At 41.8% G+C, this 288,358-nt stretch overlaps 1 protein-coding gene across 5 annotated transcripts; it reads left to right on the top strand.

Annotated features, from left to right (window-relative positions):
• Positions 1-92,730: 92,730 nt before the first annotated feature.
• Positions 92,731-257,056, top strand: LOC125462486 (collagen alpha-6(VI) chain-like). 5 transcript variants are annotated; one of them, XM_048552580.2, is made up of 40 exons: positions 92,731-92,806; positions 93,405-93,498; positions 93,631-93,771; positions 97,537-97,637; positions 109,607-110,221; positions 113,213-113,833; positions 114,876-115,439; positions 122,025-122,585; positions 125,275-125,859; positions 135,710-136,282; positions 145,201-145,556; positions 147,562-147,640; positions 159,906-160,051; positions 160,312-160,404; positions 160,511-160,564; positions 174,164-174,235; positions 174,344-174,370; positions 174,491-174,535; positions 175,047-175,100; positions 176,112-176,174; positions 181,008-181,073; positions 181,209-181,262; positions 186,702-186,737; positions 188,077-188,139; positions 194,464-194,526; positions 197,171-197,233; positions 202,716-202,778; positions 203,842-203,892; positions 213,996-214,031; positions 214,125-214,187; positions 217,921-217,983; positions 220,816-220,851; positions 220,957-220,993; positions 222,938-222,952; positions 223,071-223,564; positions 225,199-225,280; positions 227,128-227,796; positions 249,940-250,036; positions 250,123-250,175; positions 253,842-257,056. In XM_048552580.2, the coding sequence occupies exons 4-40, from the start codon at positions 97,562-97,564 to the stop codon at positions 254,015-254,017; spliced, it is 6,864 nt and encodes a 2,287-aa protein (XP_048408537.1). In that variant the 5' UTR covers positions 92,731-92,806; positions 93,405-93,498; positions 93,631-93,771; positions 97,537-97,561; the 3' UTR covers positions 254,018-257,056. The 5 variants fall into 5 exon arrangements, with proteins under 5 accessions (XP_048408537.1, XP_048408556.1, XP_048408519.1 ...); XM_048552599.2 differs by having other exon boundaries at positions 93,625-93,771; positions 109,610-110,221; XM_048552562.2 differs by having other exon boundaries at positions 93,625-93,771.
• The last annotated feature ends 31,302 nt before the right edge of the window (positions 257,057-288,358 follow it).

Below are 288,358 nucleotides of genomic sequence, written 5' to 3'. Positions count from 1 at the left end.
TCAGGCCCCAGTGAAGACCACTTTCTTGCTTTCTTTGTCTAAGTTTCTAAAACTGAAACTAAAGCTTCTGCTACTTCTTCAAACTAAAAGTAAAGATTCTTCTACACTATCCCCATCAAATACTCCCAGGACAGCATGGGGTTAGACACAAAGTAAAGGGGCAGCAGAGTGGCTCAGTAGGTAGCACTACTGACTCACAGCCCCAGGGATAATGGGAACTGCAGATGCTGGAGAATCCAAGATAATAAAGTGTGAAGCTGGATGAACACAGCAGGCCAAGCAGCATCTCAGGAGCACAAAAGCTGACGTTTCCGGCCGAGACCCTTCATCAGAGAGGGGGATGGGGTGAGGGTTCTGGAATAAATAGGGAGAGGGGGGGGGTGGACCGAAGATGGAGAGAAAGGAAAATAGGTGGAGAGGAGAGTATAGGTGGGGAGGTAGGGAGGGGATAGGTCAGTCCAGGGAAGACGGACAGGTCAAGGAGGTGAGATGAGGTTAGTAGGTAGGAAATGGAAGTGTGGCTTGAGGTGGGAGGAAGAGATGGGTGAGAGGAAGAACAGGTTAGGGAGGCAGAGACAGGCTGGGCTGGTTTTGGGATGCAGTGGGGGGAGGGGAAGAGCTGGGCTGGTTGTGTGATGTAGTGGGGGGAGGGGACGAACTGGGCTGGTTTTGGCATGAGGTGGGGGAAGGGGAGATTTTGAAGCTGGTGAAGTCCACATTGATACCATGGGGCTGCAGGGTTCACAAGTGGAATATGAGTTGCTGTTCCTGCAACCTTCGGGTGGCATCATTGTGGCACTGCAGGAGGCCCATGATCGACATGTCATCTAAAGAATGGAAGGGGGAGTGGAAATGTTTCGCGACTGGGAGGTGCAGTTGTTTATTGCGAACCGAGCGGAGGTGTTCTGCAAAGCGGTCCCCAAGCCTCTGTTTGGTTTCCCCAAGTAGAGGAAGCCACACCAGGTACAATGGATATAGTATACCACATTGGCAGATGTGCAGGTGAACCTCTGCTTAATAGGGAAAGTCATCTTGGGGCCTGGGATAGGGGTGAGGGAGGAGGTGTGGGGGCAAGTGTAGCATTTCCTGCGGTTGCAGGGGAAGGTGCCCGGTGTGGTGGGGTTGGAGGGCAGTGTGGAGCGAACAAGGGAGTCACGGACAGAGTGGTCTCTCCGGAAAGCAGACAAGGGTGGGGATGGAAAAATGTCTTGGGTGGTGGGGTCGGATTGTAGATGGCGGAAGTGTCGGAGGATGATGCGTTGTATCCGGAGGTTGGTGGGGTGGTGTGTGAGAACGAGGGGGATCCTCTGGGGGTGGTTGTGGTGGGGGCGGGGTGTGAGGGATGTGTTGCGGGAAATGCGGGAGACACAGTCAAGGGCGTTCTCGACCACAGTGTGGGAAAGTTGCGGTCCTTGAAGAACTTGGACATCTGGGATGTGCGGGAGTGGAATGCCTCATCGTGGGAGCAGATGCGGCGGAGGCGGAGGAATTGGGAATAGGGCATGGAATCTTTGCAGGAAGGTGGGTGGGAGGAGGTGTATTCTAGGTAGCTGTGGGAGTCGGTGGGCTTGAAATGGACACCAGTTACAAGCTGGTTGCCTGAGATGGAGACTGAGAGGTCCAGGAAGGTGAGGGATGTGCTGGAGATGGCCCAGGTGAAATGAAAGTTGGGGTGGAAGGTGTTGGTGAAGTGGATGAACTGTTCGAGCTCCTCTGGGGAGCAAGAGGCGGCGCCGATACAGTCATCAATGTAACGGAGTAAGAGGTGGGGTTTGGGGCCTGTGTAGGTGCAGAAGAGGGACTGTTCCACGTAACCTACAAAGAGGCAGGCATAGCTGGGGCCCATGCGGGTGCCCATGGCCACCCCCTTTGTCTGTAGGAAGTGGGAGGAATCAAAAGAGAAGTTGTTGAGGGTGAGGACGAGTTCGGCTAGGCGGATGAGGGTGTTGGTGGAGGGGGACTGGGTGGGCCTGCGGGACAGGAAGAAGCAGAGGGCCTTGAGGCCATCTGCATGCGGAATACAGGTGTATAGGGACTGGACATCCATGGTGAAAATGAGGTGTTGGGGGCCAGGGAATTGGAAGTTCTGGAGGAGGTGGAGGGCGTGGGTGGTGTCACGGACGTAGGTAGGGAGTTCCTGGACCAAAGGGGAGAAAATGGAGTCCAGATAGGTGGAGATGAGTTTGGTGGGGCAGGAACAGGCTGAGACAATGGGTCGACCAGGGCAGGCAGGTTTGTGGATTTTGGGATGGAGATAGAAACGGGCTGCGTGGGGTTGGAGAATAATAAGGTTGGAGGCTGTGGGTGGGAAGTCCCCTGATGTGATGAGGTCATGAATGGTGTTGGAGATGATGGTTTGGTGCTCGGGGGTGTGGTCATGATCAAGGGGGCGGTAGGAGGAGGTGTTGGAGAGTTGGTGTTTGGCCTCGGCAATGTAGAGGTCAGTGTACCATATTACCACGGCGCCACCCTTATCTGTGGGTTTGATGGTGAGGTTGGGGTTGGAGCGGAGGGAGCGGAGGGCTGCCCGTTCTGCTGGGGAGAGGTTGGAGTGGGTGAGAGGGGTGGAGAGGTTGACGCGGTTAATGTCGCAATGGCAGTTGCAGATGAAGAGGTCGAGGGAGGGTAGGAGGCGTGGGGGTGGTGTCCAGGAGAAGGACTTGTGTTGGAAGCGGGTGAAGGGGTCAGTGGAGGGAGGGTTCGGTTACCGGTTGAAGAAGCGTGGAGGCGAAGGTGGCGGAAAAACTGCTCTATGTCCAATCGTGACTGGTATTCGTTGATGTGTGGTTGTAGGGCGACAAAGGTGAGCCCCTTACTAAGGACTGACCGTTCGTCCTCAGTCAGTGGGAGGTCTGGGGGGGATGGTGAAGATTCGGCAGGGCTCAGTGTGGCTGTCTCCTCTGGGGTTGCTGGCTGTGGAGGTTGTGGGCGGAGCGATGAGGTTGTCGGCTGTGGGCGGGGTTCCGTCAGCGTCGGCTGTGGGCGGGGTTCCGTCGGTGGTGGGAGGAGCGGGGTGGGCGGCAGCAGCAGCGGTGAGGGTGGTGTGTGTGGTGTTGTAACTGGAGGCGGTGACGGCAGCAGTGGTCCCGGAAGTGGTGTGCCCGGCGGTGGCGGATCTGAAGTCATCGGTGGGGTTTCCGGCCGTGTCCTCATGGTCAATGGCAGCGGATGCATGGTGGGGTAGGGGCAGGAACAGGTTGGGGATTTGGGAGGTGCAGGAATCCTCTTGTGGGTGGCAGGAGCCAGTGAGTTTGTTGTACACAGCCCCAGGGACCCAGGTTTGATTCTGACCTTGGGCAATTGTGTGGAGTTTACACATTTGCTCTGTGTCTGCGTGGGTTTCCTACCACAGTCCAAAGATGCGCAGGTTAATTGGTTAAATTCAGGGAATCCCTACAGTGTAGAAACAGGCTATTTGGCCCAACAAGTCTACACCAACTATCCAAAGAGCACCTCACCCAGACTCATCACCTCTGCCCAACACCACAAACCTATCCTTGTATTTGCCATGGCTAAACCACTTAATCTACACATCCCCAGACACTATGGGCAATTTAGCACGGCCAATCCACCTGACTTGCACATCTTTGGACAGTGGGAGGAAACCTACATAGGTATGAGGGAGAATGTGCAAACTCCACACAGACAGTCACCTGTGGATGGAATTGGACCTGACTCCCTGGCGCTGTGAGGCAGCAGTGCTAACCCCTGAGCCACTGTGTCACCCTGAATGGCAGGGTTACAAGGATAGGGTAGGGGAGGGGGATGTTGTTTGGAGGCTTTGTGTCAACTTGATGGACTGAGTGGCCTGTTTCCATACAGAAGGGATTCTATAAAGTGATGTCTGTTTTGTTCACGAAGGAGGCCACATTTCCTCTTGCATTGGGAAATACATTGCAGACACAAATGAATGACCATGAGGAAAATTTAATAGATGGGTCAATTCCTTTTTTCGAAGAATAGTTTGTTCTTGCTTGTTCTGGCAAAAATGTAAATTATTAAAATGATTGCAATGTAGGTCAATTACCACTTAACTAGAAGACTGTAATTTTAATTTTTATAACTCTGCCATTCCTGTATAGAACAACTGCTATTCATAATGACATTTGATCAATCCCCTCAGTGCATGCTGGTGTCTATCATTTAACAATGGCTGCCATGCAACAATCAGAATATTTGCTCTTACTCAGTTATCTATTGTAGTGTTTTAATAAATGGACATTTTATAATCACATAGGTCTATGTACTCATCACAGCAGTTCTGCAAGATTCTGTGAATTTTAAAAGAGATTTATATTGTTGACTTTGGAACAGGAATTGGATAAAAACAGCAGGCATCAATTGAATTGGATGATGTAGAGGTACTTTGCTCAGACAAGTAGTAAATGAAATATGATCCATGCACAATATTCTGTAGGATCTGGAAGTAATGGAAAATATTCATTTATTACATCTACTTTAATGTGCAGTTGTTATTTTTGGTAATTGACTGAAATATGGATAACTTAAACTGGGTAATTTGCTCTCATTAATAATTTGTTGCTCAGTTTTGGTTGGTACATCTTCAAATTCTTCCTCTGGTGATTAGTGTGTCGTATTGGAGGTATTCACTAGTTGTAATATGAACATCTTTATCATGGTTGTAATCTTTTTTATACAAGTTGAATAGTTCTGTGTGACAGGAGGGTTTGATGAGCTCCCACAACACATATAATAACGAGGCTAAACATGTGAGGATACTGCTGGATGGAAACTCAGAATTCAGAGTCAGAACTCCAATCTCCACTCATCAGGACAGACAGGTTTCAAACCCTTCATACTGTAAGGTGGCAATGCTTGCTCATTCCCTGCTTAAAAGTTCATCAGTACAATGAAAAAAATCTTTGGGGTTACTGGTGGAAATGTTTGGACTTCCATCAATCTGACATGAGCAACATTCTGCACTGAGATATCAAGGTATAGAGCTGGATGAACACAGCAGGTCAAGCAGCATCAGAGGAGCAAGAAAGCTGACATTTTGGGCCTAGATCCTTCTTGAAAAATGGGCAAGGGGATGGCGGTTCTGAAATAAATAGGGAGAGAGGGGGAGTTGGATAGAAGATGGGTAGAGTAGAAGATGGGTGGAGAGGAGACAGACCGGTCAAAGAGGCACGGTTGGAGTCAGTAAAGGTGAGTGTAGGTGGGAAGGTAGGGAGGAGATAGGTCACTCCAGGGAGGACGGACAGGTCAAGGGGGTGGTTTAAGGTTAGAAGGTAGGAGATGGGGTTGGGGCTTGAGGTGGGAGGAGGGGATAGGTGGGAGGAAGGACAGGTTAGGGAGGCGGGGACAAGCTGGGCTGATTTTGGGATGCATTACGGGGAGGGGAGATTATGCAGCTTGTGAAGTCCACATTGATACCATTGGGCTGCAGGGTTCCCAAGGAAAATATGAGGTGCTGTTCCTGCAACTTTGTGGCATCGCTGTGGCACTGCAGGAGGCCCAGGATGGACATGTCATCTAAGGAATGGGTGAGGGAGTTGAAATGGTTTGTGACTGGGAGGTGCAGTTGTTTGCTGCGAACCAAGTGTAGGTGTTCTGCAAAGTGGTCCCCAAGCCTCCGCTTGGTTTCCCTGATGTAGAGGAGGCCACATCTGGACTAGCAGATACAGTATACCACATTGGCAGATGTGCAGGTGAACATCTGCTTGATGTGGAAGGTCTTCTTAGGGCCTGGGATGGGAGTGAGGGGGGAGGTGTAGGAGCAGGTGTAGTACTTCCTGCGGTTTCAGGGAAAAGAGCCGGGGGTAGTGGGGCTGGAGGGGAGTGTGGAGCGGACAAGGGAGTGACAGAGAGAGTGGTCCCTCTGGAAAGCAGATAAGGGTTGGGAGGGCAAAATGTCTTTGGTGGTGGGATCAGATTGCAGATGGTGGAAGTGTCGGAGGATGATGCGTTGGATCCAGAGGTTGGTGGAGTGGAACGTGAGGATGAGGGGGATTCTCTTTTGGTGGTTATTGCGGGGACAGGGTGTGAGGGATGAGTTGCAGAAAATGCGGGAGACACAGTTGAGGGCATTCTCAACCCCTGGGGGGGGGGGGGGATGTTGCGGTCCTTGAAAAACAAGGACATCCGGGATGCATGGGCGTGGAATGCCTCATCCTGGGAGCAGATGTGGTGGAGGCAAAGGAACTGGGAAGAGGAGATGGTATTTTTGCAGGAAAGTGGGTGGAAGGAGGTGTATTCTAGGTACTGCACTATTGTCATTGCAGAGCTAGTGGCCTGTGGCGTCGCTTCTATCGAGGAATTGATGCGGTCTGTATGGTATCAAAGTGGTACTATGTAAACAAAGCTCTCCCAAACTGTTCTGTTCATGAGTGCAATAAAGAAAAGAAAACATTATAATGCCCATTGCACATATATGGGAGAAGCAGCGTGCAAAGGATAGGTACTAAACGAATAAAGGCGCTGCAGTTTTAACAGATTCATTGGCTACATTACATATTGGGGTTTGTCAAAACCAATAGAATACTAGCCCTTTTCCATTATTTACTTACATTCCTCATTGTGTTGATTATTATTTCAAAGCTGTCCAGGACGATGGCTACGGGAAAAAGAAGTTGACCAGTGAGCTGGCACTTTTAACAGATGCTAGTTGCGAAAACATTTGCTATTTCTGCTCTCAAATGCAGCTGCTGTTGTTTGCTTTTATATTCCACAGAATATATCAATCCAAAGAAAACTTGAACTCAAACACAGGGCACGTAGATGAGAAGAAACTGCAGGATCTTGATAAGCAGAGACTTAAGAAATCCAATTTACATGCATTAGGGAGGCTGGTAACACATCAGAGAACCATTTGTTTCAGTAATGAGTTTAGCAACGGCTCATTAACACAGCCACAGCATTCATAACCCACGTCAAGATTTCTCATCTGATCAGAAAAAGGTGCATTTGAACATGGGGAAGTAACATCTTGAAAGATGTCCGTATTACTGAGGAGGAGGTGCTGGATGTCTTAAAATGCATAATGGTGGATAAATCCCCAGGACCTGATCTGATGTACCCTAGAACTCTGCGGGAAGCTGGGTAAGTGATTACTGGGCCCCTTGCTGAGATATTTGTATCATCGTTAGCCACAGGTGAGCTGCCACAAGACTGGAGATTGGCAAATGTGGTGTTATATTTAAGAAAAGTGGTAAGGAAAATCCAGGGAAATATCGACCAGTAAACCTGACATCATTGGTGGGCAAGTTGTTGGGGGGATGCCTGAGGGACAGGAATTACATGTGTTTGAAAAGGCAAGGAGCTGTTAGGGATAAATCAACATGATTTTGTGCATGGGAAATTGGGCCTCACTAACTTGATTGAGTTTTTTGAGGAAGTAACCAAGAGAATTGATGGCAGCAGTGCAACGGATGTGATCTATATGGACTTCTGAAAAGCATTTGACTAGGTTCTCACGTAGACTGGCTAGCAAGGTTAGATCACATAGAATACAGGGAGAACTAGCTATTTCGATACAAAACTGGCTAAAAGGTAGAAGACAGAAGATGGTGGTGGAGAGTTGCTTTTCAGATTGGAGGCCTGTGACCAGTGGTGTGCCACAAGGAATGGTGCTGGGTCCAGTGTTTTTCATCATTTATATAAATGATGTGGATGTAAACATGGGAGGTATAGTTAGTTATTTTATAGACGGCATCAAAATGGAAGGTGTAGTGGACTGTGAGGAAGGTTACCTCAGAGTACAATGGGATCTTGATCAGATGAGCCAATGGGCTGAGGATTGGTAGCTGAGCTCCAATGTGGATAAATGTGGAATGCTGCATTTTGGAAAGGCAAAGCAGAGCAGTACTTATACACTTAATGGTAAGGTCCTGGAGGGTGTTGTTGAACAAAGATACCTTGAAGAGCAGGCTCACAGTTCTTTGAAAGTGGAGTCCCAGGTCGACGGGACAGTGAAGAAGGTGTTTGGTTTGCTTGCCTTTAGTGGTCAATGTTTTGAGTATAGGAGTTGGGAGGTCATGTTGTGGCTGTACAGGGTATTGGTTAGGCCACTTTTGGAATACTGTGGTCAATTCTGGTCTCCCTCCTAGAGGGAGGATGTTATGAAACTTGAAAGGGTTCAGAAATGATTTACAAATATGTTGCCAGTATTCGGCGATTTGAGCTATAGGGAAAGGATGAATAGGCTGGCGTGTCAGAGGCTGAGGGATGACCTTGTTTAGGTTTATAAAATCATGAGGGACATGGATAAGGTAAATAGACAAGATATTTTCTCTGCGGTGGGGGTGTCCAAAACCAGAGGGCATAGGCTTATGGTGAGAGAGGAAAGATTTAAAAGAGACCTAAGGAGCAACTTTTTCATGCAGATGGTGGTGTGTGTATGGAATGAGCTGCCAGAGGATGTGGTGGAGGCTGGTACAATTACAACATTTAAAAGGCATCTGGATGGGTATATGAGTAGGAAGGGTTTAGAGGGATATGGGCCAAATGCTGGCAAATGGGACTAGATTAATTTAGGATATCTGGTCAGCATGGATGAGTTGGACTGAGATTCTGATGCTATGGGTGCTGCCTCTGACAAGGCTGTGCCAGAGTTGAGGACTTTCCATGCGTAAATAAAGGGTGACTCGGTGATGGGATACCAGCCTCTTTGGAGTTATTTCAAAGGCAATGAGAATACAGCACATTCCTGAAGAAACTTGCTCATAACAGTTGTGTTTGAGTTGGGCTAAGCGCTTCTTGCATCATGCCACTGTTTGGGAAGCTTGACTAATTTGACCCCACCATTGAAAACTGGGCTCAGTATGTGAAAAGAATGTGTGATGTTTTCTGGGAAGATGACATTGGAGCAGATGAAAAGCAATGAATAATTCTCCTGATGGCCTCTGGAGTCAAAGCATTTTTTTTCTGTTATTAGGAGCCTAACTTTTCCTGAGGTACCAGGTATAAAAACTTTTCAAGAGTTAATGGATTTAGTTAGGGAACTTGACAACCCCAAGACTCCTATAATTCTGAGATGCTTTCGTTTTTACTTGGCAAATCGAGAACCAAGGGAATCTGGACTGTGTTAAGATAACTGGCAGAGGTATGCGATTTTGGCTTATTGGTTAATGAGACGCTGAAAGACCATTTAGTATGTGGGATCAATGAGGTAACCATGCAAAAACGCTTACTAGCTCACTTAAACTTTAAACAGGCACTACAACTGGTTTTATCACTGGAAAATGCACCAAGTGGTGTATGTGAGTTGCAGAGTATTCCGATGAAAGTGCCACACTTGCCAGTCTGACTGAGGTTAGGGAACACCACTTGAGTTCTGGCAATTGCACAGTCTGACTCAGGACAAAGGGAGTCTGGGTCAGCCCACAGCAAAACACCTACGCAAAGCCAAGCCTTGTGCCAAACAGATAACATTTTCTTCAGGATGTGGGCTGGCAAGCCATTGCTGCTGGCATGTGGATTCAACACGGCAAAAGACTCCTGCCAGACCCAAACTGAATAAGACAATACATAGGCTGGTATTCAGGATGGTGCATACCCTAGCGAGCCCACCTACATCTGGGTTGGAAAAGTTAAGTTGCTTAGCAACATCCAAATCAGAACCAATCAAAATAATAGTCTGGTTAAGTAGTCCTCTAATGGAGGTTGTTGACTGCGTGATCATTTCAGTGATTGCAGATCCAGCTTTTACCAAACTTTGCTCTGGACTCCAACACTTAAGTTTGTGCAAGATCTCGGCTAGGCTGAGAACTTATACCAGGCAATCTTAATCAACAGTGGAGCTGGAGGAACTCAGAAGGTCAGGCAGCATCAGAGCAGCAGGAAAGTTGACGTTTCAGGTTTAGACCCTTCATCAGGACTGGGGAGGGGGAAGGGAGCTCGGTAATGAATGGGGGTGTGGGGCTAAGCTAAGGTAGGTGGAATGGTGATAGGTGGATGCAGGTAGGGGGTAATGGAGATTGGTCAGTGGGAAGAGTGGGGCAGGTACAGGAGGATGAAAATGGGCTGGTTGTGTCAGGTCAAGGAGGCAGGAATGAGGGGGAGGATTGTACATGGGATGAGGTCGGGGTTGGGGACATTTTGAAACTGGTGACTTCTATGTTGAGGCCATGGGGCTGTAGTCTTCCAAAGTGGAAAACGAAGTGTTGCTCCTCCAGTTTGCGTGTGGCATCACTGTGGCACTGGAAGAGGCCCAGGTTTGACATGTCACCGAGGGAGTGGGAGGGGCTGTTAAAATGGTTGGCAACCAGAAGGTGCTGTTGATTACAGTGTACAGAGCGCGGATGCTTTGCGAATCAGTCACTGAGTCTGCACTTGGTCTCACCAATGTATAGGAGACCATATCGGGACAGTGGATAAAGTCGACCAGGTTGGAGGACTTGCAGGTGAATCCCCATCAGATTTGGAAGGATTGCCTGGGGCCTTGGACATAGGTGAGAAGGGAGGTGTAGGGACAGGTGCAGCATGCACTGCAGTTGGAGGGAAAGGTGCTGGGTGTGGTGGGGATGGGTGGGCACGTGGAGTGGACGAAGGAGTCATGGCGGTCCCTAAGAAAGGCAGATAGGAGTGGGGAGGGAAATACCTCTTGGCGGTGGGATTGGATTGTATGTGGCAGAAGTAGCAGAGAATGAAATGCAGGATGCGGAGGTTGCTGGGGTGGTGTGTGAGGACAAGGGTGACTCTGTCCTTATTTTTGTTGGGAGGAGGGGATTTGAGGACAGAAATACGAAAGATGTGTTTGAGGGCACTATGAATCAACAGTGGGGGGATGTTGCGGACCCCAAGCCCTGCATAGCTCGCTTCTACTTCCTCCCAAAACTCCACAAACAGGACTTCCCCAGTAAACCCATTGAAGTAGGAGGACATCTGGGGTGTCCAGGATGGAACCATCGTGGGAGCAGATGTGTTGGAGGCAGAGGAATTGAGAGTAAGGGATCACATTATTGTGGGAAGATGGGTGAGAGGAGGGTGTAGTAAGAAAGCTATGGGAGTCGATGGGTTTGAAATAAATGTTGGTGCTGAGACGGTTATTGGAGATGGAGACAGAGAGATCCAGAAAGGGGAATGGCGTATCAGAGATGGTCCAGATGAATTTGAGGTTGGGATGAAAGGTGTTAGTAAAGTTGATGAACCAATTAATTTTTACAGATTAAGGGTACAACTTTTGTTCCAGTTTCTTATGAAAAGCAGTCAGTTTAGTTCCTAGAGCTTGGAGTAAAAGGCTCGGGCCCAAGCTTGATTGGGCAAAGTTGGTTGAGAGAGATTCACCCATATTGGCTCAACATTTTTCTGTTAGAAAATGGCTGCCTGAGTGATATCCTAATGAAATACCCAAAAGTCTTTCAAGAAGGTCTAGGGACTATCAGAGGAGCCAAAGCCACTTTGCACGCTGACCAGAAAGTAATTCCATAGTTCTGAAAATCCCACCCAGTGTCATTGGCCTGAGGGCAAAAGTAGGAACAGAAATCAGAAGGCTGGAAAGTGAAAAAAAATCATCAAACCAGTCCAATTTATGGAGTGGGCAGTGCTGGTCATCTGATTTTGAAGCTTGGCAGGTTGGTTTGTCTTTGTGGGGATTTTAAACAAATGGTAAATCACTTTTTGCAGCTGGTTAAATGCCTGATTTAGAAAAGGTGGCTGGACACTGCAAACTGGGAATTCAAAAACTGATGTAAAGCATCAGTGGAATTGCAGATGTATGTGGGCAGGGACTGGACCAAGGAATAAAGATTGAGTCAAGGCCGGAAGAGATGAGTTCTGTGGGGCAGGAGCAGGCTGAAACAATGGGTTTACTGGGGAAGTCCTGTTTGTGGAGTTTTGGGAGGAAGTAGAAGCGAGCTATGCAGGGCTTGGGGTCAATCAGCTTGGAGGCAGTTGGAGAGAGACCAACAGATGAAATGAGGTCAGTTACCTTAGTAGATACAGTGGCCATGGTCCAGGGGAAGATAGAAGGAGGTATCTGAGAGCTGGCGCTCAGTCTCTGCAATGTAGATGTCAATATGCCAGACTACAACAGCACCACCGTTATCAGCAGACTTAATAACAAAGTCAGGGTTGGAATCTGAGCACACAGACTGCAATCAGTTCTGAAGGAGATATGTTGGATTGGGTGAGGGGGGCCAGAGAAAATAAGGCAACCAATGTCACATCGACAGTTCTGAATCAATAGATCGATTGCAGGTAAAAGGCCAGAGGGAGGAGTCCAGGTGGAGGGAGGGTGTTGGAGCTGGGTGAAAATGTCTGTAGGTTGGACAGACGACTTTTGTCGTGCTGCAATGTTCCAGTGAAGCTCTGTGCAAGCTAGAAGAACAACACCTCATTTTCCTCGTGGGTACCCTGCAGCCCTTCAAACTCAATATTGAGTTCAATAATTTTAAGGCCTGAATTCTCCCGTGTCCTAGACCTCCAGCCCACACGTCAGGCCTTGTTACCACATAGCCTGCCATTACACACCCCCTTGTTGTTAGTCAGTAACAGTCCCCATTAACAACTCTTCACCTCCCAGCCTGATTGTTAGCAACTCCTTTGACTATCCAACTGCTCTTCTCTCTCTTCAGGCTCTATCCCCACTCACTGTTTACTCCTTATCCCCTCCTTCAACCCCATATTCTGCATGTAAACTGATATTTTCCCAGCTACCATCAGTTCTGAGGAAGGGTCACTGGATGTTAACTGTGGTTTCCCTTTACAGAGGCTGCTAGACCTGCAGGGCTTTCCAGTAACTTCTGCTCTTGTTTCTGACTTACAGAATCCACAGTTCTTTTAGTTCTGAATCTATTCAGTATTCAAATATAATCATTCTGATGGAAAAATAGGCTTTTATAATCATTCTGAGACCTGGTTTAGGTTTTCATTAATTAGCCTGGGTTAAGGATGCTATGCAACATCTCTGGAGCAGGCAAGATTTGAACCTGGGCCTCCTGGCTCAGTGATAGGGACACTGCCACTGTGCTGTAAAATATCTCACTTCATTTCCATGGAGATTGTTGACTGATTTGTTTGTTTCTTACGTGGCGTGTGCTGGTACTGTGGGTGTGATTTCAACCTCATAAATTATGACCATTTCAAGACCTGTGTATCCTGGTAAACTTGCCATAGCTGGGCCGTTGGTATCTATCAGATAAAAGATTTTGGGAGACAAGATGAGCTTGTTTATTGGTACAGCAGTGAGATTCTGCTAATGCATGGAATTGGTGATCTGTTGCATGCTGTAAAATGATCTCTTGTAGGTTGTATAGTGGAGCAATAGTTGCTGGGAGATTTGTATTTCAGGATGCATAATAGCAACATGTTGGCACTGGCTCCCATGTCAACTTTAGCTTTTAGGTTGTGTCATCTTGCATTTTCAGTACATACACTAATGGTTATAAAAGCTTTTAGTCGCCTTATATCATTGACAGGGTGTGAGATGTTAACAATATGGAAAGCTTGCTCATCTCAAAAGTGACTTTTGCTTGGCTAACATTGGACCTCATTAATATGTCTGTGTTTGTATAACTTCTCATCATTTTCCTTGCTGCCAATGTTGTGGTGTTGTACCAATTTCTTGGTCACCTGTGTTTTGTTCTGGTATCTGGCTTGTTCTATGGAACCAGATTCCAAAGCTGAGATAACAAAGTGTGGAGCTGGATGAACACAGCAGGTCAAGCAGCATCTTAGCAGCACAAAAGCTGACATTTCGGGCCTAGACCCTTCATCAGAAAGCCGGCCAGCTTTTGGGTTGGTCTATCAAATTGTACCTCTTACTGTATTTGTTGGTTTTGTATGCTTTGCTAACTATAGACAAAGTGTTGACTGCACCTAAAATATGTGATTGCTTTTGCTGTATCACCTTGAGTTTATACCTGCATTCGTTCTTGATGAATGGATCAACAGTATCAATAGTCTTTTTGCTTACTCAGAAGATCCTTCCGAAAGGCTTTAATTTGGGTGGAGATGATCACCAATTCAATCAGCTGCTTGGGCAACTTTTTTTCTTAGGCTCATCTGTCATGTGATTTGTAAAGTAGAACTGCATACAAGGAAGTTTGTTCCAAAAATTAAGTGTCTTCCATTTCTCTTTGCAGGTCTTTCTTTGTTTTAGGAAATAGCATACAGTGCCATTCATTTGCTTATTTACTGGTTTTGCTTATTTATTGCTTTTTTGTTTTTTTTTCTTTTTTTTGCTTCTGACTCCCTTTATTTTCTCCTGCTGCTGTTCCTTTCTGGCTTTAGTCCCTTTGAAACTGTTGCTTTAACAGATTCAACCTTAAAGTTTAAGAAATGCAGAACTACTGCTTGTGTCTGCAGCTTTCTTCTTCTGAAGATATTCATGCTAAAAAAGGAAGAATTTAAGCCAGACACATGGCATTCCTTCTACTTTGGCACCAATTTTGAGAAGTGGAATTGACTTAATTGATTGAAGTCTGGACACAGATTTTCAACATCTAAAAGCTATTTTAGTATTTTAAAGCTTTTTGTTTTGGCGAATTTGGAAATGTACGTTCAGGACCTTCCATCCATTTGTATTTATTTTTTAACGAGTGAGTGCTTTATGTAAAGCATCTAGTTATAATTGTGTTTATAATTTCAGTTTTAACTAAAGGGACTCTGAGAATTTTTTAATGTCTTGAAAAGAATTTAATTCTGAACAAAAAGAAATTAATTCTGCATTCTGGTTAATACCTTTTCTGTAGATCTGTATGGCTGTTTGTACTCAAAGAAATATATGCTTTTGAATTCTGTGATATCATGAACCATTGTCTATTTGGCCTTCCATTAGTTTTCCAAGCATCTGAAACTGAATCCTTGGAGTTTTCCTGCTGCTATCCATGATGTGATTTTGCCTCCAGCAGGATGTAAAGTCATAGCATCATAGTCTTTTTTTTAACCTAATACAGCAATGCTTATATCATCCCTCATAACAAAAGAAACCAGAGATGACTATCATCGTATTGAAGAATCCAACAAATATTTACTATAGCTAACCATTATACGTACTTTGCATAGCAACAGGTACCAACATGCTTCTAGTAGCATGCAATGTTTCAAGTAATTCTTGGGTAAAATGAAGTGTGAGATTATTATACATGCAGGTCACATGATATGATATATAGCTGATATTGCGGGCATGTTTCTTAAAGGTACAATAACAATAATAAGGTACATTGACGATATGACATAACACAACAGTCACAACTCGCTAGGTTATTATAGTGAAGGCAATTTCTCATAGATTTTGCCCGGTATAAATGCCAGGGTTTGTGGTAATATAGTTGCATCATGGGCAATACTGTCCATTTGGTAATATCAGCCATGTTTTCATATATCATAATGTGCGATTAGGTCTGCTACTGCCACCTCTCATGTGAATTTGATACAGTCTTAGCAAAGGCCAATCATATAACCAAGAATATACAGCAGAAAAACACCTAATTTGGCCTAACCCATTTATCCTGTCATTTATAGCTCACTAACATGTCCTCCTAAACTTCCTCATCTACTTCCACTGACATAACCCTGTCATTCCTTTGGCTTCACATGCATGTCTAAGTTCTTCTTACATACATTTAGACTACTTGCCTCAGCTAACCCCTGTGGTAGTGAGTTTCACATTGTCACCAACTCTTTAAAGACATTTTTAAAAAAATTCTGAATTGTTTATTTGTTTACATGGTGGCTGTCTTACATTGACAACTTTAAGTGTACTGTTCCCCACAAGTGCAAGCACATTTTCAGTGTCAAACATTCTATAATTTTAAAAATATTACGATTGGGTTACCCTTCAGCCTTCTCCTTGACGATTATCCTTCTCTCCTGAACGTTACATCAAATTTCTGGTTTCATCCGTGCACACCTAGTCTGTGTTGTGATTGTAACAAGGTCAGCTTGATGGACCTCATACAGTTTGAGTTCTGTAATTGCGCTGTTAATCTGATCCAATCAGGGAATCCTGACTGACCAATATAAACAGGAGTGTCAGAGGTCTCTGAGGAGGCCAGACAGTGCGGCATATGTAAATAAAAGACGACAGGTGTAGGCATTACAGTTTGCACCTTTTCCAATGGTCTTCATATCATTTTTAGAATATATACTATAATTTCATAATATGGAGATCAGGACTGTTCCTCACAGTGCTCCAAGTATGTTCTGATCAGTACAAGTTTAGCACCATTTCTTGGCTTTTCAATTCTGTCCTTCCTGAAATAAATCCAAGATCTTGGTTTGCTTTTTAATATCCTTCATAATCTGCATGTCTGCTTTTCGTGATTAGTGCATCATTACACATATATTCCTTGCTCCTCTAACACATATAGATTGTTATCTTCCAAGTAATATGTCATCTTCATTTCTTTTTACCAAAATTCAATATCTCACACTTAGCTATGTGCAAACAATTTATCAACCATACCTGTTCTGTAAGTTTGTTCATGTGTTCTTGTAATATATTGCAGTCTTCCTCAGCACTCATTTCACAAACACAATGTGCCACTATTGTTATTGGCAACAAACAGTTAATACTTGGCACACTGGCCAATGATAACCTACACATTACAGCAACAGAAAACTGTTGAAAAATGACCAGGAAACATTCATAACAATCTTCAGGGCAATATTTTTGGAATCAAGATCAATCTATATATATATATATATATATATATATTTCTGTCCTGAACCTGTGAGGAACCCACAGAAACTTCTTTCAATTTTGGGGGATAAGTTCCAACTGAGGAATTATTTGAACCTAAAGTCTGCCTGGGCTATGCAAGAAGTGAAAATGTGTTCGGTTGCTTCCACGCAGACCTGCCAAAGGGTCAGGGGGTGCTATAGAATAGAATTTAGCCTAGGATCCTAATAAATATGCCATGTCTGCTCTATTAGTTAGAATTATAACTGCCAGGTTATGCTTCATATGGTTTGTCGACCACCTTTTGGATCACATTCACGCAAGCAAAGCAAACGTGCAAACTCATGCAGTCAGTCTGGCTAAGATGCCACAGGCAATAAATACTTTGTATAGGCCCATATCCCTAGCACTGACTAGGTTGCACTGAATTTGTGTGTAGTGCCATGATATTGCTGGAATATGGACTATTAGTTTTCAAATTCTACCCTGATTGTAGTGCCTGGAACCTTTGTAGACTGAAATAGTTTTAAAAAGGAAAAACACGGACTTAAAGTGGCAACAGAGGTTATCCAAACTTTATGAAACCAGTGTAAAATAAATTAGATTGTCTGGGCATAAATCAACAATTTGTCAAAACATTTTGAAACTCGTCCAATCAAACAGGCATGACAAGGCCCTCATCTCCAATCTTGCTCATATGGAATACAGGATACAGGGAGAACTAGCTCGAAGTTAGGAGACAGAGGGTAGTGGTAGAGGGCTGCTTTTCAGACTGGAGGCCTGTGACCAGTGGTGTGCCACAAGGATCGATGCTGAGTCCATTGCTTTTTATCATGCATATAAATGATTTCGTAGTGAACGTATTAGGTACGGTTACTAAGTTTGCAGATATCACCAAAGTTGGAGGTGTAGTGGACAGCAATGAAGGTTAACAAAGTGACCTTGATCAGATGAGCCACGGAGTAGCAGTTGGAGTTTAATTTAGATACATGTGAGATGTTGCATTTTGGAAAGGCATATCAGGGTAGGACTTATACACTTAATGGGAAGGTCCTGGGGAGTGTTGCTCTACAAAGAGTTTGGAGTATAGGCTCGTAGTTCCTTGAAAGTGGAGTCCCAGGTAAACAGGATAGTGAAGAAGGCATTTAGTATGCTGGCCTTTAATGCTTGGTGTGTTGAGTGTAGGAGTTGGGAGATCATGTTGTGGCATTGGTTAGGCCACTTTTGGTATACTGTGTTCAATTCTGGTTTCCCTGTGACAGGGAGGATGTTATGAAACTTGAAAGGGCTCAGAAAAGATTAACAAGGATGTTGCCAGAATTAGAGGGTTTCAGTTCTAGGGAGAGGCTGAACATCCTGGGGTTATTTTCCCTGGAGCGTTCGAGGCTGAGAGGCGACCTTGTGAAGGTTTATAAAATTATGAGGGCCATGGATAGGGTAAATAGGCAAGCTCTTTTGCCCAGGCTGGGGCTATCCAAAATTAGGGGGCATAGGTTTAAGGTGATAAGATTAAGATTTAAAAGCGACATAAGGGACAACTTTTTCATGTAGAGGGTGGTGCTTGTATGGAAGTGGGAAGGCTGGTACAGCTACAACATTCAAAACAACATTCAATCCATATCTGGATGGACATATGAACAGAAAGGGGTTGGAGGGCTATGGGCCAAATGCTGGCAATGGGACTAGATTAATTTAGGTTAGCTGGTCAGCATGTACGCGTTGGATCAAACAGTCTGTTTCCATACTGTACAGCTCTATGATTCTATGACTTTATGACCTGTATGATAAGCTTATTACTGAACATGAAAGATATCACCTGCCATTACCAAAATTGAAAGCAATGAGCTCAGACATCGAAACATAGAATCAAGCTGGTATTTCAGGGAACTGGTTTTGGCAGAGCAGGAGAGCTGGGGTTTTCTCTGCTCAACTGCAACCAGCTGGATAAACTTCACGCTTCATTCCCTCAAAAAAAAATGCCTAGCGATGGAACTGATTATAAAAAGTGGTTCGCACACCAAGACTTCAGAGGACAACTGAAATATTCACTACTACTGAGCTTGCATGACATCAATTAAACCAAAATAGTGCTGTAATTGGTTGGCTCGCCAAGCTGGCTCGTTGTTCTGCAGACGTTTCGCAACCCTGCTGGAGAACATCATCAGTGCAGCCTCCAATGAAACGCTGTTCTGTTTTCCCGCCTGGAATTTAAACTCTGGTGTCTGTTGGGCTGGATTACATTACTTCCAGTCTTCCTTCACAGTGGGGTGTACATGGAGTTGAGCTCTATGTGTTTATTGATGGCTTTCTTAGTGGAGAAAGTATATGGCCTTAGCAGTATTATTTCTTAGCGTACGATGTCATTTATACTCCACTGCAAAGGAAAACCGAAGTGAGATGATCCAGCCCGACGGACACCAGAGTTCAAATAACAAGCGGGAAAACACAAGAGTGTTTCATCGGAGGCTGCACTGATGATGTTACCCAGTAGGGCAATGAAACATCCGTGGAATAACGAACCAGCTCGGTGAGCCAACCAACTACAACATCCACAACCCGAGTTACACATCTACTCTAAAAACAGAAATGGTCTCAGCTTAAATCTTTACATCTCAAGATAACCTAAGGACTTTAAACTGTAATAAAACAAAGAACTGTGGATGGTAGAACGCTGAAACAGATACCGAAATTGCTGGAGACACTCAGCAGGTCTGGCAGCAGAGAAAGCAGAGTCAACGTTTCAAGTCTTTCTTAAGGCCTTATACCACTCCTTCTTAACATTGTGCATGTATGTATGAACTATTGACAGCACACCTTTATTACTTTCCCAGGGCTAGCAGACAATAAAAATTGTCTTTTCTTTCACACAAGAAAACTTTGTAATTGCCTCCTTAGAGACATAGTAGACATTGTGCAGCCACATTTTCATTACATGGAGATGCAACCTTGAGGTCAAAATCTCTGTTGTCGCCAATTAAGGAGATTGAGAAGAAGGGAGGCAACCAATAGTGGCAGGTTGAGGATGTAATACCCAGTAATAATGATTATTGCCAATGGATCACATTGAATTCAGATGCTGAGAACTGAAATTATTTCTCAGAACTGATGTTGGCTGATTTTTAATTTCTACAATTGAAAAATCAAGAAGAACTTTTGGATGATCGTGAAATTGTCCAGGTATATGGAGACGTCCAAGTAATCTTGTTAAAGAGATATTATGAACATAAAGAATGTTCTTCCTGTAGTTGTGTTTAAACATGCTTGAGAATTTTTCCCATGGAATGCAACTAGTTAGAATTGAATACTGTAGGCTTTAATATAAACTGATAGTTATCAGTTTTTCCTTGGTTATAATTTATATCTGCAGTTATTTGATGAATTGGAAGGGTTGATAGGATCTATTGTAAAGCGTGGACTTGAATACTGGCTCACCTCTTATTGTTCATATTTGTGATGAACAAGTGAGATGGGCATTGAGCAAGTTTCATAAATGGCACAATAATGCTTGTATTAACTTTGAGTGCAAGCGCGTTAGTTCCCTCTTTGCTCATTCACTGGACTGCAATGAATGTTTGGACAGTAGCACTGTGATGATGTAGAAATCATCCTAAATTTTTAACAATGGATTGGATTGCCACGCGTACTTTTAATCAGAAACATGTTTACCACAAGATATTATGCAGGAAAAAGCCAACAAAAATTGGACTCTGCTCATGGAAATAAATTAAGGAAACAAATAAAATTCCACAAACCTTTCAACATAACAATCACTTCCATCAAATTTTTTTTCAGAGCGACTTTTATACATTCTCTGGAAATGGAAATGTCGCCTATGACCTGCACTGTTAAAAGTATAGTCATATTCCTAGCTATGCAAAATAACAAACTACAATTATTAAGTACTGCAGATGCAACATCTTTTAAAACTTCTTGAGGCATTGTGTACATCCCTTGGTTGCCCTTTCTGACCCTATGTTCTGGAGTTTTCAGTGGACAGCATTACTCACAATGAATTAAAGAAGAATCACAAGTTAATTTGTGTGATTCTCCTCTTTTCTGGGAGCACCAGATCACTGAGCCATTCATCTTTCCTTTCATTTGGAAAACCTCTTCATTTTGATGTGGTGTTTTTAAGGCTGTTCGATCTGGTCTTTTCGGTGGGTCCAATATTCAGTGATACTAGGGTAATTATGATCAAAACTCAGCTGTGTCAATTTCGCTCAGTTTCATGGAGGATTAATTCCCATGACCACTGATGACAACAACCCTGCCTCTCCCGTTCCCCCCAGCAATAGCTCAATAATCTAATGTACTATCCACTTCCTCTTGTTGGGAATCAAAGGTCACTTTGATTTTTAGACTGTGGACTAAAATATTGGAAAAATATACTGCTTTAAACTGAAAAAACTGTGGATGAAGTTGTTGCAGTCTTATAAACAACTTTCTGAAATTCATTGCGAGTCATAGCCACAATGACGCCTTATTTGCAGAAAGGGATACAATGCTTAGCAGAAGAGTTTTGTGTGTGTGTGTGTGTGTGTGTGTGTGTGTTTGTGTGTGTGTGCGTGCGCTCGTGCGTGGGTGCATGGGTGCGTGTGTGTGCGCGCGCGTGCATGGTTGTGTGTGTGCACGCGCATGCATGGGTGTGTGTGTGTGCGTGCGCGCGCGTGCGCGGGTGCATGGGTGTGTGTGTGTGTGTGCGCGTGCGTGGGCGCATGGGGGTGTGTGTGTGTGCGTGCGCGCACGTGCATGTGTGCATGGGTGTGTGTGCGCGCGCGTGCATGGGTGCATGGGGGTGTGTGTGCGTGTGTGTGTGCGCGCGTGCGTGGGTGCATGGGGGTGTGTGTGTGTGCATGCGCGTGCGTGGGTGCATGGGTGTGTGTGTGTGCGCGTGTGCATGGGTGTGTGTGTGTGCGCGCGCGTGCGTGGGTGCATGGGTGTGTGTGTGTGTGCACGCGTGCGTGGGTGCATGGGGGTGTGTGTGTGTGCACGCGCGTGCGTGGGTGCATGGGTGTGTGTGTGCGCACGCGCATGCGTGGGTGCATGGAGGTGGGTGTGTGTGTGTGTGTGTGGGCGCGCGCGTGCGTGGGTGCATGGGTGTGTGTGTGCGCGCGCGCATGCGTGGGTGCATGGGGGTGTGTGTGTGCGCGCGCGTGCGTGGGTGCATGGGGGTGTGTGTGTGTGCACGCGCGTGCGTGGGTGCATGGCTGTGTGTGTGCGCGCATGTGCATGGGTGTGTGTGTGTGCACGCGCGTGCGTGGGTGCATGGGTGTGTGTGCGTGCGCGCGCGTGCGTGGGTGCATGGGTGTGTGTGTGTGTGTGCGCGTGCGTGGGCGCATGGGGGTGTGTGTGTGTGCGTGCGCGCACGTGCATGTGTGCATGGGTGTGTGTGCGCGCGCGTGCATGGGTGCATGGGGGTGTGTGTGCGTGTGTGTGTGCGCGCGTGCGTGGGTGCATGGGGGTGTGTGTGTGTGCATGCGCGTGCGTGGGTGCATGGGTGTGTGTGTGTGCGCGTGTGCATGGGTGTGTGTGTGTGCGCGCGCGTGCGTGGGTGCATGGGTGTGTGTGTGTGTGCACGCGTGCGTGGGTGCATGGGTGTGTGTGTCTGTGCACGCGTGCGTGGGTGCATGGGGGTGTGTGTGTGTGCACGCGCGTGCGTGGGTGTGTGTGTGTGCGCGCATGTGCATGGGTGTGTGTGTGTGCACGCGCGTGCGTGGGTGCATGGGTGTGTGTGTGCGCACGCGCATGCGTGGGTGCATGGAGGTGGGTGTGTGTGTGTGTGTGTGGGCGCGCGCGTGCGTGGGTGCATGGGTGTGTGTGCGCGCGCGCATGCGTGGGTGCATGGGGGTGTGTGTGTGCGCGCGCGTGCGTGGGTGCATGGGGGTGTGTGTGTGTGCACGCGCGTGCGTGGGTGCATGGCTGTGTGTGTGCGCGCATGTGCATGGGTGTGTGTGTGTGCACGCGCGTGCGTGGGTGCATGGGTGTGTGTGTGTGCGCACGCGCATGCATGGGTGCATGGAGGTGGGTGTGTGTGTGTGTGTGTGTGTGTGTGGGCGCGCGCGTGCGTCGGTGCATGGGTGTGTGTGCGCGCGTGCATGTGTGGGTGCATGGGTGTGTGTGTGTGTGCGTGCGCGTGCGTGGGTGCATGGGTGTGTGTGTGTGCACGCGCGCGTGCGTGGGCGCATGGGTGTGTGTGTGTGTGTGGTGCAGTTTTGTCTGGAGACATTTCTTTGACTTTTCAATTGATCATTTCTGTGAGTTCAAGAGCTCGGCATGGTAACAACATCTCGATTAGTTCAAGGATGAGAAGTTCCAGTCTTGTACACAGATGATAGATCCAAAACATCCAGCCAGTGAAAGGGAGGGCACTTATATCTCTTTTTCCCTTCGGTGTGGAGAAGTGACGGAAAATCTCTCGGTGACGGAAAATCTCTCGGTAGCTGTGCTCACGCACCATTTTCCTGGTGCTCTGCAAATCGCTCATTGGAAGGATAAAGGGATAAAACCACCTTCAGGGACACCAAAAGTGGCATATTTGCAAACTGATGAATGAAAGTCATGATCAGTGTGCAAATTACCTTATCTCATCAGCAAAATATCAGATGGGGCTGAAAAAAAACTCTTCAACATCTGTGATCTAAGCTGGTGCCAGAACTGTGCTTCTCTGACATTCTCCCTCCCTCACCCATTATACTTGTGCCTTGTCTTATCTCTTTGTGCATGTTTGTATGTGTCTGGGACTTTTAAAGAGATGAAGAGAAAAACCAAAGAGAATTGTGTTAGCAATTCATGTTTCTTTCTTGCCATGGTTAGAAACAGTTTGATCACAATAAATAGTTATCATCTTGTTCATGAAAATACCTGGTGTGCATATTCTGTTGAAGTGAATTACACAGTTTGGAAAAATGGGCAATTCCGTGGTTAAATCAAATTTTCACATTTGTGGTGATTCCATGAATTTTTGGGTTTGATTTCCACTGCAACACTTCAGTGAGTCGTGCCATTTCTCCAACTTCTCTACCACTGCAATGGCCCCTGAGACACCCCTTGACTTTCACTGAACTAACCCCAAAGACTGTCCATTGTCCACAACCTCCCTCCATCCCACAGTTTTGGACCCTTTAAAAGTTATGTTGTTGTTTGGCAAAGTGGAGGGAACAATGAAATCAAAAGTGAAGCACTGTAAAGAATTGCACAGAGAAAGTACATACATGTAAAACCAATGAAATTTATATTATACTTTCTATAATCTTAAAAGATTCCAAAGTCCTTTAAAACCAATTAAATATTTTGGCATAAAGTTACTATTGTAGTTGGTACAGCTAAGAATGAAGTTTAAAGAGATCTTTAAATCTATTAAATCTCTGTGTGATGAAGGCAATGGCTTTGAGCAGCGATCAACACATACAACTGAATATTTACTGCCCAGCTGTTGAGTGCAAATAAGTCTGGCTATGGTCAGACTGAAGTTATTCATTTCACCATGTTCTGATCCGGAAAACACCAGGAAAATATAAACGTGTGAGGGTCAAGACAGAGAAGGATCCATCTCTGAGCAATGAGAAAAAAACTGTAGCAACTTGAGACTTTCAATTTTGGTGGAGGGTCAGTTGGGATTGCTAAATGCCCACGGGGCCTGGAACAAGATCATGCACATATTCAAAACAGTGCTCCGAAACGGCATGCCAAAGGGACTGTGGAAAGCGGGGAGGCTGTTGAGAACCTACTTAACAACAATTAAAGATCTGTTAAGTTACACAGGGATGTTTTAACGGACAAGGGGGGAAGAAAAGGCAATTTTCAGTTGGGACACTGCTGAACCTGAACAGTCCACCGTAGGTTAGTGCCAAGTTGCTGATAGAAGATAAAGGTCTTCTTTTTATAACTTATGGTTTAAGCACATGGGCAGCCCAAAGATCATGGAGCAAGGATTCTTTATTCCACTGACCTCAAGGGATGAAAGAAAATAAAATCTAAACGAGGAAGACACAGTAAACATATGGATATGGACCTGAGATTAAAGTCTAGTTAAGGAAATTATTTCTGTGGCTGATCCATCTCCCTTTGAGGACTCCTTCCCACTAAAGACAACTTTTCTTCCAGGGAGGATCTTCTGCTGCCTTGCTTGATGTCCTCCCTCACTGTCAGCACCTGCTGCTGGAGATTCCGTTACATTTTTGTGATGAAATTTTGGGACTTGTGAGATCTTCACCAGGTTGGTCAATAGGCTTTCACTTGGTCCCTTTTGAATGCACTAGGGCTGCTGACTGTCTGAGGTGCAGCCCCCCTCCCTGGTTGCCATCGCATGCTTCCGCTTTTGCAGCTCCCGCCTCCTGGTACCACGAGGTGTCACTAACTAGGCACTTTCATTTGAAGATTGTCTTGCCTAAGCAAGAGCATTATGATCCAGCATTAAGACCCAGATATTGCCCTGCCTGCAGTTTCCTGAACCTGAAGTGAAAGCAAGGTGCGAGATGTCTGAGAGCTGATTATATACAAAATAGGAAATGGAGAGTGAGATTTGGATACTCATTTCGCATTATTTAGTGAGAGTAGAAAAAGGAACAGAAATGCAAGGTAATAAGAGGAAAATATAATATTCATGTTGGGAAATCCTTCCATGCTTAAAGGAAGATGAATGGATTGTATGAATTATTAGATAGAGAAGTGGAGGAGAAAATCCTGGGCACTGCTGGAATTCGTTTTAAGCTGCACAAAACAAAATGGGTAGAACGTACAAATATTTTCTAAAAGTTGAATCAAATTTCTGAAACAAAATGAGTGGCATTTAGTCTTGATAGTCAGACAGATATCTAGGCACCAGTGCTTCTCCTAGTCCCAACTCTGACTCACAATCCATGGACGGTAGGCTCCAGTTATTGGATCCCTGATGTCTCGTCCTGTCCTTGTTCCTGGTCGCAATCTGACATCTCCAGCAATATCAGTGGCATCCCCTATGGTACTGATCCCCAGGAGCCCTGATGCAACAAAGTTCCTCATTGTCAGCATGAGGATTATCTAGAGGGCCGATGACTCCTCCGTAGTCCTTGAATCATCCCAACCATGAGAGTTACTGACACATCACAGACTGGCAGCTTTGCAGCACTAGCAGTGCCACCAGCAGCAGTGGCCAGTGCTGGTATTGCATCAGCATCCACCCAGACGATCAGTGATGGATCTTCCAAAGTCCTGCTAAATAGGGCAGGTTGGATTTTCTGGGTAAGTTAGTGGGGGTGGTGGGAGCAATCAAGGGCTATGACAAGGAAAGTAGGGTGGAAGGTTGCATGACCTCCGCCCAGTGCTGGGTCCCTCAATCTGCACCTGCCAAAAGACAGAAAGGAAGATTGACGGAGTTTGCGCAGTGATGTCTCTGCATGGTGATACACCCACCATGCTGTTGGTTAAATGACAGCAATGGTGTGATGTGGCCTTTTAGTAGCCCTCAAGAGGTCACTTACGTGGCTAATTTGCTTCCGTCTGGGGAGGCCACCTGCAAGTATTTCTGCCCCAGACTCAAACTGCAGGGAGACAAGGGGATGGTGACATCTGCTCTGTGCAATATCGCCTCCAATCAAACCTCCTCTTACCCTGCAAACATACCTCAGTGGTGGGATTGAGAGCATGTTATTTGCTCATCAAATTCCATCCAATTTGTCTTGTACAGCTTAAAATAAATTCCAACAATCTTGGATGCACTTAACTAATTCTGCCCTTCCTAATATAAACTTGCTTTATTCAAATTTTCTGCTAACTGGAATAACTTAAATACACATTAAGCTTCTATGTTTCAATGTTATTTCCATTGCTTAATTAAAGCTATAGAATAATTTAAGCCTGTTTGGATAAAGTTGACTTTGAAAACCCAGCAGTAGACTTGTGACAAAATATCTTCATTGAATAATATCTGGTTTGAAGAACCCCGAACAGAGGGCTTGTGTAGAATAAGCCCTTTCTCATCAAGGTAGGATTTGAGGCTGCAAAGATTTTTCTGGCTACTCATAACTTTAGCAGCTGGAGTCAGCTTTGTTGACTGTATGTGTCAAAGATTAGGAACAAGATTGTTTTGAAGTAAAGGCCTTTCAGATTTTAACTTTGCTAAGTGTTTCTTTATTAAGGCACCTATTAATGAAACAAAACTAATAGATTGGAATCAATTTTTTAAAAAAAATTCCATTAAAGTAATTCACTGTTTGGATCCTATTTGTAAAACAAATAACTTCACCCCAATTTATTACTAGAGCATCCAGCTCTACAAAGCCCTCAGGCTGATATTTATGGCATACTAAATTAAATAGAAGGCGCTGTCTAAAAGGCAGAATTTCTCCAGTTTTTGTATATATAGCTGGGCCTCTGAACATAGAATCCTTGCAGTCCAGAAACAGGCCCTTCAACCCAGCAAATCTGCACTGATTCTCAGAGCATCCCATTCTCCTATAACTCACTTAATATGTAAACCCCTAAACACTATGCGAATATAGCATGACTAATCCATCTAGCCTGCGCATCTTTGGGCTGTGGAAAGGAACCCACACAGACACGGGGAGAACGTACAAGCTTCACACAGACAGTCACCCGAGGGTAGAATTAAACCCAGGTTCCTAGCGCTGTGAGGCAGCAGTGCCAACCACAGAGCCACCGTGCCACCCAATACGATTTTGAGCAAAATGCATGATATTGCCGTTGACTGTGTCTCATCTCAGCCCTGAAAGGAAATAATCTTCTCAAAATGAGATGTCAATTTCGGATTCAGATTGAACCCATTGCACAGAAGGAAGATCTGCAGTTTTTATCTTACAAACCACTGTTTGATAAATCTTCCCATAGTGTGGCAGGGTATCTGCCTTGAAGACCTCAAGCAGGGAATTAGGAGAGCAAGGAGGGGCCAGGAAATGATCTTGGCAATTGAGGTTAAAGACAATCCCAAGGCATTCTATATGTACATTAAAAACAAAAGGATAATTATGGAGAAAGTAGGATCACTGAAGGATGATGGAGGGAGCTTGTGCTTGGAGGCAGAGGATGTGGACAAGATCCTAAATGAGTACTTTGCATCTGTATTCACACATGAGAAGGATATGGAAGATAGTCAGATATGTGTGTGGAGCAGGCTATTCTACTAGCGCATTTTGAGATCAGGAAAGAAGTGATGTCAGGTCTCTTGAAGAGCATTAAAGTGGATTAGTCCCCCGGGTCCAATGGTATCTATGCCAAGTTATTGAGAGGAGCAAGAGAGGAGATTGCTGGGCACATGGCCGGGATCTTTGTATCCTTGCTAGTCACTGGAGAGGTCCTGGAGAACTGGTGAGTATCTAATGTTGCTCCTTTGTTCAAGATGGGTCATAGGGATAATCCAGGAAACTACACACCAATGAGTCTCACACAAGCTATTGGTGAGAATTTTTAGGGGTAGGATTTATATGTATTTGGAGAAGTATTCCCTAATTAGGGACAATCAGCATGCCTTTGTGCAGGGTGGGTCATGTCTTACTGACTCAATTGAATTTTTCTAGAAGGTAACAATGGTTATTGATGAGGATCAACCAATGGATGTTGTTTACACAAATGTTACCCAAACTTTTGACAAGGTCCCACATGGTAGGCTCATCCAGAAGATTAAGATGCATGGGATCCATGGTGACTTGGCCGTGTGGATTCAGAATTAGTTTGTCCATAGAAGGCAAAGGGTATTGGGGCAAGGTGTATTTTTGGCTGGAGGTCTGTGACTAATGGTGTTCCACAGAGATGTGTACTGGAATCTTTGCTGTTTTTGATTTATATAAGTGACTTGGATGAAAATGTAGATGGGTAGGCTCGTAATTTTGTGGATGATATGAAGATTGGTAGAGTTATGGATGGTGTAGAAGGTTGTCAAAGGATGCAGCAGCTTATAGACCAGTTGCAGATACGGGCGGAGAAATGGCAGATGGGGTTTAATCCAGATAAATGTGAGGTGCTGCACTTTGGGAGATCAAATGTTAAGGCAAAGTATAGAGGTAATGGCAGGACACTGAACAGCATTGATGTACTTGGGGTTCAAGTTCATAGCTCCCTCTCAGTGGCCAACCAAGTAGATAGGGTGGGAAAGAAGGTGTATGGCATGCTTGCCTTCATTGTTTGGAGAATAGAGCACAAGAATCAGATATCATGTTGCAGCTTTATAAGGATTTGGTTTGGCCACACTTAGAGTATTGTGTTCAGTTTTGGTCACCACATTACAGGAAGGATGTGGTAACATTGGGGAGGTTGCAGAAGATGTTTACCAGGGTGCTGGCTGGATTAGACAGTATGGGCTATAAGGAAAGACTGGAAAAACTCAGGTTGTTTTCTTTGGAACAGTGGACGCTGAGGCGAGACTTGACAGAAGTCAATAAAATTATGAGGCGCATAGATAGGGTGATGGTCAGAATCTTTCTCAGAGTTGAAATGTCTAATATTGGGGGCTTTCCTGCATTTAAGGTGGGGGCGGTAAGTTCAAAGGAGATGTGAGGGGCAAGATTCTTCTGTATTCTTACACAGATAGTGGTAGGAATCTGCATCGGGGAAACCAAGCGGAGGAGACCTCTTTGTGGAGCATCTACGCTCGGTTCTCAACAAACGACTGCACCTCCCAGTCGCGAACCACTTAAAATCCCCCTCCCACTCTTGGACGACATGTCCATCCTGGGCCTTCTCCGGTGCTACAATGATGCCACCCGAATGTTGCAGGAACAGCACCTCATATTTCACATGGGAACCCTGCAGCTGAAGGGTCTCAATGTGGACTTCACGAGCTTCAAAATCTCCCCTACCCCGGCCTCATCCCAAAACCCTTGTCCCTGCCTCTTTGACCTGTCTGTCTTTTCTGCCCCCTATCTGGTCCTCTCACCTCAACCCCCACCCCCACCTCCTACCTACCAGCCCCATCCCCGCCTCCTTGACCTGTCCGTCTTGCCTTGACTGACCAACCCCCATCCTAACTCCCCATCTACACTCACCTTTACTGGCTCTTTCCCCGCCTCCTTGACCTGTCTGTCTCCTCTCCACATTATCTGCTCCTTTGACCACCTTCAATCCGCCTCCCTGGCCCCCCAACTCTCTATTTATTTCAGAAACCCCCTTACCCTCCGCCATTTCTGAAGAAGGGTCCAGAACTGAAACGTCAGCTTTCCTGCTCCTGTGATGCTGCTCGGCCTGCTGTGTTCATCCAGCTCTGCGCCTTGTTATCTCAGATTCTCCAGCATTGGTACTTCCTACTATCCCTGGAGCAATGTTGATACAAACTATTTTATAACGCACTAGTTTCTACCAAGAACTATTGTTAAAACGCATGGTATGACCAAGAAGTAGTGCTTTTACTTGAATTATTTATATATTTAGATTTTGCTGATGATCTATTAACGTGCTTTTTGGCAAAGGATTTTATAATTTTCTTGTTTTTTTGCAGAGAGTGAACCTGGCACCAACAGTAATGTTCATGGTCTGAAAGTTGAAAAAGAAATCCCAGGCAAAGAGACACACTGGGTTAAATATTTCATGGAGGGTTTCTCTTCTGTGAGCTGCATTGAGTTCCATTGCATAATTTTACTCTGCTCACCTCATTACTTGTGCACCGTGGGGCTGCTCTGATGCCAGCTTGTACTCCCCTATAGAGATGTGCTCTTCGCTGCTTGGGTCTTCTGAGTTTCCTGCTGCCAGTGTCATATTTAAAGCCGAGCAGTGCACAGGTTCAAATGCTACAAGTCTGTCTCAAGCCCAGTTTGGCACGGGTTGCCTTGAGAGGACATTCTGATTTGCCAACAGGAAGCTAGAGGTCCTGGTGGATATGGTGCTGGATAGGAGGACCTTCTTTCGTCAGGATCATCAACGATGACTTGGTAGCCTGGCCTGAAGTTCCCACTGGATCTGTGTCCAAGGTCTGGAGGAATGCCTGGCAGTTCAGGATATAGAGACCTTCTGTGGTCTACAGAGGCAGCTTCTACTGTTTCTCTTGGCTACCTCACACTCTCTCTGATCTGCTACTGCACACACCTCCCACTTAAGTTCACAGTTAACCACTTTCACTACTACTTACAACATTTTTCCTTGCTGCTTTCCCTTCCTACCCTCTGCACCTCCAACTTCCTGACTTTTGTGACCAAGTGCCCAGAAGTCTAAGCAACTAGGCCCAAAATAAAATTGGCTAAACAATTTGACGAGCAAGGCCTGAAGGGTATGCAAAAAAATTTGTCGAAAGCCAACAGGGTTGAGCCCACACCTGTATTTCAGTCTGAACAGATATATTTATAACAGATATATTTATATTTAACAGATCTACATACTTCAACATTGGGAATGTTGTTATGACCCAAAATTCCTTTAAGAGGTGCTCGGCCAGAACAATAGGGAGAGATATCATGTTTGTATATACCCCAGTTTCGGCTAGATGCCTTGGCATCATACCGTAATGATATCTTGAAATGGGAAATGGGTATACCTAGGATGACTGGTCTAACCTCATTGAGTGCTTTGACCCCTGCCTTGAGACTCCATTGGCTGAACCAGAGAATGTTCTAGAAGGGCTCAGAAGGTGGGGGGTGAGGGGGGGGGGTGCGGTTAGGGGCAGGGGGTGTTTGGAATAAGGAGACTACTGGCAGTCATTCCCTGAGGGAAGACTTGGTCAGCGAAAACTCCATGCAAGCCTCGTAGACCCTGAGTTCACACATTGACAGAGTTCAGCGAATTGAATCTATCAGTCCAAACAAGTTCACCAGAGTGGGTAGTATATGTGTTTTTCAGGCAATCTGCTTAGTTTGGGGAAAAGTTAACTTCATTTGTTTTGTAAGCATCCTTTTTTTAACTTGAAAGAATTTTAATAAAACAAAATTTGAACTGCAGTCCTTCGTTTCTCTCATACAGCAACAGCATCTGGCTAAACGCAACTTATGAAGAATAAACTAGCCAAAGTCTCCATATAGAATATTTCACAGGAACACTTTGAACAGCTAATCACCTTTCCCTAATCTGTGCCAACACTAACAGCTGTGATAACTAACTTTACCTCAGTCAATCTCTCCGTTTGTTTCATTTCATTAGCCATTTTTTTTATCATTTTTTCACAGGATGAGGGCATTACTGACCAGACAGCATTTATTGCCTCTCCCTAGTTACTCAAGGGCAGTTAAGAGTTAGCACAATGCTGTAGGTCTGGGGTCACATGTAGGCCAGGCCAGGTCAGGATGGCAGTTTCCTTCCCTAAAGAACATATTAGTGACCCAGCTGGGTTTTTCCCACAACAGTCGGCGAAAAATTTATGTTCATCATTAGATTCTTAATTCCAGACATTTATTGAATTCAACTTGCACCATCTGCTGTGGTGGGATTTGAACACAGGTTCCCAGAACTTTATCTGAGTCTCTGGATTAACTGTCCAGTGTTAATACCAATAGGGCCATCATCTGCCCTTAATAACGGGACAAATAATGTCAAGGTGGGTGACGGCGTGCCCGATACTTGTCTCTTCAGATTTGCGTCTCCATGGCACCTGCCAATCTGAGAATAGCTCGCAAGTGAAGATAGAGGTGACCCATATAATGGTGGTCATGTCATTAACCTCCATGTCCCAACAACCAAGTATGATTCATTAACAGGCTAGCTGCAGCTCCCCCATTACCAGCTTTGTGAATAGATTCATAACATGCCCAAACCTCTACCCCTATTTCACAACTCTTTCCCTCTCTTGTCTTCTGTAGGCATCAGCATCGTCCATGGTCTCTGCCCTCAAAAGGCCAACTACTCCAGCTAGCATCTCCTCTCCCTCTCAGAATGAAGGCAGAGAAGAGGAACTACTGACAAAGCTCTCTCCTGCACCCTCCATCAGGTCACGTATGGGCACCACGAAGGGTATTGAGCTAGTTTTCAGTCAGAAGCACATTATGATGAACACATCACTGGCACATTTCTGTAACTGACCAAGAAATATGTACTCCAAAGGACTACCAGAGACTAGACACCTGCTCACCCTAAGTTGGAGAGAACCCCAGGGCTTTGGCCATGAATAACTTTGTAAAAATGCACAAGCTGGCAGAGGAGTATCAGGCAGTTTTGTTGGAAACACTTGGCAAATGGGATCAAAGATGGGTAGAGTCCAACGACACCATCTCTACCTTGCTATCTCCAGAATGCATGCATCCAGGTGGGGTCATGGACAGGTTGGCAGTTGTCATGGAGTGTCAGGTCTGATACACGCTGTGTCTGCTAGTTATGTACATGGACGTGTACTCCATTGCTGTGACTGGTGGTGCTCAGCACTGCCCAGCAAGGTGACAATGAGATGACAGAACTTGACCTCACTTCCTTGCCCACAAGGAGGCAGGGCAGCACTAGTAGGCATACAGACTGAGGAGGAAACACATGTAGGTCGCCGTAAGTTTCCTTCCAGGATACTCCGGAGGTGATTGAGCCCCGATACTTCACTCTGTCTACAATTCTCAATCCAGTAGGAGTTCAAGCTGAGGAGGCTAAGTTTGTATATGACCAGAACACTCAGCCTGTCTAAGCCAAAAACCCCAAGGTCAGCAGTCTCCACTCCTTTCAGCCCAGGGTTGCAACTAGAAACAGGAGTGTAAAAGCAAAACCTTCTGTGTGCACACGTGTGGCACAGGTGAAACTTCAACATAAATAGAATAACACTTCTGTAAACATATATTCACTGTTCCTCATCAGCTGTGTGATCCAGTGTCATTGTAGCTCAGAATCTCAGTCTAGGTGACCTTTCCAAACTTTTGTGTTCCTTTCTTGCCTTCCTTGTCAATCCCATTCAATTTGACCGTCCCCATGTTTACCCAACCCTTTTCCTTAACTCTTTATCTCCCCACATTGCATCCCGAACCCCAGGACTACAACTTAGTTATGTCAAAAATTGTGATGCGCTGACCACCGTCGAATCTGGGATGTGTTAATGTCACCAACACACCCCTCCCTACACAACCCTATGCCTTCCCATGCTGTATTGTGACCTACCCTTCTATGTTGAGTTGCCTGTCCTTCACAATTATTGTCCCCTCTGCATCCCAGCATGCTGTTTCCATTTCTCAGTTCCGTCACTTTCCTACCACAGTTGATAACATCCTTGGCTTTCAGTAAACAGACTCCCCACCCCCAGGTCTGAATGTGTTCCATGTCCTGGCTGATTTTGAATCTCAGCACCTACTGATGACAGACCAGGACCCTGAATGATATATTGCAGTTCCTTGACTGGCTTACCACTAATTTCACAGTGGCCCATTCCTAGGACTGTAAGGATATGGAACACCCACCCTTGTACTCTCAAGTGATCCACTGACCTTGTCCAAGCACTTAAATTAATATCAGGCCTCCCCATTGACCTAGTGTGCTAGTGCCCCCTGACTGAAGATCTCTCCATTTTTTCCCCTCTGTAAGCACCCCATTTCCATCTGAACTCACTCTCATCTCTTTCTCCATTACACCCACGTCCCATTGAGTACAATTAACAAGCATCATTCTCCCCTTCTCTCCACACAATTCATCACAAAGCACTCACACCTCTTTGTTTCTTTCCTTATAAGAAAACATATGCAGATATGAAATAAGAAGAAAAGCAGGCCATTAGATCATTCAAGCCTGTTCCACTATTTGATGAGATTATTGCTGTTGCATTTATGCTTCACATTCCACATTTCTACCCCAACTAATAACCTTCAACTCGCTTGCCTTACAACAATCCATCTACCTCTGTTTTCAAACCATTTAACAACTATACCTTTTGCCTTCTGAGATAATAAATCCCAAAGCCACACAATCTTTAATCAAATTACCTCTCACTCTTCTAAACTCTAGTGGAAATAATTACTTCTTTCTGTTCTTTTAAATCGAAAGTAAGAAAATGCTTTTCAATGTTTCATTTCTTTCATGATAAAACTTTCACAATGCAAATGAATTCCCATTACAACTTCAGCGACTGTTCTCTCTTGCATACAGCTTTAAACTCTATACAACTCTAGAAATACTGATGAGTTAATTATTAAACCCCTTTGTACAAATAAACCAAAATCTGTACACCACCAGTACAAAATCCAATCTTTAAAATAAATGAAATAAATATATACAAATCACACAGCTTACATCACCATATCAAGTCAATATGAAGGAATCCTGTAAGCTGTGCTGTCCTGTATTTTGTTCTGTCACCAGATACCTCAGTGGCCCAATATCCTCATCTTCAAACATCAAACATAATGAATCTGTTATTCATTGATGTCCAGCACTATCTACTCTGCAATGGTCAGTTGTTAGATGACTGGAAGGTTTCCTGCACTTGTCTGTCTCTTTCTCATGTCCTGTGCTTTCTGGCTCTGCGGGTGGATGATGGAGACACCAGTAGATGAGATCTGTAGTGTGGTAACTGCTGAAAGGAGTGTTTTTGTTAAATATTGCAATGTGGGACTTGAGAATGAGGGTCAGTATCAGTGGTGGGTGGACAGATGTGAGAAAATGCGTGGACAGAGATGGACCTTTTTTTAAATTCATTCACAGGATGAGGGCATCATTGGCCACGCAGCATTTAATGCCCATGCCTAATTTCCCCAGAGGTCAGTTAAGCGTCAGCCACATTGCTGTGGATCTGGAGTCACATTAGGGCAGATTAGGTAAGGACAGCAGTTTCCTTCCCTCAAGGACATCAGTTTTTGGGTTTTTCTGAGAATTGACCATGGATTAACGGTCATCACTAAACTCTCAATCCTAGACATTTAATGAATTCAAATTCCACCATTTGCCAATTGTGGGACTCAAACCCTGGTCCCCAAAACATTTTCTGGGTCTTTGGGCTAACAGTCCAACAATAAAACCACGAGGCCATCGCCTGCAAGAGAAATCAGTGTCATATGTCAGAGCGGGAGTAAACTTGAGAATGCAGTGAGGGATTTGGGATGCTACACACATCAGGTTGTCAGCATATGTGCCACTGAACTTGTATTTCCTTCCTGTCCTGTTGGGTCATTAACTAACTGAGGTATCAACTCCCTGAATCTGGTCCGAGATTCCTGCTGCTGATCGAATGGCTAACGTTTCTCAATTTCAGTGGCTGGCTAACTCCTTCTACCACGAGGAAATAGAAACTCCCTGTGGGCCCTTATCACGTCCTTAAAGTACATTCAGGGAGATGTCGCTAAAATGTGGTCCAGTCTTTGAAAGTTGAGATTTCAGCATACCAGATCATTCTGTTGTGCTCCAAAGTCCACATGTTGCAAGCTTGGGGGAGTCCCTTTAAATATCACCTTAAATTAATTGATAGGCTACATTTACTTCTGGGTTTCCTGCATACTACCAAGCTCTACGTCCCACATTCAGAACATAAAATCCAGCTGAGTGGGGCAAAATCTTTGGAAAATTATTGGACTCTTAGAAATGTTTACAAAGTCAATTTCTAATGATTGCCGATGGAATCAGCTTCATAAAATGACGTGTTCTAATTACAGCGCAACCAGTAGCAATTTTTTTGCTTTTTAAACTCAAGCTACATTTTGTTTTGCCTCAAGTATTCAACCATATAGAAGTGTCCAAGCACAAAACGTTAGCTTTCCTGCTCCCCTGATGCTGCCTGGCCTGTTGTGTTCATCCAGCTCTGCACCTTGTTATGTCAACCGTATAGAGATTTGTTCTTTTTGCAGTGGCGCATATTTGTATACATACCACCAACGTAATACTGACGCACAGCAGAAAATTGGATCCAGTGCTTCTTTAATTGAAGTTACCAGTGAAAAATGACTTTCAGGAAATAATTTCACTCTGTAATAAGTTTGATCGAAACCAGAAGAAAAAGACTGCCTAGAAATTTAACCCGAGAGTTACAGTGCTTTGCAGGAGATTCACCAACCTGAGTTTGTCTGGATATGACCTAGAGTTGGAGCTCACATTTATTTCAGTGCTGGCTGGATATCAGGTGTATTATCACTGCATGAAACACACCTTTACAAACAGGTTCTTTCATGCTTTTTCTTGTTCCAGGGAATGCCTGGTCCCTCTGGATCTGAGTGCCAAGTAGAAGTAGAAATGTGAAGTCTTAAGTTTCGAAACAAGTTAATGTTCCTGTGACTATAACTGTTAAAGAACATTCATTCTATTGGATAATATCTTGGAGATTACAGGATAACTGAGCATCTGGGTGGACATGGATTTTTATTTAAGTGTGCACTATGTGTCATGTCAGGTCTATATTGTGTCCTTTCACTGAAGTTAGGAGAAAATATAAACTATTGTATCACAACTTATTTAAAACATGAACAATTTAATGTAGCTCCACTAGACAGGATTGGGAATACAAATGGGATGAGGAACTAGACAGCAGAAGAAACAAGGAGTCTTGAAAAGATGAAGAGAAACAGATTAGGAAACATATGAGCTTAGTCTACCTGACAGATAAACTGAAGTTTGAGTCGTCTGTGAGAAAACGTACAGCAAAAGATTAAAGCTGGTGATTGAGGTGCATTTTATTGTAAAGTGAGGTGACATAACAGAGATATGATTTATTCAGTGCAGATGAGGATATTTCTGGATACAAAATATTAATGAGTGAACATGTAGGAAAATGGAAGGGGTGACTGCAGGCTTAATCTAATATTTCACAACAGGACTAGGAGATGGAATGGTTCAAAGGATGATGCAAAAGATGTTATTTTTGAGTTTTAAAACAAAAGAAAACACTATTGAGGGTTTATTATGGAATGCCAAACAATGGAAAACAAATTGATGAAGAGATGTATAGACAAATTAGAGGAACTTAAAGTATCAGAGCCATGATGAAGGATGACTTTAATTATTCACAGGTAACCTGGGACAGCAAAGGAAGTGGCAACTAAAATGGAGGAATCAATACAGTGTAGAGAGAGCTGGAGGAACACGGGAGAGGTCAGGCAGCTTCAGAAAAGCAGGACAGTAGACTCTGTGCTGATGAAGCGTCCCAACCCGAAATGTCGACTATCCTGCTGCTCTGATGCTGCCTGACCTGCTGTGTTCCTCCAGCTCCATACTGTATTGACTCTGACTCCAGCATCTGCAGTTCTTGCTATCTCCAAATAAAATGGAGGATGTGTGGGCTTGGTGGGGGGGAGGTGTCCACAATGTTTCTAGGACTGCGTTCTAGATCAGTATGTTTTCAGTCCAATGAATGAGCAAACAAGGGACTGCTGGGTCTGCCTTTAAGCTGCTAAATGGGACAAACAGGAATCAGGTTTAATATAAAGCCTTGAAAAAGAACAAGAAAATGAAGGTAGAAATGCTGCATATTCTCACAGATCAGGCAGCATCTGCAGAGATAGATACAGAGCTAATGTTTCACATCTGTGATCTTTGAAGAATGGCAAGGGCTTTATTAAAATGAAACTAGAGTTAATAAATTCTTCCTATGGAAAAGGATTAGGATAAGGACAAAACAGGTCATATTGTCTCCAAGATTCAATGAGAATAAATTAAGTACACATCTTCAGCAAAACAACAGGCATTTGACTCAATGAGTCCATGATGCTGTTTATAATATTTCCTCCCTCTTCGTCCATCGCTGCATTCTTCTGTTCTTTTCTCCTTTAAGAATTTATTCAGCTTCCTCTTAAATGCACCCTTATCAGTTGTCTCGGTTACTCCTTACGGTGGTTAACTCCATATTTTAATTACTCCATGACTTAAAACGTCCACTTTTTCGATATCACAGACCCCCAGTGTGATCTGCCTTTCTAACTGATATAACCGCTAATTGTGTTACTAATCTCATAACATCTACCTTCTTCACTACCTCTCTATCCTGTTTAAAACATGGAGACCAGAACTACTCATAGTATTCCAACTGTGGTCTAATCAAGATCGAAGTTGATCTAAATTGTAACTTACATTATGGAATAACAATGGAGAAGGCATTTTACAATTGAAAATATAATTGCTTCTATTTTTACATAAAATATTAACTTGCACATACCTAAGTCATTTCCAGCAATAACATGGCAAGGAATCATCTTGAAATGAGCACATTAATTGCTGGAATGGGGACAGTCATTATCATGTTACTTATCACATGATTGGAAAGCAAGTGCCACATGTACGAGCGATGACCTCCTACAGTTTGTTCAAAGAAAAACAGGCAACACACACAGGCGATTTTAGCTTTATTCTTGGAAGCTAGACTCTAGCACTGAAGGTTTGATATTCTCCAGTTGAGATGAGAATGTAACACAAGGCTTGAAAGTTTGGCCAAGACCAAGAAATGCTAAACCCCACCTTCTACTCAATTTCCCTGGCAACCTGCTACGGGTAGAACCAGTTCCTGGTTTCCCAGAAACATATCACTAGGCTTGGGTTGCCTCATGCCACCACCCTGTCCCACTTCCCTAACTAGGCAAAGGGGCACAACTCGCGCCTCTCAATGCCTCAAGGCTCACTTCCAACTCCTCACCCAGAACTGGGGCTCAGCTCAGAGCCCCTTCCTTGTCCCTGTCTCAGTCCCACCAAATCCCTCCTCCCCTGGCTCAAGACTAACTTGAAACCACAATGCTGCCAACTCCCCTACTATTCCCCTCCAACTAACCTTCCCACATTCCCCCACTTCCTACTTCCTCTCCAAAGTTCAGGGCTCACTCATCTGTCACTGTCTCACCTCCACCATAATATCTGACCATATCCTCACTGTAAAGACCATGTCTTTATATATTTAGAAGACCTTAAGAATGCAATACAGGAGCAGTCCATTTTCTCCCTTGACCCTATTCTCTATAAAATAAGATTATGGCTGATCTGACATTCCTCATGTTCACTTTCCTGCCTTTTCCCATAAGCCTTGACTCCCCTACATATTGAGAAAATATCTATCTCAGCCTTAAGTATACGCAAGGACTCTGTCCCCACAGCTGTCTGTGGCAAGGAATTCCAAGCATTCACAACTGTCTGAGAGAAGGAATTTCCCCATCTCAGTCTTAAATTGATAATTTTTTTTTCTGAGACTACACTCTCTGCTCCTAGATTCTCCCACGAGGTGAAACGTCCTCTCAGCATTTATCAAATCAACTCCCTTAAGAAACCCAAATGTTTTAATGAGATCACCCCTCATTTTTCTAAACTCCAATAAGAGACCCAGCCTGCTTAGCCTTCGCTCATAAGACAATCCGTCCATACCACAGATCATCCGAGTGAACATTCCCTGAACTGCCTCTAATGAAAACAATATCTTTCCCTAAAGAAGGAGACGAAAACAGCTCACAGCACTCCAGATGTTGTCTCACCAGTGCCTTGTACAGTTGCAGTAAAACCTCCCTCCTGTTATATTCTAATCCCCTTTCCATTAGCTCCTGATTATTCAGGCACCTGTGTATGAGCTTTCCCTGTTTTGTGCATGTGTACCCCAAGTTCCTTGGTGCTGCAGCTTTCTACAGTTTTATTTTTCTCCATCTAAGTAATTTTCTGTTCATGGTCCTCACTTCCAGAATGAACAACTTCACATTTTCCACATTGTGCTCCAACTTTTTGCCGACTTATTTAACCTAATCAATATCTCTCTGTAAAATGTATGTCTCTCATTCGCAACTTGACTTCCCGCCTGTTTTCATGCCATCTTCAAATGTGATTACAGTACATTCACTTCCTTCCTCCAGGTTAGTAATATGCATTGTAAATAGTTACAGTGCCCTGTGTGGCACTTCATTATTTACAGGCTGACAACCTGAAAAAGAACAATTTATCTCCGCCAGCTATTTATTGTCTATTAGCCAACTCCCTATTCATACAAATACATTACACTCAGCAGCATGGGCTCTTATCATATGACTTAAACTCTTGTGAGGTATCTTGCTGAAAGCTTTCTGAAAGTCCAAATACAACACAGTTACTGGTTCCCTCTTATCCACTCTGGTTAAGGCTTGCTCAAAAGACTCATAAATGAATCAGACACAAGTTCCCTTTCATGAAGCCATGCTGACTCTTCCTGATGAGATTACGATCTTCTAAATGCGCTTCTATTACTTCCTTAAGAATTCATTCCAACATTTTTCCAATAATAGATCTTAGGCTAATCGAACCAAAGCCACCCTCTTTTTCTCTCCAAGATAACAAAGTGTAGAGCTGGACGAACACAGCAGGCCAAGCAGCACCAGGAACACAAAAGCTGACGTTTCAGGCCTAGACCCTTCATCAGAAAAGGGGGAAGGGGAGAACGTTTTGAAATAAATAGGAAGAGAAGGGGAGGTGGATCGAAGGAATATAGAGGAGAAGATAGGTGGAGAGGAGACACACAAGTTAAAAGGGCAGGGATGGAGCCAGTAAAGGTGAATGTAGGTGGGGAGGTAGGGAGGGGATAGGTCAGTCCGGGGAGGACAGACAGGTAAAGGGGGCGGGATGAGATTAGTAGGTAGGAAATGGGGGTGCGGCTTGAGGTGGGAGGAGGGGATAGGTGAGAGGAAGAACAGGGTTAGGGAGGCGGGGACGAGCTGTGCTGGTTTTGGGATGCAGTGGTGGGAGGGGAGATTTTGAAGCATGTGAAATCCACTTTGATACCATTGGGCTGCAGGGTTCCCAAGCAGAATATGAGTTGCTGTTCCTGCAGCCTTCGGTGGCATCATTGTGGTACTGCAGGAGGCCCAGGATGGACATGTTGTCTAAGGTATGGGAGGGGGAATTGAAATGGTTCACGACTGGGAGGTGCAGTTGTTTATTGCAAACTGAGTGTAGGTGTTCTGCAAAGCGGTCCCCAAGCCTCCGCTTGGTTTCCCCAATGTAGAGGAGGCCACAACGGGTACAGTGGATGCAGTATACCACATTGGCAGATGTGCAGGTGAACAACTGCTTGATATGGAAGGTCATCTTCGGGCCTGGGATAGGGATGAGGGAGGAGGTGTGGGGGCAGGTGTAGCACTTCCTGCGGTTGCAGGGGAAAGTGCTGGGTGTCGTGGGGTTGGAGGGGAGTGTGGAGTGGACAAGGGAGTCACGGAGAGAGTGGTCTCTCCGGAAAGCAGACAGGGGTGGGGAGGGAAAAATGTCTTTGGTGGTGGGGTCGGATTGCAGATGGTGTAAGTGTTGGAGGATGATGCGTTGGATCTGGAGGTTGGTGGGGTGGTACGTGAGGACGAGAGGGATTCTCTTTTGGTGGTTATTGCTGGCACGGGATGAGTTGCGGGAAGTATGGGAGACACAGTCGAGGGCATTACTTGTGCTCCTAAGATGCTGCTTGGCCTGCTGTGTTCATCCAGCTCTACACTTCGTTTCTCAGATTCTCCAGCATCTGCTGTTCCCATTATCTCTTTTTGTCTCCATCCCTTTTTGAATTGGGGTGTCACATTGGCAGATTTCCGATCATCTCACACTTTTCCAAGGATTTTTGGGAAATCATAATCAATGCATCCAGTACCTCTGTGGCTATTTCTTTTAGGATGTTCGGATGCAAGGCATCGGGACCAGTGATCATATCTACCCTTAGCCCCATTAGTTTGTCTAACACAATTTCTCTAGTGATGGTGATGGCACTTAATTCCTTCCCTATTTTCTTTTGCATTAATGGGATTTTCCATTATAAAGCCTATGCTTTTATTGACTGTAATGAGAAAGAGCTGTTGCAAAACCAATCTTTAAACAAGTGGTTGTAGTTTTGAAAAACAAATAATCTGATACTCAGGGTAAGCAGAAATTGAAGTTTGAGTTGGAAACAAATCGGAACTGAGGGGGTGAATTAGAGTAGCTTTTAATGAGGCAAAAATTGGTCTATGGACTAGTGACCAGTTATGAATGACAGAATTTTTTTGCTTGGCAACAACTGTGTTTATGATACTTAACTGATAAGTCAGAAGCTTTTTACAAGTGAACCAGATGCCCTGTGTTTCTTTCCAAGTAATGGAAGCAACCAGAGAAAGATGACCAAAGCAATGTTCTGGCAAGCAGAAAAGCCATAACAGTAATCTCAATAACAGAACCTGAGTATAAAAACTGTCTTTCTAGTTTCCTCTCCTATTCATATCCTACTTTACTCTCTGGGAGCATGTGTGTGTGTGTGTGTGTGTGTGTGTGTGAGTGTGTGTGTGTGTGTGTGTATGGGGATTTTATAAGGGGATAGAGTATTTAATTAATCCCATTACGTGTCAATAATCACAACTGTTTACCTATAGCTAGAGTATAATTACTTGTCATAAATAGTGATTCGTACTGAGTACAGGAGTAGGAGGATACAGGGTGGGAGAGGCAGCATTATTAGATGGACAGTGCGGAGTGGGGTAGAGATTGGGAGGAGATGGATTATGGGGAAAAGAGTGTTTGTAGAAAGAGAAGAGATGGGTGCAAAGGGACAAGGACTATAACAATATTTCACAATAAAAAGGCTATACCACTTGGTATTAGTTACACTGGTTGCTGTAATTACTAATACCCCTATAATGTATTTTCTATCAGTCAGACCCTGCAAGTCAGGTAAATCAGTAATTCCGCAAACTTCATAAAACTTTTAAGTTTTTTGATAACTCTCTCAAACTGAGGAGAGCGGTGTGAAGGGATCAAGAGAGGCCTATATGGATGCATGAGGAAGGAGAGACGACAATTACAACCAGTAGTGGGGTTGGGAGGCGTACCGGGGTTGAGGGGGAGGGGAACAAATGGGGGACGTGGTTGGGTGGAGTGGAAGGGGAGATGGAAGCTGATATGGGTGACAGAGGATCAGACAGGGCGTGCTATTGGGTGGAAAAGGAGAGAAGGTGACCTGGATGAAAGGAGGAGAGCAGAGTCAGGTGGTTTGGGAGGGTGTGATGTAAGGGAGCACAGGGAGATGGGAAGTGAGAGCTGGGAACAAAGGGAGGAGGTTGTAGGAGTACACAGAGCTGGAGGAAAAGAGGAGGAAGGAGTAGGATACACAATGGGGGAGGGAGCATTATTGGATGGACAATGCAGAGTGGAATGGAAATTGGGAGGAGATGGAGAATGGGGGAAAGAGTGCTTGTGGAAAGCGAAGAGGTGGGTGCAAAAGGGTAAGGACTATAACAATATTTCACAATAAAAAAACCTATACCACACAGTAACTACAGCAACCAATGTAACTAATACTAATACCACTATAATGATCATTGGAGTGATTTGTCAATATTAAACGATCACACTTGCAACCCAGACTTAGAAACATGTCTGCAATTTCTTCCTTTTCTTGTTTAACAATCACACAGTTTGCAGCTAGGACTTAGGAAAATTCTGCTTTCTGAGTTTTTCCTTTTCTTGATTGCTTCTAGGTTGCTTGAAATTTTGTTTTAGCTTATTTTGTTTTCAGTTGAATTCCACTAGTTTCCGTTGAACACTATTGAGCAATTTAAAGGAAAATAAATGTTTGCAGCTGCTGGACAGGGAGCACTGCGGGATTTAATCATTCATTTTAATAGATCACTACCAGAAGTCGAGGGATGACTGAATGGACATTTTGGAATTCATCACTGCAAATGACAGTGAAATTAAATGCTGCTAAGTACTGAATTGTTTAACACTTTTCTGGTAGGAATGGTCAGCTTTGTCTCCTTCCAAGGGGAAAGGCATGTAGCAATGTCAGCCCCTTCCTGATTAGTTGCGCTATCTCCAGTGATCCAACTTGATCTCAAGGGAAGTAAAATGTTTCAGTGATTGTAGTACAATGTTTTTGGTTGTGGGTGCCTTGGTTGAATAGCTGATGGTGTGCAAGCTCTGAGATGTGTGCATGACAATTGCAATGCTGTTAATTGTAAGAAGGTGCAGAGAAGATACAATTGTGAAGCATGAATTGTGATTGATAGATAACTAAGTGGTCAGTGTATGAATCATTGAGCAGTATATACAGTTAGTGGTGCATTTGGATTTTAGAGGCATTTTGAAGATCAAATCACTGAACTTGGTCAGTTGTTTTGAAGCGATTTATAGCTTTCAGCTCTTCCTCCTGATCTAAGATGGCTCTAGGTATTTCCCTAAGAGCTCCTGTTCACTGAGTTCAAGTCTGTCAATCCCACAAATGCCTTGCCTTGGGTCCATAGGATTAAGGTAACACTTCCAAAGGGAAGAAACTAACAGTGAATGTTTCCTTACTCTAATCAGCCTGCTTCCTTTTAATAAGTTTCAGCTATGCTATAAAGTCCCAGATATGCTTAGGATCTGAGATATTGTCAGTATGTATACTTCCATACTGAAAGAGTATTTAAGAAAGTAGGATTCATTTCATTTATAACAAAACAAACAACGTGGTAATTATGTAATTTTGTAATAGAAACAGAGCTTTTACAATTCAACACATTTAGTAGAGAAGTAGACTACCATGCCAAAGAAACTATCAAAAGGTGATTACCAAATCTTTTGGATACAGCTTTAAGTTCTTTATAGCTATTTAAGAATATCTAAGAGTATCTGAGAATACCTCAGGATATCTAATAATATCAAACAGAACATCCAACAACATTTAATGTAATGTTTTACCTTAAAGGGCCAAGCGAGTAAGATACCAGCTCCAACTGGGAGAAAATAATCTTTAGAGAAGCATTACTTGAATTTCTAATACATCTGAAATCTCCAATAGAAGGGTCTTATTTTTATGTTGTTCTGAATCTCCATGCTTTACAAATGAGGTGTTAATCCTCTATATAGGTTCCTGCCACTTTTCGTGACGTTGTACCATTGACATTATCTTTAAATTATTTGAAGATTTCTTTATGAAGTGCTGAGCTTTAAACAGTCAACTGGTTTCGATGTATTATAACTATTCCACAAAAATTTTAGCTATCATTTATTCAGTCTTAAAACAGTTCTTTGTTGCATGTTTACCAGCAAGGGGAAGTTTTCTTTGTCTTTAGTTCAACAACATTTTCATTGACTTGAATGATATTTGACAGTGGTGTCTGGTGATGGTTGTGTGATAAGAATCTTATCAGTTACATGATTTAAGGTTTTATCATCCCAGTATCTCTCCTGTAACTGGCATCTTATTTGCATGCCTAGGTATGATGGTGCTGTGTTCTTTCTAGGTTTTTTTCTTGGTGGTCTGATTAAACTCCTGCTTTTATCAATTTGTCTGTGCTGAAAACTAGTTCATTAACTTCGTTAATAACATATTTGAGCTGTGTCAATATCTCGTTTTGGGTATATCCTAATTTCAAATTGGCAGGTTTTTCTTTCAAACTGAGATGGAGTCTTCAATGGTTAACACCTCATTTTCCATAAATGTAATTAATATTTATGAGTGCCCTACCTGGCTACTTTTAAACTTTTCACTGTGCTCATTTCAAAGCATGTGACAATAAAATAATTCAATTCTGTTACACTTATTTCTCAACCAGATTTATATTTTAACCAGATATCATTGCAGTGTGAGGTCAATGGACTTGCATACTGCACCCAGGACAACCAGAGATACATTCTCCATATTAACAGCCATAGTTTGCTGGTCTTTTGCCTTTGCTAAATTTGTCTAGTGGGCCTCATTTGGATAAATCTCAACTTTTCCTCTGCATTACTTCATGCAGTAAACTTTCCAGTACAGTACTGGAGAATTTTGAAATTAATTCTTTACAATGTTGGTTGTATGCTCCTGTCTTTTCAGTGTCAATATCAAATTTGGAATGACTGCCGTCATTTTCCCTTTTAAGTGTTACAGCCTGGCACTGAGTAGCGAAGACCAGCTTGAACCCATGATGGCTCTTACATAATTTGGCACAAGTACCGAGTTGTGCTGCCTCTCAACAGACAGCTGGCTGCATGCTGCAATCATTTAAATGAATAGCTGGCATGTGATTTGGATGGTGCTTAAAACGGAATGCAGGAAAAATGGAAAGATGCAAGATAATTGTGTTGTAATCCCTAACCCCTCTCCCCAACAATCAGCACCTCTGTCCATTATCAAGAGGTTATCATGTTTTGCAGCCATTGTTTGGCTGACAAGGAATGGAGAGTAGAAGTGAATTAGGTTCTAAAACATCAAAAATAAAAAGCTAACACAGCACAATGTAACCATCAATATAAATTCTAAAAAACGAAGGCATCAGAAAGGGTCACTGGACTCGAACATTTAACTCTGATTGCCCTCCACAGATGCTGCCAGACCTGCTGAGCTTTCCCAGCAACTTCTGTTTTTTGTTTGTGAATGTAAATTCTATGATTTGCACTGCAGTGTTATAACATTCTCTTCCATATTGTGCATACCTCTGAATGAACAGACAGGTTCCCAGTTTCATACATCATTCAAAATGTAGCACCTCTGACACCCAGCACTCCTCAATGCTGTCCTGATATTTCAAACTTAGTTTAATGTGATTTTGTTTTAGAAGAGGGTTTTAATCAGGATCCTTCAGCAAAGCAAAGAGCATCTTCACTCAGCCTTGAATATAGGAATTATTTTTAACCTTTAGCGATCAATAATAAAACATACCATTTTATTGAAACTAAAGTTGGCAGTAAGTGAAGAAGAAGGAGGCCTGCAAGGAGGAGTCAAGATGGATACAGAATAAACACATTCCTATGACAGGAAAGGGCATCCAAAGTTAAAGATTAGTGCATAGCCAAAGAAAAATGTATAAATAAAACTGAAAAAGAAACTTTTATTAAGTGTCACGCTTACAGTGGAATGAAGAAGCAGGTTAAATATGTGGTGTACAGAGGAGAACTGAGAAAAGGAACTAGAGAGGCAAACAGGTGCATGAGTAAAGTTTAGCAATTAAAGTAAAAGTGAAGCCTTGCAAGAATCTCGGCAATTTTGGAACATTACAACAGCGCATCCATTATCTCTGTAACCATTTATTTAAAGACTCTCAGATGAAGGCCATTAGTTCTGAGGAAATTGTTAGCACTTAGCCTCATTAGTTCTCCTCATCCTTTCTCTCCACTGATGAATTTAAGTGCCTTCTGTTCGCTACTTGATATACTAATATTTTTGCAATGTGTTTAGTGGTGTCTACTGTGAAACAGATACAAATACTTTTTTCAAATCTCCACTAATTCCTTGTTTCTGACTATTAATTCCTGACTGTAAAGGACTAATGTTTATTTTAGCTCCTGTCTTCCCTTTATATATTTGTTGAGTTCTTACGGTTTCTTTTATATAACCTGTTAGTTGACTCTCATATTCTAGCCCTTCCTTGTCTTAAGTCACTTTTTTGCTGGTATTAACATTTTTCAAAATTTTGGTGTTTCACAAATTTTTTCAATTTGACACCATCTTTAGTTTATCCTTCTCATATAGTCTTTCTTTCTCAATTAAGAGCTCTGAACTATCTCCTTAAAAATCTGCCATTGTTCACGTACTGTCTGACTTTTCAATCTATTTTTCCCACTCACCTGAAACTAGCTGTGTCTTTACATCTCTGTAACTACCTTTGCTTGGTTTCAATTTCAACTTCAGATTAAGTATGTTATATTAGAGCTTCCCTTACTATGCCATCACTTATTAATCCTACTTTGTAACATATTACCAGATTTAACATTGCAGGTTTCGGGCTACATTTCAGAACATATTATTCTTCGGAACAGTCAATGAACTTATCCTTAGAGCTACCTTGTCAATATCCAGAATATTGGATATCCAGAATATCCAGTTCATATCACCAGAAATAAAAACTAACCACAATTATTATGTTTTGTTATAAGCCATTGTTAGGGGGCCAATAAACTACTGCCAATAGTCACACTCATAACCCTCTGTTAACGAAAACTATTCCTCCATCTTGAACCTCCCTTACTTTCAAATATTCTTGAATGCATTGCTATTGCAGGTAAATTTATGGCCGCAGCATGTTTGAATATCTCCAATCAGATTTTCATCCCGACAATAGCTTCAACATTGCAATAACCAAGAAATAAAAGTTATTGGGCTGTCGCTCCACACCAACGTCTGACTTTCAGGAGCTTTTGATGTTGCCAATCACCTCATTCCTCTCTCATGTCTCCATCCCCTATCATCATGTCAAATGACAGCTGTCTGGGTGTGGTCTTTTATGTTCACTGTGTACAAATGACATCGTACATTTCCTTCAGCTGGTTTTCATTTCTCCTCAATGCTGTTCCATTAGGAGCCATGAATTCATGAGACTGGGTTCACTGCAGGTAAACATACTTCCATTATACAATGTGTCTTAACTGTGTAAAAAACTGAAAGAACTGCAGATGCTGTAAGTCAGGAATAAAAATAAAGTTGCTGGAAAAGCTCAGCAGGTCTGGCAGCATCTGTGAAGGAAAAAACAAAGTAAACATTTCGGGTCCAGTGACCCTTCCTCAGAACTGACGGTGGCTGGGAAAACATTAGTTTATTTGCAGAAAATAGGGAGTTGGGCGGGGTGGGGAGTAAACGATAGGATGGAGTCCAAAGAGAGAGAAAGACAGTTGGACAGACAAAGGAGTTGCTAATGATCAGGCTGGGAAGGTGAATAGTTGTTAATAGGGACTGTTAGTGACTAACAACAGGGGGTTGTGTAATGGCAGGCTATGTGATAACAAGGCCTGGTGCACAGGGTAGGGGGCTGGGACATGGGAGAGTTAGGCCCTAAAATTATTGAACTCAATGTTGAGTCTGGCAGGCTGTAGGGTCCCCAAGCGGAAAATGAGGTGTTGTTCCTCCAGCTTGTGTGTGGGCTTCACTGGAACAGCAAGCCAGAGACAGGAAGAGTCACTGAACCCGAAACATTAACACTGTTTTTTCCTTCACAGATGCTGTCAGAACCGCTCAGATTCTCTAGCAATTTTGTTTTTGTGTCTTAAGTATGGTTCAGGTTGTTCTGCATCTGCTTGTACCATTTTCATCCTCCCTTGTTTGTGAAAGATTGCATCCTGTATCTTGCAGAACTTGATAGATAGTGGCAATGCAAAGATCATTCTCACAAACCTTCTGTTCCTGAACTGTGCGGGAGATGGTAACTCCATAGCTAGAAGTCTGGAGCTGAAGTGGAATATGGCAACATGAAATATTCATGTTACCATATTGACCATGTTCATGATTGACCTACTCTTTAGGATGAATGATTTAATGGTGTGAATTATTTGCTCAGTGTAACTTTTCAAACTGGGGTAATGTGATGTTGTAGATGTCACATGGTTCACGCCTTATACCCCCCATCTCACTATAATGTGGCAAACATATCCCTGAAAGATTTGTCTTTGCACTGTAGCCTATTGTCAGATATGATTTCATCAGGTTCATTAAACAGACTGAATAAGATACATAATGTGTTGCCATGGATACGCTTGAAGTATTTTTTAAAACCCATTCAATAATTGGAAATTCAGAGAATTGGTGACCAAAGTGACGTTGTCTCCATACTCAGTAAATAGAACTGTGTAAGAGGCTGATGGGCTATTGTAAAAGTGCAGATGTTCTTTACTTTGTTATGGCTGCTGAATTGGGCAAGCCCCACACATCCTCACTGACTTTTCAATTGCACTGCCAATCCCTATTTATACTGTATCACACATGAGCCATCAGTAGTTGCAACAATTTGTTCTAGCGGACACCTTCAGGCACTTGTTTTCCTTTAAATATAGTAGATCTTGAATTTCATCTCTGTAAAATGAAAAACATCTCAGAGTGTCCGACACCATGTCAGGCCTCCCATCAACAACAGCTTTCCAGAATGTCTACAGACATGGGTTGTTAGTTGTTTCTGACTGAAGCTGGTTGCATTTAAGCTGATCAAATTTCAATGCATCGATTTTGAGTTCATCCTGCACCACAATGTCCTTGCTGTCAATTTGTAGATCCGGTGGAATAGCTGCATCCTTGTTTGAATTTGGCAACCTTCTCCATATGCAAAGGGACCAATCGGTACCAGTTTGTAACAGGCAAAGTCATATCTCTGAGATAATGGGAACTGCAGATGCTGGAGATTCCAAGATGATAAAATGTGAGGCTGGATGAACACAGCAGGCCAAGCAGCATCTCAGGAGCACAAAAACTGACGTTTCGGGCCTAGACCCTTCATCAGAGCTCACAAAAGCTGACGTTTCGGGCCTAGACCCTTCATCAGAGCTCACAAAAGCTGACGTTTCGGGCCTAGACCCTTCATCAGAGGTCTGATGAAGGGTCTAGGCCCGAAACGTCAGCTTTTGTGCTCCTGAGATGCTGCTTGGCCTGCTGTGTTCATCCAGCCTCACATTTTATCATCATTAAAGTCATATCTCTGTCCTTTTACCAGAAATCATCATAGTTTGGTAGTATGATTGTCAGTGGTTTTCACAAAATCAGGTCCCAATGGTTTGGAATTGATTTCCACAGTGAATTCCTTACCGGATAGTAGGTATGGAATCTCATGATCTTCAGTACCAGAACAAGTGTTTCATGCTGCATTTGGAATAATTGGATTGTGGTTGTGAGAGACTTTTAGATCCAAATCTAATTGGTTGGCCATTTGGCAAGGCTCATGCTGTGAACCTTTTCTATGAAGCACTGACTTGGGTCACTGTATTGCTGACAACTATAGTTGGAGAGACTCAAATGGATAATAAAGGTCCTTCTGCCACACATATGGGACATTTGAGCTGAACTCTCAGTGATTGCACTTTGTCAGAAGAATATGCAATGTATTTTGCCAAGAAGTTCAAGAATCCAAAGAAGGCCTGTGTGTCTTCTTGTGAAGTTGGAATTTGTTTTCCATCTTTGACTTTATCTGAGTTGGGATAGATTCCAGAGCCTGACTGGGTATGGCCCAAAAAGATTGACATCACTTACTTTGACTGGCACTTGTTGATGAAAATGATCCCTTCACAGCCAGCTGCTGCTGTCATCCTCTGCTTTTGCTCATTACTGCAATACATTCTGCAATGAATTTGTATCCAAATACATTTTTTGTAATTCTGTCCGTATGCTGCTGAAACTGATAAATAAGTGAAAAGGTACTCTCTGGAAGCGATAAATTCCACTTGGTGCTCTGAAGGTAGTGATTTCCCAAGATTCCTTGGCCAAGTGTACTGACCAAAATTTTTGTTTGTCGTCTAGCTTGGCAAAATATTTAGTTCCACGAATTTGGGATTCAATTCCTCTAGTTCTAGAACCGTGTGTGGGCTTTTCTTTAATGAGCATTTTAGACATTTTGGATCTAGATATTCCCAGATTAGCTGTCCTTTTTAATACAACATAGTCAAACTTCACCTCTTTGTGTGGTGATCTACACAGCAGATTATAATGGGAAGTGTTCCTTATATGTAAATGCTACAATTTCTGGGAGGGTCAATGAACAGAAATACACCTTTTCTGAAGTACAATAGGATATCAGCTTTGAAATCTTCTATGGCATCAGAATTGTCTTGGTACATTGTTATAATTCCTTGATGCCCCAAGTATTCCCAATCTCTTCAACTGCGCTGGGTACCTTGGTGATGTCACGGATGTTCACAATGTTGACAGCTGCACACATATAGTCTTGCCACAGCTGGTCTACTTGTGTTTACTGGTTAAAAAGTTTGTGGCTTCCATGCCAAATTGCCTTAGCTGCATTGTACTGTTAGAGTGCCAAGGCAAGAGACTCATTGTATGCTGTTAATTTAGTGGTTGTTGGTTATGTAGCTGAATTCCAAGTGCTGTTACATATCCAGGTTCGATTCCAGCCTTGGGTGACTGCCTGTGTGGAGTTTGCACATTCTCCCCGTGTCTGCGTGGGTTTCCTCCGGGTGCTCCGGTTTCTTCCCACAGTCCAATGATGTGCAAACTAGGTGGATTGGCCATGCTAAATTGCCCATCGTGTTCAGGGGTGTGTGGGTTATAGGAGAATGGGTCTGGGTGGGATGCTTCAAAGGGCAGTGTGGACTTGTTGGGCCGAAGGGCCTATTTCCACACTGTAGGGGGTCTAATCTAATCTAAAATCCTTCAGAGTTCAAACTGATAACATTTGTAATAATCCCATATCAACATTGCTTTCCAACCTTTCTTTGGGCAAACATATTGATTGTGGCAAAAGCATGAATTTGTTGCCTTTATCTACACAATGTGTTCTATTTACAATGTAGAAAACTTATTCATCCTCTGATTGGAGGTCTTTTCATTCTTGGCTTTGACTTTGGTCTGTCTATTGGTTTACATTCCATGGGTTTCTAACACATGCCTTGCAGTTGTTGCCACTTTGTTGTGCCTATCTTCTGTTTGGTTGTGCCCAGTTGCAGCCTCTGACTGCACCTTTGGAGCTAAGTTTTCTGCATAGGTGCGCCCAGTATACCTTTATACCACAAACATTTTACCCAGTGTACACGAGCAGGCCAGTAGCAGCATGACTATGCATGTGTGGGTCTCAATATTGTGAACATTCATAAGATCACCAAAGTACCCAACGCAGTTGAAGAGACCAAGAGCACTTGGGGAATCAAGGACTTATAACAATTGTGCCAAGACAGTTTTGATGCCATAAGAAATTTCAAGTCTGATATCTTGTTGTACTTCAGAGAAAGTTTATATCTGTCAATTGACTCTCCAAGAAAATGCAACAATTCCTGTCGTATATTGCTTTGTGGATCACTGTACGGAGGTGCTGTTCAATTTAATTATTTTAATTGCACAGATTTCAATATCCAGGACAGCCTTGCAATGGGTGTGAAAGATTACTTTATGCATACTGGCCACAAACTTAATATTCTTTGTTGCATTTAATCCTTGCACGCACTGTGGTCCAGCTACATGTATGCATTCAATGATTTACTTAGTATTGCTTTCTATTTTTTAATTTGAAAACTTGTTTTAAGGATTGTTCTGATGAAGGGTCTAGGCCCGAAACGTCAGCTTTTGTGCTCCTGAGATGCTGCTGGGCCTGCTGTGTTCATCCAGCCTCACATTTTATTATCTTGGATTCTCCAGCATCTGCAGTTCCCATTATCATTAAGGATTGTTCAGTTGGCTCTGCATTGTGCTTGAATGTAGTCCTCTACTTCTCTTGTTTCAATTTCAGAATGCTTTCTTTTAGTCCAATAATGAGAGGTCTTCAAGCCTGATGGCCATTTTTAATTTGAAGTAGCTTTTCTTTAGGGCAGCTTTAAATCAGCTGTTTGCCTGCAAGAAGCTTGCCAAACTGGAAAGACTCTATATTATATCTTCTGAGTTGCTGTTTATATATTATGTGCTGCTTGTTCCCTTTGGTGTTCAAGCTTGTAAGGCTGGCTTCTTTTTTTTAAAAAAGAGAAAAACAATTGTGTTTTAAGTAGAAAACATTTACCCACCATGTACCAATATTTCAATGTTATTGTAATACGACATAAATGGGGGACATGGATTCCATTTACTTGAAGGTCTGTGGTAGGTTTCTTTACTACATACTTTGCAGTAAACTCCAGACACAGCCTGTGCCTCAAGTGCTTACTCCATTCAGACTATGAAGCATTGATGAAATTTTTTGTCACTTTCCAAGGATTTTGAAATATTATTCGATGTAATACTTTCTAAAAGTTTACTTTCATGTTCGTTGAAGAGACAATAAAATTTTAGCGGTACCTCATGTGACATGGGAGACGAGACAATGACTGTCAGAAAGCTGTTTTACAGTGGAAAGCCCTGCAGCAAGCCCCAGCTGCCTCGTGTCTAAATTTGACATCTGCACACACTTCTAAGCAGAGCTTGCTTGTTGATGTTCATGATGGAGAGCCCTGCCTGCTTTTAATCTCGTAATCCCAGGACAGACACTGAGGCCAACTTTTGCATCTGTGCTTCTACAGCTATAATTGGCCAACTGAGCTCAGAATTGGCCAGCGATGTTCCTATCTGCCCGACTCAGCTAAATCAATGGTTTCATCTGTTGATCCATCAAAATCACAGGCACTATGCTTGCTTCAACTATATGCTGACGAAAAATTCTCAGAATCTAAAGTAAGTGAGAAATTTAAACCAATCGCTACACCCTAATTCCCCTGGCTTTCATCAGCTGACGAAGCACAGATGGGGATTTAATTTATGACCTTCCTGCTCCAGACTGTTAATGGAATCTCCAGCCTGATTTGGCTATTCATATCGAAAACTCAGAAAAGAAGAACTTGTTAATTAAAATCATGCGAGAGTGAACAGATTTCTGCCTCTTTGTAATCATATTCACAAAATGTGAGTTAGGAGCATTGGCTCCTCTTCCTCCCTCCACTGACCCCTTCACCCGCCTCCAAAACAAATCCTCCTCCTGGACACCACCCCCAGGCCTCCTACCCTCCCTCGACCTCTTCATCTCCAACTGCTGTTGAGACATTAACCGCCTCAACCTCTCCACCCCTCTCACCCACTCCAACCCCTCCCCTGCAGAATGGGCAGCCCTCCGCTCCAACCCCAACCTCTCCATCAAACCTGCAGACAAGGGTGGCGCAGTGGTAGTATGGCGCACTGACCTCTACATCGCCGAGGCCAAACGCCAACTCTCCGACACCACCTCCTACCGCCCCCTCGATCATGACACCACCCCCGAGCACCAAACCATCATCTCCAACACCATTCATGACCTCATCACCTCAGGGGACCTCCCACCCACAGCCTCCAACCTTATTATTCCCCAGCCCCCGCACAGCCCGTTTCTATCTCCTTCCCAAAATCCACAAACCTGCCTGCCCTGGTCGACCCATTGTCTCAGCCTGTTCCTGCCCCACCGAACTCATCTCCACCTATCTGGACTCCATTTTCTCCCCTTTGGTCCAGGAACTCCGTACCTATGTCCATGACACCACCCACGCCCTCCACCTCCTCCAGAACTCCCAATTCCCTGGCCCCGAACACCTCATTTTCACCATGGACGTCCAGTCCCTATACACCTGTATGCCACATGCAGATGGCCTCAAGACCCTCCGCTTCTTCCTGTCCCGCAGGCCTGCCCAGTCCCCCTCCACCGACACCCTCATCCGACTAGCCAAACTCATCCTCACCCTCAACAACTTCTCTTTCGATTCCTCCCACTTCCTACAGACAAAGGGGGTGGCCACGGGCACCCGCATGGGCCCCAGTTACGCCTGCCTCTTTGTAGGTTACGTGGAACAGTCCCTCTTCCGCACCTACACAGGCCCCAAACCCCACCTCTTCCTCTGTTCCATTGATGATTGTATCAGCGCCGCCTCTTGCTCCCCAGAGGAGCTCGAACAGTTCATCCACTTCACCAACACCTTCCACCCCAACCTTCAGTTCACCTGGGCCATCTCCAGCACATCCCTCACCTTCCTGGACCTCTCAGTCTCCATCTCAGGCAACCAGCTTGTAACTGATGTCCATTTCAAGCCCACTGACTCCCACAGCTACCGGGAATACACCTCCTCCCACCCACCTTCCTGCAAAAATTCCATCCCCTATTCCCAATTCCTCCGCCTCTGCCGCATCTGCTCCCAGGATGAGGCATTCCACTCCCGCACATCCCAGATGTCCAAGTTCTTCAAGGACCGCAACTTTCCCCCAAGAGTGGTCGAGAACGCCCATGACCGCGTCTCCCGCAACACATTCCTCACACCCCGCCCCCGCCACAACCGCACAAAGAGGAACCCCTCGTTCTCACACACCACCCCACCAAACTCCAGATACAACGCATCATCCTCTGACACTTCCGCCATCTACAATCCGACCCCACCACCCAAGACATTTTTCCATCCCCACCCTTGTCTGCTTTCCGGAGAGACCACTCTCTCCATGACTCCCTTGTTCACTCCACACTGCCCTCCAACCCCACCACACACGGCACCTTCCCCTGCAACCGCAGGAAATGCTACACTTGCCCCCACACCTCCTCCCTCACCCCTATCCCAGGCCCCAAGATGACTTTCCATATTAAGCAGAGGTTCACCTGCACATCTGCCAATGTGGTATACTGTATCCATCGTACCCGGTGTGGCTTCCTCTACATTGGGGAAACCAAGTGGAGGCTTGGGGGCCATTTTGCACAACACCTCCACTCGGTTCGCAATAAACAACTGCACCTCCCAGTCGCGAACCATTTCAACTCCCCCTCCCATTCTTTAGATGGCATGTCCATCATAGGCCTCCTGCAGTGCCACACTAATGCCACCGGAAGGTTGCAGGAACAGCAACTCATATTCCACTTGGTAACCCTGCAGCCCAATGGTATCAATGTGGACTTCACCAGCTTCAAAATCTCCCCTTCCCCCACCACATCCCAAAACCAGCCCAGTTCGTCCCCTCCCCCCACTGCATCACACAACGGGCCCAGCTCTTCCCCTCCCCCCACTGCATCCCAAAACCAGCCCAGCCTGTCTCTGCCTCCCTAACCTGTTCTTCCTCTCCCCCATCCCTTCCTTCCACCCCAAACCGCACCTCCATTTCCTACCTACTAACCTCATCCCATCTCCTTGACCTGTCCGTCTTCCCTGGACTGACCTATCCCCTCCCCACCTCCCCACCTATACTCTCCTCTCCACCTATCTTCTTTTCTCTCCATCTTTGGTCCACCTCCCCCTCTCTCCCTATTTATTCAAGAACCCTCACCCCATCCCCCTCTCTGATGAAACGTCAGCTTTTGTGCTCCTGAGATGCTGCTTGGCCTGCTGTGTTCATCCAGCTTCACACTTTATTATCTTGCTTACTTGATCAGCAGTGAGTAAAAATCAAAATTCAGACAAAACTGGTCAATGTTTGATTAGCCTTATCTCCGCATCATGTTTTCTCAAGTGTCTTCGACACAACGCGTGAGACGGACTGAAGCAAACGAGACAGAAATGGCCAGCAGCTCTGAGAATTCTGATTGCAGCAGGTAGCAGAACTCAGAGCATGTTCTTTTCCAAATGCAGACATCAAAATCATTGTCTCAGACGTTCTGATGGCCAGAGATTTGTTGGTGCACCATGGACTGAGGTTTCATTGCAGAACCCTATGAAATTTCCAATGTAACAGTTTCTGTAGGAATTACCCAGGAGATTGCACCCAACAATTCCCATTGGATCCCTCCAACGGAGTCCAGTAAAGGAACACACCTTAGAGGGCTCACCTCGGTTAAGTTTAATAGTTATACAGGAATGTTTGCAAGATTAAAAATGAGACCATCTCCTGGGTGGCTATTAAATGGCTACCCTGACTCACTATTGTATTGCCCCCAACTACATGGGTGGCACGGTGGTTCTGTGGTTAGCACTGCTGCCTCATAGCACCAGGGGCCCTGGCTCAATTCCAGCCTTAGGTGACTGTCTCTGTGGAGTTTGCACACTCACCCCATGTCTGTGTGGGTCTCCTCCGGGTGCTCCGGTTTCCTCCCACAATCTAAAGTTGTGTAGGGTAGGTGGATTGGCCATGCTAAATTGTCCATAGTGCCCAGGGATGTTTAGGTTAGGTGTGTTAGACATGGGAAATGCAGAATTAGGGGAATGGGTCTGGGTGGGATGCTCTTCAAAGGGGCAGTGTGCACCTGTTGCTCTGAATGGCCTGTTTCTACACTGTAGGGATTCTATGGATACATCTCGCCCAATCCCTTGCAGTTCCTAGGGGAGTGACAACTTCCCCTTAACCACTCCCCTCCCTCAGTCTGGGTTCAATTCCACCCTTAGGCTTGGGTTTCCTCTGGGCACTCCAGATTTCTCCCACAGTCCAAAGATGTGCAATTTCGGTGGTTCAGCCATAGGGGATGCATGATTACAGGGCTAGGGTAGGGGGTGTGTCTGGATGGGATGCTCTTAAGAGGGTCAGTGTAGACTTGATGGACTGAATGGCCTGCTTCCACACTGTAGGAATTCAGTGATCCTGGTCCTGACCGACCTGGCACCCTATCCACTCCACCGACCTGGCAGGCCTCCCCAGTCTTACTTGTCTGGCACCCTACTGACCTCACACATGTAGTACATTCCCCATCTGGCACACTGACTCCCTCAACCATGTGGCATCCTAACATCTTCAATTAATTCCCACCCTAATCCCACAATTTCCATACAACCAATAAGCATATGCTCATTTACTTTTACTCATAAATAGGAAAAAGACAATAATTGTCATTTTAACTCTTGTTGCAAATTACTGTTCACAGCTGCATTTTATGAATAATTCTGTTTGATATACACAGAGGTTAGAGAATACTCTCAGCAACGTCCTAAGTGGTGTACAGTGGAGGGATAAGTAAGAACAGGCAATGGGATGGTTGCACAGCTAAATTTAGTTCCAATCTCAATGGCCATCGTTCGTTTAGAGCAGGCATAGGCTGAGTCAGAGAACTGGACCCTACTTTCAGTGAACTAGTGGTATTGCACACCTGACATTACATCCCTGTCACCGGATTTCTCTGTTGTTGATTTTCATCTCCTTTTCTCCCCTGAAGATAGGAGAAGTATCCTTTATCACTTGGCTAGCGTTATTTAGATCCATTCTTCAAGAGGCTGCCTTCTCCGTCCTAGGTAATAGGATGGAGAAACTGTTTAGGCAGGGATTCAAAGTCATCATTCCTGCACTGTCGACGAATTGCTTAGCAGTGGTATGGTTGGTCAGATCTTCAGCCATGCTTATTGGCTGGATTATAGGCAACCAGCAGTAAATTAATAGCGACTGGCATCATGCCTTCTTCGAGCACAGAGACAGCCAGACACACAGCTGGAGGCAGCACAGTAATGATAATGATGTTGGACTCCTCCATCTTCTAGTCCAGTTTACTGACTATCCATGACAAACCTGCCTGTTGTTGCTGTAACCCAGGCCTTTTCTTCACCAACTAGCTGCGGTTATGTGTCAGAGATGTGCTGACCAGATTGTGCCCCTGGACCTAATCACAATAGAGCACCCACCGAAGTGACCTGGTCGTGGGATCAGGTGAAAACCTTGCTGGGATTTCCTTTAAGAGCTGAGAGGCTTCTTCCTCAGAGACTTGCAGCTCCATCTCTTTGTGGAGGATGTTTGCTTGGTGTTGCTCGTCCCTGCGTTAAGAAAATTAGTCGTTTCAGACAGCTGAAAGCTTGCATAGGTTAATGGGAGAGCAGCGCAGTATATTGAAGCTTACTGGGTCTGTTACCTGTTCAGATCCCCAGGACTTCTCATACTCTTCTCCAGCCTGTTTGAGTATATCCTCCTCTTCTCGCATGGAGGAACCTTAGGTGGCCCAGTTGAGGGAACACTTGTTCTGTAGTGAGACAAGGAAGAGATTGAGTAGGATGGAAGTAGTTGGAAGCACTGTCACTGGTGATTGTGTGAGAAAAGTCACTGAGAGCCACAGTGGACAGTGGATCATGAATCTCTTTTGACTAATGAACTCAAAATGGGAAAACTCAGCCCAGTATAATATTGGAGAAACTCTGTTCCAATTTCAGCCAGGTGAGAGTCTGCTTGAGCTCCAATGCCACTATAAATTGGTATTTTATTTTCAGTTCTCATACAGAATGATGTTGTGGGTATGTTGCCAATACAGCTGTAAAAGTGCTTCTCTGCGTTCAGTACGTTTCAGCATGATTTTGGATATAAGTTGCAGATTTTACATTTCTTACACTTTTACATCTGCATGCCATTTCCTATTTATTTTCTGCAACAGAAAACCCCTGTTCATTCGTAAAGCAAACCACTTGTGTAGACTCATCACACTCTCATTGCAGGTGTTCTTCTGATGCCATTTAGTTCTATACAGACATTTTATATTTTAATATAGAAATATAACTTAGAATGGAGAAGTATGAAATGAAGAGCAAAATATCTAACCTGAAATAATCTTCTTATCCTGGTCAAATTAACCCTTGCCCTTTAACCTCACTTGTCTTGATTTCCCATACACAAATAATGGGGGGTCATGGGGTCAGCTAGTATGAAGAGTATTTTATGCCTTTGTCAAATTATTTTGTTTAAAATGTTGAAATTTTTCTTAGCTTAGAAGACCAGCACAAAACGACAGCAAAGTAACGCACAGAATGCTGTGCTTGACACCGTGATCTTTATTGTAAAATACTGCGTTCAGCAAAAACACAAGCTAAGAACTGATAAGTGTGAGGTGATGTATTTATGGAGGTCAAGGAGAGAAGGGGAATACACGATAAACAGGAATATACTGGGAGGGGCTGGATAAAGTGTGAAATCTCAGCGTGCAAGTACAGATGGTCCCTAAAGGTTGCATGACAGGTAGGTCATAAAGAAGGCATATAGAAGGCTGCATCTCCTTCATTGGCAGAAGCATAGAATACAAAAGAAGGGATATAGTGATGAATAAGACACTGTTGAGGCCATAACTGGAGCATTGTGTGCGGTTCTGGTCACCACATTACAGGAAGGATGTAATTGCTCTGGAGACAGCGCACAGCAGATTTACTCGAGTGTTGCCAGGAGAATTGTAACTGTGAGGAAAGACTGGAGCCGTTAGGGCTGTTTTCCTTCGAGCAGAGAAGGCTGAGGGATGATATGATTGAGGTGTACAAAATTGTGAGAGGTAGCGATAGGGTAGTCAGGAGGAACCTATTTCCTTTGGCAGAGAGCTCAAAACCAGGCATTACAGATTCAAGATAAGTGGTAGAAAGATTAAAGGGGCCATGAGGAAAATCTTTTTCAAGTAAAGTGTGGCGGCTGTCTAGAATTCACTGTCTGAATTGGTGGAGGAGGCAGAGATCCTAAACTCTTAAAAAGGACCTGGGTCTGCTCATTAAGTACTGTAACCTACAGGGCTATGGGCTACATCCAGAAAGATGAGACTAGAGAGAGCATCTGGGTGTCTTTGGGTCTGCATGGCTAAAATTAGCTGAATGGTCCTGTTCTGTGCTGTGCCATTTCTGAGGTTCTATGGTTGCAAATTCTTATCAGCTTTTACAGATGGGTGTAAATATTTTGTTCAACAAAAAAGAAGATAAGAACGTCTTGTCATTCTTTACAGATGAGTGCAAACCACAAGATCACAAAAAGGCTGTGTCCCCATTTCCTGTTCCAGTAAACCTGGGCATAAATCCTACTGTCAATAACTTTCCACAACTGGAATTTGCAAAAACAATTTAATGCTTATCTAGTTTTATATTATCAAACGCCTCTGATCTCCATCTCTGTGTGTCTCTAACTTCTGTTCACCAAGTTACAAGGATTGTACAATTTTCAACTACAGTGCAAAAATAAATCAAAGGATACATTAGAGACTTCTTCAATCAGAAAGAAAATTCTAATGGTGTTGACAATATAATTATTCGTTCCCCTCACCCATCCCTTTCCCATTGTTATTAGGGTGCTCAGGACTAGTAGTATTTATCACCATATAATGTTAATTCAAAGATCCACTAAATGAACTGACAGAGCTACATCTCCAAATATTATTGTTTTAATCAAAAGTAAACTTTACAATATACAAAGTGAAATTAAACAAAACAAGTGCTATTAACACAATCTTTTATGCTATAAACTCAGTCCTTTATTTTCATCATGTTCTGAAAAGTTCCCTCATCTTAGAAAATATTGAAAATTCATTTCCTTTTCCTGAGACGGAGCCAAATGTGTACCATACTCTCCAGTATTTACTTAAATTATTCTCAGTGTTCCTCCATGGTAAGATTCTTTGAAAGCCTTTCCATTACTTTGTCTGGGCAATGTGGCCTTTGCCATCTTCTCTTTACAGACCTCGTGACAGTAGATACCTCATATTCTTGTTTAGATTACCAACAAATTTTCAACACCCTTCTCACAACTTTCTGAGCTAAGTCCACTGGCTACTTTCTTCCACAAGCTTCTATGAGACTATTGTGGATTTCTTCAATTAGCTGCCTTCTACAACGTACCTTCCTCCAGCTTCTCTCACAAAATGCAAACTCATTTAGAGACCAATGCACATTCCAGATGTTGTACAATGAAGTTTGTACTATCTCCACTAAAAACTGGCTAACATCTTTCTTTGACTCTTCTGACTTAGTGATCTATAAACCACATGTAACTGTTCTATTTGCAAACTGAACCATTTTTCTATTAGCGAACACAGAGGTAAGTTAAACTAAAAAAAACAAGGCTCACCTCTGATTTCTCAGAAATATAGCTTACATTGAGATAGTTTAAATGCAAGCAAGTTATTGCCTTCAACATAATTTTTTTTCATTCTGTAATCTGTGCGAATAGCTTATGTTACTTGTGGATGTTTATAACTTTGTTTCTTCGAAATTAGCTTATTTTCTGGAGATCACAATAAACCGATATATCTACCCAGAGGTTCAGAAATGGGTCGCCCATTGTTTAAGTTTATTTTCACCATCAATTGTAAGAAACTGGTTAATTAAACCTAGGCCTGTGTGTGAAATGCTTTTATATTAGGGTATTTTATCAATTTCTTAACGTAGATTTTTCATTTAATACTATAATTTGTAAAACTGAAAGCTGCATTCTAAAACATATGAATTATGAGTTAGATATTCGTGATGCCATCTACACATGACCTTTCTAATGCAAACCAACATTTAATTGCTTCCTGGTACACTACTTTGTCTCTATCATGGATGGCCAATATCTGGACAACTGCAACCCCTTAGGGTTAGCCATCACTGCACTCCACTGCCCAGCACGTTCTTCTTTAACTTTGAGCATTATTCATGCTTTACAAATAGAATGTATTCCTGAGGGTATTCATGTGTGCTTTTTGTTGTATATGTAGAATACTTCTTGTTCCAGTGTGCCACCTCCTCTTCCAGCCCTGAACTAGAAGAGTTCATTGGTTTTGTTTCTAACTCCATAGCTTCCACGGACGGCTGCCAGAAGTCCATACGTGAAAGATGAGAGATACGTAGCCAGTGTACAATTTAAGATTATTAGAGACTGTATCGCTATTCCCAAATTTCTATCATTCACTTTTAAAAATGTTGTATCCTCTGAATTTGCATAATTTCTTCTGGAATCGATTGGTTGGGGTGGTTGGGTAATCTGGTGGAAAGAGTGAACTTGGGAAGTGGGGTGGGCTTCTAAAACCTACATTGGGAAGCTGAACCCAAACCAGCTCCAAACCAATCCTGGCTTTAAATGAGAGATAATGGGAACTGCAGATGCTGGAGAATTCCAAGATAATAAAATGTGACGCTGGATGAACACAGCAGGCCAAGCAGCATCTCAGGAGCACAAAAGCTGACGTTTCGGGCCTAGACCCTTCATCAGACCTGGCTTTAAATGGATCACATTCATTTGCTTGAATGCAGCCTCCTCAGGCAAGGCATGGTATCTTTGATAAATTGCTCAATTGGAACAATACTTCAACCGACTTTAAAATTTTCTGTGTATCCACGGGTTTGCCAGCCTTCCTGAATGTCACCAATACTCAGTAGTCAATGATCCTCTCTGTTGCTGGGGGGAGAAAGATCGTCACAATATTTTTGGTTACTGTTTACGCTTGGAGGTTTTTGGCTAACAGTACATTGGTTACAGCTGCTTTAGATTGCATTTCAGAGAAAGACTAATATGAATATGGGAGAGGAGAATTGGACCATTCAATAAGATCATGGCTGATTTGGTTGTGGTCTCAACTCTGTTTACCTGTCTACACTATACATCCCTTTAAACAGCCAGTTGGCTCAGTGGTTAGCACTGCTGCTTCACGGTGCCAGAGACATGGGTTTCATTCCACTCTCGGGTGACTGTAGAATTTGCGCATACTCCTCACATCTGCATGGGTTTCCTCTGGGTGCTCCGGTTTCCTCGCACAGTCCAAAGATAGGCAGCTTAGGTGGAATGACTGTGCTAAATTGCGCAAAGTGTCCAGGGTTATGCAGACAAAGTGGATTAGGCACAGAAAGTGCAGAGTTACAAGAATTGGGAGGGATGCTCTTTGGAGGGTCAGTGTGGTCTTGATGAGCTGAATGGCTTACTCCCACAGGAGGGATTCTATTTTTGTTTGCTTCCTTGTATGTCAAAAGTTTCCCTCTCACTCAGTCTTGAACATATTCAAATGGCACCAGGTTCACCTGGTTAAATTCCTTTAGGATTTTATATACTTCAATCAAGTTGCTCCTCACTCTTCTAACTGCCAGTGAGAACAAGTATAGCCTGTCCAACCTTTCTTGCCCATTCCAACTATCAATTTTGTACACCTCTCTGAGCTGCCTCCAACACCGTTCTTAAGAATGCCATCCTTTCTAAACTAAGGAGACCTAAGTTGCACATAGTATTCAAGCTGTGGTTTCCCAGTGCCTGTATGACTGAAGCAGAACACCCTTACTTTCAATTCCTCTCATAAAGGATAACCCTAACTCAGGTTTATGTTTGTTTACAGAGTTAAACATCACTAGTATATATTACTGAATTCAACCACAGTTTCAGAAAGTGTTTCTGAATATGTTCTCAAATAAAATCTCAAAAAATACCTTTCACCTACATAATTTAAGGCAAGTCGTACATTTTTAAAAGTTATAAGCAGCTTTAGAACAGTGTTATGATCCCTAAGGAGGCCTGCTGAACAATATTTCAATGTTAATTTGGTTACAAAGTTATTTTTTAATCTTAACAAATTAGAATCAATGAAAATTCAACATGAATGAACAGGAACTTCATGTTTGGTATGAATTATAAATTACATTTGGAATATTGGCTATAACAAGAGCTATTACAGTGAAATAGTAGACAAGCCATTATGGTGCCAGTTAGACAAATATAGAAAATTCTCTGCAGGCATCTGCTTCTCCATAAACATAATTTAGCCACGCAATCTTCCCCTTTTGACATACCAGAACCTTCTAAGTTGTTAGCTTTCTACAAAGCAGGAACTGGCGATTTGCTTATGGATGTGAGCAAATCTTGGAATCAAAATGAGTTAAGGCTGAAAAGAAATGTCAACAAGGGAAGCAAAAAGGACAACTTGCTGCAACCAACCAAGCAAGATGGGTCTTCTTGACATTTCCCATCCTCACCAACCTATCAAAAAGCATTATTGATGTCTTTGCATTAACGCAAAATACCTGATGTGATAATAAGATGAGACCACAATGAAATGAAACTGGAGTTGGTTGTTCGGCCCCTTGATCCTGCTCTGCCATTTATCGGATCATAGCTAATTTGACATTCCTTGTGTCTACTTTCCTGCCCTTTCTCTGTATCTCTCAATTTCCCAACTGATCATGAATCTACCTCAGCCTTGAGCATTTACATGTACTTTGCCCCCACAGCTCTCTGTGGCAGGGACAAAGACACTTGACTTCTGAGAAAATAAATTCCTCCTCATTTCTTTTGTACACTTCACATCTGATCAGTCAACATCAACTTTTGCATGAAGAATTGATGCATGAAATATCTGGAGGCCAAATAGAATAGGTATTAAACATAAAGTACAAAACTCATGGAAATCCTGAATATTTTTCTGATGAAGGGTCTAAGCCTGAAACATCAGCCTTCCTGCTCCTAAGATGCTGCTCGGCCTGCTGTGTTCATCCAACTATACACCTTGTTATCTTGGATTCTCCAGCATCTGCAATTCCTATCATCTCTGCTACAGAATTTAGAAACTCTCTTTCTTTCAGATATTTTATGGACATATACCACTTTTCCATATTCCTAAATAGTAAGAATAACAGCAAATTTACACAAAATATGATATTTATTTAAAAATTTGGAAGGATATTCAAGGAGATACAATGATCCTCGTAAATACATCCACAATGTAAAACATATTTCTGTTAAGGGTCCTTCAGTTGACAATATTTTCCCAGGTAACCATTCCGCTACGAGTCATGTAGAAATAAGTTCAAAGAAAGATATCTAAATGATACTTCACTAAAGTTTGTGTTTGCTTACTTTTTCCAATGTATTACAAATTACTATTTAAGTTTCATTATGTTATCCTGTGTTTGCAAGAACACAACAGAAAAGGTAAGTTTATTTTTCATTCATAGAGAAATTAACAATTTTTTCTCTTCGTGGAAATGTAACAAACATCTATTGAAATTACTATTTTTTATCTAAAAACATTGAAAACAAGCAACTAAATCAGCACAAAGAAATTAGTACTTTCTGTTTTAATACACACTTGTATGATAATTGCACATATTGAACGATGAAAGGTTCACTTGCTTATCAGCCAGATTAGCAAGACAATGGAGTCAAACTCAGGAATACACATTGAGCCACGCATCAACAGTTGCTTGTTAATAGTAGAACGGAAAGAAAGAACGTGGATTGGTACTAGCAAGAGCTGATATAATGTCTCTCTCTCTCTCTCTGTGCCTCATCAATAAAGAAGGTAAGCTGGTGAAAACACAAATTGAGGAAACTGTGCTTCACCAAGAACTGAAGGATATTTACAAACCTCACTGTTGCTGAGGATGCCAATTGCCAATTCAACAGCTGTTGTCTCAGGTTATAAAGTTAACATCTCAAAGACTCTCAGAACTTTCAACTGTGTGACCTTTATTTCATCTGTTCAGCTTATTATTTGTGTTTTGCTGTGTGTTGCACACTTTCTTATTCATTATTCTCGGGGCTGGTAAGTAAAAAAATTCTTCTTTCATGCACTCTAAAAATACTTGCAATTCTTTCATTTTGATTGGCAGTTGTAATTGACCTGTTATGTGCAGTGAGAAAGGCACAAAACTTTAGTCAAAATAGAAATCAGAGTAGATGGTTTGGAGTTGTCAAACTCTCTATTGAATAGGCAGTATACTGCCTATTTGGAAGGTTAGGTGCAGTTGCTCGAGTTTGCATTATGTTCACTGCAACATTGTGGTGGGGCAAAGACAGAAACGTGTACAGGAGAATAAGGTAGTGAATTAAAACAACAAATAAATCAGCAGATTGGATTTGTGCATGCAAATTAACAAGTTTGTTTAGAAATGCAGTTGCTTGATCTGTTTTGGACTCAATGTCAAAGGACTTTATTTTGAGCCATGAAAGAAAATTTGCCTTACTTTTACCAGACCATAGCTCTGCTCCTGAGAGCGAGGGAGACGGCTGGTGAGAGACAGCAGGAACTGCCAATGCTGGAGAATTTGAGATAACAAGGTGTGAAGCTGGATGAACACAGCAGGCCAAGCAGCATCAGAGGAGCAGGAAAGTTGACGTTTCGGGTTGTGATCCTTCTTCAGAGATGGCTGGTGTCTGCTTAACCTTGGGGTCATCAGGTCTCAGAAGATGGGCAAGGTTGAGAAAGAGAGTCCTTCATGTTAACCTCAGCTGGTGCAGGAATTGAACTCGTGCTGTGGCGTTGCAAACCAGCTGGACTGATTGACCTCCTGCAATGAATGCAAGATACTAAACAAAGATGTATAAGCAAATTGCTTCACTTGGAAGGACTATGGGGGTCCTTGGAAAGTGAGAAAGGAAAGAGGAGGTCAAAGGACAGGGCTTCTTTTCATGCCATAAGGTCTCTCATAGGCTTTTCAGCCTCAACTGTCCATTCCTTGATCTTCATTGGATTATGAGTGCGTTCTCTTGCCATTCAATGCAAAATCAAGGTGACAGTCCATAACATAGCGCAGGCAAGGGCCACTATTGGATCCAATGTTAGGGACCCTTGCAAAATGCAAAATCCTGCTTTGGGCCCCTAACTGTCTCACTCTGCACTTTGCAATGGTAAAGGGTGACAGTAAGAGGCTACAGACTGAGGGTATCACTTTTAATGGAGTCTAAAGCTCAACACTGGCATAAAGCAAAACCAATGTGACATCAGAAACACATCGCAGGCCCAGACTACTTGTCAGCACTGTGATGGGTGTTAACAGTTTCAGTTATTCCTCTCTGTCTGTGAGCGTTCCATTCCTGAAAACCCCAGGAATGACGAATTTGCAACTGTGAAGTTTAATAACTTATGGTAAAAATAGGGTTAGGTTCCCGGCCCCCAAGTTTATTTTTTGGGTGGAAATAATAAACACTGAAACATCTGAAATATAAGTTAATACAAGTGGAATTAAATATTAGAAACAGTTGTGGTGTGTTGTAACTTACTGATGAAGGTGAGAAATTCTGTCTACCAGGGCTGAGCATTGCTGGGGGATGTGGGATGTTGGTGGGGGGAGGACTGATCAGACATGCCTCCCTCTCAGCTGCACCTGATGCACCCTCCTCCTCTACCTCAACCTGTTTATCCTCCCAAGACCTCCGCCATTGCGGTGGAGGGTTGAGGGGAAGTGCTGCGTACCGGAGCAGGTCAGAGAGTGAGATTGCCTTGTAAGTGAAAGTAGTTGTGGATAGGCCGCAGATTTTGAAAGTGTGCGAATAGGCAAATTTGTGATTTATGATTTCACAACACAGAAGAATGACTGTATATTGTGTGAACAAATTGTTGGAGGCTGAGGGCTATAATTGTGTAATAATAACATGTGGGTACAAGATTTATGTGAATCTCTGTACTAATAATATTACCTTGGTCTCACTCCTGCTAGGCATGGAAAGCAAGCCAATTTATGTAAATTAAGATGTTTTACTGGGTGTTTTGCCAGGCAAATGGCATTGCTGACATAGCTTTGTGTGCATTAACTACCCAGTCCATTAACACAGCAGTTTGAACCACATTAGTTTCATAAAGTTCAATAACAGAATATTTTGATGCCGGCCGTTACTTGAACAGTTTTCATCCAGAGGTAGATTTTCATCTGCATCTAAAGCAAGAGGTCAGGGGATCATCATGATTGGTACTTTGTCACCATTTGTGGGGCAAGTTTCAATGGCTGTCACTTTTTGAAAGGCAAATTTCCCCGAAGACTACACCCAAATAGGGCGGAATGGTGGCACAGTGGTCAGTACCGCTGTCTCACAGCAGCAGGGACCCAGGTTTGATCCCACCCTCAGGTGACTGCCTGTGTGGAGTTCGCACACACTTCCTGTGTCTGTGTGGGTTTCCTCCGGGTGGTCTGGTTTTGTCACACTGTCCAAAGTGCAGACTTGGTAAATTAGCCATGGAAAACATAGGGATAAGACAGGGGAATAGGTCTGGGTAGGATGTTCTTTCGAGTGTGGTACAGACTTTACAGGCCAAATGGCCTCTTACTGCACAACAGGGAATCTATGATTCTATCAACTGCAGTTCTCAGTTATGTCTGGGATTTGGAGCATGGTCTTCGAAAGGCTGAGGGATTGATCACTATGCTTATGGAGTTGAAGGAATACACTTCTGATTCCACAGGAAAAATTTTGGAGAACAAAAAGGATTTGAGGAAAAGCGCTCATTGGCAATGACAGGCAAGGTGTGAGTTGCGCAAGCCTGATAACTACACTACTCATCATCACAGGATACATTACTTTTACCTGTGAGAGGGAAGTAGCATCTGTTTTACAGTGACTGGCCAGGACATCATTAAACTCAGTAAGATGGGTTTAACACTGAGCAAAATGCCTGTGCAAACTGAAAACAAGCTATTCCAACAGAGATAATGGCAACTGCAGATGTTGGAGGATCCGAGATAACACAGTGTAGAGCTGAATGAACACAGCGGGCCACTTCAGCACAGGGTCTCAGTTTCAGGCTAAGAGTTTGAACATTTAGGATCATAAGGAGCAGAATTTTAATCACTAAAATGGTTGTGCCGCTTTGGAATTCTCTGCCTCGGGGAGTTGTTGCTACACAGCTGTCAACAGATTTTCAGTTACAAAGGGGATTAAGAGATATAGGGATTGTGCGGAGATATGGCTGTGGCTCATCTGTCATAATTTCATTCAATAGTAAGTGGGTACTCTAGAACCTATTTCATATGCTGTTGGGCCAATGTGTCTGGTCAGAATCAGGGAGGATACATCCAATGTGGCCTACAAATTAATCATCGAGTTTTGCCTCTTCCCTGGGTATCTCCAGCAAGGATGAGCCCAGTCAAGAGGCCAACTGTCAAGCACAATTCTAGCACACTACACAGTCATTAAACATCACAAACTGAAGGTCATAATGCTAAGTCCTACACAGACATCTGAAGAAGTGATATTGATTTTGAACCATTAATTCTATTTCTTGCTCCACAGATGGTGAATTTCTCTGGCACTTCCTATATTTTAAAAAAATTTACAATAGGTGGAATCCACAATATTTTGGGTTTACGATCCCTACAAAGTGGAAGTAGGCCATTCAGCTCAACAAGTCCACACTGACCCTCTGAAGAGCATCCCAACAAGGCCCATTCCCCCTACCACGTCCCAGTAATCCTATATTTCCCATGGCTAATCCACCAAATTTACACCCCCACCCCCGGACACTATGAGAAATTTAGAATGGCCAATCCACCTAACCTGCACATCTTTAGACTGTGTGAGGAAACCGGAGCACCCGATGGAAACCCACGCAGACACAAGGAGGACGTGCAAACTCCACACAGACAGTCACCTGAGGGTGGAATTGAACCTGGGTCCCTGGCTCTATGAGGTACCAGTGCAAACCACTGCTGCCAGTTTCATTTCTTACAAGATCCTCAGTGGCATTGTTTTAAATGTCAATGTAGAACTTAATACCGTTCAATCTCTTCTAAATGACCATGCTAAAGCCCTCTCATGCCCCACAATGCTCAAATGCCACTCTCACCCCACCACATTGTTCTCCTTTACCCCAAAACAATGTTCATACAAACTCCTACTCCCTCAGTGCCTTCATCTACAGCAGTACGCTTTTGCCTTGCTCGCACTCAACATTGCTGGTGTCACTCCCAAGCCCTGGGCAAGATGGATATAGAGTGAGCAAAATTCCCGTATTGACCTACCTCCTCCAACAGCTCTCTGATGTTTACCCTCCCCCTCATCTCTTGTATCCCCATGAAAATGTTTAAGCTATCTCATCCCGTGACAATGCCAATTCATAGAATCGCTACAGTGTGGAAACAAGCCTTTTGGGCCATCAAATTCACACTGACCCTCCAAACTGCATCCAACTCCCACTCCTCTATGCAATAACCTGCATTTCCCATGGCTAATCCACCTAGTATGCACATCTTTGGACTGTGGGTGGAAACTGGAGCACCAGAGGAAGCCCATGCAGTCAATGTGCAAACTCCACACAGACAGTCACTCAAGGCTGGAATTGAACCTGGATCCCCTGGCACTGCGAGGCAGCAGTGCTAACCACTGAGGCACTGTGCCGCCGAATCTGCCCTCTATTAATCAGGAGCCAGAGATTTCAGATGTTGACTGGGGAGGCAATGTATGTGAGGGGTAAGCAATGTCTGGTGGCAACAGGGGATTGCCAGAATGATAATCCAGCAAAACTGGCGCAAGTTGCTGACTTGGCAAAGATCGCATACTAGTTCAATTCAATTTGGACACCTCAGAATGGAGCCCCAGTACGACTAGTCCATTTATAATCCAGGTTTTACTGTTTTATGCATCCCCAAACCCACCCCAAGTGTGTGGGATTAGGGGACTGAAACACTCTCTGTGGCTTGGTAGGGTGTTGTCTGCATTATCAGAGGAGGGGCTTCGAATGTTAACAGGACGTGACGTGTGCTTGTTGCCTGGGGGTGTGACAGCATATGATCTTTTCAATTTACAAGACAGTGCACAAATCTTGGAATTGTGATGAAAAAGTGTATGGAATATAGGGCAGGATATCCTGAATTCACTGTAAAGTTCATTAACATCTTCTTTTGGAGATTACTGCAAAGATTTTCATTTGCTAATGTCTTCTAGACACAGGCATAATTGACTGGAATTTATTCAAGGGCTTTCTGGCAGAAGAATTCCTCGGAAAGTCACATTCATTACATAGTCATAAAGACATCTCTCTAACTTATCTTACATTGAAGTCTTGTCAAACCAGAGCATTTTGGTTCCAGTTGCCTGCTGTTATCCTCATTCGACGATAATTGTTTTTGGAAGCAGGATGTGCCACTCTGTACAACTCTATTCACCAAGCTGCTCAGCCAATATTTACTCAACATTTATTCCTGGCGTAATTATTGGAATAAAATCTTCATTAGACTATGCTTATGTTTTCTTGGGCTTTACCAATTCATTTGCTAGCTGTAATACTTTTAGCAAGGTGATGCTGGACTTCCTTTTACTTTTAATTTTATTTTGTTGTTACATACTTTGGCTACCATGTGCCTTATGCTTTTCTAATCTAGATTACAAGTGGAGATAATTTTCACATCTTCAGCAGAATAAGCACTTTGACTCATGCAAGAGTCCTGTAAAATTGCCATAGCACCAGAAATTAATGCAAAAAGGGCATTACAAGATGTGGGAGTAGAAGTAAGGCCATTTGGCCCATCGAGTACACTCTGCCATTTAAATCATGGCTGATGGGCTTTTCAACTCCACTTCCCTGCATGCTCCCAGCAGCGCTTGATTCCTTGTGAGATCAAGAATTTATCGATCCCTGCCTTGAAGGCATTTATAAGACCATAAGAAGATGGTTAGAAGGTTAATCAAGGGAAGTTCTTCTGCGGAAGACTGTTGAGTTGAAAGTGCCAACTGATCATTTCAAAGCAGCTCATCAAGTAGGGCCACAGAAATGCCAATGCTTCTGATGCTCATCTGATCCAGTGCTTGTCTTGAGGGATTAGTGGGTACAGAGGTTACAATAGGTAGCATCAAGCTGGGGGATTTTCTGAATTTACCTAGGCGGCTGGTGAGAGGGCTTCTGTAGGCACCAGAGGGTGGAGCAAATCAGGATTTCTGAAGAAGGGTCTCGACCTGAAACATCAACTTTCCCGCTCCTCTCATGCCGCCTGGCCTGCTGTGTTCCTCCAACTCCACAGTGTGTTATCTCCAGCTCCAGCGTCTGCAGTTCTTGCTATCTCTGAGTGTGATGTATAAGCTGTCCATTTGAGAAATATATGTTAGCATACTGCTTTGTACAGTCAAGCTTCCTAAGGCTTGATTCAGGTCAGTGCCGGGAATTAAAACTCACCTGTTACCAATATGGTAGTTGGCATAACTTCATAGAAATCAGATGTGAGAAACTGTATTCTGAAATTGATTTCCCCAATGCAAATTTGCTCTCCTAACGGTGGACGCAATGTAGACCAATCTTGTCCAGTTGCAAGTCAATAATCTGTCGTGTCTGCATCAGTGAATGCAATTAGATAAGTAAGTGGAGATCACTACAATCCTTGGCACTCTTCTTGGTCTCTGCCGAAATATTAATAGAAATCACATTTTCTGCATGTTTAAAAGGATTTTGTGTTGTTGGTCTGTCAAAAGATACTTAAACTAATAAATTCCAGATGTGCAATGGTAATAGTTTATACCAAAAGAAACGGACGCAGAGGATGATTTGTACAGCAGTTACATTCCTTAAAAGCACATAATTGGTTCATAAGCCACCACAAGGATCTGGCACCATCTGCTTTGTTTAATCTTCACCCATATTGTACTCAATTCGTAACTTTCATATGTTGAGAAGCCAGAGATTCATTTGAAAATCTTAATAAGGCAGAAAGGAATAATTTGAGCATGGTTAGGATTTCCTAATCTTTATTTTGGAACTGAACTAATGCTAATATTGTCCATATAAAGCTAGTTTTTTGGGCTACTAGGCTATGTCTCTTAAAAATAAACTTATTTGAATGGATAGCCTGTAAATTTGAATCACTTGAACTGGTCTTTATTGAGTGTTTCAGTTTTTTTGAATTTTTTTTTCTGGGGTGGGTCAGGGCTTTGATGGGATGGTATGGGAGATGTTCTACTTGGAATCTCATAGACATGCTTTTGCTGCCAGCACTGGGAATAACATTTCAATTTCAATTTTCAATTTCAGTTGATTCGGAATTCAATTTTGGGTACGTTACCCATTCATAAATCGTCATATATTAATTAACAATAATGGTAAATGAGAGACAATGATCTGATTACAGAAATCGAATTTTGGTTAAAAGATCTATTAAAAACTATTCCAGTGGATTAACATAATCAGTGACTTTCACCCTGAGTATATGCCCTTGCTTATACATTAAAATCCAGCTAAACATTCTTAAAGAGAAGGACAGAAACAAGTTCTGGAACCAATTCATCCTGCATCTGAGGACGTTTAGTCTTTTCCCTGAGTACACCCAACAATGACCGGGAGAAAGGGTGGGTTCTTATTATTCAGAACACCCGTCACTTCATCAAAATTCTTCCAAGAGCAGATTTTCTCCAGATCTGGACATCAAAAGTCCTTCCTGTCTGGTTCAATAGCCGTAGGATTAAAATTTGGAAATCTCACATCAGGTTGGGTGCCTGGCACGCTCAGCAACTTTGCCAGAGGCCAGGCTTGGCCGATAGAGGCGGTAAGTAATTACTGTCAATTATGTGCACACTTGGAGGTAAATCTGTGACTCCTCTGGGAAGATTGTGCCAGTGGACGTGACTCAGAGGCCGTCGGGCTGGGAGCTGCGTATGGCTTCAATACCGAGAAATCTTCCAAGTGGAGGAGATTCTGCTCCGCAGGGTGAAAGGGTATTGCGCTGTGTACTGGCTACCGCAAATACTGTGACTATACCGTGAATTCCCAGTTTGTTCATGCTGACTTTAAGAAGAATGTGGATGCAGCGTATATGGATCTTAAGAAAGCTTTTGGCAAGGTGACACGTGAAAGTTGAATGGAGAATATTATCAATGAAAACAGAGAAATAATCAAATCCCAACCTGTTTACAACGCTGATTCTCATGTTTGCAAGAACAAATGAGCAAGTGCCTGTAGTTCTGCAAACATTACCACAGATGCTGCTGGACTTGTTGAGTTTCTCCAGCATTTTCTGTGTTTGTTTCGTCAGGCTTCCAACATCCACAGTATTTTGCTTTTGGTTGAGTGTTTAATTCACTGGCATTTCTCTTCTGGGTATGCTCACCTTGAAGAGTTTCTACTTTATTCTCCAACTGGATTCCCACCTGAGCCTGGGATAACACGGTGTGGAGCTGGATGAACACAGCAGGCCAAGGAGCATCATAGGAGCAGGAAAGCTGATGTTTTGGGCCTAGAACCTTCTTTAGAAAACTTTCTGAAGAAGGGTCTAGGCCCAAAACATCAGCTTTTATGATGTTTTGGTTTCAGAAACAGCACATGTTGCAATACTGTAGTTACACCACGATGAAATCACAGAGAAAATTAGGAGAATCAAAGGCGTCAGTGAGCCCAGGAACAGCAGCACCCTCCAGTGGCTGCCAATCAGCCTGCATGGGAAGAGATTGCAGCTCAAGGTCCCCTCAGTCTGCAGAGAAAAGGCAGGAGCCTTGGAGTTGAACATCCCCAGTTTCACAACTTTCAAATGAGCAAAGCTCATTGCTGCCACAGACTGAGGATGTCCTGGGACACATCACAGAATTGTGCCATCTAGTGGGGCAGGGCTTGCGAACAGCAGGAGTGGGTAGCCATTCTATCCCAGGGGCTCTGAAAGTGACAGCTATGCTAAATCAACCAGCTGCTTCTCAACAAACATCAGGGGCCTGCATGGGATCTCTCATTTCTTTACCCATAAATGTATCAAGGCTGTTACCAATACAATATCTGCTAGATAACACCACTTCATCTCTTTTCCCTGTGATGAGATCAGTGCTGCAGACCAAGCAGTAGGCTTTGTCAATATCACTGGCTTCCCTCAGGTGCAGAGTTCTATAGACTGTACATATATTGCATTAGAACAAGAATATCATATTGCAGCTGAATTCACTAAAAGGTAAGGTTTCCATATTATCTCTGTCCAGGATGTGTTTGCACTACAGAAGGTACAGAAGAGATTCACCAGGATGCTGCCTGAATGGGTTAATTCAGCTGTGAAGTGAGGCCAGAAAAGCTGAGGTTGTTTCCCTTGCAACAGAGAAAGATGAGAGGGAGATCAGATTGAGGTGTACAAAGAGCAGATAGGGAGAAACTTTTCCCCTTAGTAGAGGGGTCATTTAGCAGGGGACAATGTTTTAAGGAGCAGGAGGTTTAGAGCGAATTTGAGGAAACAAACATTCTCCGGAGGGTTTATTAGTATCTGGAACTCACTGCCCAGAAGGTTAAAACTAGCTGAAACTATCAAGGCATTTATGAAGTATTTTGATGAACACTTGAAATGATTTAACATACAAGGCTACAGGCCAAGTGCTAGAAACTGGGATTAGAATAGATAGATATTTGATAACTGGCATGTACACAATGGGCCAAAGACCTTCTTTTTGTACTTTAAAATCTCTACGATTCTTTCTCTCTATGGCTATAAACATCTCACGTGAGAAGTCTGCACTAAATACTGGTCATGAAGCTTATATCTTCAATAACTCTCAGTTTCTTAGTTCGTTCCAGAGTTACTTCATGCCCTTAAATGTTATCTGCTGGGGGATAAAGGCTGTTCTCTTGAAACTGCGGCTAATGACTATATTAAGCAACCCTGTGACTAAGGCTGAGCTTCTACACAAAGCATTCCATTCTACCAACATTGAGGCGCAGACTGTAGATAAGGTTCGAAGTGTGGATTTGTCTGCAGTGAACTTCAAACAGAGTGTGCCACAAATTCTCGCGCAATGCTTTCGGTCTAACTGGTGCAGGCAAAAAGAGTATGTGATGGTTGCTGAACAGCTGGGAGTACAGCAGTACCTTCTGAGGAAGGGGATTAGGATACTGCATTGGAGGAACAACACCTTCACCATGATATCACAATGCAGCACCAGGCACAGCAAACTGACTGGACTTGAGAAACACCGTTTTCAGGAGTTGTGAAAGTCATTATCCATTGGCTGTAAAATTATTGTTATTCAGAAAGTAAACAATAACTGATTATTCCCAAAAGCTTTTATTTCCCTTTGTTTCTCTTGTTGTTTAATAGAAGTTAATACTAACAACTGTTGAGGGCTTCACAAAATTTGATGCATCCACATTTAATAAACATCATGTTATGCTAGCTAGGCCCAATCATCTTCACCTGCTTCATCAATGACTTTCCTTCCATCATAAGGCCAGAAATGGGAATTGAAATAACTCCACAGAGGCCAGTATCCCATCACCAAGTCATCCTTCATTTACACATGGAAAGTCCTTGACACTGATCCAACTCCGTCTGAGCCCTCACAGAGTGAACAGGATGTCGAACATGTCCGTTCTTTCATGCCAGTCAGGGCTCCCTGATTGGACCAGATGTATCAGGGAACTCATATTCTATAGGGTCCATCTTGCTGACCACATTCTAATCATGACAGGAATGTTCAATCATGATTGTGCAATGTTCAGCACTATTCTTGACTCCTCAAGTACTAAAGTAGTCTATGTCCAAATGTAGCAAGTCCTAGACAGTTTCCAAGTGTGAGCTGACAAGTGGGAATTATACATACAACTATACATGCCTGGCAATGACCATCTCCAGCGAGAGATAATCTATCCTTCACCACTTGACATTAAACGGCATTGCCATCAGTGAAACACACTTAGCGATATCCTGGGGTGACTATTGACTGGAAACTGAATGGGATTAGCCATATAAGTACTGTGGCTACAAGAGCAGGTCAGAAGCTAGGAATCCTGCAGTGGCAATTCATTGCCTGACTCCCCAAAGCCTTTCCATTGTCTACTAGGCACAAGTCAGGACTGTGGTGGAACACTCCCCACTTGCTTGGAGGGGTACAGCTCCAACAACACACAAGAAACTTGACACCATCCAGAATAAAGCAGCCCACTTCACTGACCCACTTCCACAAATAGTCACTCATTCCAACACTGATGCTGCAGCAGAGGTTCATACCACATACAAAATGCAGGGCAGAAATTCACCAAGCCTCCTCAGATGGCATCTTCTAAATAAATGACCACTTCCATCTAGAAGGACAAGGACAACAGATGCATAGAAAGACCAACACCTGCAAGCTCCCCTCCATGCTGCTCACCTTCCCGACTTTGAATTACATCACCATTCCTTCAGTGTTAATGGGTCAAAATCCTGGAAGTGCCTTCCCAATGGCACTTTGGGTGTACCTAAACAAAGGGGCTGCAAAGAAGAAACGTCTTCTCCCAAAGGATTAAGAACCTGTGGAATTTTCCACCACAGAAGGTTGTGAATACTCCATCACCTAAACAGCCAGGTTTTTGGTCTCTCATGAAATCAAGAATAGGCTTAGTTGGGGAGGTAGATCTGAAGCCAAAGATTACTGATGATTGTCTTAAATAACGGAGGTAAATTCATGGGACATATTGTCTCCTCCTGTCCCTATCTCTCATGTTCTTATGAAAAAGCACTCAGCTACAGAATCTAACCTATGTTGCCTGTTCTCAGGTCCTGGGAAACTGCTAAACGTAAACATTGTATGACACAAGTAATTCATGAACATATTTAATAAACAGGCCTGCCTGCCTCTTTGTAGGTTATGTGGAACAGTCCCTCTTCCGCACCTGCACAGGCCCCAAACCCCACCTCTTCCTCCGGTACATTGATGACTGTATCGGCGCCGCCTCTTGCTCCCCAGAGGAGCTCGAACAGTTCATCCACTTCACCAACACCTTCCAACCCAACCTCAAGTTCACCTGGGCCATCTCTAATACATCCCTCACCTTCCTGGACCTCTCCGTCTCCATCTCAGGTAACCAGCTAGAAACTGATGTCCATTTCAAGCCCACTGACTCCCACAGCTACCTAGAATACACCTCCTCCCACCCAACCTCCTGCCAAAATTCCATGCCCTATTCCCAATTCCTCCGCCTCCGCCGCATCTGCTCACAGGATGAGGCACTCCACTCCCGCACATCTCAGATGTCCATGTTCTTCAACGATCGCAACTTTCCCCCCACAGTGGTCGAGAACGCCCTTGACCGTGTCTCCCGCATTTCCCGCAACACATCCCTCATACCCCGCCCCCGCCACAACCGTCCCAAGAGGATCCCCTTCGTTCTCACATACAACCCCACCAACGTCCGGATACAATGCATCATCCTCCAACACTTCCGCCATCTACAATCCGACCCCATCACCCAAGACATTTTTCCATCCCCACCCTTGTCCGCCTTCCAGAGAGACCACTCTCTCCGCGACTCCCTTGTCTGCTCCACATTCCCCTCCAACACCACCACACCCAGCACCTTCCCCTGCAACCGCAGGAAGTGCTACACTTGCCCCCACATCTCCTCCCTCACCCCCATCCCAGGTCCCAAGATGACCTTCCATATTAAGCAGAGGTTCACCTGCACATCTGCCAATGTGGTATATTGTATCCATTGCACCCGGTGTGGCTTCCTCTACATTGGGGAAACCAAGCGGCGGCTTGGGGACCGCTTTGCAGAACGCCTCCGCTCGGTTCGCAATAAACAACTGCACCTCCCAGTCGCGAACCATTTCAACTCCCCCTGCCATTCCTCAGACGACATGTCTATCATGGGCCTCCTGCAGTGCCACAATGATGCCACCTGAAGATTGCAAGAACAGCAACTCATATTCTGCTTGGGAACCCTGCAGCCCAATGGTATCAACGTGGATTTCACAAGCTTCAAAATCTCCCCTCCCCCCACTGCATCCCAAAACCAGCCCAGCTCGTCTCCTCCCCCCCTGCATCCCAAAACCAGCCCAGCCTGTCTCCGCTTCCCTAACCTGTTCTTCCTCTCAGCCATCCCTTCCTCCCACCTCACGCCGCACATCCATTTCCTACCTACCACCTCATCCTGCCTCCTTGCCCTGTCCGTCTTCCCTGGACTGACCTATCCCCTCCCTATCTCCTCACCTATACTCTCCTCTCCACCTATCTTCTTTTCTCTCCATCTTCGGTCCGCCTCCCCCTCTCTCCCTATTTATTCCAGTTCCCTCTCCCGTTCCCCCTCTCTGATGAAGGGTCTAGGCCTGAAACATCAGCTTTTGCGTTCCTGAGATGCTGCTTGGCCTGCTGTGTTCATCCAGCTCCACAATTTGTTATCTTGCCTCACAAATGCATGCTTTTAACCTATGTACACAAACTACATAGCCAATAAGGTTAAAGGTAGCCTGTTCTGAGGGTTTACATTTTAAATACTGTAAACGTTCACCAGTTCCATCCGTTCCACCAGTCCTGAGAGGTTAAAGCTCTACGCAAGAGTGTGATTTTATGTAAAAACAGTGCACTAAAAATATAGGCCCACATTTTTGACGGGTTTAACAGGGCAGTAGAAGCTTGGGTTGGCTAATTCCATTTCCTGGTGCATGTAGCTCAATGACACAAAACCTCTAGTATGGTACAAATTGGAAATGCAATTCAGAGTGCAATAACTAGAAAAATATCCCAGCATTATAGACAGGGATATTACTGCAGACAAATCAGTTTGTTGGAACAAATGCTTTTCTCTGTAACTGGTCATTGTACACCCTACTTGGGCATTGTCGTGCTTGCTCTGGTTTCCAAAACTCATAAATATTCCCCTGTTCAGTACTAACAGACAGAAATAAACGCCTCTCAAATACCGCTAATTCAATGTTTACAATACTTTTTTTAACATTATACCAGTAGCGAGGATCTTTTCTGTTAGTAAATTATATTTAACAGCTTCTTTAATTTCTGCCCTTTGGAGGTAACAATGAATGTCTGCAACATTCATTATTCACATTTATCAGGATTACACTTGGGTCTATGAAGAAACATATTTTGTTCAATGCCTGTTGTAAAATGTATCAGAAGAAAAATAAACTGTCAAATCATTTCAAATATTTTCCAAAATCATTGTAGGTCGATGTCTCAAATCACCCAAAGTTCTGGGTGAAGTTCAGATATCCTCTCCAAAAACTGCACTTCTTCATGTGACAAAGAAAAACATTGATTTGAGGCTGAGCTATTCTCTGAGAGAGGGGAACCAAGTTTTGTTTCAACACGTTGAGAAAAACGTTTAGAAGGATGTTGCCAGGGTTGGAAGGATTGAGCTACAGGGGAGGGGCTGAATGGGCTGGGGCTATTTCTCTAGGTCGTTGGAGGCTGAGGGATGGCCTTCTCGAGGTTTATAAAATCATGTGGGGCATGGATAGGGTAAATAGACAAGATCTTTTCCCTAGAGTAGGGGAGTCCAAAACTAGAGGATATAGGTTGAAGGTGAGAGGGGAAAGATTTAAAAGGGACCTGAAGAGCAACTTTGTAATGCAGATGATGGTGTACGTATGGAATGAGCTGTCAGAGGAAGTGGTGGAGGCTGGTAAAATTACAACATTTAAACGGCATCTGGATGGGTAAATGAATAGGAAAGGTTTATAAGGATATGGGCTAAATGCTGGCAAACGGAACTAGATTTATTTAGGATATCTGGTTAGCATGGACAAGTTGAGCCGAACCGTCTGTTTCCATGCTCAACAGCTCCATGACTCTATGTGCATTCTGTATATGATGAACATCTAAAAACTCTTGTCAAACATTGCTAGCTTGAGTAATGTGGGCTAATTCTATGCTTTAATTGTCAGGTTTAATTGGTGAGACAGTAACTTGTAACAACAGCACTTAATTAGCGTCAGCCAGTTCAACTTAGCACTCTGCATTTTAATTTTCAGAACTGCACACTGTGTGGAGACTGGCAATATATCCGTAGCTCAGTGGTCTCAGCAGTCTATTTGGCAGTGGCTTTTATTTCAGTCATTGCATTTGCATCCGACTTCTTGGCTTCCCAACCTAGCAGAGTAGGTGGATATCCTCCAATTTACATAAACTTAATTGACTTCTAATGACTCTACTAAGGGCAGAATTTCGGTATTGCGACAGAAACAGGAACTTGACTGATGGAGGCTCAAGATACAGGCAGCACTGCACTTCACCAATGTATTGGTGGATATCATGCTTGTGGGAAGTCCAGGGATGGAAAAAGAATGCAGCCTCATTATTGTTAGATATGACCTATCAGGTCAGCAGGAAGAGTGCGATGTTTTACTTTTAAAATCAATGCTGCAAGTGGTCAAATGGCCTAATTAGATGAGGAAAGGTGAGTGACATTCAAGATAAACTGCCTTACTCTGCCTTCCTAAACCTTGCCCTGCACATCACTCTTCAGACCCACAAGCCTTGCAGGCACACCTAGCTGTCTATATCAAGGCACTTCATCACATCTGTCCAGCTGCCGCTGTCATTCAACTTCATCTCTTTTTGTAAAGTCACACAGAAAAAGAAGTGGATTTGAAAATGTTCTAAGTTCTCCCAGATACCTTGAATGTACTAGAGCAGAAAGTGGAGTCACAACAGCTAAATCACTCTTAAAGTAGAATACAGATTTCTGAGTAGCCCTCTTAATGTATAGTTCCACACCATTGCTGCGTACAATTGTCCCTCAGTTTTATTGTTGGGAAAGAAATTTAAAACACAACTTCCTGTCCTATCCAATAAATTACTCCCAGGACTACATCTCTGGAACAACGAGAGTACACTACCGTGAGAAATATTACTCAGCACAAGCAAACACTACAACAGGCAATGCTGTAAAAAGAACCTGTCAAAGCTAAACGAACATCAAAGGGTATGGGTCAGAGATCAAAACAGAAGAGGTAATTGTTCGAAGAGACATAAATCAACGGAAGTTGTGTCTAGTGTGCATGCAGAAGATACTAAAAGAATATACAGGAGAAGTCTTATTTCAGTGTATCAAAGATTCAAACGGTAATCCATTTGGAAAAACCAAAAGCTGAATCCAAAAACCATGAATACTGTAATCTACAGACCTCAATGAAAGCAGTCAAATTTGAGAAAGAAGAGTTGAAAGAAATGCTACTGATTTTCCAAGTCCCAATCAGCATGTGATCAGGCAGAGCCACATAAACACCTGACTGGTTAAATGTATAAAGTTAGGGGCTTAGGGGAAGATGAGTTAGAATTTAACATTAACAGCAAGAATGAATGCATGTAAAATAATAATCAAAACAAAGATTTGGGAGGAAATGCTGCATAAGAAGGCTTGAAAGGGTTAGAATAGACGTAACACACTCACGATGATAGTATTGAAGATCACATGGTCATCTTGTTTAGCTTTCAATGGAGCCAGATGTGTATTAAATCCCTCATGTAAATATTAAATTGTTTGTAAAATGATTACTATTTAAAATATAAAGACCTATATGTCTTTATGAGTTAGATTAGGCTAATTATTATAGCGATTAATGTAGGATCCAAATCTTAGAATGTCAACCATTCTGTGCTGTTTTCTATTTTCTTAATGCCCATTTCTTATATTGGAACCTCTAGACGTGAATCAACAAAAGCTGCCAGTTCTTCCATTAATGTATTCCATAATGGACAATAAACTGTTTTTTTTACAAAACATTGTTAAAGTCGTTGCCATCCCATTTGAAAGACTTCAGAGCACTTTAAAAAATTGGTAGTGAGATATAGACCTTCCTGTCTGAGCCAGACTTATTACCCATCTGAATGCTCCTGAGAAGATGATACGGAGCTATCTTCTTGAACTGCTGCAGCGCCTTCGCTGTAGGTAGACCCACTTGTTGTTGGGGATGGTGTTTCAGATTGTGACCCAGTGATACTGAAGGAACAAAAATATATTTCCAAGTCAGGATAGTGGGGGGAAATTGAAGCTGGGCTTTACCATGTACCTGCTGCCCTTGGCCTTCAAAACGGTAGTGGCCATGCGATTGGAGGGTGCTATTGAAGGAGCCTCGGCAAATTTCTGCAGTGCACCTTGCAGATGATGTACATAGCTGATCCTGTGTGTCAGCAGTTGAGGTATTGAATGTTTGATGATGTGATGCCACTCAAATGGATTACATTGTCCTGAAAGCTTCTTGAGTGTTATTGGAGCTGCACTCCTCCAGGCAATTGGGGTGTACTCCAACCACATCAACACTCCTGACTTGTGCCTTATGGACAAGCTTTGGGGAATCAGGAGGTGATTTACTAGCTGCAAATTCCTAGTCTCTGACCTTGTTATTGTAGCCACTCCAGTTCAGTTTCTGGTCAATGGTAACAGCCAAGATGTTGACAGTGGAGATTCAATGATGGTAACACCAAGGAATTTCAAGGACCGATGGTTAGATTCTCTCTTAGTGGACATGGTCGTTGATTTGTACTTGTGTGGCATGAATTTTACTTGTCACTTGTCAAACAAAACCTGGATATTGTTCAGGTCTTGCTGCTTTCAGTATCTGAGGAGTTCCAAATGTTGCTAAACAATAGTACAATCATCAGCAAACATACCTAATTATGACATTAAATGGAGGGAAGATCACTCATGAAGCAGCCGAGATAGGTGGACCTACTCTGAGGACCCCCTGCAGAGCTGTCCTGGAGCTGAGAAGACTGAAATCCAACAACGACAAGCATTTTCCTATGTGTCAGGTATGACTCCAATTGGTGGATTATTTTCCCATGCATTCCTGTTGACTCCAGTGTTGCAAGGGTCCCTTTGTACCACATTCAGTCAAATTCTGCCTTGCTGTTAAGGCAGTCATTCTTGTTCTTCCTCTGGAATTCAGCTCTTTTTGTTCCTGTTTAAATCAAGGCTGTAATGAAGTCAGAAGCTGAGTAGCCCTGGTGATTAAATTGTGTACCTGTGAGCAGATTATTGTGAGCAACTGCTGCTTGATGAATAAAGTAATGGAGCGGTAATTTGGATTGGATTTGTCCTGCTTTTTGTGTACAAGGCGTAGCTGAACAATTTCCTGCATTACTGGGTAGATGCCAGTGTTGTAGCTGTACTGTAACAGCTTGGCTAGGACCCCAGAAAATTCTGGAAGGCATGTCTTCATTTTTCTGCTGACTGTTCTCAGTGCCCTTGGCCTTTATAGTATCAAGTGCCTTTAGCCACTTCTTGGTATAGAATCAAAAATGTTCAAGGCTAGCATCTGTGATGCTGGAGACTCTGGAGGAGGCTGATATGGATTATTGACTTGGCGTTTCTGGATGAAGATTCATGAGAATGCTTCAGCCTAATCTTTTGCACTGATGTGCTGGGTTCCCCCAATGATTGAGAATGGGGAACTTCCTCCTCCTCAGAGAGTTATCCTCAAACATTCTTGACAGAATATGGTAGGACTACAGAGCTAAGATCTCATCTATTGTGAAATTACCTATCCCTGTCTGTCACTTTCTGATGGTGCTGTTTTGCATGCAAGTAGTCCTGTGTTGTAGCTTCATTAGGTTTAGGCCTAATTGTGGACTGCCTTCACCATAAGTGAGAGAAAAGGACGAACAAAGTGAGGTAAAAGTGGGGTCCACAGCTGTTAGTGCTGGCACAGGTTGGTTGAACGTTGGTGAGGTGTCCCTGGTGAATGAGGAGGCAGTGCAAAGGCAATGCAGGGTTAATGCTGTGGGAAGCTGGAATGAGAGTAAGTGAGGGAAGATGTTACCAGCATTACTGAGAAGGACAGAGCATGAACACTGATGGGAGGTCGGCGCAGAAGAATACAGCTTGTGAGGTGGCAGAGAGAAGAGAGTGACACGAAGTCTGATGGAGCAGAGAAGGTCATTGATGTTCTTCCAGCATTGTACCATTTGTCTACACTGCGGAGGTGGCATAGACAGAGGTGGTAACCTTGGGCCAGGTGGTGTGGTCTCGTGAAATGGCCACCTCTGCCAGTCCTCTGGGAAGCGGACACCCTTCTTTGTACCATCAGGACCTCCAGGTCCCTGTTGGGGAATCATGGTACCACCTTCTCCTTCTCTAACACGTTCAGGTTGTGTCCTTGCCCGAGCAGGATTGTTTTGGAGTGCCAATGTTTGTGTATGTCCACAGTAGCTTTTTATTGATGACTGAGGCTCAAAGGATGCTGGTCTTTCAGTGTGGATACCCGCTAAGTTGTTGTGTGAGCAGCATGTGATAAGATAGGGATAGAATTGGAGGTGAGGGACGGGCCAGGTAGTTAATAAAATGCATTTGGTAAGAGATCTAGTGGAGACAATCTAGCCAAAAAAAAGTCAACACAACCCACATTCTTCCAAAAAACAGACGATTCAGCTCAGCATGTTTCTCCCTCTTATTGGATTTTTTTCACCACATTCTGAAAGTCCAATTTAGTAGCTGTGTCCTACAGGACTCGACCAACTCAGTCAGTCTTGATGCTGCCTAGCCCCTATGGACATTGTTTAGTAGGAGTTAATCAGCAGAGATGGGTAGAAGTGCAGTAATCAGCAGTAGGTTTTCTTTCCCATGTTGAAATGCATTGGGAGTTCATGGGAACTGGAGTCAGTGTTGAGCGACTCCCTCCTGCCTGTCTACCACTGTGCCGCACCCTCTGCTGGAATGGTGGTGTCGCTGGCTGGGGCAATGTCTGTACGGTAAGACTCCAGACAGTAACAATGTCAGACTGTTGCTTGACTTATCTATAAGACAGCTCTCCTAAGTCTGGCATTAGCCCCAGAAGTTAGTGATAAAAAACTCTGCAGGGCTGGCAGGGCAGAGTTTGCCATTATCATTTCTGGTGCCTATGGCAAGGCCAGGTGATCCATTGGTTTTGTTCCTTTTTTGAGGCTTTTTAGCAGTTTAATGCAACTGAATGATTTGTTAATTCATTTCAGAAGTATAGTTGAGTGAACGGTATTGCTGCTAGATCTGGAGACACACATAAGCTGGGCCAGAAAAGGATGGCAATTTTCCTTCCTTAAAGAACATCAGTGAACCAGATGGGTTCTTTTATGACAATGTTTTAATGGTGGTCATCATTCTTTTAATGTCAGAGTTATTTAAAAATTCAAATTCCGCTGTCTGCTCTGGTAGGATTTGAACCATAGCTCTTAGAGGACTGTTTGCATCTCTGGATTGTGTATCACATCCCTACATGAGTCAGATGTGTGTGCAGGGACACGGCAAGGACAAAATCTGAACTTTGACATTTAATTAAGGACAAAATTAAAGGTTCCATCAGAAATGTACAAACAGTCTGGTCAACAAGTATTCTCATGTTGGGAGTGCCAAACTAGAGTTCCTAGCACATTTCTTATTTGTTTTGTATAACCACAAGTATAGAACTATCAAATGTTGAAACTTTTTGCAAGAGATTTGTTTTATCTTGTGATAGCCTGGACTAAGGGCAGCACCCTGACCCCTATTAGATGGTCATGAGTTCAAACCATATCAGATAGATTTGAGCACATTATCTCATTTGGCACCTCAAGGCTATACTACAAGAGGTCAGCATTTTTGGAGATTCTATCTTGATCAAAAGCATCACCTGCTTTCTCGGTTTAATGCAAAATATCCCAGAATACAATTCAAAGGAAAACAATGGAATTCTCTAGACCAATATTTAGCCCTCAGCCAAAATTATTAAAAGAGATAATGTGGTCATTTATCTTATTGTGATATACAAATTAGCTGGTTTATTCTCTACATTGTAGCAGTGCCAAAAATTTCCAAACTGCTTAATTGTTTGTGAGGGATGGTGTAAATTAAAACAGTTTTTTCCTGTTTGCAACACCTGGACTAATGATCCAAACAGCATGCCAGCTGAGAGAGTTTAAATTCAATTATTTCATTAATCTGGGGTTAATACTTATCTTGGCAACAATCATATGACTACTGGACAAACCCAACTTACTTGTGAGGATTCTTGTGGTGCAATGGTATTGTCCCTACCTCTGAGTCAGGAGACCTGTGTTCAAGTGTGTGACAACATCTCTGAACATGTTGATTAGAAAACATGTAAAACTCCCGGATTGTCATTAAAAAACCCATTTCATTCATGAAAATCCTTCAGGAAGGAAGTTTACAAAACTTTGTTTTTCTAGTCTATATTAGGCTCCAGAACCACAGCAATATGGTCACGTCTTACGTGCTTACTGAAATGGCTGAGAAATCCACTCGGTTGTATCAAACAACTCCAGAAAAACCAAAAGCAATAAAAAATAATCAGTTCAAAGTTGGCAACAACACAAAAACACCAGTTGACCCTATAAATTCCTCCTCACTAACCTTTGAATAGCCATTCCAAAATTGGGAGAACTGTCTTACAGACTAGTCCAATGATAGCCTGATATAATCAAATTCAGAGAGAATTATACTTGAAAGCCAATGCCCTAGACAACTCCTTCACCGTCCCTAGAGGTGGCGCCACATTGACATACAGTCCGGGAGAACTGGCCCTGGGAATCTTCAAAATTATTTTGGATTCCATGAAGTCTAATAACGCAGTTAATGAAAAGGCAAGGAAACTCTGCTGTTGATTAACGTTCTACCTACAACTCTTCCTCAACTAATAAATCAGTATTCTTCCATGTTGAACAACACATAAAAAATCACTAAGAGCAACAAGAGAACACAATTACTCTGGGTGGGAAACTTCAACATCCATCACCACAATTGGTTTGATAGAGCCAGTATTTACCAAACTGGTTTGAGCATAGCAGGACATGTGTACCAGACTGGGCCTGCAGCAGGTGGTGAGAGAAATAATGAGAGGAAAAACCCATTTGACCTTGCCTTCACTAATATATCTGTTGAAGATGTATCAGTCTGTGACAGCATTGGTAAAAGTGACCACCACACAGTCCTGCAATAAAGACCGATCTTTACACTGAGTGAGCCTTTGCTACCACCGTGCTAAACACAATAAACTCAGATCTAGCAGCTTAAAACTGGATATCCATAAAGTGATGTAGGTCATGAACAACAGCAAAACACCCACAATCTGTAACTTCTTGGCTCTGAGTATCTGTCACTTTCCAATTAATATCAAGCCAGGTGTCCGACTCTTGTTTAAAATGTCTGCCGGGGAACATACCAGGAGTAGCAAGAGTCATATCTAAAAATTAACTCCCTATCTGGTGAAGCTACAAAACAGGGCTACATGTAGGCTACACAGGGAAAGCAGCATGTCAGAGATAGAGCTAAGGATTTCCGACAACCAACCAGTCAGATCAAAGCTTTACAGTGTTGCCACATCCAGTTCTGAATTTCAGGGAATAATTAGACAACCACGGAAAAGGAAGCTCCAAAAACATCCCTGATCTAAATGATGGGGAGGCATAGCATGTCAATGTAAAAAACAAGGCTGAAGTATGAATAAGCACCTTGGGCCAGAAATATTGAGAGGATGATTCATTTCAGCATTATCTTGAAGTTCCCAGCATCACTAAGCAACTCTTCAGACAGTTTGATTTCTCCATGTGAAGCCGAGTAATGGCTGGAAGTACAGGACGCAAAAAATTCTATGGGTCCAGACAATATCATGGTGGTAGTACTGAAAGCTGGTGCTGCAGAACAAGCCCTTAGCCAAGCTGTTTGAGAGCACTTACATCAAAGGCATCTACTTATCACTGTAGAAAATTACCCAGGTATGCCCAGTCGTCATATAAAAAGGATATTTCAATCATTGCCCCATCATTCGACATCAGAAAACCAATAGACGATGCCATCAATGTGTTGGCAAGCCATGGTTATCAATAAGGTGCACGCTGACACTCAGTTTGGATTGCACCAAGGCCAATTTGTTCCTGATTTCATTACTGAAACAGACAAGGTGAATTTCAAAGGTGAAGTGAGCATGGCATCAAGTTACCTTAATAAACACTGAAAGAATTGAAGATGCTGTAAATCAGAAATGAAAACAGAAGTTACTGGAAAAGCTCAGTATGTTAAGCAATATCCATGAAGAGAAGTGAGAGTTAACACCTCAGGCCCGGTGATGCTTCCTGAGAACAAATGGGTCACTGGTCCCAAAAAGTTAACTCTTATTTCTCTCTACAAATGCTGCCAGATCTGCTGAGCTTTTCCAGAAACTTCTGTTTTTGTTCAAGTTAACTCAGTTGGCTGGGCAGCAGGTCTATAAATTTGAGTGATGTGAACAGTGCAAGGTCAATTCCCATGATAACTGAGATTACTGTGAAGGTCCTGCCTTCTCAACAGCACCCGTCACTTGAGGCATGGTGATCTTCACGCTGAATTTGCCTCTAGTAATCTCTCTTTAGTGAGAGAGTGGGAACAAGGCAATTTTATCTTTAAGTATGCAAAGTTCTTCAGACACTGATGCAGTCTGTGCCTGCATGCAGCCACATAATAAAACTCAGGTGTGGGCTGATAGCTGGTATGTAACATTTGTGTAATTCAAGTACAGGAAATGGTTATGTTCAGCAGGACAGACTGTAATGACCTTCCCTCAAAGTTCATTGGCATTACTGTTGTTGAATCTCATACAAACAATAAACTGGGGTTTACCAATGACCAGAAGATTAACTCAACCAACCAGATAAATACAGTGCTTACAAAGAAAACTCACCACAATCTTCTCAGCTTTAAGGAAGGATGGGCAATAAATGCTTGCCTTGCCAGAAAAGGTCATGTCCCAAGAATGAATGAAAAAAGGCACAATGTGATACACCGTGGCCCCTGGAATGTGTTATTAAGCTGAATATTCAAAGTGAATTTCTCTGAAGAGTTACTTATTTTAAACTGTTGTCTATTGTTTCACAAATTATTATAAATTCCTCTTGCAAATTATCATTTCAAGGTCTTCTTTTGCAATGGGTCTTGTTAGAAGTAACATTTTACGCTTTGCAAAAGCCTCCAACGTAAGTTCATTAATTGCAATTATTTTATAAATCTGTTTTTGGAAATTGGGTGTTGCTGACAAGGTTCTATATATTGTCCATTCCCACATTTCCTAAAAAGATGGTGATGAGCCACATTAAATCACTGCAGTGTTCTTTGTGGTGATGGAAAATTTCCAATAAGTTTAGATAGTGAACTTGAGGGTTTTCAAAATACATGTTTGACAGTCAGAGAAGCTTAGATTTTGAAGGATCTTATGAAGTATGGTGTTCCTATGATATTGTCTTTCTTTCTATGGGAGGCCGAATATCTGGGTGCTGTTGATGAGAAAACTCGCTATGTTGCAAGGTGCATTCCAGAGATAATAAGTACTGCGGCCACTGATGGTGCAGAGAGTGCACATGTAGTTTCGTGGCAACGACCAATTAAATTGATGCTATCGAGCATCCTGACTGGTGGTCTAGCTGCTGCCAACTTTGGAATGGGAAGCATTTGACTTCGCTGGTTGGAACCTTGGAGCTAATCGAACAACATTGAGAGACTTTTGCTGTGCAGCACTCTGAATTTGTCTTGTACTTCTAGTGAGGTCATGAAGCTAGTGTGTCAGTTCAGCTTCAAGCCAGGTGTGACTCTCGTGGATAGTTAAAGCATGAAACCTGGTAACTGTGAAGCTCAGAAGATAACAGACTTTTCCTTATTTGAGGTGACCATTGGCATTTATGCCTCACAAATGTAACTGCCCTCAGGCCAATCAAGGCTTGGATACTGTGAATGTCATGCTATAATCTAAACTAAAGATCAAGAAAACAATAGCTGTGGGAGCATTCAAACTGAGCTATAGCACATAAAAACCATATTAAATAGACCCAGGTAAACTATTCATCCTTTAAGCCTGCTTCAATATTTTGTACGATAATGTTGATCTTCTACCTCAACTCTGCCTTCCTGCATTGTCCCCCAATTCCTCGATATGGCTAGAATGTTAATGTTTCACTGGCAGCATTTCTCTCTCATTTTTCTTAACTCTGAGGAATGCAGCATGAGCACAAACCACATCACCTCAGATTTAACAAGTGGAAGGATAAGTGTTATTACATGGCACTATTGGTAATGACTGTACCACTTTGTTTATGAATGCAAGGAGGTTATTCAGAAAACTACTGGGTTTAGAAATTTCTCCTACTTTTTATAGCTAGAATATACTTCTGTAAATTGTCAAGTTTTTCCTACCTATTTTAAAAGTGTTTGAGTTGGGAGATAAATAATTCTGTGGTTAATTCTGTCTGCGGTACATCTGAATTATGAAACCACAATATCCCTAACATGTTTTGGTCTTAAGAGTTCAATATCCTTTTAACTTTGTGCTCATTGTTTTCTTGTGGGTGAACAACAGGACTGTAACATTCTGCAGACTCTCAGATTGCTTTACAGAGATATCAATGAATCATCTGCATAATTCCTTTCTCTCATCTGTCTGCAATAGGCAGCTTTAATTAACAGTTACACTTGTCTAGCTGACTCAACTATTTGTTATAATTCACCCTGTGAATTCTTCCTCACTGTCGGATTGCATTTACCTTTTAAGTTTGGGATCATCATGACAATCTCATAAATTGACTTTAAATTTGTGAATCAACAGAACTAAGTGATCTTATTACTGGGTGTAGTCTCAGAACCTGTGACCAAGCTGCCATGATACTTTGCAATACACCAGTTACATTCACCCTCCAAGCAAGTTCTAATCCAGATTCTACGTTTTGCCCGTGGCTTTGATCTTATTTTGTGCACCTTTCTTAAACACATTGAGCAAGTCTTACATGTACAACGTGGCTAATCTACTGTCTGATTTCTACCTTCTCAAAGCGGTTGGTCAGGATAACTTACCCAAATAAATCCTTCCTCACGCTCTGAAAAGGAACAAACTGCAAATTCCTCATCAACCCAAAACCACCACTCAGCTGGAAATGTGACACATTACCACTTCACTCAGAGTTCGGGCAAGAACCTCCTGCGCTTGGACAACAGTGGGCGGATTTATTTACTGTTGATCAAAAAAAAGCCCTGTTTAATTATTCTTTCCGATTGCTTCCGTTTGGGGAGGTATGGAGGAGGAGCTTAGGAGCAGTTTATTAACGTGAAACTTTGGAGTTTTTCGAACGTGCTGTTTGCAGGAGGCAGCTCGATATTATCTCGTTTATTTGTAAGTAGCAATTGCTTCTGCAATATTTGTGTGTGGATTTTATACAGAATAAAGCTAGACAATGACTGAATGTATACAGCCGTTATAAAACTCCTGTACTCTGCCTCTGCGTTTAGCCGATTTACCTTCAATTTTGTATTGAGCTAATTCTGAGACTTTGAATTGGGAATTTTAATTTCATTTGCATTAATGTTAAGATGCAATACATAATATAGATTAGTCTTAGAAAGCCCGCTCTGCAAAATACCTCGGATTTCGATTTTGTCGACTGTTGAAGGTACCTTTTCACTAAAGATTTTCTCATGCAGCTGTAAGAAATTGGTGTCTGCCTCTTGCAAAGCCATTGTTTGAGGTGGATCTCCGCCTTACTCAGCATTTTAATTTCTAAAACAATGCAGCAGTCTCCAAACCAGATGCAAGATAGTGCATGATCTCGTTTGCTCACTGAAAAGCATGGGTTAGATTTGCTACACCCCGGGAGGTCGCTGGCTTTAAGAGTGGCAGAGTGCGCCGTTCTAGAGATCTGCCATCTCTCTCTATTCCTTCATGCATGAAACTGCAATGAAATTATCTTTTATTTCCCGTGAGTGCACTGTAGCACTGACTAGGTTCTGCTCCGCGGCGCTCGACCCGCTGCGAAGAGGCAAAAGCCGAGTTGCCTTCCCGGGGTGAAAAGGTGGATAAGTGGAAAGGTTAGTATAAAACGATTGGGATTTGTGTGGGTTGCAACTCCGCTGCAACTCGGAAAGCAGCCGTAATGTAAACATAAATAAAAACCGAACGTAATGTAAACGTGATCAACTCTCGTTTGAATTGAGATACAGGATTCCGTCTCCACTGAGGTGAGAAATCTTTTGGTGAACACATTGAGCGCGATTACTGACGGGGTTCAGACTTTGCTGTGGAAAGCGCTAATTAACATTCGGACGATCTTTTCGAATGCCGATCAGATTAATTTAGAAAAGGTGAGGACTCTACACAAAAACGCGCATTTATCCAAAGATGTGCCTCAAAGTGGGCTATGTTAACTCTATCCCGCTGGACTTTTTAAGTGAACTGAGAGTCAACGGCGATTTAAGAATAACAGTGGAATTAAGTCGGTGTTGAATTTTTTTTATACAGCGCAGAGAGAGGCTCTTCGGCCCATTGCGACTGTGCTAATCATCAAGCATCTGTTCTAATCTCATGTGCAAGGCCTTGTATGCTAAAACGTGTCAAGTGCTCAGCTAAATTGTTCTTTAATATCTCAAGTTTCCCACCTCTACCCCCGTTTCAGGCAATGAGTTCCAGATGGCCACCACAGTCTGGATGCTTTTCCTCCTCTAGAAGCCTGTAATTCACTGGCTCCTCCCTTTAAATCTATGCCCCTTGGTTATTGAAACCATTTACTAAATATCTCTTTTGTCTACCCTATCTATGCCCCTCAGTGGATAGTTAAGATCAAATGTCTGATTATGTACACTGCAAATGGCAAGAGTTTAATGTTTTGCATTACAGTGCAATAAGTATAGACTGATGCACTTGAGCTCAGTTGGCTTGTGGTGTGATGTAAGTAACATGGGTTTAATTCCCATTGCTGGCTGAGGGTGCCAGGAGGAACATTCCTCCCCACCCTCTCCCCTTGCTCGAGATATGATGAACCCTCAGGTTAAATTACAATCAGAATCTTTGTCGAGTGAGAGAGCAGTCTTATGGTCAGGTAAGACTATGGTGATTCCTGTACAGTTATTCATGGAACCTTGCTAGCAACATTCTATTAGTACCATTAATATTCTGTAAGCAGCTGAAAGTCCAGTTAATAGGTTTTTTTTGTAGTATGGGTTTGGAGAGTGAATCTTCTCCCTGTTTTCTTTTCCTTCAGTTGTGTTACGTGATCTTTGTTATCTGAAAGTTTGAGAATCATTTGGGTTTTGTATCTCACTTAAACTTGCTCATTACATTTTGACTGTACTTCCGAGCTACCTGCTGTCTATCAATGTGCTACCTAAATGCATTTTTAAAAAATATCAACCTGTTCTATTCAACCTGGTCAGAGATGTTATTGCATTACATTGGAACAGGTGTTACTTGAATGCAGGTCCAGGGGAGGGACATTCCCACTGCACCAAAGGAAGGCATTTTTCTTATGCTTCAGTCCAGATTATGACACCAAATCCTGGCAAACTGACCTTTTGAATAAGAAAATGCTAAATATGCACCAACCTTATTTTGTTACAGCCTTTTGTAAAATGAAGCAGCAGACCGATTCAAAAATTAGATTGCTATGCCCATAAAAATAATCCCAGTTCATATTTTGAAGCTATTGTAGGAATATATATGAGACACTTACTTAAAATATAGCCTGATCAGGCTAATTGAGCACTTTAGGACGTCACATTTGAGTACCAAGACAGAATTTAACTTCTTTCTAAATTCCTTCAACTTTCACTTTGAAAAATACATCTCTGGGTCCAAACTTATCACAATATTTTGGTAGTTTTCATTTGTTCAGCTCCACCCCTCAATGTCCTTGTCCCCAGTAAAAGCCATGTGCCACGCATTGTCAAATCTGGCTGAACCCTATCAAACCAAAACTGCTCAGTACTCCAGCCCTAAATTTGTGTGTTGTGTTTCCCTTCCAGCTGCCCTCATAGTATCTTTGAGCTCATTCTGTCCATGAGACCCACTTCCTGCTTTCTTGACTCTATTCTAAACTGGTGATCACCCAATTACCCTTCAAAGTTGTTATCATAAATAGCTTCCTCTTCTAAGATTCTACCCAGCCCTTTCAATTTTATTACCAACAGTCACTTCTCTAAAATCTGAGCCCCTCCTAGTAAAGTAGCAAGCCAATACCTAACCTCTCCTTCATCTCCGAAGTCCTTGAGTGTGGTATAATCTCCCAAATCTGTACCCATTAGGAGTGGCACGGTGGCTCATTGGTTAGCACTGCAGCTACACAATGCCAGAGACCTGGGTTCCAGCCTTGGGCAACTGTCTGTGTGGAGTTTGCACATTCTTCCCGTGTCTGCGTGTGTTTCCTCCGGGTGCTCTGGTTTCCTCCCACAGTCCAAAGATGTGCAGGCTAGGTGGATTGGCCATGCTAAATTGCCCGTAGTGTTCAGGGGTGTCTGGGTTATAGGAAGATAGGTTTGGGTGGGAAGCTTCAAGGGGTGGTGTAGACTGGTTGGGCCAAAGGGCCTGTTTCCACACTGTAGGGAATCTACTCTAACGTAGTCTTATCTTTTGTACAACTCCATGATTTAATTTTTCGTTTCTGGCCCAGCAAACAATAACAAAAGATCTCTGATCCAGTTGAAACTCTACAGCTCACAGTCAGGAGTTCCCTTCCGCAACTATTCAGCCTCTATGCCTCTGTTTCCACACTTAGAACATAGAACATAGAACACTACAGCACAGTACAGGCCCCTCGGCCCTCAATGTTGTGCCGACCTGTCATACCGATCTGAAGCCCATATAACCTACACTATTCCATGTATGTCCATATGCTTATCCAATGACAACTTAAATGTACCTAAAGTTGGCGGATCTACTACCGTTGCAGGCAAAGCGTTCCATTCCCTTACTACTCTGAGTAAAGAAACTACCTCTGACATCTGTCCTATATCTTTCACCCCTCGATTTAAAGCTATGCCCCCTCGTGCTCGCCGTCACCATTCTAGGAAAAAGGCTCTCCCTATCCACCCTATCTAACCCTCTGATTATTTTATATATGTTTCAGTTAAGTCACCTCTCAACCTTCTCTCTAACGAAAACAGCCTCAAGCCCCTCAGCCTTTACTCGTAAGACCTTCCCTCCATACCAGGCAACATCCTAGAAAATCTCCTCTGCACCCTTTGCAAAGCTTCCACATCCTTCTTATAATGCGGTGACCAGAACTGTACGCAGTACTCCAAGTGCGGCCGCACCAGGGTTTTGTACAGCTGTAGCATAACCTTTTGGTTCTGGAACTCGATCCCTCTATTAATAAAAGCTAAAACACTGTATGCCTTCTTAACAGCCCTGTCAACCTGGTTGTCAACTTTCAAGGATCTGTGTACATGGACACCGAGATCTCTCTGCTCATCTACACTACTGAGAATCTTACCATTAGCCCAGTACTTTGCCTTCCGGTTACTCCCACCAAAGTGCATCACCTCACACTTGTCGGCATTAAACTCCATTTGCCACCTCTCAGCCCAGCTCTGCAGCTTATCTATGTCTCTCTGCAACCTACAGCATCCTTCGCCACTGTCCACAACTCCACCGACCTTAGTGTCATCTGCAAATTTACTAACCCATCCTTCTACGCCCTCATCCAGGTGATTTATGAAAATGACAAACAGCAGTGGACCCAACACCGACCCTTGTGGTACACCACTAGTAACAGGTCTCCAAGATGAACATTTCCCATCAACTACCACCCTCTGTCTTCTTTCAGCAAGCCAATTTCCGATCCAAACTGCTATATCTCCCACAATTCCATTCCTCTGCATTTTGTACAATACTTAAGTCCATCATAAAATTCACTTTGTGATCATAATTTCTTCTTCCTTGGCTTAGTTATGATTTTTATTTGGTTATGATCTTTTGTGATATTTTGGAATTTTTTTCTACATTAAAGCCACAATGTCATTGTAAGTTGCTGGTGTGGCGAGAAACTTGCCATCTCGTTAAGCTCAAATAGGTAATTTACCTCGCTTTTAAGCTTGAAAAGATGGTAAAAATATTTGTGAAACTTTTTTTTTCAGGAAAATACCTTGAAGTTTTCTCAACATGGGGTGGTTAGAAGTAACTGCCATATCATTTCTTCTAACTGCAAATATGTGTGTTATCAAGTCTCAACCAATGGGTATGTAGACAATTGAACATATATCTATAAACATATTTTCTTTTTGCTATTTTCCATTAAATGAACAGTACCCATTTAGTTTTGACAGATGTATTTATTTTAACGCCATGTGATGAACAATCCAAAAAGCATGCAATCATGTTTATTGAATGAGCCCTGTGACGTAGAGGTAATTTAGCATTGCAAGGTATTGCTGCAGAAACAAACATCTTCATGAAATAAAATCTTTTTGACTTTGTTTATGTAACTAAGTGAACAAGAGTCAGTGTAGAGCAGGGCATTGTTGGGTTAAAGAATCAGAGGCTCACTTAGAACTCTTGAATTAAGTGAAAACAAGAGCTATCAAGCAGCAAAGAAATAAGGACAGGAAAAGCTTACACATGGAAGACATTTACTCATTTAGTAGATTATTAAAGCACTTCCTTCACTCAATAAATGCAAGGTAATATCATTCTCATTTAGCATATTTTATCTTTAGGATTTAAGCATTTATAAACTTTGGGAATTCTCCTATATCTGTGCTTCTTCAGACTGATTTCCGGAAGACAGTGACTATCATGATTGTACTGCAGCAGAGAATCCCACATTAATCCCAAATGGAAATATTGTCCTAGAGCTTGGTGGTATTATGGTAGCCAGTTAGCTCAGTTGACTGGATGGTGAGTTTACAGTGCAGCGTAAATAGCAACCGTTTGGGTTCAGTTCCTGTATAAGTTGAGATTACCATGAAAGGCTGTCCTTCTCAACCTCTACCCTTACCCCTCAGTATGGTGACCATTGGGTTATACCACCCATCAGTTGTCGCTGTCTGTCTCTTTCTCTATGATCTTGTAAAGCTATTGGGACTTCTCCTTTATCGTGATGGTGTCTCTCAACCTGTACCAGAAAATCCAGGTTCAAACCCCACTTTGAGATAAGATGTTAATCGAAGTAAGTCATGACTTACCTAAACAGGTTGATAAAAGTAATGGCGTCTGGTAGTGCTGCGTCAGTGTCACTAATCCTGAGCCCAGGTAGCCTGAATTCCAGTCCCATCTGCCCTGGATGTGCATCATTACAGGTCTGCACAGGTTGATCTAAAAACATTGTGATGAATTTTTGTGATGTGATTTAAAAAAATTACAGTTGAGTTTGTTAACCACCTTGATATGATTGTGCACCAGTACAATGTTTGACATTGAGGATTTGATCTGACAGTTTGCATACATTTTATAAGGATGAGAGGGGATCTGATCGAGACGTTTAAGATTATTAAAGGATTGGACACTCTGGAGGCAGAAAGCATGTTTCTGCTGATGGGTGAGTCCAGAACCAGAAGACACGGTTTAAAAATAAGGGGTAGGCCATTTAGAACAGAGTTGAGGAAAAACTTCTTCACCCAGAGAGTGGTGGATTTATGGAATGCTGTGCCCCAGAAGGCAGTGGAGGCCAACTCTCTGGACCCTTTCAAGAAAGAGATGGATAGAGCTCTTAAAGATAGTGGAATCAAGGGTTATGGGGATAAGGCAGGAACAGGATACTGATTGTGGATGATCAGCCATGATCATAATGAATGATGGTGCTGGCTCGAAGGGCTGAATGGTCTACTCCAGCACCTATTGTCTATTGCCTACTTGGTATTCTTAACACACAAGTATAAAAATTAATTCAGCAGGCCAAGCAGCATCAGAGGAGCAGGAAAGCTGACGCTTCGGGTCGGGACTCTAAACGTCAGCTTTCCTGCTCCTCAGATGCTGCTTGGCCTGCTGTGTTCATCCAGCTCGACACCTTGTTATCTCAGATTCTCCAGTGTCGGCAGTTCCTACCATCTCCGTAAAAATTAATTCATCTAGGTGACTGTGTATTATCTTAATTGGCAGTGACAATTTTCTTTCTTCTGAGCTTGCTGCATTTTTAATCTTAAAAGATATTTGTGTTGCAATAAAACACAGAAAAAGAAACCTGTCTGTTACAGACTAATATAACATAGCCCTTGGGCAAAACGGAGGGTTAGGTCTATGCACAAACTCAAAGGAAATATTCCTGACCACAGTGCAAGTCAAAAACCAATCAGAGATACATAAAAGATGTAACAGTTCTGTTTCTTTCAAAAACTAAGAAAAAATAAATCTCAGAAAAACTTGCTTTGCCATTGTATTGCAATCTTACATGTGCAGCAATTTTCTTTCCAGGTTTTGTTTTTTGCGTTAAAATGTTTTCTTCTGCACTTTTGTGTGAGAGTGAAGGTCTTGTAGTTGCATAGACCCTTTCAGAAACTGAGGTTATCCAAAGTGCCTCGCTGCGCCTCAGTCAAGTCATTTTGAAATTCAGACAGTGATTACAGTTGTTGAGGGATTGCTGAGATAACTTTCAACTTAGTCATTGAGTAGTCTCCTGGCACAAATTTGAAACACAAAGCTAGCAACACAGTAATGTTAATAATTAGCCATGTTGGTTCAAATTAATCATTTTGATCTTAGCTGTCTAACAATTTGGCGAAGATATTGCAAAGCCAAATGATGAAGAAGTCACCATGTTGCCAACACAAAGTTCACTGATGCTGAAACTTTCCCAGAGCCTTCAGTCAGCATTGATGTTTTCGTTTTGGGAGTTGAGCTTTCCTGAAGTTTCTTCCAATGCAATTGCATATTATCACAATGCAATTGTTAGGGAAGATACTTTTGAATTTTTGTGAAATTGTGTGTCTCTTTTCCAAAGATATAGCATCCACAGAGAAGCACTGTCAGCATGAGCGGATTGCTTGCTCTTTTTTAAACCACACTTACAACTGTGGCACAGTGAGCACCCTTTTTCAGCTGGCTTTCTTTTCCATCATGGGGAAATATGACTTCCTTTGAGTTTTTTTCCCTCCCATAACATAATATTAGGAACTCTGTGTGTCAACCTCTACATTGTGTCTAAACTGCTGTCCAGTACTGGACGACCAGAAATGTTCTCCATTTTCGATATTGATAGGATTGAAATAAGACAAAGAACTGCGGATGCTGGAAATCTGAAACAGAAATTGGTAGAGAAACTCAGCAGGTTCTGGCAGCATCCGTGAAGAGGAGGCAGGTTTAATGTTTTGTCTGTTTCTTCAGATTTATCCTTATGACTAAACTTTTGATTAGCTGATCTAATATTTCCCTATATAGCATGCTATAAAATTTTATTTGAAAATGATTTTGTGAAAAGCATTGGAAATTATACTTCATTGAAGAGATTTCAATTGTTTAACTATGTTTCAATTTAAATGCCCAAGAGTGTTGTATTAGGTTTCAGATTTTGCTGGGTTGAGTTAGGAATCTAGCACTTGTTAGCAAGCTGCCCCTGGGCTAGAAGTATATTCCTGACTTGATTTGTGCACAAGTCAGAATGTGACACAGTACAATAAGAAATGATTATTTGTAAATACAAGCAAACATTTACATGCTAAATCTTTAAAGTTAGTATTAATACGCACTTATATAGTTTGTAAGTCAGATGCCCGTAAATCATGGAGTGCCTGTATTTTCTCCATTCATCCATTCCTATATAAGGCCATTAGCTTTTGGAGCCTGCTGTGCCATTTGGTGTTATTGTGGATGGTTTTATTATGATTACAGGACCAAATTATTTTTCTTTGTACCAAATTAGTTTGTTGATTTTTCAGACTGATCAGTTTCAACTTTTGAAAGTGTTAGAACATATGGTAAAAATTGCTAATCACAAGGAAGATTGTATCTTGAGTATTTGTAGTCTCCCTTACTGCTGTAGTTACACAATTGATTAGATTAGCAATTTGTTGTAGAGGAGGCTGTGTCGAGGGCAGAAAACATGAATTTACCAACCGGACTTGATCTTATGCCCATTTCTTGACTAGCCAGATTGAGAGGCTGACCGGGACGCTGTCAATATTGTCTTATCCGAGAAAGAAGATTGAAAGGGGGCAGGGTGAGATTTGCTCTCTAGGGAACATTGGAGTGGTTACATTGGTGAAAATCAGAAATTCTGGCAGCGGAGGTGTCGGAGATGATGATTGGAAGGTTTGAAGAATGTTGTTTGAACAAACTACATACTGATAATTTAACAAATGGTGTGCTGTAAATCTCAAACACCATACAACTCAGATAATGAGGAGCAAATCTTTTGATATTGGGCAAGGAAATAGACTGAATTTGAGTTGCTGTTGCACTTTAAGACCCGTTGGAAGTTTTGACCTGTACACAAATGCTGTAATTGTTCATGAAATTTAATCCTCTGATGGTCTGCTTTCTGCTACCTGATATCAATGAAAGTCTGTTGCGCTTGAGCTAGCTATGTACTTCTTACGCAAGCATGTACCTGAGAAATGTCAGATAGTTTAATATCTCGTGTAACCGACTGACCAACAGCTGTTGCGACCAAGTTTGAAGAGTTGAGTAAATTTGTGTCTTCTTACGCTTGGGGTTGAGACAAACTGAATTTTTACACAAATGAATTTTTTTGCCATTGACCGTGCACTTGAACAAAAATAAACCTGTTAAGAAAGTGGCGGACAGGTCTCTTTGCATAAACAAAAAGTCATTGTCAGGAAACTTTGTTTTCCTTTGATTATAGAGAGGAGAATTTAAATCTTTCTCTGCAAATGAGTTTGAGACTTAATTCATTGTTTCAACATTACCTGTAGTCAAGAAGTCTCATCCCCATTGGAATACATTTGAAGATCCACTGTGAGCTCTATATTCCAGGGGATGAATTTTAACATTCATGTAACCACGTTTGGATTGCTCTTTCGAATGAGACAGTTGAGTCCTGTGAGATAGAACTTCATTTCTAAATTCTGGCAAGCTGGGCTGCATTTCAGGCGAGGTGACTTTGGCCATTTTAAAGTTTTCCAGCTAATTTGTAACAGTTTTTCTGTAAACTGTGTTATTGGTTAATGTTTGAAACTTGTTTCTTTGCTCTCCAAGAGGGTAACATTGGCATGTTCCCAGTGGCATCTGTTGTGGGGTGTGAATTTTTCCCTTTGTTTTGGGAATAGTTTTCCCCAAACCTATTCCGTAGTTACAAGAACACCACTACCCTCCAGAGGGATGTCCAGCTGCTGCACTTGTTCCCTGTGATCCTTCCTATAGGTGGGATAAGGTGGGATGCTCCCTCCTGATGAGTCTAAGAAATGCACTGGTGTCTATTTACATTTACTGGAAAGATATCATTCTGCAAGATGTAGGAATGGAGTCTGCTAGCCACTGACTGTGATGAAAGCTGATGTGAAAATCCTGCCTCTTCCCTGTACTAATTGATTCCACGTTGATTAAAGATCTGACCTTCTGAGCCTTGAATATGATTAACAACCCAGCCTCAACAGCCCTCTGCAGTTAAAAAGAGTTACAAATTTGCTACGATTTGAGAGAAGCAATTCCTCCTCACTTCTGTTTTAAATAGTTAACCCTTTATTCTGAGATTATGCCTTTAGCGCTAGCTTCTCCCACATGGGGAAACGACCTGCTGCATCTACCCTCTCAAGTCCCAAAAGGACCTTGTGTGTTTCAATAAGGTCACCTCTCATTCTTCTAAATTCCAACGAGTACAGGCCCACCTGCCTCAACCTCTCTCCATGAGACAATCGTCCCATACCCAGGATCATCTTAGTGAACCTTCCCTGGACTGCCTCCAATGCCCGTATATATTTTCTTAGATAGGGGTGCAAAACTGTTCAGTATTCAAGCTGTAGTTTGACTTGTGCCTTTTCTTTTTAGCAAGATCTCCCTATTTTTATATTCCCTTACCTCTAAACTAAAAGCCAACATTCCATTTGCCTTCCCTGTTTTAAAAAAAACTTATTGTGATGTATGCATGAGGACTTCTAAATCCCTACCTTCTACAGTTTTTTTCCATTTAAATAATGTTGCACCCCTCTATTCCTCCTGCCAAAGGGCATATCCTCACAATTTCCCACATCATATTCCATCTGCCAAGCCTTTGCACTCATACTTGTCTGTATCCATTTGCAGACTTTGAGTCATCCTCGCTCCTTGCCCCCTAACTACTTTTGCGACACCCGCATCGTGGCAAATTCACTTTCCTTATCCGAACCATTAATGTGTTGTAAAATAATTTTCGTGCCAGCACTGATACCTGTTGCAGTTCCACACTTACAGGCTGTCATGCTGAAAAAGCCCCCACCCCCCATAAAAACTCTCTATCATATTAGCCAATCTTCTATCCATGCTAATATACCACCTGCAAAACCATGGGCTGTTACTGAGTAATCTCATGTGTGGTAGCTTATCAAACCAAAAAGACAAATATATTTCACCCACTGCTTCCCTTTTATTTGTTCTGATTGATACATGTTCCAATAATTTGATAAATATGCCTGTACATATCTGGTCATCTAAATTTGTCTAAACGTATTTTCTTGCCCTGTTTATGGGCGGTGGTCTGATTCTGGTCCTTTTAACTGCTTCAGGATCTGTGCTCTCTGACACTGCTGGTTTGACTTGTATTCCATGTTAATTCAAATGATCCTCTTCAGTCACCCCAACCCTACTGGGTCTGTAGCCCCTGTAAGGCTTCATTATTCATGCTAGGCCACTTGGCCCAGAACCTGCTCTTCCATTCCATAAAATCATGGCTGATCTGATTAGTCCACGTTCCCATCCAGTTCTGACAACTTCCACCAACTTGCTTATTGATTAATTTTGCCTTAAAAATATTCAGAGTTTTTGTTTCACATTGCATTTTTGGAAGACAGTGCCTCAGACTCACCTTGGAACCCCTGTGAAGAGAGATTTCTCCTTATCTGTTTTAAACTGCATGTTCCTGTATTTTGAAATTGTGTTCTATAGTTCTATATTCTGTCTCAGAAAGAAACTTCCTTCGCATAACCACCCTGTCAAGATTTCTCAGAATCATGTATGTTGGCATCTCTCTCTGTTCTAAACTCCAGTGAATGCAAGCCTTGCCTGCTCAATCTTTATTCATTTAAAAAAAAGAAGGAGCAGTAGTAGGCCATTCAGCCCTTCAAACTTACTGTCATTCAACAATATCGTACCTAATTTGAGTGTGACTTCATCTCTGTATTCCTGCCAACCCTGATAAGCAAGGGAGTCAGGGATAACCAAAATCTATCCACATCTGCCTTAAACATGTTTAAGGACTCAGTTTCCATCACCTTTTCAGGAAGAGAGTTCCTAAAACTCTCATAACCCTCTGAGAAGAAATAAGTTCCTTCACCTGTATGTTAAATGGGTGCTGACCCCTAACTCCTAAGCAGTGAGGCTTATTTCTTGGGTCCGATAAAAGGAAGTAACTTTTCACATCTAACCTGTGAAGACTCCTCATGGTCTCCTATATTGTAATCACATTGCGACTTACTCTTTTGAATTCCAGCAGGTATCATAAGATGTTGGTGCAGAAGTAGGCTACTCAGCCCATCAAATCTGCTCCGGCAGTCAATGAGGTTGTTTGTGGTTTGATAACACTCAACTGCAGTTCCTCTCCTTTCCCTACAACTGTCGATTCCCTTACAGATTAAAAATCTGTCTATTCACAAGCCTACGACTTGAGCTTGACTCACCCTTCCACATTAGACAACCCACTCATTCCAGTGGCCACATAAACCTTCTCTGAATAGCTTTCATTTGCACAGTATTCCAGATGTGGTTTCACCAGTGAACTGTATGCTTATAAGCATAAGTCTCAAATTTAATATTGAATTATCATTGCAATAAATGATATTCTATTTGATTTTCTAATTAGTTGCTGTTCTTGAATATTCGTCTTTTGCGATTCATGCACCAGAACACCTAGATATCTCTGCATCTCAGAGTTCTGCAATTTCTCGCCATTTGAAGATGATGCATCCTTTATATTCTTCCCACCAAAATAAACAATTTCATTTTCACTCACATCATACTTCATTTACCAGATATTTTCTCACTCATTTAACCAATCTACATTCCTCTGCAACATCCTTATATGCCCTTAACAATTTTTTTTTACCTGTGTCTGTGTCATCAGCAAATTTAGCAACTGTACCTTCCGCCACTTTTGCCAAGCTATTTATATACATTCTAAATTGTCAATATTCCAGAACTGATCCCTGTGGAACATCCTGCATTACGTCTTGCCTGTTGCTAAAGATGCATACGTGTTCACCCTGTTTCCATCCATCACAATGTAATATTCTCTTCATCACAAGCTTCCATTTCCTGAAATAATCTTTGATGTGGCACTTTTAAAAATGTCTTCTGGTAATCTTGGCACAACTCGTCCATCAGTTCCTCTTTATTCATAGCATGTGTTGATTCCTCAAAGAATTCCAATAGATCGATTAAGCATGATTTCTCTTTAACAAAGCCATGTTGATTACTTTGAATTCCTCTAAGTGCCCTGCTATAATTTAAATAAAGTGGCTTCTAATATTTTCCTGATGACAGATGTTAAATTTACTGGCCTGCAGTTTTTCCTGCTTTCTGTTTTCCCCCCTTTTTTGCTATCTTCGAATCTAACAGGCCTTCCCCAAATCAAGGGAGCCTTAGAAAATCAAAACCAATTTTAAGACCTTAGATGAAGTCCATCAGGATCGAGAAACTTGCTAGCTGCAGCTCCTATAATTTATTTAATACCATTTCATTGGTAATAATAATTTTCCTGAGTTCCTCTTTTCTACTTCTCTCTTTTCCATTTCCAAATTTGTAATTGTTTCTGGGACATTACTACTTAATAGTGAAGATCGATCTAAGATACTTGTACAATTAATCTGCCTTTTTCTTATTTTCCATTATTTATTCTCCAGATTCATCTGTTATCAAACCAACATTTTCTGTATTAACTTATTGCTTTTAAAATATCCACAGAAACTCCTACTGCCCTTTCTCAAAGCTCTAGCTAATTTTCTTGTAATTTTCACTCCTCATTAAACTTTCTGCCTTTTATGTTCTGTCCTTCTGGCTTGCGTCCATCTTTGTTCAATTACAAAAATAGAACTGGTCGGAGAAACTTGTAACCAGGTCTGGCAGCATCTGTGGAGAGAAAGCAGAGTTAATTATTTAGATCCAGTGATCCTTCTTTATGCGCCGAGCAATTATATGCTGATTCATTAATTTTGAAACTATTTTTAACTTTTAATTTAAAGTTTTTAATTTAAAGATCCTTTCACTGGAACGTTAGTGGATTTCTGTTGGTTTTCACTAATTTTTTTTAGCCTCTCTGGATTATGTATCCTTTACCTTTTTAGAGCATGGGCTTTACCCTAAGGTCAATCCACAATAGAACATCTCTCCCAGACGTTGACAAGCCTGGAGCTATGCCCATTGTTCCTAGGCCCAGAACAACATGTTCCGTGAACACTATTAAACCAGTAATAGCGCCATAAGCTCTCTTTTGCACCTTTTATCAGCACACTGGAAATTGCTTTCATGCAGAACATTTCTGATTTCCCCACTAACAATGACAATGAGCGCCCAGTGTCTCAGCCAGTGCTGATTTCCCTTCCTGTGTGGCCAGTCAATTGTCATTATTCCCTTGAACACAAACTCCTGGCAGCTGTCCTATTAACAGTCATGGTTGAGCAGACATTAATGGTCCCATTGCTGGCTTAGCAAATGGATTTTCTGCGGGATGCCTAATCTGCGGGATTTCCTTGTAAATGGCCTGTCTTTCCAGTCTGGAATTGGCAATTTCCTACCTGGCTCCCATCTGGGTCCTTTTTAAGAGTTAAGGAGAGTTCCTGTTCCTCTCACTGGCTCCACTGTCCCCTCCAGTCTGCCTCAAGGGTATTTACCTTTCACGTATCATCTCAGGCCTGTGAAAGTTTCCAGGCTTCAGACTACCAGAGTTTGTGTCTGTGTTACATTGTACTCACCGACCATGGCCACAGCCTGCCTGTTCATTTACATGAGGTCTGGTAAAGGGACGGAATGCTTTTTTTGAACTCTTTGAGGAGTATAATTTCCCAGAGTTTCGTGCAAGTGGTCTTGGTCGAAGCACCTGTAGCCAGTGGTCAAAAATGTGCAGCTTAAGCTGTCCAAGTTCAGTCCGTGTTTGGTTGGGCATTTGTAAGGGTACAAGATATCTGATCACATGCTTCTGGTTCCAGTTTTCATGCACATGAAATACCTTTCTTGCCATCTTTGTAAAAGTGAGATTCATCTAACTTGTGGCCACTTTAACTGCCTTACCAAACTTCCAGACGAAATTGAGATGGCCTCATCAAATTTATGGACTAAATGGGTAAATTTGAATAGCCCAGCAGTCCTCATCAAGCTAAAGGTAGTCCTCTCACCATGGGTACTTTCCAGTGAATTTGTCCCTGTGCAGTTCAAACACTTCTAATTCCTTTTCCTGCAGTTCCTTTTGGAACATTTGCATTCTTTCCCTTTTCTGGAATTCTCTCTCTTCCTGTGTATGACTGTATCTACGCCTTCCCTGGGAATCTCTTACCTCTTTATGTCTATTGGAAACCAAGTTAATCTGCAGGCTCTAGTTGTGCTTTCTCTAATTCTAGTTTGCGTTCCACTTTCTTCAGGTGCTAAATCTGACTAGCTTGCTTCTGGCCTGAATTCTAACTCCTGCTGGCTAGCAATATTCTTTAATTATTCAAGGGACAGAAACCTTAAACTATCTAAATTTACCCTTACTCTGGCCTAAAAATATATTAGCTGTGAACAGTCAATGTTCAGCTCTTTAGTATTCCAACACTGCCTCATGTAAGAAGCCTGTGAGCTTTAAAATTGTCTTGCGATTAACTTAGTTTCCCCTTTCAATTGCACTTACTGTCTATAGGTTTCAGTCCTATTCATAATCTCCCAAATATTTGCTACCACTAAGCCCAGATGGGCAAGTGAATTCCTCATTTGTCATTCTGGAGTTTGGTTTAATAAAGTTTAAAATTTTAAACCAATGTGTTTATTTCCTCCTCCAAGATAAAGGTTAGTAAGCTGTGTCAACATGATGAAGCATCTCTACCATCTTCCGCACACACAGCAATGCCCACTACCTCCCACACCCTTCATGGCTCAACAGGGTCGCCTTATGTGACACAACTCCACCATTCCCCCAACCTGACCTGATTGTCCCTCAGTTCATAACTTCTAAACTGTCCTGACTAATGCCTCCAGCCAGACTTTGCTATCTTCCCAACCAGTCCTGTCATCCACCTAACTATCCTCTCCCCAGCCTGATGTACCCCTTTAACCCATCTCGCCTGATCTGGGTCTTGGTGTTAATTTCTCACTCCCTCAGCATTCAAACACATTTTGACAGATACAGTGTAACCTGCTGATGTGCAAACCTCCGCCGTCACTCTGATATCGAAACAAAAAGTGCAGAAGAGCGTTCAGCGCTCCTGTCAACCTCTTGAGTATTCTGGACTGAATGTTTTTTTTTGCTATGAATTTACTGGATTGAATTGGTATGGATTTATGGATTGAATTTCCAAAATCATTTTAAGTAGAAGTCTTACAAGTATTCATTGCAGATTTCATTTTACATGTCTGGCTGTATTCAAACTAAAACTGTTAAAGCAGCACCAATCGGCATGGATATAATACGTTCCCCTTTAGAAATCTGGGACCAGATGAGAACCATTTAAAGATATTGAAGTAAGTGAGGTTGAAAATTGCAGGGTCACAGGCCACATTCTTTCAATCTTCCTGAAACTCCGGGAGGTGCTGGAGAACTGGGGAATTGCAGACATTATGCCCCCATTATCTGAGGATCAGCTCAACAATTACAGTTCAGTTAGTTTAACTTCACTGGTGAGGAACCTTCTAGGAACTGTCATTTGGTATAGAATTGGTAGTCACATGGACAAAGATGGGGATGTTTAGAAACAGTCAACATGGATTTCTTCAGGGGAACACAACAGCTTGGCAAATTAAAAGACGAGTTTCTAATTTTGGTGCCTTTCACCTGAAACACTTGGTTAAAAAAAGAAACATTCAGATTAAGCCTTTCATTTTAAAACAAACCAGAATTCTGTTTCCCTCTGCACTTACTTATTCTTTATCATTTTAAATCAGCAGCTTCTGAATCTTACTCTGATGTGGTCTTTCTGGTTGATGGATCTCGAAATGTGGGACGAGCAGGATTTCGTCACGTGCAGAACTTTATTGTGAAGGTTGTTGAACAACTGAATGTGGCAGTAAATAAATACAGAATTGGACTTGCTCAATTCAGTGGGGATGCGCGAAAAGAATTCTTACTGAACAGATTTCGGACAAAACAGGAGGTGTTGGGTTACTTACGGAGAGGTTATAACTTCAAGGGTGGAGCAGCACTGAAAACGGGACGTGCCATTGAATATGTGCACAAAGAGTTCTTCACTGAATCTGCTGGAAGCCGAAAGAATGCTAAAGTTCCTCAGTTTGTGATAATGATCACTGCTGCTTCATCACAAGATGATGTTGAAATAGCTAGCAGAGCTTTGAAAAGGGATGGTGTGAAAGTTATTTCCATTGGTATAGGGAGAGAAGATCGAGACGATCTAGGAAAAATGGCCTATATAAAAAATGACGTATTTATGATAAAAATCAACAACTTTAATGAACTCGCCCAGTCTGCCATTGGACTGTCCACTACAATCAAAACAATGACACAGAAAGAGTTTGTACATGAAGAACTGAAAGCACCAGCAGGTAATGCTCAACATCCCTTTTTTTGTCAGATCAGAATTTATCCTGGGAGGTATAGATTCTTTGATTTGATTTTGTCTAATAATGAAAGGCACTATAATTTACTGAGATAGCCCATTCTTTTAAAATGGTTCATTTTGAGTACTTCTGTAAGGAAAGTAACTCCATAGAGTAAAAATGTTTCCCTACCCTTTCCTGTATATTATCATTATATTTTATTGTAAACTCATATGATAGCCACCACAGTCCCTATTGTCATGCAAAATTACAAAGTATCAGGCAAGTCTAAACCATTTAATTGTGCTAGCCTTCTTAATCGAGACTAATATTTTAGAAGAGTATTGAGGCAATGCCACATTGTCAGAGATAATATTCAGCAAAGTTGACGTTAAATCTTGACCCTATGTGCCTGTGCCACTAGTTAAAAACTAATGGCACTACTTATAGAAAAGCAAGGAATTTTTATGTGACCCAGCCATCTGAATCTAGATAGATACTGCCTGCTAAGTATTACCTTCTTTGTAAATGTCTACTGTTCAGGAAGTTCAGAACTTTTTTCTTGATATAAAAGCAAAATATTGCAGTTGCTGGAAATCTGAAACAAACATAGAAAATACTGGAGAAACTCAGCAGGTCTGGCAACACATGTAGAGAGAAAAAGACTTAATGTTTTGAGTCCAGTACGACTTCTCTTCACTTCTATTCACATATTTGATATTCTTCAAAAAGCAGAGTTTTGAATTTAGGCTGTGGACTTTCTGATCTGAACTCTCCATTTGCTTCAAAAGATGGGAATAAGGATACAAAAGAGGCACTCCTGCCTTTTTCTGGCTGCCAGTGTCAAATTTTACTGCGTGTGCTGGACACCACCACTTGATTGGCACACATGCATTCCTCAATTAGCCAAAGGGTGTGTGGGTGACCCAAAATACAAATGAACAAATTAATTAAATAATAGTCTTTTGAGCTTGTCAGAAAGGTACAGGTAATAATGTGTGATTTCAACTTACTAGAAAAATCAGATTGGCAAAGGCAGCCTTGATGAGAAGTATGTAGAATATTTTCCAGATAGTTTCTTAGACTAGCATATTCTGGAACCTTCTAAAGAGCAATTTGTACTGGAATTGGTATTGTGCAATAAGATAGAATTAATTAAAATCCCTGTGCCAAAAAGCTCTTAGTAGTGAGCACAATGAGATTGTAAAACTCAGTCAGTTCAAGAGAAAGCAGAATATGTACAAGACTAGTATTTCAAACTTAAGGAATGGTAATTATAAGGACACGAAAGCAAAGCTAGCCAAGGTGAACTGACACATTAGTTTAAAGTAGATCCGCAGAGATGCAGTGGAAGACACCGAAATGGATATTTCTGAATGTGCAGAATAGGTATATCCTGACGAGAAAGAAGGATTCCTAGGGGAGATCCCACTGTCCATGTTTAAGTAAAACAAAAGATAATTTGTTTTAACTAAAACAGAAGCCTTAGAGAAAAAACGTATGATTTTGCAAAGGTGACCGAAAGACGAGATGACTGGATACAGTATAAAACAGAGCAAAGAATGACAAAAATCTTACTGAGGAGGGGAACATTAGAGCATGAAGGGCAACAGGTTAATAATATTAAAATGAATAGTAAACTTTTCTATGGGAATTTAGGACGAGTGGGTAAATTGCTACTCCGTGGAGGGGCTCCTGCGGCTGGTATGGGTGGAATTGGAAGTTTGTTGGGCGGTTCGGTGCATGTATACATTGCAACTAACAGCAGTGAAGAAATGATGTGTGCTGATCAGTATTGCTCTGATAGTATTGTTTTACTTTCCCACCCTTACAAAATCTGTGAGCTGAGCTGCAGCTGCACATCATTTTGGCTTCTAGGGTTTCACGATTAGAATTCAAGAGACCTAAAGCATAACTCCTGAAGAATTTTATATGTTTCAGAGGGTCCTCAGAACAACTTCCTCACCCCAGCAACTTTTCTAGTGAATTTTTGTTGGATTTCCTTTTTGCACTTATGACTTTCTTTAGGTACGAAGACCAACATGACACACAGTGCTCCAGATGTGGACTCGCTAATGCCCCACATAACTGTAGTAACACCTCTTTACTCTTGTACTCCAATTGTTTTGCAACAAAAGTAGGCATGAGAAGTGGGAGCAGGAGTTAGCATTAAGCCCCTTAAGTCTGCCCAGCATTCAGTGAGATCATGCATGATCTTCTACTTCAACAGCATTTTCCTGCGTTTTCCCATATCCCTTGATATTTTTAACATGTGGAAATCTACCAGCCTTGATCTGGAACATGCGCAATGATTGAACCTGCATATCTTGCTGGGCAGAGAGTTCCAAAAAGCCATCAGCCTCTGAATGAAGAAATTCCCGCTCCTGTCAGTTCTGAAAGTCTGCTGTTTCCTCTGAGATAGTGTCCCTTGGTCCTAGAATTGTTAGCTAGGGGAAACATCCTCTCTGCAGCCACCCTGCTTGAGCTCTCAAAACATTTTGCAAACTTGAATGAGATCACCTCTCATTTTTCTAAACTTCAGAGAATGGACTCATTCTCTTTAGTTGTTCTTTGTAGAACATTACCTCCGCCCTAGAAATTGGCTTGGTGAGCATTTGTTGCATTTCATATTTTTTGTGTAAGATGTAAAGTATAAGTTTGAATTGCTAAGGAGATCAAAACTGCACTTAATACAGCAGAAGTGGGTTCCACCAAGGCTTTAATGAATTGCAGTAACGCACCTTAAAAGCTATATCCAAATTCTCCTGTAATAGTGTTCAGCAACCTATTTAAATTCCTAATTACTCACTGTATGTTTGAGCTTACTTTATGTGATTCACTTACTCGGACACCCAAGTGCCTCTGAATACCCTTTGAGCTGTATTTAAGGCAGGGGTTTGCTTCGCAAATTTCTAGGTTCAAGAACAGGAACACGCACTTAGCTTTCATAAAATTTAGCCACACTGTGCTTTTACAATGTTTTTTGTTTATTTTCAGTGTGCCAAACTGCTTCAGTCGCTGATGTTGCTTTCCTGGTGGATGAATCAAGCAGAATTGGGGAAGCAAACTTTCAACTGATCCGCAAATTTCTAAATAATTTTATCAAGGTGCTTGATATTGGATCAGAAAAAGTGCGAGTTGGTTTGGTTCAGTACAGCAATGCTCCAAGAGCACAGATTCACTTCACAACACTTCAAGACAAGGAAGAAATTCTCAAGCGCATTGCAAGTACACCTTATAGGGGCGGAAGCGCAAATACAGGAGCAGCTATTGACTTTCTCAAAGACAATTACTTTCAGCCAAGAACAAGTGGCAGAGAAACACAAGGGGTTCCTCAAATTGCAATTGTGGTTACTGATGGAAACTCCAATGATGATGTCAGGAAATCAGCTGCTGCCCTTCGGCGTCTCGGTGTTACAGTATACGCTTTGGGAACTAAAAATGTGAGTTTCAATCAGCTTGCAAGCATTGCCTCATATCCTCCAGAAAGTTTTGTTTCGCATGTGGAAAATTTTGAAAATTTAACATCGATTGAAAACATTCTCCAGAAGAAAATTTGCATTGAAATTGTCAAAACTACTGAAGTAAAAGCTGAAAAAATAACCCAGCTTTTCGAAGGTAAGAAGAATAAGTTTAGAATTCAGAGTAGACGGTGATTTTAGATGGAGAGACATATTTTCAGTTGATTTTCTAAAGGGTGTAGTGACACTGTACGTATTAAACATTATCTGTTGAATATTGTTGAATGTTAGAATTAAATAATAAACTGTACTAAGAGTTAAAAAATGTCAGAGTGAATGACAGACTTTGCTCCAATCACAGAATTGCAGAAGTGTTATGGTGCAGAAGGAGGCCATTTGGCTTGTTGTGCCCACACTATCTCATTAAATGAGCTTTATTGCCTAATGTCAATCTCCTGCTTTTTCCCCAAACCCTCCAAATGTTGACTATAACTGAGAGCTGTGATGCATCCGGAAATTGGCCTAAGTTTGTACTTTTTTAAGACTGTGGTTTCTGTAACCCTTCTGTCAGAATTGGGGTGAGTCATTGGAAGAACTCCCTTTTAAAATCGGACCTGATAGCTACATGTTAGGGAATGTTTATGCTGGAGAGGGGCAGCTAGGACTTCGCTGTTGGGATTGCAGCAGCTCCCAAATTGCATAAATGAGCAGAATGTAGACATTTGCAGATAAGAACAAAAGCAGCAGTAGCAGTAACAAAGCAGTAAATTTGGGGGACAGCTCAGATAATGTGTAACGTAGTGGAGTGATGTGAAATGAAAGTATTGTATACCTGCATTAAAGTAGGCAATGAACAAACTTAAGAATGGCTTTGAAATAGCTTGAAGTAATAAAGTTGTGGAAACCTGATGCTAACCAAGTCTAACCATACAGATCAATAAAGGTAGTAATATGCTGAATCGCTTGAGTTAAAATTGTAGGTAGTTGTAGTCGAGCTTAAAATGAGATGTTCAGCCCTGATCCTAGAGGCACATGAGCAATGTGCATGAACCGGAAGCATTGCAGAGAAGAGGTAATCCCTACAGTATGAAGAAAGCTTGGAAACATTTCTTTCAGGCTAGAACAGAGGTGTCTGAGAGGTGATCATTGATTAAAATACTCGGTTCATGTTTCTGTCTGTTGTTTGTTTTTCTCTTCAGGTTGTAAGGAAACTGAAGAAGCCGACATCTATTTCCTGATTGATGGATCAGGTAATCTACATTCGGAAGACTTCAGAGACATGAAAGATTTCATGCTCGATACAGTACGCATATTCCGTATTGGCAAAGACAAAGTAAGGATTGGTGTTGTCCAGTATGGGTCTACTACACAGACAGAATTCGACCTCACTAAATATACAAGTAAAAAACAAGTTGAAGAAGCAATTGAGAAAATGAGATTAATCGGAGGAACGACCTCAAAGACAGGTCAAGCATTGGTACAGATGAAAGAACTCTTCAACGAAGCAGATAAAACTCGTAAAAATCGAGTACGCCGCTTCCTGATCATTGTCACTAATGGAAAGTCAGAGGACGATGTTTCAAGACCTGCTGCAGAATTAAGGCAAAGGGGAGTCGATGTTTACGCTGTTGGTGTGGCAAAAGCTGAACGCAATGAACTTCAACAGATTGGAGGAGCACTTGGAAGAGTTTTTAACGCATCAAACTATGATGCTTTGAAGGAAATAAAACATAGGATTATACGGGATATGTGTGCTAAAGAAGGTAAGTGTTTATTATACGATTGAGGAATAAGTGTAGGTCACTCTGCCCTTTGAGCGTCCTCTGCTGTTTAATAAAATCATGGCTGATCTCATGTTATTCTCAACTCTACATTCCTGCATATTCCCAGTAATAGAGTCATCAAGTCATAGAGTCATACAGCATGAAAACAAATGCTTTGGTCCAACCAGCCCATGTCGAACACAATCCCAAACTGAACTCCGCTTGGCCTATATCCCTCAACGTGTGAAGTTATCCGTTGCTGAGTGGTGCTGACACCTTCTTTGCAGGCTGGAGCCTGCTTCAGAGCTTTGGAAACCACACATCGAGGTATACAGCACAAAAACAGACCCTTCGGTCCATCTTGTCCATGTCGACCAGATATCCTAAATTAATCTAGTCCTAGTTGCTACTGTTTGGCCCGTATCCCTCTAAATCCTTCCTATTCATGTACCCATTCAGATGCCTTTTATATGATGTGATTGTACCAACTTTCACCACTTCCTTTGGCAGCACCCTCTGAGTGAAAAGGTTACCCCTCAGGTCCTTTTTAAACCTTTCCTTTCTCACCTTAAACCTATATCCTCTAGTTTGGACTCCCCCTACCTTAGCTCTTCACCCTATCCATCTTGCATCCCTTTGGTAATTACAAATCTGCCTCCCTCTGCCTTAAAAGACATTTAAAGATTCTGCATCCACTGTCTTTTAAGGAAGGGAATTCCAAAGACAGTGGTCTTGTTCTTGCTGAAACGATAAAAAGTGCAAAGGTTTCTGTCTTAATATTGTATGCAGAGGATACTGGACATCTAAAGTTCGAATATCATTGGTATCAATGATACCTTTCACTAGGGGAAATGCATCTATGAATTTATCTCAACCGAGAGCCATTAGAATTTCTAGTTTTGCGTCTTTAATAATGTTATTGGAAATGCCTTAGTTCAGGTCTAGGAAGCAGAAATTTCAGCATGGAGATGAAATGTCATAATTTATTGACTCAGCCTAAATGTTTGGGGTGGTGACAGAGAGGGTGTTTTGATTGCGAGCCAGTGTACACTCAATAGCCAGCAACCTTTTTGGTTGTATTTTACCCCAGAGGTAACACAGGCCTAAACTGGAAGAATGGCAAGCTGCAGAAGTCTGTTTTTCTGCCAGTTGAGGAATCCCATTCAGAAGCTGAGGACCAAAACTAGAAATTTCTCATTTTGTCTTGTTGGCTTCTCAGTGGGTATTGTAGAAACCTGCCCAGCTCAGTCCTCTTCTTTGCCTCCATCCCATTAAATCCTTTCCAACCCTGGGGTCATTATAAAAAGGACAGTAACCTTGTGAAACCGACCATCAGAGAAAAAAAATGGAACAAGACCAGAAAGTGCTGGAAATGCTGAGCAGGTCTGGCAGCATCTGTGGAGAGAGAAACTAAGCTACAGTGTCGAGATGTGTATGATTACTTCTAAGTCTTCTTTGACCAAAATGTTAACTTTCTTTCACAATCCACAAAAGTTGCCAGGCAAGTTGAGTACTTTATGTTCTTATCACAGATTTCCAGAATGATTCCACGTCTAATAAGGTTTAGATGTCAGGTGTTATCTGTTCTCTGTTGGGAAGATCTCTTTTTACTGAAGAATGGCTAAAATCTCACTCTGGTGGTTTCTGCAAGTCTACTCTATTTATACTATGGTACATTTTACGTTTCTGGGCAAATACATCTCTTTCAGGTACAGTGTGTTCTGTCTTTATAGACTCTAGCACATGACTGCTGATTTCACTGTTCCAATATCATAGGTATCACCATCTCATTACTTTATATTCTTCCTCTCCACAAGCGACATATCAGCATTTTAACAACATGCTTAAACTATTTCCTTGTTTACTTGCATTGTCACGACCTCTGTACAAAATCTGACTTACTCAGGTTAAGCCTTACAGATCCTGTTCTTGTCATTATTCATCTAAGGTGATGGCCTTCAATCATTTTGCTGACTCAACCACCATTCTGTGCAGCAATTGATATAGTCTTCCTATCATTATCTCAAAGTTTGGCAGCCAGTAGATACCAGCCTCACCACACCCTCATGGCACAGCTCTGCCTCTGTTGTGCACTTACTGTTGTACTATCTGACTCGCTTTCAATCCAGTTTTGTGCTTTAAGGCTGGCTTCCATCATTATAATGTTGCTGCCGGGTTATTTTGCAGGTATAGGTATCCAACTTGTGGATTCGACCAGGGCTCCTTTGTCGCTGTCTTAGCGTGCACTCATTTTTTGCCAGCTTGGATACTCAAGCATCACTACATTGTCTTGATGTGCTTTGCTTTATTGAACTTCATTCCATCAGTAGAAGTTTAAAGGCTTGCAGTCCTAATGACCTGCCTTCCCACTTTTTGCAGATACAAAGCTAGGCAACATTTCTTGGATAATCTACTTCCCAGAGACATGCTCTTGCTTTGTTTGCTTATTTGAAGATTTAGATTTGCAGAAAATGTCCTGGCTTTCCCTGTTGGAAGCACACACAAGAGCAGAGGGTATAGGAATACACCAATGCACGCACTGTAGCATTTTTTTCATGTTCGGTTACGGAATGAGGCCATCACTGGCTAGGCCAGCATTTACTGCCCATCCCTAATTGCCCAGATTAAGCATCAAACACTTTGCTCTCGGTCTGGAGCCACATGTAGGCCAGAACAGGTAAGAATAGCAGTTTCCTTCCCTAAAGGACGTTAGTGAACCAGACGGGCTCTTTTGTTCAGACAATTGACAATGGATTCTTGGTTCAGTTCCAGATTTTCAGTGAATTCAAATTCACCATCTACTGGGAGTAGAGTTTGAACCAAGGTCCCCAGAATATTTCCTGGGTCTCTCGACTAACAGTCCAGCGGTAATACCACTAGGCCGTCACCTCCCCCTGCCAAATTTTTCTTACTGTCTAATAATTCCAGCTGACAAAGTGAAAGAACTTTAGGGGAAATTGTTTAATATTGACAACTAGTTAGGATAGAGTGGAATTATTAGTGTTCTGCGCTTTTTGGGCCATGGGGAAAGTTTTCAGAATCTTGGCTGCCAGCAACGGCAATCAGAACATCATGAAGACACATGATTGATGGTGCTGAAGGAATCTTTTTGGGATAACACTCCGAAAATCCACTCGGAATGTGTCTGTATCAAGCAAAATACTGTGGATGCTGGAACCCTGAAGTAAAAACTGAAAATGCTGGAAATTCTCAACAAGCCAGGGGCTATCTGTGGAGACAGCAACACAGTTAATGTTTCAGGTCAAAGGTATGTCACTGTTCTAAAGAAAGCTCTTTGATCTGAAACATTAGGGTGGGCTGGTATCCTTGAGATGGGCAGTAGGCGTTGGCTAAGATCCTGACTGGACATGCCAGTCTCATGAACTACCAGCTCGATCAGGGTCTTCTTAGCTGTGGATATCGGGCATTAGGTATCTGTACATGCTGGCTGAAACTGAAAACATAGCAGAGGCAGCCACAGGGGTGAAGATTACCCCACAAACAACCCTTATTAAGTCTTCCATGGCTCCATGTTGTGGATTTTCCCTCGTCCCATGCCCTGTGCTCAAAATACTCCTCCCTGTTGAGATATCACATTGCTGGCCATTATACACTATATAGAAGCATCAAACCCGATTGTGAAAGTTAGAGTAAACATTTTTAAAAAGTGATTCATTAATAATTTTCTAGTGTTTTAGGAAAAGCTCCCTTGACTGTAATCCAATAATTGTGCCAATGAACTAGACCCTTTAAGATTTCAATTGCTGAAACCCCACGGTAATTGAAAATACTTAACCTTGTGCGAACATACTTTGTGAAATTGCTAACAGAAATGAGACAGAGCTACCAATCAAGCAGAGCTACATGTATGCCAGGTCTCAATTGGATGTGTGGATTGTCAGACAACAGTATTTTTGCTGAGAGCCTAGACTTCCAATAAAGAACTGACATACATCCCTGATAGATTGACAGCTCTGTGTGGCTAACCTGCAGCAATTTAACAATGTTTATGGTCGCAGGTTAAGTGGTGTCATGGTTCTTGTCTCTCAGCTAAGGGCGATTGACACCTTTATAAGGCTGTGGCATTGAAGTTTTAACATCATGGAAAGTTATAAAAGTGTTTTTTTATATACATACAGCTGTCACTGTCAAGTTAATTGCTTCTACACAGTGTTGGGTGGGTGAATGGGTATATACCTTGGCATTGACACATTGGCCATCTCAGTTGTTTGGGGGGAGGCTACCTTGGCATGGGTACATGACGAGCTGTAGGTTAAGGAAGGCATTGCCGGACATGGGGGTCATGACAAATTCCTTTTCGAATGCACCTAATGTGGCCCAATTTGATGAAAATTGTAGAGGAGTAGGCTATGCCTGTGGCCACAGATTGGAAGAACTAGATGTCTGCACATGGCCTGAACCAGCCTACACCCTTTAAACATGCTCCTGGAGATTGAGAAGCCAAGGAATGCTGGTGGGAATTCAAGTTTCTGCCGCCGTTTTTATTGGTTTCCCAAGACAACCGTCTTGTTTGAGAGTCAGGCTGATTTATTCTGTTCCTCTCTCAACAGAGGCTGTCTCATCTCCTGAGTCATCCCAGCATTTTCTGTTTTTATTCTATATGTTTGAGTGTAATTATTTGTTATTCGGAGCTGTAATTAGGCCTGTATTAATATGGGTATAATTACACAAAGAAGTCAGAATAAGGGTAACAAGTTTGAAAAGTGTTCTCCTAATTACTTTTTAAATGTAGATTTCTTTCATGTGATGGGCGTTGCTGGCCAGGACAACATTTGTTGCTCCTTCCTGACTGCCCCAAGAAATGGATGGCAAGACGCATTCTTAAATTGTTCGAGTGTAACCCTCAGCCTCTGGATTACTGATTAACACTGCACCAGAGTCTCCCATGTATTTCTACTGCACTTGACAAGGCAATAAAGTCGCCGTAGTCCTCTAAGACCGCAGTTCTGCTGTCTCACTAAAGACGAAACTGGTGACTTAACCTGAGGGTCACCATGCCTCACGTGATGGGAGAGGTTGAGAGAGCAGGTGCTGAGCCAGTGAACGAATTGAACCCATGCTGATAGGCCAGCCATTCAACCCACTGAGCTAACCTAGCCCCTTAAACATGCTAGGATAAGAAATCTAGCATTGCATTATTCAAATCTCGCTGAACTGCTGCCACTTTCAGCTGAGAAAAGACCTGCTGTGCATGAACAAGGTCTGCAGTAGAATCAGCAAATAGGGACATTTCCAACACCCTTTGAGCAAAGATTGTTATTTTATGTTAAGAACTGTACAACAAAGGAACATGCCCTTCTGCCCACGATGGTGTGGCGAACATGATGCCAGATTAAACTAATCCCTTCTGCATGCTCTAGGTCTATAGCCCTCCATTCTTTGCATATTCCTGTGCTTAAATGCCCCAGTTGCATCTGCTGCCACCACCATCCCTAGCATTCCAGATTCCGACCATTCTCTGTGCAAAAACATTTGTCCCTCACTTCTCCTTTTGAACTTTGCCCCTCTCACCTTAAGTGTATGCCCTTAGTATTAGACATTTCAGCTCTGGGAAAACAATTATAATCATCAACCCTAACAATGCAGCTCATAATTTTATTGACTTCTATCAGTCTCCCCTCGGCCTTCACTGCTCCAGAGAAAACAATCTAAGTTTTTCTAGCCTCTCCTTATACCTCATACCCTGAAATCCAGGAAGCATCCTGGTAAACCTTTTCTGCACCCTCCCCAAAGCCTCCACATCCTTCCAGTAATGTTTGTGACCAGAACTGAGCACCATGTTCTAAATGTGGTCTAACCAAAGTCTTACAAAGCTGCAACATGATTTCCTGGCTATTGTACTCAATGCCTGATCAATAAAGGCAAGCATACCAATCACTTTTTTTACCACCCAATCTACTTGCTTGGCCACTTTCAAGGAGCTATGAATTTGAACCCCAAGATCCCTCTGTACATCAACGCTGTTTAGGGCCCTGCCATTAACTGTATACTTCTCCTTAACATTTGATCTCCCAAAGTGCAGCACCTCACACTTATTGGAATGAAACTCCATCTGCCATTTCTGCAACTGATCTATAACTACTGTATCCTTTGACAACCTTCTGCACTATTCACCACTCCACTGAACTTTGTGTTGTCTGCAAACCTACCTACCCACCTATCTACGTTCTCATTCAGATCAATTATATAAATCACAAAGAGCAAAGGTCCCAGCACGGATCCCTGTGGAACACGATTAGGCCTGAGCCTCCAGCCAGAAAACCCGCCCACTGCCTTCACTGGGCAAGACAGTTCTGAATCCACGAGGCCAAGTCACTTCATCTTCACCCACCCAAAGACCCACGCATCTTAATCTTCTGGCTGAGCCTACAGTGAGGGACCTTGTCGAAAGCCTTACCAAAATCTGTGTAGACAACATCCACTGCTCTACCCTCATCAATCACCTTTGTCATCTCCTTGAAAAATTCAATCAAGTTAGTAAGATATGGGAAGATTGAATAACTGCAAATAATTTGATGACAAGTGACAAAATTGCAAACGTATTTTTGCTTTATTTTCCTCTAGCCTGCAGTAAATTGGAGGTGGCAGACATCATTTTTCTGATCGATGGTTCAAGGAGTATATGGATTGTAAACTTTAACAAAATGAAAATGTTCATAGAAACCTTGATCAACTCAACTGAAGTCGGTGAAACCAGAGTCCAAGTTGGTTTAATACAGTTCAGCTCACAAACAAGATTGGAATTCCAACTCAATCAATACCATGAGAAAGCAGAACTACTGAACGCTGTTCGGAATGTTCAGCAGTTGAATGAACAGACACTTACAGGCAGCGCATTGAGATTTACAGCTGAATACTTTGATAGCTCGAAAGGAGGTCGCCCAAATGAGCGGCAGACCCTAATTGTGATTACAGATGGAGAGGCAGAGGATGAGGTGTATGAACCTGCCAAAGCCATCAGGGACAAAGGGGTTAATATTTTTGCCATTGGTATCATCAATGCTAATAACACCCAGCTTGTGGAGATCGCAGGTTCCCAAGACAAAGTTTATCATGTGGAAAACTTTGATGCCCTAAAGGATTTGGATAAATTGATATCATTTGAAGTGTGCAGTCCATTTGAAGGTGAGTTTCTGAAGTTTCCAAATTACTTTGAAGATTATTGGAATGATTCCACAGTGGGAGAACATTTTCAAATATTTGATGGTGGTGAAAGTCTCACTCACTGGTGTTAAATTCTGGAAACTCAATGGTGCTTTGCTGGATAGCAAAACTCCTGTTATATGTTTTGCCAGACAGCAGGTTAATCATTGAGGACAGACCCTAAAAACTAGGCTTACTGTGTCTCAAGTTGGAATTATTACTTCTTTTTTCTCCTCCACTCCTTCAGATGGTCATATTTGTTGACGTATCATTATTTTAGACATTACTGCCTGTGCAGTAAATCAGCCAAACGTCCTCTCTTCACAGGTGACCGAAGCAAGGTTATTTGACTCTAGAAACCATCACAGCTGGGCCTTGTCCTGCTGGACCATTCAACACTATATACTGGCTTCAAAGAGATGAGGAGCGTAATGTGGGGGTAATGTGGTGTGGGGCTTTGATGACAAAAGACAGAGCAAGAAGCTGGAATAAGAGATAACAAAGTGTGGAGCTGGATGAACACAGCAGGCCTAGCAGCATCTCAGGAGCACAAAAGCTGACGCTTCGGGCCTAGACCCTTCATCAGAGAGGGGGATGGGGAGAGGGTTCTCTAATAATTAGAGAGAGAGGGGGAGGCAGACCGAAGATGGATAGATGAGAAGATAGGTGGAGAGGAGACAGACAAGTTAAAGAGGTGGGGATGGAGCCAGTAGAGGTGAGTGAAGGTGGGGAGCTGGGGAGGGGATAGGTCAGTCCAGGGAGGACAGACAGGTCGGGGGGGGGGGGGGGGCGGGATGAGGTTAGTAGGGAGGAAATGGAGGTGTGGCTTTGGTGGGAGGAGGGATAGGTGAGAGGGAGAACAGGTTAGGGAGGCGGGGACGAGCTGGGCTGGTTTTGGGATGCATTGGGGGGAGGGGAGATTTTGAAGCCTGTAAAGTCCACATTGATACCATTGGGCTGCAGGGTTCTCAAGTGGAATAGGAGTTGCTGTTCCTGCAACCTTCGGGTGGCATCATTGTGGCACTGCAGGAGGCCCATGATGGACATGTCGTCTAAGGAATGGGAGGGGGAGTTAAAATGGTTCACGACTGGGAGGTGCAGTTGTTTATTGCGAACCGAGTGGAGGTGTTCTGCAAAGCGGTCCCCAAGCCTCTGCTTGGTTTCCCTGATGTAGAGGAAGCCACAATGGGTACAGCGGATGCAGTATACCACATTGGCAGATGTGCAGGTGAACATCTGCTTGATGTGAAAAGTCATCTTGGGGCCTGGGATGGGGGTGAGGGAGGAAGTGTGGGGGCAAGCGTAGCACTTCCTGTGGTTGTAGGGGAAGGTGCTGGTTGTGGTGGTGTTGGAGGGGAGTATGGAGTGGACAAGGGAGTCCCAGAGAGAGTGATCTGTTCGGAAGGCAGACAAGGGTGGGGATGGAAGAATGTCTTTGGTGGTGGGTTCGGATTGTAGATGGTGGAAGTGTCAGAGGATGAATGCGTTGCATCCGGAGGCTGGTGGGGTGGTATGTGAGGATAAGGGCGATTCTCTTCTGGCGGTTATTGTGGGGGCAGAGTGTGAGAGATGAGTTGCAGGAAATGCGGGAGACACGGTCGAGGGCGTTCTGGACCACTGCGGGGGGGATGTTGTGATCCTTGAAGTTTGAGGACATCTGTGATGTATGGGAGTGGAATGCCTCACCCTGGGAGCAGATGTGGTGGAGGCGAAGGAATTGGGAATAGGGGATGGAATCTGTGACTATGTCAGTGGTGGAAGGCAAGGGAAGGAAAATAAAAACAAAAGCATGGAATTGGATGTAGGTGGGAGATAGATTAGGCTTAGGGTTAGGTTTAGAAGGTGACACTGGCCAGAATAATCCTCTGCCCTCCCACCACAGGCTGCTACAGCCCTGTAGCCACATGGCTAACCTTGGCTAATAAACTGTCCACTTGCCACTGATAGAGTACTAAAATTCCCCCACCATCCAGCCTCTGCTTACACAGTGCACTGACTGAATCTTGCCCAATACGATTTGATAGAAACAACCAGGGTAGAAAGACCCCTTCCCTCTAAGAAGTGATTTGTAGGCTTATTTATCTCATTGTTAAATAAAGTGAAACCCAGTGTTTGGGTGATCACGTCAAATTCTGAAGTGATGGGGGAGGAAGTCGACTTTTGCTGCGATATTCTGTAACATTTCTGTGTGAGAAATATAAGCTGTTCTGTTTTCTTCACCATTATCAAAAGTGCGTTTGACATAAATTCTACCTGAACTCGGAATGTCGGGGCTGGTTAAAGTCAGAGGTTGGGGATGTGTGTGCCCTGGGCAATAAGGGTCCTGGAAACTGGACGAGCACTAGTGCCCATGAATTCTCTCCTGGGCCCTGCTGTAACCCTTCCCTCACTGTGGCCAATTTGTACTGCATACCATAAATGGACATGGTATTGTCTCAGAAGTTCAATGCCCAGAATTGAGGGTACCTTCCTTAAATGGAAACATTTTATAGGAAAGGACTTGTTTAGGCCCCAGCTTTCGGTCTGGACCTGAACCAATAACTTGACTTTTCTGTTTCCAGATTATTCCAGATCTGCTATGAATTTTGTCATCTGCTTTTATTTAAGATATCAAGCATTTGCCTTTTGTTTTTGCTTCTACTGATTGCATGTTGGACTATTTTCTAAACAGAGTGCGGGAGGATCGAAGTTGCAGACATTGTCTTTGTTCTGGATGGATCAGACAGCATAAATAAACCTCAGTTTGACAGCATGAAGAACTTCCTGATGTCAGTCGTGAACCGTTCTGAAGTTGACAAGGATAATGTTCGCTTTGGTGCTATTGTATACGGAAACAATCCACAGACTATATTCAGGCTGGATAGCTTCACGAGCAAAGCCGAAATCAGAAATGCACTTTGGGGATTACAGAAGGAGACACGTGGACCTAGGTACACAGTGAAGGCTCTGAAACTAGCAAGGAACCTTCTAACTGCAGAGAAGGGTGGTCGAGGAAAAAGCAAATCCAATGTGCCACAGTTCATTATTCTCATCACTGATGGAAAAGTCACAGATTCAGAAGACATACAGCCCGTAGCGAATGAACTCAAGAAAGATGGTGTTGAAGTCTATGCCATTGGTGTAGCTGGTGCTAACAAGCAAGAACTTCTGTTGATCACGCAATTAGCAGACAATTACTATGATGCTCCAGATTTTGGTTATTTGGAGCAGTTATCCCCTATAATTTCTCAGTTGCTGTGTAATGAAACAAAACCAGGTGAGTAGTTGGTTCAAAAAGAAAATTGTGTCAGTCAAGGAACCTGGGACATAAACTATATCCAGACCTTTGCATGCATTATCCAGATTAACATGCTAAAAGCTCAATGTAAAGTTAATTATTAGTTTGTTATGGACCAGAGCAGACTCCCCTCAAAATATTTTAAGAAGGTAGCCTCGACCCTAACCTTTTCTTATTTTAAGGGTAGATGAGAAGTGATGTGTTCCAGATGCAATGCGACTGGTCAAACTACTCAACATTAAGCAAAACACAATTTATTTAAATACTATAGTTAAAATACAAACAAAAGAAAGAGAAATTTGGAATAACTTAACTACTGGAAAGCTTAACTGATTAATAGATACAGTACCAGTTACTAAATAAGTGTTCTAATAGACGAATATCTATCAACACAGGCCTTGGCCAAAACACAGATTCAGACACAGAGTCTCACATGCTGTTCTCCAATCCAGGAGGAGAAAAAAACACATCAAGACACCATTCAGAGAAAGGAGCAGATACGAATCATTCCCTGAAACTTCCAACTCGTTTGATATCCCAAAGGCTTATGCTTAAACGTCGACCTAAAAAACTGAGAAAAAGAGCAGCAAGTCTGGTCTGTGACATTTGCCCACAGTCAGGCTGCATCCATTGTTCCCATTTTAAAAAAAACCCAAGGCCTGTTTACTTTCTTAGAGACATCTTGTTCCCTCTGCCTTCCAAACTCTCTTTCAAAAAATAACCGTTTAAAGTGATAGTATTGTCACAAATCAAAACTAACCTGACTCACTGATTCTGTGAAACTTCAGTTTCAGAAAATAAATAAAAAAGCATGGAAGACCAAACCTACTGGATAATCTCTCTTGGAAATCAATGTGCCATTGGAAGGTCTGGCTAAGTGAGCTTTTAAGAAGGCAATGATTTTCTGGCTTTAACCAAGATTATCATTTGTATCATGTAAAAGAGTTGAAATAGCTTCAGAATTTACTTACGACTGACCCCTAGAATAAGGCAAAATAGTGTGGAATCTGGAAATCTGAACAAAAAGCAGAAAGCGCTCTAAAATGTTCGGCAGATGAAATTTGATGGAAATGAGAAGGGTTTAATCCATTGATTGCAAAGTGGTCATGTGCTTGACTGCATTCTGGGAAGAGGTGCAACATAAACATCAAACAGGCTATAAACAAGGAACAGTGGTCCTTCCCTGATGTTAAGACAATCAAATTGTAAGTGTCACCCACCAAGAGCTGTTAGCCAAATAGTAGCAAGCAGTTCGTCATTGCTCGACAGTGCCACCATGGACAGATGGTTATTACTGGTAATGCAAATACCAAAGACCCAGGGTTGGCAAGAGACCCAAGCCAGAGTTGAATGATAGATAATAAAGTGTGAAGCTAGATGAACACAGCAGGCCAGGCAGCATCTCAGGAGCACAAAAGCTGATGTTTCGGGCCTAGACCCTTCATTCTCTCTGATGAAGGGTCCAGGCCCGAAACGTCAGCTTTTGTGCTCCTGAGATGCTGCTTGGCCTGCTGTGTTCATCCAGCTTCACACTTTATTATCTTGGATTCTCCAGCATCTGCAGTTCCCATTATCACAGAGTTGAATGATGACAGGAAGGAGGACTTGTGATGGGGGTTGGGGGTGGGGGGTAGGAGTTTTAGCAGCAAGAGGACAGGGGGTGACTCTCCGCTTGCAACCTTATTCTGATGTGTCCCTCGATTAGCCCAAGGCACCAAAACACCTCTGTCCCAAACCTTTTCTCCCAAAGCCCTGAACACGGTGAACACCAGCAGCAGCATCGATTGAATAGCCACAGTTGGTGGCAGTCTGTCTGTGAGCCATCCTGGCCTAATGTAAGCAGTGGAGAGGTTGGGAAGGCAGCGGGGTACGCTGCCCTCTGACATTAAATGCCACCCTGTCATCACCAAACTCATCTCAGGGTATGCTGTTAAGTTTAGGTCAATGGATCTGTTAACATCTGAGAGGAGAGAAGCAGAGTTAATGGGCAGGAGTATTTTTCTCAGCAATTTGAGGGAGTTTGAAGGCAGCCACTTGGGGTGGTGTGGAACTGTTAGAAAAAAAATGGAGTGTGTTTGGCCAGATGTCCACTGTATTCATGTCACCTCAAGAATTTAATAACATTGGGACCCTTGGGCTGTGCTGTTTTACTATCAAGATGGCGGAACATAAATTGAGGTATTCAAGGCCAATTAAGTTCAATTTTTTGCCTCTTTTCTTATTATTTTAATACTACACAGATATCCTATCTGATGAACGAGGTAGCAAGCAAATTCTGGTATCTGGAAAACCAGTGTTCATTGATTGGAAGGGCGTCCAAAGTGGCCACTGCTAAGCTTTAGCAGAAGGAGTGAAGTGGGTAGCTCTATGGGGCTTGTTACCCATGGTTGCACAGCACAGTGACACTAGCCTTGAGCAAAGAACTCAAGATTTGGGAGACTCTGTTGAGAAGAAGTGTCAGCTGAGTGGGGAGGGAGGTCTAAACATTGGTGGACTCATCAGTGCCAACAAGAGAAACGCTTTGGGTGGGTATGCCGTAAAAGTGGAGTATGCCAGTTGGGATCTGCAAATTGGCAAGTCTCTACCAGTTGAGCCTGATACATCTCCAAATGACCAAGCCCAGTGCCAGTGAAGACTGCGGCTCTGCATGGAGACCACCACTGACCTCATCACAAGGTCCAGCTGAGACCCTGGAAATGACTGACCCCCAATATCAGAGCCGCTGAAGACCATTGTGGCTTCAACTTATACCCCTCTTTCCGGGGATCTTACAGTGACATCTGTAGAATCTCTCTGTCCGTGGGGCATTGGTGATCAGTACTGCATTGAAGAGATCCAGAGATCATGTGGGCTCTCACACTGATTGGAAAATCAGTCAGAAGGGGTTGTGGTATTTGGGTCCCTCATTAGACTCCCCAGGGTAAAGTGTCATCAACTGCACACATGCTCCTCCAGAACAGCCACTAATCTCTTTCAACAAGAAGGGGTCCCTACATTAACATCCAACTGGTCTGCGACCACCAAAAATAGATCTTTCAGGTGTGTTCCCATTTCCCAGGGAGCTGTTCCTGCTCCAGCAATTACAGAGTGCAGCAGCTTTTCTGGCCCCTGCTGTGTCCTTTCAAGAATGTACAGTGAGGAATATGGGTTCACTACTAAGGATAGTGCTGTTAATACATGTGAGAAACATACGCACCTCAAGAAGGGAGAGACATGACTTCTGTCATGGACCAGTTTGAATGATTAGATTCCCTACAGTGTGGAAACAGGCCCTTCGGCCCAACAAGTCCACACCACCCCTTGGAGCATCCCACCCAGACCCATCCCCTCATTACCCACACACCCCTGAACACTATGGGCAATTTAGCATGGCCAATCCACCTAGCCTGCACATCTTTGGACTGTGGGAGGAAACCGGAGCATCTGGAGGAAACCCACACAGATACGTGGAGAATGTGCAAACTCCGCACAGGCAGTTACCCGAGGCTGGAATCGAACCTGGGTCCCTGGCGCTGTGTAGCTGCAGTGCTAACCACTGAGCCACTGTGCCACCCCATCCAGTATTTTCAAATATGAAGTGTCCCCACCAATCTGGTACAGCCATTCAGTATGCCCCAATTAGAGATTTGCTTAATGTGGAGGTCTGTTGCGAAGTGCACTGCCTAGCAGTATAGAGGATCAGGGGAGGGAGGCAGTGAGCACCATGATGCCTCCTCTGAGGTAAGGCTGTGAGTGATCAGATCTGACAGAAGTTGAGGTACTCCTTAGACCATAGACAAAGAACAATGATGTACACATGAGGCATACTAAAGGTGCCTGTCGATATTGTCTAATCACTTGTTCAGAGATTATCACACATGTCTGGAGCAGGAGGGATTTGTGCTGGGCCTCCTGGCTCAGAGATAACGGGACTGTCACTGCAGCACAAGAGACCCAAGGTGACTGAATGCAAAACTATTTCCTGTGATCTGTTGCCTTTTGGGAAAGATTCTAATAAGTCCTCAACTTTTAGTCAGCCCTGCCATCGTTTCCTTTATTTTGCATCCCATTGCCTGGTACACACACAGGTGCACAGCTGAAAAGCTGAACAGATACACCTTCAGCTCTCACTTCAAAGCTATTGAGCAAGCAAAGATACCGGCATGACAAGCAGCTCCAGTAAGCAACAGAAGACAAACTTATCGAGGTATCGCAATTACTGCGCAATCCAAATACAGCCAGAGACTCTTTTAACTCTCTGGCGAGGGATCCTAAGAGGTGTACCTCAGGTAGAGGCCTTGGTAACCTTGCTGCTGTATGTACTTGGAAGACCTGGAGGGTTCCAGTTTGTTGAGAACTTCAGTCATCATGCCTCCTTGAGGTCATCGCTGTCATCCATGCAAGTGCCAAGCGTCTTGGACCATGTCTTGAAGGAAGCCCCCACACACAGAAGGAAGACGCTACTTCATCCTTACAACTCTGGCTCACTTGAGAAGAAATAGCTCCTGATGGAGAATTCATGTGGCTTACCCCCTTATTGCCTTGTGACTGATGAGTACCGCCTATACAATAAAGCAGTTAGGCTTTAGGTCTACATGCATGTCCGGCATCCATTGGCCAGTCAACTGATTCTAGTTCTCCACGAATATCACTCATCTTCAAGAAAAATGTCAATGATGCATCCATCAGAGACACTATTTCTGGTCTAGATAGGCACTTCCATCTTCCGTACAGTGTTGCTTCTGGAGTTCCATTAGATGTCTCTCTGCCATATCTACATTTATAGCCTATTTGTGTTGCCAAAACCTTCACAAGCATATCATTAGCCTTGGGCTCTGGCAGCCCCCCAGCTACTAATGACCTTCACTATCAAGGTTTCTGGAGGTAACAGCCGCAATGTTTGTGACTCTGCATTCAATCACAAAGGCACATTCCCTGAGATAAGAGCATGTGTACCGGTGGAGATATGGGGAATGATGTGCCTGTATCCAATGTGATTCCTCCTTCTCTTGATGGCTCGCCGCAGTTTTACGAAGTATCCTTGTTTAATCTTAACTCTGACCTGTGTGACAGAAAAGAACCAAATAAGTATTAAGGGATTCACATTGCCTCATTTCCAAGTCATACTTATACTGGAGATCCATGGAACCAAAGTTGTTCACATAGGCACCATGTCATATGCGTGCCAGGAGGAACTGCAGTCGTTTTTATGAAATCTGAAAACGTGTCGTAGCTTCAGTGCCGTGAACAAGTCCAAAGTCTCCTGCTCCTCCATGGGTGATTATATGGAACTACAGTACCCTTTGGCCAGTATTAGTTGGCTTACTAGTATTATCACAAGACTATTGATCCAATGACCCAGGTAGTGTTCTGACACCCAGTTTGAACTTTGCTATCTCTGTAGATGAAATTTGAATTCCTTAAAAATCTGGTATTTAAAATCTAACGATAACTCAGAGATCAGTATCAGCAGGTGGAAAACCCATCTGAATCACTAATGTTCATTAGGGAAGGAAACTGCCATCCTCACCTTGTGTGTTCAAACCTGCAGCATGGTGATTAACGCTTGGTTGCCCTCTGAAATGGCCTAGCAAGCCACTCTGTTGTAACAATTAAAATGAAACTAGATGGACCACCTGGGCACCAGAAGTGAAACAGCAAAATCACCTCTGTTAACTCTGCAAAGTTCTCCTTGGAGGGCTTTTAACAGTGATCCTCATGAAGTCTCATGGCACCAAGTCAAACACGCACAAGAAAAACCCCTGTTAATTACTCCTTATTTGCCTTCCTGGACTGATGAATCAGTACTCCATGTTGACCAACACTTGGAGAAAGCACTGGGGATGGCAGCATATTGTCGGGGATTTCAATGCCCACCACCGAGAGAGGCTTAGCAGCAGTACTACTCATTAAACTGGTCAGATTCTAAAGGATATAGCTGCTAGACTGCATCTGCAGCAGGTCGTGAGGGAACCAACAATAGGGTAAGACATTCTTGACCTCATCCTTACCATTCTGCTTGTTGTATATGTGCCTGTCCAAATCTGTGTTGGTAAGAGTGACCACTGCACAGATCTTATGCAGTTGCCACATTGAAAATATCTTACAGTGCATTTTATGGCACTATCACCGTGCTAAATGGGACAGACTTCAAACAGATCTAGCATCTCAAGACTGGGCATCCAGTCTTGCTGTACTGATGCTGTGGGATGGTGTGAGAATGTCGGCAACAGCAGAATTATACTCCAACACAGTCTGCAACCTCATAGCCTAGCATATCCTTTATTCTGTCGTTATCGTCAAACCAGGGGATCAACTCTGGTTCACTGGAGAATGCAAGAGGGCATGCCAGGAGCAGCACCAGGCATAGCTAAAAGTGAAATGTCAACCTGGTGAAGCTACCAGACAGAACTATTTGTGTGCCAAACAACCTAAGCAACAAGTGATAGACAAAGCTAAGTGATCCTGCAACCAGTGGTCAAATTGAGCTCTGTCCTGTCACATCCAGTCATGAATTGTGATGGAGAATTAAGGAGGAATGCAAAAGATAAGGTTGAGGCATTCATGATGATTTTCAGTCAGAAATGCAGAGTGGATGATCCATCTCGCCTCCTCCAGATGTACCCAGCACCACAGATGCCAGTCTTCAGCCAACTTAATTCACTTCACGTGATATCAAGAAACAGTTGGAGGCGTTGGATATCACAAAGGCCAAGAGTCCTGACCACATTTTGACAATAGTGCTGAAGACATCTGCTCCAGAACTTGTACTTGCTGTTCCAGTGCAGCTACAACACTGGCATCTGCCAACAATGTGGAAAAATGTCTAGATGGATTCTGTAAACAAAAAGCAGGACAAATCCAAATTGGCCGGTTTCTGCCAGATCAGTCTAAAGTCGATTCTCAGTAAAGTACTGGAAGGTGTATCAACAGTGCTAGCAAGCAGCACCTGCTCAGCAATAACCTGCTCAGTGACACCCAGTTTGGGTTCTGCCAGGACCACCCAGCTCCTGATCTCATCACAGCCTTGGTTCAAACATGGACAAAAGAGCTGAACTTCAGAAGTGAGGTGAGAGTGACAGCCCTTGATATCATGGCTACATTTGACTGAGTGTGGCATCAGTGAACCCTAGCAAAACTGGAGTAAGTGGGAATCAGGCATTAAGGAGGGTATTGCAAGTATGTTTATAAATTGTAACAGGGCAACATTCTTGTGTACAAAAAATGATTCAATTTGAAAATATAGGACCTGTAAATACGTTGCTCAGGGAGTGAAAAACCAAGATATTGTCAACGATAGGAACTGCAGGTGCTGGAGAATCTGAGATAACGATGTAAAGCTGGGTGAACACACTCTCTGCTGGTTGGAATCATACTTGGCACAAAAGGAGGTGGTTGTGGATTTTAGAGGTCAGTCATCTCAACTGCAGGACATTTCTGCAGGAGTCCCTCATGTTCATGTCCTAGATCTAAACATCTGCAGCTGCTTCGTGAATGACCATCCCTCCAACCATAAAGTCAGATATGAGGATATTTGCCAATTATTGCACAACATTCAGCACCGTTTGTGGGTGCTCAGATTATGAAGCAGTCCATGTTCAAATACGATAAAAAATATTCAGGTTTAGGCTGACAAATGGCAAGTAAAATTTGCACCAAACAAATACCATGCAATGACCATCTCCAATAAGAGACAATCTAATGATCTAATCTAATTCCCAGAATTCCCTCTTTAATGGCATTATACATCTAACTGATATACATGTATTGTAGCAGTTCAAGAAGGCAGTTCACCACCATCGTCTTAAGGGCAACTAGGGCAGGCAATAAAGGCAGTTCCAGTGATATTGAGGCTCCATGACTGTGTGAAAAAAATTAAATCATTTGTTACCGCACATTTTTCTTCAATCCGTAACCGTCTGTAATCACATTGAGCATGTTGCCACATAAAAGTAGCCTACGTGTTTGCAGCTAAACCTCTTTTTGCCTTAACATACTTCAGCATTAAGGAGGGTATTGCAAGTATGTTTATAAATTGTAACAGGGCAACATTCTTGTGTACAAAAAATGATTCAATTTGAATATATAGGACCTGTAAATACGTTGCTCAGGGAGTGAAAAACCAAGATATTGTCAATGATAGGAACTGCAGGTGCTGGAGAATCTGAGATAACAAGGTGTAAAGCTGGATGAACACAACAGGCCAAGCAGCATCATAGGAGCAGGAAAGCTGACGTTTCGGGCTTAGACCCTTTCTGAAGAAGAAGGGTCTAGGCCTGAAACATCAGCTTTCCTGCTCCTCTGATGCTGCTTGGCCTACTGTGTTCATCCAGCTCTACACTTTGTTATCTAAGATATTGTCAATGCCTTCATTTCCTTTTTGTCTTCCATTTACTCCTTTTCTCCTTAACTGACACAATCTTTCGCTATTATTCAGCATATTTCGTGTCTTTGGAATTTTATTGAAAAAAGTATTAATTGCCTCAAGGTTGTTCTGCCCTGGTTCCATTTTCAATCCTAGAAAGAACATTCTTATGATACCTCTGAGGTTCTTCTTACATTCTTACGTCTTCTCGAAATTTCAGTAAAACATATCTGTCCCTTGTATAAACACGATGGAAAAACAAATTGAATGTAGCTGACCTAATTTCTGCCAGAATAAATTCCCAATGAGATTAATAAGATCATGCTAGACTTGCCAGTCCTCTGCAGGGTTGTGACAGGAGCAGTAGGACTATTGGCACTAATGCTGAAACCAGAGATTGGATTTTCAAAATAAACCTCTTCTAAATTCATACATGGGATGAGGGCATCGTTGGCCAGGCAGCATTTATTGCCCACCCCGAATTGCCCAGAGGGCACTGAAGAGTCAACTACTCTTCTGTGGGTCTGGAATCCCATGTAGGTCAGACCAAGTAAGGCTGGCGGTTTCCTTCCCTAAAGAGCATTAGTAAACCAGATGTGTTTTTCCTGACAACCAACAGCAGATATATGGTCATCATTGGACTCGTGATTCCATATTTTCTTAAAATTTCAAATTCCACTAACTGCCACAGTGGGATTTGAGCTCAGGTTCCCAGAATATTACTTGGGTCTGTGGAATAACAGTCCAGCTACAATGCCACTTGGCCATCACCCCCTTTAGTACTCACATAGAGCCTGGATCTGATACTGCTTCTCAAATGCACTCATGGGATATTATTTTTAATTGTAAACTCCTTAATCAAGCAGGAGATTAGCACAGCACTTATTTATTGGCTCATGAGCCTCGAGAAGGCAGGAGCTGTTGGCTTGTTGCCAGTGGCAAAAGCAGGTGCCATTTATATTGGTGTTTGATATTGCCTTGCAGTTCAACATAGGCAATTCCTTGGAGGTCTATTAGCATACAAATGTGAAACAAAAGGCAATGGGGTGAATCTGAGGTACTGTGTGGTATACGCCATTGTTGTATCCACTAGTGCGATGCCTCAGCCTAAGGTACAGGTACCCAGTGGGGAAGGATGTCCTCACAGAATCTTTGGCTGAAGAAAGACTTATTCTGATTGAACAGGATAGATGAGTACTTAATTCAAACTATACTCACAATGGGTTCCAAACCTGCAACCTTTGAAATCTAGCTCCAGGATTTGTAGTTTAAATCAATTCCTTGAAATCCTTAATTTAAAAAAAGTTCTTTGAATCTCTACCAATTTGTAGAGGCTCACATTTGTATTCTTCACCAAGTAGAAATTTATGGGTGGTTCAAATATTAATCTGTATTTGCCTCTGTATGATTTTTTTCTGTAAATTTTTTTCAACACATCATGTGACCTTGCTCTAAATGCTGTCTAATTCTATTCTTTTCATACAGAATGTGAACTCGAGAAAGCCGACATTGTTTTCCTACTGGACGGCTCAGAGGTAGTAACAAGTGGTGACTTTGCGTCAATGAAGAGCGGCTTGAAAGACTTTGTGAAGTTGTTTAATGTTGGTGAAAATCATTTCCAATTTGCTTTGGTCCAGTACGGTACAACACAGCGTTTTGAATTTCACTTGACACAATCTGATTCGCATGACATGCTGAGAAGCAAGATTGATGAAATCACTCAGATTGGTGGGGAGACCGCCACTGGAGCCGCTCTGACATTTGTGAATGCCCACCTCCAGAAGTTGGAGGGAAATCGAAGAAATGAAAAGGTGCCCCTCTACCTTTTAGTGATTACATCTGGGACATCTGTTGACAGTGTAGTTACAGCAGCTGCTGAGCTGCACAATCAGAATATTCAAATATTTGCTCTCGGTATTCAAAACGCAAAAGGCTCTGAGCTTCTGAAAATTACTGGATCAGCAAAGAGAAAACTGTTTATTAAAGACATTGGCGACTTAAGTAAAGTTAAAAGAAGAATTGTTCGTACTATCTGTTTTCCCCCTCCTATTCCAAAAGGTAAGAGAGCTTCTAACAATGATACAGCATTTTAAAGGTTTGTGCTTGGCTGTCTATACCATAACCCCAATCTTCAGCAACTGTTGAACTCCATCATAAATGTAACCCTTTACTGACTTAGACTGTTTCATTGTCTTTCTCCATGTTTTGTTTGGTGGAATGAGGCTTAGAGAGCATCCTCTAGACCTGTTTCCCACTCCACTTCCTGAGTCCTATCTCTGTCAGTCTTAAATGTCCGATACATGAATAATTAATTATTATTAAGGTGCACAGGAGCCAAAGTGCTAGAATTAAAATTATTAATAAGGTGCACAGGAGCAAGTACATACGTAAGCTTCTGAATCCTTAGGATGTTGGATGTAAGGCCGTAAGAAGAAGAATCTAGTAGTCAGAATCTGTACTTGTGTTCAGAGTTCTGCCTTGAACAGTTCCCAGAAAAATATTCCACATTTAAAAAAACACTGTTTTCTCAGCTGTTTGTGGGCTGCCTGTACCTACAGGCTGCAGCCAGCACTCAATTTTGGGGGCAGTTTGCAGGCAGAATCTGATGAGCAACTTTAAGTTAGAAAGCCTAGAGATTCCTTATTTATTTGTCTGTGCAGAAATTTAAAATTAGATATTCTTGCTTTTCAATTTCTGATGTAGGTTTAGCTTAGTTGGCTGATTTGCAATGCTAAGTAATGTTAAAAGCAAAAGCTCAATTCCCCCAGCAGCTAAGGTGACCATGAAAGATACTCCTTCGCAACCTCTCCCCTTGCCTGAAGCATGGTCACCCTCAGGTTAAACCACCACCAGTCACCATTCTCTAACGAGAGAGCAGCCTTATGGTCTGTTAAGACAATGGTGACTTTACCGCTTAATAAAAGAGGAACAAAACAATATTAAGCTGCTGCCGCTGCAAATAAAAGCATTGACTGTATAATTTGAAGCATGCTGAAACTAAATATTTTCCATTATCAGTGGAAGACCCTATTGGAAACAGTGAAACAACATGTTTCTTCCTTTTCCAAACTTGGTTTCCCTGCTCATGTCACCGTCCACAATTGATCTGCAACCTCTACCAATAGTGTCAGTGGCCCACATCAACTGCTCAGCCCCCATAGGGCTCTCATGGAAAACATTGTGATGTTACTGAAATTGGGAAATAGCAGCTTGACGACATAGCCTTGGATCGTCTCAGAGTACACCTCTGGCACTTGAACACAGGCCTCCTGGCTCAGAGGTGGGGATACTAGCACTGTATCACAAGAGCCCTTAAGTTTACATTTCACAACCTTTCATTTTCAATTCTGAGCCCACATCCCCCAGAACATTAGCCTGACAATAGCACTACACCATGCTCTGCCCCAAAAGTGTGGAATGTTATACCAAGATCCAGTACACTTCAATAACTCATTTCATTCTGTCAATTGTTATCATGATGCCCTTATAATTTAATCCAGAATGTCGCTTTATTTCCGATCTTGGAGGGAACTATCAAAGATCAGGAAGCCAGAACAAGATCTGTATCTTAAATAGCATTTTTACAAGGTTTGAAACCATTTCAGTGCATTAGAATAATAGCATATGTTTCCAAAGGCTCAGTTCAAATCTGCATTGCACAATATAGTTCTTTGTCATTCAGGCTAAAAGTCCAGTGTTATCCCTGATTGTGTATTGGGGCAAGTGGCCTCATTGTGGCATTGATAAAGTTAACACAATTCACATTAGCATCAGTGGTTGAGGCAGGGGAAAAGTAGTCACGATTTCATGCTTGAGATTGCTGTCCTGTCAGAAGATGCAAGTGTTTTCAATAGGGGAAGGCAGAGAAACGGCTATATTTCCCTTCAGAATCAAAGAAGCATTGACCTCTCCTGTCTTTGAATAACATTAAGTCAAGGTTGGGATGTTAGTTTAAACCTAAAAGTGCTCAGTTCCAATCGCAAATTATTCAGATCGTGAAGCAGCCTGTATCTGGCTGCAACAAGACATAAGACACATTCAGGTGTGGGCTGGTAAGTGACAAATAACTTGCATTGTTCCTTATTCAGATGTGTGCTTCATTAGCAAGGCTGACATTTATTGACCTTCTCCGACTGCCCATGAGTGAGGAATGGTGAGCCACTTACTTGAATCCCTGCAGGAATCACACACCTGCTAGGCAATCGTAGCCTTGACTAAATTAAATCTAACCACTGCCTTTGATACTCAATTGCATTAACGTTATTGAATGGCCCACTCTCAGTATTGAGTGACAGAAGGACTGGGGTTACGAGGTCAGAGACAGGTTTGTCTGTAGCAAGTCTTCCCACCATCAAAGCACAGACAGAAGTCTGATGGAATTTTCTTCCCTTGATAAACAGTTCTAACAATATTCAAGATGTTCATTGCCATCCAAACCAAATCTTGATTGTCATGCCATCTACTTCCTTAAAAGTTAGCCGGGCTACAACAAGTACACAATGACACTAATGGGTACCATCTATATGTTCCACTTCAAAATCTCACCAAGGATTTTTTGAACAAGACTTCCATAACCTGCACATTCAGCCGCATGGGAGAAAGAAAGCAGCAAAAACATGATAACAACATCACTTCTAAGTTCCTTTCCAAATATCACACGACATCCTGACTTAAATATATTCACATGACAATAACACCACTGGCTCAAAATCCCACAACGAGTCTACTTAAAAGGGATGGGGGTGGGCCTTCAAAACGTGAATTTCTACAGTTTAAGGAGGCATATCACCACTGTTGGATTGCTTTCTCATTTACAATTGTCTTGATACCTTAAATGGTTGTTTGCACACATATCTACTCTTGTAGCCAGAGTTCTTGTGTCACAGTGGTAGTGTCCCTTCTTCTGGGTCAGAAGGTCTGAATCCAAGGTCCCACCTATCTCAGACATGTATGGTAATATCGCTGAGCGAGTTGATTAAAAATATCCACACAGTTGTAATAATGCACAACCAGGTTGTTATCGAGACACTATTCATGATTTCCCTTCAAGCGTGTTTCTCATACATCGGCACTTATGTACTGTTGTTATCTTTGATCATTATCTTCCATGCGTATCACCAATAAATCATAGTAAAGCTAAGATACTGCTGTATAACTGCAGTATTACTAAACATGGACACGGCAAATTCACTGAGCCTTCTTAATCTCTTCCAAAATTCAAGATATCATGGTTACGTTGTCCTGTCAAACTCAGTCTCATCCCCAATAAACACATATGATCACACTGATATATTCCAGACTATCACATGCTTGACAGACCCTTACACATTTGATAATCCTGTTTGTCTGTGGTGGTGCTAGGCCTGAAATCGGTTGATACCTCATAATCACAAGCTCAGCAAAAGGTACCTTAACACATTGGGTGCTGATCCCACAGGCTAGTAGATTCATAGATACTTCTACAACACTGAAAAGACCCTTTGGTTCATCATGTGCACAGTGGATACCATCCATCTACACTAGTGATAAGTGGGAATTGAAATGTAACCCTTGGTTGACGAGATCAGTGCTTTGTCCACTAAGCTTTGTAACTTGAGATACTGAGGTACTTCATTACATTTACTTTTATCCACAAACCCTGCTTCTTCACTGTGCCTTCAATGTCAGGAGTTATCGGGATAACACTACTTTCAACATTTTAATCCTTTCAACAAAAAGTTGTTTTCATGTATTTTTAGTTTTGAACAAGCTGTTTGTAATAATTCAAAACTCCCAATGCATTTAAGTAAAGCAGCACCAGCATAAAGTGTGGCTGTATCCTTTTCATCATCAGAACGGCAATGGAATCCATTCAAATGACTACCACCAGCGGATATACCTAATCCGATTAACATTCGTGCAAGTGTGACTTTTAATGTCTACAACAACCACTTGATTCAAACTCTGAAGCCTTTAAAACTCTGTACTCAATTTCTGCACCTCTTTCTTGCAAATAGCATCACAGTTAGGCTAGGTTTGTAGAAGACTCAGGACAATCACAGGGTATAATTTTAAAGCCCCTACATCTGTCATAACTTTGTGCCAAAAACATTGCTGATTGGTACACAACATAATTAATAGGAATTGATTACAGCAATAATGTCTATTTTTAAGGCATACCTATGATGAAATGTTCTCCACTTGCCCTGGTTGGGCACAGCTCAAGCAACACTCTGGAGAGTGACACCCTCCATTCAAAGCAGCCTCCTTGATTGGCACCACATCCACAAACATTTAGTTACTCCAACACTAGCATTCAGTAGCAGCAGTGAGTACAATCTACAAGATGCACTGCAGAAACTCACCAAAGAACTTTAGATAGCACCTGTTGAAACCCACAACTACCCAATCTAGTAAGACAGTTGAAGCAGACATATGGGAACACCACCATTTGCAAGTTCCCCTTCAAGCCACTCTCCATCCTGATTTGGAAATACAGCTGCCATTCCTTCACTGCCACTGGGTCAAAATTCTGGAATTCCCTCCCTAATGGCATTGTGGGTCTACCGACAGCACATGGACTGCTGTGGTTCAAGAAGCCAGCGCACCGGCACCTTCCCAATGGTAACTAGGGATGATCTATAATGGCTGACCCAGCCACCAACGCTCATATTACCACAAGTGAATAAAAGAAAAAAGCCTGGAGCTGGCTATTGGATAAACACTGAAATGTCTATAAAAGTATTCATAACGTACAAAAAACTGACCAACATCTGGACCTGTAGCTGCAGCTTCAGTTAACCACTGAACAAAGATGTGAGCAGTGTTTTTGCATGCAGAATATGAAATCACTATTACTATGGTCGACATTATCAGACAAAAACTCCTTTAGAGTCACTGATAAAATCTCAGATCAATTTCTGAGGAGCAAGTGAGTAGCTTTATTATATAGAATGTACTTTAGATTCCCAATGGGTATCTTCTCAAGATATTTCTCCCATCCACGACAATTTGTGGAGTTGGGTCCGTTTTTAGATTAGATCAGATTCCCTACAGTGCGGAGACAGGTCCTTCGGCCTAACAAGTCCACACCGCCCCTTGAAGCATCCCACCCAGACCCATCCCCCTATAACCCACACACCCCTGAGTTTCTCCATGAGTTCAGAGCCTCTTTGAGGACACCCCTCCTTTTAAGACATTCATTTTTGGCAATGTCCATCTTCTTTCTTTAAGAAATGATTTGGCCATCTGACCTAATATCTCCTTATATAGCTCATTGTCTAACTTTATTTTTTAATGTTTCTTGGAACACACTTATGTTAAAAGAACTGTTTAAGTGCAGGTTATAGATGTCAAATGAGAATATATGTTGGAAAAGTGTAATGCTTTTCTTTCTCACAGCAATTTTAACCTCATTTCCAGCTTATAACCAGTTTTCCTTTTCAAAACACATTTGGTATCGCTCGGGTGTACAGCCCTAGATTTCTAAATGAACTCATTTACATGGCCTAGGATTGATCTCTGGCTGATATTAAGAACATGTCCATTTGTGCAGTCTTTGATCTTTCCATCATGTCCCATACCTGAACCCCATCCTTGCCCAAGGAGCCACAAAAGGCAGTGTTGCCTCCATCACCTCCACAGGGAATGGAGGATTTGGGATCATGCTGTATCTTCCTAGCCCTGCTCTCCTCAATATAAGGAGGTTGGGTAAGTTGTTGTGGGAGTTGTTGTGGACCATGTGGGTTCGCTCATATAGATGGTGAAGTTTAAGCGGGCATGGAGGGACGCAGTGCCAAGCTCTCTCTTGCACTATCCCCTTATCAACCTTTAGACTTGAGGAATGCCATCATACTTAAAATGTTTCTGTCTCCATTGGGATAGTGAATACTGCCACCTGCTGAGCTCTCATCCCATTACAACACATGGGGTGATCTGAGCACCTCAAACTTGTCACCACCCAATTACTTTGTACACTGTCACTTAGGTATTCCCTTCTTTAGCCTTAGGATTCCTGTTCTGTTCATCTGGAATGAACAAGATGTTGATCCAACATCAGATTGTTCCTGGCTGCTCCTACTTCCTGGCCCCCACTGATCACTCTGTAGCGTCTTTATCTCTGGCCTCAACCTCTTTTCTAGGTTTTTGTATGCATATCATTAGCCATGTAACATGAATACTGTTAACGTTTTTTTTATTACTTTTTACCAAGGACTGGACTGACCCTATCCACATTGCTTTCTATCCATCTTACAGTTTCCTCCTTACGTTCAATTAATTTATTTTGAAATGACCACCTCTTCTTAAGTATTTCTGTTTCTGTTATTACACTTATGAACTCCAACTTTACATTCCAAAATCAAGTTGCCATCAGCAAGGTGTTCAGTTTTCACTTGTTTGAACAACTGTCACATTACACACAAATATACAGTTGTAACAGTGCAAGATCAGGTCTTAATAAAAGCCAAAACACTGCTGATGCTGGAAATCTTAAACATAAACAGAACTGCTGGTGAAACTCAGCAGGTCTGGCAGCATCTATACAGAGAGAAGCAGAGTTAATGTTTTGAGTCTAGCGACACTTCATCAACATTAAAACCTTTATCGAATCCCTGCAGTAGGGAAACTGGCCGTTTGGCTCATCAAGTCCACACTGACTCTCCGAAGAGCGTTCCACCAAGACCCACCATATCCCTTCATTTCCCCGTGGCTAACCCACTGAGCCCACAGATCCTTGAAAGTTGTGGGAAATTTAACATGGCCAATCCACCTAAACTTCACATCTTTGGACTGTGGGTGGAAACCCACACAGACATGGGGAGGATGTGCAAACTCCACACAGACGGTCAGGTGAGGCTAGAATCAAATCTAGGTACCTAGTGCTGTGAGGCAGCAGTGCTAACCACTGAGCCACTCTGCCACCCTAGAGTTCTGGATAAGAATCACTGGATGCAAAATGTTAACAGTTTCTCTCACTACAGATGCTGCCAGACTTGCTGAGTTTCTCTCACCCTTTCTGTTTGTGTACAAGATCAGGTGTTTACTGATATCATATTCCTGACTCCCTTTACTGTGACACTGTATGATATTTCATTCACTTTGTTTTTTTATCTTTTGATCACTGTGTTTCATTGTGCATTACTGAGAAGTCATGGAGAATAACAAACATGGGCCCCACAACATGCACTTAGCGCTTCTTAATCAATGATTTCAAATGGAAACTGAGGAATAGGGTAAAGTTTCATGAGAGTTGATCTATTAACCTGAAGTTACATTAGTAAGTACACAGTTTGTCAGAAAGCACCAATTAGAACCACACGGCAGAGAAAAGACCTTTTAGTTTGTTGATTCTCTCGGTTCCCTACAAGAACAATTTAGCTAGGCCCATCCTTTTTTTCTCCCATCATACTGGAATGCCTTGGGCTGAAATTTAAAACTCTTTAGGGTCGGGATCAGAGGCAGAGGATTTAGTCCAAGGTTTCACACAGCTAGCCATTGTGCAGGTTCAGTGCCACAAACCTGCACCCCATCTTTAAAATGTTTTTTTCAGGTTTGGAATGGCGTCCTATCTGTAAGCAGAGGAGGCCAGTTGAGACAAAGAGAGGAGACTATACCATGTTAAGGGGAGTCAGCAGGTAGGAAAAACTCAGTAGGCAAGACTTGACCAGTGTAATGAAACAGCTTCACTTGGAAGCATGCTTGCTTGCACACAGCAACAGGGGTGGCACAGTGACTCAGTGGTTAGCACTGCTGTCTCATAGCACCAGGGACCCAGGTTTTGTTCCAGCCTCGGGTGCCTGTCTGTGTGGAGTTTGCATCTTCTCCCCATGTCTGTGTGGGTATCTTCCGGGTGCTCTGGTTTCTTCTCACAATCCAAAGATGTGTGGGTTAGGTGGATTGGCCATGCTAAATTGCCCCTTAGTGTCCAGGAATGTAGACGAGGTGGTTAGCCATGGTAAATGCGGGGTTACAGGGATATGCTGGAGGATCTAGGTCTGGATGGAACATTCTTGGAAGGGTTGGTGCAGGCCTGGTGGGCTGAATGGCCTATTTCAGCACTGATTTTATGATTCACAGCAGTGGGAGGCAGGGGGTGTGCTTAGTCTTGTGATGGATGTTCATTCTTCAAAACCAGTGGCTATCCAGCCATAACTGTGCCCTCTGATTGTCTTGCAGAGTTTTTCCTCCATGATTCTGGCTAGGTCGTGATGGTCCATTTTTTTGAAAGAAATATTAGGTTCATCCTCAGAGGGTGCCCCTCCCCCTCCATATTGAGACACCTCCCTCTCCCTTCATCAGCATTTGAAGTGCCAACCATGGTTGGTGAGCTTTAATTGATCACTGCTGGAGGATTCTAATTGGCCTCAGGAGCCCGTCTGCCATTTTCAGGTGGATGTTAAGCTCACTACTGCCCATTAATTGGCCTGGCAGCTTGACAGAGGGTCATGAGGATGTCAGGTTCATGCAGCGTCTTCTCGGGACCCAGAAAATTTCTAGAGTATTGTCTCAATCTAAAATAAAAATCTGCCCCCCTTGTGTCCAAGAGCATTTAGTTCCCGGTGCTTCCTTTTTTGAGCTAAATGTCTGTCATCACCATCACATCATAATGCCATGGGCATGTTTGTTTTGCAGCTTGCCAACCTTATTTACTACATTTTGTACCCTTAAAATTAATTCACTTCAAACCTGTATTAAATGTTACTGCATTCCACTTGGTTTGATCCCATATAACACTTTATTATCGCTTGCTCTATTGCTGGCTGTCTTTGCAAATCCCTCTCACATCTTGTTTCACTTTTCTAATGGTATTCCCATCCATCTGCCATTTTAGTTACAACTCTCTCGCCCAGATGAAACCACTGCCCTCATTTCTGATTTTCTTATTTCTGTCTTCACCCGTGCAAAATAAACAAAAAGTTGGAAGGACAGTTATTTACTTGCACATGTACTATATGAAATGTGTGAAAAGCATTGACTTTGGATTGTTCACATTACAGAGGATCCAGCGTGTACGATAGACATTGTTGTGGGATTTGATTTCTCAAGAAGGACTGGTTCAAAGAACATATTTGATAGCCAACAAAAGCTAAAGTCAAAGCTTCGTCCAATATTACAGGAAATTGCATCCATACAATCGATCAGCTGTGCATCTGCTTCCAAGCTAAACATCAAAATGAGCTATCACGTGATAAGCAACACGGGCAAATCTGTCTTTGAAACTGGTTTTGAAGCTTATAACCTAGATGTTTTAGATAAGCTGCTCCAAATTCAAACAGATGATGACATTGATCTGAATGCAGGAAGTATAAAATCATTTACTGATGCATTCAGTGCATCAACTTCATTGACAAAGGTAAGCATACCTGTCCTAAGATATAGAAAACTACATCTGCAACACTTCCAAACCTTTCAGACTTAAGTTTGTTGAGAACAATACTTGACTTTAAAAGACATGGAAGAGCCACATTTGGCCATTTGAATGCACAGTAGTAGTTTGGATATTGCATTATTTGCCTGTGATGATTTGGTTCATGATGTCACAATCATGCTACATTCAGATAGATTTTGATGATGATTGATTCAGTTTTTGGATGGATTGTCTACTTCTCTGATCAACAGGACAATGGACAAAGGTTCAAGCAGGTCAGATAGCATCCATGGAGAGAAAGCAAGCTAATGTTTTGAGTTCAGATGACTGTGGTGAAGATGTTATTACACACCTCTGGAACAAGTGAGACTCGAACCTAAGCCTCCTAGTTCAGGGGTTGGGACACTATTACTGTGCCACAGGTGGGCCCTTTGGACAAAAGTTCAATGTCTCTTGACTTCAACTAATTTCACCTGGGTAGTAAACTTTAGTTATCCTAAAAATCTTCGGTTTAATGTCACTACCATTCACTATTATATATTAATTCCTCCAGGAAGTATTGTGGGCTCTAAATAAGTGACGAGTCACATTTAACGTCAATGGGTTAAAGCTTGTTAGGCCTAAACTCTCTCCAGATAAGATGTCCAAGCTTTAAGCCATACGTCAAAGATATCTTTTGAATCCTGACTATTTGGCTGAAAATTCCAAGTGAATTGATTGTGGGATAATGTCTCAGACCACCCAGATCATGTTCTTGCTTGCACTCATTTTCAATGCGTCTCCCTTTTTAATGCGCATCATGAATCAAGTGATATGATGATGAATATTGCAGCACTTGGGTGTTTTGCAGTGCATTTTGGGGAATTGGAAATAATGTAAAGAGAGAATGAGAGGAAAGTAATAGCAACAATGATTGTAGGGTCACAGTTTTAACTCTGATTTCCTAGTTCAATCCATGCCCGATGTTAGCACAACTGTTTGGAAGCCAATAAGCAACTTATACCAATGTATGCTGCTCCTTGCTATTTCTGAGCTCCAACCAAATAATTTCTCCATTCTGTTCTTTTGATCAGTTTCTAATGCACATATCCCATCCCTTATTATTAGCACTATCTACTTCCCTTTCATTTTTCTCTGCTCTTCCTAAATGTCAAATATTCTTTAATGCTCAGTTCCCAGTCTTGCTTATCATGCAGGCACATCTTCTTAATGGCAATTAAATCATACCATATTACTTGTGCTTGCACCATCAGTTTACGTACCCTGTTGCAAATTGATTAAATCTATGAATATAGCATTCAAAATTAATGTTCCCAAGTCAGGGCACAGACCAAACACTATGTACAGTTTTAGTTCATTACTATAAAAAGGACATAGAAACAGTAAGTACAGTACACAAAAAAAGTTACAGGATTCAGAACAGAACTGAGAGATGATATTGTATAATTTGGGGCATTTTCTTTAGAAAAGAGAAGATGCAAAGTTTACCTCATGGAAATCTTTAAAGTTATAAATGGGTTGGACAGGGTAAATGTTGAGATAATGTTTTCACATGAGGGAGAATCCAAAACTGGTGAATATAATTACAGGATAATTACTAATAGATCCAGTCAGGGAATAAGGAGAAGTACCACTACCAGAGAGTGATCAGAATGTGGAAATCAGATTGAGGCAAACAGCTTCAATTCTTCCAAAAAAAAATCCAGACACATACACTAAAATAGAAGAATATGAAAATAGCCTGAAAGGCTGAAATGTAAGAGTAGATCATATTGGAGAAAGCTTGTGTGGAGAATTAAAACTAGCACAACCTAGTTGGCCAGAATGAAATGTTCAGAGTTGCACATTCTATGTATGCATTTAGAGTTAATTTAATACTATTACAGGCCATGGAGATCGATACTTACTTTGCCTCTTTCTTTCACAGTCTGGTTATTTAATATATGAATTCACAAAAATAACTGTGCCCTTAATTACAATCCTTATACAGGTGCTGGTCTTGTTCACAGATGGATTTGATGACAGAGAAGTGGTTCTTAAACAAAGCTCAAAAGAAATCAACAATAAAGGTACAGGCATTTTCGTTTCAATACAGACCGCCCAATGATATTGCTCGACCTATTCACAGGAGCCTATGACTGCTGAAATCCTAGATATTATTTGTAATACAACAAATTCCCAAACTTGTAAGGCTCAGAGTTTCAGTTTCCAATAATGTTGATGGAGGATTAGCACAAGAAAGGGACAATTTGTAGTTCATGCAACACTTGTGTTTGACTTCTTCAATAGGAAACATTAGGCATTATAGAGTTTCAATATTTCATACTTAAAGTATCCAGTGCAGAATAAATTTTGATAGCATTAAAGGGAGATCCATATTAAATTCCAACGCCCCTCGAGGACTCTTGTTTCTAACAATTTATATTTCCTTCGGAGACTTTGGCATAAGCAACTACATGAACAATTTAGCTTCTATTTTCTCCTGGCACCCCAGTGCGACATGATATGGCAAGATGTAACATTAGATAGTGAGTTGTCCCACATGTACCCTGCAGTCCTTATTACTGCCTGGATCTTTTGATGCTAATAACATGCTCCATTTATCTTTATGTGGGCGTATTAAAAATAAATACCAATGATAGGACCACCTTATACAAATAATTTGCTGCTATTTTGGACATAGCACTGCTGAGTGCTAGAAATGCCAATATGTTCCCAGTATTCAAGCTTAATAAGGGATAGAGAGAAGGATGTAAAATTTATAGACTACTTGGCAATGCAAATAATAGCAGGGCAAGATTTTAAATATCTTTTTTAAAAATCCATTGTTTTGCCTCCTCTGAATTCTTTCTGGCATCTATCTGTCTATGACATGGTAGATATTTGAATCACAAACAGCCATTTTCCACCACCTCCAAGAGGCAAATTTCTAGTTAGAGGAGACAAGAAGCTGTTAAGTTGCCAGCGGAAGTGTTTAGTTTGAGGTGACAAAGTCGGGTGCCCTGGAGCAGAAGGTATATGTCCTCTGGATACAACAGCACTGACATTAACTGGCACTTTCTGTTTCGTACCTACATATATTGACAGTCTGTGGCATTCAATCCCGATTGCTGTGCTGCAGTTGTTGTCAGTTTAAGGTTTCTCTGAGCTTGTCTCCAATTTGTAGATGAGATGATAACCAGATTTTGCAGCTGAGTGCTAGTAATTCAAAGCAGCTGTGCAAAGTGTGTATATATGACATCATTGCACAGACATTCACCTTTGTGTACATTCCACATGCTGGTGATTATTTAATTAATAAACATACCACAGGAGTAAAGAATGAGATCAAAATTCCCAAAGAGTAATAGGTATATAGAAATAGACATGAAAACAATGAATGGCTACTCCATTAATTCCTTCTAAAACACAGCTGTATAAACAGCTGCTTTAAGAATTACATTGACCAAAATTAAGGGTCATAATACGGATTAGACTTATTTACGAACATGCTTAATTGTAATAGATGCAAACATTCTTATGCCCTGCTTACTCGGGTGATTACAGCTAAGTTCACTGCCTGCACACTCAGATGGGGGTTCTGGAATGTGTGTGACTGCTATGATTTAGAACTCGCCTGAATTTCATGGACGGCAGCCTATTTCCTTTTATAAAGGATAAAATAAAATTTTGTGGACATCTGAAAAGGGGAAAGAAATGGAGGGAAAATAATATTTCCACTCAGAAATGAGACATACAGGTCTGAGACAATGGGAACTGCAGATGCTGGAGAATCCGAGACAACAAAGTGTGGAGCTGGATGAACACAGCGGGCCAAGCGGCATCTTAGGAGCACAAAAGCTGACGTTTTGGGCCTGGACCCTTCTCCCTGGTCTTGTACACCTCAAGAAAGGAGGACCAATAAAATGCCAGTACTAATTTTTTTGTACTTTTCCTTCCAGGAAATACTCAGCAGGCTAGGCTGCATCCACAAAGGGAGTTTCTGTCAAGGGATAAAATCATCTTTCATTAGAATGGTTTTCATCTGTTTTGAAACAAGTTCATTGCAACCTGAAGTGTTAACCTTGTTTCTGTAGATAGTGCCTGACCTGAGTATTTCCTGGCATTTACACTGGCTTTCCACATTGGTTGGAGCAATCTCAGAAACACTTTGAGGGAATGAAGGGGACTGTAAGTGGAATATCACATCAGAGGGAGGGTTCCCAGGTTGTCTGGTGCAGTGCTGGAGTCCTTATGCAGAAGGTGGAGAGAAGCAGTTTAGTCATGTTTACATAATGAGCCCAGAGATAATGATGCAAAATGGCCAGAGAGATCCGTTCCTGACAGCTGACCCTGAGGACAGGGTTGCTGCAACAGAAAGAGTTCAGTGACCTCAGACAAGTTGTTGAGGTAAAAGAATGTATCTTCAAATTCCAGTCTCCATCTATTGTACCACTGACCTCTCAGGGTATTAATGCACCACTGTCCTGATACACATTAACAATCAACTTAACTGCCTACAATTCAGCCTCATCCACATGCACTTACCAATATTGCCAAATTCACTGCCACTCCTTCCAACAACAATTGAATGCAGAGAGTGTGGAGAGATCCATTTGTCTTTGTGCATGAATCACAAAAAGTTGGACAGTTTTGGTCTCCTGACCTTTAGGAGAGATGCTGTGTTGAAAACAGTTCAGAGAAGGTTCATTATGCTTATTCCTTGGAATGAAACAACCATCTTATGAGAAAATGTTGGGTAGGCTGGGCCTTAATGCGTTGGAGTTTAGTAGAATCAGAGATTGTTTGATCTAGTGTGTTGGCTGAATACTCTGCTGGTATATTCTGTAAGATTGATATAGCACACTGTCGTATAGCAAAGCATATGAGCCCCTTCATTAAGACTGCAAGGCAAGCTGCCTCATTGTGTGAATGTGCCATTTGACACAGCAAAGCAACACCAAGGCAAGGAAGTTGTGAGCACGTATATAGGTTCCAAGTGAGTAAGCACTATAAAATTATGCCTTCTGTGTCCACACAAATCATTTATATCAGTATAAAATTATCTGTTTGACTATATTCCATGTCTCTGGTAACATGATCTAAGATACCTTACATTTAGTAAACAACTTATACAGTTTTTTGTTCTGCGAAGAAATACAAGGCAGTTTATAGTCATTGAGTCATGGAGATGTACATCACTGAAACAGACCCTTTGACCTAACTTGTCCAGGCTGACCTGATATCCTAAATTAATCTAGCCCCATTTGCCAGAATTTGGCTCATTTCCCTCTAAACCCTTCCTATTCATATACCCATCCAGATGCCTTTTAAATGCTGTAATTGTACCAGCGCCCACCACCTTGCCTGGCAGCTCATTCCATTACATGCACCAGCTTTCATGTGAAAAAGAGTCTTATTGTCCTGAGATATTTATAAGCCATTGTACACTTTCAGAAGGTGAAATATAGGAGGTGAGTGAGCTTATTTTTCATCATTTGCACGGAGATATGTGGTTGGAAAATTTAAATAAAACAGAACAGATGGCCTGTCCTTGCACTATTTGTATTGCCAATTATGGTAACTGAGAATGATCGATTCGATTAACTCATTTGTTCTACATCAATCTAATAATCATTTATGTGAGGTGATTGATTTATTTGCAATACATCATGTGATATGAGCATTTGCTGGTAAGGACAGCATTTATTACGTGTGCCAAATTGTCTTTGTAAACTTGCTGATGGATTACATCTTGAACCAATGCAGTCCATCCATTTTAGGTACACCCACTGCGCAGTTAAGAAGCTTCAGGATTTTGACCAAGTGATCGTGAGTTAATGGCGATAATAATAAATTAGAATGGTGTGAGCTCAAATATAAGCTTAGAGATGGTGGAGTTCCCCAGCATCTGCTGTACTTATCCTCAGTGCCAGAATTCAAAGGTTTGGAAGGTGTTGTCGAAGGAGTCTTTGAGTTGCTGCAGTGCATCTTATGTGTGAACCACACTGCCGACACAATGTGTTAGCCATGGAAAGAATGATTTGATTTTAATTTATTATCGTCACATGTACTGACTTAGAGTGAAAAGGATTGATTTGCACGTCAACCAGACAAATCGTACATTAAGTAAGTACATCAGGGTAATAGAGCAGAATACAGAATATAACCTTACAGTTACAGAAGGTGCAAAGAAAAATCAACTCCAATATATGAAAGGTACATAAGTCTGATAACAGCAGGAAAGAATTACTTCCTAAATGTGTTTGTATGTGTTTTGAAATGTTTGTATCTTCTGCCTGATGGAAGAGGGTAGGGAAGATTATACTGGGGGTGGGAGGGCTCCTTGATTATGTTGGCTGCTTTCCCGAGGCAGCAGGAAGTGTGAACTGAGTCATTGGAAGGAAGGCTGGTTTCCATGATGGACTGGGCTGTGCAGGCAACTCTCTGTAATTTCTTGTGCTGTTGGGCAGAGCAGTTGCCGTGCGAAGCTGTGATGTATCAGGTAGGATGCTTTCTGTGGTGCATCTACAAAAGTTGTGAAGATTCATTGTGGACATGCTGAATTTCCTTAGCTTTCTGAACGAGTAGAGGTGTTGGTGTGCCTTTTTGACGGCAGCATTGATGTGGATGGACCAGAATATTTACTTCTGCAACTTGAAGCTCTCGACCACCTTCACTTTGGCACCATTGAAACAGACAGGGGCACCATTGAAACAGACAGGGTTGAGTGAATAGTATCAGAGATAATGGGAACTGCAGATGCTGGAGAATTCCACGATAATAAAATGTGAGGCTGGATGAACACAGCAGGCCAAGCAGCATCTCAGGAACACAAATGAATGCTAACTGAGAGATAGGTTGCAGATAAAATGGCCTGTTTTGCCTTGAATGGCATTGAACTTTGTGTGTTACTGGAAGTGTATCTAACAAATCGTCACTTAGCCATTGTAGATAGTGGACAACCTTGTGGGAGTCAGGAAGTAAGCTACTGCATATTTCTTAGACATTGGCTTACTTCAGATGAACTGTAGACTTGTCATGTATTTATTGACCTATATGATCTACTTAGGTTTCTGGCCACTACTAATATTTTCGTGATGGGTGGTATGTAATGTCACGACCACCAAGTGGGCAAATAGTGTGGCCAGTGAACTATTTTGAAGATAGACCTTACATCCTCCTTTTTAATTTGTAATGATTTTAGTTAAAATAGATCAGCAGTCAAGCTATGGGTTTAAACTTGTTGAAGCTTAGTTTATTACAAGTAATGAAGCATAGTTCCCATATGAATAAAAAGATGATGTTGTTCCCAGTATATTAAAGATTCCAAGATTAAAAGAAAACAAAGTGTACTTACAAGAAGGAAGTTCCAGTAAATCCCTATGTGATGCTGTGTGTTGCTAACTAAAATATGCCACTCTTGAAGTTGGATACAGGAGCTGCAAAGGCTTCTGTAGTTGAATAGTTAGCCTTTTCTTGTACATTGAGGTTCCACTGAGCAGTAGACATTGGGAGAGAGCGAAGACTTCTTATTCTTCACCAGTTCTGTGGTTTCAATACTCTGTCTGATACCTATTAAAATTAACAATGTCTGATTTTCAACTTATTGTCCACTTGATAAAAACTCTCCTCTGGGAATGTCTTCATTAGAACTGGTTCTTGGAGTTCTGCCGTGTCAGCTTGCTGTATAGTGAAATTTATGCAGTTTAAATTTGCAAAAGCGTCTGTTCCAGACTGATGAGTAATTTTTCCAACAATGTGCTCTGATTAGTCCAGGATGCAGTGCAGGACTCTCACTATTTGTCGCTGAGATAATCAGCTTTTCAAATGCAGAATTATCAATTCAAATGGCTCCCACTTTAAGATTGTTGAGGTGGGCAGCACTGTTTTGCATCTTAAAAGGATGTTATCCGAGGTACATTTTAAAGACAACAGTTTTGTGATAGAGTCATACAGCCTGAGTAATACGGCATGGCAATAGGCCCTTCACCCCAAACTGGGCAATGCTGACCGTGGTGCCTTCTCAGCTAGCTACAATTGCTCGCATTTGTTCCCTATCCCTCTAAAGCCTTCCCATCCATGTATCTATCCAAATGTTTGTTAAATGTTGCTATTGTACCTGCCTCGACCACTTTCTGTGGCAGCTCATTCCATAATGCACCACTCTCTGAATGAAGAAGTTGCCCCACGGATCCTTCTTAAATCTATCCCTTCTCACCTTAAACCTATACACTCGAGTTTTCATCTCCCCATCCCTGGGAAAAAGACAATATGCATTCATCCTATCTATGCCCGTCGTGAATTTATATACCTTTATAAGGTCACCCCGCATTCTCCTACGTTCCAAGAAATAAAATCCTATCCTGGCCTCTCCCTACAATTCAGGCCTACTGGTTCTGGCAACATCCTCATAAATCTTCTTTGCACACTTTCCAGTTTAACTATGTCTTTCCTATAACATTGTGACCAAAATGTACACAACACTCCAAATGCAGCCTCACCAATGACTTAAACAACTGTAACATAAAATCCCAACTCCTAATTTCATTGCCTCAACTGATGAAGGCTAGCATGCTAAATGCCTTGTTCACCACACGAACTACCTGTGATGCAGCTTTCAATGAAGTATGTACTTGTACTCCTAAGTCTCTCTGTTCTACACCACTTCTCAGGACCTTACCATTTACTGTATAGGTCCTACCTTGATTTGATTTTCCAAAGTGCAAAGCCACACACTGATCTGTATTGAATTGCATTTGCCAATCCTCAGCCCATTTCCCCAACTGATCAAGATCCCTCTATAATCTTCGATAATTCTCCTTGCAATCAACAATACCTCCTAATTTTGTATCTTCAGCAAATTTACTAACCATACCTTATACATCATATCAACATCATTTATGTAAATAACAAATAACAAGGTTATAGCACCAACCCCTGTGGCACATCACCAGTCACAGGCCTCCAGTCCAAGAAACAACCTTCAACCATCATTTTCTGCTTCCTACCATTGAGCCAATTTTGAATCTAATTAGAAAGCCCTCCCTGGATCCCATGTGACCCAACCTTCATGACTAGCCTTCCATGCAGGGCCTTGTCAAAGCCCTTACTAAAGTCTGTATAGCTAATACCTACTGTGCTACCCTCATCTATCTTCTTGGTTACCTCTTTGATAAACTCTAAAAGAGTTGTCAGACATCACTTCCCACGGACAAATCCTTGCTGACTATCCCTAATCTCACCAAGTGTTTGTTAATCCTGTCCAATAACTTGCCAGACTCAGTGGCCTATTGTTCCCTGGCTTGTCTTTGCCATCTTTCTTAAACAGTGGAACAACATTAGCCACCTTCCAGTGTTCTGTAGCTTCACCAAGATTGAGCAAAAATCTTGGCAAGGGTCTCTGCAATTTCTTCCCAGCCTCTCACAATGTCCGAGAATGGATTTGATCCATCCAAGGGATTTATCCACCTTCATGCACTTTAAGGCTGCAAACACCTCCTCTTTGGTAATATGCATGCGGTTCAAAACATCCCCACTTGTTTCCTTTCTTTCCTTAGCAGCCATGATTCTCTCTCAGGAAACACTGAGGAGAAATATTCATTAAAATTTCCCCCATCTTCTGTGGCTCCGCACATAAACGGCCATGCTAATCTTTAAGGGGACCTATTCTCTCCCTAGCCACACTTTTACTGTTAATGCAGTTACAGAACCTCTCGGGATTATCTTTAACCTTATCTACCAGATCCATCTCATACCTTCTTTTTGCTTTCCTGCTTTCCCTGTTAGTGTGCTCCTACCCTTTTGATAGTCATCTAGAGATGCACATGAACCTGATAGCTTAAACCCAATGTATGCCTTTTTTTTTGCCTGACCAGAGCCTGAATATCCCTCGTCAGCCAGGGATCCCTAAACCTGCCAGCTTTTCCCTTCACCCTAACAAGGACATATGGTACTCTTGATGTCACACATTCGCCCCATTTGCGAGTCATTCCTTTTCCTTCAAACAGACTCACCCAATCGACCTGTACTAAATCCTGTCTACTGGCCCTAAAACTGGTCCTGCTGCAGTTTAGCACCTTAACCCATGGACCTGTCCTATCTTTATTTATAACTATGTTAAAACTAAGAGACCTATGGTTCACTGGACCCAGAGAGCTCTTCGACTGATTGTTCAGTCACTTGCCTGACCTTGTTTCCTAAGAGGAAGCTCAGTGTTGCATCTACATATTGATTTAGGAAACTTGCTTGGACACATCTGACAGGTTCCACCGCATCTGGGCCTTTTACACTCTGGGTGGCCAAGTCAATACAGGCAAAATTAAAATCTCCAATACTACTCTATGATTCCTATAGATGTCTGCAATCTCTCTGCTTCTCTAGTACCCACTGGCTATTTGGGGGTCTATAATACATTCCCAACAGAGTGACCATCCCTTTCTTGTTTCTAAGTTCTAACCTTATGGCCTCATTTGATGACCCCTTAAGAATATCCTGTCTAAGCACTGTTGTTATGTCCTCCCTTATTAATAGGGAAATTCTCCCTCCTTGCTTACTTGTACTTATGTCATGCCTGTACCTTCTGTATCCAGGAACATTGCGCTGCCAGTCCTGCCATTCTCTCAGCCATGTTTCTGTTATGGCTATAATATCCCAAGCTCCAGAACCAGTCCATGCTCTGAGCTCAGCTGCCTTACCAGTCAGGCCTTGTGAGTTGAAATAAATGTACTTTAAACCAGAAGTCTTTTTCCTCCCTTTACTGTACCCCTGGCTGTCCTGAATAGTAAACTTGCTCTCGCTGGCAAATGTATTTTCCCCTGACTTCTCAATGGCACCTCTCTTATTCAGAGTTCCCCCCCACCCCAGCCAAACCAGTTTAAACCCTCCTGGGGAACACTAACAAATCTCCCCACGAGGAAATTGGACTCTGTCTGGCTCAAGTGCAATGCGTCCCTCTTGTACAGGTCACCTCTACCCGAGAAGAAGTCCCAGTAGTCCAAGAACTGAAAACCCTGCCCCTTACACCAGCCCCTCAGCCACGCATTTACCTGGCCTCTCGGTCTATTTCTATCCTCACTGATGCATGGCACTGTTAGTAATCCAGAGATTACTACCCTTGAGGTCCTGCTTTTTAACTTTTTACGTAACTCCCTATACTCATTTCACAGGATCCCATCCCTTTGGCTGCCTATGTCATTTGTACCAATGTGCACTTTGATCTCTGGCTGTTTCCCCTCCCCCTTCAGAACATTCTGCAACCGCTCAGAGACGTCCTTGACCCTGGCACCCGGGAGGCAACACACCATCCTGATGTCTCTTCTGTGGCCATAGAATCTCCTGTCTGTCTCCCTCACAACTGAGTCTCCTATCAGTTTTGCTCTGTCTGACTGCACCCTTTCCCTCTGATCCTCAGAGCCGGTCATAGCAGACTGCTGCTGCTAGCCCCTGAAAGGACATCCCCCAACAGTATCCAAAGTGATACACCTGTCATTGAGGGGAATGGCCACAGGGCAACTCTGCAATCTATGCCTTTCCCCCCTTACCTCTTCTGGTGGTCACCAAGCTACCTGCAGCTTGCACCTTAGGAGTGACCTCTTCCCGAGAGCTCCTGTTAATGGTGCTCTCTGCACCTTGTCATCCATTGCGTTATGAAACAATTCATTGTAACTGACATGACTTTTTGTGGTATTTGCCTTGAGGAGCCAAGTTTAGTTTAATTTCCAAGGTACAGATTTTTAAAGTAAAAATGTCCTTTGAAAGCATAATTTCTGAAAACCCATGCTATCAGATGGCATAGTTATAACAGTAATGATGCTGAATTTTAAAGGCAGGTGATTATATTTTGTCTTGTTTAAGGTGGTCACTGCCTGGAGCTTCCACAATATGGATGTTCTTTGTCTCTTATTACCTTAAGACTGAATATTGTCCAAATCTTGCTGCACATAGAGACAGCCTGCTTCTGCCTCTAAGAAGACACAAATGATACTGAACAGTATGTAATCCTCAGTCAACATTCATCCCATTATGAGGTCAGAAGTGGAGGTGGTCATTCAGAAACCAGGTGAAGATGGTTGGATTGAAGACATTACTCTGAAGAAACGCCCTGGGGGTGGGATTATTGGCCTGCAGCAACCAAAGCCATATTTCTTTGAAATAGGTGTGACTCCAGTCATTGGAATGTTGCCTGCAATTCTTAATGACTTTAATGTTGCTGGACTCCATAATATCACACGTTGTATAAAATAACTCTCATTTCATCTCTTGAATCCTTTAATTCACTTTTGGATCAAGAGTCTAATGAAGCTGGGGGCCAAGTCAGCCTGGTCCATGCTAAGCTTCACTAAGCATTATTTTGCACATTATGAGCAATTTGACAGCACTCTCGATGACTTCAATCACTTTGATGATCAGGTGTAAATTGAAAGGAAGGTCTTGGTCAGCTTGGGTTTGTTTGGCATTTGTGAGCAGAATTATTTTATAGTTTGTCCATATTGTCATGTGAATACCAGCATTGTTGTTATACTAAAACCACTTGGCTAACAATGATGCTAGTTTCAGAGTTCACATCTTCAGCCATTTTACCAGGATGTTCTCAGGGCTCAGAGCTCTTTCCTCCTTTCATTTCTTGATTCCACATGGAATTAGTCTGATTGGTTGAAGACTGGAATCAATGACATTGGAGATCCCACACGGAGATGAAGGTGGATCATCCACTCAGCACTTCAGACTGAAGATAGATCACAAATGTTTCAGTCTTATTTTTCACACTGAATCAGAAATGGAAACATCAATAACTGCAAAACATGCCTATTTCCCTTAAGTTCTTGGGTTCCTCCAAATGTGACACCAGTTCCCATTTCCCCTACCCTGGCCCTCACAGACTAACACCCATCCTGCCCACTTTCCTACTTAGTGTATACAGCTTACTGATTTTCCTACTTAACCACATCCACCCTACCTGTTTACACGCCTTGTCATTCGCAGACACACTCATTTGATTACACATTGAACAATTTTGGCACATTTACTTTCCACAATAGAGTGGCTCGTGCGTACTGGGGCAAGGGGTGGTGTGTTGGAAGGGAGGATGGGTTGAGGTGGTGTTGGGGATAGGGTAGGGTTGGTGGTGAGGTGGCTTGGCTTTGGGGCAGATTTTCTTTTCTCCCTCTGAGACATCATGTGCTGAAGGAGTTCTTCAGAATCCTCAATAGGAAGCTTGGTCAGAAAAATTGGAGGAATTTAATTGAGTGTTTATGGTGAATGGTCATTGTTGGAAAACATATTATGATACTGACTGGAAGGTTTGAGCCAATATGATTGGTCACTGTAAACACGGATTTATTGAAGAAGTCAGAGATAATGGGGACTGCAGATGCTGGAGTAATCCAAGATAACAAAGTGTGGAGCTGGATGAACACAGCAGGCCAAGCAGCATCTCAGGAGCACAAAAGCTGACGTTTCGGGCCTAGACCCTTCATCAGAGAGCTCTGATGAAGGGTCTAGGCCCGAAACGTGAGCTTTTGTGCTCCTGAGATGCTGCTTGGCCTGTTGTGCTCATCCAGCTTCATACCTTGTTGTCTTTATTGAAGAAGCATCAAGCTTTCTCAAATTTGGGTTTTTTTGAAGAGCTGCTAATTAAGAATAAGTGAGAATTATTGGATACAGTATATCTGGATACTCAAAAAGCATTTGATGAAGCGCCATGCACAGGGCTATTATAATTGAGCAAGAGGATGTCATCTTTGACAAGTGAACTGTTTATTCTCGCCAGTCAGGCTTCACTTAATTGAATGATTTAACTTCCCAAGTTGGACAGCTATTGCAGATTGTGTTAGGAAACATTGATTGTTCTTGCAAAAAAACAAAAGCAATCGTCATTTTGTTCATGGACTAAATTTTAAGACACGTTTTGCCCTGCATCTCTACTTATTTGATGGAAACAAGAGGATGCAGAAAAGTATTTCGAATCAGTTGAATTGCTTGGTAGTGTGGAGCAGTAAGGGCTCCATTTTAACTGCGCCGTTAGAAATATTGTAGGAAGAATAGTATGTGGTCATGAGCCAGTCACTACTACGAAATGGCTGGATAAATTCCAACTAAAAAATAATTTGCTCTTGACCATTCTGCCAAACTTGCAAGCAACTGAAAGGATTGCCAATTTGCAATGATTTACCTCAGAAGGTTTTAATTTTAGTTTAAATTTTTGTTTTTGTTCTGAGCATGTACTCCACCTTATTCTATAAACTCACTTAAAAAGTTTCCCCCCCATTTAAAACAGGCTACAACCATCCAATCTTCAATATTACTCAATTATCTATGGTAATTATGATAATAAATAACATTTTATAATTCCAGGAATCCATGCACTCGTCACAGTGGCCCTGGAAGATGCTGTCAATGTGCATGAGATCCATCACATTGAGTTTGGAACTGGATATGGATACAAACAACAGTTGTCAATTGAAATGAAGGATATTGGAAATGCTTTGATGAAGCAAATTGTAAGTGATCCTGAGATGAGCAAGACAGAATTGATCTTCTGTAACTTTCGCTACGAAAATGGAATTGAAAACAAATTGCTCCATTTATTCAGTAATGTTTCAATAAGCAGTTTTATTAGCGTGTTGCTTGTGAATGTTCTTAATATCAATAAGTGCAACTTCCTCCGATGAAGAATTTTCTGTTCAGTTTCTTAACTGTTTAGAAGCTAATCTCACAAGGATCTGTTAAAAAGTATAAATAATGAAATATTTTTCTGCAGACGGCAGCCATGGAAACAAAGTGTTGTAATGTTGCATGCACCTGCTTGGGAGAACCAGGTCTGTTCGGTGTGCAAGGGATCAAAGGGCCGAAGGTAAGTTACTAATATATGCACATGTTCAATCGTTTCACGATTGCTCATTGGAATTTAGAACAAGGAGTGTCTTGTCTATTCGTTAATTGATGTGTTCATGTTTTAGGGACAAAGAGGTGCAGAGGGATTTCAAGGCTACCCAGGAGAAGAGGGAGGACAAGTGAGTTGATACTTTTAACAGATTTGAATGTTTGTCTTTTAAAAGCAGCCACTTATTTATTTCCGGTGTTTGTAGCATTTACCACGTGTCAGTGTAAAGTGAGTTTGACTTCCATACAAATGCACATAAGAGAAAGCTAATGCAGGTATCTCACGATGTAGGATAGCTTGAACACCACCTCAAACTATAAACTGCTTTGTATGCAGGTTACAATGGAATTGATTTTAAGTATTGAGTGTCCTGTTATTTGGACAAACAAGCTGAATGTGTTTGCCACGTATATATAAAGCAAGGTGAGTGGCAGACACCAAGTGGTCAACCTGATGTATTATGCTTGTCACTGCCAACTTAGCAACAAGTTAAATCTGGCATGGCTGAGATGTCATGATCGTACAGGAGGGCAAAGGCCAGAACCTAGATTCATCTCATTATTCCTCCTAACACATAAATATTGTTTGAACAGTAGCTCCTGAAGTTTTTTTCAGATTTGTGCAACCGTGAAGCAATCGAGAGCAAACAGGTTTTGTTCTGACCTGTACTTCCTAAATTAATAATCTATGGGTTAACATGGCATCCTGACTTGCCTATGAATCGGGATCTACTGCCTCAATAGGCAGTCATTTGGAGCAGTCCCGTTGCTACCCATGCAAAATTCACAGCACGTTAGTCATTGGCATGGAGAGGGAGGGTGGTCTATTTGAGGTCACCGATAAAGCTTTTTAGCAACTTAGAATCAATCCCAGTTCTTCCAAACTCGGAATCACATAGCACTGATAAAATTCACTTTGCAAAAGGCAACTTGATAAAGATGAAATTGGTCTTAGAAAATAGGAGCATTTAACCATCCTGTCTTGAGATGAAATGGCTGACAGCAAATCAGATGTATGTTAAAATCCCCTGCCCAATTTTCCTATAGTTCTGAGGCAGGTAAACTGGGGTGCTTCAAATATTGATAGCCCATCCATCAGCACCGTTTTCAGCTCACAACTGTTAAAAGTCTCAAAAAGCATTTATAAGCTTATTTTCAGCCTCTGATGGAATTTACAAATATTTACAGATAGTACAAATACAAGTTTAGAATTTGAAGGCATTTTGTAGTTATTCCAAAATGTTCCAATAAGACTTACAATTACTGTGAAATAAGTAGCCCATACTGTGAATGCCCTGTATAATAAAATAGCTGCAAAGACATAATTAAACATTTCTTTGAATGCTACATCTTTATTTAAACATATCCGTGATATTGCAGGGGTGGTAATTTTCTGCTAGGCTGACAACAACCACTTGCACATAATTCCAGCCTTTGGTTATGTGAATGTGAACACTAGCATATTAGACAAGATAGTTTGAATATTGCCTGACACTTGTATTACTTTTTCATTGCCTACCAAGTAACATGCTGCAGAAAATTGTTGTTGATACATTCTAATTTAACCAAGAGCAATAAGTGGGGAACAATTGCTTACGGAAATAGAGAACATGATGGGGTAGACTAAGGGTGGCCCAGATGACTATCCTGCATGATGTATTGCATTATACCATATTGGCTGTGCAGATAGTGGCTTATGGAATTTTGTAATTGCAAAAATTTTCATGGTCTGCACATGGCACCTCTCAAATTTCTCCAACAGACTGTCTAAGTATCTCATATCGATCATGCAAAGGAAACACATTGAAGAACTGAGATGATAAAATGTTTTGCTTGCTTCTTCAGTTTGTGTTACAGTCTACTGCTATTATTAGCACTCTTTGACACTGAAAGATTGAATCATGCAGTGGAAATTTATGTTCTAAAACAAATGCAATTACCCTGTTATTTGAATTCACCAACCTTGAATTAACAGGAGTAGACTATGCTCAAAATCTATGACTACTTTGGAAAGTTTACTTTATCTTTGTGGAGAATCCACTTCTTATGAAACTGAATAAATAATTATAAAATGTACAAATGTTTACATCAAAACCAGATGTAATAAATTCATGAATAATTCTAAAATAAAGCTGGGTTTTTGTCGATAATAGAACTCACTTTTTGATTGTACTGATGGAACCCATCTGCTTGTTGGATGTACTGGCTTTGCATCACAGAATTGAAATCCATTTGTTACTGATCAGTGGAATACTAGAAACAGACATTCACAAAACCTCAGTCATGCACTTGTGTTTAAAAGCACAATTTTTAGTTCAGTATGGTTTTTGTAATGTGGTGTTAGTTTATATTAGTTTATGTGTCTGGGACAAATGATGACTCAATATTTTTCATGATGTTGATGGCTGAATTGTATCCTCCCATCAGATTAATTGCCATGCCATGATGTAAATATCCTTAAATATCTCTTGAGTTCAACTTACTATTAGCTCTGCCATTTGATTGAAGGCAACCTCAATGTGTCAATTGCACCACATCAGACATGATACAGTTTCAACTCCAATATTTAAAAGGTCAATAATGGAATTCAGAGGAATTTGATTGGGAAATTAGGGTAATAATTTGTTTATTTTGGACTGAAACTAGCTCCCTGATATATTCCCGGAAGTTATGAGGAGCCTAAGAGAGAGATTCTTCCCTAATATTGGAGGGAAGGAACCTGCTAAGACACGGCTAGATGTGCCATATTCCTGGACCCAGTCAAGAAGTATTTTTGATGATCCAAACCAGCTAAAAAGTCGAGTACAGTTCAATGCTCACCTACGCCCCACACTGCATCACTATATTCTTCCACTTTGCATTTTCAAGTCTACTCAGTCTTATCACTTTGATGGCCTTACAGGCATACTTCTCTTCTTCTGCATTTCACAGTCCTGTGCAATCATTCGGCAATGGGAATTGCCCTAATCCTTATGCAGTTTCTTGCCTCTCCTTGATAGCCACCCTCATCAAATGCACTGCGTTAAGTGATGGAGAATGTTCTATTACAATTTGATAGGTTAGTTGCTTCCATGTTGTATGAGAAAGAGCACGGAGTATGAAAGAGAAGGAACAAATTGAAATGGTTCCCTTTTGCTTTTTGCAGCTAGCAACTGCTGCGGTAGCAATGGTGTTTCAGCATACATGGTCATTCAAGATGGGTCCTGCCAGTTACCTATCAATTTATACAATAGTTAGTCAGGCTGACTTGATTTCACGAAACAAGTGAAGTTACAACCTGCTTAGCTTGAATGTGGCAATATATTTTCTCTTTGTGGCTAAGAGTCTTCAAGACCGTATGGATGAAGGGGTCTCAAAAATGCATATTTGTTCTGAGGATGTGACAGGATTTACCATGCATCAGCTCAAATACTCACCCGTCAGTGGAATCAGTTTGATAGATAGCTGGGATTTCCTTGTTGACTCTCACACTGCAGTAAACAAGGGATCTTGGTATTGTCAGGGTGGAGATTCTGAATCAGAGGGTGCAACCTTCCTTAGTCGGACACACAAACTGTATCCCATGGGCTACAAAATTTAAGGGAAGAATTATTGAGGAGCATGATGTACTTACAGACCATTCAAGAACACCAACTGATTAGTGAGAGAATGGAGGGATTTTTCACAAACCTGAGTAGGTTGGTGTCACAGGGGATTACAGTGGTCTTCCTGCACAAGTAGAATGGCCAGCTCCATGAAATGTTAATCATAGTAATTTACTGAGGCCATGCATGCTTTGAGAATCTGAATGCCAACATTTCTTCCATCCTTAAAATGAAATTATCAACAACTTAGCTTGAGACCTAAATATCTCATTGAAATGCACCAGAAACAAACACTGTACGACATAATGGTAACAGGGAAATGTGGCTTAATTATAGTTCTGTTCAGTTTCACTGGTCCTGTTTACTGAACTGTAACTAGGCTTCCCCCACTGCTTGCACAAACAGCTTTGTAAATAGCACTCCCTACAATCAGTTAACTTGCTTTTAAAATTTGCAGTAATCCCCTGACAATGCTAGGTTTTTAAAGCAGTAATTTTCCCATTTCAGTCCACAATCAAAACTACAAAAAAAATTACAAGTATGGTCTTTACAAGATAAGCAGTCTCTCAGTGCAATTTAGCATATTGAATCCATATGGACCCTTTGAAGAGCATCCAACCCAGATCCAATCCCCCCATCCTATCCCTTTAATCCTGCATTACTGATAGCTAGTCCATTTTGGATGTAAATCCCTGGACACTAACATGCCCATTCTACCTAGCCTGCACATCTTTGGACCATGGGAGGAAACTGGAATAGCTGGAGGAAACCCACACAGATACTGGGAGAATGTACAAACTCCACACAGGCATTCCCCCAAGGGTGGCATCAAACCCGGGTCACTGGCACTGTGAGGCAGCAGTGCTAACCACTGAGCCACCATGTCACCCCCTGGGTTCAATTCTCAAAGGAGGAGAAAATGCAAGAGGGCTAACAGGAGAAATCAGAGATAATGGGAACTGCAGATGCTGGAGATTCCAAGATAATAAAATGTGAGGCTGGATGAACACAGCAGGCCAAGCAGCATCTCAGGAGCACAAAAGCTGACGTTTCGGGCCTAGACCCTTCATCAGAGAGGGGGATGTGGGGAGGGAACTGGAATAAATAGGGAGAGAGGGGGAGGCGGACCGAAGATGGAGAGTAAAGAAGATAGGTGGAGAGAGTGTAGGTGGGGAGGTAGGGAGGGGATAGGTCAGTCCAGGGAAGACGGACAGGTCAAGGAGGTGGGATGAGGTTAGTAGGTAGCTGGGGGTGCGGCTTGGGGTGGGAGGAAGGGATGGGTGAGAGGAAGAACCGGTTAGGGAGGCAGAGACATGTTGGACTGGTTTTGGGATGCAGTGGGTGGGGGGGAAGAGCTGGGCTGGTTGTGTGCACCACCCCACCCACTGCATCCCAAAACCAGTCCAACATGTCTCTGCCTCCCTAACCGGTTCTTCCTCTCACCCATCCCTTCCTCCCACCCCAAGCCGCACCCCCAGCTACCTACTAACCTCATCCCACCTCCTTGACCTGTCCGTCTTCCCTGGACTGACCTATCCCCTCCCTACCTCCCCACCTATACTCTCTCCACCTATCTTCTTTACTCTCCATCTTCGGTCCGCCTCCCCCTCTCTCCCTATTTATTCCAGTTCCCTCCCCACATCCCCCTCTCTGATGAAGGGTCTAGGCCCGAAACGTCAGCTTTTGTGCTCCTGAGATGCTGCTTGGCCTGCTGTGTTCATCCAGCCTCACATTTTATTATCTAGGAGAAATCAGACTGTGTTTTGGTGAGAATAATCACGCTGCAATCCAAACAGTTTGGATAGTGCAGGTGGTCAAAGGTAGCCAGGGAATTTTTATTGTGCGCAAGTGGTCACTGTTAGTGAGGCAGGTTTCAATCAGAACCAGAATACCAATAAGGCTGTAGCTGGTATGAAGCTTGTTTATTTCTTGCAATACATTTGTCAATGCCAGTCTGTTCTTCATGTCCACTTCTGAAGGAATATTCTGGAGAGAAATATGGAGAGGAGCGGTGATTGTTGATCTACTGCTCAAGCCCAAGAGAATACTGTTCTGGGATAGATAGGTGGCAGGAAAGAGGTTGATGAGGTTAACTATGAGTGACCCTCCTCTGTAAGAAAATTGGTGAGATCTGAGAATGGGCTTCTCTTTGTACAGAGGCAGAAACATTTGCCTGGATGGACCCTTCAGAGACACTGAGGGTTTCTAATGGCTTACCTCTGAGGTATGTGGCAGTGATACCTTCAAACCTTGAAAAGCAACAAATGACAGAGTAGCAATAGATATAGGCTGCAGTTAAGATGTACTAAATGCCCAGGAGAAGGGCGACATTGCTACAACAGGAAGAAAGTTACAAATTCAGCAGAAGTTGTCATTTTTTGAAGTGCATTTCCATCTGCAGATTCTGGGAATAAAAGTGCTACAGTGTGTGTATCTCAGTCTTTTTTTAGTCCTCTGACATGCACTGATTGCCTCCCTTATTTGGAATGAAAATAGACTAAGATTTCACAATACAACATACACTTTGAATGAGATGCATTACTTTCCATAACAGCTTGTCCAGTTAGAGTGGTTTTAACATGAAGAAGCATTCAACAGTGCAATAATTAAGGATAAAGAAACGGCCTCTGATCCAGAAAAAAGGGAGTTTAGGATAGTTAATAAAGAGCTTTGGCTCTGGAAATGTGTTTTTTAAAAGTTTTTGAAGGTGGTGAGTAGGGTGGAGAGGCTACGTCATTTTGGATGGAGTTTCAGAGGGTAAAGGTGAAGTGGCTGGTGGTTCTTCACCAGCATCAGTGTCCAGCAACAAGCAAATCCAAAAAAGGGGTTGAAGTTAGGAATAGAGTGATTGGAAAGCAAAATTACTGAACAATATGAAATCATGGTGGAATGTGTTGGTAAGAATGAGAGTTTTAAATTTATTACACTGAAGAATTGAAAGCAAGTGAAAAAAATTGTAAATATGAACCAGTGAGAACTGCAGTGATTGACAGGCAGGATTTATCATGGAATGTGAACCAACATTCCATGTGGAAAATGGGAACCTAGCAAAGGCAGCAATACAACCATATGATTCAACAGAACAAACAAACTGCCTGTCTTACTAGATTATGTTTTAAAAAATCCAGACAAAGGCAAAGATGTTAAATGTTCTGACTCACTTTGACTAAACTATTTACATTCCTTTTAATGCCTCATTCATCAAAACTTTACTAAGGGACAAACATTACTTGCACATGGGACACACTTTCTTCCGACAATATAGCAGCTGCAATACTGAGCCCACCATTTCAAAATGTCAATTAAATCAAACAATCAAATCCATATATATGAGTCAGAATTTTTTCTTACAAACATAAGCTGACTTAAAACAAACAGTAATTGCAAATACCTCAATAATGGGGAAGCTTTTAGGGATAAGTTAAGTCAAAATCAATAGTTAATATTTTGGGTCCAGTGTCCCTTCCTCAGAAGGTCTCTGAACCCGAAACGTTAACTCTGTTTTCTCCCCCACAAATGCTGCCAGACCTGCTGAGCTTTTCCAGCAACTTTGTTTTTGTTCCTGATTTACAGCATCCGCAGTTCTTTTGGTTTTCAAAATTAGTAGTTACTTGGGCAAATGTGGGTTAATTATGGAAAGCCAGTGTTGATTTATTCAGAACAAATTATGTTAAAACACTTTTTTGAGCTTTTTAATGAGACAACCAAGTCGGTTGGTGACGGTAAAAGTGTTGCTGTGGTACACTTGGACTTCCAAAAGGCATTTGATAATATGCCAAACCAAAAATGTATGAGCAAATTTGGAGTTCATGGAATAAAAGGCAGAGTAGCGATACGATATGCCGTTAGTTGAATGACAGGAAACATAGGGTGGTTATAAATTTTGAACTGGAGGAAGGTTTACAGTAGAGATGCTCTGCCTGCAGGAGTTGTTCTGTGGGACAAAATTTCAACATTTGCGAAGTATTGCAAAATTGACAAGTCTTGTAAACTGTGACCTGGATAGTAAAGAACTTCAAAGGGCTGCGGACACATTGATGGAATGGAGTAACGGATGAAAATTAATGCAGAAAAATTTGGATAGAGACAATACAAAATTAAGTGGTTGCCAAAGCGGATGGATTTGGTGTAGACATGTATAAAATATTGTAAGTGTTAGGACAGGTTGAGAGAATGCTTAATAAGGTTTTATATGGATGAGCATAAAGGAAAAGAGTAATTTTGTTTGACAAATCTCTATAAAGCTCTGTTTTAGTCTCAGCTGGAGTATTGCGGGCAGCACATTTTAAGAAGAATGTGACGGCACTGGAGAAGTTGCAATTAAGAGCCGCAAGAATGGTTCTAGAGAAGAGGACCAGTTATATGGATTGATTGAGGATATTGTGACCAGGTTACCAGGAGAAACATAATAACATATGAAGTGGAAGCAGGAGTACCTATTTGGCTCCTCAGAAATTGGTGGCATAGTGGATCGTGAAGAAGGTATCATAGATTACTAAGAGGTCTTGATCAATTAGGCCAATGAGCTGAGGAGTGGCAGATAAGTTTTATTTGGATAAATGCAAGGTATTGCATTTTGCTAAAGTGAACAAGGACTTAGCTGATTAATGTTAAGCCCCTGGGTAGAGTTGGAGAACTGAGAAACCTAGAGCTTCAGGTACATAATTCTTTGAAATTTGCATCACAGGGAGACAGAAGGGTTAAGAAGGTGTTTAGCAGGCTTGCCTTCGTTGCTCGGATCTTTGAGTGTCAGAGTTGGGACGTCAAGTTGAGGATATACAGATGTTGGTGAGGTGTCTTCTGGAGTATTATGTGCAGTTCTGGTTGCTTTGTTAAGGGGGAGAATAATAATAAACTGGAGACATTCAGAAGAGTTTTAACCAGGATGTTGCCAGGAATGAAGGCCATAAAAATAGGCTGGATAGACTGGGATAACAAGATGTAGAGCTGGAAGAACACAGCAGGCCAAGCAGCATCAGAGGAGGAAGAAAGCTGATGTTCCGGGTCTGGGCCCTTCTTCAGAAATGGATAGACTGGGATGTTTTTCACTGGCATGTAGGAGGTTGAAGGGTGACCTTATAGAAGTTTAGAAAATCATGAGAGGTATAGATGAGGTGAATAGTCAGGGTCTTTTTCCTGAGGTGTGGGAATTCAAACCTAAGGGGCATACTTCTGAAGGTGAGAGGAGAAAGACTTAAAACAAGACATGAGGAGCAACTTTTTTACGTAGAGAGTGGTTAGTATCTGGGATGAACTGTGAGAGGAAGTGGCGGATACAGGTGCAGTTACAGCATTTAATAGATAATTGGATAAGTACGTGAATATGCAAGATTTGGAGCAGTACACCACGATATTGTGCCAACATTATGAGCATATCACTTAAAGATATGCTGCATGTCTGTTTTGGGGTATAACGTAACTGTGTACTTTACTGAATTTGTCCAAGGCTTGAAACACAGTCTGGAGTAACTTAGTAGGTATCAGCTGGGGTAGTGCTAGAGACAAATTGTCCTCTGTGTCCCTGATGACCATAGCCTCCTTTTACCCGTCCCACCATTGAGTTGCCTGTTGCATTCTTTGATGAGCTTGTCACCATAATGAACACATAATGTATCTTCCTGGTTGTTTCTCCAGGGTGATCCTCAACTTCACCCCCTTAAATAAAATAAGTGAAGGCTTGAATGCCTATAAAAGACAGCCACTTTAACTGTAAATGTCCTTATCAGTTAGGACCAAGTATAGCATCTTAACCACCCAGCACTAAAACTACTCATTGCGCCAGGATCATGCTGGAGTACAAAGGTAACTCTGGGCCTCCGTTCCCCACCACATCCCACATCCTTAAACACTTATCCCTGCATTCTTCCCCATCGTCCGTGTAATGCTTGGAACCAGGTGGTCCTTGTTGACTATGAGATCCCTGATTGGGGTTGTTAACTTAGGTCAATCAGGATCCACTGGCTGACCGATATAAACAGGGGATTTAGGATCTTCTCAGTTCAGGGAACTGACTCTGAGCTGGCTGGCTGCAACCAGTGTACTGTACACATGTAAATAAAGGATGGCTCGGTGATAGGATACTCGCCTCTGTGCAGTTATTTCAGCCCACAAGGAGCTCAATAACATTTTTTTCAAAGCTTAGGACCATTTGTTTAGTTGCCCCTGCATCCTACCAATCTCTCTCCTGCCTGCTTGGCTACATTTCCTCTGTGATTACCAAATTATCCTGCCCTAACTTGCAGCTTGGTCTGTTTTCCCTCCTGTTCCCCAGCATATCCTCTCGAAGCTCATCTTACTCTGCTTCTTTGACCCTATCTGATCAGTGTTGATTATCCAGCTTCCCTTCCAGCCTCCCAGTGTAGCTGATGTTGTTAATGGTTTTCTCTCTCCAGAGAATGATCCTCCACATTAAGTCTGCTGACATCACTTGTCACCTCAAAAAAAACACTTCTTAAAAAGTTATTTTAAGTTGTCGTCTCTTCCTAAATTTTAGTGAAACTTCAATGCTCAGTTAGCTCTAGTTATAAGTTTTCAATCCATCACAACATGGGAGCAGCTTTTAGCAAAGTCACAAATGACTGATAAAAGTTGCTCCAGTATTGCCTGTGACTAGTGTTGTGCTGCAGGGGTCAGTGCTGGGACCTTTGTTATTTGTTATTTATCTGAATGATCTGGATGTGAATGTAAAAGGCATGATTAGTAAGTTTGCAGGTGATGGAAAACCAAGAACCAAGAACCAAGAAAATTACAGCACAGGAACAGGCCCTTCGGCCCTCCAAGCTTGCGCCGATCAAGATCCTCTGTCTAACCTGTCATCTATTTTCTAACAGTCTATGTCCGTTTGCTCCCTGCCCATCCATGTACCTGTCCAAATATATCTTAAAAGACACTAACTTTCCACGCATATCTCCCTTCAATTTTCCTCCTCTCACTTTGAACTCATGACCCCTAGTAATTGAATCCCCCACTCTGGGAAAAAGCTTCTCCACCCTGTCTATACCCCTCACGATTTTACAGACCTCAGCCAGGGCCCACCTCAATCTCCGTCTTTCTAATGAAAATAATCCTAATCTCCTCAGTTTAGGAGGTATCATTGATTGCAAGGAAAGTTATCAAAAATTACAGTGGGATCTTGATCAGATGGTGAAGTGGGCTGAGGATTGGCAAATGCATTTCAGTACAGATAAATGTGATGCATTGCAGTTTGGAAAGTCAAACCAAGGTAGGACTTATACAGTAAACTGTAAGGCCCTGAGGAGCGTTGTGGAACAAAGGTACCCAGGAGTACAATAACAAAGTTTGTTGAAAGCAGCATCATAGGTAAACAGGGTCGTGAAGAAGGCGTTTAGCTTATCAGTCAAGGCATTGAGTATGGGAGTTGGGTCGTTATGTTACGCTTCTATAAGCTGTTGGTGAGGCTGCACTTGGAGTATCGTGTAAAGTTTTGGTCACCCCATTATAGGAAGGACATTGTTAAACTGGAAAGTGTGCAAAGAAGATATATGAGGATGTTACCACATTATAGGAAGAGTTTGGCCAGGATAAGACTTAATTACTGGGAACTTAGGAGAATGAGGTATGACCTTACTGAGGTGTATAAAATCGTGAGGGGCGTAGATAGGATTGATTGATTTTATTGTCACATGTACCAAAATACAGTGAAAGGCTTTGTTTATGAGCAGGACAGAGAACTCACAGCAGCAAAGGATGTACAGATCAAAAAGACTTAGCGGCATACAGGTTACATTGCAGGTTACATTATTTGCAGCTAGAGTTCATCCATTAGTCTGATAATGCCCGGAAAGAAGCTGTTCCTGAACCTGCTTGTGCGGGTTTTGAGCCTTCTGTATCTTCAACCTAACGGAAGACGTTGCAGGAGATCATTATCAGGGTGAGATGGGTCTTTGATGATGTTGGACGCCTTTCCATGGCAGTGAGCCATGTAAATAGAGTCCATTGATGCAAGGTTGGCTTCCGTGACGGTCTGGGCTGTGCACACCACCTTCTGTAGTTTCTTATGGTCGTGGGTGTGTGCATATAGTCTTTTTCCTAGGGATGGGGAATTGAAGACTAGAGGGCATTGGTTTAAAGTGAGAGGGGATAGGTTTAAGAAGGACCTGACGGGGAACTTCTTCATGCAGACAGTGGTGCATATACAGAATGGGCTGCCAGAGAAAGTGGTTGAGGCAGGTACAATAGCAACATTTAACAAACATTTGGATAGGGCCACGGATGGGAAGTCTTTAGAGGGATATGGACCAAATGTGGGCACTTGGTAGCTGAGTGGGCACCTTGTTTGCATCCTTGACATGGTTGATAATGTTATCTTCCGCCAATACTTCTGCTCAGTTTTCCAATGTGATGGTACTGAATTCCTCTAATTTAGTTTTTGTCGATCCAGTTATAGCTGACCAATCACCTGTGATGCCTTTTTTTCTGTTCCCGCACCTATACCTCCGGAGCTTCCCGAGGATCCATGCTTAGCTCCCTACCATTTCTCAATTCCACACTACCCTTTGGCACATTCATTGAAAACTCTTGGGTTCCACATGCATGCTGACGACAGTGAGTTCCACCTCACTGTTTCAAGCTTACAGAGCAAACAGGCTAATTTCTACAGTGTCATTATTGAACTTGCTATAACGTGGCTGCCTGCGCTAAGTTTGTGCCTCATGGTAGAAGTCACATGATTATGGCTACCCAGAAGGCACTCTAGTATAATTTTGCAATTTTTCTATCCCAGATACTCACTGATATCTCTCCTAATCACTCCGCTGCCTCTGATTTGTCATGTTGTTTATCTGACTGGCAGTGCTGGATATCCAGAAACTTCATTCAACTAAATATCAGGAAGAGTGATGCCATCATCTTTCCTCGCCATCACAAATCATGTCCCCCAGCACAGACTCTTTAAGTCTACCGGTCAAGCTTCTGAGGTTGAGCCAAAATGTAACAGTCTTGATGCTGCTTTTTATGCTGAGCTGACTCACCAATCATATATCTACTGTATCACTAAACTGTTTTTATTTCATGTCCATAATATTGCCCATTTCTGTCCTGCCTCAGCTGATCTACTGCTGTAACCCTAATCTATGCCTTTCTTACACATAACAGTGTTCATACACTCCTGACTCGAATCCCAGATTCTACCCTCTTTAACCTTGAAAACTGGGTCACTCACACTTTGCCCACATCAAGTCCTATTTCACTCATCCCCGCTATCCTTCCTAATCTACATTGATTACCATTCTGGCACTGCCTCAGTTTAAGTCTCAACTCTGTTTTAAGATCCCTCCTGTCTATCTATGTAATGTCTTCTGGCTTTACAGGCATTTGAGACCTTTCAAACTCCCCCAGTTCTGGTTTCTTAAATTTCCTGAATTCACTTTGGTCCATTATTAATGCATAAGCCTTCAGATGCCTAGGTCGTATGTTCAGGATTTTTTCTTTAACTCGCTTAGCTTCTCTGCCTCTTTTTTCCTCCTTCAAGACATTTTAAGACATCCTTTCTCTTTGAACAAACTCCTGGTCATCAATTTTGATATCATCTCCTGTGACCCAGTGTCAGTGTTTGGTTGCTAATGCTTTATTAACATCAAATGTGCAATTTAAATGCAAGTTTTTGTTGCCAATCCAATTGATGGGTTATGTCCCTGGCTGTAGTTTATTACTGTTGCCATGTCTCACTCTCATTAGCCCACACTATCAATTTTGGCAGCTATTAGACAAGAAATGATGCAAAAAAAAAGTAAATTTTCAAACAGTTGGGCCTCCTCAGTACCTTCCCTTCCAATATGATATCGCTTCAGATATAGAACCGTCTCAATTTATATTCTAAAACACTGTTTGTGCTCAATAAAACAGGGCTATGCCAATCAGCCTTTGTATAAATGACTTGAAAGTATTTACAAAATGCCAACCAGTATTCAAGCATTGTGGTATTTATTCCATCAGTGAAACTGACAAATTCATTGATCTCTGAATTTTAAGAATGATTAAGGCAGAGGTTTTAAAGAGGTTGTTGAGAACTCTAGCTGTTACCTTATTTATCTTTTTAAACAAGTGTTTATAATCAATGCCTACAGTTTCAAGTGACATTGCTTTGATATCACAATTCCATAACATAAAACATTATTGTTTCTTTAGGGTGAGAGAGGTCCACAAGGATATAACGGTACGGTCGGAGATGATGGATGTCCAGGTGCTAAGGGCTTCACAGTAAGGATATGTTCCTAATCTCTTCATGCCAGTTTTCTGTTAAATTAAAAAAAATAAGTATTACGGATGAGTCTTACAATTTTACAATCAACTGTATGTATATTTCAGGGAAGACGAGGTTATCGAGGACAAAAGGTAAGCATGGATTTTTTAAAAAAAACTTCTGGTACACTGTGCATGAAACTTGGACATTTCCATTAGCCTGATCTTTCTACGTTTACACCGTGTACTAAAACCTGTGTCCTTTTCTAACAGGGTAGTAATGGAGACATTGGCATTGATGGAGTAGTTGGAGAGCAGGTATAAATTTTTTGAACCAGACTTGCTTGGAAAGACCATTCACAAATGCAGTATAATATCGTAATAAATTGTGAGATGATAGCATATAAATCAAACTGTGAGGCCTTAGAAATCTCTTCAAAAATTAGGGTTGACTTGCCTGTACCGTGGATACAGGTGAACCATTGGTTTGGATAGTCAGCATTTTTGGCAATTACCAAGTGAGCTAGTCTCAAATTTGTGGAAATTTTTATTCAACAGCTCATATTGCATGTTTGCTCCTTTTTACCCAATTATACGCAATAGACAATTATAACATTGATCTGTGGGTGCAAAATTGAGGTGGATTGCTCACACAAATGTACATGTCATGACTGAAAAGACCAAGTAAATGCAAAAACATGAGCTTTGAGGCAGAAAAGTTGGGTCGTCATACACATAGGATTAATTTATATCCAGTGATCTCCATAATATATTCATTATGTAGCATGTAAGGGTTAAAGTACTACTTAAGAATATGGTGTTTTTACAGGGAGAGTATGGAGTTGCTGGACCTCCTGGTGAAAAAGGCATTCGTGGAAAACCGGTAAAATCTCTCCTGTTTTCTGTTAATAATTAGTGAAACAAAGAAATTCGCCGCTTTGTGGAGAATTGTCCTGTTTCGATGATATAAAAGGGAAAAAAAATGCAAGTGCAGGAAGTATATAGTAATTTTCTTGGCTTTTATAGAGACAAAAGGCAAGATAGTGTTTAGGTACAATTCCTAGTCTAAATTTTTAGGCGTCCTTTTTCTCCCTGCCAACATTGAAAATTGGAATGGCTGTATTTGTTGACATCCAGCAACGTGCATGCTAATAATGGAATCACTGAAATGAATCAAAATAACAAATGGTAAAACTTAACAAACCTTTAAAATGTAAAAGTGTAGAAGCAAAGAAGAAATGTTAAAAAAAATCAAAAATTGGCTTTATAGTGAATGTACATAAAAATATGAGTATTTAACAAAAATCGGCAGTGAGTATACACTGTCAGATTAAAATAATTGGATGGGAGGTGGCAGTAGACATTCTCAATTGGAAAATTGTACACCTGTGGCTGGCATAGATTTGCAAAGTTTCCATCCACCCCTAGTTATTGTTGAATTGTGTGATTACCATACGAAATACTTAATACTTTTGAGCTAAGACTTGTGCCATATAAACCACAAACATTGAGACTCGAATGGCCACGATTATCTGAATTTGCAATAGCTACTATGGCCTTTTAGTAGGCATCAAGCACAAGAATCAGATTTTTTTGCCATTGGAGTAGTGGGGGAGCTACCATGCTTAGATTACCATTCTTATTGCATGGAAGGACAATATTTTTCTCTGATTTTTCAGCTAAAGTAAAATTGCAAGATATGAACATTACCTGGACCAATATACCACTTTGGCGGACAGTGCTTTGGGTACCTTGCAGACTCCCTGAGTGAATTATAGTGTTCATCTGTTGAAATCAATGAATGAAACCATTCCTAACCTATGGAATTGTTTAAATTCAGCTGATGGATTTAAACTTATTTCTGATAACTAATACAGCTTGTCTTCATTTCTAGGGTAGAAAAGGCCAGAAAGGTATTCCAGGTGATCGTGGAGAGGCCAGTTCGCGTGGAGACCCTGTAAGTAATCTTTAGGAAAATGGCTAGCATGAACATAGATAATCAAAGACTGTGCAGAACATGTTTCCTGCAGTACTGTTCAAACCTGTTTGTTAATGTTGTCTATGGAATGCAACTGCTTAGGATTAATTCAATTGAACAATGGCGGGGGGGGGCTTCGATATTAAACTGATGGCTTGGAAGTTTTGCAAATATTAAAGTGTATCATACTTTTTTTTAACAGTCAGCTGCATTTCTGAAATGCCTGAAAACCCATCTTTCTATTTAAGATTACAAGCTGTAGAACTGGATGAACACAGCAGGCCAAGCAGCATCAGAGGAGCCGGAAGGCAGATGCTTTGGGCCTAGACCCTTCTTCTTCAGCCTTCCTACTCCTCTGATGCTGCTTGGCCTGCTGTGTTCATCCAACTCTACACCTTGTTATCTCAGATTCTCCAGCATCAGCAGTTCCTACTATTTCTATTTAAGATTTGTTCAAACCTGGTTTGAAGATATAAAAACCCTGTTGCTAGAAATGGAGCTAGAGTTTGGTGCTCCCAGGGTGGAGGAATATCATCCCACTGCTTACTCGGTAATCCCTGACACATCAGAAATGTTACAGGAGTGGGAAAGGAGTTGGAAGCAAGCCCATCCTTGAGCCTTTCAAGGCTTTTGTTTGCCAGTTAATTACAACTTGACAGCCTTATCCCACAGCCAGTGTTATTTCAGTTGTGAGCGGAGACCCATACCATATGGGAAGCCCAGCAGCTTTATCCACTTGGGCTACGATAATCAAGAGTGGGAGGAATCCTTTGGAGCTACTCTCAACCTACTGGAGGCGCACCTTGCCAATTTACAGGAGCACTCAATCATAAGTATCTGAAAAACGGATTTGCCATTTGCCACCTTGAACCCATTTGATAAGATCATAACTGATCTAATTTTTTTCTTATTCATTCATGAGTTGGAGGTACCACTGTCTGGGTCAGCATCTCTAATTGCTCGGAGTGAGGTTAAGAATCAACCACATTGCTGTGGGTGTGGGGCTACATCGTGCCAGATCAAACAAAGATGTCAGATTTTCTTCTCTAAAGGACTTTAGTGAACCAGATGGACTTTTATGGTAATCAGCAGCGCTTACATGGTTGTCATTAGGTTGGTCTATATATAAAATTATAATAAAAGCAGTTCAGAGAAGGTTCACTCAACTGATTCCTGGGTAAATGTTATGTGGAAATGTTGGGAAGGTTGAGCCTGTAGCCACTGGAGTATTTGGGAAGATGAGAGATGATCTTATCAAAACATGTAGGAGACTGAGGAGATTTGACACAGCAAATGCTGAAATGATGTTCCCTCTTACTGCAGAGACTCGAACAGGGCCACAGTTTAAAAATATGTATATTTGAATTTCACCATCTGCCGTGATAGGATTTGAACCCATGACCCCAGAACAATAGCTGGAGATTTTCGAGAGAACTCGCCCAGTAGCATTACCATGATAACGTTATCTCCCCATATTTTTCTGTTCAGCTCAGATACTTGAATTCCTTGTGAATCAAGAATCTATTTAAGTTAGCCTTAAAGAAATACTCAATGAACAGGCCTTGATACTTACCTGGAAAAGCGATTTCCACAGATTAATGATCCTCTGAAAAATAAAAATTCTCCTCATCTCCATCTTAAGAGGAAAATAACATATTTTTAAACTGTGGCCCTGTTCGAGTCTCTGCAGTAAGAGGGAACATCGTTTCAGCATTTGCTGTGTCAAATCTCCTCAGTCTCCTACATGTTTTGATAAGATCATCTCTCATCTTCCCAAATACTCCAGTGGCTACAGGCTCAACCTTCCCAACATTTCCGCATAACTCCTTCACTCCAGGAATCAGTTGAGTGAACCTTCTCTGAACTGCTTTTATTATAATTTTATATATAGACAGAAATTGTACATAATATTCCGGATGTGATGTTACCAACACTCTTCATGACTGCAGAAAAGCTTCCCTACTCTTAGACTCCATATCCCTTGCCATAATTGACAACATTCCAATGGTCTTCCTAGTCACTTGTTGTTCCTGCATGCTAACCTTTGGCAATGTACATACCTGGGTGACAAAGGATCTGTCCGTACTCTAGAATCCTGCTGTATTTCTCTGATGAAATAATGCATTGCTTTTCTCTTCTTGCCTAAATAGAGAAGTTCACATTTTCCTGTAGTATACTCCATCTAACAGTTTATTTTTTTCCCATTCAGTTAACCTATCTCTCATTTCACAATGCTACCCTTCATAACCCTCCTCCTGTAGGTTAGTCAGTGCAAGCCCTATGTTCTCCTACTTGCCCATCTTGTCTCCACTCTGACCTTCACTGAAACTACTGAGTCTGATTTACCTAGGCTCCTAAATATGATGGGACTGCCTGTGATCCCAGCATTGGAGCAGTAATTGTACGTTCAAATCATATAAATGCAGAATCCGATTTCAAGAAGGTCAACAAAGCAGACACATACTTTCTTTAACCTTTATAACATAATGGAATTGATTATCAGCAGTAAAATTGAGGGCTATACTTACAACGTTAACCTAGTCTAAAGTGGCCAATGTGAATTGACAAGGAGAGATCCTATCTGATCTTTACTGTCAGATTACATTTTACAGGCCCTGAATAGTTTCACTTATTTTGTCTTTAGCAAGTATTAACTTGTAGTTTAATATAAGCTTGCTGCAACATGATCACAGATCTTTTTTACCCTACAGAATAGCATAGAACAAATGCTGCAAGATTGTTATCAAACTAGCAATTGACTTTGTTTTATGTTTCTTTTGATGAAATTTAGTTCACAAATCTTACGTTTCTGCAGATTGCAAGGAGTGTTGTTTTTTCACTATTGTTCTGTTCTTGAGCATGCATTCTTTCTAATTGGAATATAAATCACAATTTCTAATTTCAAATCCAGTTTTTTCTATCTGAACCTGTGGCTATTTTAAATCACTTTATCCAACCTGTTCAATCTTGAGTCTTACTGAAGTTAAACTCAGCTTGATGACTTAAAGAATAAATTTGTTCTCAGTGTGTTTAAATCCTTGCTCCCTGTGTGTAACCCTTGTCTGCTCGTCATGTTTCTCATTTGGTAATTGACAAATCTGTTATTTGCTTTCCTGGCTTTAAGCTGATTGTTGATGAGAGAAACTGTGGTTATTATGATGTGAGATGAATTATTTAAAAATGGAATCAGATGCAACAAGGTCTCCTAAACATAATTTTGAAGTTTTTTTGTCCAGAAGTTTTCTGACTGCTATCTACACCACGAAATCTCCCTGCCACATACTCTCAGAATTGGATCCTCCATCTTTACAATAACCTAGCATTCCTATATTTACATTAAGCAGATACATTACCTACTTCAGTTAAGATTGACAGAAAAGTCAGTGGATTTTCTCACCAGTAGTTAGAAAGTAATTCCATTGTTTTAATTCTATGACTAGAAACACCCCAGAGCATTTTGCATATAGCAAATTGTTAACTATTGTTCGTAATTAGACAAAACATTTTGGAAGTGTTGCTCACAGCAAGGTCCTAATGACTACTTAATTTATATTTTGCATTGTTGGTTGAAGGAAGACTGTTTTGCTTCAAGTAATGACATGCAGACTTTAAGATGCATCAAGATAAGGCCTTATCTGACAACAAAGCGTAGCATTATGAACTGAAACAGAAGGTGCTGGAGACATACAGCAGGTAGGGCAGCATCAGTGTGAGGAAAACCAGTTAACATTTCAAGTCCCATGGCTCTTCATCAGAACCAACAATCAGATCTCCAGCATCTAACGGTTGGGATTTGGGATCAAGGGTTATGGGAAGAAAATAGGATCAGACTATTGAGTTGGAGAATTTGCCTTGAGTGTGGTGAATGGAGGAGCGGGTTTGAAGGGCCGAATGATGACCTCCTGCTCCTATCTTCAATGTTTCTGTGTTTCTTGTTAATACCCTATTGATAAAGCAGTGTATAGTACCGAGCCAAGATCCACACCATTCTAAGTCAGGGAGTGGTGACTGACACCACTGATCCCAATATATTTGGTTATTGTGCAGAATGTAAAATGGATTTATAATTGAAACATCCTGAAAAAGTTGATAGGTCCGATTCTTTCCTGACCGGTAGGTTTGCAGCAGGATGCCAGCCAAAAACAAATGCCATTAACTGACTGCGATTTCGACTTTGAACAGTTATTATTAATTCAGGCTGCTTGAAAGGTAGAAAACCACACTTTAGCGGTGGTATTAGGGTTTGAGACATTACAGTTTTGATTCAGCACTCAGTTAAAGCACAAGCCTGCCATTTATGGTCTGTACAGCACCATTGGAGAAATAGAATGGAATGGATTAGAGGCTGTAATCACATGCCCTCGTTCCCTTTCGTGGAGATCAGTAAGTAATTCTGTTGAATCCTAAAGGGGAATGGTAATATCAATGGAAAAGATAATCGAGTGGGATGTTGTTACTCTCGACAACTCCAAATGGACTGAGTTAAATAAGTTACGATGTTGGATAGCAATGCATTGGGATATGGGGATCAAAAACTAACATCTGTTTACGAGTGTATTGCCCAATTTGAAATCTCTACACCAGTCCAGATCTTGTTGACATAATGTAGCTAGGCCCCAAAGTACAAAACACTGGTTTGAACAGTTGCTTGAAATCCTCTATTTCCTACAAAAATACATTCATCATGGTGCGTACAGAATTGGTCTGAGCAAGAAAGAGTGCAGTTTGTTGAATCACTTAGACACTGGATTTGACCAAACTGTTTGCTGTTTCATTTTAAGCAAAGTTTTTTGTGCCTTTTGCGTTTTTTAGGGCGAACCTGGAGCGAGCAATAATGTCCAAGGTCAAAAGGGTGAAAGAGGAAACCCTGGCCAAGTGGTAATTAGTTTTATTTCTCTAACATACCTGTGTAATGATTTACATTTAGTAACTTATATTGATGATTCACAATTGATATTTTCTTTATGGACATGATAATCATAAATGAACTAACAGTGAAATGTTGTGTTACAGGGTGATCCAGGTAAAAGTGGTAACCCAGGAAAACGTGGTGGTATTGGAAATCGTGTAAGGAAGTCTCCTTTACTACATCAGATTCTGTGTGGTTCTATCATGGATACTTATCTAAATTATTATTTTTCAAATCAAATTCCTTATTTCACATTTGCTAAATGAACCCCAATTGGAAATAGAAGAGATAGCTCAATTCAAATGAAGTCAATTGTCTAGAGAACATTTCAGATTAAGAACAAATTCTCAAGTTGACCATTAAAGATATACGTTCCTCTAAAATTTTGTGCGTAAGCTTGTTGACTTGTTCACTGAGCCAGCTTGTTTCCATTCAGACGTTTCATCACCATGCTAGGTGACATCATCCGTGAGGCCTGTGATGAAATGATGGTGTTCTTCTCCGCTTGGAATTCATACTGTCCAGTCCGTTTTGGTAAGTAGTCTCATTTTCGGTTTTGTTCTTTATGGGTTTATATATGAGGCCCAATTCTGTATGTTTGTTGATTGCTTTATGGGTTGAGAACCATGCCTCTAGGGATTCCCATGTGTGTCTATGTTTGGCTTTGGCCACTACAGTTACCTTGTCCCAGTTAAACTGAGGACCTGCATTGTCCAAGTGTAAATGGGACAAGGTAACTTTAACAGCCCAAGCCAAACCTATATACACACAGGAATTCCTAGAGGCATGGTTCTCAACCCATAAGGCAATCAACAAACATATAGAATTGGATCTCATATACAAACCCATTCAGAACAGAACCACCATAATGGGCCAGACAATGTGAATTCCACATGGAGTAGAACAACATCACTTCTTCGGAGGCCTCACTGATGATGTCAAACAGCATGGTGATGGAATGTTGGAATGAAAACAAGCCAGGTTGATGAGCAAGTCAACAACCTCACATATGTTCCTCTATTAACTATCTTAACTTGATAATGAAATGTGACCATGAATTAATTTACTGTTTGAACTAAACTAGAAATTTACAAAATAAATCCTTAATATCTAACCTTGCTGATAAATTATGATGTAAATAATTTAAGGAGCTCAAAACTTGGAATGTATTGGAGATGGAAGTCAATATATATGCATAATGGAAATAATATGGGATGCAAAGTTCAACTCAGGGGTGAATAGTATATTGAGGCTTCAAACATTTTGGACTAGATTTTCTAGCGGAAGTTGGGACTGGGAGACAAGACTAATGCTACTTCCTGTTCTTGGCTCACACCAGGGGTTAGAATTTTTCAAGGGTCCAAGACCTACATAATCTGGAGCAAGTCTGACCCCTCTGAAACTGAGAGCTGGCCAAGGCCAGAGCAGGCCAGTCACAAGGTTCACTTCCCATCTCAAACAATTTTAGCCCAGCTGTTCCAACTCAAACAATGATGTATCTTTGTACATTTGAAGTGCCGTGACTACTAAACCCACTCCCTCATGACATCTATTCGCTGTCTAACACTCAGCCTCATCACCCCTCACTCATTATCTGACTTATGCTCTGATTTCACGAGCCCTATTATTACAGCTACAAGTAGTTGAATAACTTGTAAATCTTTACAATTAAATGGATAGGTTCTCAAGACCCTTATTGTACTGGATTTCAGCAATTATAAAATGATTAGGCAGTTAGATTACAGCTAAGAGCCCATGAAACTCCTCACAAAAACAAACAGACTTCACTGAACCATGATCTCACGGTTGTTCAGACTTAAGTACGTAAAGAGAATAGCTTAAATAAGACATTGCCATTATACTAAATTGCACTTTCAATATTGTAAAACATACTCCAACACTTTAGACATATCATGAATTTAAAAATTCATTCGAAGACTTTTACTCATTTACAATGTTTAGCTTTAATTTGACACTTGTGGACATAAGCAACTACCAGGTTAAAATATTGTGATAGATAGCGATATCTTCCAATTTCACACCACATATTTGAGCAGAATATGTACAAATACAGATTTGTGAATGAGTTGCAAAGGAGGCAAAACCATTAAATTTATCTTTTGAACACATCTTGCATCTAATCAATGGGAGATGCATCCATTCACCTGGTGTACAAACTAACAGCAGCATAAGTCAACGTACCTCCCTGAAAATTAAAACAAATATGCCAGATAGAGGCTGTCAATAAGGTTATATTCATAAGAACATAAGAACTAGGAGCAGGAGTAGGCCATCTGGCCTCTTGAACATGCCCTGCCATTTAATAAGATCATGGCTGATCTTCTTGAGACTCAGCTGCACTTACCCGCCCACTCACCATAAACCCTTAATTCCTTTACTGTTCAAAAATGTATCTAGCCTTGCCTTAAAAACATTCAGCGAGGTAGCTTCAACTGCTTCACTGGGCAGGGAATTCCACAGATTCACAACCCTTTGGGTGAAGAAGTTCCTCCTGACCTCAGTCCTACATCTGCTTCCCTTTATTTTGAGGCGATGCCACCTAGTCCTAGTTTCACCTGCTAGCAGAAACAACCTCAATGCCTCTACCTTATCTACTCCCTTCATAATCTTATATGTTTCTATCAGATCTCTCCTCATTCTTCTGAATTCCAATGAGTATAATCCCAGTCTACTCGGTCTCTCCTCATAGTCCAACCCTCTCAACTCTGGGATCAACTAAGTGAATCTCCTCTGCACCTCCTCCCCCAGTGCGAGTATATCCCTTCTCAAGTAAGGAAACCAAATCTGCACACAGTACTCCAGGAGTGGCCTCACCAGGACTCTATACAGCTGCAGCGTAGCCTCCCTGTTTTTAAACTCCATCCCTCTAGCAATGGCAGACAAAATTCCATTTCCCTTTTTAATTACCTGCTCCACCTGCAATCCTACTTTTTAGCAATTCATGTACAAGAACACCCAAGTCCCTCTGCACAGCAATGTGCTGCAATATTGTTACCATTTAAAACATAGTCCATTTTGCTGTTATTCCTACCAAAATGGATGGCCTGACACTTATAAACATCGTACTCCATCTGCCAATCCTTTAACCACCCACTTAGAATATCTGTATCCCTCTGCAGACTTTCAGTTTCTTCTGCACACTTTGCTCTACCACTCACCTTAGTGTCATCTGCAAATTTTGACATACCACACTTAGTCCCCAACTCCAAATCATCTCTGTAAATTGTAAACAATTGAGGGCCCAACACTGATCCCCGAGGCACACCACTAGCCACTGATCGCCAACCAGAAAAGCACCCATTTACGCCTACTCTTTGCTTTCAACTGCTCAACCAATCCTCTGACCATGCCAATGCATTACCTGTAGTACATGCAACGTTATCTTATGTAGCAGCCTTGGTGTGTCACCTTGTCAAATGTTCCTGTCAACAACTCCCTTATTAGGAACAGACCCCTCTCAGGTCCTGCTTCCTCTACTGCTCTTTTGAAAATTGCCAATGGCAGAAACAAAGACAAGTCCTCTTTTCTTTCTAGTCCTGCCTAAGTTTGATCCCAAATGGGACCATGAAAATCCAGCTCTTACAGTCAGCTTGAGTCAGTAGTGAGGGAGAGAGATTGCTTAGGTGGCAGGGAAAGGAAGTGCCAGACATACTGGTTTCACTATTTCCAGTCTTTAGGATGAAGGAATTCTGACTCATCTATGACTGGATGCTTGTAAAACAAGCTGAGTCAGCGAAAGTCAAAATACACATGGCACCTAGTTATTGTCCTGACAGGCTTATTTGAAAACACTAGCTTTTGGAGTGTGAGTGATAATGGGAACTGCAGATGCTGGAGAATCCAAGATAATAAAGTGTGAAGCTGGATGAACACAGCAGGCCAAGCAGCATCTCAGGAGCACAAAAGCTGACGTTTCGGGCCTAGACCCTTCATCAGAGAGGGGGTTGGGGTGAGGGTTCTGGAATAAATAGGGAGAGAGGGGGCAAGAGAGTTGCAGTGGGAGAGTGATTCCCTGAGGTTGGTCCGGAGGGAGGAGGGTGACTTCTTCAGGTTAGGCATCCCTGGAAGAGGCTTCGCAGTGAGTTTAAAATTGTATCAGTGATAATGGGAACTGCAGATGCTGGAGAATCCAAGATAATGAAATGTGAGGCTGGATGAACACAAGCAGGCCCAGCAGCATCTCAGGAGCACAAAAGCTGATGTTTCGGGCATAGACCCTTGCCCCCTCTCTCCCTATTTATTCCAGAACCCTCACCCCATCCCCCTCTCTGATGAAGGGTCTAGGCCCGAAACGTCAGCTTTTGTGCTCCTGAGATGCTGCTGGGCCTGCTGTGTTCATCCAGCCTCACATTTCATTATCTTAGCTTTTGGAGTGTTACTCCTTCCTCAGGTATAGTGAGAAAGGCGGTATCAAGGCACAAAATTTATAATTAAACGATCATAGGATCATACAACTGATGCGAATGTATTGAATAAATCTAAAATGTCTGGCTGACTTCCTCCTGTTAAATCTTTAATCAGTTAGAAAAGAAATGCAGGTTTCAATTGATTAAAATGTAAATCTCAGAGTTTCCTTCAAGTAACTGCCCCGAGATAACTAAAGGTTTTAACAGTGTATACACGAGGTTACATCTCAGGTCAGACGAAGCATTTTCGATGTGAGACCGTGTTTAGAATCTGTCTCTGTTTTAACCTGGAGTCAGACTGGTTTCATTCCCAAAGCAGGAATTTGTAAAATGCCCCTTTGGCCGACTGTGTCTACAAATTATGTGGTTTTTGAATGAAATAGAATGTATCTGCTAAAACAGACAGCTTGTAGCAAGGCCTCACACCTAAAATGCATTGTCTGACCTGTGATCATACTGCTTGTAAAACGCCGACAAAATCTTTAGTTATCTCAGGGCTGTGACTCGAAAGAAATTCTGGCATTTGCATTTTAATCAATAAAAAACCTGCATCTGCTTTCTAACTGATTAAAGATTTAACAGGAGGGAGTAAGCCAGCCATTTTAGGTTTATTCAATATATTTGCATCAGTTGTATGATCCTTTGATCTTTTACTTATAAATTCTGTGCCTTGATACCTCTTCTCTCACTACACCCGAGGAAGGGGCAATGCTCGGAAAGCTTATGTTTTCAAATAGACCTGTTAGACTACAGCCTGGGTGTTGTATGATTTTTGACCTTGTTCAACCCAGTCCGACACCTGCACCTCCACATCATGAGTTAGTGAAGGGGATGATAAAATCTTAAGGAACATAGTGAGGGCCTGGCGAAGTGGATGTGTCGTAAATGCACATGTGAGGGATGGTCCTATGAGTGCAGATAAACTCCTGAGAAATAGCTGTGAAGATGTGGAAGAGTACGGGCCCAAGATAAAATGCTTCGGAGAGTCATGAGATGGAGTAGGGAAACCTCATATAAACTTACTGTATTTATTTTATCTGTATTTTAGATAAAGTGGAATGTCCTCATTTTTTCAAAAATGTCATTTGATAAGAAAATGATACATCACAGCATTATCATGAGAATAACTAATTATAAAGAACGTTTACAATTATTTATCCATTTTAATAGGGTCCTGTTGGTGGAAGGGGACAAGTGGGTGCACAGGTAAGATTTACTTTGTTCCAATCATGGTCTTCTCATATAGCATCAAATGGCACTAAAAGCTTGCAGAGTAGACAGCAAAAGTGAAAGAAATTGTTCTCGGCTGGCATCTCAGGATTAGCAAAGTTTGAAGTGTGTTAATATTTTATATGTGTCGAAAGCGTTTGTGCCACATAAACCCAAACAGCAATATTGATAAACAAATTGAGGTTCATAATCGCAATGTCCTTACTACCATCAGTGTTTCCTGTAGATGCTTTTCAACATGAAGGAGTATAGATTCATTAGTTGAGGGGGTAGCAGTCAGCAGGAGATTTCCACATTTGACTCGATCCAAAGCTACCTGATTGAGTTCAGAGTCAAAGTTGAGGACTCAAAAGGCCATTCCCTCCTGACTATACTACTGTGCTGCCATCTCTGATGGATCTCTCCTATTGCTGGGATAGGTTTACCTGGGGATAAATATTGGAGGTTCAAGTTATAAGGTATATGTTGGTGAATGATTGTGTAGGATTTTGCTTCATTAGTCTCTGGAACAACTTTTTCAGATGTTAGTGAACAGGACTTTGCAGGGACAACAGGGCAATGTGTACCTTTTGGTGTCGATGTCAGTATGGCGGGGGGGCGGGGGGTCGATTCAGTGTTAATCTCAATTCATTTTTCTATAGTGGTCAGTCCAACTGAGTGGCTTGTCTGTTGTCTCAGACTGCAGCTAAAAGTCAATCACCTTGGAGCTTGGAGTGACATGCAGGATGAGACGAGTTAGGCCAGAAGATTTCATTCTCTAAAACGAGCAGCACGTTAGGTTTTCTAATTAATTGAACTTTAATTAAAAGTTGTCCTGCTGAGATTTGAACTTGTATCTCTAGAGCATTCATAGAGATAGCTAGTTGTCTAATCTAAGAACATTACCAATTAACGATTCATCCTTTTTGCACCCACTCCATCTTTAGGAAGTGGTGTTCAATGAGTGAGAAAAGGACGACTGAAGAGAAAATAGTGGCTCCACAGTGTCGCTGTTACAACTGCAATATATTAGAGCTGATTTTAGCCAGAATTGAAGTGAAGTTTCCCAAAACAGAAGTACAGAAGATCGTGGTTTGAGGCATTATAAAATTACATTAATAATGCAACAAATTGGGTTCTTACATGAGAAACAAAATAGAAACATTAATGCTAATTGCTGGTGAAGACAGAGGTAGATGAGGGGGGGAATGTGCATTGACAAATCAGCAACAGGATATAGATTTATTGATTATACACCAATTTCTCTTATTTATTCTCTTAGTTAAGATGGTAATTGGTTGTGAAACCATTTAATAACACTTATCCTTGCGTATAGGGGCCTAAAGGAAGAGATGGTGTTCCAGGCCCTCAAGGAGATCCAGGACTGCGAGGCATACAGGTTGTTAATACTTGGATTTGATGAGTATAACAGCATTGTGAATGTTCAATGTTTGTCTGCTTCCTCAGCTGCTGCTTCATTAACATTTCAATGAGTTCCTGAATTGAATTTGCTTTGAGGTGAAAATAATGCAAAGGCTTGTGAAGCATTTAAACTTTTTCCCTGTGGATATGTATGGGAGAATTTTCAGAATCATAGATAACAAAGTGTGGAGCTGGATGAACACAGCAGGCCAAGCAGCATCTCAGGAGCTTCTGACGTTTCAGGCCGAGACCCTTCATCAGAGAGCAGTAGCCTAGCTGAAAGGCAGACTTTAAGCAGACATACCCCATGTTTGAATTAGTGTGATAATATATTATGAGTGGAATTATGACAGCATCTGAATGATGAGGGCTATGGTAAGAATTGGGGGAAAATTGAGTGAGATGTTGAACAAGGACCAGCTGGACTTTGACCCAAAAAGTCCGCAATTCCAGCGACGTATCAGAAGGTAAATTATGATTGGGTGAGTGGGATGGATTGTTGTTCATGAGCAGCTTCATTGTTATCCAATCTTGTCTCATTACTATGCAGTTCCCCATTCATGCTTCCAATGGACAGAAGTGGGACACCAAAAAGTCCCCATATGAAACCCAGAGCTTTTGTCACTTGCTATTTGGTGCCTCCATCTTGGAAGCCCGGAGCTAGCACCATAGGGCACACACATTGGGCAGCGGCAGGATGCACCGTGGACAATGGATCCAACATGTACCAGCCTCACTGCATCATCATGACACAATGCACAGTCTGCTCCCAGAATACAGCATTTTGGAATGCATTGGCATCTCTCATTGCAATGCTGCATTGAGAACATGGTGCAAAGAGGGACAGGCATCTGATTCCATGGATTCAGCCTGTGTTCTTCTTGGGGATCCTCGCTTGCTGTCTTAGCGTTCGCTCACTTTGTGTCTGTGTCGATGCTCACAGGGCTGTCCATCGAAGACATTCAAGAGGGTGGCGTGGTGGCTCAGTGGTTAGCACTGGATCTGGGTTCAGTTACAGCCTTGAGCAACTGTGTGTGTGGAGTTTATACATTCTTCACCTGTCTGTGTGGGTTTCCTGCCACAGTCCAAAGATGTGCAGGTTAGGTGGATTGGCAATGCTACATTGCCCATAGTGTCCAGGGTGGGAATTGCAAAGATAGGGTATGTTGGTCTGAGGGTCGGTGTGGACTTGATGGGCTGAATGGCCAGCTTCCGCACAGTGGACACTGGTCAGTCCTGGGGTCCATCCACTGCAAGTCAAGCAAGAGGTTTGCTTATCTGGGCCAGCGGTGCAGGAAGGAAGCTGGGGATCTTAATTGTGGAAATTTGACACACTGTGCCAGAATGCCGAGAGAATGGCAAATGCAGAGGGGCAGCTGCATGTATAAGGAGGACAGGTGATGATAGAGCATTGAAGGGAAAGTGGTTGTGTGGGAATGGCTTGATAATTGACAGTCAGCAGCACCTCAGCTTCCACGGTTCGGAGGGAAGCAGTGCATTCCGAGATTGGACATATTTACCCTGTTGAGTGGGGAGAAGGGGAAGTGGATGGGGAGGGCTACTAAGAAGGGTCACTGTAAATTTGGGGAAGCGCCAATAGCAAGAGGCTCAGCCTAAGACTCACTGTGTGAGGAATGACTGCTGTTTCATTCCGGTGTTCTGTATCTAAGAAGGACATGACTGAGGTGAAAATGGCTGCCACCACACACACAGTGGGCGAGGTAAGTAGTTCATTTGGTGAGGGATGGCAATTCAGCTATGTTCGATGTGAGGCCCTTCAAAGGGCAACAGTACTACACAGATACCCTTACACCAGTGTGAAAAAGTACCTGTAAATGCCACATTCGAGGTGAACCTTTGGTATTAACCTCCAGTCCGAATGATTGCCTCCACTCACGTGATCACTTCATACAACTTCATGAATATCACCCACTAATAACTGTGATGTACAACCAGTGTTAGCAGCCCAGAAGATAGAACCTAGTTTGCAATGTAACAATTACATTCCAATAGCAAATGTTCTTGCACAAAGTGTAGAAGCTGCTCACTTCACACTTTAGATCATAAAACATTGTGCAGCCCTAAAGATGGCTAGTCTCTGTACCTTCAGGGTTCTAGTTGCAGCAGGACAGGTATTCATTCACACAACTGAATGCAAATTTACTCGGGCGATAACATATCATCAGAGAATTGTCATTTGTCTAACCCACGTGCCCTTGCAAAATTTCCTTCTTTCTTTCCCTCTGACTACATCTCAGTTCAGTGCTAGGTTTTGCTATTGAATTGGAGGGAGCCTGCCTCATAGGGGAGTTTGTGGCTTTGGATTTCTTGTTGTTTGAGCCTGAGAGCATTTGTGGCCGGAGGCCCCTAATGTGCTCAGTGTGTCCTTCCCAGAGGCTGGTGCAGGCTCCTCAGATTGACTCCCCACTGGCGGAAGGTGACAGGCAGCGTGGGGATGGAAGGCCGTGGAGACTTCTGCATGGCCTATGGGTAGTTCCTCCTCTGGCTGGGTACCTACTGGCACCACCCTGTCTTCTTCAGAGATAGGGGTACCCTGAGTGAGGTCAATGTCCCTCAACCATTCTCCTTCTGTTGCTGGTGCACTAATGGTTAGAACAATAGCGTGTAGATCTGTGCATTTGCGACAGACACTGTGCGGGAACAGCTAGGCTAGGGGTGCACCAAGCTCTACAGCACAGGTCTTCATTGCTATTATTCAAAATAATGTCAAGGCCCACATTCTTTGCAGTCCTCTGTGCCTTCAGTGGTTTTCTAAAATCCCATGGGTTAAATCGAATTGGCTGAAGACTGTGATACTGGGGACATCTAGAAAATTACAATCAATTCCACACCGGAAGCCCACACCCATAACTACTGTGGCTCATGCCCATGACAGGTATTAGGCCTTTTACATGAGCAAAAGCTAAATAAAATGCTGGAAAAATCTATCTGTGCATAAGCACGTCCTTGATGCATCGCTGAAGACTGCCAAGCGCTGGAGAGGAAGATTTCAACTGACATCTGCTGTTCTCTGCTTTCCACAACCTTTATCGTGTTGGCAAACATGGTTCACCTCCCTGGCCACTCTTCCCTGGCATTTGATATTGATCAGGTTAACATCAGAGGCAACCAATCTTCCCTTCTTCTTCCAGAACTGAGGGACTGCAGTAGGGTTGTCATTTGGTGCTCACAGCTGGTTGTCAGAATGTAAGTATTGCTGCGTGCCTCTTTCAGTCCTTTACCTACACAGTAAACCAGCTCTCGCTCTATCCCTGCAACTCCCATGTGCAGTGATAGTGCTGGTGGCGACAGTGCTCGATTGACTTCAATAAAACTATGGAATTAAGAGTCTAATAATGACCATGATTTCCATTGTTGGAACAAAAACCCTCCTGGCTCACTCAAGTCTTTATCTCGTCTGACCTACAAATGACTACAGACCCACAGCGATATGGCTGACCTTTAACTTGCCTAGAGGGCAGTTAGGGATGGGCAATAAATGCTGGCCTAGCCAGCAATGACTACACCCCGTAAATGAAGAAAAAAAACGTTTCTGTCGCATTTTCTCTCTCACCCTGAGCTTGGTTTGTCCATGTTTTCTTGTTTTAGAACATTTGTGCTTTTCAGCTTGTAGCAGATTTGAGATGAGATAATTTTGTTGTCTTTGAAAGGCAGTTTCTACTTTTTAAAATAAAAAGCTTGTGGAGTTTAGTGTGACAAAAGTCGCATGGGTAACTGGTGATGATGAGTCTGTGGTAGCCAAGATGGGATATTGAGCTGCAAAGACCTGGGCCCACCTAAATAGAATGAGTGTTGTGCAGTAATACTTTATTGGAGACCTGAGAGGTCGCATAGAGAGAAAGGAAGTGGTTAGTCATATTTTCCCCATTGGTCTGAAGAGGGAGATCAGGCCATACCAGCAGAATGGCACACACTGCTGGAGGAGAGAGGGGTTGGAGGATGAGGAGGCTGCAGATTGGTGCTGGTTTGCTGCACACTCCACATCTTGGTACTTACTTGAGACTCCAGCCGTTACACCAAGCAACTGTGCCAAAGAGTCGTGCTGAGGAGTCACAGTAAAAGGATGATAACGATGATGGACAGGATCAAGGAAAGCACCAGATAACTGCAGGCCTTTGAAGGATCACTCTAGACCTACTGATTGAAGACTGCGTTGGAAAGATGTCCTCCAACCTTGGACATTGGAGTAACATGCTATGTGCCTTACCTTTCACAGTTGAGGATTCATCAGTCATATCCCAAGGTGAAAGTCCTGGCTGTTGAGAACTGCCACCCAATCAGTCTGGAGACCTTTCTATGCTCAACACTGCCACCCAGCCATTCAGAGACTACAGCTGGTACTGCACCCACCTAAGGCATTGAATCAGGCATTAGTGAGTGATGGCATGAAGCAGGTCAAAAGACAGGGTCACGGGAGAAGGAGCCAAGAGTGTTCACACTAAGATCACTGGAGAAGGCTTTCAGAGGCTCCACCCCTTTCCTGGTGCTGTGATCCCTTAATAGGGACTGAATACTCTTGATTGAAGCCCCACTGTCCCCTCCATTTCCCCTGCCACCTTCCTTTTAACTCCTGAGGCCCCATAAGCGAATATTACTTTTTGTGCATCCTACATAACCCTCCAAGTCTCCTGTCTGCAACTGAGTTAATATCAGGGAGGTAACCAAGGACAGTGAGAACACAGGTGATGAAGCGGTGGTAGAAGTATATAGTTGTGGTGACAGAGTGGATAGTAATTTGTTTAAACAATGACTTTGAAAAGATTTATTCTTAGATTAAAATGTCAGAAGTCACACATTCCTCCTTTATCAGGTGAAGCACTCAGAAAGCTTGTGTTTTCAAATAAACCGGTTGGACTATAACCTGGTGTTGTGTGATTGCTGACCTTGTCCACCCCAGTCCAACACCATCACCTCCACATCATAGGTTGAAATGGAACTTGTTTAAAGGAGCAAGGAACAAATATGGCTGATGGGCTATCTTTACTGTCTGGAAACAAGAATGAACGTTCACTAACTTTAATGATATGAGGTGTCATTTAGGAAATGCTTGTTACGTAAAACAGCCAAATAACTCCATAAATGTGCTAAGTTTGCAATGATCAACCTGACTAAACTTGCTTTTGTTTAATTTAAAACAGTTCAGTTCATACATGTCCCCAAAGAAAACAGCATTCTGAATGTGTTTGCTTTTCCTCGTACTTAATAATTGAAGTGTAAATGAAGGAGCATTTTACCATGCCTTAACAGGGAGATAAAATTGATTACTGGGTCAAAAACCCCTGTGGTAAAATGCTACTCTGTGGTTTGTAACAACCCATTTTTAATGATTGCAATTAGGAAACAGCACAATAAATATTTGTTCTACACTGAGACACAACCAGCACTAATAGCATGCAAGCATTGTTGGCATTTACTGGCCTTGATAAGGAGGTCGTGACCTGCCTTCTTGAACTTCTGCACTCGTGTGGTGTGGATTCATCCCAGAGGGATTTGCAAGCCTTTGACAAGTGAGTGTGAAGGAAAACTGCAGTTGATGATATTTCCATGTGCCTGCTGGCCTGGTCTTTCTAGAGTTCATGAGTTGTAGCGACTTGCTGTAAATGGATATTGTGGAAGACAACACAGTAGCCATTATGAGTTAATGTTTATAGAAGAGTAGAGGTGCTCAAAGATTGCTCACAGTGCAGAAAGAAGCCATTCAGGCCTTTGTCAGGCACTGTCCCACCCCTCCACCTCATTAATATAATCCCAAGAAGGGCTTTTAACCATGGCTAAACCACCTAACCTGCACTCTATGAGCAGTTTTTAGACTGGCCTGTCCACTAATCTGCACATCTTTAGACTGTAGGAGAAAATCAGAGCACCCGGAGGAAACTCACACAGACATGGTGAGAACATGCAAACTGCACACAAACAAAGCTGGAACTGAAGCTATGTCCCTGGCACTGTGAGGCAGCAGTACTAACTGCTGTACTACTGTGCCACCCATGCTCTTTATTTAGTTTATACTAAAGAAATATTATTGCATTATTTAGTTCAATTCCTGGGCAACAAACTTTCATTTATAAACCTAAAAATACTTGCAGTTTATAGCTGTGCATACATCATCAGTATAATGTTAGCGTACAATATAGGACCAAATTGGTTACAGTGTCTCTTTAATTCAAAGTAAAGCAACGATGGTATAGAGGATCTGTGAAATAATCTGTGGGACAACTGGATCATTGCTGACTTAAACCCACGTACGATACAATTGTTGACAAGTATTTTCTTGTTGTAGGGGACGCCAGGATCTCCTGGTACTCTGGGTCGAAAAGGAGAAGTGGGAGCTCGAGGTCGGCAGGTTTGTATTGGAACTGAATCTTTGTATGTCTGTGTCTGTGAGAAAGACAGTTTTTGGTCAGTTTTATGAAAAATATTCTGTTCAGCTGTCGTAAAGGAGATTACAGGATAATATAGAGACTACAAACAGATACAGATAGCTGTTTACAATTAAAGCATGTCTCAGCAGCTGCATGCCTCAGGGCACCGTACTATTCAACCCAGTTGCTGAGTCATGCTGATTTAAATGAGTGGAAATTATTAAAAGTTCAGTCCAGGAGTTCCTTGCAAAACAAACTTTGGCAAGCAAAAGTGCTGCAATCCAATTGAAGGCATGAGTTTAGGTGCAATAGATGGAGGGCTATGTATTGACATTGAGGTAATGATTCAGGAGACATGAAAGCGGAGGAGCCCAGAATAGAGTCAAAACCTAAGCAACAGTTTGGGGCTGTTGTGGCAAAGTGGTAGTGTCCCTACCTCTGAGCCTGAAAGTCATAATTTGTCAAGTCTTAACCTGCTCCGGAGGTGTGTCATAACATATCTGAACAGGTTGATTAAATGTATCTAGGTTGTTGAGTACTCATTTAGACCTGGAAAACAGAGGAGATGTGAAGTGCTTTGGCCAGGTATGAGTGATACTCACTCAATATTGATCAAGAAGCAGGCATTTCAGACAGTTCCCGAAAGTGGAGCAGCTTAGCAGCCAATGAAAATATCATTTTAGATGGGAGTTGGCTCATCAAATTTTACTGTCCTAGTGGACAGAAAGCAAGGTCAGGCAGATCATGCATCTGACGCATGACTATCCACGAGGGAATTCACACAGCCTCGTGTGGAGATCTGCAGTGAGCACGCTAATGTAAAGTTTGGCTTAGTTTCGTTGAAGAATGCTTCTCCAGACAACAGGGTTGCTTAGGTTTTTTTGTTGAATCTCTTAACCGCAGCAACATTGGCATCTAGTGGCCAAACATGGTATTGGGTGAGCTATCATTCTGAGCCTGAGATCTTAATTTCTTTTAGTCAGAACTGCAAGTTAGTAACCTACAAAACAGAATTTAAACAGAATTCACTCTAATATTAAATATAATCCAAACAGTTCAATTTAAAAACTTCATCTTTATGTCTATTTCTCTTTGTTTAGGAAGCTCCGAATGAATGCATTGTTTTAACTTATCTCTTGCAACTTCATTTTTTGTTCCTTCTGTCCAAGTCAGCAAGGATCATTACTTCCTTATGTGGGCACACCAACCAAGTGAGCATTAAGAGTTGACATCATCAGGGTACATGATAGTCAGAAATATCATTGTTGTGTCCCTGTCTAAACTGCATTTGCACTCTCCAGCATTCCATTGTGGAGTGGTGGGCACAAACAGCATGCTTTTCCCATTCCAATCCAAATATATTAAATCCAATGATAGCCCTTCTGCAGTAACCCTGACTGGGAGTAGCTAACTCAGCACAGATAAAGAAATAATTGAGACCTTCCCAATCTTTGTCAATACATAACTGTCCTGAAATAGGGAGAAAGTTGATAAACCACATATTTATTAAGCTAAAGGCAAAATACATTTTAAATAAAACGCAAATTGCAGATGCAAGAGTCGTAAGAGTAGAAGCTCAACAGCAGTTTGCATGTCTTTAGCCTAAATATGGTTATGATGGACATCAGTGTACTGGGATGATCTGTGTTGAACAACTTGTCATGTATAGAACTGTCCAATTCTGACAATTGATAGAAATTATTGTATCAGGTTGAAGTGTGCATTAATATGTATCATTTTTTAGAGTATGTATTACACTATTTGGAGCTCTAATGATCACATCCCATTTTAAATGAATACAATACAGTATTGTTGGTGGGTGCAGAAATATCTCTGCAGTTCAGTGCCAAATACACCATGCATTATGGTGGAATCGAAGTTTAATAAAAATTGACTTACCTGATCTGATGCTGCTGAAACTTATATCGTGGAGAAATGATGTTACATTGCTCTAAAGACAGTAGTGATCATCACTGTCATTGGTTGTGAAATATAGGAAGTTGATTGACTTTGGGTTCATGCTTGAAAAGAAGTGAAAATAGTGGTTGCTGGTAGTGTGCATTTGCCAGTATAGCACCAGAACAAAAAGGCATTAGTTTTAATTGCTGGTCTGAGCTGAGCTGATCTTAGGAGTGCTGTGCTTTATCCCAAATGTTAGAAAGGGACGACCTAGTTGAAATTTCAGCTGATCCTGTTACTGATCATTCTCCAGTAATAGCGTGGAAATTCTGTGTTGGCGACTGATTATGTTTACATTCTCAGCAACGTTAAATCCCAAGCTTACAAACCTAGCCCAGGTGTACCTTCTGAGATTACAGTGTCACCTTTACCTACTCCAGAGTTTACTGTTGGAGACAAATTCAAAACCTCTGATGAAAAGTAGGGCTGTCTGATCCTGTATCATGCTTTAAAATTAATGATAATATTAGCAGTTAATTGCTTCGTTTTATGTGGGAAATCCCATCCAATTTTAAACGTACATACATACATACAATGCACATTGATAAATTAACTTCAAGAACCCCAATTCTTACATTAGATTTCTAATACCTAACTTAGATTTCTTTAGTGATTATGAAACAAGCAGCCACTTTAATCAATGCTTCTGTGTTATTTATATGACAGGGTCTGACCAGAGACCCAGGCCCTCCGGGAATGGATGGCGACATTGGTCATAAAGGGAAACATGTAAGTTTCATGATTTACCATTAATTTGATATAGATAACATGTTCACCTCTGAAATGGACCAAGTGGAGTTTGCCTTTGTGGAGGGTCAGGAGAACAAATTATGAAGGAGAGGCAAAGGTGGGACCAAAAAAGAAGTAGTGTGTAACAGGATTAATCTTAAAAAGAATTTCATTTGTGCAGTGCCTTTCATGGCTGGATACTTCAAAGTGTTGTCAGTCAATGAAATAGTTTGATGTGCAGTTACTATTATAATATGGAAAAACATTTATTTTATTGGCACACAGTACAATATGCAGTATTCTTTTATTGCCACAATATTCTTTTTATTTATTCATGCATGAGGTTGGTACAATCACAGCCAGAATAGAAATTTACCTGCCATGAAAACCTGTGTTTCACTATAAGCATGGGGCTAAGGCCCCCAAAAATGACATCTGGTCAAAAGCCTCCAGCATTTTTTTCCCGTACAGGTTTATAAGTGAGTTGTACATCTCCCATCCAGAAATTTGTTACAATATGCAGAACAACTACATTAACTTTGAATATAATCCTCCATTGTAGCTTCCAAGCAGGATCAAAGATTTCCCAAACTCTTTACACTCTGCCAGGGTCACTGAGGTGAGAGGACAATGGGAAGTGATGCTTCAGTGAAAATGATGGGCTGGGAAGCTTTGAAATGGTGAAACTGAATAGACCTCCAGACAGGCCCCCAGCGGGGAGACTGGTGCTCCTAATTCCTCTTCTGAGAGTATGCTTTCACCACTTGATAAGTGATTCCACGTTTTGAGAAGTCAGTTTCCCAGCTTTGTGCTTCACTCACCTTGAGCTGCATGCCTGTGCTGTCAGTTTCCACTGGTGTGTGGGAGCAGCTTATGTCAGCTCTATCTTTGACCTCACTTGAGGAGAAACACTAGCGTCGGTTACAACAGGAGCAACACCGTCATCAGCAGATGCCACCTCCTCAGACATAAGTTGTTCCATGGGCAGGAGGGGATGGACACGAGAGATCCAAAGAAGGTGAGACCCCACACTCCTCACATTTGGGCATGGAAGCTCGAAGCCCAGGCTTTCATAGAGGTATATTGCTGAAATCAATAATCAACCATCAATAAGACCACCTTCCCAATGGACAAGGTAGTCACTGCCTCTTCCAGTGCACTATCTTGTACAATGGGAAAGCTATTACTATGAAAAAGGGATGATTTGGAGAGAAGAGAAGGGCATCGTTTGTGGCATGAATGTGAGAGAGCAGTGGGAGCGGGGTAATGTTAACTATTCGGATGAGGGCGTACAGAGGCACCTGAAGAGCGGGGAATGAGTGAACCTGCAAGATACATTCATTTGAGAAATGATGCATAGCTAAATGGTGGGGAGGTCATGGGCAGTGACACCTAAAGATGTCATGCCACTCATCTTTCTCACCCTTCCGAAGTGCATGAAGAGATTCAAGGGCTTTCTCCATGTTGGAGATTCCACTTGCCTGTTGTATACTTCCTTGCCCATCTTCACTAAAGCCTGCTTTGTTTGGCAGGCTGGTCTTTTTGCCCAGTCCTTGGCAAACATCACCTCACTTTGGTTCTTTAGATCTCACAACAAGATCTCCAGGTAGAAGAATCAGAGGCCTTCCTCAGCCCACTCTCCATTCTTGTAGTTGCTAGACTACATAGGAATTGGTGAACAGTTTAACCATCCTGACTGCTGCTGGGATCCCGAACACAAGAAATCTTTCCTTAGACAGATGTAAAATGTCATCCCGCCTATGCTGTCTCAGATTGGCCAGAAAACCTGTGGTATAATGTGGATACTTTGGCCGAATAAAGAATGCAAAAACTCTCTTCAGTTGGATTTCTAAGGCCTGAAATTTGACATTGTCCCCTTTGAAAAAAAGAATCATGCATGAAGTAGATTAAAAAAGGGAATTTTTAGAATTCATCTGTGGGATATGGGCATTTATTGCCCGTGCCCTGTTGCCCCTTGAGAAGGTGGTGGGGAGCTGCCTTCTTAAACCACTACAGTCCACCTGCTGTAGGTTGACCCACAATACCAATAGGGGGGGAATTCCAGGATTTTGACACAGCGACAATGAAGGAACGGCGATATATTTCCAAGTTAGGATGGTGAGGAACTTGGAGGTGGTGGTGTTCCCATATAGCTGCTGCCATTGTCCGTTTAGATGGAAACAGTCGTGGTTTGGATGGTGCTGTCTGAGGACCGTTAGGGTCAGTGCTTCTTGTGGATAGTACGCACAGCTGCTACAGGTGAAGGGAGTGGATGCTTGTGGATATAGTGCCAATCAAATGGGCTGCTTTATCCTGGGCGCTGTCAAGCTTCTTGACTGTTGTTGGGGCCTCGCTCATCCAAGCAAGTGAAGAGTATTCCATCGCCCTCCTAACTTGTGCCTTGTAGATGGTGGACAGGCTTTGAGGAGTCAAGAGGTGAGTTACTCGCTGCAGTATTCCTAGCTTCTGACCTACTCTTGTAGCCACTGTTTATGTGGTGAGTCAGTTGAGTTTCTGATTCATGCAAGTAGCCCGTTTGGTGGCTTCAGCAGGTAATGCCTCATTTTCGGGCATACCTGGTGCTGCTCCTGCACTCTCTGTTGAGCCAGGGTTGATCCTCTGACTTGATGGCAATGGTTGAGTGGGTGATATGCTGGGCCATGAAGTCACAGATTGTGCTAGCATACAGTTCTGCTGCTTTTGATGGCCTACAGTGCCTCAAGGATGCCCAGCCTTGAGTTTCTAGATCTGTGCAAAGCTTGTCCCATTTAGCATGATGATAGTTCCACACAGCACGATGGAGGTTATTCTCAGTGTGAAGGCTGGATTTGGTCTCCACAAGGACTGTGCGGTGGTCACTCTTACCAATACTGTCAAGGACAGATACATCTGCACCTGGCAGATTGGGAAGAATGAGGTCAAGTACCTTTTATCTTTTTGCTGGTTCCCTCACCACCTGTCACAGACCTGGTCTAGCAGCAATGTCCTTTAGGACCTGACCACCTCAATCAGTAATGTTGTTGCTGAGCCACTCATGGTGGTGAACATTGAAATCCCAACTGAACTGAATGGATGGTTAGGCCATTTCAGAGGGCAGTTGAGAATCAACCACGTTGCTGTGGGTCTGGAGTCACATGTAGGCCAGATCAGGTGAGGATGGCATATTTCCTTCCCTGTTGTAGGCGATAGTTTCTACTAGGTGTTGGAGCGGCTGGGAGAATTGATGGGAAGTGTGATATTAATCACTTTTGAGTTTGGACTTCTGATATTTTAAGCTATTGACGTAGGAGTTTTCTGTTTGTTTGAAGGGATTTAACGATTAACTTGTAAGTATTTTGTACCAGTGATGACATTTTATAAAACACAATGTGAGGGAAAGACTTCCTTGAGAATAATGGTTTTTTGTTTACATTGGGAGAAATTTACAATTGAACAAAACAACAGTTGTGCGTTTAGCTTCAGTTGAAAGGTCAGGGATGGTTTATTTCTTTCTTTTGACGAGAAGAAATGTGACTTGCTTAGAAAGGTCTTCTTGTGTTTCATTTAAGCAATTCTGCCAAAGTCTTGCTGAAGCTGGATATGTAATGCAGTTGTTCCTGAGAAAAAAAGTTCATTCCAACTGTTAGGAATGAAGTTATCTCCATGTAATGAGTTTCGTAAAAGTTCTAAACTTAGGCAATTCTGCAGAAGTCTCGCTGAAACTAAGTTTGTAAAGCACTTGCTCCTGAGGAAAAAAGTGCATTCAAACCGTTATGAATTAGATTATCTCCACATAATGAGTTTTGTAGAAGTTCCAGACCAGAAGTGTTTGAGTAAAACCCTAAAGGGTTCCTTGAAGTTGAGAAAATCTAAGCTGAGTTGCATGAAGGCTCCAGGAAGAGGCTATCAGACTTATAATACTTGGAGCTGAAGCCATAGATAAGTAAAACTTACAGAGGTGAAGAGAGGGGAATTCTCTCTGTTGTGAGTACTTTAATGCAGTGCGTTTTGGATTGATGGGATTTTACATTTTTAACTATGTGTTTTGAAATCTTAAGACATGTGCTGTGTGTAAATAAATGGTTTATTCAATTTTATCTTCACTTCAGTTGCATCAATAAAATATTGCTAAAACCAAATCTCTGCGTTGCATACTTCTGTTTCAGTGAGAGACCACCTCATTATAAAACAAAAAGAAACAAAAGTTTTTGAGAAGATTTGTAGCTCATGTTGTGAATGAGGTTGTAGACTTGGTCAACCAGTCGTCAAGAGACACGACCAATTCTCACTGGTCTCTATACACATGGACAAAGAAGGACACAAATTCGACTGGGACAACACATCCATAATAGCACAAGCCAACCAGAGATATGCCAGGGCATTCCTACTGGAACTCTATTAGCAAACACATTGAACTGGACCCAATATACAAACCACTGATAAACAGAACCAGAATTAGTAACAACCACCCCAGCAAACTGAGGAATATAAATAACAAGCAGGACAGAACACCGCCGCTTCACTGGAGGTGCACTGACGATGTTACCTAGCAGGGTGGTAAAACATCTGCGACCAAACCCACCAGCTAAGTGAGCAAGTCTGCAACTTCAAAAAGAAACATAATATAAGCTGCGTAGCTGGATTTCAATCTGGGATTTGATTTGCCTTGTAATAACATCAGCTAGGACCTTAACAAATGACCAGTATCAAGGAGGCTAGGATAGAGATGGACAGTGGGCAGTTGGGATGGGTCAGTTGTATAGATACCTAGAAGTTAGATAAGGCCTTATTTTGTCTAGATTTCCTATGTAACTATCCAGGTTAGTGAGTTAGGTTTGTCCTAAGTCTCTGACTCTAACTCAGAATCTGAGACATTTAATGCATAGGGTCTCAGGGAGCAAAGAAATGGCCCGTCAGATGTTTAATGTTTCACGATAATTTCTATGAAGTTAGTGAGTCAGAATCTTTGGGGATATATCCCATTTCCAGCTTTGCAGAGTCCGGAAGATCTGAGCCACTTGTTTATTCCATTCACTGGAAGAAGGCCTTGTTTCCCATTCCTAACTGCTCTTTGAGGGTAGCACTGCGTTGCTTTTCTTGAACCACAGCAGTCACTGCAAGCGCTGCACTGCTGTAGGAACATCCACAATGCTACCAGGGAACATCTTTTAATTATTTGAGTCTTTACAGCATCACTGGGCAGTTGATTGTAGCTTTTACAGTTTGTAGCTCGTGAAGAAATTTAGGATAAGATTTTATGAGTTGCCTCCTTCAGGTTGAGTTTATTGCATCAGGGACTTCATAATAGCAGTTGGGGGGGCAATAGGAAAAACACAGTAGTTGTTAATAACTCTACAACACTCTGGAGTTGATTAACTATGTATTTCGTGTATATGCATTGTTCTGAAAGTGTCGGTTGGTAACATATACCTACCCCCATCATATCTGGAACATAATTGTATTATCAACCAAATACTAACCAGTTTCTTGGGATATTTAACAGGGTCAACCTGGAAATCCTGGGGAGAAAGGCATAAAAGGAGTAGATGGACCTCGTGGCATAATGGTGAACTTCTGTTTCCTTTCAATTTATTCTTCTTTCCAACGCGTTTTCTGATCAGAAAGAGAAATAAAGTTGAAGGCCCATTTTCTGGTCATGTTGAGGTATCTCCTTGATTCTGTTCTTCCTTATTTTTTTTTAAGATTAGATTCCCTACAGTGTGGAAACAGGCCCTTCAGCCCAACAAGTCCACACTGTCCTTTGAAGAATGAGCAAACTCCACACAGACAGTCACCCAAAGCTGGAATTGAACCTGGGTCCCTGGCGCTGTGAGGCTGCAGTGCTAACCACTGAGCCACCCTCAACTTTACTCAACTTCAAACTGTAGTACATTTTTTCCAAGAAATAATAGGTTGAAATAACAACATATTATTTGCATTTGAAAAGTTCAAATACGATTTGCTATTTATAATACTATAGGAGATTACAATTTTTCAAACAGCAGAAAGAATACAATAATGAAAGTTTGCTTCTGTGAAACAGATAGGATTGTTTCAGGCTAATTTTAGAAAGTAATATTTTCACCGGATGGATTTTAGTAACTAAATTGAGAATCATGCATTTCTTTTCACCCTATGAAAGAGCAGTTATAGTTCTGATCCTGTTTCCCTGCTCTAATAATTGTGTCAGACTGTACATGAATGAAGCATCCCTGTGCAACCAAATAATGCATTGTAAGTAACCTAGTACCAAAAATTAGCGTATTTGGTAGTAACATTGCACAGTTCATTTAATATTCTGCCTACAATATTCACTTGTCGATATAGGGAATTGAAATATCACACGTTAGTCTAGCTTTATGCAGGCTAAAATAACTGGTCAAATTGTAGTCAGTTGGAATATTTTGCCATTGCACAGATGATAAGGTGAAAAGTTTAGAAGACTTCATTTTGAATGACAAGCCTGAAACATCAAAACCTTTTCCTTACTTTTTCAGAATGAAACTATTGAAGTCACATTGCAACTATCTTTTGCTTTGCTAGAATCTACATTTTAAATAAACAAATCAGGTCAAAAAGTGTTTGCAAATGTTGTGACTGTATTGCAAAATATGTGTTTTATCATTCAGGGGCCAGATGGCAAGAATGCATTTGGATCCAAGGGAATAAAAGGCAAAAAGGTAACACAATTATTGTTGTTACATGTAGTGTTAATTAAGAGTCCCAATGAAAACATGGGTGAGGAGATCAGAACTGATGTATTGTGCGACATTTCTATCTCATGATCCTTGCAAACATTATATTTGCTCTCTATTCTGCTACTTGATCTGAAAAACACTACTTGCTGTTTTTAAAGTTTATTTTGAAAAGATGTGTCATTCAAATGTTGATTATTGTTCACCCCATTATAGCAGCAACATTCCAGGAAAGGCAGATCATTGATAAATTGCAACTGACTTATCATTTGACTGATCAAATAACAAAATTTTGCTAACTGTTAGAAATGAGTGGGATTGATCCAAATGGAGAATGAATTTTCTCATCAGATGTAATGCTTAGCTTGCTTCTCTGTTTCTCTGATGTTATTTTTAGGCATCTTTTAAATAAAGTGGTTTAAAGTATACGGAAAAACAAACAAGATCAAACTAAGCACTTAGCTCGAAACCTTAGTGATGGACAATCCAAATTCCGCGGCTCCTAAACTGAAAAATAAATGGGCTGTCTGGGAAGGCAAAGCAGGACTTGAATGTTTATTAAAGTCTGCATACCATTGTACCACTGGAATGTGACTAATATTATTTACAAATAGTTGTTTTGATTACAAAAAAGAAAAAGACCACAAATTTCCTTGATGTCTGGGGCACACAGATGGTGAGGAAGGTTGGATGGGACTTTGAAATGTTGACCAGTGTTCGGGGAGAGAAGACAAAACTAGTTTCCAGTGGAGTCCAGGGTAGCAGAGTTCCAGCCATTTTAAAGAAAGTCCATTAATTCACTAAGGATTGTTTTTTTCCTGACAGAATTTCTGTGACTTCCACCAACTTTCCATGAATAGTCTCGAGACAAAGAAAAATGAATACCAAGTCCATTGAAAAATCTTGCCCATCATGGCTGTTCGTGGAAGTGTGCGTGTGCTGCAAATATCATTTTGGGTGCTAAACAGCACTCACGCACAATTAACCTCAAATCTTCATTGCACACCATTTGAATTCAGAATTCCTGCTCAGATAATGTCAAGTGTGGTGGGAAATCACTGAAGCAGTCCTTTGGCTCTGATATCTTTGGCAATGGCATCAGTGCAGTGTTGACATGGGGTAGGGGTGTGTCAGTCAGAAGGGTCATTACTAGTAGCAGCAGTAGTGCTGGATACAGTGCCCAATCTTGGCCTTACAGGGGTGCTATAGAAACCTGGTGAAGGTATCCTTTATTTTAGATAGTAGTAGTAAAGGGAAACAATTTAGTTATTTTGATGATTGAATCAAACCATTAAAAAATGACGCAGCTCAGAGGCACGACAAAGGAAAATGACTTATAGGTAAGATGGTAGTGCAGAATACAAGATAAAACGGTGTGAAGCTGGATGAACACAGCAGGCCAAGCAGCATCAGAGGAGCAGGAAAGCTGACGTTTCGGGTGGGTCTCGACCCGAAACGTCAGCTTTCCTGCTCCTTTGATGCTGTTTGGCCTGCTGTGTTCATCCAGCTTCACCCCGTTTTATCTCAGATTTTCCAGCATCGGCAGTTTCTACTATCAGTGCAGAATACTAGCCAGGTTAATAAAAGATGTTGTTTTACCATCTTCAGCTTGTTCACTGGAAGAGAAGATCAGTTGATGAGGAAGTTCAATGTATGACAAAGTGTATGTGGTAAAGGACTGTCATACTCTTTGATGCTTTCACCTGATTGTGGTCTCAATCTTGGGCATCCTAGTAATGCTCAGCACCACTGACTCAGTGGAGCTCAGGGTATAGTGTCACACCTTCGAGTTAACACCGTTGTGTGCCACCTTTTCTGACAGGGGAGAGGGAATTGTGTCAGTGAAAATTGTGAAATCTGATTGGTTGCGATGGCTGCTGTGGTTTTGTAATCATCAGTATGACCAAGCTTTGAAAGTATTTGTGAGTCTTGAAACAATGCTAATTGTTGGCAGATGAGAGACAGGGATGAAGTGAATCGAGCGGTGGCTGAGGTGCATTGTGTAGTTGCAACAATATGGCAACTGGAGCTGCATATACTGATCTTAAGCTCTCGTACAAAGTCATTGATCCTATTGCAGCACTGCATTCAGTTCCTTGAAGCTTGATGTCTGCTGTTGACCTCCCATGAGTGGTTGCTCCAAGTCCCTTTTGAACGTCTGTAGATACAGAACCTTAGTCCTGTTTTACACTTTTTCCACCAATGCCTACAGGAGATCTTGCAAAATTTTGCAACCTATGCTGGCCTGTGTTATGCTGTTTTTCACTGGTGTTAGACAGCTTGATTTTGGCACTTTGCAGATGTGTCCGACCAGTGTTGATGATACACACTGGATGTTGCCATCATTTAAAACAGTCAGCAGGATTAGGTGTGCTGTCTATATTGCAGTGATATAGGTTACTTGTGCTTCATAATCTCCATCTCAGGTTTCAGGCAATCAAACTAAACCTCCCTGAGAGCTTTGAGTGTTTAATTTTTGGTTGACTTGATGTGATGCTATTTGACAGCAGGTCCTACAGAGGGCAGAATTGTATCGCTCTTAAGTAAAGGATTTGAAAATAAAACACATATTTTGTACAGAGATAATGGGAACTGCAGATGCTGGAGAATTCCAAGATAACAAAATGTGAGGCTGGATGAACACAGCAGGCCAAGCAGCATCTCAGGAGCACAAAAGCTGACGTTTCGGGCCTAGACCCTTCATCAGAGACCCGGTCTAGGCCCGAAACGACAGCTTTTGTGCTCCTGAGATGCTGCTTGGCCTGCTGTGTTCATCCAGCCTCACATTTTGTTATCCTACATATTTTGTACAGCCCAGTTTCTGATGCAGAGCTCTCGGTAATTATCACTTCGGTTGGAGACTGTGGACAGAGACTCAAGACCATTATTTGTAATGCATGCAAATTTTTGGTGAATGAAAATTAACCAGAGAAAAATTAATAATGCCATGAAATTGGTGCTCTGACTTCAGTTCCCAATTCTCTGGTCCGTGATACACAGATTGCTTCTCATATTCTAGCATTATATAGAAGGTTAACACACTGTCATGGAATTAACCCTTGCACATACACCCTAAATCATAGAATCAGGAAGACATTAAAATTATTTACAATAATTTGGCTAATGTAACTTCCCAAAAATATTGAGTTTCCTATCTACAGCAATGTATTAACTACTCGGGACTGAAATTTGTTTGTGGACTATTTTCGCAAAATCATAAACTCACTTGAAGTGACGGATTTAGAACTTGGTTCAAGTCACATCCAATAATTTGTTGCAAATATGATGAGTGATCACTCAAAATGGAGCATTTCAATATTAAGGTTCTTTAGCTCATGACACAAAGAAAATTTGCTTACCTAATATTGCCAATTCTAATTTAACAGAGGTGAGAACCACTTGGACACACAAAGAATGTGCTTATTTAATGTTGCAAATCCTAATGTAACGGAGATCTGAACCACTTGACAACAAAATAGTTAAGTAATCTCAGTGATTTTTAAAGTAAATTTCATATTCACTTCCACACTTTAAGATAAGCCACAGCTAATCCACCCGATACAAATAGATGGAGCTACAAGGTTGATTCTGTAAATCTCTGCTTCCATTCAGTAAGAGCTTTTGTTAGGAAATCCATGCTTCACGGCTAGAGAGCTATATCTGAGCAGTGCTGTCTTTGAGTTTGACTTCCCTGCACTGAGTACAAGAAACACTGGATCACTTCTTACAAAGGTTTGCAATTTAAAATAACTTTACTCGGATGCTAGTTACTTTAGAGGTATCTGCAATGTTGTTGTAAATAGTATGAAGTCGGTTAAAATACAGATAGTTGGGTAGGAAGTTGATATACAATACACTTGTAATAATATTTTAACATTATCGTAGCAATAATGGCACCATAGGAAGACCAGAAATTTTGATAAATTGCACCCTTAATAGAACAGAGAAAAAAAAATTAGTCAAGTTTTATTTCAATATGCAGTAGCCAGTTAATGTACACTGAAAAATCAATTTGATTAACACAATTTTTTTTTCAGCCCTTAATTTCCCATATATTTTTAAATACGATGGTTTTAAAATGTGTTTATCTCAGTTTTTTTTCTAATTTGCTACTGTAACTCCAGTCCACATCCTACGTAAATCACGTAAGTGGTATTCCCACTCAACTTCAGCCTGTAAGAACCCAAGTGGCAATTCTTCATGTGACAGTGCAGACCCAGTGTTGCATTAACAATATTTCATCTCCAAATCAAACAACTGGAATATCACACAGGCAAAACTTCTGTTTGTCAATATAGTTGGATATTCGCCCTAAGCAGTAAGACACCTTGACTATAATGCTTATGAACAGATTGGTAAGATGTAGTGATTGGAAACAGCTAGATCTTGTTGACTACGAGATCCTAAATTGGGTTTGTTACCCTGGGCCAGTCAGGAAAGTCTCACCTGACCTATATAACCAGGAGATTAGGATCTCCGCAGTTCTGGGGACTGACTTTGAGCTGCCTGGCCACAGTGTACTGTGCACATGTAAATAAAGGAAGAGTTGATGATGGGATGCTGGCCTCGGTGCACTTATTTCCATGGCGACAGCAGAGAACAATACCTGGCTGAAGAACATTTGCTCATCTTACAGTTGGGTAAAATTTCTGGCATCATGCCTTGATCAGAGAAGCTTGACACATTTGATCCTGCTGTCAAAGATTGGGCCCAGTGGAAGGAATGCAATATTTTTTTCTAGGTAAACGACATTGGGGCAGATGAAAAACAATGAGTAATCCTTCTGACTGCTTCTGGACCTGCAGCATTTTTGGTTTTAAGCAGCTTGACATTCCCAGAGGCACCAGACACTAAAATCTTCCAAGAGTTTATGGAGTTGGTTAATGAACATTACAACCCCAAACCTCCTGTAATTCTGAGACGCTATTGGTTTTATTCAGTTGTTCGAGAACTGGCGAAATCTGTATTGGAATGTTTGATGAGATTGAGAGGACTGGCAGAGGCATATGATTTTGGGTTAACCCTGATTGCGATGCTGAGATGTGGGAATAATAATGTAACTATGCAGATGTGCGTACCAACTAAAGCCCAACTGGACTTCAAACAGGGACTACAACTTGTCATTAGTAAATGCAGCAAGAGGAACATAGGAGCTGAAGGGTGTCCTGATGGAAGTGGACACCCTCACCTGCCTGACTGAGCTTGGGGAACACCAATTGCAGAGCCTCACATAGGACATATCCTGAGCAGGGGCATTCTGGACCAGTTTACAGGATAACCCTACAACAAAGCTGGGCCTTGGAAAAATGGCTAAAATTTTCTTCAGGATTTGGGCCGGCAAGCCATTGTAGCTGTTTCCAGTATGTGAGACAACAGAGGACTCTGAGAAGCCCTGACTTAATTAAGGAAACTCATAGCCAGGAGAGTGCACACCCAGGAAAGTCCCCCTACCTGTAGGTTGGAACAATTAAATTGCTTAGTGACATCCAAATTGGAACCAATTAAAATTAATGTTTGGTTAAATCATCACCCTATTCCAGTGGAGGTTGATGCGGGCAGAACTGTATTGGTGATTGCAGAATCTATCTTTAACAATCACTCGGGACTCCAACCCTTAAGTTCGTGCAAGACCTCAGCCAGACTGAGAACATACACTGGGAAACAGTTGTAGATTAAGGGCGTGACTTCGGTTCCGGTCTCCTGTGAGAAGCAGTTGGTGCAGTTATCACTGACGGTAGTAAAAGGCCCGCGCCCAAGCCTATTGGGGTGGAATTGGTTGAGAAAGATTCACCTGGATTGGCTCAACATTTTTAATTGGAAAATGGCTGCCTCACTGAAGTCCTGGTGAAATACCTGGTAATATTGCGGGAAGGGCTTGGGACTATCAAGGGGCTGAAGCCACTTCACATGTTGACCAGAAAGCAATTCCAAGATTTTGCAAGGCCTACACAGTGCTATTTGCCTTGTGGGCAAAAGTAGAGGTGGAAATCAGGAAGTTGGCGAGTGAAGGAATCATCAAATCAGTGCAGTGTGCAGAATGGGCAGCACTGCTCAAACTGATTATGAAATCTGATGGCTCAGTTTGTCTTCGTGGAGACTTTAAGCAAACGGTAAACTGCTTCTCACAACTGGATAAATACCCATTCCCTTGCATAGAGGACTTGTGCACAAAGTTGGTGGCAGGGTAGGGGGGTTGTTGAGGAGCTGTCCTCAATGAAGTTGGACATGAGCCACACCTACCTGCAGTTGTGACCGGACGAGGAGAGTTTATATCAAACTACAAGACTACCATTTGGGGTATCATCATCCAGCGGGCCATGGAGAACATTTTACAAGGGTTACCACAGGTTGCCATTTATCTGGATGACGTATGAACAATAGGGAAGACCAATAAAGAGCATTTGGAGAAGTTGGACTTTGTGCTTAAACACTGCTCCCAGGCAGGTGTATGCACAGAAGGGGAAATTGTGCGTTCCAGGCACCCCAAGTGACTTACTTGGGTTACAGAGTCAACAAAACCAGGTTACATTCATTGGAACATAAAAGTGAGGGCAATCAAAGGAACCCTAGCTTGCAAGTCTGTACTGGAGCTTAGGTCTTTCATTGGGTTAGTGAATTATTGCGGAGAATTCGTACGTAATCTGCTGTCCATCTTGGCACCCTTACGCCTGCTGTTGTAAAAGGATCGACCTTGGAAACGGTGGTGTAGCAAAGAAGTAGCCTTGAGGGAAGTGAAAAATCAGCTGTCATCATCCTGAAGTGAGAGGTAGTGCTGACATGCGTATCCTTCCTGTACGGTAACAGGGTAGTGTTGGCTCACCGGTGGCGTAACGGAGAGGAATGCCCAATAGCGTGTGCTTCCTGGACTTTGGCTGATGCCGAATGCAAATATGCCCAAGTAGAGAAGGAAGATTTGGCAGTTGTCTTTGGTGTGAGGTGGTTCTACCGGTACGTTTACATTTGGAAATATGTCATAGTAACAGATCACAAACCCCTGCTAGGGCTACTGAAGGAAGACAAGGCATTGCCCCTGGTAGAATTCAGCATTGGGCCCTTATTCTCAGCACACACAAGTTAGAGTAACATCCAGCAAGCCAAGTGGCTAATGCGGATACCTTGAGCTGCCTCTCATTGGCAGATACTCCACCAGCGATGCCTCCTCTGGAAGTGCCGCTTTTGGTTTTAAAATTCCTGGGCGCCCTTCCAGTCACCACTGACAATATCTGACTGTGGACACAAAAAGATCCTGTACTATTGAAATCAAAACAGCTGGTGGCAATGGGGAAGACAGAGGGCCGTCACAACTGGGGTTTAACCCTTTCTGGACCTGACAAGACCAAATCACCAGAGAGGTTGGCATATTGCTGTGGGGAGCAAGGGTCATTTCCCCAAGTGAAGATTGCTGCCTGACACTCCACCAGGGTCATCCACGGTTTTCCAAGATGAGGATGTTAACAAGAAGCTTCATCTGGTGGCCAGCGTTGGATGCTGACATAGCTGTGTTGGTAGGGCAGTGCCCAGAGTGCCAACAGGGAGAAAAATTGCCACCAGCAGCACCACCACATTCTTGGAAATGGCTGGGTAAACCCTGGACTCGGTTGCAAGTTGACTATGCCGGTTCTACCATGGGTTCAGTGTTCCTGATCATTGTAGATTCCCATTCAAAGTGTTTGGATGTGCATGAAGTTCATTCAGCAAACTCAGTGGTGACAGTTGAGAAGCTGTGAACATCGTTCACAATACACGGATTCCCAGAAGTATTGATTGCGGACAATAGGGCACCATTTACCAGCTGGGAATTTGCATATTTCCTAAAGTCAAATGGCATGCAGCACGTAAGGACAGCTTCATACCATGCATAGTCCAATGGTTTAGCAGAAAGAGCAGTCCAAATGCTGAAGGCAGGCTTAAAGAAGCAGCCTACTGCTTCATGCAATACCCAACTGTCCCAGCTCCTGTTCGATTGTAGGACCACTCTGCATGCAACAACGGGGATAGCTCCAGCAGAGCTGCTGATGGGGAGAAGAGTCTGGACCAGGTTAAACTTGATATTTCCAGACATGGTTGGAGGGGAGGGGGATGAAATGACAGAAAGAACACCAATGCCGGCCACATTCTATCGCTAAGTGAGAGAGACAGTTTAACTCAGGGGACCAAGTTTGGTGCTGGAACCAAGGAAATGGCCCTGTATGGGTACGAGGAGAGGTTGATGCGAAGTCAGGTTGTGTGACTTACTAAATTCAGGTAAGTGATACAGTCCTGGACACATATCTGAATCACCTGAAAGCTGTTAACCTTGCAAATGGCGCAGGAGCAAAATATACCTGGCCCCTCAGTACAGCCAGACGGCCAGTCGGAAACCGTTCTTTTCCTCTGTCCACTGTCAAGGAAATCTCAGAGTCCGAGGTGGATGCAGCCTCGATATCGCCGGAAGAAGAGGAGGAAACTCTCCTGGGATGCTTCAGATGCATGAGATGGGCTACAGTCCGATACTCACCACTTGTGACAGAGTTTGAGTCAGAGGAACCGACCTGGGCGAAAGAACAGTTATGAGAGCAAGAGCAGGCCTACATCCCTGGACTTACTAGGGGAGGGGTGGAACCAACTGGATCTTGTTGACCAATCCAACCAGGACATCAGGATGTCCTCAGTGTGCAGGGGACTGACTCCGAGCTGCCTAGTCACAGCCAGTGTACTGAGCACAAGTAAATGCAGGCTAGCTTGGTGATGGGATACCAGCCTCAGTGCAGCTATCTAATAAGAATTGAGGTTGATGAGTCTGAGTGTACAAAGTTATTACTGGTTTATTTGTAAGAAAACACATAAGCTGTCAGAACAAACCAACTCACAGTGCTCATCCAACTAGCAGTATTCAATCTGAAATGGTATTTCAATTTAAATGTTAAGAACTGGCAAACTAGATTTACTCCTCAAGGCATAAGTAATTAAACTAGCTGCTTGAACAATCAATAGCAATGCCTTGGAAGATTCCTTGCTTGCTAGGAATAGGTGTCAGTTGACCAAGTCTGCATAAAGGACCGAATCGATCTTGATGTTGCATCAACAGATAGGAAGGAAAAGATTAAGAACTGTATTCATTTGGCATGTTGAGGATATTTCAAAGCTTTGTTCAGTTAATGAATTATTTTTGAAATGTGCGCACTTTTTTTACCTGGGTAAATGTGGTACCCAATGAAGCAGTATGTCTTACAGTCTATAAATGGAGTAAATGGGCAGAAAACTGTTCTGGGTTCATGGATACATTGGTAGGGTATTGCAAGAATCACCTTGCTCTCCTTAAATTATACCATCAGATCTTTTAAATTTAAAACTAGAAAAACTGCGTTGCTAATGCTTAATTGAGAATAAAGGTTTGTGAAAATAAGTGAATTAGCTAGTACTATTTAACAAATAACTCCTGGATATCCGCTTCATTTAGCTGAAACTTGTATAATATTCCATGGATGATTTATTATAAAGATAGAACCAAACCTCGGTCCAGCTTCTTTAAATGTGGTCAATATCAGAGACTCAGTGGTTAAAGATCATAGAGCTAGTGTTTCTGGTTTCTGTCATCCTAAAATAGGATAGCTAAGAGCTGTATTAACATTGGCTTTGTTGCCTGGCCCCCTGAGATACGAACGCCTTCTATGTGCACTATTCAAAGTGGCTACCTATCTGACAAGACAAGGGACATGAATGTAAGAAGACAAAGGGAGCCACAAGACCCTAGCTTTAACATTCCTGGCCTACTTCTTTAACACTTATCGGCCCAGCTGCATTTCATCCTGTACAGAGAGGGCGCAGAGAACCAGGGATGTGCAAATGAGGAGGAAACTGCACAATTAACCACTTGTCCTTTCTTCCTGATCATTGGGAATTGGATATTCTTTCCTAAAAAGCTCAGGAAAATCAATGTTTACAACTGATCGGATGATTAAATAGTTCATATCTAATATGGTTTCATCATAATGGTACTAATAACACAGATAGCTCTAAATATTCCAGAGGAAAATAGTTAATACAATTAGTGATGATAATGTATATTTTTTGACTAAACTGATTGCTCTTGAATCACATTTTTTTAGGGAATACGTGGAAATCCTGGCAATGCTGGTCCACAGGTAATCATCACAATTAATTAAAAGATAATATTGATGTAAAAAGTAAAGATACATTATTAAGGCTTATCAGTATTTGTCGATCATGGATTTCAGGGAGAGGATGGAGGTCCTGGAATCCCTGGAAATGAAGGATCAAAAGGAACAAGAGGCCGCAGGGTAAGATTTTTCTTCAAATTATTCTCAGTTTGCTTAATACAAGTCCTCAAAGATTACAGAATTGTATTATGTGTGACATTTTATGTTCTGGTTTTTACATACCATTGTACTAAACTTATTTAAAAGCTGGGGAATAATGCTTACGGCCTTTTATTCAGTCGCTAGTTCAACGAACTTTGTTACATCAGCATTGTGTATTGATCCTCTTGGTGTCACAGTTTTCTCAAACCTTAAGGGAAGCTCACACATTGGAATGGTGTTTAATGGAGGAAAAGAGTGTCTCCCCCACTAGCTGGAGAGTTGGTAAGATCCTGGCTTTGCTCCTTTACAGAAAGAGCCACTGAGGTGCTACACATGGCGGCTGTGGGCCTTCCTCAGGACTGAGGGCCCTAAGATGCAGAAGACTCACCGTCTTCTGTACTCAGCAGTGGCAATGGAGAAGATGGAACTGTGGGTTGGTTGGATTTGTGAACCCATTCAGGCAAAGTTCTTACCTAATATCAGAGAGTGGACCTCTAGATAAGCTCACTGTTAAACATATGCATTGGCATCCAGAACAAGACATGGCTTTTAAACAAATCAGACATCCAGTGACGATAGCACCAGTGTTGAGGTGTCAATAACAGTCACCTTGCAGTGTTATGCCAGTGAGACATGATTTGGAGAAACTCTGTGCTGCAAGGACAACCAGTTGCATTTGCATCCAGGGTGTTAACAGAAGCTGAACTGATAGAGAAAGAACACAAGGCTGTTCCCTTTTCTTGGGAGCATTTTGATTATACTTATTCAATCATAGGAAGAGGGCATCACTGGCTAGGCAGCATTCATTGCCCATCCATAATTGGCCATAGGACAGTTAAGAGTCAACCAAATTGCTGTGGGTCTGGAGTCACCTGTAGGCCAGACCAGGTAAGGATGGCAGATTTCCTTCCCTAAAGGATGTTAGTGAGTCTCTGCTTGGGATAAAGTGACAGTGCAGTTTGACCACCATCCACTTCAAAACATCTTCATCCGACCGTTTCTATCTGCTTTAAATCTGCAATGTTACTTCATCTGTACATGCATCATCCAGACATGATATTACAAGCAAGAGAAGTGGTGGATATCGTCGAGAGTATGACTCCCTATGAAGAAATTTGGGAATGCTAAGACAGAATGTGAAATCTTCCAGATTCAAAGGAAAGCAAAGCTTCATATACGCTGGAAGTCACCAACCCAGCAGAGACATTAAATCTGAAAAACAACCATTTTTCTCAAATCGAACTATGCTACAAATTGCAACTCTCTCAAGTGCTGCCAGAGTCAATGTCAAAAGGATGACCTAAAAGTGTCAGGGACATATTTAGTGTTATAATAGAGCATTGGGCACACAGACATGAAATTATGGCCTACGGTGGCATCCTGTACAAAGGGAAAAATGTCCTTAAGGAGATGAGAAAAGAGATGCTGAAGGTTATCCATGCAAGCCACCAACATTTTCCATCTAGTATGAGGATAATAGGGGAATTCTGCCCAAGCCAAACATTAGCCTGTTCAGTGCTTGTTATGAACGTAAGCAAGCTAAAGAGCCATTTATGCCACATGACACTCCAGACAAATCATTGATAAAGCTTGAAGTAGACCTCTTCATTCTTGTTACTGTCAACTACTATTAGTTAACATCGATGACCACCAATGAGTGACAAATTTAGCTGATTCATGAAAGATTGGGAAATCCAATGCCATATATTATTTTAACAAAATTGCCAGTTGAATGGAAAAACTGAGATGTCAGTGAAAATCACTAAATGTGTCATATAGAAATCGAACAAATCCAGCTCAGACTGGTAGAAAGTAATCATTGAGTCAAGACATTTTACCTACTGAAAGATGGAAAGTAGTACAACCCAAAGACTAACGCCATGCCACACTCAGACTGCTCTTTCAAAAGTGAAAAAATTACTGTAGTAGTAATAGGTTTGTGTGACAGAATCAACATAAAATTACAGAAATCTGAATTTCACTTTGCTAAAGTTGCCAAGTCATTGCCAAAGCTGATGCATGGAGAACCTGAGTGCAAATTTTCAACACTCAACAAAAGCCTATCTGATGGCCTGGGACCTGTATGGAGCAGTTGCTACTTTAATTGTGCATGGTGAATATAAATGACCAGATACATGATCACAATTGCAGACAGCCATACATAACTAGATAAGCTGTGTCTTTACAGACAGCTGGCCAGTGAGATGTGCTCTCATCGTCTGAGCAAAGTACAGACTGCCAACCTCTCCCAGACATCCCATCATTCCCTAACAACAGAAATAGATCAACAGCAACAGTTCCCAAGGTAGCAGCACTCATCATGGGGTGACATTCCTCTGAGAAGGAACATCATCCTAGGAATGAGGAGATTCCAGATGAACAGCCAACAACAAAGCACACATGTACCAAGATGAGATTTGCACAATTTAAACCAGTGTCTGAAACGCACATGCTGAGATTGACTGAAGTGGGGCTATCTAGAATTAACATGCAGCGGTACTAATGAATACATATTTTTAATGTTGACCATGTATATAATTTATAACTTGGATAATCTGTAATTGAAAATGATAGTGCATGAAAAGTGGGATGTTTGAAGAAATGCAAGTGTATTGGTTGGCTTGCCTTAGTTGTGTAACCTCTACCTCTGCTGTAAATTCCTTCTTGTGCAGTCAGTGGCAGCTATTAAACACACATCAAGAATAACATGGCCTGGCAGATAACAGGCCCTGAATCTGGCTAGCTGTGGCCCAGAAAATGGCAATCAGGTTGTACTGTTAATTCCAGCAGGGCCAAGAAGCAATTCATCCTTCCAGGTTTCATGCCTGCACACTGTCCTGATCCCCCACAACACCCAACCAAAACCACCCCCAATAAACAGAAAATTACATGCGACCAGTCCCTACCAGGCATTTCCAGTTCACATTGATTCCAATACACAGAATCATTATCGAGCAGGAACATGCAAAACTGATTGAATGCTGAATTATATTTGCTAAATCAGCAGAACATAAATTGGAGCTAATACCTAATGGTGATAGATAAGGGTTTGAAAGCTGTAAGTAAGAACAAAATAACTGAAGAGACAGACAAAAAGACACATATGAAAACTTCTGAAAGGTGAATTTATAATTGATTTTAGAAAGATTTTTCATGAGAAAAATAATTGATATTTAAATTAGTCTTCTGAAAACAGCACTGGAAATAAAAAAAAACATGTACATTCACTCAAATGACAGTTGTGATGTTGGCAAGACTGAATTGTTTGCCCTGGATGAATAAGATAAAATAAACTCTTGTGCTCTGTATTTATTCTAAATCTTGGACTTTGGCAATTTTTATCAATGTTTTCATTAAATTGCTATTCTGAACCACTCCATATAAAAGAAGTTCTAACTGAGCATCAAAGGTCTCAGATGACCACTTCTGTATGTGGTTTTTTTAATCGAACTTTCATTGATTTTATAAATATATTGGATTGTAACTACAATAGAAAGAAGTTAATTCATTAGCTACTCCTGCAACCTCATTTATATCCCATATAAGAGATTTATGAAATATTTAAGAAATATTTGACAATTTTGAAATGAAGTATGTTAGTAAGTTATAGATACAACTGATATGTAATTGTAGAATTTTTTAAAGAACTATCGCCGATATTTATTGTTGATGAAGTTTCAAGTGAAATAATGTGATATTCTTGTAATATTAGGGTAACATGGGCATTCCCGGTGATCCTGGTGAGCCGGGTTCAATTGGAGATCCTGGAGAAATGGTAAGATATGTTCCACAAAATGAGTAAACCAATCGCGATAAGAATCAATGTGCAGACCAAGTTCTGGTTAGATGCCACAGCATATCAAACGAGATGTGCTTTGCCTGTAATATGAGTCCTTAGTACTATTACAACAATGATTTCTGATTGTCATGCCTTCTCTATAGTTTTGTACTTTCCGTCAACTTAAGGACATAAAATCAAAACACTTGTCAAGACAAATGTCAGTAATAATGACAAAATTACTTCTAATATTTCACTTGTGCTCTGCCCAAACACAGATCCTTAATTCAGCTTATTGTCTTTTGACTCTTTACCCTGAACTGTTTCCTTAGCAACTTTTTTGTCATTTGTGGTTGGTATTACCTTCCACTCTCAAGCCCAGGGTGAGGTGGCCTCCGCAAGAATGGGACTTATGCCAATAATATGAGTTTTACTCTGAGTCACAGGCTAGCTGTGCAGACAACTATGCCAATTGGCTCCCATTTCCCATACTTGTCACAAGTTCAGCCTAACCGCAAAACTAAATGACCTATACATTTTGAACATTTGATAGTAGCCCCAGCATCCTCTGTTAGTTCTCTGGACATTGACAAAGATGACTTGTTCTGTATGTTTGCTTTATGTATTGTGCCCAGATATTTAGTTGGCCTACATTTCACGCTCCTGGGTCTTGTTCTTGGAAAAGACCTTGCTGTTTACTGAGGTGCTCTTATGAAACAGAAGTGCTGCCTAAACTGAGTGACAGTGCTATAGGCACGATAGTTGTTTGCTTTCTGAGAGGTGTGCATTATGTTATTGGGTACTTCCAGTTTGGCCTGTAGTGCATTCACCTTGTGAAGGATGTGTGGACTCCCGCCTCTAATGACCCTGGACAAGACACTAAGATTATGTTATGATAATAAAGTGTGAAGCTGGATGAACACAGCAGGCCAAGCAGCATCTCAGGAGCACAAAAGCTGACGTTTTGGGCCTAGACCCTTATGATCTGGTTAGAGGTCAATAACTTTTGGTTTAAAATATAGGAATTTTGAAATCCCCTTTGCTTATTAAGAGAATAAACTACAAGATTTAGCATTTTCAACAAATTTCACAATACAGTTTTGTAGATTAAGACAAGCTACTTTGAAATTTAAACTCTCATATCCAGAATTAATGTGAGGTAAATATGATTTGATTGATAAACTGTGAAAGGACTTCCCATGGAATGCAAAAATTAACAGATACCTCCAAGGCAGATCCCAGAGATTCCTCAGCAACCTGATAATTGGGAATGACATTGTGGACCACCAAATCTCATTAAAACGTTGTCTCCTTTATAATGGATACCAATTCTTCACTCTTGAATATCTAGCTTTGCAACTGCTTCAAAAATCAATCCAACTGCCTCAATAACTCTGTACATCCTGGTTGTTCATTCTTCTCCCCTAATATTGTATTCCATAGGATTCCTGAGGCTGCTCACTGAGACCTACTCATGGATAATGGCAGGTTGCAAATCAAAATGTTCTGACCCAAATAATGCCTGGAACCAACTGTTAGCACGTATAGATAAAAGAATAGCCAGAGAAGGAAACTTGTTAGACCACTTGAGTGGGGGAAGCATCCCAGGATCACTGCTATTTCTAATATTTATTCATAACTTGTATTTAGAAACTGAATAAACATTGTGAAATTTACATCATGGAGGTCAAAACCCTGGAATCATTAGTGAAAGAGTAATGTATACCTGTCAGCCTTTAAATTACGTTTACAGAGTTTATAGATGGTTAGGGGGTGACTTGATAGCTGTTATTAGAATTTTGAAAGAACTAATCATGTAATTAGATAGAAACTGGTGTGCAAGAAGATATGATCATAAAATTAGACACAGACCAAAGGATGATTGAAGTGGGGAAAGTAGTAGACACTAACTCAATAATAATTTTAAATCAGAGATTAATGAAATTTTGTTAGCCAAGGGTGTTAAGAGTGTTGAGGCCAAGTCAGTTAGGATATATATCAACCATGGTAACATTGAATAACAGAACAGGCTTGAGGATTTAAATGGCCTATTCTGGTTCCAGTATTCCTCAATCTTAACAGTTCACTTAACACTCACTTTTAAAGAAAATAGGATGTAAGGGTGTAGTGCTTGAAACAAGGTGGATCTTGTTGGCTATGAGATCCTTGAGTGGGTTTTTTTTAACCTGGACCATTCTGGGAGTTCTGGCTGACAGATACTAACAGCAGATTCAGAATCTCCTGTCTTTTAGGGACCGGTGCCAAGGTGGCTGGTCAGAGGCTCTGTACTGCGCATGTAAATAAAAGGTAACTGGGTGACAGGATACTAGGCTCAGTGCAGTTATTTCAAAGGATAAGTCTTTAGAAAATGAAAATCTCAAGTTAAGTCCATTTTTATTGCATTTCCTACTGCTCAGTAGGTTCATTGAGAGAATAATTGAGTATACATCTAAGAAATGTCCAAGATTTAATAACAATTGGATTTTGCAACTTAGCTGTTCTCAACTGACGCAACAGTAGGTGTACTTCTATCTCACTCCTTTAAGCAGCAAACAAAAACAAAGCCAGATTTCAGATCCTGCTTATATTCCAGTGATTGCCATGAAATTGTAGATATTGAGTGAGGTTAAGATCAGATTCTGCTGTCATATTATTTATTACTAATGAGTTAAAAATGAGTTCAGAGCTACTTGGGCAGAATAGAGAAAGGTGGTGATGACACAATATTCTGAAAAATGCCAATAGCTTCAAGGAAAAAGGGTGGAAAACATTAACAACACTGAAAAAAATTGTATTCTTTGAACAAATTTTATTTTTCCTTTATTTCAGGGCCGGAAAGGACCACAAGGTCATGCATTGGAAACGGTATGTAACTTGCTGTATATGTAAAAGGTAATTGTGTATCAAATTGTAGGGGTTTTTTCCCTAAAAGTTTATTTGTAAACTTTAGTCTTCTCATTTTCTTTACAGTCTTGTGGCCTTATTGCATACATACGAGAGAGCTGTCGTAAGTAACGTTTCTAAAGTTTCGTCTCAGCGTTTTAAGCTCCAGTCTTACAACAAAGTTGAGAAACTTGAGAAAAATATTGTACTTGAAGGTTTTCATGGGAATGTGAAACCAAATTGATTTCATATTTCTTTAGATTGTAAAGATGGTACCTTTTTATTTCATTCTTGAGTGTGGACTGAAGTAGTAAACAAACTGTTTTAAAACTAAAGGTGTGGAAAGATTCGTTACACTTTTAAAAAACAAGTTATTGAAATTCATTGCAAGTCATGTTAACACTACTGCTTCATTCAGGCAGTGTGGAAGCCTGTTTATACATGGGCTGGCAGCAGGGCATATCGGCACATGGAGAGTCGGTGACAGATTGCTGGTTGATGTACGGAGTTATAATTGGGAATGACAAAGGCCATCAGATTAATGACACCTGGCTTCTGGCTAGCTGAACAGCTTGTGGGTATGCAGAATACTGGCAGAAGCTTTCAGACTACTGCAAAAGGCACATAATGTTCTTTCCCTCCAAGTTTTTTTGAAAAACTTCAAATGCGAAGAAAGTCAGATTACTTGCGCTCACCAGTTTCTCGTCTTCTGCAAAGAATTGCAGTGAACAGAAAATCCAGGAAAGCAAAAGGAACATCTGTGAAAACCCTGTGTACTTGTCCCATTGAACTGCTTCCCCATTTTTCTCCCTCCATTGATATCTTCAAGTGTCTCCTTACGTCTGTCTGTATGCGCATGTGTTGGGGCAGTTAATATGGGTTACATACAATAGCATACGTATCCTCTCAAACAGTTATTACACTGGTGTTACCTAAATTTTAATGGATAATGTCAATATCACAAAATTGTGTCAAGGCATTTAGTATAAGTAGGTTTAGTGCTTGTACAGGAACAGAAGAAGTTGTAAAATAACTCCATGATCAACACTATATTTTCACAAATTATTTTAGACTGTAATTGATATCCTAACATTGAGATAGATATAGTCACCTCATTTGGATTTACCCATTTAATTAAAGGATGAGCAGTACAGATTATTCAGTGAGTAGAAATATGCAGCTTGATGACTGCTTTTGTTTACTTTGAACACATCAATCACCATCTAATCCCAAGTTAAGTACCAGAGCCAATCTATACATCTCTAACTACCCAGTAAAAATCAACTGAACACAGACAGGGATTCCTGTTGACCCCCCTAGTCTTTATGACTCAGATACTGAATGTTTTAACCAGCAGAACAAATGAGCCTCCAGAATGTCTGTTTTACTACTGTGGAATCAGTAATTCAGAAGAGACAGGCCCATAAAATGTTAAATCACATGATAAAACTTTCTGTTCGCGTCCTCTTCAAAGTGAATGTTTGCTATAACATCTCGCTTAATCAGGGTATAATATAAGACTCTTTTGGACAGTTGTTAGTGATCAATGAATGAAATCAAGTTTGAAATGCAATTTGGAGTTTGTTTTTAAATACAGAATGTACATAACCTTGCTTTTGCATCATGTTTTCTCAAGATACTCAACTTGAAACCAATGAAATATAAGGAAAACAAAAATAAAGGAATGGCAGCCTCAAGACCAAAGTCAAGCAATCTTTCAGTTTCTGCCATTGTTTCTGCAGCCATTTCTCCTCCTTAATCTCAACACTAATAATTGATTGAAGTTTTCAATCCCACTCCTTTTTAATAAGACTGAAATATAGTTCTCGAGACCACAGCTTTGTAAACAGAAAGATATCCTTCATGGTAGCACAATTAAAACTTCTCTGATGCTTTGCAATCTCACATACTTACATTAAATTAAGCTTCAAAACCATTTATAAAATGTGTTTTTTCAGATACCAATAGTTAGACTATTGATTATTGTAGTAGTTTAAATGAACAGGTGATAATAAAAATGTTACAATGGAAATTCAGTCATTAATTTTACTTTTCTTTTCTTCTTTAGCTTGTTGTTCACAAAGTAAGTAATCATCATCGAGGTTTGCAAATTAAAACATTTGCCAATCCTTTGAATTCTGTCCCTTGCTTGTTTGAATATATGATACTTCTAAATATTTTGCTTCTCTGCCTTGTTCCAGGAAAAGGAAAGTGCCCTGCATACCCCACAGAGTTGGCATTTGCTCTGGACATGTCTGAGGATGTAACACCAGCAATATTTAAACGGATGAAGACCATTGTAGTTAATTTTCTCAAGGATATTAACATTGCTGAAAGTAACTGTCCCACAGGGGCTCGTGTTGCTGTTCTCACCTACAGCAATGTGGCAAGGCCTTTCATTCACTTTTCAGCCTTCAAGAAGAAACAGCTACTCCTGGAAGAATTAGATGCACTCTCACATGAAAGATCGAGTAACAGACGGAATATTGGCAGTGGTATGGAATTTGTTGTGAGAAATACTTTTAAACGTGTACGTAATGGTGTCCTGGTGAAGAAAGTAGCCGTTTTCATCACGAATGGAGGATCCCAAGACAGTGAGGCCTTAGCCGCAGCTGCCACTCAGTTCCTTGCTGCAGGCATCACTCCAGTCATCATCTCCTTTAAGAATATCCCAGAGGTAGAACAAGCTTTTCCGGTGAGTCATGTTATTATATACACATATGTTTTTAATGCTGTCTTTGCTGCTTTGAAAATGTAAAATTTTGTTAGGCCAAAGTGTCGGATGAGCTAGCATCAGAATTATCAGCAGGGAGATGGGCATAATTTCAGGGCAGCATTTCTTGGGTGGCACCACAGTTGAAGTCGATGGAGACCAATTTTTGCAGCTCACAGCCTTTACATGGATGCATGAGTTGGCTGGAGGTGGGGCATATTTTCCACACTCGGGCAGGCATCAAATTAGCCAGTGGTCCCAGCACTGCCACTCAAAGGACTGCTGGCATTATACTCAACCCACACACATTCTAAGTGCCCAGCCACAGGCATGTGTGGCTGTATTGCAGCGGTGACCATAGGGCAGACAGTCAGATTGGAAAAGCCAAGGTGGTAATGAGCGCACAACTTGGAACTGTGGAGAATGCGTGTGCCCACAATCAGGAAAGGAGCCCAGTGAGGAGGTGCGGAATCAGGGGGTGGGAGGGGGTGTGGGGAGGATCTCCTTTTTTCCACATGATGCCTGTGCAGGCTAACCTACCAGGCTTCACCTCCATCCTTGACCGACTCGCACTGACTTCAGAATTGCAGCTACACTGGAAGTGGCCACTCGTTGTAAAATTTCAGAGGTGGGTGGTTTGGGGAATTTTACAGTTGCCCTGCCTGCAAACCCACTGACCACTGTCCATAAAATTCTGTCTTTAATTTTTAAGATCTCTTTCATAAAACCTCTGAAACGTTCAAGCTTTGTGAAAGCTGGGAAAGGTTTTGCAATCATTCATACCTCTGATGTGCTGCATATTGCTGTTTCTTTAAACCATATTAGAGGTTACATTTATGGAAAAGTCAATCGTAAGTTAGTTTAAAAGTAGATTTCAAGCCACTAGCATGCAAAATTTAGAACTTGGGTAACTGCTTAGTACCTGAATAATCTATATTACACAGTTAAAAAGCATTAAGGCATACAAACTAATTGCAAGTTTAGATTTCCTACTGTTTGATTCTAACTGCTCATTTGCTGTAGGGAAAGGAGGTATTATTTAACTGTTTCAAATATCAACATATAAAGTTGTGAATATTTGTGAGGTCTCAATGGGATCACAGTTTCTGTGGGATTAATGGGGTTTTTTTTAGGATTGGGAGAGTGCTCCTTTTGTCTTTTGTTTTAAAAGGAAGCTTAAAAAAAATAGTATAATGCTTCCAAGCATTTACCTGTTACAATTTCTTCTGGCCCAGGATCTAGTTCTTGACAGGCTTCCCTGTTGCCAGAGCAAACCAGGTCAGTTTATGAGTTAAAAATGTAGACATTTGAAGGAGGACCCTGCTTCTTTTCTACGGGTGTTTTCCCCGTTGGCTCAAAGTTAGTCAATATTGGCCATGACCACAGAAAATAATGGAGAAACTCAGCAGGTCTGGCACCATCTCTGAAGAGAGAAAGGGAATTAATGTTTCAAGTCAGCCATGGCTCTTCTTCAGAATGGCTTATAATGTTGGAAAACTGTTTCTGCCAGTGGGGGCAGTGTGATTGGAGGCCATATTTCTATTACAAAAATGTATCGCTACATTTACAATCAAGGAGATGTTTTAATTTTGCTTTTCTTTGTCTTTTTTCACAAGAATGCAGTGGTTGTATTACCGAGACAGCAACAACGTTCCCAAGAGCTGTTACAACATGTCTTTTTATGTACACTTTGCTATGGTACGATTTTACGTTTCTGAAGCCCTCAGTCTACAATCTTGTGATTTGCATGCCCTGCCTGCAACACCTATTTTCACCTATACCTTTAATAATATAGTTGAAGCTTAGGCAAATATATTATTTTGTGGAGTGAATTTCTGCAGTCTTTTCCCAAAATCTGTCAATATCTTGTTTAACAAAAAAATTATATATTTTAATATGTAAAAAGGTGATGTTTAATGCTTAATATTTCTACATAGGCAGCTATAAAGCACATACTTAAAAAAAACATAAATCCAACGCCCAAACATTTCGGTCTCAATTTTTGCTTCTGAATCAGGAGCACAGAGTTGGGACAGTTACTGACTCTGGAAAACTAATCCCAGAAAATGTACCCCAGATGTTGGAATTTTTATTATGGTGTGGCAGATTTCTCTGGGAGTTTGGCTGGGTGGAAGGTTACTCATGCCCTATACATTCCTTCCACTCACTTCAGTGGTCACTCATAAATCTCTTTGCCAAACCACAGTTTCTATCAAATCCCTTGTCTGTCATATCTTGCATGTCAGTTTAACACCAGTTGTCCATCCTGTATGGGGCCTCATATCTTACATGCCAAACTGTTTCTGCCATCTGACCCCATGGCTGCTCCTAACCTCTGCTCTCCTAACCTACCCTCCATCTGCTGCTGATGGAGCTATGACAAGATATTTCCAACTCATGCCAACCGATGTCCTTGGACTGACCCTATATTCACCATGAGCAGTCCTCCACACTTATAATTAAAGAAAATAAGACAAAATTTGAAGTATCTGTTACAGTATTTTTTGAAAATGATCGTATATACACATACATATACAATATATCATTATATAAAAACCAAAAGAACCGTGGATGCTATAAATCAGGAACAAAAACAGAAGTTGCTGGAAAAGCTCAGCAGGTCTGGCAGCGCCTGTGAAGAAGAAATTCAGAGTTAAAATTTCGGGTCCGGTGCCCTCCCTCAGAACGTATTTCTCATGAGTTTTTCTTCAAAGGTGCTGCCAGACCTGCTGAGCTTTTACAGCAACTTCTGTTTTTGTAAGTCATTACATTACTTGTTTAAACTGTGGAATCAAGTAGAGGAAAAATATTTCATTTGATTGATTTATTGTAGAAGAACAAGTATTATGTATCGTAGTATCACTTCACAGAGTCCAGGTTTTGAGCTGTTGATAATTGCCAGCGTCCCACTGTGAAATAGATGCATGTGAAATCAGTCAGGCATCACTAATCCAGTAATAGTTACCCCTAGATTTATGTCAACAGACAGAGCGAAATAGCAAGCATTTTTTTTCAAATATTTAAAGACCAGGATGTTTAAATTCTCCAATAGCTTGACAGTTGTTCTGTTGCTTTTGATAATTCCTTTCGACAGCTCCCCTACCTAATTTTGGCGGATGCATTTGTCAGTTCTAATGAGCCTCACTGTTCCAGTGACCGTTTCTACTTTTTATGCACATTAATGCCTGCTTTTAATAAATCTAAAGTGAACTTTGTCTCTCCCAAAAAGCACTTTACCTCTCAAAGGCCAACTTGCCTTCCCCAAAGGTATTCTGGGACTATATCCAATGGAATACCATATCTCTCAGAAAGGCTATCCAGACAAATCTATAAAGTTCCATTCTGTTCCTGTCAGGTCCAAACTGCACCCGTTGTGATTCACAAAATGTGACTTAGCCCCATTCTCATTCTCACATGAAATAGTTAAGTTCCGCATTTCGGGATAGGATTTCAAATCTTTGCTCTTCCTGTTTACAATGCTCTGCATCGTTGTGAGAAAGCCACTCTATTAGATAAATTGATATTTTCTTGTCTTTCTGTTACAGATGAGTGTAGCCCTGATGACCAGTGTCCGAGAAGAACTGCCCCAGTGCTTATTCCAGTAAGCCTGGACATAGCTTTTGTTCATGATGACTTACAACAAATGGAACCTACACAATCTGAAACAGTTCAGCATTTCCTAAGCTCAATGCTTGATCAGTTTGTCAGCTCTGCAGAACCTAAAACCCCTGATCTTCACCCCCGGGTGGCTCTGGTGCAGCACACACCAAACTACACACCAAAATACGGGAAAGCTCCTCTTAACCTAGAGTTTGGAGTTTTGGATTACACTGCGAAAACCCTAAAGAAGAGACACATCCATGACTCATTTAATCCACTAGAGGGCTCCACTGGCATTGACAGTACCATCAAATGGACTTTGAAAAATTTCTTCTCAAATCTCACAAGTCAGAGAATTTACAAAGTTATTTTTACGATATTTTCAGGGGAGACAAGCATTGATGAGAAGAAATTACTGGAAATATCCCAAGAAGCCAAATGTAAAGGTTTCACGATATTTGCACTGGCCCTTGGGGAGGTATCTAATGTCACAGTCCTGGAGGAGTTTGTCAGTTTTCCTTTTAGTCAACATTTACTTCATTTGGATAGAGCCCTGGAGGCTGAAATTGAATACGCACAAAAGTTTGCAGTGAGTTTTCTGAACAATCTGGCAAGTAAGTGCAGCAACAACTTAAGTGGAAGTTTGTATAGCATTATACAATAACCACAAATGCAAATGTTTACCCAGTATTATTTTCGTTTTAATTTAAGTGAATTGTTATTTATCTAAATTGACATCAGTTATGTACTGACTTTGATACATCATTGAAAACCTGCGTATTTATTGTACCTGTTACTCATTTAAGTGGACATGGTGATAAGCATTTTCAACCTTCCTGCTGTCATACTGTATGACATGTGATGCCTACAATTGTACACTATTTTATTCCAAGTATGTTACCGTGACATCATACAGTCTGGCAAATGGGTTCCGTTAAGTGTAAAATATCTTTCTCAGGTGCCTTTTATTTCCCTACCAATACATATTTCTAATAACCACTATGATAGTTTAAACAGAAGAAAAAAATATTTCACAACATCATTATTCATTTTATCTGCAGCATTGACTCCTGTGTCATCTTTAGACTTTATTTGATGACATAAGTTTTGCCCAAAACCTAATACTTTCACCCAAGGCCCTGTGATTTATATTTGGATTGTATTTTCTGAACATCTGGAGGGATGCATCAGTTTCGGTCAGCTGCATTGAGGGGATATTTTTCCCTAATTGTTCAAACATTCTAGTAGCTTTGGAAAATCAGCAAATTTCAAAAGCTTGACAGAGATAAAACTTATGTTACATTTTAGTATAAGAAAATATGTGTGTGTTTAAGAAAACAAACAAAAAATGATACAGCTAAACTGTTAATGTACTGGTTTTGAGCTGCATAAACCAGACAAAGTATAAAGAGAGGAGGGAATTTAGGTGTAAGAGAGGTTGGTGTCAGAGAGGGAAAAAAAAAGAATGGCAACAGTACTTTCTGAATTTATTGTGAATTCATATTTAAACCACCAGTTAAATGTTAAAGTCAACAATTGATTTGAAGCTACCAGTTAGATTTCTGCATGTGAGGTAGATTTTTGTTCTGATATTGGTGAGCAACAGAACAGCAGTAATTGTAACAGGTTACAGCAGATCATCAGTCATCATGGATATAATGTTGGAGTCTTTTTCCCAAGGTAGAAATGTTAATTACTAGGGACATAGGTTTAAGGTAAAAAGGGGTAAGTTTAAAGGAGATGTGAGAGCAAGCTTTTACACAGAAGGTGGTAAGTGCCTGTAATGTGCTGACAGAGAAGGTGGTAACAACCAATACAGTAGTAACATTTAAGAGGTGTCTTGACAAATGTCACAGGGAGTAGAGAAATACAGACTGCTAGAGGCAAGGAATTTATAATTTAGAAAAGCGTCATGTTTCGGTGCAGTCTTGGTTGGCCAAAGGGCCTGTTTCTGTGCTCTACTGGTCTTTGCTGTTTGCTCTTCGTATAACAGGTTACAGCAGATCAGCAACCAGTGTAATAGGTTGCATATGATTAGCAGCTCGATCCTTTCAATTGCTGTTGAGCTGCATGTGTATAATCAGTGGCTGATCTGCTCGATTAGCATATTGATATCACTGAAAGTGAATATAGAGCCCAGAGATCCTAATTTTCAAAGTTGAAGTGACAAAGAGAGCCAGACGTAAAGAGAAAGCTTTACAACATTTTATTTTAAAATTCATTCTAATTTGAGTTTTCCTTAATGACAGTTGCGATGTGAAATTGGATTCAGCAGCATATTGTGGTTTCAGGAATCAGAATGGTGTTTGATGTGTTCTGGTATAAATTGTTCCAGATGCTATATAGATGAAGGTGTTAGCATACATGCCTAAAGTCTGTGTGCAAGAAGTAGGTGGAATATGATGTCAACCAGCCGATCCAATCCCACTATGAGGAGCAATGTCAAAGCCAACACTGTCTCTTAACCTCGCACAGCCAAACATGTACTAAGTATGTTATGGACCAGACCAAGCCCCATTAAAACATGTCAAGGAGATAGTCTAGACCGTAACTTTTTCTTATTTTAAAGAGAAGTATCAGGTGTGCTCTGGATGCAAACTGATTGGTCAAACTTGTAGCAAAAAAACGATGCATTCATACACAAAGTTAAAAGCCAACAGAATAAAGAATAAATTGGAATAACTTGATTGAAAAATATAACAAAGTAATAGTTTGTTTAACCACTAAACAGGAATATAGTAACATCCCACAAACACACACTTGGCAAAGGCAAATTCAGTAAAATAGATTGTCTCACAAGCAATCTTACAGCCCAGGAGGGAAAAACATTGAGAAATCTCTGGGAGAGAACAGAAGCTTCCAAACCCAGCTTCAGGACTCCAGAAGCAATTGATTTCGAAAGCTTTAAACTAAAGAAAATCCTAGTTCAGTGTGAGTTTGACACCATCCCTTCAGGCTGCTTCAATTATTCTAACTTAAAAAAAACCTCCAAAGCCTTACAAGCTGTTTACTGGATTCAAATAGACAACAGGGTACTTCTGTCTTAAAACATCTCCCAAAAAAAAACCCAGAACAAAATGCATCTCTTAAAGCCATACTATTGTCATGAGTAGCAGGAAGAACCACCCAGATTGAGAGTTGCTAGTTGATTTCTTCTGTCCAAATAATTCTACAATAATTTGGCTCTTTTTCTCCCATTAGTTTAGGGAAAAGAAATCAAAGGTGAGAGTGATCTACAGTGTCATAAACATTTCCACAATGGATGACAAAGTACTTGAAAAGAAATACTGGCGACTTGTGGTAACGTGATAGCAATAATCATGGGTGATTTTAAATCAACAGGCAAAATCAGGACCGTAACCCAGATAAGAAAAAAAAGTGAAATGTGGGAAATCACTGCAAGTCAAGCAGCATGCATGGAGAGAGAGCAAGTTAACATTCTGAGTGTAGATGATACTTCATCAGAGCTGATGTGAAGTGCACCTTTATGTAATAATGGGGGGGGGGGGGAGGTGTGGTGGAGTACTGAGGGAGAAGGAATGTCGATAGAGCAGAATAAAAGATCAGAATTTAAGAATGGCAGAACATTGGTGCATCCAACAGCCAGACTGGAGAGAACAGATAGTCCCACTGGACTTGGGGGAGGGGAGACAGGACGTAGTGACAAAGAATGTAACAAGTAAAACTCAAAGAAAGGGAAGGAGTTAGAGTTGGCTCACAATCTGTATCTGTTAAACTCAATATTCTCGTCTAAAGACGAGATGTTGTTCCTTCAGTCTGCACCAAGATTCACTGGAGCAACAAGCCGAGGATAGACAAGTGGGCATGCAAGCAAGATGCTGTGCTAAAATGATTGGCTGCAGGAAGGCTGGGGTCATGCTTATGCACAGACCCAAGCTGACGTAAAGCAGTCACTCAGTCTGCACTTGATTTCTCTAATGGAGAGTAGGCCACATTGGGTGCAGCAGATTGGAGGAGGTAGAGGTGAAATGCTGATTCACCTGTAAAGATTGTTTAGGCCATAGGATGGTGAGCAGGAAGGAGGTGAAGGGGCAGGCATTGCACCTTCTGCGGTTACATGAGAAGACGCTGTGGGAAGGGTGGTAGTGTTGGTGGTCAAGGAATGGACTAGGGTATCCCAGAGGGAACAGCTGCTGCAAAATACGGATAGGCAGAGTGAGGGGGAAGACATGTCTGAAATGGTGGAGAATGAGCATTTTATTCATTAATGAGAGGAGGGCATCACAGGCTAGGCAGCATTTATTGCCCATCCCGAATTGCCCAGAGGCGGTTCAGAGTCAACCACATGGCTATTGGCCTGGAATCACATGTCGGCCAACTAGGTAAGGATGGCAGTTTCCTTTCCTAACGGACATTAGTGAACCAGATGGGTTTTTCCTGACAAAAGACAATGGATTTAAGGTCATCATTAGAGTTTTAATTCCAGATATTTTATTGAGTTCAAACTCCACCGTTGTGGGATTTGAACCTAAGCCCCCAGAATGTTACCTGGGTCTCTGGATTAACAGTCCAGCGATAACACCACTAGGCCATCACCTCCCCTTTGAATGTGGAAGCTGGTGGTTGTGAAACGAGAGGATAAGGCAGACTCAGTCATGCTGTCATGAGTGATGGGAAGGGGTGGAGGCATGAGTGATAGGTCGGATGCAGTTGAGGGCCCTGTCTATCACAGTGAGGGGAAACGACAGTTGTGGAAGAAGCAATTCATGTCAGCAGCACTGTTTTGGAAGGTGGCATCATCCAAACAGACACAGCAAAGGCTAAGGAACTGGGAGAGTGGGATGTATAGTATAAGGGTTGTAAAGAACAGTGGTGAAGGTAGATATTGGAGCCAGTTGCTGTGTAGAGGATGGCAGTTGACAGTGTATTCTCTGAAGTGGAGATGGGGAAGTCAAGGAAAGGAAGAGAATGTTGGTGATGGACCGCGGTAAATTTATAGAGGGATAGAAATTGGAGTCAAAATGTACAAAGGTCCAGCTGGGAGCCTGAGGCATCACCGAAACAGTCGTTGATGTACCAAGAAAAGAGTTGTGGGAGGGTGCCAGTGTAAGGCTGGAACAAGATTGTGCCACATATCCCATAAAGAGGCAGGTGTAACTGAGACCCATGTGGGTGCCCATAGCTTCTGCTTTGACTTGGCCAATGTGAGACAAATTAAAGGTGAAATTGTTTGGTGAGAGAACAGGTTCAGCCAAGCAGAAGAGAGTGGTGGTGGATGAGGATTGCTCAGGCCTCTGGTCGAGGAAGAAGCCAAGAGCTCTCAAACCGTCCTGGTGGGGAATGGAGGTATAGAGGGATTGGACATCCATGGGGAAGAGGAGGCAGATGGTGCCAGGGAACTGGAAATTGCCAGTGTGGCGGAAGGCATCAGAGGAATTGCACTGGAGGGGAACAGGGCCTGGACAAGGGGGAGAGAGGAAGGAGTCAAAGTAGGAGGAAATGAGCTACATGAGGCATAAACAGGCTGATACAAAAAGCATAGCATGCTTTCAGTGTAGTAGCTTTGATCAGCATCTGCTGGAATCAAGTAATAGTTTGTAACAGATTTAGTATTATGTAAAGAAACGGGATTGATACGTTACAGAAGCCACAACATGATTGAATTTTATGTCTGGTTTGAATGTGGATCTAAGAGTAGTTTCAAATTTTGTGTGGATGTGAAAACTGTTCAAGCTGAAGTGATCTGGAATACCAGGCTACGTACAAATCGTAAGAGGCATAGCGTCAGATATCTGAGGGAATACTTCAAAATACTGAGACTAAATATATTCTTGCTAAAAAGAAAAAAATCCAAAGGAAATAACCATTAACTGTTGCTAGTATAGAAGTCAAAGAAAGCATCAGATTTGAAGACAAAAATGTAGTTGTATCAATGGTAAACCAGATGATTGGTTTGAATGTATAAAAGAAACTGCTGAAACTGACTAAAAGGCTAATTTGGAGAAAAGTATTGGATTATGCAAGGAAACGAGTAAAAAATGCAAAAATGCCTAACTTCCCCGGACACTATGGATAATTAAGCATGGCCAATCCACCTACCCTGCACATCTTTGAACTGTGGGAGCAAACGGGAGCTCCCAGAGCAATATGTAGACTCCATACAGACAGCCGCCTAAGGGTGGAAACTGCCTAAAAGGCAAATCTGGAGAAAAATATACAGTGTTTTAGCTTTTATTAATAGAGGGATCAAGTTCCGGAGCCAAGAGGTTATGGTGAAGCTGTACAAAACTCTGGTGCGGCTGCACTTGGAGTATTGCGTACAGTTCTGGTCACCGCATTATAAGAAGGATGTGGAAGCTTTGGAAAGGGTGCAGAGGAGATTTACTAGGATGTCGCCTGGTATGGAGGGAAGGTCTTACGAGGAAAGGCTGAGGGACTTGAGGCTGTTTTCATTAGAGCGAAGAAGGTTGAGAGGTGACTTAATTGAAACATATAAAATAATCAGAGGGTTAGATAGGGTGGACAGGGACAGCCTTTTTCCTAGGATGGTGACAGCGAGCACGAGGGGGCATAGCTTTAAATTGAGGGGTGAAAGATATAGGACAGATGTCAGAGGTAGTTTCTTTACTCAGAGAGTAGTAAGGGAATAGAACGCTTTGCCTGCAACGGTAGTAGATTTGCCAACTTTGAGTACATTTAAGGCGTCATTGGATAAGCATATGGACGTACATGGAATAGTGTAGGTTAGATGGGCTTGAGATCGGTATGACAGGTCGGCACAACATCGAGGGCCAAAGGGCCTGCACTGTGCTGTAATGTTCTATGTTCTATGATGCAAGGAAGCTAGCTAAAAGTGTAAAAATGGATAGCAAGAGTTTCTACAGGTATCTACAAAACAGAAAGGAGTAAGTATTGTGAGAATTAATCCTGTGAAGACTGAGAATAGGGAGTTAATAGTAGAAAGTAAGAAAATGGCTTCTGAAATAAAAAATATATTGCTTCTATCTTTATTGTAGAAGATGTGAAACCATCCCAATAATAGCTATAAATCAGGAGAGGAAGGTAGACAGGAACTTGGTAAAATTACAATTACCAGGAAAGTGATATTGAGCAAACTGATGGATTGCAGGCTGACAAGCCTCCTGCATCATAGAATCCCTCCAGTGTGGAAACAGGTCAATTGGCCCAACAAGCCCACATTACCCCTCTGAAGAGCATCCACCAAGACCCATTCCTCTACCCTGGCATTTCCCATGTCGAACCCACCTAACCTAAATACCACTGGGCACCATGGCCAATCCACATACCCTGTACATCTTTGGACTGTGGGAGCAAACCGGTGCACCCAGAGGAATATGCAAACTCCACATAGATAGTCGCCTAAGGGTGGAATCAAACCCAGGTCTCTGGCTCTGTGAGGCAGCAGTGCTAACTGCTGAGCTACCATGCCACCCCAGTCTTGATGGACTTTATTATAGGGTCTTAACAAAGATAGCTAATGGGGCAGTTGATGCATCGATGCTTCCAAAATCTTCTCAATTCTGGAAAGATTTCGTCAGATTAGCAGGTAGCAAGTCCAACTGTTCTATCCAAGGAGGGAGGGAGACAGAAAACAGGAAATTATAGACCAGTTAGCTTAATGTCTGTCAGGGTAAAGGTGTTGCAATTAATCAGCCATTAGGGAAGTTGGAAACACATCATATTAATCAGGAAGAGTCAGCATATTTTTATGAAAGGAAAATGATATTTAACCAATTTATTGGTGTTCCTTTGAAGAAGTAACGTGCTGTGGATGAACAGAACCTGTTGGCATGCTAAACTTGGATTTCCAGCAAACGTTTGGCGATGTGCCACATAAAAAGTTATTGAGCAAAGTAGGAGCTGATGGTGTAGGAGAGGGAAGCAGGATAGTGGGGCATATATGAACATAGTTAGAAGATGTACTGGCTGGCAAAAAATGCATGCATGAAATATTTTCCATTTGGTGCATGGTGACAAGTGGGAATCCATAGGTTTACTGCTGGGGCCGCAACGTATTTACAATTTATATCGATGATTGTGACGATGGAAAGTATGACATGATAAGTAAATTTGCAGATAATGCAAAGATAAGTAGAAAAGTTTGTTGCAAAACTAGATTGTCATTTGCAGACTGATACACCCAGATAAATTATATGGGCAGAAAGAGATGGAGCATAATGTGGTAAAATGTGAATTATCTTACTTTGACGGCAAGAACAAAAAAAAAGCAGGGTATGATTTAAACAGTGGCTGGTTGCAGAATCCTGAGGGACAGAGGGATCTAGATGTTTTAGTGCGTTAAAAAATTAGTGCATAGTTACAGCAAGTAATAAAAGAAGTGAATGGAATGCGATCATTTGTTAAGATGGGAATTGGACATATAAGTAAATTCAGTTGTACAGGATATTGGTGAGACCACATCTTGAATATGGTATGCATTTTTTGCCTTTTATTTCAGGAATAATTTAGATGATTTGGAGGTGGTTCAGAGGAGATTTACTAAATTTTTACCTTAAATGAGTAGGCAGTCTTATGAGAAAGGATTGTACAGAACAGGCTTGACAAGGTTGGTATGGAAACAATGTTTCCTCTGGAACAGGAGAGTACAGATTTAAAATTAGGGATTGCCCTTTCAGGACAGAGATGAGGAGAATTATTTTCTATTAGACGGATCTGTGCTTAGGAAGTCTCAGGCTCAGAAAGTCATTGAATGTATTAAAGGCAACATTTGATTCTTGTTAGACAAGGGAATCAAAACTCATTGCAGTAGATGGGGATGTCACATTAAAAATCTTGCAGAAAGGTGATGGCCTATGGTGTTATCTTGAGATTATTCATTCAGAATCTCAGCTAATGTTCCAGATAGCCAGGTTGAAGTCCCATCCTCACCTGGTCTGGCCTACTCATGACTCCAGACCCACAGACATGTGGTTGACTCTCAGCTGCCCTCTGAAACAGCTGAGCAAACCATTCCGTTCTGTCAATTCTACATAAAAAAGCACAAACACATCTGCCATGATGTTGTTGAATGGCAAACTGTGCTTCACATGCCAGATAGGTTCCTGATTCATATAGTTGTATGTCTCCACAGTCATTAATAGCCGCTAAAGTCAACAGCGTTAAAGCACTGAAGGCTGTATCCTACAGCAAGGTTTCTGCAGGCATTAATTGTTGTCAGACACGGGTGCACTAGACCATAACCAGAAGCAGAAGCAGCAACTGTGCAGGGCAGTGCAAGCTGCTGAAAGAGGCAGAAAAAGGAGGAGGAAAAAGAGAGGCAAATATTAAATTATCCCATTTTTCCCCAGGTATACTTGAAGCACTACTTGATGCAATCTCCGTTTACTGGCATGATTAACTCTACACATCTTAACCTTCTCTCTGTCATTATCATATTGTCTTCCACAATATAAAATTATATAAGCCACCACAAAATAAGCACACCTGTATTAAGCTTGTAAAATAACTCCATATTTCTTGTAAATGATTCACCCTTATGGATTTCCCTAGCGACTGTCTTCTCTGGGTATTTAAGACAGAATAACTGGGTTCTTGATTAGTAAGGGGACCAAGGGTTACAGGGAGAAGGCAGGAGAGTGGTGTTTAGAAACGTATCTGTCATGATTGAATGGTGGAGCAGACTCAATGGGCCAAATGGCTTAATTTTGCCCTTTTATGGTGCGTGTCTTTGCTGTCCGGTTTTCTGTTTACTGCAGTATGCATGGTGTAAAGCCTCTAATCTTTAGTGGAGGAGGCTGTGAAGGCAGCTCTGAACTTAGAAGATAACAAGTTGTAGAACTGGATAAACACAGCAGGCCAAGCAGCATCAGAGGAACAGGAAGGCTGATGTTTCAGGCTTAGACCATTTCTGAAGTAGGGTCTAGGCCCGAAACTTCGGCTTTCCTGCTCTTCTGATGCTGCTTGACCTGCTGTGTTCATCCAGCTCTACACCTTGTTATCTCAGATTCTCCAGCATCGGCAGTCCCTATTACCTCTGAACTTAGAAGACCTGTTTTTTGAAACTATCACTTTGGTGTAAGCAGCAGCAGTTTTAGTTGGCTATCACACACAAGCGCAGGGCACTGGAGGAGGGGCAATACCAGAATATTGAACACTGTCTTCCTGAGAGGAGGCAGCAGGTTCATGCTTCAGTTAATGAAACTTGGGCAAGGCACTGTCCCAACAAACCTCGCATTCTGTTTGAGAACACTTTTTGGACTGTAAGCTATCCTGCGAGTCCCTTTGAACAATGGTGTGTGTAGCTGTAGTCACAGCAGTTTGATCATACATGGCAGCAAGCTGACCCTGTGTGTCACTGATGTCCATGCTTCCAAGCAGCTCACAGGCTTAAGGTTATGTAGGATTACATACGATATATGATGCTTAAAAAGGCCATTTGGCCTAATTAGTCCGTGCTGCACTTGAACCTCCTTCCATCATTTGTAACCTAAATCTGACTTGATAACCATTTATTCCCTTTCCCCTCAAATGCTTATCTAGCCTCTCTTTAAGTGCAGCAATGTTGTTGGCCTCAGCCACTCTGTGATAATGAGCCCCACATTTTCACCACTGTTAGAGTGAAGAACCTCCTGAATTCCCTGTTGGATTACTTGGTAACTGTTAATGATATTGATAACCCTGCACTGTTTTCTTCCCTGTAAGTGTAAATGTGTAAGCATTCTCTCTGTCAAAATCATGGATAATTTAAAATGCCTCTGTTAGGTCACTCCCTCAGCTTCCCTTACAAGAGAAAAGACCCAATCTATCAATTTCCTGATCTGTATTCCTAAGCAATTCTGGTATCATCTTTGTAAATCTGTTCTGCACTTTCCCCAGTTCCTCAATATCCTTTTTATAGTATGGCTGCCAGAACTGCATGCAATATTCTAAGTGTTATCTAACCAAGATTGATACAGATTTAACAAAATTTCTCTACATTTTAGTTCTATCCCTGTAGAAATTAAAACTGATAATGGGTTTGTTTCTTTTTAAATGGCCATGCTAACCTGTAGTGCACCTCCTTGTGATTGGTGCACTTATACTCCAAGATCCCATAGTTACTTAGCCCGTCAAGAATGGTACCTGCAAACAAAAGTCACCTCCCAAACACATGATCTCATTTGTGAGGGCTAGCTATCACTTGCCAATTACTTGCTCATTCTGTCTTCCTATAAGTTGTTGCAGCCCTCCTCAGTATTTGGTGGAATCCCCAAATTGAGAAGGTTTTAATTTTGATTCCACTGACAAATTGTTAATATTAATTTTGAACTACGGTGATCATCAGAGCATCACTTCCTATTTTCTGCCACTCTCTATAACAACTCTTTACTCCTCATCACTTCTAAAGCCAGCTAGTCTTCAAGTTACAACTTGTCCCTCTGACCATATTCATATGACACATCTCATTCAAACCCTTTTGAAAATCAATATAAATTTCATCTGTTACATAACCAAAGTCTATTCTCTATTTTATCACCTCAGAAAATTTAATAAGGTTGGTTAAGCAAGATTTTCCCTTTTTAAATACATGCTGACAACTCATTGTTCTATTTCAAGATAATACTATTTCCTTTAGCAAGGATTAATTATTTGTCCTCTTACTGATGTCCGAAGGATTCTAGAAATGGGATGAACATTTCCTGTTCCCCTTCCAAAATATACGGATTATGCCAGCTATCCAGCGGTTATTTGGCATATCATTTTTAGAACAAATTATGAAAAATGAGTTGCAGTGTCTGTACTATCGCTTCTTTTAGTTATGCTATAAAATATTGAAGTGATCCATCTGGACCAGTTGGCTCTGTCCTCTTCAGGTTTGTCTAAATCAGTTATATAATAGTACAGAACTTGAGTATTTCTGAAAAAAAAACATTCTGTTGATTTTTTTATTTGTTTTGCACTCAGGTCAATTAGTTTGAAATACCAGTGTAAAGGAAAAATAACCCTTATGTGTTATGAGAGGTTGGTGCTGATTTGTTGGCAAACAGATTTTGATGGGTAAACATTATCCCATAGAGAATATAGCAGTTAATGCTGACTGAAAGTTAACTGCCAAATGCTGTCTAATATTGAAACATGTTTTGCAGCTTCTCCACCCTTCCTGTTCTCTTCTTTTTTTCCCTAAATATGTTATACTTAAAGTATTGAATTTCCAACTTGATTTTTCTGCAGCCATTTTTCAGTATGCTTGACTGTATCTGGTTTCTCCTAATGTCTAATGTCTCACAGTATCCTTATTTTCTTGTGGACAATTTCTAGGTTGATATACAGACATTTAACCTTTTTTTTGATGGGAGTTCCTCTCATGGTGTGCATAATCATCTTTACAGGCTCTACTTCTGCAACTCCATTTATTCCCCTTGATGTAAATTTTCTGTATTACTTTCTTCTCTCCTGTGGTCTGCTTCCTCTTCTCCCTGTGTTGTCTACATTTCTTATAAATCACTCTGCCCATTCTCACTAATTCATCCGATTTCTCTTTATGATCATCCGAATTACCGTTTCCATTAGTCACCATTCCTAATCTACTTCATCGCTACAGCTTTCTTGTGGTCTCAAAAGCAGTGCCAGTATCTCGTGAATTGAAGTACCCTTCCATACATTTCTGGATTCTTGCCCTTAGTTGCAGACGCTGCAGTCTATGTCTATTGCTGTAATTAGGAAGACTGTTATTACTACCATTTTTCAATTCTGCTGTTTGCTCACCGATGGGCAGCCTTCTGATTTCCAGCCGTGGCCTGCTTTGTGGCTGTACTCCCTGCCATCTTTCTTCTCATCCTCACAGAGTTTGATTATATTGCACTGGTTGGATGGGACAGACAGGATCTCGAACTCAAACTCTACTATATCCCAACTAACAAGATCCTGATCAATCACTTCCACCCTTTCTAGAATCTGTATTTTCCTCTTGGGTGTGACTTTATTCTGGACAAAATGTCTAGAATATCCTCTCCGTTCCTTATGTATTAGCAGTGCCAAGTGTTTAAGAGTCTAGTAGAACACTGGAAAATAAGCCTTGGTGATAGAGATTGTTAATAGATGAGTGATGGGCTGGGGTCGGTTAAGAACTATCTGACCACTGTGACTTTTTTCATTGATCACAGGATGAGGGTGCGACTCACAAGTTCAGCTTTATTGCCCATTCCTAATTGTCCTTGAGAAGGTCATCGTGAGCTACATTCTTGAACTGCTATAGACCGTGTGTTGTAGAGACACACGGATTGCTGTTAGGAAGGGAGTTCCCTGATTTTGACTCAGTGACAGTAAAGGAATAACAGTCAAGTTTCCGTGTCTTGAGAGGACCTTGCAGGTGTTGATGTTGCTGCTTGTCTTCTTCCCTTGCCTTTTGAAGTGGTAGTGGTTGCAGGTTTGGATGGCACTGTTAAAGGAACCTTCAGGATTTGCAGCAGTGTATCTCATGGATTGGTACACACTGTTGTCATGGAACAATTATAAAGGAGGAACTGACTGCCTGATGTGTGGATGGGGTGTCAGTCACGTAGCTGCTCTGTCCTGAGCGATTTTGAATTTTTTGTGTTGTTGGAGCTGCACAACCCAAGCAAGTGGAGAGTTTTCCAGCACACTCTGGACATGTACCTTGCAGATGGTGGACACAGTTTGGGAAGTCAGAAGATGAGTTACTTTCTACAGAAGTCCTGGCTTCTGACCTTGTCTTTTGAAGCAAGAGTATTTATAAAACTCTTTTAGTTTAGCTTCTAGTTAGTGGCATTCTTCAGGATGATGATATCTAGGGAATCAGTAATGATAATGCCATTGAGAGGAGATGGAGAAGATTTCCAGTTCCTTGAGAAGGTCATGCTTTGGGCAACATTCATTCAATAAAAGTGTCAATGTCCACTTATCAACCCGATCTGGGATATTATCCACATTTTCCTGCATATGAACATGGACTGCTTCATTATCTGAGGAGTTGTGGATGCAACTGAACATTGTGCAATCATCAGCCAACACCCCACTTCTGACCTTATGGTAGGGGGAAGGTCATTGTTGAAGCAGCTGAAGATGGTTGGGCCTGTGCCAGTACCATGGGCAACTCCTGCAGCAGTGTGGCTCAGATATGATTGATCTGGAGAAACATCAACCATCTTCCTTTGTGCTTGACCTCAATTCATACTGACTTCTGTTTTGTCAAGGTGCCTTGATGCTACACTTAGCCAAATGCTGCCCTGATGTTAAGGGCAGTCGCTGTCTTGAACTTAGCATTTTTGTCAATGTTTGGACTAAGGCTGTAATAGTTGATTGTTTATGTCATTCGAAACTGCACTTATTGATCTCGAACATTCATACAAAAGTGTTGAAGCTCTTGTAGCACGGCATCTTAAAATTTGGGGCTAGTCTCCCAGAGTGGAACTCCATGGCTGTCTATTCTCATTGTCTTTTGTGTGTGTGTGTTTGGAGGAATTCCTGAATACCAGTAGATGCAGGACAGCTCTTCTACCTTCTGTCTCCTTTGTCAAGACTTCACCTTTTCCCCACATCCTGCGTGACTGCCAGCAACTTCTCCAGCCACAATTCACTTCTCCTTTTAGGAATGCAGGCCAGCATTGAGCAGTGCGGGCTAGGTTTAAGTGGTGCCTGAAAGTCATGATTTTGATCAGCGGCTGATGCATGCAGCCAATGAGCAGTGCCGTTAGCCCTGGCTGACTGCTGTAACCATTGTGGTGAACAGCCAACGCAAAGTCAATGTGCTGACTGCACCCCCCTCCCTACCTCCCCACCTATACTCTCTCCACCTATCTTTTCTCTCCATCTTCGGTCCACCTCCCCCTCTCTCCCTATTTATTCCACAACCCTCACCCCATCCCCCTCTCTGATGAAGGGTCTAGGCCCGAAACGTCAGCTTTTGTGCTCCTGAGATGCTGCTGGGCCTGCTTGTGTTCTTCCAGCCTCACATTTTATTATCTTGGATTCTCCAGCATCTGCAGTTCCCATTATCTCGGATTCATTACCTGTTGTGTTTCTGCACTCACTTCTTGGAACTGTCCAAAGTATCACGTGTAGAATTTTAAAACCTTTTCTAAGGAAAGTAGACAGGAAAGGAAGAGGAAAACTTAGGGGTGAGGGCAAGACAGATGCAAAATAGGAAGAACAACGAGACACAATACAACCAAAATGATACAACTTTAAAAGGGGTATAGTAACAAAGGACACCGACAAACAAACTTTTGAAACAGGTTCAGAAGTGTTTTAAAAAGTGAATGGAATGCTTGACTTAAGTAGCCTTTATATTCTTATTTTGTAGAGTACATTAAACCATTGTAAATCACCAGTTGGAAATCAATGTACACTATAAATCAGGCCCCCACAGCTAATGGAAGATGTCAAAACTTTGAAGAATATACTGAAATTATTCACCAGAATTGTCCCAGGGATGAGCAACATCAGTAATTTGAAGAAAGTAGGAAAACTGAGGTTATTTTTGTCGAGCAGAAATGGCGATGGGGAGATTTAATAATCAAGATATTGAAGCATATAAGGGATTTTGGAATGATGAATGAGTAGAATATTTTCATTGGCAAGTAGACCTTTAAGCAATTTACACAGCCTTAAAATTGCTGGCAAGAAAGCAGAGAGGAAAATGGAATTTTTTTTAAAGTTATGACCATCTGGAAAAATGTACTGAGCCAGGCAGCATCAGTGGAGAGAGAAACGTAATTAAACTCAATTACCTTCCGTCAAAATTGGGGAAGAAAAAAGATTTAATTGATTTTATATAAGTGCAGAGGTGGGTATAAGGGGGTAATGAGAACATTATGATAATGATAAGGTGGAAGGCATGTGAGATTACGTAACAGTAGAGATAATGGTACAAGGCAAAAGGAGATAGCCCAAGAGAAGAAACAAAAGATGGCTCTTGAGGAACTGCAAATTGTTGAAAGTGTTGAGTCTGCAAGGCTGTGAAAGGTTTAATCGAAAGATGAGGTCATATTCCTGAAACATGCATTGGTTTTCATTAGAATGGTTCAGAAGACAGAGAGATAAAGAAAACGCAAGGTCTGTACGGGCAGATAAATAAATTAGCAGGGAGAGGAAACTCAGAGGCGCCTTTACAGATTGGGTAGAAATATTCTGTAAAGCAATGACCTCATATATGTTTACTGTCTTCAGTGTCAGAAGATAACATAAGGAGCAGAGGATACAGTACTAAATTGAAAGAGATCTACATAAATCGCTGTTTCATCTTGAAGGAATACTAGGTGCTTTGAACAGTGAGAAGGGAATAGATAAGAAGGCAGCGTTTCACCTTGTGCAATTAAATAGAAAGGGATTTTGATAAGTGCAAGGGAATGATTGAGGAATGGACCACGATGCAACAAATGCAATGGTCCCTTTGAAATGTTGAAAGTTGATGGCTTGAACAAGAATCACACAAGATTTCCCCTTCACCCTGCTCACCACAATGTTTCATCCTTAAACATTTCTCCTGACTCCTGTATGATAACCACCATCAAGCAAACATATCCCTCCCCTGCTTCTGGGCTGTAATATTCTATGATAGTCACGTCATTCAGTGTTGTCTGTGTAAATCTGTGAGCAACACTATCAGAGATTAACTTGTAGATCTTGAAGGGCTATATTTTCAAATATCTACGGCTGTAACCTCTGTGGGTATGCTGGTGCTAAAGTGGTACCATTCAAACTGGAGTTATAAAGTAAATGCTGAGAGGATGTTTCCCTTCATGGGAGTGTCTAGGACCAGAGACCATGTACTCAGGGTAAAGAGGTAATAACATGAGACTGAGATGAGGAGGAATTTCTTCTCTCAGAGGGTTGGAACTCTTACTACAGACAACTGTGGTGCAGTGTCCTTGTGTATATGTAATACTGAGACAAATAGATTCCTCATCAAGAATCAAGGGCTATTGGGAAAGTGCGTGTGAGAAATGTCAGATCAACCATGATTCGGTTGAATGGTGGAGCAGGCTTGAAGGTCTGAATGTTCTACAATTCTTCCTATGTCTTATGGCTCTAAGACTTTCATTTTAAAGGCCATTAAATCAGATTTTGTTTTTTTTATAATCAGCGACCAGAGGCAGAACTGTTGATGTTTTATTGTTGTTTAATCCGGGGGGCATATTTTATTTCATTATTTTGTTTTTATCTCTTAACATCTAATCCTATGCATGGGAGTCTTTTTCAGGGATTTCCTTTGCTCCAGAACCCTTACTGTATAGCTCTTAGAGGTCTGTATAAATCAAAGGCTGTAAACTTAATCTGTTTAAATGGTTATAATTCATAAACATTTTATTTTTCTATATATGACAAATTCATGTGACCATCAAGGAAGGCTTCTAACAGAAATCCTGCCAGCTAGAGGAGCCCTAAATGCTAGTATGACCCACAAGTCAATACAATCTCCATTACCCTGTATTTTGTCTGTTTTTCCACACCCTACTTACAATCCTAATGATAGTTCTGGACCACCAATGCAGATGGCTGGTGAAATGTGCCAGAAATGTTTCCAGCCCTTTGCTTCATCCAAGAACTGGGAGAAGAAATTCTGCTCAGTATGGACTTCCAGCGATGAAAAAGATAATTACATTGTACTTAGATATTCATAAATACTTCTGGGCTGTCTTGTGAGACATGTGTATCGCTCTTTATCCCTAGTTCGTCCTGACATTTGCTCTCCACTTCATCAATTGGACTCTTAGTATTCTCTCCCTTCCTATGCTGCCACTTCATTGTCACCCATCTCCCTTTCGTTATATTGTAGAATCCCTACAGTGTGGAAGCAGGCCCTTTGGCCCAACAAGTTTATACTGACCCTCGGAGCATCCCACACAAGCTCCTAGAACCCACCTAATCCACACATCCGTGAATAGTTGGGCAATTTAGTATGGCCAATCCACCTAGCCTGCACATCATCGGAATGTGGGAGGAAACCAGAGCACCCGGTGGAAACCCACACAGACATGGGGAGAATGCGCAAACTCCACACAATTGCCTGAGGGTGGAATCAGACCCATGCCCCTGGTGCTGTGAGACAGCAATGCTAGCCACTGTGCTGCCACATTATTTCTGTAATGCCGTCAGGTCTCCCTTTCTGATCACTTCATTCCCATTAATTTCCCACCTTGCTTTCCTAACTCATTGATAATCTCTCTTCATTCATTCATCTCCCCACTTTATTGTTCTACATGAATATTGCTGCACATAATGAAAATAGTTACTGGATACAGCAAGTAAGCAGATTTAGATTTAGGATTTACTGTCATGTGTTCTCAAGTACGAGGTACAAGAGTACAGTGAAAAGTGTACAGTGTTACCATGCACGGCACCATCTTAGATACACAGTACCTAAGTACAAAATCTTAGTTACAGAAGTAGAAAAAAGAAGTAAGTTAAAAAGTTCAGTGTTATAGTTGTCTTAGTATAAAAGTAGAAGGTCGAAGAAATCAAGTTAAAAAGTCAAACATTATGAGATAACAAGGTGTAGAGCTGGATGAACACAGCAGGCCAAGCAGCATCAGAGGGGCAGGAAAGCTGATGTTTCAGGCCTAGACCCTCCTTCAGAAATTTCCGAAGAAGGGTCTAGGCCCAAAACGTCAGCTTTCCTGCCCCTATGATGCTGCTTGGCCTGCTGTGTTCGTCCAGCTCTACACCTTGTTATCTCAGATTCTCCAGCATCTGCAGTTCCTACTATCTCTGTCAAACATTATAGTCCTTTCTTAAGCCTTGGGCCTGCAGACGTTCCAAGCTGGGTTTTTCACAAGAGGGCTCACTCTTCCGTGTGCTGGGATGGCTTTCACCCACACTGGGCTAAGAAGTGTCCGTGTTTGCCAGTCGCCACAGCCACTGACCGTTGCTGCTGACCTCCGTTAGGCACACCAGGCTTCACTGTTAAGGCTTCGGCCCTGAACGAATATTAGGGGAATTTGTGTTTGAATTCCAGTTCACTACATGGAACAACTACATTTTTATTCTTGAGTTGGAACATACTTTGTGGTGCTGAGGGGAAAGGGTTTTGGTTCATACTGATTTTATGTCAGCAAATATAGACTTGTGGAACAAAATACCAAAACACTGATTGCCAAAATGAGGCATAGATAATTGACATAATTGTTGTTACAAGATCTAGAAATAAGTGAAAACAGGGATAACTGAACCAATCTGAAATTCCTTTAGGAAAAATCAGAGTTTCTGCATGACAGCCTTAAGGAAGTTAACTTCCTGAGCACAGTGAGTCTTAGCATCACCTGGGAGTTCCCAGATGCAACGTCAAAACTGACTCCTTTGGCCATGTTCCAACATGTAGCACTTTGGAGCAGTTGCAGAGCTTCTTAGGCATTCCCTGATTGCTCAATATAGCCTCATGGCCAGAATTTAGCTAATGAGGCAAGTAGCTTGGGTCACACATCAGTTGAACCAGTAACCAAAATTATATAACTTTCATACAGAGGTGTAGTTACGAGATAGAGTGCTACTGATCGATCATGAAAGCACAGCGTAGGAAGCATGGAAGTAGGCAAGTACTGTGGCTGTTTAGAAGACTGAGCTCAGCTCTCAGACTGCATCCAAGTATTTTTTGAAGTTCTTATGCTGGTAGGCCTCATCAACTTCCCTTGGCCCATAACAGCCCCTTATCCTCCAGTCACAGCCCCTTCATACCCTGTATTCCAACTCTTGCCTTCCCATCCCTTTCCTATTGCACCTCATTATCTCCATGGCTGTCTCCATAATCCCTCACCCAGTGTCCAACAGAGGGAAATCTCATTAACCATATGGACAGGAATAAGCTTCTAATTACCTAATAAAACTTTCACCCCTACATGCACAATTATGAAATAAATTCTGATGTATAAACCTAACGCTTTGAAAGTGACTTTTAAGTTGTTAATCAAGCTGTGAACTCAGAACTCAGTTACTACTGCGGTAACGATAGCTTTTTAGATTCAGCTGAACATATGTCATAGGCAGATCATTACAGGGGAGCAGGTGGCTTGCCCACTGCAGAAGAAATGACAATAGCTGGTCACCAGGCCCAGATGATGCCTACCCCATAGCCATAATGGGCTTCAGACAGGCTAAAGTGGTGGATAGCGAGATTTCTACCCCTGGTTGCCACCTTCTGGCATTTCTAGCCAATTTGAGTAGCCAGTGGCTTTTGCAGTCCCAGCAGGACCTCTATAAAAGTGCTGCCAGGATTGTAAGCTGGCCAATGAAGGAGACATAATGGATTCTGAAGTGAGGTCAGCTGAGGGGCTTTGGATAGGGATTATTAATCATCTCAGGGAGGTGGCAGAATGGGGTGCAAGGGTAGGTTTTCTAGTATAAGCAGAGTGATGTAAATGTGTGATTCTCATTTTGTTTAGAGTTTGGATTTTAAACTAGTGGCATGTGGGTTTTGGCCTGTGTTTATGGAAGAGTTCCATAACTAACTTACCAGTCTTTATGAAGACTGATCCTTAATATTTGTTATTATTGTTTGCATAGGTGGGTACTGTATTTCGGTGCCCAGCAGCCCTCTGTGTTATAAGGATGAGCTCAACGGTAGCTGAGCAGATATTGGGTTGACTTATATTACGTGCCTTCTGCTGAAAACACATGCAGCAGAAGTATGTAATATTCACCTCAATGACATAATGATAGCCCCTGGGGAAATGTTATTAAAGAGCTCTGTTGAAACTACATACCCAGCCATGGCTTTTCCTTTTCTAACCTACACTTGTCAATCACAGCCTTCAACAAAGGGTTTTCTTTAATTCTCACTGGAGGTTGCAGATATGTTTTTTAAAGTTTGAAGGGTATAGCATTTAAAACCAAAGTTCAGATCATGAATGATAAAGCCATTATCTACCCTTCAAAGAGCATTTACATCTATTCTATCAATTCAAGATTTTCACAAGATGGGTTAAACCCCTGGAATGAACCAAAATAGAGCCTGTTTGAACATATTGCTTACTTCAAATGGCCCTCGCTAAATTTAAGGTTCACTCCAATGTGAACGACACACATTCTTCTTCCTTAAAAAATAAATTGCACCTGCCAAAAATGAAATTGGGACTTCTGCATTCACGCCCTGCCTGCTATTTGTGGAAGTCGACAGAGTCTTCCCAGCTACACACAAATCTCTTCGTCCCATCTCTGCTTTCTGCTGTGTACTCTCTTTCAAAATTTCACAGTAGCACCTGTGATAGAGTCATGATTTCTCATGCAGTACAGGAAAAGCATTCATAACACAGGACCTTCATAAAGAGCTCATCTTTCATATTTTCAATATTCAGAGGTTCAGCAACATAGGTTCTTATTTTCTTTTGAATGGAAGAAATGATACAAATGGCAAAAATATCTACTAAAAAGGAGGCTATCAAAGTTATATCTTAGCCACAGATCATTAATCTATACATAATCTTAAAACTTCCCTCTACCCATTTCAATTGATGAGTGGTTTGCTTGCAAGATCTTGCAACTATCATTCATTCTTCCTGAATTGCTTTCTAGCATATGGAATTCTTATTTTTTCCAACAAATCAGGAAAGATAAAATTTAAAGAATGACTGAAAAAGAGGGATCCACATCCATGGGTAATTATTCTTTAAGTGCCAATCACATTTCTCCACCAAACCATTTGTTTGTGATTGTTCGTGTTAGCTAATCGCTTGAGTGCGCAGTGATAATGGAGGATAATGAATGAGCTAAGGTATTGTAGTTCAATTAGAGGTCTTTTTAATCAACCTGTTCGCACATGCAATGATGCACCTGTAGAGTCATACAGATGGGTTTTTCAGTAGCTCAGTGGTTGGCACTACTGCCTCACAGCTCTAGGGACCAGGGTTTAGTTCCATCCTCAGGCAACTGTCTGTGTGGAGTTTGCATATTCTCCCTCTGTCCACATGGGTTTCTTCCAGGTACGCTAGTTTCTTCGCACAGCTCATAGATGTGCAGGTTACATGATTGGCCATGCTAAATTGCCTACAATGTCTGATGATGTACAGGCTAGGTGGATTAGCCAGAAGTACAGGGTTAGGGTAGGGGGAGGTGGGTCTGGGTAGGATGCTCTTTAGAGAATTGGGGTAGGCTGAACGGCCCACGTTCACACTGTAGGGGATTCTAGATCTACAGACCAACAGCTCCATGCTGGTCATAAAAAAAACCCACCGAGCTATTTTAATTTCATTTTCCATCCTTTGGCCTTGTATGTCTTGACATTGCAAGTGTACATGTAAATACTTCTTCAATGTTATGAGAGTTTCTGCCTCTACCACCCTTACAAGCAGTGAGTTCCAGATTCCTAGCACCCACTAAGTGAAAAAGGTCTTTCCTCACATCTCCGCTTAACCTCCAGCTCCTTACCTTAAATCTATATTCACTGGTCGTTGATCTCCGTCACCGCCCCACCCCCCCCCCCTCAATTTCCTCTGCTTATAGGCAAATGATCCCCATCTGTCCGAACTCTCTTCATAACTGAATCGGGTAGGCCTTGAGCCTGGGCATTCTGGCCTGGAGGTAGGGCCATTACCATTGTGCAACAAGAGCCTTAGTAGTTCAATTATAATCATTTTAAAATCAAACTATTCAGACATATTGTGACATACCTCCAGAGCAGTTGGGACTTGAACTGAGTCTTCTCCTTCAGAAATAGGGACACTGTCACTGCACCAGACGAACCCAAATAGATCAATTACGTGCTGACTTTAATTGAAAAATTCCTTTATCAAAATTACACACAGTTTGTTGCATTTTATAATACTGTGAGTCTGTGTTTTTCTGTGATTCTACAAAGGCTTAAACTATTTCATTCATTTTTATAGCTGGAATCAACAACTATCCACCTCCATCTCTAAAGAAGGAATGCGAAGGAGTAAATTCTGACAGTGCAGAAGAACCAGAAACATTTCCTGTTACACCGTAAGTTTTGCAGACATCTGCTATCAAGCTTTGAACACAGATTGTATTTTTTCTTCAATTACTTATGCATTACTTCTTCATCACAGCTTGGACACTTTGCAAGATTTTGAAGAACAGAAAGATGATATCAATATTTATGGTAAGTGCAGATGAACTCATTTCTGTTGGGGCGTTGGGGCTTAATTCAGGAATGAGTTTTGGAAAATTGTGGGATGAGAGCATCAGTTTAAAGATGAGGCCATTTGACCTCCCAGATCTTAGTGACCAGTTGCCTACTACAAATGGACAGTTGCCAGCAAGGAAAGATTAATTGCTCAAAGGTCATTTCTCACACCATAGTAAGTGCCTGGGTGGGTGCTGTCTATCCAGGTCTTCTGGATGGGAGGACAGGAAGGAGCCTTTGGCAACTGAAGCTCAGACTTCATTTGTGAAGCCTGGTGGAACCATGCTGCATAAAATCTTTCTTTTAGGATCTTCACTGCTTCCCTGATATGTTTTCTTAGTTAAAATATGATCCTAAAGATACTTAGGAACCAATTTGCTTGGATGAATGATGCTCCTGACTGAGTTAGGCAAGATGTGGATTCACTCTAAAAAAAACCCTAGCTAAACGAGTGGCTGATGAGAATAGATTTGAATTGTGTCAGTGATCAAATGGTCAATTTAGAAGAAAAATCGTTATTGAAAGAATAATAAGAATGTCGAACAATATCACAAAGTGTAGTTGAAGTGCACAGTATTTAAGGAGAGGCTATACATACATTGAGGAAGAAAGAGATAGATGATTAGATGGTTATGATGGTAGATTTGGATGAGATTAAATGGGCAGATACTTGAGTGGACCACCAACATTGGATAGACTAGATGGGCTGAACGACCTGCTACCGTGCTGTATATCCTATCCAAATTAAGTTTGTGGAGGCCATTTCAAAGACCAGGTGCCCTATCCCTATTGGGTTAAAATTGGCCCCACATGTTTTGTGTGAGCATCAAATAATGCTACTGCAAAAAAGAAATGTGCTGAAAACATACATTCATCAGGACAGAATCACAAGAATAGCAAATCTGAAAGGAAACAGCAGTTTTTATTGGAGTGAGACGTGGGTGTGATTGGTTGACAAATGATCTCTGATTGGTAGAGGCATTGCTGAGGGGATTGCACAAGGGAGCAGTGAACCGTCAAGAGATTTTGTTTAAATTCAAAATAAGCAAGACAAATCTGATTAAGATTGCGCTGAGGGAATGCAGGAGGAAATGGCAACCCACACACTTTTGTTCAGTTGAAAAAGATACAGGGTGTGGATGTGTTCTTCCTGTTTGCAAAGGACAGATTCTGTGTGTGAATGAATGTAAAAGGTAGAGATTAAGTCACCATAGCCTTAACATGCCCCTTATGATTTTATTAGCCTCTATAAGGCCACGCCTCAGCTTCTGACACTCCAAGGAAAATAGCCCCAGCGTGCTCAGCCTTTCTGTATAACTCTAACCCTCCAGTCCTGGCAACATCCTTATAAATTTTTTTATGAATCCTCTCAAGTTTAACAACATCCTTCCTGTAGAAGGGCCTCCTGAATTGTATGCAATATTCTAAAAGTGGCCGCACTAATGCCCTGTACAGTCACAACATGACATCCTGGCTCCTACACTCACTGTTCTGACTAATGAAGGCAAGTGTGTCAAAAACCTTCTTCATCCCCTTGCAACTATACTTTAAAGCAATTATACAGCTGCACTCCTAGATCTCTTTGTTTGGCAACGCTCCCCAGGTCCTATCATTAAGTGGGTAAGTCCTGTCCTGATTCGCCTTTCCAAAATATAACACATTTATCCAAATTAAACCTCATCTGCCACCATACACCCCATTGGCCCAGCTGACCAAGGTCCCATTGTACTTTGAGATAACCTTCTTCAAGGTCCACTACACTGCCTAGTTTGGTGTCATCTGTAAATTTACTAACCCTGCTTCCTATATTCACATCCAGATCATTTAGCTAAATCATGTTGAACGGCAGAGCAGGTTCAAAGGGCCGAATGGCCTACTCCTGTTCAGCAAACATCCCAGAGCCCTACCATCCAGACAAAATCAAAAATGGCTGGAATCACAATCAAAAATCAGCAGGAGAGAAAGCAAAGTTAACATTTTGGATCCGATGACACTTGTTCAGAACTGACCAAACCCGAAACATTAACTCTGCTTTCTCACCACAGATGCTAAGTGACCTGCTGAGTTTTTCCACCAATTTCTGATTCTGTTTCCAATTCCCAGCATACACAGTTCTTTGTTTTATTTTTGTTCCCATGTGCCAGATATGTCTCTAACCAGTGGAGAGTTTGCCCCCAATACCCATTGATTCCAGTTTTGCTAAGGTTTCTTGATACCATGCTGAGTTGAATGCAGCCTTGATGTCAAGGGCTGTCACTTACCCCTCAACTCTGAAATTCGACATCAAGTCCCTTTACTTTAGCGAAACTCAAGTTCTGTACAACCAAATGAATATAAATAAATGTAAAACATTTCCAAAATGCATGCATGTCTCCTGTTCTTAAGAAATAAAGGTAAAATGGCCTTACAGCTCCACACTTCCCTGTCTATTCCTGTGATTGCGTCAGACCTTCTTCCTCAGTCTTTATGTAACTCAGGTTACATAACTTTCTTTTCCAAACTGCAGCCACTGTGTCAGTTCTGCTAACTTCAACTGAGAGCTTAATCTGAAAATTTAATGTGTGGCAAGAAATTAAAACAGCCCAGACCTCACTCTGGCAATGCCATCTGCACTGACCTGCTCAAGCCAGTGTGCTGATGATAACTTGCGTGCTGAGATAAAATCGGAGCCTTGTTGTATATATGGTATTCCTGGATTATCTACATATTTCCAGCCATATTGGGAAAAGTGTAAACTATGGGGCGGCATAGTGGCTCAGTGGTTAGCACTGCTGCCTCACAGAACCAGGGACGCGGGTTCAATCCCAGCATGGGGTGACTGTGTCTGTGTGGGTTTCCTCCAGGTGCCTCCAGGTCAAAGGATGTGCAGGCCAGGTGGATTGGCCGTGCTAAATTACTCATAGTGTTCAGGGAGGTGTAGATTAGGTGGATTCTAGGAGAATGGGTCTGGGCGTGGACTTGTTGGACCAAAGGGCCTGTTTCCAAACTGTAGGGATTCTATTCTATAAAGAAAGTGCTCTGCTGAGAAATGAACAACTGTCAGGAAAATTTACTACTATTTGTATGTGGTTGGAGAGAAAGATACAGCTAGGAAAATGAAATTAATGGTGGAGAATTACTGGTAGATCATGCTGAAATAATCATTGTCCTACTTTTCAACTACTATATTTAAGCTAATTTTGGATAAGATCTTAGGAGAAAATCTAGCTCCTAACATCTTTCAGTCCTCACTACACAGGATTATACATAAAGATTGCTAAATGGAAACATTTATATGTTCCATTTCATTCCATTGCTCCTTTTTGCAATGAAAATATTCAGCTCATTTAATCTAATCCAATCCTGAAGGACAACTTTATTAATAAAGCTTAATTAATTACACTAACGTTAAGTAACTAATTTACTTAGATTGCTTTAATCCTTCCTGGCACTAGCATGTCAATCAGCCTCACTAGAGCAAATTATCTGGTCGTTGTCATAATGATGTTGGTGGGAGCTTAATTTATGCAAATTGGATGCTATATCTCCTACATTACAACATTGACTGCCGGTGGACTTCATTGATTGCAAAGCACTTTTGAATGTTTGCAGATTAGGAAAGGTGCTACATAAATGCAATTCATTCTTTTTCTTCCATTCTAGATGAGTGCCTGCTGAACCTTAATGAAGGAGATTGTTACAACTACAACCTAAAATGGTACTTTGATAAAAGCTCACGAGCCTGCAAGAGGTTTTGGTACGGTGGCTGTGGAGGAAACAAGAACAGATTTGACACTCATGAGGAGTGCGAAGCCTTATGTCTAAAATCAGCCTTGTAAATGCTGGTCATTTCAGATAAACATACTTGACACAAACATAACATTTCAGTGTGCCATACCACTTCCTGTCTTTGTATAGAATACCTCATTTACACTGATACAGCACGTTTATACCTTTTAAACATTTTTTTTTGATAATAATTAAGAATTAGAGCTATCCCGTTTACACCGTCTCTCAATGCTGGACAGCCCGGGCAAAATATAGCCCTACCAACGTGTCAGGAAAAGAATGTTATAATGTATATATTTCTTCTATGAATGTTTTTTTACACAAATGAAATGGAGAGGAAAGATGGCAGCAAGGTCATCCAGAAGTAATGACAGAATATCTAATGGGTTGCAAGAATTTTATTTTTGAAGTTACAAATGTACAAACAATTAAAATCAAATTAAAGCATGAGAGAAGTGAGAAGTCACTTTCTCCGGTCATTCTCCATTCTCAGCTATTTCTGTGGCCTAGAAGATTTCTGGCTGGATTCTAGACTGTAATTGCTGGAGGAAATGTGAGCACAGCAGAGGACTGCTGAGAGTTAATGTGCCTGGCTGCCGCTTGAGAACCTCAGCCTAAGATCCTAAATGGTTTCCATTTCCCAAGAAAGGGGCAAGATGATTCAGAAATAAAGCCTCTACTCGGATGAGAATGTTTTCTGCTTATCCTGAAAAGGGGCACTAGAGCGTGCATTTGCCTCTGGGTCACTGGCCAAGCAACCATAACATTAAAACTAGGCAAAGTCTGCTTTTATGCTGTTCAAATATTGACACGAAGCCTAAAGGCTTAATATATGCAGACCCAAATGGCACTGGGAAGACCTAGGAAACTGTCAGGCAGCTCTATGCAAGCAGAGATCCAAGTCTTCTAGTGCCTATCCCTGATGAGATGAATGAAAGATAATCCATCCTATTCTCTGTTCTTCAGAGAATTCTTTAAATACGTAAAGTGTTGTGATAATGTGCCAAATAGATAGTCAGCTCTATTTGATGCTGCTTGACCTGCTGTGTTCATCCAGCTCCACACTTTGTTATCTCGGATTCTCCAGCATCCGCAGTTCTGATTATCTCAATCAGCTTTATTTCCTGTGTTATCAATTGAGCAATAAAAAATTGTTTTTTTCGCAGCTGGCTGCTTTGCATTATAAAAGCACCAGACTGATTTGTGAATAGTCTGCTGGTTACAAGCAAAGAAGTGGAAATTAGATATTCGTTCATATAGAGCAATTCATATTGGAATGTTTCATGTATTAATGCAAGTTGCATATAAAATCATTGTCAAAATTAAATGCCCCACATTTTTTTGGTGGTCATTGTTATCCATTGTCATTTCAGCTTCCTGCCATAATTTAAGTTTGAGATCAGAATCTTCCAGAAGTTTAATTTCTTTTGTGTAAATTTTGTTTCTGTTAATGAAATACTGGTTTTCATTTGCTGACATGCTTAATTTAATATTAAAGGGGCAGTGATGCAAACATTTCAGAAGTGACTTTATTTCATGCCATTTAACGAGATTCTGTTCAAAGCATAGCCCTGCTTCAAGTACGAAATATGATGGAGAATGAGTTTAGCAATATTTAGCAAAATTTGACACTATGTGGATGTTAAAAAAAGGGTCCTTGTTCAAAAGTCACTGAAAGCTAACATGAATGTGCAGCAAACAATTCAGAGTACAAATGTCAGGTTAGTCTTTATCACAAGTGGGTTTCAGTACGAAAGCAAAGACATCTTGACTCAGTCATATAGAACCATTGTGAGACTATACCTGGAGTCCCGTGTACAGTTCTGCTCCCCTTTCCTGAGGAAGGATGTACTTGACATAGAGGGACAACAGCGGAGATTCATGAATCTGATTTCCTGGTTAGGCGAGAGTGTCCCATGAGGAAGAGTTTGAGGAAACTGAGCTTGTATTCCCTGGAGTTTAGAAGAATTAAAGGTGACCTCATGGAAATGTATAATTTTTTAAAGGGGTAAATAGACTACATGAAGAAACGACATGCACCCCCCACCCACTTTGCTGTGGGATCTAGAACTCTGGGACTCAATCTCAGAATAATGACTGCCTATTTAGAACTGAGTTGAGGAGAAACCTCTTTTGTCAAACAATGGTGAATCTTTGGAATTCTGCACAACAGAAGGCTGTGAAAACTCATTTGTTAAGTTAGCTTGAGAAAGTTAGGTACATTTCTAGTCACTACTGACCTAAAGGAAGACTGGGATGGCTTGCAGATATGGCATTAAGGTAGATGGTTAGCCACAATCTAAAATGGCAAAGAAGACTGAAGTGACTTCAGGGACAGTATCTTCAATTTCCAGGTTGATACCCATGGAGTCTGCTGTGTCTAGGATTCTGCAGGTTCCCAGTGTATATCTTCAGTCTGCACCCCTCCAATGAGTATTTGCCTAACAGAATATCCGATCCCTTTTGGACAAAAACACTTTCCAATTTCTCACCACTTGAAGAAATACTCTCCACCATTGATGCTCCCACCAAAGTGATTAACCTCATACTTATCCTCTTCATATTTCATCTGACATTTATAGACCTCTCACTTGTTCTATCTAAGTCCTTTTGCATTGTCTCCTCAGCCCTTACTCCCACTAAGATTTTAATCGTCTGTAAATTTGTAAATCCTACAATTGGTCCCCAGATCTAAATCACTAATGTAGATTTTGAAAAGCTGAGGTGCAAGCATTGGTCTGTGCAACATCCCACTTGTCACAGTCCACTGACCTGAGAATGACCCAATTATGGCTGCTCTCTGCTTTCTGACTGTTAACCCAAGCCTCGGTCCATCTTATATTTCATCCCATACGCTCTTATTTTGTTTTCAAAATGTAATACTTGTTTTCAAGGGAACTATTATTTTTCAGTGCCCAGGGTAGGGAATACAGCTATTTGTATGTTACTTTGTATCCTCGAACCTGCTCCATGAATTGTGTGGTATTGTTGGATTCAGAGTACCCCAGATGACTTCAGTGATATGCTAATTTGATGAAGTGAAATCTACCGTTATTTGATATAATAATATTATTTGTTTTATAATATAAAGTGCATTTATGAACTCAATTCCGTTTTTGTTTGTGTGAAAAATCACCTGTAGCTCTCACTTAAAAGACCATACAAGAGGATCATCATGAGTGGGCATAATGGTTTGACATACATGTCAAGAGAAAGGACCTTATTTTATGTAAGCTCAAAGTGCCAACTCATCAAAGGAAACTTTATCAGTATTGGAGGAGGGATTCTTCTTTTTAAAAATAGAAGACTTTTGGAAATATTGGAGCCTCTTGCCTAATCCAGACCCAAAACTGAGGATTGTCTAAATGAAGACCAATACTGTTCACCTGCAACTACTTCATCTGTGACACTGGATTCAGTTCAACGGCCAGGTGCAGAAATCCCCAGCTTATGGAACTCCTGCCTCCATCCAGTTGTATCTTGCTGTATAAGGGAAGGACAGAGATTGTGCCCCTTGCAAATTGTTCATTCATTAGTGCTGTTTCTATCTTACACACATATTTTAATGCACATTGTTTGAGTTATTAAAAATAGAGCCTTACAACAATGGAAACATTTCCTTTGGCCTAAGCTGATCTATGCTGACCAAATGAAATAGAAAATGCCAACTGTCCATTATCACTGGTCCTATAATCTGCTGTTTTTGCTTTTAGATTTCTATGTAACAAGGCAAAGAAAATGAATCCCATACATTATGATGACTTTAGTCACCATTTCTTTTTTAATTTCCCTCAATTTTTCTGCCAGAGCGATGTGAAATTGTGGCCAGTTTGATGTCTGAGAGATCAGATTTGTAGCCAATAGACATGGTTCAAGACTTGACACCTGAAATAACTCCACAGAGCCTGGTATCACCTTCACAGAGTCACCCTTTATTTACATGTGGAGACTCATTGACACTGATCCAGCTCCCATGGAGCCAGCTCTCAGAGTAAACAGAATGTCTTGCATGTCTGCTCTTATCTATGAGCCAGGGCTCCCTGATTGAACGAGGTTAGCATTCCCAATCAGGGAACTCATATAAGAGGTCCACCTAGCTAACCTCATCACAGTCACTGCATCCCTCCCCTTCAGAATCCGAGGACATAGGTCAGTTTGTTTTCTTGTAGCACTGGGTCAGGTTCCTCCAACACTGCCTCTGATATGGATGGTGTGATGCATAATAGCTAGCCTCTTGCACTCAAAGCATTTCAAAAGAAATTCATTCTTTTCTTCAAGTGGCAAAGGTGTTGAGGTGGGAATATCCACTGAGTCCAGCTCATATTCCAAGTTACCTTCAATGAGAGGGAGAACCCATAGATTCTGGAACAGTCAGAGAGGCAGTCGAGGAGCTGGGTTGTGTTTTGCTCCTTGCACCATTTGTGAATTTGCAGCATTTATACAGTCCACGTGCTTGTTCAGGCCTGCTTCACTTACCCAAACTTTACATATCACCAGACCTGACCTAGCATTGACATTCTTCCTGTACCAAACTTTATCCCCTGAAATAAACTGCTACTTTTCCTTAGCAAGCCGTGTGTCCAACATTGGAATTCCTGATGCAAAGTCCAACAAGATCAGATTTAACCTGGTGTGGACACTTTTCCCCATTAGCAACTCTGCTTGAGCTATCCCTGTAGTTACATGAGGGGTGCTCCTATAGTCAGGTAGGATCCGGGACACTTTGGCACTGTCCTTTCGAAACCATTACTGTGGCTGAAGAAGTGATAGTTACACCCTTTGGAGACAAGACTACGTGGTGTAGCTGGTGTAATTGGTGCCAGCATAGAAATGCTTTAAGTTAGACTACAATGCAACACACTTAAGAAAGTTGAATACATTTGGGTTGTTTGCAATCAGCCAATTTCACTTCCAAACCTTGACATGACCTCAGCTTCATCAGAAGAGTTGAAGGAGATTGACAAAGTCCTAGAAAATAGCTGGTCCAGAAACAAAGAGTTCTTCAGACATTGGCCCGGGAACAGACTGTTATTGATCAAGTAATCACAAGGAAACCAGAAGACAGCATTGATGAAATAACTCCACAAATGTCACTATTCTGTCACTAAATCACCCTTTATATACATGTAGATAGAACTTGACACTGATCCAGCTTCTGCAGAGCCAGCTGTTGGAGTGAGCAGAGCCTCTCATACTGTTGTACACATCTCTCAGCCAGGGTTTCCTGATTGGACTAGATTAAGAGCCCCAATCAGGGAATGCATTTTCTATGAGGCCCATCTGGTTGACCTTGTTACAATCACTACAGAACCCATTCTTAACTTGAGCCTGTAATTCAATATGACTCTTCACTGGAGACCAGAGAGAGTTACCCTATTGGCAGCGTTGGATTTCGGATGAGCTAAACAATAAATAGCCCTTTTGGGTGCTGTAAAATGACACTAGTCAAAGCTGGACATGAGAATTCTACTGAATCCTCATTATACTAACCAATACCAAATACATATTATCTGATAATTTATTGTGAAGCAACATTTGGAAACTTGTGTGTAAATTAGTTGCTGTATTTCTCATATTACCACAATGAATACGCTTCAATAGAACTCATTTGCTTGCTCAGCACATTTTAGGGGATCCAGAGGTCATGAAAACCTTAATATCACATAGGACACCCATGCTCAGAATTGTCTGATGTTAGCAAGGGAAAAAGGCAGATTTATTGCAGTTTTACTTTATTTAAATAATTGGTAGGGACTAAAGAAAATGATTTAAATCTTCCTGATATTTGGTAGGCAACATGTATCTTGGCCTTCATAGAGAGAGAATTCGAGTACAAGAGTAAGATGTCTTGCTACAATTGTACATAGCCTTGGTGAGATCACATCTGAAAATTAAGCCCAGTTTTGGTCTTCTCACCCAAGGAAGGATGTTCTCCCTATGGACAGAAAGCAACTAAAGCTCCTGGGATGGCAGGACTGACATATGAAGCGAGACTGGATTGGTTATGGCTATATTCACAGAAGTTTAGAGGAATGAGGTGGGATCTCATAGAAATCTGTGGAATCCTTACAGGTCCAGACAGTGTAAAAGCATGAAGGATGTTTCTGATGACCAGGGATCACAGTTTAATGATAGGTCATTTAGAATATTTAAGATAGGCCATTTAGGATGACGAGAAATTTCTTCATCCAGAGGGTGGTGAGCCTGAGGAATTCTCTGCCACAGAAAACGACTGAGGCCAAAATATCAAATGCTTTCAAAAGGGAGTCAGATATATCTCTTGGGTATAAAAGGATCAAAGGGTATAGGGGAAAAGTGGGAACAGCATACGGAATTGAATGATCAACCATGATCACAATGAATGGCAGAGCATGTCAGAAAGGCCAATTAGCCTACTATTCCTATTTTCAATGCTTCTATTTAATTAAAGGATGTGCCTGCTCATCCGGTAGCCTGTTGCACAAACAGTTTGACAAAGCACAGACAGAAGAGAAGTGAAGGGAAGTGGTGGTGAGATGGAGATGGGACCATCAGTATATATATGAAATCTGGTGTTATGTTTTTAGATGATGACTCTTTAAAGTAGTAATGTAAATCCAGGGCTAACATTATTGGAGTGTAAATAGAAGCTATAGAAGGTAATTTGTAACTATAACTTGGTAAAGAAGATTGAAACAGAAACAGAAAATGTTGGCAAAAGCCAGGAGGCATGGCAGTATCGCGAGAAGAAAGAAGAGTTAATGTTGCGTCCAACGTCATCATCAGAACATGCAATTCAAAACATTAACTCTGCCTTCTTCTCACAGAAGCTACCAGACCTGCTGAGTTTTCCCAGCAATTTTGGCTTTGCTTCAGATCGCCGGCATCCATAGTTGTTTGTTTTATTTGACTAAGTAAGGTTGAAGATGTTTTGCCAGTTCCACAAAGCTGAATAAGTGAAGCAATGCTTAAAAGAAAGGTGGTGTTTCAGTGCTTCAGTGACAGTGGCACAGTAGTTCAGTATTAGCACTGCTGCTTCATGACACCAGGGACCTGGGTTTGGTTCCACCCTTGGGTGACTGTTTGTGTGGAGTTTGCACATTCTCCACGTATCTCTATAGCTTTTCTTTGGGTGCTCTAATTTCCTCCCATAATCCAAAAATTTGCAGATGAGGTGGTTTGGCCATGATAAATTGCCCACAGTGTCCAGGGTTACGGGGCTAGAGTAGAGGGTGGGTGGGTGGGATGCTGTTTGGAGTGACAGTGTGGACTTGACGGATTAAATGGCCTGTTTCCACAGTGTAGGGATTCTGTAGGAACTAAAGCATTTAGATGCAATCAGTCAATCTTTATTTTATCTGTATTTCACTTGGCCATTTGTATATTTTCAATCTTTTTATTTGGATAGAGCTTAGCAATATAATTAATCTCTTACATGTTAAACTCAGAAATGAATGTCTAGCTTAGTTCTTACAAGCTGCATACAATCAAGCACACACTGCCCATACAAATCAACTGATAACGAAAACCCATGAGACTTACTTCTTATTTTCCAACAGGATTTATCAATTTATGATTTTTTAAAATTCATTCTTGGGACATGAACTTCACTGGCCAGGCCAGCATTTATTGCCCATTCCCAATTACCCAGGATGTAGTTTTTGATACGCTAGTATAATCCTGGTATATCTCTGCTGTACCCCTTTCTGATTAGCATTTCCAAATCAAAACATAAAGACAGCATACAAAGCTCTGTAAAGCTGCTGATTGATATTTTATTTTCCCCTGTATTTTAATATTTCAGAAAAAGATAGATTTCCGGTAGTCTTTTCTTGATTACATTTTTGACCTGTTCACTGATCTTCTAACAATTAATGGACCTTGACAGTCACATCAATCTTCCTCAACTGCAATTTCTGTCCAATTAGTAAATAATTGTACTTTGTTGAATGCAAATTAATTGACCTCACACTTTATCACAACAAAAAATTAATAGATGGAGTTCATTTAATTAACCTATTACTAGATATATTATCAGCTCCTAAAGCCCATGAACATTTTTCCCAAGGCCCTGCATTCGAATGCTGACGATTAAGTCTTTTCTTCGCAATTCATTATTAAGATGTAGAATACCTATTTCCACCTTCATAACTGTGCACGGCTTTCCTTCAGTTCTTTCACATAATGTGAGTGTCACTGACAAAGACCAGCATTTGTTGTACATTTTCAACTACTCTTGAGAAAATGACAAAGAGTCAACATCTTGAACCACTGTGTGGCATGGGAATACCCACAGTGCTGCAAAGAGGGCTGACCCAGCAATGGTGAAGGAACAGCAATGTAATTCAAAGTCAGAGTGATGTGCAGTTTGGAGGAGAACTTCCAGGTGCTGTGCTCAAAAGAGTTTGGTGTCTTTGTCCTAGGTGGTGAAAATTGTGGCTTTGGAAGGTGCTGTTGAAGGGGGATTGGTGAATTACTGTTGTGTTCCTTGTAGATGGTACTGACTGCAGCCACTGTGTATCAATAGTGGGGGGTGTGAATATTTAAGGTGTGTGGTGTATCAGTTATCCCAGCTACTTTGTTCTGAATGGAATCAAAGCTCTCGAATAATGTCAGAAATGCACTTGTCCAGGAAATATGTGCAGAAGGCCATTGCAGTTCTAACTTGTACAGATTAGAAAGTGGATCAAAGTACTGGATTTGTAACTTCTGTCAGTAAGTTTTTGACTAAACTTGAATGCACTCAGGCTAACATTCCCAGATATTTGAGGACAGGTGATGGCCCAGTGTTATTATCACTAAGCTATTAATCCAGAGACCTAGGAAGTGTCATTGGGACCTGAGTTCAAATCCTGCTAGGGTAGGTGGCGAAATGTAAATACAATCAAAAAATATCTGGCATTAAGAGTCTAATAATGACGGCCATGAAAGCTGACATTCCTTTCACTCTTTCAGATAAAGGCACATGCTGGTATCCCTTCAGTAAGTCTGACTTAAAAATATAAGTTGCTATTCCAACTTTTCAATAGTTTTCCAAATATGAATCAGATTTCGTAACTCATTGACTTTGTAGTACACACATCATCAATGGGTACGAGAGATAGTAGGAACTGCCGATGCTGGAGAATCTGAGATAACAAGTTGTGAAGCTGGATGAACACAGCAAGCCAAGCAGCATCAGAGGAGCAGGAAAGCTGACATTTAAGGTCTAGCCCCTTCTTCAGACCCGAAACATCAGCTTTCCTGCTCCTCTGATGCTGCTTGGCCTGCTGTGTTCATCCAGCTTCACACCGTGTTATCAATGGGTACCAGCTGGTTTTAGTACCATTACTATGGGTGAGCTCCATTCACTGCAACTCATTTCAATTATATTACCTTTGAGCATGTATTTAATTTCTTTTTTGAACCTGTGCCAACTTTAGAGAGTTAGGTCTATAAGGATGTTGCTTAACCGGAACAATATTTCCTCTATCTACATCATGCATAATCAGATTAGTACTTCCCAGCTTATTCCCACATATCTTTCCATGTGACTGTAACAACACTTTCAGGTCATTTTGATTTTCCTCTAGAAGGAAACTCAATACTTTATCCCAATTTTTTAAAACTTCCTCGTGGCCTAATTTAATTTGAGGAATGTCTAATTCAGAATCCTCTGAACTTGGCTCGTCACTCTATGTTGTAACTAGGAACACATTCTCCTTTTCCTTTTCTTCCCTAGCAAGGTAGTTTTTGAACATATTCACTTGACACACACTGAGATTTATTTCTACCTGGCATTCTTATTAAATAATTCGCCTCACCCAATTTCCTTTCAATTTGATTATATCCACTAACCATTGCTTTTAAATATTCACCTACCACTGGTAGTAACATTAACACTAACTCCTCTAATGTAACTATGAACTTTTGATTTCTTGTCTGCTTCCTGCTTCAGGACATGCAGTGTTACTTTTAAATGTTGTCTAGCCAACTCACACTCTATTTAATCTTTCCCTAAAATTTGATACATGATCCAAATATGTAGTCCCTAAACTCTGACTCACCAATTTTTCCTCATTTAGTTTCAATGCTCCTCTCATCTCATGCCCAATAATTCATTCAAATGGATTAAATTTAATTGATTCATTAGGTTCATTCTTAATTGCAAAAAGTACAAATGAAATTCCCTTATCCCAACCCTCTGGATAATCTTAACTGAAAGCCTCAACATGGTCTTTAAAGTTTGATACCATTTTTCTAGTGGTTCCTGCAATTCTGGATCTTTTTGTGGATTTGAATTGTTTTATCCTGCATATACATGATTTCCTTGAATAATTTTGATGTAAAATCTGATCCTTGATCCGATTGTGTTTCTGTGGGTAGTCCACATCAAGTAAAAGATTTGAGTAACTCCGTGACTCTTCTAGCTGTAATACTGTGTCATGGAATGGCCTCTGGAAATCTAGTAGACACTTCAATTATGGTCAACCACATTCTTATGCAGTCCAGGCTAATAACAATGTTTTTGTATTTTGGCTTGAGTTTTCCTTACCCCCGAATGACATCTTACTGGTGATTCATGAGTTAGCCATTACAATTTCTTTTTATGACCCACCAATAATAAAATTTGATGAACATCTGCCTATTTCTCATCTGTCTAAATGCGTAATGGTCTTCCTTTTCCTCATCAAGATGTCATTTTTATGATAATGACATGTCAAGGAGATAACCTAGATTATTAGGCTTGGAGCAAAATGTACTCTATTCGTACACCATATTTAAAATACAGACAAAATAAAAGTAAAGAAAAAAAAAAAGCTTGCTTAACTGCAATCTATCAAAATACTTAAAATAATAAACTACTTATTAACTGCTCTAATGTAGTAACATCCCATTAACACACTCTTGGCAAAGGTAAAGTCAGTAAAATAGAGTGTCTCACATACAATTCTAGCAGTAGGAACAGAACCCCAGCTTTTAGCTGTAATAAAGTGAGAGAGAGAGAGATGTAGCAGCTTTCAGAATTCCAACAACTACTGAAAGCCAAACTAAAAATCTTGGTTCTTTGGGAGCTTGACCTGACCTATCCAGGCTGCTCCTATTGTTTTAACTTTTTTTTAAGAAATGGCATCACAAGCTGTTTATTGGCTTGAAGCAGACAGCTTGGTACCTCTGTCTCAACCTCTTTTCATAAAAAAAGGACAAAATACATCTCCTAAAGCCATAGTATTATCACATGACCGTGAAATCATTGGCAATTATGAGAAAAATCTATTCTGGCTTTTAGGGATGGAAATAGCCATCTCTTATCAGATCTGGTTGAGGGTTGCTTCCAGACACATACCAAAGTGGTTGACTCTTAAAGTGAAGCTTTCAAAAAGGAAATTACAAGAGTTCAGAGGCATTATGTTCCTGTTAAAGTGAAGGATAATGCTGGTAAGAATGGGGTACAATACATGAATAAAGATATTGAGGTTATAGTCAAGAATAAGAAGGAAGCATACATTAGTTATAGAGAACTTGGATTAAATTAATCCCTTGAAGAGCATAACGGGTATAGGAGAATTCTTGAGAAGGCAATTAGGAGAGCACAAAGGGGATACGAGATACCACCAAGGGTAATCCAAAGAAACTCTAGAAGCACATTATGAGCAAAACAGCAACTGGGGAGAGAATGGCGTCCCTTAAAGATTGACAACTTCACGTAGCTATGGGACCACTGGAGAAGGGACAGATACTAAATGAATATTTTGCATTAGTTTTTTACTGTGGGAAAAGACATCGAGGCTAGGAAACTTGACGAAATAAATCTGGTTGTCTCAAAAATAGTAAACATTACAGTGGAGCAGGTGCTGGAAGTGTTAAAAAACATAAAGGTTGATAAATCTCCAGGTCCTGATCAAATATATCCCAGGACATTGTGGGATGTTAGGGAAGAAATTGCAGTCCCCCTAGCAGAGATATTCATATCACCTATGGCTACAGGTGATGTGATAGTGGACAGGAGATTGGCTACAGTTGTGCATTTATTTAAGAAATTCAGCAAGGAGAAGCCTGGGAACTATTGACTGGTGAGTCTGACATCAGGATAAGTTATTGGAGAGGATTCTGACAGCGGGATTTACAAGCATTTAACAGGGCCCGGGTGGGGGGAACGGAACTGATGAGGGATAGACAGCATTGATTTATGCATGGGAAATCATGTGTCACAAGCTTTGAGTTTTTAAGGACGAAACTGAAAAGATTGATGAGGATAGAGCAGTAGACATCGTCTACTATAATAAAACACTTGACTAAGTTCCAATTGGTTGACTGATTAGTAAAGTTAGATAACATGGGATTCAGGGAGAACTTGTCAATTGGATACAAAATTGGCTTGACAGTAAGAGACAAAGGATGTTGATGGAGAGTTGTTTTTCAGACTGGAGGCCTGTGATCAGCGGTCTTCCACAGGGCTCAGTGCTGGGTCCACTGTTGTTTGTCATTTGTATAAATGATTTGGATGAGAATTTAGGAGGCATGGTTAGTTATTTTGTGGATGACACCAAAATTAGTGGTATAGTCAATGGTGAAGAAAGTTATCTAAGATTACAACAAGATCTTGATCAATTGGGCCAATGGGCTGAGGAGTAGCAGATGGAGTTAAATTTGGATAAATGCAAGGGCAACAAGGGCAGGATTTATACAGTTAATGGTAGAGCCCTGGGTAGTGTTGTCGAACAGACAAACCCAGGGGTTCAGGTTCGTAACGTTTTGAAAACCATGTTGCAGATAAACAGAATAGTTAAAAAGGCGTTGAGCATATTTGCCATAAGTGCTCAGACCTTTGAGTTTTGGAGTTGCGATGTCCTTCTTAGGTTGTACAGTATGGTGGTGAGGCCACTTTTGGAGTACAATGTAGAGTTCTGGTCACCCTGCTCTAGGAAGGATATTATTAAATTGGAGGGGGTTCAGAAAAATTTTACAAGGAGGTTGCTGGGACAGAATGTTTGTGTCATACGGAGAGACTGGCTAAGCCGGGACTTCTTTCACTGAAGTGAAGTAAAGTAATGAGGGGCACAGAGAAGGTGAGGGCAGTTGTCTTTTCCCTATGGTGTGGAATTTCAAAACTAGGAGGCTTATTTTTCAAGTAAAATGAGAAAGATTTAGAAGAGACCTGAGGGACAACTTTTTCATGCAGAGGGTGGTACATACGTGGAATGAGCTGCCAGAGGAAATGATAGATGCAGGTTCAGTTACAACATCTAAAACACATTTGGAAGGGTTCATGAATAGAAAGGCTTTACAGGCAATATGGGCCAAAAATAGGCAAGAGGTCCTAATTTGGTTTGGGAAATTTCATTGGCATGGACGAGTTGGGCCGAGGGGTCTGTTTCTGCGCTGTATGATTTTATGACGAATAATCCAGAACTCCAAACTAATGTTCCATGTACATTGGTTCAAATCTCACCATGTCAGAAGCTAAAATTTGAATTCATTAACAATTTTAAAAAGAAATCTCGACCGATCTAACAGCTGGCAATTGATGTAAAAACCCATTGGGGAAAGTTGTTGCATGCAATCATGACGGTGGTAGAGCATGAATCTTAATGGGACGTAGGTGCAGCAGCAGAGTGAGAGTGACTACGAGAGATTAAAGATAAGTTGTTGGCACCTACCCATGCAGAGCAGACAAGGTCAATAAACTTCCTGTAGAATTGTTGAGCCCCTCTAGAATGTGAAAATGACTCTCGCCTAGGTCACAATCTCTGATGTCCAGTTCTGATGTGCCACAGCTTAAAACCACAAAAACCTCTTCAGAAGATGGACACAGGAAACGACCGAGAGAGTATCCTTTGTCATCTGGTACTTCCTCAGAGCAGAGAGACTTCGCCATGTTCTTTGCAGCCTTCAACATATCATTGACGATGATGAGCACTTCACCAAGATCTTCCCTACGCCTCCACTTCTCACCTTCGAACTAAGGCCAAGCCTTAAACAGCCCATTGTTCACAACAAGCTACCCAGTCTTCAGGGCAACATCAACCATACTACACAACCCTGTCATGACAATCTCTGCAAGACATGTCAGATCATTGACATGGACACTACCACCACACGTGGGAACACCACCCACCAGGTGTGCAGCAGATACCCACGTGACTCAGCCAATCTTGTCTACCTCCTACGCTGCAGGCAAGGATGACCTGAGGCATGATATATTGATGAGGCCGTGCAGACACTATGACGATGGATGAATGGACACCACGCAACAATCACCAGACAGGAATATTCCCTTCCAGTCGGGGAACTCTTCAGCAGTCAAGGACATTAGGCCTCGGATTCTTGGATAAGCATCTCCGAGGTGGCCTTTGAGGTACACACCAATGCAGAACGACTGAGCAGAGACTGATAGCCAAGTTCCATACCCTTGAAGACAGCCTCAACTATGATCTTGGGTTCATGTCACTCTACAGATAGCCCCACCAAACTTCTGCATCTGTAAAATCTTCCTCACTGTCCTGTTTTGACAGCATCACCTTAATAAATTGTTATGATCTCTCTATCTAAATTAGTTTGTATTGTTTTGAATTACTTATTACTTTGGTTAGAGCCTTGGCATATGACTCTTACACCTATCGTGTTACTCCAGTCATTTAATATGTCTCCAGCACCTCATTATTTTTGATTTTTTTGTAATTATCACTCTGTCTCATTTAATCAGATTTTAGGTCACCCTTCACTGGTTATTCAGCTGTTGACACTTTCCTCACCATCTAATACTCTCGGTCGCCTGCAGAAGCTCCATTCACAACAGTTGTATGATCTTTTAAACTCTCAACCCATAATCTCTCTGCCTACAAGGTCTGTGACTGTGTGCTCATCTCTCTCATTGCACCTGATGAAGGGACTGTGCTCTGAAAGCTTGTGATTTCACATAAACCTGTTGGACTATAACCTGGCGTCCGGTGACTGCCAGCTTTGTCCAGCCCAGTTCAACAGCGGAACCTCCACATCATGATTAGGCTGGCAGCATTTGATGACATGTTCTTCTCTGGTAACCCTGGCGAAACTGTTTGGTTGTCTCTGCACAGTTCCATCCACCAGGTCCTCCAGTTCCCCATCATTTGCCTCACTCGGGCATTTTTTTCAAGTAGGGATTTGAAGTACTACTCCTAACTTGCAGCTTTCAACTAGATGTACAGGTGGCGATTTAAATAGGGCACTGAATGCCAGGCAGTCCCTAAGGACAAAGATAACACAAGGACAATGGAGGCAAGATAACAAAGTGTGAACCTGGATGAACACAGCAAGCCAAGCAGCATCTCAGGAGCACAAAAGCTGACGTTTCGGGCCTAGTCCCTTCATCAGAGAGGGGGATGGGGGGAGGGTTCTGGAATAAATAGGGAGAGAGGGGGAGGCAGACCAAAGATGGAGAGGAAAGAAGATAGGTGGAGAGGACAGTATGGGTGGGGAGGTAGGGAGGGGATAAGTCAGCCCAGGGAAGACGGACAGGTCAAAGAGGCGCGGAGAGGTTAGTAGGAAATGGGGGTGCAGCTTGAGGTGGGAGGAAGGGATGGGTGAGAGGAAGAACAGGTTAGGGAGGCAGAGACAGTCTGGGCTGGTTTTGGGATGCAGTGAGGGAAGGGGAGATTTTGAAGCTGGTGAAGTCCACATTGACACCATTGGGCTGCAGGGTTCCCAAGCAGAATATGAGTTGCTGTTCCTGCAACCTTCCGGTGGCATCATTGTGGCACTGCAGGAGGCCCATGATGGACAGTCGTCTGAGGAATGGGAGGGGGAGTTGAAATGTTTCGCGACTGGGAGGTGCAGTTGTTTATTGCGAACCGAGTGGAGGTGTTCTGCAAAGCGGTCCCCAAGCCTCCGCTTGGTTTCCCCAATGTAGAGGAAGCCACACCGGGTACAATGGATACAGTTTACCACATTGGCAGATGTGCAGGTGAACATCTGCTTAATATGGAAAGTCATCTTGGGACCTGGGATAGGGGTGAGGGAGGAGGTGTGGAGGCAAGTGTAACACTTCCTGTGGTTGCAGGGGAAGGTGCCGGGTGTGGTGGGGTTGGAGGGGAGTGTGGAGCGGACAAGGGAGTCACGGAGAGAGTGGTCTCTCCGGAAGTCAGACAAGGGTGGGGATGGAAAAATGTCTTGGGTGGTGGGGTCGGATTGTAGATGGCAGAAGTGTCGGAGGATGATGCGTTGTATCCGGAGGTTGGTGGGGTGGTATGTGAGAACGAGGGGGATCCTCTTGGGGCGGTTGTGGCGGGGGCAGGGTGTGAGGGATGTGTTGTGGGAGATGCGATCAAGGGCGTTCTCGACCACTACAGGGGGAAAGTTGCGGTCCTTGAAGAACGTGGACATCTGGGATGTGTGGGACTGGAATGCCTCATCCTGGGAGCAGATGCGGCGGACTGTTTAAAATTGGGTGAGAAAACTCTCCAGGGGGGAAAGCTTCCATGAAGCTCCCCAAAATTAACACTTCATCAAATTTTGGAAAATTTAGCCCTCTTTTTATAATAATTGAATAAACTAAAGAAAATATTGTTCAATGGTGTAAGTAGTTTGTAAAGCTAAGAAGACCTAATGGTGGATTCTCTCAATTGGTATTTTACTGCATTACTTGTTGACAGTCAAGTCCTTATTCGTTCTTCAGTGTAGTGCTTTTCTGGGGCTTAGTTAGCTCAGTTGTCTGGATGGCTGGTTTGAGATGCAGAGTGACATCAACAGCGTGGGCTCTGCTCCTGAACCGGCTTAGGTTACCATGAAGGTCTGACCTTCTCAATTCATCTCCTTGTCCGAGGCATGGTGACCCTCAGGTTAAGCCATCACCAGTTGTGTATCTCTAATAAGACAGCAGATTGTGGGAACTATACTTCACTTTTTTCTCGAAATTTCTTTGTTCTCAAACCATGTGCTTCTATTACCAGGCAGTTTGATTAATAACAGCAATCTCCCAGCCGTTTTATTTTATTCATTCATGGGATGAGGGCTTCGTTCCCAAGGCAGAATTTATTGCCAAACCCTAATTGCCCAGAGGGCTGTTAAGAGTCAACCACATTGCTTTGAATCTGGAGTCACATGTAGACCAGACCAAGTAAGGATGACATTTTCCTTACCTAAAGGGCATTAGAATGAGATACGTTTTTCCCAATAATCAACAGTAGATTCATGTTCACTATTTAACTCTTCATTCCAGATTTTTATTGAATTCAAATTCCACAATCTGCTGTGGTGGGATTTGAACCCAAAACATGATTTGGGTCTCTGGATTAACAGTCTAGTGATTATACAACTAGACTGTCTCTCTATGTTGTCAATGTGCACACTCTTCGGAAGCTGGGCCATATAGACTTTGCCTGGATTGTTCAAAAAAAAATGTCGATAATTAACTCATCATGAGGTGCTAACACCTACAAAAATATACTTTCAGTGATGCTGCCCTGGGAAAACTCTGCGTTTGCTACATTGCTGTGATATTTGAATTAAGATGTAAAAAACTCCACGCAAAATTCTAGTAGAGAAAACAATACAACAATTGGCAGTTTACTCCCATTTAAAAAGAGTCTGTCTACAAGTTACAAGAAATAAAATACATTGTGGATGCTGGAAATTAGAAACGAAAACAGAATTTGCTGGAAAATCTCAGGAGGCCTTGTAACATCTGTGGAGAGAAAGCAGAGCTAATGTTTTGGGTGCAGTGACACTTCTTCAGGAAAGTTCTTCACTTTCTTCTCTGTTCAAAACAAAATAATTCCAGTTTATGCCATCTTTCTCCGTTGTTAAAATTCTCCATTCCAACAACATGCATCAAAATCATTTCACTACCATGTTGAACACAGCCACATCCTTCCTGCACTGTGGTGACAGACTTGTATAGCAGTCTGCAACTGACGTTTTGTATTGTTCAAGCAAAACCTCCCTGATCTTGCCATGTGAAAAATGTCGTTTCCACTTTGAGATCAAAACATCAAGTAGCATCATTTGATATCGAGAGATATCATTTGGAAAGTGTTTTCTCATGACAGAAGCAGTTATCATTTTCCCTTCAAAAGCTAAAAATTGATATCTTTTGAGATCATTATGATTCTTTTAAATCACTTTTTTTCGTATTTTAGGAGACATCAAAACACTCAAACATTTGGAAGCCATCAGGAGCTTTGATATATATACATTTCTGTATTTGTGGAAGAAATCTTAATGTTCAGAAGCAATCATTAACAGGGCCAACACAAGATTATTGTTATTCTTAGTGAACTTTCAGCCTATCACTTGATGCACAGATACAAAATTAACTTTCAAAGCTGAATCACACATAGGTATTTGATAACCCGGCCCACTGTTCTGCTGCACTGTGCTCCTGTATGCCATTCATTCGATTCACATTCCACTCTCACGTCTCTCATGAGGCCTCAATATCCAGATCACCATGAGATAGAACTGTAGTGTCCAAGATGGTGGCACTGTAGAACTCATCTCCTTCATCTGTTTCTTTTCATTTTTTTCTCTCTCTTTTCAAATTCTGTTTTCTTATTCTTTTTACCTTCCATCCTTGGGCAGCAGTGACAATGTTTAGGGGGAAAACCAGTGTGGGCTAGACTTTCTGGATTCAGTATTGTTTCTTGGACTGGAGACCAGGGGTGTTCCACAGGGATAGGTGCAAAAGTCTACTTTTCTTGGTCGTTACATAAACAAGTTGGATGAGAATATAGAAAGGATGGTTAGCAAGTTTGCGGATGACACCAAGATTGGTGGTATAGTGCACAGCAAAGAAGGTTATCTAAAATTACAAAGAGATCTTGATCAATTGAGTCAATGGGCTGAAGAGGGGCAGATGGAGTTTAATTTGATAAATGCGCGATATTACATGTTGGAAAAACAAACAAGATTTATACAATTAGAAGCAGCATCAGATGCAGTGTTGCAGAACAGAGGGTTCAGGCACATATCTCTTAGAAAGTTTGCATTGATAAGGTGGTTAAGGAGGCATTTAGCATGCTTACTTTCACTGCTCAGACAATTGAATACAAAAGTCGGGATGTCATGTTGAGGTTGTACAGGACGTTGGTGAGACCTCTTGTGGAGTACTGTGTGTAGTTTTGGTTGACCTGTTAAAGGACAGGTATTATTAAGCTGGAGAGGGTTCAGAAGAGATTTACCAAAATGTTTCTGGGAATGGAGGATCTGTGTAATAAGGAGAGGATGAATAGCTTGGGAAGTTTTCACTGAAGCATAGGAGGTTGAGAGGTGACCTTCTGGAGGTTTATGAAATAGTGGAGGATATAGATAAGGTGAGTGACAGGCGTCTTTTCCCTAGGGTGGGGCAATTCAAGGCTAGGGGGTACACGTTTTAGGTGAGAGGAGAAACATTTAAAAAAAGACATAATAGGCAAGTTTTCTTATGCAGTGAGTGGTTCATGTATAGAATGAACTTCCAGAGAAAGTATGGATGCAGGTACAGTTACAACCTTTAAAAGACATTTAGATAATGACATGAATAAGAAATGTTTGGAAGGATATGAACCAGGTGCAGGCAGATGGAACTGGTTTAGTGTGGGGTTATGGTCAGCATGGAACAGTTGGACCAAAGGGTCTGTTTCCATGCTCTATGAGTCTATGACTCTCAGCCTCAGCATGGATTTTGACCCCCAGCCTCAGCATGGACTTGACTCCAGGCAACAAGGTGAAATTTAGTTGTTCCAAACTTTTAATTCTCTACTTTTCTAATTTATTGCCAGACTTCTTATTTCTTTCGTTCTCTATTCTTTTCTTGAAGTATTTGTATTTAAGAATCTGTACCTAGGTACCTTAGTATCTAAATGGCACCATAAGAGGCGACTTGTAAACATTTCACTGTACCCATGAGTACATGTGGCAATAAATCTAATTCTAATTTAAATTCTAAGATCATACTGACTGGCTGAGCATGAGGAACTAACCTTATGATTGATCAACCTCACATACTCCCCATACATGCTAAATAGATTTTAAAAATCTTAAACAATAAAAATGCCTTTAAAATGACATTTTTGCATGATGACCCAAGTACTAAAAATTTAGACCACATGAGACCAATATACCAAGCAATGGTCACAGTTACAATCTTTATAATTCTAATGGGACAGTCAAATCCACAATTGGCAAACAGTTGTGTGATCATCGAACAGGTCAAATTAGGTTTATGCTGCAGAAAAATGTCTGGTTGTGTTCAACATGTTTTGTGACATGAGCCAAATTGCTCCATGAATGACTTAATATGCAGCGTTATTTTTTTCCTTTATAACTCTAGTGACAATGTCTTGCTAGATGCATTGCAGCTCCAAGGTGTCCTGATCATTGCTGTTAAATACACAAAGGCTATTAATGCTACACTATCTGAAATTACTGATACGATCATTTGTGAGTTTTCTTTTCCAACGTCACCACATAGAGCATTATTAGGATACTGTAGTGAAATACTTGCAACTATAAAACTGATTTCTTTGGCTGTGATCAATTCCAAATTCTAACTCAAAGCACCTGACTCTGTGGTTTCAAATATGAACAATTCTGCCTTCCTCTGTCCTCATAAAAATTCCTGCCAGCTTCTCCTTTTTATATTTACATCTTAATCTCACTAATACAACTTCTTTCCAGGATTCCCAAATCCCTTTGTGAACTTATAAAACAACAGATCTACATGGGGAATCTGCAATTATTGTAGTACAAGTAATGAATTAAAAGAACAATATATTTGTAAATTCAAAAGTGCTTATGCTTGTTGTTGCAGAGATGGTTCCAACAAAGAATCTTGAAGCTGAAATATCAGTGAAGGAAAATGTCACATTACATCATTATCCAGCAAATGACCATATGTTGGCAGCTATGTACACTACAAACTTTAATACGGTGGTTAAGCTAAATTACAGCACAGAGGATTTATTGCTATTTAATAGTAAATCTTAAATTCAACTTGCCACATTCTATTAGTACTATACTAAGAAAATAACAACTTAAAATTGAAAAAGTATCCTTAATGTTACCATTTTCAAAGTCTTGAATTAAAATGTTTGCATTTCATTTCTGTAGCTGTTGTTAAATGCACTTGTATTGTGTAAATTTGTCCCTACTTTATGCAATATTATAATAACATTATCTTTAAAACAGAAATTGAAAACAACATCTCAAGGGCAGAGACATTAGAAATGTGTGGACTAACAATATCTTCATGCAATATTGGTTCTGCCCATTCTACTGATATCGCTGTCTCCAGTAGAGACCAGGAGTTTCTACTCTAGCTCTTGGAGAGAGCAGATGCCTCTGTTCCCTCTTCTGGACCCTGTTCCTGGCCTTTCCCTTTCTTTACCACCCACATTTGCCACATATCCCTCGTGGTCTTGGTGGGCATTGACCTTCATCCCCCCCAACCCTTGTGCTTGCAGGGCATCTCCTCACAGCCCTGACTGGACCCTGGACATTGTCCCCCTCTCCTCTATTATTTGGATCTGTCACCAGGACCCTTGACTCTCCCTGCTTATTTGGGCATGCCACCCATTGATTGGTCAGGGACCTTGAGTGAGCCATTCATCCACTATGAACTTAGACGTGTTGCTTGCTGCCTGCAGTGATACAATGACATACACCTTTAAGGGGCAGTAGCTTAATTTACTGTCGATTATTACCAAACTCAATAATATATGATGCATTAATTAGTCTTATGTCTGGAAGACACAGTCAGAAGTAGTCATGGTATGTGTTCAATTTTCCATACTTATCTCTAAATGAACATCATCTGAGCAGAGTCTTATCTATGAATAAGTAAGCCATGTTATTCTTTATCCATCCTTACGAGTGATTTGTCCAATTATGCCAAAGAAGGAGAATGTAAGACCGCTTTTATCTAGAACTCTGGACCTAGCCCCATCCCTGGAGACTTAGGCCTGCTGCAGGGGGTCAAACACCCTGGGTGGATCATGCTATGTCCTCTGACTCGGGATTACTGAATGTTGCCAGGCTCCTGTTCATCACAAACACCACCATCCTGCTTCCCCACTGATGCTGGCTTGCCAACTGCTGCCAGACCCTCTGAGTGGGACCAATCTTTACCAACTCAGGCATCTGCTGATCAAGACCCTGGATCAAATTCCCCAACCACTGAAGTGGGTATGCTGCTAGCTGCTGGGCTAAGTGGTCTGGCTGGAGCCCCCTCACCCCACTCCCACCACCCCCCCCCCCCCCCCCCCCGCCCCAAAGTCTGGCCAATTTACAGCTACAAACCTGGATATGCAACATCTCCCAAGATCTGAAAGTCTGTCATGCCAGCCTGGTGCCCCTCTTACACCTCTCTTCCAAATGACAAGTCATCCTGGCTGTGGTTTTTGGTAGTTGACTGCTCTGAGCTTTGCAAGGGCAGATACCAAAGATGAATGGACAGGAGCAAGAAGAGTCTCTGAGCCATCTCCCTTGTTACAGCCTGGAGGAGCCTGATACAAATGATGCCCTGGGATGCTCATGCATCGGATACAGGCCAATAGGACTAACTGGAATTTGCTGTTACTGTCTGACAAAGCGACTCATGAAAGATATTTAGTAGCAGTATGTGGAGGCTAAAGCCTGAAAAGGTGGCTGTTTTCATTAAATTCTTGTCCTAACAATCTGAGTTCAGAGCTTAAGATGCAACTACAAAGAAAATCCAACCTAATAACATCGAGTGAAGCGCAGTGCGTTTCTCTATCTTTCTCTCGCTTTAAAAATAAATGAAAGGCTGATGCTGACATAATTTTAAAAAATATAAATGGTCATAGAATCCCTACAATGTGGAAGCATGCCCATTGAGTCTACGCCAATACTTTGAAAATCTCCCCACATCCAAGTAACCCTGCATTTCCCATGGATAATCCACTTAGCCTGGACATCTTTGGACTGTGGGTGGAAACTGGAGCATCTGGAGGAAACCCACACAGACACAGGGAGAATGTGCAATCTCCACACAGACAGTCACTCAAAGCTGGGTTCAAACCCAGGTCTCTGGTGTGAGGCAGCACTGCTAACCACTGTGGCTTCCCTAATAGGAAAGGTCCCAAGAAGTATTAGTAGAAAATTCAGCTTATAAATACTGAAAAGATGTTTTCAACATTAAATATACTTGCTTATGCATAAATTTTCATGGCTTTACATTTTCCTTTTTCCAAATGAGCACAAAAATATTTTAAAAAAGGCCCATGCAATATCAGCACTCCTTTTTTGGCATGAGTGCCACCTGCAGGTAGAAGTATGCTACAGCAAACCTACAATTCTCCAAGGGGTAACAATGTACGTCAACATGATAAAGACAAGCCAGCAAAAACACAAAAAAAGATGGACTACAGTGCACCACAGATTGTTACACAGGCATTTTCAAGCAAAATAAGAGAATGATTCTGGGGAAATGTCACTTGTATAAGTCAGATGAACTGCGTCTGAACAGAGATAACAAAGTGTGGAGCTGGATGAACGCAGCAGGCCAAGCAGCATCTTATTATCTCTGAGTCTGGACAGAGCTGGGTTCCTTGCCGGATGTTTTGCCAGAGCTGATGGGAAGGCTTTAGCTGGACAAGGATGTGAGAGCTAAGAGAGAATATCAGACAGGAACACAAAACATTTGGAGAGACAGATAACACTAGTACAAGAAAATCAATGGGTGAAGTCAGATTTAGGGAGAAGGCAATGAAATCAACAATGTTATTGTGCATGGGTGTTAAAATAAGATTGTGGATTTGGAGATACTGATTTCCATGTGGAAATACGATGTCACGGGGATATCAGAGACCTGGCTCAGGAAACAATCGACTGGGTGTTAACTTTTCCGAGTACAGGTGTTCAGGAAAGTTAGAGGAGGAAGGAAACGGGAGGATTTTCTGTATCATTAAGGATATCATTGCAGTGCGAGAGGGTGTGGAAGTCCCAGGGATCTTAAGGACAGAATCATTTGGAATGTGGAGTAAAAAGGGTGCAATTATATTCCTCAGTGTAGTTTACAGACTACCAAATAGTGGGATGAATGCAGAGAAATGAACCGACAGGGAAATTAGAGAGAAATGCTGACATCATAGAGTATTTTAACTGGATACTTTAACCAACCTACTGTGGTGTGGGAGGTAGGTGTTGTTAAGACTGGAGAGGGACAAATATTCTTGCTTGCATTCAGAGAAGTTTCCTACAATACTGGTGTTCAGTTCAATAAGAAAGGGTGCATTGTTGGATCTGGCTCTTGGAAATGAGATGGCCTAGGAGATCAAGTACCACAGCAGCGCAGTGGCACAATAAATGGCACTACTGCCTCACAGCCCCAGGGACCTGGATTTAATTCCCCTCTCGGGTGACTGCTTGAGTGGAGTTTGCACATTCTCCTCGTTTCTGCGTGGGTTTCCTCCGGGTCCTCTAGTTTCTTCTGGCAGTCCAAAGATGTGCAAGTTAGTTGGGTTGGCCATACTAAATTGCCCATAGTGTCCAGGGATGTGCAGGCTAGTGAACAGGGCAGGAGAGGTGGGTTTTGGTGGGATACTCTTCAGAGGGTCAATGTGGGCTTGATGGGCTGAAGGGCCTGTTTCCACACTGTAGGGGTTCTATGGAGTACGTTTAGCAGCCAGTGATCATTGTCTTGTAAGGTTTAGGAAGATGATAGAGGAGGACGATAGGCAATCCAAAATACAGATAATTAAATGGGGAGAGCCGAGTTGAGAAAGTATTGAGCTCGGCTGGATAGATTTGAAATAAAATGGCCAAACAATGGGCTACCTTCAACGAAGAGATAGTTGCTGTGTAGTCAACGTGTATCTTTTCAAAAGGAAAAAGAACGCGAACAACAACAGAGTTCCCTGAATGAAAAAAGGGGACAACAATGAAAGTAAAGAAGAAGTGTGCTTGTGTCAGGTGGAAAATACAACTGATAACCAAGAGGGAGACAAAAGGTTCAGAGGGGAGATGGAAAAGTATATTAGAGGAATGAAGAGGGATTATGAGAAATAAATTAAGACTCAACATAATGGGGAATCTCAAAGTGTTATATTGGGATAGTATTGGTAAAAGAGTGGCAAAAGGAATTGGGGGGTCTGATTAGGGACCAAAATGGGAAGTTACGTATTGGAGCAGGAGATGTCCCTTAGTGTTAAATAAACACTAAGCATCTGTCCTTACCAAGGATCTAAATGTTGCATAGGTCACCGTGACAACAGAGGAATCCTTGGTCAAGGAAGGAGTCAAAATTGATACGAAGAAAATGTTGGATGGGCTGTCAATACAAGTTGATAAGGTACTAGGACCTAGTGAAAGGCAAACAGGATATTGAAAGAAGTGAGAGTGGGAATTCCAGGGACATTTTGTGTTGAAGGTTTTCCTGTTGCTCTAACTTTTGCTGGGCTCTCAGCTGCAATCACCAGATATTGTTTGGGTAGTCTAGAAGATGATTGGTTGCATTATATTACTAAAGACAGTTTGCTGGTGCCTTAGTAAAGTAGTTGTTTATTCACTCTATGCTAACAACGTAGGCTAAGCACTAGGCCCAGACTATTGGTCTCCACTTCAGACTCTCTCTACCATCACATGCTCTATTGATCATCATTGACAATAGCTTTGCTTTATACATGGTCAAGTGTTAACCTTTTGCTCCACACAAATAAGCATAGATTAATCACAAATTGTGACCCCAACCCTGTTGCCACTATGGTTCTGCAACTTTTTGTCATTCGTATTCTTGTACTTTGCAATCAAAATTCAGTTATCAGAGCTGCAACTTGCTGCTCCATTGGGGCAGCTTTCACTCACAGAAGAAGGCTGAAGGTTGTTTGAAGAGTCTCTGTTGGTGAGATGCCAACCGACATTGCCATTGTGAACATCTCCTAGGCCCCTAATCTGCAAATGCAGCTGCATTGTGCAAATGTCATCTATATTGCCTTTTAGAGAGATGGAACTGGCAGCATTTGTATAAGGGAAAGGATGTTTGTAATATGAACTGAATGATTTCTTTTTACCAGCTTTTCCCACACACCATATTACAATGTTGACTCTGTAATCACATTTGCTTGTACAGTAGAACATCCTTCCTCTGCTTTAGCTATGGATACACTGGAGAATGAAACACAAACATTCATTGCTCTCAAGGTGCCCTTTGCATGTTTTAAAAGTTGAGCCTGGGATTAATGTGACATTATACTTTGTAGGAAGTGGAAAAGATCTTTTTTATTATTAATTTCAATTCTTACAACAGTTGTTGAAGAAGAGCCAACTGCACGTAGGAAAAGCTTAGCAAACAAATCTAAATTGATTATCAATGCTGCAACACCAGCATGTCCCATTATGAATGAACTGCTGAGGCCGCGCAACTTGTTTGCAATTATATTCACAAGTAACAACCATGCTCCCTTCCGACATCACTTCAGCAGGCCATCTGAGACAAAATCAGCTCATTACAGCATTGCAATAGGCTGAGCAAAACAGTTTTGCAGGCTGGACGCTACTTAAACCAGCAAAGCTAGGCCCCATTAAATTAAACTGATATTAAATGCTGAGTTTCATAGTGGACCGAGTAAATAGTGCCAAGCAATAGATTCTTTAATATATCATATTATTCTGTTCTAGGTAAAATATTACTAAATATAATTTAGTAGTGAGTCAAACATCATTTTATTAACAAAAGCTTTTGGGAGAAGCAGGGAGGTCAAAGGGGCCTCACTGAGCTTCTCAGCTATTACAGACGATTTCAAAGCTTATATACATTTGCTGGTACTCGCCACCCTCTCCCAGCCATGTACACAGTTCCTTAATCTGTTCCAGGCGTCTCACAATCAATAGACGTTTCCTTCCCAGCTTCGATGTAATGGTCCACTTCCTTATCAGAGTTGTTGTATCGTTAACTTGCAGGATCGAGCTGTTTCAGCGTGGTTCTGCTTTTTCAGCTAGCTTGCATTGTGCAAGAGATTTCTTCATGCCAAGCAAGTTGATTCTTTACTGTCTCCGCTCCTGCAATTCCATCGACAAACAATTTAAATATCATATTACGGCCAGAAAGATTTTGAAGGGAGTAAAAGATTTATTGGCAGCCTGTGATCCAGATTGATCAGAGTTCTTTGTTTTTTATTTTTATGAAGTAGACATTAAAAAATTAAGAGCCAGTTTTGCCCCCCACCTTCTTACAAAGAAAAGGCAGACCAGGGCATAGTTTGTATTAGTGTCCAAGGAAAATGTTGATCTCTTGGCACAATGATTGCCAAATGATAAGCTGAAACTTTAATAGAAAAAATGGCAAATGCTGGGATTATGAGACAAAGTGAAGAAACATAACAAATAGGGACAGGAATAGGTCATTCAGTCCTTTGAACCTGCCCCACCATTCAACATGATTTATACAAATGACTTGAATGCGAATAAATGAGGGATGGTTGGTAAGTTTGCAGACGGTTCCACAATGGTGATGTAGTGGACAGTGAAGAAGGCTATCTCAAAATTCAATGGGACTTTGATCAGGTGGGCCAATGAACTGAGGAGTGGTAGATGGAGTTTTATTGAGACAAATGTGAGGTGCTGCATTTTGGTAAGCTAAACCAGGGAGGACTTATACACTTAATGGTAGGGCCCTGGGGAGTGTTATGAAACAAAGAGACCTAGTGATGCGATGCATAATTCCTTGAAAGTGGAGTCGCAGGTAGACAGGGTGATGAAGAAGGCATATTTGACACACTTGCCTTCACCAGTCAGAACATTGAGCATAGGAGTTGGGATGTCATGTTGCAGCTGTACAGGTCTTTGATGAGAACACTTTTAGAATACTGCATTCAATTCTGGTTTCCCTCCTATTGGAAGGATGTTGTTAAATTGAGAATGTGCAGAAAATATTTACAAGGATGTTGCTGGGACTGGAGGGTTTGAATTATAGGGAGAGGCTAAATAGATTGGGGCTTTTTTCCTTAGGGCATCAGAGGCTGAGGGATGACCTTATAGAGATGTATAAAATCATGAGGAGCATGGATAAGGTGAAGAGCCACACTCTTTTTCCTAGAGTGGGGAAATCGAAAACTAGAGGGCATAGGTTTAAGACGGAGAGGGGAAAGGCATAAAAGAAATCTGAGGAGCAATGTATTCACGCAGAGGGTGGTGCGTGTATGGAATGAGCTGGCAGAGGAAAAGATAGAGGCTGATACAATTACAATTGTTTAAAAGGCATCTGGATGGGTACATGAACAGGAAGGGTTTAGAGGGATATGAGCCAAATGCTGCCAAATGGAATTAGATCAGATTGGGACATCTGGTGGGCACAAAAAAATTGGGCTAAAGAGCTTGTTTCCATGCTGTTTGTGGAAGATTTTCCATGCTCCGTGCTGGAGAGAATGGCCCCGATAGAATGCTGACACAGAAGACGTGCCTAGTTAGGATGTCCAGCCAAAGATTGTGGAAATGGCAGCTTACAACCCTCTGAGTAAGGAATTTGTTGGGGTGGTAAGTGAGTTGCAAGTAGACAATGTCATTGTTCTGGGGGGGAAGAGAAGAGGTGCGGGCAGCAATGTGGAAAATGGGTCAGACGCAGTTAAGCGCCCTGTTGGCTGCATTGCCGGAAAGCCTTATTTGAGGAAAAAGGTGGATATTTCTGAGGTTCCCTGTGTGGGAGATAGCATCATCAGAACACATGCGACAGAGACTGGGAAACTGCGAGAACGGAACTGAGTCCTTACAGGAAGCAGGCTGGTGATGATGTATTGACATGTTAACTATGAGAGTTGGTGAGGTTGTAGTGGATATTAGTTGCCAGCCTATCCCCAGAGTGGAAACGGAGTTGGTGTGGGAGGGAAGGAATGAAGCAAAGATGGTTTAGGTGAGAGCAGGGTGCATAGTGGAAGTAAAATTGATAAACCTTTCTAATTCCAGATGAGTGGGACAAGCAGCACAGATGATGTCATCGACTTACTGGAGAAGGAGATGTGGAGAGGGACTGGGGTAAAATTAGAACAATGAATGTCCCATGTACCCCAAAAAGAGACAGGCATAATTGTGGCCCATACAGATATACATGGCCACCTCTCTGACCTGGAGAAATCCTGATGGGGAATGGGCATGTAAAGGGATTGCACGACCATGACAAAGTTGACGCGGCTAGAATCTACAGACTGGAAATTCTAAAGCTGACTTGAAGTGTCAGAGGAATTGTGGATATAAATTGAGTGGAACTGGACAAGGAGAGGAAAAAGTAGAGTTGAGGTAGGAAGAAATAAGGTCTATGGGACAGGATCAGGCAGGATTAATGGGTCTTTCTGGACAGCCCTGTTTGTAGAATTTGCAGAGAAGGTAGAGCAGGCTGTATAGAGTTGGGGGATTATGAGCTAGGAGGCACTGGGAGGGGGCATCACCAGATGAAATGAGATTCATGACCATTGTAGACACAATGACTTGGTGTTCTATTGTGGGGTCATAGTCTGGGAGACATGGGAGGAAGTATCTGGGGGCTAGTGTTCAGCTTCTGCAATGTAGAGGTCAGTCCTCTAGACTACAACAGCACCACCCTTGTTGACAGGTTTGACTACAAAGTCAGAACTGCCTCTGAGAGCGTGGAGTGCAGTCAGTTCACAGGGAGATAGGTTTGAATGTGTGAGCTGTGGCAGAGAAATTAAGGCAAACACTAGCACATCGAAGGTTCTCAATGAATAGTTTGAGTGCAGCCATCAGGCCAGAGGGATGAAGCAATGTGGAGGGAGATTGTTGGAGGTGGGTGAAGAGGTCTACATGGCAGGAAGAAGACTCCTGCCCAAAGAAATGGGCGCAGAGACAAAGATATGAAAGAAAATTTCGAAATCATTTTGTCCACAAAATTCCTTGGGGTGGGGGCACAGAAGGACAAAAATAAGACCTTTGCTGAGTACAGAATATCCACCATCAGACAGCAAAAGGTCAGAAGGGATAGTAAATACCCAACGAGTGGTGGGGTCAGACGAAAGGATGGAGTCAGAGGGAAGGAGAGGATTGCAATGTTCCAGAGGAGTATGGATCTCTCTGAGTTGTTCCAACTTGCATTCTTTAATGCCTAAAAGGAGAAGAAAATGTCACTGTTGAATTCAGGGTTATTTTTGCAGATAGAACATAAATGTTCTTCAAAGTAGTCACTGAGTCTGCAGCTTTGTCGCCCGTAAGTTGAGGAGACCACATTGTGAGCAGTGAATACAACAGACTCCAAGTCAATCACTGCTTCACCTGGAAGGTACATCTGGAGTCTCAGATGGTGAGAAGGGACAAGCTAAACAAGCAGGATTGACACCTGTGTTTACATGGGTAAGTACTGAGGGAATGTGAGGAGATTTTGGGAATGGAGCAGGAGTAGACCAGAGTGTCCCAGAGAGAGCAGTCCCTTGCAATGCTGACAACGGAAAGAAAGGGAGCATGTTTCTGGTCATGGCATCCTGCTGGAGCTGACAGAAGTGGCAACTTACAATTGTTTGGTCACAGAGGCCGGTGGATGGTAAGTGAGGGCTAGTTGGCCCATTTTGTCACTGTAAGGCACATTTGAGAAAGGGAATGGAAAACAAAGATTCGAAGATTCAAAACAAAATACTGGTCTGCAGTTCTTGCTTGGTCAAAGAAAGACCTGAAAGCACAGAACACACCGCATGTTTTTGGCTCTTTCTTTGTAAAAATTGGAAGGAAGAATGAAAAAGTAGAAAGGGAAATGTAGCAGGGACTGCCAGCTGGAAATCACCCACGACATCATTCATCCTCTTAATAGTACTCAACGCCCTCAGTTCAAACTGTAAGGATGATGGAATGTTGATCTGGAATGGACATTGCAATGTTGTACAACACCCACAAGAGAATCAGAAGAAGATAATAAGGGTATTCTTGGACTGAAAAGGCTGAAGAAAAGGAAAGATCAACTCTTGGCTGAAGAAAATGTAGAAACTCGCACAGAAGTATTGTAAATCCTGCAAAGTCATGAACCAAATGGCAGGCCTGACAGCAGTGGTTCAACCCTTTGCCATAATGTCAGAGAAAGTTACTCAGCAATGCAAAAATATTTTGCTGTCTCCACAAAACAAAGCACTTTGAGATGATTCAGGACCTCTAATGTGAAGCTACATCTATTGGCGGGCATGTATTCTGGAAATGTATGCAAAGGTATAAGCAATAATTTTTTGGCTGAGAACCCAGGTGTTCATTAGAGCACTGAAACAGCTGAGCCTCAAGGAAAATATTGCTTGAAAGACACCTCTCTACATTCTAAACTGATTTACAATGAATCAAATCTAATGTCTAATTTGTCACAGATCTCATCTTTTAATTGGACAATGTTTATTTACAAAGATAAAGAAGTTTCAACTGCTTGAAAACTTTAAAATATATAGATTATTGAAAATTGTCTTGGCCTGTAGTTAAAAAAAATCTTTTTTAAAAAGCCTTTTCAAAGCTTTGTTTTGATGAATTCTATTCATTCATTTTGTTCTAATAATGTATAATGATTGAATAGGCATGCAAGTGCTAAGGTTTGGCATGGAGAGGTATAAAGGGCTGGGGGAGCCAAAGCTTAGCTTGGAGAAAGAGGAGCCATGGGGAAGTGCGCTATTCATGGATTGGCTTGAGGGCATGGGTGAACCTCCTTTTCACAACATCCTTGAGGTGCCATGAATCATGATGTTTTGAAAAGTGGGCCAAACTCCAGAAAAAATTGCAGAATTGTAGGACATGCCTCCCTTGCAATGGTGCCAGCCAGGAAAGGATTGCTGGGCCCTGGCTTATTACTGAAACTACCCTTGCACAGAACTGTTGAAAATTGGAAAGCTCAGGAAGGGAGTTGGAATTGTAAAATCATGACCTGGCCACCATTTTTACCTCAGCACAGACTGTCTCCAGTTTCGTGAAAACTCAGGGCAATATAACCGAACAACATACTAGAGCTGAAAACCTTATAGTATCTAGAGGACGTCTGGAATGTTTATATTTGTTGGGATCATAAAGTGCTATTTTAAATTCCCTGAAGTCTTTCCTCTCACAGACCTGGTTAAAAAATAGGAACTGGATATAAAGCCTTTCATGGCCCTTAGTTGTGCCAAAGTGCTTCATAGCCAATTAGGAACATTTCTTTGAAATGTCCTGATCATTGCGATTTAAGAAACATTAGAACCAAATTATGTACAGCAAGCTCCCTCACAGGGCAAGTTGATAATTACCAGACTCTTAATAATCTACTGTTAGCTATGATGCCAGGTATAACATCGTTGCCCATCTTCAAAATAGTGGTATATGAATGTTTACATGCACTTTAAAGAGCAGACAAATTTTTAGTTTAACATTGGACTCAAAAGACAGCGCCTTCGAAGGTATAGCACTCACTCAGTTTGACATTGCCATGTTAGCCTGATTACAGGCAGAAGTCTCTGTGGTGGGATTTGAAACCACAATCTTCTGCCTGAGAAGAAGAATGCTGTTAGAAATTGGGACCTTCATTTCTTACTTTTCTTTGCCAGTTCTGAACTTTTAATGAAATTAGGTGTGATAACTTTGAACTTCCCTAAGTGTATGTAAATATAGCCAATGTCTAACAAGCAAGGAGAAACAACAAGTCAAAGGTAAAGAAAATAAAGATTACTGGGTGATTGTTATCCAGTGCCTTACATAATTTCGGGAAAACAGAAGGATCCGTACTTACAAATTTATGTAAGCTGACCTTGAGCTAGATGTGAGCAAGGGGCTAATGTTTATTCTGAAATCAGGGTGCTATGTGTTTAGTAAAGAGGCAGTGGAGGGTGCTGGAAGGGAAGTCTGATGTGTTTCACTGAGTAGAGATGGGTGCCCAGTTCAGTTTATGATCTGGCTGTTGATGAACGTTTTACAAGGCCAGCAACTTTAACCCACCAATGGAACGGCTGCATCCCAAGCGAGGAGTCCACCAATTCCATTGAGGTGGCATTTTCCAAGTGCAGCAACATCTTACCAGGGTCAGAACAGCCCTGTGCCATGTGGCAAGCCTACCAGCTACATGGAGGTGACCTCCCAATTGTCTCCTGAATTGGAATGATGGTGGGGTACCTTCTTTTCTGGAGGCTCCATGGCTGAGAGCGTTGCTGACTGAAGGCAATGGCCACCCCTGCAGCCCTGATGCTAAAGTCAGAAGGTTCATCTCTGCAATCAATACACTGCTACTTTTTTTATGCTGACTCTTCAAGAAGTAACTAAGGTATTAGCTCGAGTATAGCGTAGCGTGTGCTTACACCTGGAATTTGGCCAGTGTTGGAATGTGGTATGACACAGGTGAAGATGCTGTTCTGGCCTTATACTAAAAGGAGTCGTCTAGATAAAGCCAGAGACTCACTACTTGAAGCCTAGCAGCATGAATTAGCTATACACATCAGTAATGGATGAGTTTAACTCACCTCTAAACTATGGCTGTTATTTAAACCAGAAGAGGGGAGATAAAGGAATTGTATTAAATTTATAGTGCAAGTGCAAGCATAGGAAACTGCAATCAATCAGGTTGGGGTATGTTTACATTGACACTTTATGCCAGAAAGCCTTTGGCTCGGCATTTCAGACTTGGTCTCTTGTCATGGACAGGAGAGTGTTATGAAAAGAGGCAAGTGTCGGGATCCCAAACATAGGAATGGCCTTAGTCATCACAATTATCAAACAGACTTGAGGTTCTGGTATACCTAAGATGGTACATTCTTCCGTCCCTTCCTTTGTGAAATCCATGGATTTAGCTCCCATGCTCTTGCTCCCATTTATGCACACAGTCTGTTTACTGCCAGACAGCTAACCAATCTGCTAGCTATTCTCGCATATTACCCTGACACACTGTGCATTTATTTTCTGCAATGGCCTTCTATGAGGCATCTTATCAAATGCCTTCTGGAAAATTATGCAGAATTATATATCATCATTAAGCATATCTGATGGCCTGGTAGATCCTTCAGCCCTCTTCGCCGTTGAACTAAGGTAATAACTTAAATTCAAGATGCAGGCAAGAACATGTCACCAGCTGGATTACTTATACTTCCTAAATGAGGTGTCCTAATTACATTGCACGCTTCACAGGAAAAGCAGCATACTGTAAGTAATCTCATAACCTATGGCTTAGGTTAAAGCTCTGCAACCCTCCAGATCCAGACATAAATAGTGGTGGACAACTAAAGCGGAGAATACTCCATACACATCCTCATCCCAGCAGACGAGTATAAAAGATGGAAGCATATACAAAAATCTTCAGGCAAAGGATAGTTCTTCTCAACAAGCATCTGCATCTCCTCCACCACTGATGCCAGTGCTTGGATAATTTGATTTACTCCATATGGCACCAAGGAACAGCTGACTATGCTGGATCTGGCAAGGGTTATCAACCTCAACAGCCTGTGATACGAAGGACGTGTGTTCCAGAAGTAACCATGTTCCTATCTAAACAGCTACAAAACATGCAACTGCTAAACATTGTGGACTATTGACAGGGTATA

The sequence above is a fragment of the Stegostoma tigrinum genome, chromosome 2 (genome assembly GCF_030684315.1).
Source record: "Stegostoma tigrinum isolate sSteTig4 chromosome 2, sSteTig4.hap1, whole genome shotgun sequence".
In the NCBI taxonomy this organism is placed as follows: Eukaryota; Metazoa; Chordata; class Chondrichthyes; order Orectolobiformes; family Stegostomatidae; genus Stegostoma; species Stegostoma tigrinum.
The sequence above is the reverse complement of the archived record's forward strand: the minus strand, read 5'-3'. Positions and strand labels throughout refer to the sequence as shown.

What these genes read in the sequence shown, in the direction of transcription:
- LOC125462486 (XM_048552571.2), top strand. Translation starts at nt 97,562, where the DNA reads ATGGGGTGGTTAGAAGTAACTGCCATATCATTTCTTCTAACTGCAAAT. An exon ending in GTGGTGGTATTGGAAATCGT is followed by an intron (nt 181,263 to 186,701) that starts GTAAGGAAGTCT and finishes CCATTTTAATAG; the next exon opens with GGTCCTGTTGGTGGAAGGGG. An exon ending in TTTATGTACACTTTGCTATG is followed by an intron (nt 225,281 to 227,127) that starts GTACGATTTTAC and finishes TTTCTGTTACAG; the next exon opens with ATGAGTGTAGCCCTGATGAC.